The sequence below is a fragment of the Falco biarmicus genome, chromosome 6, assembly GCF_023638135.1.
Source record: "Falco biarmicus isolate bFalBia1 chromosome 6, bFalBia1.pri, whole genome shotgun sequence".
Taxonomy (NCBI): Eukaryota; Metazoa; Chordata; class Aves; order Falconiformes; family Falconidae; genus Falco; species Falco biarmicus.
This window is the reverse complement of record NC_079293.1, coordinates 27701682-27963459: the sequence shown is the minus strand read 5'-3', so window position 1 is coordinate 27963459 and position 261778 is coordinate 27701682. Positions and strand designations below refer to the sequence as shown.

Here is a 261778-nt window from a genome sequence, read left to right as displayed (position 1 = left end):
TCAACAAATAAGTGTGAATTCTGCAAATTTAAGAAGTTAGTTCAAAAAATTATATTTTTTCAGATCCTTTGGATTTGGAAGTGCCTGCTTGGGAACTTCTGTTTCAAGCATGTGTGATTGTATGCTTTTCCCACTCTTACTGTGTAGTTGTGTTCCCTTGCATTGATCTCAGGCTTTTGTGGAGAATTTACGAAGATCTGTTTTGCCTAGTATTAATAGTAACAACACCACTGCAACTAAAGTGGTGATATGTAGACAAAGGCAAGAAAGAAATCACAGAAAGGACTGTTGGCATGTTGTGCCGTTTCCCTCAAAACACCCAAAAGATACTATTTTAACCACTAGAGGAGAAGTATGCTATGTAAAGGGTCAAACTGGACACGAATGAGTCTACACCTTTCATTTTAAAGGGAATTTTGCATACTGAGGTTTGGCAGAACCACATTGTTTAATTTGAATTTGGTAATCGTATCTTATCGTCACAGTATTTGTAAGGTATGCCCTGGATGAATGTGTGTACTCGTGTGTGTTATATAAGAATGTTTCAGAGGTTTTTTGGAATCCAGTGTTCATTTCAGTGGGTCAGACTGGATATGTTTGCACTGCTTTTTCAGGATGCCCTCAAGTGCTGCCCCTCTCATGATGCCTCAGGCTGGATTGTGTTGTCTGGATCAAGCGGCAGGGCCCTGGGCCATCTCTAGAACATGCATCAGATGGGAAGCCCTCAGGGATACCAACTGCTGATGAGTTATCTTGCTACAGGCCCAGAAAGATTCTTCTAATATTCATGCTGTACAGATTGCATTTCCCCTGGATGGCCTGCTACTTCACCCTTTGTCATTATCCCCAGTTGCCACAACCTTTCCATCTTTGCACTTGGTCTGGTAAACAGGCCTGCTAACACAAGGAGAAGAGAGTAACACAAGGAGAGGGAAACTCCCTCTTTCTAGTACCTAGGCAATCGTAAACACCACTGTGATCACAATAAAAAGAACAAGCACATCATGGAGGGTCATTTCTCAAGCCTTATGTCACCCTTAACCACGTCCGGTCAGCAGCTCAGCTGTGCCCAAAGAAGACAACACAACAGAGGTAGACTATCTTTTTGTAGACATGCCTTTTTGATCTTACTCTGACCCTGCAGCTCCCAATCGCTAATGAAAATAGGTAAGATAGCAGTCTATGGGCCACTTGTGCACTCACCAGACCATATTCAGTATACTGTGCTGTGTTGCATCAGCTCCCTGATGTATAACTTGTGATAAGGTGATTTCTTTTCTGAGAATTTACAGAATTACAATTTGGTCCCAGGATCAGCAAAGTTTCAGGTGACAGGACTTACATGGAAGGCAACCAGACTATGTTTAGGAACGAAAAGACATTAGTTCCCGTGGGCATGAAGTGAAGAGACAAGAGGAATGTTCTCGGATTTAAGACTTTTTAGAAAGAGGGGGAAAAAAGCGCCTGTACTGCTGTCAAACACAAAACACCTTTATTTCTCTCAGAAATTTTCTGTCAAGGAGAGACTCTGGGAAGTCAGTTCAGAAAACGACAGTGCTCCTTTGCCACGCTAGAATTTGGAAACTAGAAAGTGGTCTCTTCAAAAAGACACCTTAGAATACTAGGAAACCCTAAGAAATTAAATGCAATTTCATCTGGCTAGGACCCGAGTCAAGTAGAGAAATAATGTCAAAAACAGGGAACTAAGAATGAATTTCACCTGGCTTTGACATGGAAAATAAACATAGGAATTCAAAGTTTCTCCATCGCAATGAAGCATGGCTCAAAACAGAGTAGAATTTAACAAAAGAGCATTACTGTATTTCATCTCCCAGAGTCAGACTTCCAGTCAAAAGTAAAGCATATGTTATCATGTACTTCATGAATGTCTGTTAAATAAAATGTGATGACCTTTCAGGTGGAGAATACATTGGGGGAAAAAATAATAAAAAAAAAGTCTTCTAGCATGAAGTCTTCTATCCTTGTATGGTGGAGTCCTGGCCTCACCTATTCAAGTTTATGCCAGGTAACCTACCTTGAATGGGAATATCTGGCAGTGGTGAACTAGCTGCCTTGGGTGCCTTTCGGAGGCCATCCTTTGCTGCGTTGGTTGCTTGCCTGCAGCTGATGATCTGGAATCCATGGAAAATGGTAGGAAATGTTAGTGTACCCTGTGGGACAACTGCTTGTTGATGGAGGACATGGCAGGCCCTAGGCAGTGCAGAGAGGAACTCCCTTCAGAGGTCGTGGTTCTGCTCTTGAGTTCAGCCTGAGCAAGTTTCTGCTCTATACGTGTTCCTGATGCTTGTACTTGGCTAGTTTGGCATTTCAGACCTGCAAAGGGTCTGCAAAGAATCTGTAGAACTTGGACCAACCCATGCCTCAGGAAGCTCTCAGGCAGGAAGGATTCTGTGGAGAAAGTCATTCCCTCAAGTTATACCAAGAAGATTTAGTTTGTGTAGCACAGCACCATGACTATACGAATAGAATATTTCAGTTGGAAGGGACTCACAAGGATTATCTAGTCCAGCTGCCTGACCACTTCAGGGCTGACCAAAAGTTAAAGCATGTTGTTAAGGACATTGTCCAAATGTCTTTTGAACACTAACAGGCTTGGAGTGTTGACCACCTCTCTAGGAAGCCTGTTCCAGCATTTGACCACCCACTCAGTAAAGAAATGGTTCCTAATGTCAAGTCCAAACTTCCTCTGATGCAGCTCTGAACCATTCCCGTGTGTCCTGTCACTGGATACCAGGGAGAAGAGTTGAGCACCTCCCCCTCCACTCACCTCCTCAGGGACCTGTAGAGAGCAATGAGGCCACCCTGCAGCCTCCTTTTCTCCAAACTAGACAACCCATAGTCCACAGCCACTCCTCATAGGACATTGCTTCCAGCCCTTTCATCAGCTTTGTTGCCCTCCTCTGAACATATTTGAGCATCCTTCTTATACTGTGGGGCCCAGAACTGCACACAGTACTCAGGGTGAGGCTGCACCAATGCTAAATACAGTGGGACAATCACCTCTGTTGACCAGCTGGTTATACTGTGTTTGATGCACCCTGCGATGTGGTTTTCCCTCTTGGCTGCCAGGGCATACTGCTGACCCATACTGAACCTACTGTCAGCAGGCTTAATGGATATGGATAATGACAGAGAGAAAAGTTTATAGCCAAAAATCCTACATTTTTCTTGGGGATTGCTAAAATATACCCAGAATATTAGGGAGTAAATCTTGCATAGTTTTCACAAATTTTTAAAAAATACTAGGACGGCTGTAAGTGAAAACTTTTGTAGGGTATGAGTCCAATACCTTGACTCATAGCAGAGCTCTTCCTTCTATAATCAGTGAGGAAATGCTGTCTTATCTAGGCAAGTTATCTTAGGAAAGCAACATAATGCAAATGTCTGTTGGTTACGCACAGTCGTATTGACTACTGACCTTTGTCAATAAAAAGCCTCAATTCTCACTTATGAATCTAAATGCCACAAACCTTTTTTTAGCTATTTTTGAGGTTACTCATACCTTTAATAAAATTCTGTCCATGTTTGTTTTTTCTTAATGTTATCTTCTAGTACTTGGCATACTGAAATGTGGAATAAGTTAGTATGAGGTGTCTTAATGTCCTACAAACTTCAGTCCAAGAGTGAACTGCTGGAGAAAGGGGAGCTCAGAGTGAAGACTGGGAGTGGACAAAAATTAGGATTAGATTGTCCTTATGGACTAGTGCTGTCTGCACTGTTGACAATATGGCCTACTCTCTGTGTTTCTAAGGTGTCCCAACAAGGAGATGCTTTACCCAGGTATCACAGCGTCAGAATGGTGATGACACCTGGTTTATTGTACAACAAAACCATGAGATTGTGGAGCATGAGACATCAGCTTGAAGCAAATAGCAAGCCTGCCTCCTCTGCCTTGGCCAATTTCCCAAGGGTTGTGTGGCAAGCCAAGCCTCAAGCTCCCACATGGAGTTCCAGCTTGACTGCTCAGCTTCTTCTTGGAAATGGAGTTGTGTGATCTGAAGGACCTCACAGAACTTGTAGCAGAGTTTGAGAGTTAATAGCCAGTAGCACTGAATGGTGTGATAACAAGGAAGTGGTCTTTCAGAAAGGTCAGGAGGAGAAAAAGAAGAGGAAGTCATGAGGATAGAAAGATAGTGAGGATGAAGGAGTAGTGTATCCTGTCTTGTCCATCCTACAGGATGAGTTGTGCTAATGCAGGACCACCTGATGAACTGTATTTGTGACACCTGCTTAAAACTTTGAGCTGAGCTGTCCATAGAGTTTGGCAGCTCTTGAGAGGACAAAGGAAATCCTCATCTCATCCCTACAGTATATTGCTAGTCCACCTCTGTGCTGCTGGAGGGTGGCAGACTAGAGAAGACTCAGAAGGCAGATCAGCTCTAGACCATGCAGCGCATTCCCCTTGCAGTACAGAGAACACGCAATGTCAAATTAATGTCATATTTTCACTTGTGTGCTCTCGTGTTCTTGCATACTGGCCACAGGCAGAAGTAGTGGTTATTGATTATTCAAGAGAGTGGTTGGTGCTCCTGCTTGGGGTAAGAGAGTTGAGCCAGCACATCACAACTGGCAGGTTTCTCTAAAGCAAATGTCCTTGTTTCAGCTGGGATAGAGTTAATTTTCTTCTTAGAAGTTAGTACAGTGCTGTGTTTTGGCTCTGATGTGAGAACAATGACGATAGCACGCTGATGGTTTTAGTTGTTGCTGGGTGATGTTTATACTAAATTGAGGACATTTCAGTTCCTTGGGCTCTGCCAGCCAGAGGGCTGGAGGGGCACAAGAAATCGGAAGGGGACAGAGCCAGGACAGGTGACCCAAACTAGCTAAAGAGCTATTCCGTACCATATGACGTCATGCTGAGTATATAAACTGGAGGAAAAATAAGGAAGGGGGGGACATCTGGCATTATGGCGTTTGTCTTCCTGAGTAACCGTTACGTGTGATGGAGCCCGGCTTTCCTGGGGATGGCCGAACACCTGCCTGCCCGTGGGGAGTGGTGAATGAATTCCTTGTTTTGCTTTGCTTGCATGCGCGGCTTTTGCTTTATCAATTAAATTGTTCTTATCTCAGCCCCTGAGTTTTACATTCCGATCCTCCTTCCCATCCCTCTGGGGGTGGGGGGGAGTGAGCAAGCGGCTACGTGGTGCTTGGTGGCTGGCCGGGGTTACACCACGACAGCAGGCAGTATAGAAGGCAGGTTTTGAGTGGCTAGCAACCTTGGGCTGAGATGAGTGTGGGTCTAAGTGTCTGACATTTGATGCAGGGGTATTTTCTCACTGGATTAATCAGTTTGTTGATTTGACCTTGACGCTGTCTCTGAGGATGATTTTACAGGGTGGTAATGGTGCAGCCATTCCATCTTCCACTTCAGACTGTGCTTTGTCTATCAGGATTTTTGTTATAAAACTTTGGTTCAGCTGTAGGTCAGATTTTATGGAGTTACCAAATAGGAAGCACTTTCAGACTGGTGGGAAGTGTATCTGGAATTGTGCATATGTCTGTCTTAAAAGTTTCCATTAATAGCTACTCAACATCTAGTGTTTAGAAATTTTTCTTCTACATCAGGGAGTTTGTCTTGAGATACGGAAGTCGGCAATTCAAATCTGTGGCTTAGGTGAGTTCCCTGCCATCTAGATTTGAGACTTTGTCCCTCTTTTTCAGAAAATGTGTAATTGATGCAACTGAATATAATTGGCAGGCAAGAATGAGAACACTCTCACTGAAAAACAGAGCATGGTGCATCTCCATTGACAGGGACAGATTTTCACATCTGTAGTGCTAAATTAAAAGTACAAAAATACAGCATGGATCCTGGAGTGCAATCAGCCATACTGCTAAATTGTTAGAACAGTCCCTGGCATAGATTTTGAATTCCTGAAGTCTTCCAGAAGATGCATAAGCACACTGTGGGAGATAGGACAGTGTACTGATGTATACTAATATATACTACAGTGTATCGTGTGTTTTAAAATCTCTTAAGACAGACAAGTTCGAGAATGACTGTAAGACTGTTGTAATCATTGGACTTTAAAAACAGCCTTGTCTTCTGTACCAGTTCCGAGTCTAACCTCCCTTTCTTGGACTTTAGCTTCTGAAAGTGAAACATTCTGATGCCTATTTAAAAACAAAATTAGTTTAGAAAGACACTTTGTTTCCTTGGAGAAAAATCAAACAAAAAGTATTTTGGTTAATACAATCCCTATTCTCATGTAGTTCAGTTTAACTGGTGATACTCTTACTCATCTCTTTACATCTGATACCCATAAAGGGACAAGACTGATACTCAGGGGTTAATTCTTCATCCTTTCCCTTTCAGTGTCATGTTTAGGAGCCTGTTTTTGAATGCAGATCACTCCCAAACTGTTGGGCTCATCCTAAATATGTTAACTAATGCTACAGCTGGCACCTTACTTTGCTAAATCTGACTGCTTCAGTCACAGTGGCCCTGCACTTTGTAAGTTTGAATTTAGCATTTTGTGGGTTCTAAATATACCATTGTATTTCCTATGCTGTCATCTAAATAATTACGCAGTCTGCTCTTATTGCACTTACCATAGCCCTATAGTCTTAATTTTGCTTGCATCTTACCTATTTATGCACAACCCTTATTACTAAGTCATTACCTTTCAACACTAGTAGCTATCCGTTGTAAAATGCAGTCCTAAATATGGAATTACTGCCAGGCACTTGTAGAATTCATGGGAGGATCTGGCAAAGTTCCTGCAGTTGCAGGACAATGGATGCAGGGACTATACTTGGATAATGCTGTTCAGTGTTAAGTTAGACTTGATACGATAATGGAGTTTCTTAGAGTGCAATTATAATGTTTTGGAGTACATAATAAAATTACGTGGGAAATGGTAAACCGTTGGAAAAGCAAAGCATAAGGATTTAAATAATCTCTGAGGCTGTTTCAAGAACAGCAGAGGCGCTTAGGCAGTGGAAAGATGCGCATGTCAGAAATGAATAGATTAGGTAGGACCTGAAGGCATGTAGACTTCAGAGCAAAACCAGAATGAACTAAAACTAAATCAATACAGCGAGATGTATATTAATTTTCCAGTCTCCCTTATTACTTATTAAACACAGTTTAAGGAAACAAAATAATTTCATTAAGCAGAGAGGATTGGGATAACTAACTTTAACTCTTTGAGGATAACTTTTATAGTGGTAATAATAAATCCACTACAGGCAAAACATTTTAACTTTGAACTTTATCAATGCAATCATTATTTTGCCACTAAAGAGAAGGCCAGAAAAATCAAATGTTTATTTATGAGGCATTTATTGTGGATAGAGAATTCAATCATAAGCATGAATTGTAAATAAAAACATCTGTGATTAATGGAAATAACAGGAAAAAAAACCCCAAAATACAGATTTTCTAAAGCACTGAATTATATACACTGTTAATGTTTGCTAAGTAACAGACAATCTGAGTGAGGCTTACAAGGTCTTCAATATGTACAAAAAACTAAGAGTGTTATAACAAAGACCCTCTTTCATTGGTGTTAGCAGCAGCTGATCCCTGCCAAGCTTTGTAGGATTAGTGGCAGACAGTGACGAACTTCAATAGAAATGTACAGACTTGTGGATGCCATAAAGTTCAGTCCTTTTACATCAGCTTTATTTGTGTTTGAGCAGAGTTGCACTAACTCTCTTAAGGCATCTGCCAGTCTTCCCTTTGGTGTCACCATCTAATGACAAAGAAGTAGGGAAAAGTGGTAATAGGTACACTGTTCTCAGTGGCTAAAAGAATTTATCATCAGTACCCAGAGGAAAAACAAAAAAACCGACCCATCATTGAAGTCTAGATAGGAAGAAAAAGGGACATAATCATGATGTGCCTTAAAATAGCAAAAAAAGAGACTGTTGCCTCAAAAAATTGTTTAAATAGTCCATCAAGAAAATACTGACACTTATAATCCAAGGAGATGTAATACCCTATGCTGTAAGTAATGAACTTTTCATGCCTTGGCACAAAAGACTATAAGCATATTGTCAATGAAGAGAAACAAATCGCATACCAGCATGTTGCTTGGTGTCAGTAGCTAGTAAGTTTATCTGATTAAAAATAATAGTTTAAAAAAATCCTTCATTTATATTAACATTTATAATATCATATGAAGGAAATAATAAAAAAAACCCCAGACAACTGACTTACCATTAAGAACTCAAATGCAGTAGTGCTTGTATGCAGCGCAGTTCCTTACTATGACATGCGTAAGGAGTATAAGGCAGCCCCTTAATTCCTCTGCATTAACATCCCAAGTAGCAGTACATGAAGAAAGTCAGGCTCTACAGAACTAAACTGTCCCTATTGATCAGAGTAAGCTGCGCATGAGAATTTGCCCCATAATTGCCATGTGCATGAATGGCATGTCACGGGAACTATCTTCACCAGATTCAGAGCTGATGCAATCCACTCCATCCTGTAGTTTCTGAACACCTCTGAAATGAGGCTACTCTGGTGCAAACTGCAAGCAACCTAATTTGACATTTATAGCTTTTTACAACCTATTTTTGTTGTGTAAGAGAATAATAGATTCTGCAAAAACTTCCAGTGAATTCCAGTATATGCTTCAAAGTATATATGCCATTTTGAAAGCAGCTCAGACTTTTACTGAAGTGTTTTTTAAGTGTTGGGAAACTTGTTGAGCAAATACTACGTTGTTTCATCTCTAACCAAGGGAAAAGAATTGGTGCAGTATTTTGAAAGTGATATATGAGAGTCAATCAAGAGATTTAATATAACATTCCAAGGAAGTCACATGATTTCCATTCACATATTTTCATTATCTTTATACTAACAGACAACACACCCCTTTATTTCCAAAGCTATTGTCTCATGATAACTCTCAGAAGAGAGCCATTACAGGGCACAGTTGTTTTTGGCCGAAGGTAGAGGTGACTCACTCTATAATACCTATCTTTTTTTTTGGGGAAAAAAAAATATTGGAGGAGATTCTTTAATGCAGGATGTCTGATTATTTTATCAGAGTGGTCTGCAGTCCCTGTGGCTTGAGTGGCTCTGTTTTTACATTTCCACATGTACAACTGCAAAATCAGAACAGGGTAGGTACACTCCACCAATGAAAATTCTTCATTTCCTGCATCAAAATTCAAGTATAATATATACACCAATATATAAATACTTCATCAAAAAAACAGTCTAGATATTGACACCTCCTTTTAAAAAAATGGAGGGATACCACTTCCCCCAAGTAGGAAAAGGATAAACATAGCTGCAAACAGTTTTTCAGCTTCTATAAATGTACTTAAAAAAATGGGAAATGAAAATAAAAATACTTAGCCCATATTTATAAACCAGTTATACAGGACCATTTATGGAAACCAGAAAGTGTAGTTAACTTTCACATACATATATAATGAAATTTAAAGTGCGTGTATGTTAAATATGTATCATACTGATGGATTCTTTATAAATGCATAAAAGAGAGATTTATTATTTATATTGCTCCAAGACTGTACTATGTTCTTTTCGGTAAAAAAGCAGGATGATGTGTTTCCTTCCTCAAATAATAGAAAACTCCACTTGAGAAAATAGACTAGATTCTGTACCTTTAAATTTGAAACAAGCTATTTTATGGGGATGAGATGGTGTGCAAAATGAAATGTAGCCATAATTGTTAAGGTTTGTGACACACTGGGTATGGCTCAAGCTGTTATATCTATTCCTATATGCATTCAATTAAAGAGCTCCTCTTCAGTGATGTATTCTAGCACACTCCTGGGAACCAATCCAATGTTTTTAGCTATCTGTTTTACATGAAACCAATTATTGTAATATCTCTAATGTCTAAGTGGTATTGTCGTGAGTGCCATTTTCAGTGTGGTCCAAAGTATTTATTTCTATGAGATTATCTATGTACTCTTCAAATTTATTATGCTTTCAAAAATATCCGTAGAGTCACATTAGCATTTTCGTATCCCACAGCCAAATGTTCAAGCAAAATTTAATATGAGATGAATAATCAGCTGACTAAATTCAGTGCTTTCCACTTCTATTTACGTAAAATGACCTCTTGCTGGTGCTTAACCTCTCTATATCCTCGTTCTAAGTTCCCTGTGACAGCCTCTGTTACAATCCTGTGTTTCTCCCTGGTGCTGTATGATGCTAGCTCAGCTCTGCTGTAGACTACAACCACTATCTGGAAAACTCTGGGAATGACAATGAAAGCAATGTTATAGGTGTTTGCAGAAGAAGGGTTCTGTCTCGTGTTACCACAAATTACTGTTATTTTACAGCAATAATAAAACATACCCACAAGCACTGAGGTCTCAGTTGTGCCACTGTTGGACCATGTGTCTGAGCTAGTGCAGTTCTCCTTTATACAATTCTGCATTTCCAGAAGTAGTCCAAAAGAGTGTTTAGACTTTGTGCATTAACATAATGCTTGTTTGTTGTAAAACAGTATGTCATTTTCATAAATTATTATCAGCAGGTTCTGACTTCTTATTTGCATGAAAAGTGCTGTTTTTGTGGAAAACTCCAACAACTGTGAGGTAGCTAAACATCATTATCATTTCTGTTGCCATTGTCAACGTTTGTTACTGATAGCTCACTTTTACTACTCGACATTGTATAACAGGTTCTGTATAAGCTCTTCAGTGACCTAGTATAGCAGTCCTTTATTGACATCATTTTGTAACAAAACTTGCATTTATGCCAAGAAGTTATACAGCCTATCACCAGAACAAGTGGAAAACTTTGATTTGGTAATGCCTTGAACTCACTTTATTAAAGGAAAATAACTAAAATGTAATAGAGTGGCAAAACACAGTACTTGGATCTGAAGCACAGGAATGGGAGGTATGCAGTGGTTCAGTGGCAAGGTACAATGGGGTGACCTGTTTTTTCATTTGAGTGAATTGACTGTATGTCTTACAAGGAACTTACCGACAAAGGTTTAAAGAAATGCTGTATGTTAGTTTAAAGAAATGCTGTATGTTAGGGTCTGTCTTGTTAACGAGGTCTCAGGATTATTTAAAGCTTTTCAGATTAGACATGTACATACAGCAAAGTGTGCTGTTTCAAAGGAAGAAAATGTACTTACTGGTATGGCTATGGGAAGGCAGTAGCAAGACTGCATCAATAAGTGGACACATGCATGAGTAGCATATTAAAGGCGGACTATAGCAAGACTGGCTGGAAGCTCATCTTCCAGGCTGCTCTTGTCACCTTCTAGTTGAGACATTGCATGCCACAGTCAATTTAGTGTAAAATCTCTCAATGCGCTTCTGTTTTCAATCTGAGAAAAGGAAAGAACAATTCTACCCAATGAATACTAAGAAATCTTCTGTCTTGTGAATGAGCAGGACACATATTTTTTTAAGATCTCAAAAATCCTGAGATCTTATCTGTTCTTTCTGAGTTTTCTGTTGGAAAAACATGCAGTTAACCTTTCTTCCACTAGGACTGGAAGTCTATTGAGTCCACAAACTGGAAATCAGGCTTGAGCAGAATCAGACTTACTGACTCGGTATCAATGAGAAATACACTTCTGTTGGCTCCTGTCGTATGCTTATCAAAAATGCTATTACATTAAGAGTGTTTTGATTCTATATGTAATGTGTAATATAAATAAATTCTTTGACTTTCACTTCATGCAGGGTTGTGTATGCTACATAGCTGAACTGTAGCTGTGTTTGCTTTCATTTTCCTAACTTCTGTTAGTTACATTCTTAATCGCTAGCCTCCACTAACAACTTCTTGAATTAAGCAGTCTGGTGGTGATGGTGATTTTCAGCTAAAACGGTAATAAACATGCATTGGAATAAACATCATACAGTGGTAGATTTTAACAGAAAGGAAATGACTATTTACTGAGTGTTGCTGAGGGGGCTAAAATAGTATAAATAAACAGAAGAGAAGACAAAGACCAAGGGAAGTACAGCCTACAAAGCTCATTTAAGCATATTTGAAACCTCTGCAAAATTCAGATGAAAAATGAAAGGATTACTTTATGACTTTCTTCTCTACTTCTCCTGAAGTCCTATACTGCAGTAAAAAATCAGGGTTTATCATCACATTCAGCAAGGGCAAGTATGTTGTTATGTATTGAGCATTATAAGAGCCCTAATTTAAGATTAACTCTTAAGAAGTTACTAAACATTCTAATGGAAAAAAAGCAGCTGAAACAACAGCAGGCTCCACCCAAAAGAAAGCATATATCAACAGAGGAATTTAAGGGCATTGCTTTGTTCTTTTTCACTTGTCTTTACAAAAGGAGGCAGAAACATTGCTCAGATAAATAAATATGGAATAGGGCACACCCACAAAAGACTGGTACTGTGATCTGAGAAAAAAGCTGAGAAAAAAAAAGAGATTTTTAATCGAGTTTTGGACGGGACAAATTTGAGGATAGGAGCTGTAGAATTATGTACCATTATTTTGATTTTTCTTATATTTAGAGAAAGCGAACCCATTTGTAAATAAAGCAATGAAATACAGTAATTGCCCTAACATCAGCTTCCCCTTCTCCCTAGAATGATCCACCTAGAACCCAGAAAACTGAATAACTTTTTGGATCAAAAGGCAGTAAGAGTGTGTGTTTGGAAGCAGGGGATGGGAAATATTAATAGCATCCAGAATAGAACTGCAGCATGCCAGGAAGTCTGTTCTCCCAGGATTCATTTTACCATCACAAAATCTGGAATCAGATGATCATAACTTGTATTCTACATTGTCATTCAGCCCTGGAGTGTAAGCAACAGCAAAGCACTAAACAACATTTTAGTCTGTTCATTTGGAAGCAACCCAGACTACATCCAGGCTTCCTCCTCCTTTTAGCAGTGTGAGCACACCCAGACAGCTGAAACGAAACAAGCAGTGAGATTCAGGTAGACAAGTGCACTAGTAAAAGGACCAGTTACCTGCTAAAGGATGAGCAAAAGGAGGAGAAGCTTAGCAAAATGAACATTTCCATAGAGGGATTTGAATGAGGAATCAGGGATTGTTGAAGCAGTTCCTATGCTGATCTTCTGCTTCATTGTTATCATTACCTTGCATAGCCAAATCAGATTGTGCAGGTAGTTCAGTAAAATGGGTTTGTTGACAGAATAACTACTGGAACCATTCTGATGCTGCCTTAAAAGACAGGAGGTGGTTCCAGAAGCATTTCTCCAGAGCGTACTTGTTAGTGCAACACCCTGAAGGACTTAAGAATAGCTGGATGAAGAACTCCATGTAGTTTAAGAGTATTAAACCCACAGAATAGTGCACAAATAGATGGCAACATATTCTATTTGTACAAATACAAGTTGTAAAATACTTCTGGGTTTGGTAAATATTAGTGATTTTTTATTTTAGTAACATACATTAAAACAAAGACAATTGAAAGAGCAATTGAAAAATAACTAGAAGACTGAAGGGGAACTGGCACCGGTAGTATGGCTTGCAGAGTTGTCTGGGCCTCTGACTTCTGAGCAAGAATCCCTTCAGTGTAATAAGAGGGGACTCTGATTACAGCAATATTCTTAACTAAATCCCTGTAATCCTCTTCCATATCTAATGAATCTCTTTACTGTTTTGTCTGCTCTAGGATGCAAATGCAATGATGTGTATTATTTATAAAATCATAAAAATTTAGGCAGAGGTGGCACAGCTCACCAATTCATCCCAAGAGTGTACCTCCACATTCCCCATGGGTCCTTGTCTGAGCAGCTCCTAAAGACTTTGAGTTTAATTACTGCAGACAGTTTATTCCAGTGCTCTGCTTCTCACCATCAGAAAGTTTTGAAGACTGTTATGAGGCTTTCCTTTGTCTTTCCTCCACAGAATAAATAGCCCTTATTCTCCTAATCTTTCTTTATGTTTCTAAACCTCCAGTTGCTCTTATTGCTTCCTTATAGATTCTATCCAGGTGATCATGTCTTATGTGGTTTTGTTGAAGTGAGAGCAGATAACGGAGAGTTGGTGCTAGTGGCGAAGAGACCGCTGCATTGTCTGCCACGTTCTGCATATATGCAGCTTCCTCCACCACGGCGGCCTCAGCGTTTGTGCTCTAAGTATGGCAGTTGATATCCTTTCCCAGAAGACCAAGATTCCTTCTAGTGCTGGAAAATACCTTTTACTGAGCAACAGCAGATTGTAAGGGTCACTAGATGGGATGGATGCAGCAAAACACATGATGCAACATGCTGAGTGTGGGGTTTAAACCATTGTAGTTGCCCGTACACGCTCTGTCTTTCAGAACTGCATTTCTCCTTGCGTAGGTCAGCCCTTTGCTACATTTTAACATATTCTGTTACATTTTAACAGATTTGGGTTGCATTTGCGCTTTTCTTTTGCCAAGCAGAAAAGTTGCTATAATAATTTTGGGGGCTATTAAGACAGTGTTGGGAATAATCAATGAAATAACAGCCTCTGGGATATAGGCTGTGCCAGCCCTGTGCCTGGGCTGGCATAGGTTGGGGGTCTAGAATGCAAAGCAGGGCAAGCACCATTAAAAAAAGACTGGGAGCAAGATTCGCAGAAAACAAATGTTTGTTGCTTTCACTCCAGCATATGTGTAATTTCACAGCACAGCAAGCAGCAGTCAGGGATTTTGCATAAAATAGCCGGTCAGGGCATTCTGCACCATTTGCCCCTCCCATTTATCCCGGGTGAGTGAACAAGCTGTGGCAGGCACAGGTGCTGACCGTGGCTCCATTTAGGCTTCTCGCTCTCTGCCTTGTGCCATCTGCTTCTCTTTGCTCCTGCAAATACCATGCAGGAGACAGCAGAGAAGCAGAATCCTGTTAAGGTTAGTCTGAGATCTAACTCTTCCTTTTAAGGGCTTTTCCTCTGGCCTTCAGGTGATCAAGCACATTTTTTACAGCCAATCGCCCCGTATCTGGAGGTCGTCTCACAGCTATGAGACATCTCTTTTCTCATAGGACAAGATGGTTTTGGAGTGGGAGTCCCTTTGTCTTCATGGCTAGAGTGAATTCTTCACAGAGAAGTCTTAGTTGAGTCCTCTCTCTTTTTACAGTGACATGGTGCCTGAAGCTGATCACATCTGGGCTGCTGTGGTCCTGCTGTCCCCCTCAACCCCAGATGTACGTTCTTATCCCTTGTGTTGCACAAGCTCGTGTAATTATGTGGTGAGCTGGCTCTGGGAGCTGCTCTGGCTGAGAAGTAATCACTTTCTTGGTGGAGCCAGCTGTCAGACCCCTGAACTGTGTCCCTGTGTGGTGGTGTTAGAAGCAGTGCTAGCAAAAACAAAGGGATGGGAATGTAGTTGGGAAGTCCTGCAGGTGGCAGGACTACAGCAGCCCAGATTTAGTGCCATTGACTGCCGTACGATTGCGCTGGCCCTTTCTGCATGTACTTACCTTGATGTATGTGATGTAATTTGTATGAGTCTGTGCCTCTTCACACAGCTCTCTGACTACTTCCAGGTAGCCTGCTGCTGCTGCTTCTGTTGCTGCTTGGGGTAGAGGTGAAAGTGGTGTGTTGCTCATGCAGTAGTAGGTTACAGACGGTGATGTTAAACATTATATCTGCTATTGAGCTAGGTGGTAATGGTAAGGTGATTAAGCAGTATTATGGAAACATAGCCTAAGTGTACAGCTTTGCATCACTTCCTCCGAATTCCTTCTCATATCTTCTTCTGAATATTTTTCCAATATGTCAAAGTTACTTTGAATTCTAATCCTGTCAGCCAGTATCCTTTCAGTCCCCTGCAGTTTCATGCTGTCTGCAGATTTAACAGAAGTGTTCTTTAGTCTGTCATTCAGGTTGCAAATGAAACTTTGAATGAAACTGGACCTGGGCCAGATTCCTATAGCCCCAAGCTTGATAGAAAAATGTCACTTGATCGATCCCTCTATTTTAACAGTGGTCCATTAATAATTACTCTTAGCATGTTGGTATCCAGTTAGGTTTGTACCTACCTTCCATTAATTTCAACTAAATGTCTTCTAAAATTCATCCGTCCCAACTGTGTCCCATCTTCACTATGTTAATGTGTTCTCATATACGAAGATGATGGGCATTTTCAGGACAGTTTAATTGACATTTGAAGGCAGCTTATTTCTACACTTAAGGCCACTTGAATGCATAGTATCTATTCCTCCCACAATGGTGGGAAATTAGTGTGGTGATTTCACAACAGAATGACAATAAATAAATCACTCGTTTCTGGACTGTGTGTTCTGTTAACATTTGCAGAGTCTGGAAGTCAGCATCTTCCCCTACCCTTTCTTTCATGCCTGTGAATGAAAAAAATCTGCTGACTTTTTTCACAGAAAAGCAAAAAAAGCAAAGCCTCATTAGTGGTGACTGTTCTCCATAGTTTTGCAACCAGCAAGGCAATTTGTGCTTTTCTTCGTGGAAGTGGGACATGTATGTGGTGTGCCCGTGGCAGTAAAGCTCATGCATTGTTTAAAACAATAGCTCTTTGCACACATCAATAAGCAGTTGGGGCTGCAAACTCAGCTGCTCCCAAAGTATGCCTTTATATCTACATGCTATAATATTGCATCTTCAGTGTTGTTGTTTAAAATACTATGTTTGTTCTTTTATTTCACTGTTTTACAGTTCCCTACTTGCTGCACGTGATTGTAGCTAAAGTGAAGGAGATGGCAGGTAATCCCTGCCTCATGAGTAGTCTCTGTTTAGCCATTCCTTTCAGTTGTAAACTGAAAGCCAAGGGAAAAGATGCATGGCGGTGGAACTCTAGAAGTAATGTCAATTAATAATAGCTAAAAAGAAAATAAAAAGACCACTCAGTCTTTCCTTCCACAATTTTCAGCAGAAAACTTAAGACCAATACAATTCAATTTCATACGTGAACTAGTTGCCACCTCCATTTTTGCGCAGAGGCCAGTGTTTGCAGTCTGGCAGCAATAGGTTGTGTCTAGAGGCAGCTTTGAGTTTGCTTATTGAAAAGGTATTACTTGAAGTGTGCACGTCTGCTGCCAACCTTGAAGACATGAAATCTTCTTTACACATAAGCAGACAATCATCTAACAGAGTATAAAATACTTAATTAGCTTGCCACAGTTGCTTTAAGGTGAGTGAGGAAATGTCTTCTGCCTCTGGATAGCATTTGTATGATGATACAAGTGCGCTGTGGAGGTGGTAGTCAGCTCAGAGATGTTGTTTTCTCTCTTATACAAGAGAGAAATTGTAGAAATCACCAGTTTCTTTTCCATTCTAACTGAATCATTTTGCTGGTTATGATAAAGAAGTCTCTGTAGTAACTTGGATAGAATTAGGTCACGGCAGTATGCAGTCAGTCTCTGAGTCTGCCAGATATTTCAGTTTTGACCTTTACTGTCCAGAGTACTGGAGTTAATTATGACTGGAGTACTTAGCATTTTTAGTCTTCACAGAAACCTCTTAGCCAAAGTGCTTACTAATGATAACATAGTGTCTACTGGTAGCTTCTTGTATATTTTTTTTAAGACTGTGTGGCATCTACCACTGTTGTAGCAGACCATGATAACGATCTTCAAAATTGCATTACATTTAGTTGTTATATCTGGAAATCACTTAGCACAATGATACGGTGTCTGTACGGTATAGCAGACATGAATTCTCTTTGCATTGCACCTTGCTAGGTAATACATATTGCTATATATTCAAGGTAAATATGATACCACTCTGATAGTCGCTATTTTACATTAACTTTCTGGAATATAAATTAATCCCTGATTTGGGGCAGTAACAAAAACATCTCCAGGCAGAAAGACATTGAGTCTGTATCTTCCTCTATGGCTGGCAGAAAATCTGTCGTGTGTGGTACTGCATGTCTAATTGTGACAGCACTTTTGGAAACTGCCAGAGAACCTCCAGAAAGATGTTGATCCTGTCCCACTACTTGGAAGCAGTAGGAAAAAAATACCAGGAAAGGCAGGAAAGCCCTGGTCGCCCACAGAAGGTTGCTATCTTGAAATAGAGAAACTTAATCTGACAGCACCAAATAGGAACAGATTTTTCAGAAAAAGGTTCAAAGTCTCTTTCAAGGAGGTTTCTGCTGGAGAAGCATCAGGTTAATGTCACCTTCAAGCAGGAAAAAATCACAGTAACAATAAGAGCTGTGTGGGAGGTCCTTTACAATATGCCTTGATTAAAGAAAGATGACTGTGTGTTTAATTCTAATTATACTGTCTGAAAGAAGAAATAAAATGTTTAAGAAAAATGTATGTCTAAACTCAGTGAAATCCACCATAGTCTAATAGCTTTAATGCCAAGATGTCTGCCCACAGTCTAATCAGAGAGATGTTTTGTGAAGCAAACAGCTTCTGACACTACTATGGCAGTGTCAGCCAACGCTTGCTTGAATAAAGCTACCAGTAAAAGCTACATAGCATGTAATCTAAGAATTTTCTAAGCTGCTGATTTCACAGCTATGGAGATATTTCTCCTTAAAGCAAAGGAAATAGGAATATTAGTAACAGCTATTGTAGGTTACCACCCTCCAGACTTTTTATGAATGAGATCTAACATTTCAAGCTTTAAGCACTCATTAATTTTATTTAGCTCCCAGGAACTACAGTACCCATGTTATTAAAAACCCTTTGAAGCATCTCAGCAAGTTTCCTTATGAAATACAGCTAGTTAATTCTGGTACAAATAACTAATACTCCTTTTTTACTTAAGGATTTACCCTTCTTTATCAGTTCAGATAAAAATCTGATTGACCCAAAGCATCACAATAAAGCAATGATGCATCCCAGATGAAAAGACAAAGTGTAGAGAAGGACTCCTATAAGGGGGGGTTAATTTTCACAGTTGTAGTTCCTGCCCCAAACCAATTCTTGTCCTGTTTGTTTAAACGTTGAAAGCATTCTTGGTTTTTAAAAATATTTTTTTCCCTTAATGTTCATGCCTTAAGACAATAAATCTACAAATTATGTCAAGGTAACAAACATACTTTAGCTACAAGTTTTCAAGAATATATTATAAAGAGCTATATGCACAAATGTTGTTTTAACACCTCTTCCTCATAGACATCCTGGATAGTCCTGTCATATTTATTGTCAACAAATATTTGCAACAACTTGCAAAAAAGATCTGGCATTTCTCCACAGCCTAAATTCAATGCAACTCAAGATATAAACACCACTGGCTTAAGACTTTGCAGTATATTAGAGACAGCAACTAGGTTTTCAGCATTTGTTTTTATATGGTTCCCTACAGAGACTGAAGAGACTAATTTCTTTCCCCAAGCACAGGAATAACAGATGGTGTCAGTCAGGTAGACCTGCCAGGGTGCATATGAACAGACAATCAGGAGATGAGAAGATTTGCTTTGGAAATACTATAGAGAACAACAGGCAAAACAACCCTTTTCATAACTGCTTGGGCAAGAAACTTTTCCTTCCTTCTCATCCTTCTTCCCTGGAGCCCAGGACAGCAGTAGGGGGATTGTCTCAGATGTATTCAGATGCAGCTTGCAATTTAAAAAGGGAGGTTGGAGCAGGGACCAGACTGAAGGCCCTGCAAGAGGGGCTTGAATTCTGAACTGTTAAGCAAAAGGGACTCTCACAAACTATGTCAACTTTGCTTTCCGGTTTAAAGGCTTGTGATGGATGGACAGTCAGAAGAGCAGACATAAAGCCCTTCTGTCTCTAAAAACTAAGAATATGTTCAAGTGCTGGCTTGAGAAAACACTTTTCTGTGTTGCAGCAAGCTTCTTGCGATTGTAGAGTTCATGGCAGTTTTGTGTCCAAGTGGGATTTGTGGTCCCCCAAAGATGTCCCTGTGCAAGCTCTGGGTCAGTGAGAAGCTGTTCATGAAGCCAGTCACCATTTTCCAGGACAGCTTGGCTATGGTACAAAGTAGTGGCTCAGGGTCTCATGCTGAGAAAGAACAGTTCTGGAAAACATGTAAAGAAGGTGGAATAATCAACTGGCACTGAGGCAGCATCCTACAGCACTTGAGGTTTTCTCACATTTACATTTAATTCTTCAGAGAATTCCTGACAGAAGAGGTTACATGAAACACCATGTATTTTTCAAGGCATCAGTTCATAGAACACCATAAAAAATTGGAATATGCAAATCATAGGTATAGCTTTTCTTATGATGAAAGGTTTGATTTATCTCCATTCATAGAGCATTTTGAGTGAAAGCATGAGGCTGCTTAACCTAGTTTGGCAAAGCCCTTTCAACTTCTGGTGATAGCTCTGCCCATTTCATACCTGCATGACCCATTCTTGATTGACAAAAAGGGTGTGATTTCTCATCATGGTGGCTCAAGCTGAGGCATATCTGTTTGTGCAGGTGTAGCCTACAGTGATACATAGTGCCTGATAAGAGCCCAGCGTGGTGACTGCAAGGTGATGGTGTTTGAAACAGATTGCTCTGTTTCGATACCCTCTCTCTAAAATGGAGTAGTCAGGTTAAAAAAAAAAGAAGTGGAAAATATATTGTAAAAAAGTATTCAAGTGAATGTTGATTTGTTCTTCCTCCTTAAAAGGTTAATATGTTAAGGAAGGACATATTTCACTTCTACGTTGCAATGACTTTGTATAACTTTTATATTTATGATAATAATTCAAATATTTTAGATTTTCTCACTTTAGAAAAAAATGGTACTTTCTGTCCTGATTTAGGACAAAATATTTAAAAAGTCTCGCTTTTTTTCTTTCTAACCAGCTCTAATTATTTATGACATTATCAGCATCTACATGTGGGCAAAGCTGCTTTATTTTCAAGCAATTTTGTCAGCTCTTTGAGGAAACTGCTGAATGAGCGAGGAGGGCATAAGAGATACATATTTATAGAGCTCAGTTTCAAGTCATCTTGTGCCTGTGACAGCCACGCACAAGACAGCCTGGACCTGAAATGCTTACACAGGACATCTGGTTTGTTTTGCATCTGGAGCACTGTATTCTGACACTTGAGATCATAGGATATTGAAAACATGGTTTGCTGAATATGGTTTCCCATGACCCACATGACAGTGGTCCTCTTCACACAGCTACTGGCCTTGAAATTCTTACCTCCTCCTAAAATTCTGTTCCCTCAAAAAAGAGCACGGGTACTTAGTCTCTGTTTGATAGCCTGAGTGACTGCCAGGACTCCTGGAAAACTGGGAGCTTGAGCAAGAGAGTCAGGTAATAAGTAGCCTTTGTGGTGGATCCATCACAGGAGTTTGTCAAATAGTGTTTGCTGCAGGAATTTCAGAGCTACTTAGAATCATAGAATCATTTAGGTTGGAAAAGACCTTTTTGACCATCAAGTCCAACTGTTAACTCAGCACTGCCAAGTCCATCACTAAACGGTGTCCCTAAGCACCGCATCTACACATTTCTTAAGCACTTCCAGGGGTGATGATTCCACCACCTCCCTGGGCAGCCTCACCCAATGCTTGACCACCCTCTCAGTGAAGAAATGCTTCCGAATACCCAAATCATTCTAAACTTAGATTGAGATTAACCAAGACCACGGACTATTTTGGCTTTACACTGGCTGGCTGCTGTTCTTGCTGGATGCTGCAGGAAGGATGTAGCTCTTTCCATACTGCTGCTCTAAAGCCCCTTGCAACTCTTCCCAGAGACCACAGTATCCTGTTTGTTATTACAGTAAATTATATTCTAGAGTAGACAGCCCTTTCTGAGCAGAAACATTTCTTCCATTCACAGCTGTTCCTCTCCTCCTTGGAGGTTTAGTCTGTTCCAGCTTACCCAGAAAATTTACTCAAACTACCGAGCCAGAAAAAAACCCATAAAAAACCCCAGACCAAAAAAACTGCAAAACTCCTCAGGGAAGCAAACTATGTTATTTGTCTCACTTCTGAAAATCACCCAATGTTTTGGTATCAAGTGGTGGTGTGCAGGAAGCAGGAGCTGAGGACCTTTCGGGAAGTTGCATGCATGCCTGGTCTCTGCTTCCATTGCTTCCTGAGGACTCCGGCACTCGTGGAGCCACAAAGAACCTTGAAAACCCCTGATACTTCAGGGTGTATACTAAAATTCTAGTTTCTTAGGAATACAAAGATAATTTTTTTAGACCTTACCTTTTAATGCCATGATGATTTATAGCTTGGCCTGTAGTATTAGTCACAGTATTTTGGAGTTTATTTCAGTAACTGTTAAGACTTCTGCTTTCAGATCTGAAGTGTGGCTGAAAACCACACTAATGTAAAGACTGGTTTTAGCAATGGGTAGGAAGAGCAGGGATTACCCAGGCTACTGGAAAAACTTACTCCATCCTGCAGTCAAATTCCTTATGCAGTCAAAGGGGAAAGCAGGGGCTTTTAGGGAGTATAAATTAGCCTGGCAACAATAACTTTAATTATGGTACAGCCACGAGAAAATTCTAACTTCACTTCATCCTTCCTCTCCAAAGGTCAATTCAGCTCTCTTCTGAGAGACACATACTAAAGATTTTAAAAAACAAATCTGTGTCCCATTTCCTGCGTGGGACTTCAATCTTGTCAAAAATATTCATTGCACTCAAAGGTTATTTCTGTCTTGTTTTGATGCTACAGATTTGAAGAATGAGATCATTTCTGTTGGATGCCCAGCTGTTTAAGAATGTGCATCTCTTTTTAAGAAGTGCAAGAGAAAAACACAGTGTCCTTGCCAGAAAAACAATTAGATAATAAGATTGCATTTTATTTAACTGGGAAAAAAGAATCAGACAAAATGTGATGTGTGGATGAATCAGCATGATCAAGAATGCCTGTGACCCAAAAAATGTTTAATCTTGAAATGACTGCCATACTGTCTGTGGAATTACCTCTTGCATTGTTTTCCATCTTCACTGTATAATACTCCAAACATGCTACATTTCCATGCTGTGCTAATTCTGCTGATTTTATCACAAGTCTCAGGACTGTTGTTTATCTTCTGAAGGCCCATTCTAGAACCTATAGAGGAGGAATCTTGGATATCATTTTAGTTAAACGTTAGTTTCTGATCACTTTGGCTACAGGAAAAGTTTATAAACATAGTGAAAATCAGCCTAGAGTTTCTATAGTGTTTCTCTGCTGCTCATCTCTTGATTAGGTTCAACAAGGAGAAGTGCCGGGTCCTGCCCTTGGGTCACAACAACCCCAGGCAGCGCTACAGGCTGGGGCAGAGCGGCTGGAAAGTGCCTGGTGGAAAGGGCCTGGGGGTGCTGGTTGATGGCCGGCTGAACGTGAGCCAGCGGTGTGCCCGGGTGGCCAGGAGGGCCAGCAGCACCCTGGCTTGTGTCAGACACAGTGTGGCCAGCAGGACCAGGGCAGTGACCGTCCCCCTGTACTGGGCACCGGTGAGGCCGCACCTGGAATCCTGTGTTCAGCTTTGGGCCCCTCACTGCAAGGGGGACTTGGAGGGGCTGGAGCGTGTCCAGAGACGGGCAGCGGGGCTGGGGAAGGGTCTGGAGCACAAGTCTGATGAGGAGTGGCTGAGGGGCTGGGGTGTTTAGCCTGGAGAGGAGGAGGCTCAGGGGGGGCCTTATCGCTCTCTACAGCTGCCTGAAAGGAGGCTGTGGGCAGGTGGGGGTCGGTCTCTTCTCCCAGGTAACAAGTGACAGGACAAGAGGGAATGGCCTCAGGTTGTGGCAGGGGAGGTTTAGATCAGATATGAGGAAAAATTTCTTCACCAAATGGGTGGTCAAGCATTGGATGAGGCTGCCCAGGGGGGTGGTGGAATCACCATCCCTGGAGGTGTTAAAAACCCACATAGATGTGATGCTTAGGGACATGGTTTAGTGGTGGGCTTGGCAGTGCTGGGTTAATGGTTGGACTTGATGATCTCAAAGGTCTTTTCCAACCTAAATGATTCTATGATTCTATGATTATTTTTTTTAAAGCTGGGGATTAGCAGAAGAGCTTATCTGTTTTAGATCCTTACACAGTGGAAAACACCATTGGAAGTTAAGTAGGAGTTGCAACATGCAGAAAGATTATTATTCCAAATTTTATACTGGGGGAAAGTGAAAGAGAAATTCTATGTGGTTTGCTCAGCGGTTAACATACAGTCACTATCTTGCTGTTGCTAGACATTTTGGATGGAATACAATATGGTCACTATGTTTCCAGAGAAATTATCTCTTCCTCCCTTTACCATTCCTTTTTAGATCATTTCTTATTTAACCATTTTTTTATGGGCTTTGAATTTAAGGGACCGTTATCAGAGTTTGAGATACAAGAATTATAGTAATTTGAACAAATTTCAGTGTGTTGATTGATTATTTATGACGTTTGCAGCACAGAGTGTTTAATTATGGCAGAAGGCACTTTTCTTTTACATGGAGTTGTTCAATTACAAATTCTGTGGTGTCTCTAGAAATGGAAAGAATGACTGAACTTAATAAAGCAAAAGACAGACACTGCTAATGCTATGCTGGGATGCAGTCAGAAGCAGAGTTCATGGGAAAGCAAAGTGCTCACACAAATACAATCATCATATCATCTATTAATTATTATTCAAAATGTTTTCCACCAAACTCTTAATGCTGATAAATGAAAACAAATTCTGAAGCCATCTATGCTGGTATGCCTTTACCCTTCTGAAGGGATATGCAGCTTTATTACAACTGCTGAAGACAGAGATAGAGACAAATCTTACATTTGATCTGCTTTGTTGATTCTTGATAATATGCTACAGTGCCAAACAGTTTTACAAGGATATAATGGAAATCAGACAATTTCCATCAAACATCTTTAATACTTTTATGACTAAAATGGTGTTGAAATTTTTAAAAAAGGTGAAGTTTCCCTGAATATCTTAATTATATTTCTACTCTATATGTTTACAATTATAAATATTCCTCTACTTGAGGAGGCTGAGCTATTTTCCTGTTCAGCTGTTCTCTGTATGTACTGAATATTGCATCTTGATTCTGCTACTGTCTCCTACTTACAAACCATCACAGTGGAGCTATCATTCTTAAGCCAACAAAAGACTTTTTTTTTGCACAACATTAAATAACATCAGAAACTTTCAGCCACCTGAGGCCAAAAGACCAGCAGGATTTTAAAAGAAAAACAAACCCCAGTTCTCACAGGGACAACTGGAGCTTTCACAGGCATGGGATGTGAATGCTAAGAGGATATAAACCACCCTGCATTTTACCTTTTTGTCCTGAACACCTACAGAGCATGTAACGTGCTGAAGCGCTTTTCAGCTCCTTGTTATCAGACACTGCTGTATTGTTACCATGTTAAAGTCATACCTTGTGTTTCTTGACCTCTGGTCATGATGCCCTTTGCCTCTTTCATAACTGTGCTCCTTTTGGGAAGCAGAAAGTTTGACGGAGGACAGTGAGCCTTTCGTGAGGACTTGGACATGGCCCTGCTGGATGAAGCCCCTCTCTGTGCAGCACCGTCTCCAGCAGTGGCACCGGGAGGTAGAGCGGGCGTCTTGGCAGCACATCTTCGTAATCTGCTTTACAGGACTGAAGAGCGTAACTTAGAAGTCCAAACAGTCCCTTGATCATCTGTGGGATGCTGATGTAGCAAAAGAAGCAGGAAGAAGATACATATAGAAATTCTCGAAGTCCTTTGATAGGAACTGATTTTTTTCTTAAAGTTAACTAGCAAAAATTGCATTGGAAACAACACTAATCTTCCAGCTGAAGACAGCTAAGCATAGTCAGATGTTATAACAGTTAATGTCTGAAGAGAACTTGAGTCATAGAGACAAAACTTACAAGACTCTTCATCCACAAGAGAAAGGCTATAGACACCCCTACTTGATCCTGTCCTACCCTGCAGCCACTTGTTCCCATGCCCTCCCTTCACTAGCACTTGTCTGACCAGCTAGTACATGAGCTCAGGGAGCTGAACTAGCAAAAATGTATTGACTTGTATTTTTATTTGGTAGTGTGTCTTCTGTTAGTTTAGATTTTTTTCACTGGCCTGTGATAGGATCAGGCAACCATCAGCGCAGGGCTAAGACCAAGGATGGGAAAGGGGAGTGGGACTGCATTCTAGCAGCAGCTTGCCATTGGAATGGCTTTGCTGTGTTTAAAACCGTACCCTTGAACTTGCTTTTTTAGAAAGTATTTCGTTTTATATTTCCAACATCACTGAGAAGAACATCCCTCTTCTGATTTAATTGTTAAATAATTGCAAGGAGTGGGAAGCAGTAAATATTATTGTGGTTGTACTGCTTTCTCCTGTGTTAAGTTTGCTTCATTTCTTCCAGAAGCAAATGATGTGAGCCTACAGCTACAAGAGCCTTTACAAATGCATTTTATCTCCCTTTTCTTTCTTACAGTTTGTGCTTTTTTCTGAATAATGGTGTTGAGGGTTGACCCTGGCTGGATATCAGCTGCCCACCAAAGCCACTCTATCACTTCCCTCCTCAGCTGGACAGGGGAGAGAAAATATAATGAAAAGCTCGTGGGTCAAGATAAGGACAGGGAGATCACTCGCCTGTTACCGTCATGGGCAAAACAGACTTGACTTGGGGAAATTAGTTTAATTTATTAGCAATCAAATCAGAGTAGGATAAGAAACAAAACCAGATCTTAAAACACCTTCCACCCACCCCTCCCTTCTTCTCAGGCTCAAATTTACTCCCAAATTCTCTACCTCCTCCCACTGAGTGGTGCAGGGGGACAGGGAAAGGGTGTTGTGGTCAGTTCATCATGTGCTGTTTTTGCTGCTCCTTCCTCTGCAGGAGGAAGACTCCTCATACTTTTCCCCTGCTTAAGTGTGGGTCCATGAACTCCAATGTGAGTCCTTCCCGTGGGCTGCAGTTCTTCACAAGCTGCTCCAGCGTGGGTCCCTCCCATTCGGTGCAGTCCTTCAGGCACAGACTGCTCCAGCGTGGGTCCCCCACGGGGTCACAAGCCCTGCCAGCAAACCTGCTCCAGCATGGACTCCTTTCCCCACGGGTCCAAAGGTTCTGCCAGGAGCCTGCATCCAAAGGTTCTGCCAGGAGCCTGCATCCAAAGGTTCTGCCAGGAGCCTGCTCCAGTGCGGGCTTCCCGTGGGATCACAGCCTCCTTTGGGCATCCACCTGCTCCAGTGTGGGGTCCTCCAGAGGCTGCAGGTGGGTATCTGCTCCACCATGGACGATTATGGACTAAGGGGCACAGCCTGCCTAACCATGGGTTTCACCACAGGCTTCAGGGAATCTGCTCCAGCCTCTGGAGCACCTCCTGCCCCTCCTTCTGCACTGACCCAAGTGTCTGCAGAGTTGTTCTTACATATTCTCACTCCTCTCTCTGGCTGAAGTTGCGGTTGCACAGTGACTTTTTGCCCTTCTTAACTGTGCTATCCCACCAACCATCGCTGATTAACTCGTCCTTGACTAGCAACCAAAGGACCCTCTTGGAGCTGGCTGGAGCTGGCTCTGTCAGACATGGGGGAAGCTTCTGGCAGCTTCTCAGAGAAGCCACCCCTGTAGCCCCCCGCTACCAAAACTTTGCTACGCAAACCCAATACAAATGGAACAAAAACAGTTTCAAAAGACACAGTTGTTAAGTTAGCTTTTAACAGGAGAACAGTATACAGAGCAATTGTGACAAACTGTTAACTGATTTAATTCTGATTGTGCTATTTTTACGTCATACACTTTTTTGAAAAGATGGATAGTTTCTTGTTTAATCAGTACTTACGGCCATAAATTCTTCTCTGCAGTTCTTCAGGGAGAGAATTACTGTGTTTCCCTTCCTCTTCTTAAAAACCATCTTGGAAGAGCCATAAGGACCACTTATCATTTTATAACCTAATATTTCTATCTCTGGGATTTCCAGAGCATCCACAGCAAGGATTGAAAGAGCAAACCTAAATTAAGTATACTAAGCCCAGCTTGTACTTTCTAGATGATGCATGACCAGCTGCACCCTGGAGCTGCAGCCAATGCTAGTCTTATACTGATAATGAGTTTTACGGGTGCATTCCTGCTCCTCACCTGCAAATCCTTCCTGAGATTCCTACCCTGTTCCATCCCAGTCCACATCCAGCTTGCTGTGAACACTGCTGAGAAACCTCTTTGCTAAATTAGAACAAACTGTACCATCTGGTAACAGACACCTTACCTGTATAAGCAATTTTAACAATATTTATGTGTTTTTCTGGCTTAGCTATGCCCCCTCCTGAAACTCCCATCTTGACAAATGGGCTAAAATATTGCTTAACATGCTCTATGTTCATAGTGTAATAGCACGGTGATCCTGTCCTTAGATCCTCCAATGAAAATGGGGTTGAGTCTATAGGTCTAAAATTCCTTTTAATGTAAATTTTCAGCTTGAGGACTTCTACAGCCTCAGACACGAAGAATTTGCTGTCTGTATCATCATAACTTTCAGAATGATTTCTGAGATTACAAGTGCAGCACAAAGCTTTCCATAACTGAATGACATTAAAGGACATTTCTGAAGGAAGCTACAGCAGCCACTCAAGTAAAATGTATTTTTTAAGCTGAAAGATATTTTTTTGAAAGAATAATATTAATTCAGACATGTATACAGATAATACATACACCTTCCAGCATAAGAAAATGGCATCAGTGTATTGCAGGTATTTACTCTTGGCTACACCTCACAGTGTGCAAAGTCTGTAAGCAAGAGTACCCATGGACCTTATGCAGCAGTGCCTCTTAGTGATAGAAGTAAATTCTGCATTTAGTTAGTATAGGAGCAGGAACATTTTTACTTGCCTTTCCTTTTATTTGATTCCAAAGTATCTAACGCAGCAGACAAACAATTTAACTTCCAATAACTTATATCTGAGAATTATTCTTACTATTCAAGCCATAGTTCTTACATTTATGGTTATGCATGGACTTGCTCTGTTGCACTTCAGATCATGGGTTGAATTTTTTTCAATCTTAGATATACTTCTAAAATCTGAGTAAAAACTATTATCTGTTATTTAAAAAAAATTCATCTTAAATGTACTGAAGATGCCTTTTGATTACAAAATGTCCAGTTTGCTAACCATTGTAATGGTTAAAAAAAAAGAGATTGCAGTCTGAATTCTTCTTTACTCAGGAATTTTATACCAGCCAAACTGGCTGAAATTCAATGGAAGCGTTTTATTTATACACAGGTATTGATATTACAGTATAACTTTTCAAACAACTTTTGCAACTCACTGGGTTTCATCTTTTAAAAGTGTAATGGAGGCCACCTTATTAGTGGGATACCTGATCAACAGGAGTTCAGAAGGCTCATGAAAGTAAAAAAAAAAGGAATACAAAAAGAATGGAAGGTACTAAGTGAAACTCATTTAATCCAACATGGTCTCTACAGCAAAGGTTGATTCTAAGTACTCAATGCAGTTTACTCCAGTTAACAGAAAAAAAATCAGGTTTATTATTTATAAACTCAGAACAGTAAACCTTTTATAACATCCAGAATATTTTGTTGGGGGAAAATGTTGCCTAGGTATCTTTCTTCCTATGCCCAGGAATACTTTGTTGTATGGCGAAGTATATTTGGGAAGAAAAAAAAAAAAAAAGAAAGAAAAAAAAAAGAGTGATTTAACAAGTCAGATGGGGACTATGGTAATGAAGTAAGTATATAATTGTGTAATACATGTGGCACTAATCCCTGAACATGTCCAAATACCTAAGCAGTTAATTCTGGCTTTCTTTTATGCTTTTCAAACATTTGCATTAGAGGCTTCATTATGGGTTGGTTTAGTTTCCTCTGGTTCCTTATCTTCTTTCAGTCTTTTGAAAGACTTTCAGTCAGACTTCTTTATTCCCATTCTGATATTGGTTCGACTTCTCAGACGAGCTGGGGTCGAGTCCTTCTGAGCAGAAGGGAGGGAGGAGCCCCCACTGGTGCTGGGCACTGTGTGCTGGGCAGCCCCTGGCCCCATGGCCAGTGCACAGGGACAGCCTCAGCTCTTCTCCCTGCTTCTCTGTTTGGGGTGGAGGGGGGAGACGTGCTTGCCCATGAGCTTTTGAAGCTGCTACTTCAAAAAAATTGCAGCCGCATTTGGCAGAAGGATTGGGGTTGTAAGGCAAATCAGAAAGCAAGGACATCCATTCCGGGCTGAGAGGTCTGATTTGCAGCAGCATTTTGGCTCTACCAAAGCTTTTCTCCCGCAGGTCTCTGTGAAACCAAGGGAGAGAAGCAGTTGCTGTTGAAGGCCTCCAGAGGGAGATCCTGCCCATCTAAACCTGAGCCCCTAAATGCAGCTCCTTAATTCCGCCCTGAATTCCGCAAAGTTTCATGAAGCTAGATGGCCAGGGTGTGGAGAGGGAAGCTATGTGTACCATGGCTGAAGGACCAGCTGCAGCGTGAGTTCACCTGTATCGGGTGGTGAGAGAGAATCTGAAGTGCAAAACCCACGCTAATCCCTGCAGCTGCAGGAAAAGCTATAACCAGAGTTCACTGACCTTGTAACCCCAGTCATCTGGAGAACCCTTCATTAGGACCAGTAATCGTTCAACACACGAGAAACCAATATTGAATTATCAGGTTGGATATGTAGACCTTACTGAGTGTTAGCAATTCTTTACATAGCTCAAAGCAGTGTACAGAGACACGGAGGGGCAGCTGTGGTCACTAAGAGTTGGTACAAACCAGAAGCTAATCCCTGCCAAGAATGGATGCATTTTGAATTCAGGGAGTTAAATTCACCAGAATGTGGTTATATCTATTTAAATGAAAATGTTATAACTGTGTTTCTGAGATGCCATTCCCCTGGGGTGAGTCCTGGTAAGCAACTACATCTTTTCCAGAATGTAACTTGTACGGAATTGGCGTAGCAATGGCATAAATTGCAGCAGTTTGACCACGAGTAGGAGGGCACATTGAGAAGGGTTGGCTGCCCACAGCAGATGTGATGAAGCCCATGACTAGGCAGAACCATAGTTCTGAATAACACCTCAGCAATTATGGCGAGCAGAAAACATCAGAAAAGACAGTCCTGACCAAACATCCTCAAGGGTGACTATAAACATGACCAACAACTGTTCCATATCAAAGAGCAGTACCAGAACCAAAGAGCCTCAGATTAATCACCTTGGACATGGGTAAAAGCTGATCAAATTGCACTTAACAGCAGCTGTAGTAGACAAAGAGTTAATTTAATCTATCTGGTAGTTGTTCACTATTGTCACCAGTAAAGTGTGTGTGTCACTGTATTCCACTTCTTTGGAGCTGCAATAGCTACCGGTCCCAACTGAGGGTCCCCTTGCCACCAGGATCAGATGGTGAATGAGCCAAGAACTATTGTCTGAATTGCCTGCCCCGACTGCTGTGTGGCAGCAGTCCTCAGCTGGGGCAGTTTTCATGCCCAGTTGTTAAAGCAGCACTCGTGGAAATTCACGAGCTAAAAACATTAAAGAAAATGAACATGAAGAAGAAAGTGCTAAGCCCTACTATGTGTGCTCCAAAGGGCTGTGCCCTGATGCTGTGCTCCTGTCCAGGGTGAGGGTGATCTTAACGTGTTGCGTTTTTGTTAGAGCTTTCTAAAGACACTTTACTCCTAAATGAAAACATCCAGGTCTTTAGCACGTTTATATGCATAGCTTCACACTCTTGGTTGCTCTGTCTTGTCTCTCTCAGTGTTTGTGAGGCTCCATCTGAAATACAGCTTCCAGGGTTTGGGGTTTTTTTGGGCCAGTTAGGATGGATGCTGAGAAGATTGTCAGGGGCCTACAGCATACAGCCTACAAGGAAGGGTTAAGGGAGCTGCGCTTGTTTCTCCTGGCAAGAGGAAGCTGAGGACAGACCAGTGGACAAGCCATAAAAGGGTGAATTCAGTGGGAAAGAGAGAGAATTAATATTACATGAAATCCCAGGCCTATCCACAGGGCATAGGTACATGGCTATAAAAGCACGTGTGAAATAAACCCACCTTGGTCACTGAGAGTGTGCAGCAGGTCCACAGCAATCCAGCACACATCAGCATAACATCAGGCACACAGCTGATGCGATGGCCAGCCCCAGCCGTAACTCGCTTGAACAGGAAGACCAGCACATCCCAGTGGTTACAGCATACACATGGACCAACTTTCAGCCAATTTCAGACCGACTTCTTGTTGTGGTTTAACCCTGGCCAGTGACTAAGCCCCACACAGCCACTCGCTTCCTCCCCCCACAGTGGGATGGGGGAGAGAATCAGAAAGGTAAAAGTGAGAAAACTCAGGGGTTGAGATAAAGACAGTTCAATAGGTAAAGCAAAAGCCGGGCACACATGCAAAGCAAAACAAGGAATTCATTCACCACTTCGTATCTGCAGCCAGGTATTCAGCCATCCCCAGGAAAGCTGGGTTCCATCGTGCGTAACGGGGACTTGGGAAGACAAATGCCACAACACCAAATGTCCCCGTCCCCCCCCCCCCCCCCTTCTTCTTCCCCCAGCTTATGTACTCAGCATGACATCCCATGGTATGGAATATCCCTTTGGCTAGTTTGGGTCAGCTGTCCTGGCCTGAGAAACTGGAAAGTCCCTTGACTTAGTGTAAACACCACCCAGCAACAACCAAAACCATCAGTGTGCTGTCAGCATTGATCTCACACCAAATCCAAAACACAGCACTGCACCAGCTGCTAGGAAGAAAATTAACTATTTCAGCTGAACCAGGACACTTCTATTTGAGATACTTGTAGAAAAATATGTCTAATATATATATAACTATGCAAGTACATCGATAACATAATACAGAGTCATAAGGAACTTGTGACTGCATAGGGCTACAGTGATTCAATGAAAAATATTTTTCATTATCTAATTCAACAACACATAAGGCAGCATCTGACACTTCAAAGAGAAATAGAATTTTCAATTATCAAGTCAAAATAACACAGAAAACCTGCTACATTCACAAAAAAAAAAAGTGCAATGCAAAGTTTGGTAAATAATTCTAAAATTGGATGGAAAATAAAAAAGTAAAAGTATTGATTAAAAATTTTTACATGTTTTAAGATCGTCCTGCTTTGTGAAAATATTTATTTTTCAATAGTTTTTACAGTGAAAAATATTTAATATGGGTATTACCCCACAAATCACAGCTATGCTTTTGTAGTAGAAACACCACACCTCAAAACAAGATTTTTCTGATCTCTGCAGAGGTTGAGTGCATCAGATATGTTCTTCATGAGTTATTCTGGTTTATTAGTTTATCTCTGATCATCTGGTTTAAGGCAAAGTCAGGTTATGTAAACTCCTTAACTAGTCCTTCATCTAACACTCTGCATCATCTTTATTTTTCCTTTTATTGGCAACCACCACGTCTATGTCAGCCAGGTACCTGTACCAGAGAATAATTACACTGCTTTGGCTTCTTGCTTTGATACTCCTTTTTTTGCTGAGCATTTGATCCCTTACTTGTGCTGACAGTCGAGGCCGGTTTGAGTCACTCTCTTGTGAGGATCTTTTTTGAAGATTTGAGTATTATTACAAAATCTGTCATAGTGTGAAACATAGCATATCATGTTCCTGTCTAGAAATTACTTCCCTGAAAGCTGTGACCCTGATCCTGCATACACAAACACATATGAGGACGTTGATTCTTGAATAACCCCCAAAACCACTGTAAATATCTCAAGCATAAAGCTATTTATATAAGCAGAAGTTTGTAAGTCGCGTGTTACTGCAGATACATGTACTAAGATGATTATAATACAATTGAATACACAATTCAATCTGGCTTTTGTTTAATGTGGTAAAAACAAATAGGTGAACAAGGTTCTTTTATTCACGGGCTCTTGAAAACTGTCTTCAGCATGTGTGAATGAGTTTAGAGTGGATTACCTGGCCTAAGTATTTTATAGCTTGGAAAGGGAAGTGAAGTACAGAAAAATAGGAATGAATTGCATCGGAGCACTGAAGCCAATAGGAACAGAGACAAGATTTTTCTCCCTTCCCCGAACACAAAAAAATAGCCTGAACTGAAGGGAAACAGATGCTTCTCACCATCTTAGTCCAAGTTAGGCAATCACAGAATACATTAAATTATCAAGAAAACAGTCATTGATCTATGAATCCTACTTCTGTTCTGTTGGTAGACAGATAGATAAAAATTACCTAAAGGAATAAAAGAAACTCCAAGAATTTAATAATTATTGAGGCTGCAATTTCTAGATCTGTTTATGGAGAATACGGTCAGAGGCTATATCTGACTGGTAAGGACTGTAAATTGCAATGCCTTGCTTGTGAGAGAGGTCTGTTTTACCAGGTGGTAATGAAACAAGCTGAAGGCTGACTGGTTTGGACAATTTTTCTCCCAGTAGTAAGTGGTATATACCAAGTGTCTGGGCTTAATATTTCTGAATAAATCACTACATTTAAGCCTACAGGAGCAATCAACTGTTGTAAAATGTTGTTTATTTTTTCAAACTTTAGTGGTCTGAATTTTTAAATTACCAAGGAAAATATAAAATATTAATTCAAATATTGAATTTCACTTTCTTGGACTAAACAAATGTAGCTTTCTGTGCGGTGATAAGAAATCAGAGATCTGAAACCCATTGTGGTTTGTGTCTATGAGTCTCCATCAACTTTTACCTTCTTCTGACCCAAGTACAGTCACTAAGCTCAAGGCACTTACCCTCGGTTACCTTGTGCCACAAATGTTACAAGCCAAGCATCACCACTGAGTGGAACAGAAAAAGAAGAAAGTGAGGAAAGGGGAATCTGTGCATAAGATCCTGAGATTGTAACAGCCTGAAAGCACAAGTTTCAGTTAGTCAAACCTCAGCCAATGACCTGGAGCTCATCCTGATGAACTTCATGCAGGGAAAAACATGACTCCTCTGCAGCTTAAAGCAGTGTTGCACTGCAGGGTGCTGATGTTTTGCTTGTAAGGAGCACTCTCCTGGGCTTTGATAAAGCAGGGCATCCTACTAGCACAAGTGCTGATGGAGCTGAGTTATGCTTGCTGCTTCCAGCTCCTTGCCAGCACCACCTCACAGCTCTGTGGCCAGCACCTCATTGCCACCAGGCCTCATCATATGTATATGGGCCCCCATAAACACAGCACTACTTGATTCCTAGTTCACGAGGCTTCTGAGTGAAGCTGCACAGAAATATATCATCTGTCACAAGAGTTTCACTTATGCAAGATGCATGAAGAGCAAATCCGAGTGACATTTCTGCTCTTGTGCGCTTGCCCATTCTTTTATCTCTTACCTGTGCAAGCACGCACCTTGAGCACCTCTTTCAGAAACTCGGTTTCGAGGCTGTCAAGCTATATCTTCATCAGTCCAGAAGTGCTACTCTGCACTGTTGACCTCCATCCCAGCAACATTATGATGAATATAGCAATTTGGTTTCTTGGCACAGTTTCTGTGCGATACAGTAGATAAATCAATCAAACAAGCAATCTACCCATTCCAAATGGATAATAAAATACTGTAAGAAATGATGTATTGAATCAGGCCAGAGGTCCATCTAGTTCATTAGTCTTTCCTTGAAAGTGGCTGGCAAAACATGCTTGGGAAGCAGTGGATGCTTCCCTGGTTCACCACCCATCCTTCAGTGATCCGCAGCTAACTGACTTGCTGAGAGATGACATCTCTCTGTTTCACAGCACTTGAAGTGTTTTTCTTCCATAAGTCTAGTTGTTTCCTGGACACGTATAAAATTTTGCTACCTATAACATCCACTGGAAGTGTCCCACAGCTTTTTGCTTTGGAAGCTTGCTTAATTTCCACTTTTTTTCTTAACCTTACTAGCCTTATTTTCTTAATTGTAAGCCTGATGTTTTTCGTTACTTTCAGACTAGTAAATTGATAAATTAAAAAGTTATGGTATGGAATTTAAGGAAGGTAAACAGGGTACTGAGGGATTTAACAAGTAAATAAGTATTAGGAAAGGTGTAAAAACCTGTGATGCTGAAAAATTTTGTGCAGTAATAAGACAAGACATGAAGGGCGGAGACTGAGGAGAACTCTGTTCCAGCTGTGAAGGAAAGTATTTTCCAACAGTGCAATGTATTCCCATCTGAAATATCTAGTAAGAGGTTGGTTGTGTCTAAAAATGGACTGAGCCGAGACCCTTAGGAAGGAGTGGGTAAGGATATGTCTGCATTGGCATTAAATAGCTGCTAGGTGCTTTCTGTCTGCAGTGAGCTCCTTTATGTTCTTCCACACATGGGAACCAAACTGTATCTCATGTTTGTGTCATTGCTCTTTGTGCTTGGCATCTGACCTGGTTTGGATTTTGCTCCATCAGTTTCAGATCAGGTTTATAAAGGCATCATACAATGGTTTTATCTAATCATCATTGTACATTAGAGGAGGTTATAAATCCATTTGTTTGCTTTTCCAGTTTTTCTAGTTTAGGAAATAGTAGGAGTACAATTCTCTGATGAACAGCTGCAGAGCATTAGCTCAATCTGCTCCAGGTGCCTCTCACCACATGTGGGCAATTGTCCTTCCTTGTGTTCCCTGGTCCTCCTAGCCCCTGGACACACACATGGCAGTAGTATGGAAGTAACTTTTGCAGAGCTTCCTGTGCTGTAGGATTTTGCTTCTCCTCCATGCTCTCTAAGAACACACAGATAAATGCAAGAGAAAATAGTCAGGCTTTGCATCTGTGTGGATTTACTGCTCATTAAACCACCAGCATTTCTGGAGCTCGGATGTCCAGACTAGAAATCTAAATAAGTTGGTAAAAATAAACGGGGCAGACAGAACTCAGTGCATTAGGTCTAATCCCGATGATAGCGTGGTGTGGCCTCATTTAACACTGGGAACTGGCAGAGGTAGCAGATAAGGAGAGAGTAGTGACAGATGCCAGTTGGCACCAGATGAGGAAGCTTGGCTATAAACCCCACACTGCGAGTTAATAATGGCTACAAAAGAGGACATACAGACCAAATTGTATGCACTGATGAAAAAGCTTCTTAAAAGCCAGTCTCGACAAATGAAAGCTGGGGTTTTGTATGCCCCAATGAACAGAATATGTGCGCCGCTGCAGAGGTAATTGCCAAAAAAGTTTTTAAAGGTTCCTTTAAAAAAAAAGTCACATAGAATAGAGCTGAAGAAAAAAAGGAAAGTGAACTTTCTGAACGACTGTGGCTTATGACTGCAACTTTTCAGTCCTTCATTACAACAAAGAGCAGTAACCGGACAGAAAACTGGGTTGGGACTCATCAGCCACAGACTGTCTTTTTAGAATTACTTAACATGTTTGCGCATCACTTTATATTTGCTCTGAGAAGTGGTGTGCTTACACTGACTTACGCTGACTGGGAGAAATTAAATGTCAACACATATATGTTTGGTTTCTTTTTCTCCTGGTTTATCAGAGTAAACGGAAAATTTCAAAGTTTTCATTACTTACCTTGCAGAGAATGAGGTGCCCTGTGGGGCAGATCGCTTCGCCGCTGTTACTGTGTGGCTGTGCCTCTCACCCTCTGCAGTGAGCTGTCTGGGGCGATGTGGGCAGGAGTCTAGTATAGAGTTTACTTGGAAATAAATGCTTGAAAGTGAGAAGTGGGGCACAGTTAGCGTGTGGGACTAACTGCGACAAGATATTACTAAAAGGAATACAATTGTAGGAATTTCATAGATATAAAAGCATATATATAAATGATTTGGGATGAGATGCTGAGCAAATTGTTTTATCTTCTTACGATGGTTCAAAATAAGGATAATTATACTTACCATATTGAATAACCTAATTAGAGATCTAAACATAGAAAACACATGTTCCTAATGTGATTATCCTCAGCTCAAGGAAGAAAGCATAGCAGAGAGATAACAAGAAAGGGAAACAAAGGGAACGTCAGCCCTTGCTCTGGTGCCAGAGTGGCAGAAATGCCTCTGTAGCGTTTAGATGAGGAGTGCACCAGGCACCTTCACAGCTCTCTTTCTCCTTCATGGGCATGGACTTCTATACCAGTGGTTGTTTGGGTGTCAGCACTAAATAGAAATGGCATCTCCTTCATTTTGACCACTTGTTAACTCCAGGATAGGTGGAGTAACTTCATCTTTTCATCTTTTGTTCTTCAATGGACAGCACATGCTGCTAGGAGGACACAGTTTATCACTGACGTCAGATGTGAGATAGGAGATTGATATTTGACATCCATGGTAAGTCCAAGGACTGTGGGGAGAAAGCTGAAGATAAAGTTCATGATTTGTTTTTTGAATAGCCTTCAAAATACAAGACAATATTGAGACCGTAAAGAGTTTGTGTTAAATAAGTATGTGGGTACCTAACTACTGCCTACACTTGATACTGATCAGGTTTCCAACAGGGACAGTCAGCACCCTTCACGTGCTGAAGACTGAATGTAGCCTAGTGAGACCTTGTAGCAGAGCTCAAACAGAAAAGCAGGGATCAAAAGAAAGCCAAACCCTTTTGCAAACACAGGCTTAAACACAATATCCTCCATGTTACTCTTTGTTTCTTTGCTCCAAATTGAAGCAGATTTAATCAAAGTCTTTATTATTTCTCTATGCAATCTGCAGCATGCTAATCTCAAAAAACTCTAAGAATGAGAGTGTTGCAACACTCTCCAAACTAGCCAGCTACAACAAGGTCTTTCACCATCTCATACCAGCATACACTTCATGCAGTCCCTCTGCTGCCTTCTGCTCTGCTCGTCTCACCTCACCCAGGACCCACTCCCTCTTCTCTTGCTTCTTCCTCTGCTGCCCTCCCTTCATCGGCTCTCAACCCCTTACCAGAACCAGCCACAGCTGCACCTTGTCTACATCAGCCAACCCACCGCCCCTGAAGCCAGCCCACGGTTGTACATTATCAATGCTAATTAGCCCAGCTTCATTCCTCTACAGGAGAATAGCTTCATATCCTCCTGGTTTGGCTCTGACCAGCCTAATCTTTCCATTCCTTTTCTGACATATTACATTTAGGCGAGGAAGACTGAAGGTAAGGTCTTGGAAGGCATTACAGTAAAAATGTGCTGGTAGCCCTTGTCAGTAGGGTGCTTGTGGTAAGTACTTGGCTCATGCACATAACATTTTTTTTATTAACTTGGCAGGGTAGCAGGTCTCCTCATAATTTCAGTGAAATAAGTGGTGTGAACATTTCTATATTCTGTAACTGGATCTAGACTCAAGTCTTTAGTCAATACAAATTTATCTGCTGTAATTAATTTTGTTATTTTGGTCTGGCAAAGTTCTGATAAAAATACAGGGCTTGGCTTGAGTAAACTGGGATCCGTCCCACCAGCTCCTAGTTGTTAATATTATTTATTTGCACTGCCTCTGAAGTTGTTCCCAGAAAAGGAGACAAACCTCCCTGAAAGCAGATTGTCTCCCTCCATCTCTGCTCACTCCTTAAAAGGGCACCTTGAAGTCTGTTCCCTGATGATCCATGCTCGTTGTCAGAACACGTGGAGAATGGTCCTAACATTAAAAGGTTGCTTGAATCATCTTTTGGTTCTAGGGTAAAAATTACCACGCAGTGTGTATGAGAAATAAATACAGTATTCTCAGCAAATTTTCCCATGTGGTGATAAATATCCTCAGACTGCTAAATGCAAGACTGACCTATTTTCTTTTCTGCTTTCTTAAAATTCCATTAGTTTCTTTTGTTTCAACAAGGTGGACAGAAAATTTGTTTTCAGAGGTTTCTTGGTAGCTGAAATGCCTTGCTTTTTACTTTATGTTTTATTAAAGGCATGCAATAATCCCTCTACAATGCACTGCCTGTCACGTTCAATTGTTTAATTAACTTACTGTGGTGAACTCATTAGGACTGTAACAGTTTAAACCTATTATCCATAGCCAACCCAACATTAGCAATAAAATGTTGGTCTTATTTTGGAGTCTAGATGCTACCTTTCTGCTAGAGGGCAGAAATAGTAAACTGACCATGTAACTGAAAATGTTGGCTCCTTTTTACAGCCCAGAGTCAGTCTCCTCTCACTGTCCAAGCATGTATGTCCTGTTTAACAGTAAACTGATTGAAATAAACTAAGAAATAGCAAACTGTTCAGCAATAAACTGCATAATGTGGTGAAAAACAAAACATCGGTGAATTACAAGTAGTGTACCCATATGATTGCCAAACAAGGCATGATTTGAAATGATACGGATAGCCGCACAAATCACGTTTGCTAAATATTGTTCTAAGTTTGCTTATGGCTGTACAGCTTTGTTTGAGATTGTAGCCGAGTTTGAAATGAGCAAAGAAAGAACAAAAAAAGATTCACATAAAAAAATCTTGGTACGCACATCGTTAATGGGCTCATTAGTACTAGGATGTGAATGGTGCAGGTCAAGTGCTTTTAAGAGCTCAAGGAGACAAAACCTGAGTGTTGAAACTAATAATTCAGTTCACCTGTGGGAGAACCGTACAAACCCACAATACCCCCACGATTTATGGTTTTCTGTGGTGGTCACATCAGAGTCTCTGCCCACTGCGGTCACAGCACAAGGTTCTCTTGTTGTAAATGACAAGTCCATGCAGTTTTTCAAGTATGGAATCAGTGACTTTGTTCTGCAGCGCACACCACTTCCTAGTCAACAGTCGTCCACTCTTGTGAAGCACTGCAGAGAAAAAGAAGCTGCGTTATTTGGAATGAGTCTTATTTCAAAAACTAAAGAAGAAATGCACTAGGTGGATGATCCAAATGTGATTGTAGAAGGACTTTAAAGGGTAGATTACATTTAGCAGAGTGGCTGGGGCAGGCTTTCTTTGTTTCAGTGGAGCTACGCAAGGGCTGACTGTGGCTCGTAGCTTCTAGGCAGGACTGGGTCTGCCTTAATAAACGGCCGTGCTAAACATAGGGGAGAAATACCCCTCTACCTTACATGCAGATGACACTGATGCTAGATATACTGTGGCTATAAACAATATTTTAACTCTGAGAGCATCTAAAGGTTGCAGTTCCTTGCTCATTTCTGTCAATTTTAACATCTAGACAGGATATTTGTGCTCTAGTTTAGACAACAGCTAATGCTGGGCAGCCCTGTGGCACTTTATGCAGGAGGTCGTACTACAATGACAAAATGGTTTCCTCCAGTCTTGTGAACAAAGATTATACATATATCTGTAAATGACAGATGCTAGAGGTTCATAGGAAGAATGGAGGCAGCTCTCTTTAGATATCTAGAACCGAGGAAGCTGCTTTCCCTGCCTTCTCCCTGCAAAATGGAAGCCCTGTCTGAAGGATCTTCAGGTTCAATGCATTAACAACCTATATACAACATTTCTCTCTAAACTTCAGTGCAAAGCTTTTACAGGCATAAAATACTGGCTGAATTTGAATAGAGGTGGGGTAGAGAAAGTACCCATCCTAATTACTCAGTTTGACAATTTAACTCCACTGCAGAATTTCAATTATTTAAGCAGCTATACGTTAAACTAAATTTTTAATCAGTCACCTTAAAGACTATATAAGATAGTTGCTCATAAGCTATAGAGAGAAGATAAAGATTATATCTGCATAGCGCAATGAAGTTTTGTAAGAAGCTTCCCAACCTCTCTCTGACTCGGCTAGTTCAGCTAACCCGTAGAGCAGCATTAGCGTGCCACTTCTGTGGTTATGGCTGGCAAATTGCAGACAAATTCCACTTCTCTGTCCAGTTCTACTCCCCACCAGTCATTGAACTGGCTGAGAAATGGTATGCTTTTGAGAGCTGGTGCGTGGCTGAAGGGAACTGGTAAAGCCTGGAGGCAGCTGGGAGCATGGCTTTGTTCAGCAACACGAGTCTGCAGGGAGCTCGTTTAGAGTTAGCTGTACTATCCCTGTGCAGCAAAGACTGATGGAGTGGAAATTCAGAATGCAAACCTAATTTTTATAGGAAAAGCTCTGTATCACTCGGTAGGCAGAGTGCAAAGAGACATCCCACGTTTTATTATTGACAAATGATTTAAGAGAATGAAAGGTCAAACATGTACAGAAGGGAACAGCAGCTTCGGAAATGCTAACCTTGAAAGTGTCTGCAAAGCAGCAGTTACAGTGAATAGCCGTTGAACATCCTCTTCTGTAGAGATGCTGTGACTCAAAGTTCAGACACCAAATATGTTCAGTAGTAGCTGCATGAACTACCATTACGTTTGCTAGGCCATGACTGGAATAATGGACTAAATACTTGACATCACACTCCAAGTGTCTCACGTTATGTGTTTAAGAAATGAAAAGCTCATATAACTATCCATGGACCTCAGGTTCTCCATCAGTAAATGACTAGTAAAACACCTGCCTGTATCAAGAATCGCTTTCTTCACATACTTGACATGAAAGAAATGTGGGAATACAAGTGCTGAATATTTGATTTGGTAAGGTGTGTTATGTTTTCCCCTTCAAATACACAGTAGGTTTCCTCTGTATTCTGTATTTTTATTTTGACATTGAACTTGTGTTCATTTTTACAAGATAGCATTGCTCTTCAAGTAAATTATCAGTGGATGATCTGCAAATGGCATTGGTTATGATCTCAACAAAGTCAACTAGTATCTGAAATGGTAGATACATGGCCATGTTAATCATTTACATTACATTGTTTTTATTAAGAATAATGGAATTGATTACTCGTTGCAGCATGTGACAATGAAGTGCTTACTAGACATAAAGGAGCTACTGTAAAATATTTGCTTTAGGCTCTGAGCAACAGAAGTGCAAAATGTCAATGGAGAATTGCAAGGATGTGATACAAAGGGGGAATTTTACATCATGTTAAAAAAACTATCAAAAGTCTTTTGATGCTGGATTTTATCTTGTGGACTGAATTTTTGGAAACAAGTCAATTGTTCCCAGAACATAATTCAATCAGTCAGTTAATGCATATTATAGCTTCCATAACGGATGATTGCTCTGTTCGTACAACATAAAGCATATGCCACGTAGGTGACTTGTCTGCACAGGGCAGGGATTTGTGCTTGTTACTCCCTTCCAGCCGTTGGATTCCACTGTCCACCCCGTTGCCGTTGCTGGCGCCATGAGCCATAACTCATACGAAATCTGCCTCCTCCTACGAGCTCTCTGCCAGCGATCCCTCTCTGGTGAGCATATTGCATCCACCTTTCGCTATCTGCAATGGCTGCCATTATATATCAGGAGGTGATTTCAAGGACTCGCGTTCAGCTGACTCTCTTTCCAAGGATCTAACTGCTTTTTCAAATCTCTGGCTATAGTGGCCTCAAGCTGACAGAGTCCAGCAATACAGCCCAAAGCTCATTTGAAAATTCCTGTCTGAAATGGCTAAGAAATGCCCATAGAGTTTGTAGCGCCAATGTAAATTCTGTGAAATTATAAAGAAATAACTTTGTTCTCATGGTATGTGCAACTGAAAAACTACACCAAAGTATTAACGTAACCTATATAACTCATCAGTGTTAGCGGACTTCACTGTATCGCTGGAAGATAAAGTTAAATCTTGAGAATTAACTGGAAAAAGCTAATGTGAACGGTTGAATGATCAGTATTAAATAGCATTTGCCTTCTGTATCTATTATTATATTGCCATGCCCTGGACATCTGTGATGATTCAAGCATACAACATCTAAACAAACAGATGTTTCATAATTGTACCAGAAATAAAGAGCTTGTGTTAATATATACTTCTAAAAGAGTTTTCACGCAAACAGGAGTTTTTCTTATTTAGGAGACTAAGGTAAAAGCTTTATTTACGTAGATGAATAGTTGCATTGAATATGGAAAGATTCTTTATCTGCGTTTAACTAAACCCTCATCCTGCAAACGCACAGTGCTTAAGTGTGAATTAAGACGCCTGCTGACCAAGTTGCAGTACAGCATTGCAGCACTGATAGCAAAGTTACAATATTAATTGCATTTATGTAACATCTGTTGCCTAAGTACCTCCGAGCACTTTACGAATGTTAACTAACGAGAAGCCTGCCCATGCTCTTTTTAAAGTCAATGGCAGCATTCCAGTTGTCCTCAAAGGGAGCAAGCACAGGCTCTGAGCCTCATAATAATGTAAAAGTAGGTTAAGGATCTCTGTGTTCACTGGAGAAGGGAGGGATAGCCGAGCTGAGGAACAGAACCCAAAAGGCTTTTCTCTAACTGCAAGGCTGCCTTTCCCTGGAAGAAAAAGGAATATAATTTACTGGTGAGACCACACCACGAACCATAAAGAGCAAGCTGCTCACAGAGGCTTAAACTATTGTTGCCTCAGAATGTGACCTTTTTCTTATTCCAAAAACAACAACCGGAGACAAAGCTGGGCTTCCCAGGATGTTCGTCTCCAGTGGCTGCAATGGCCCTACAAATAGCTGCTCCTTGGAAAGGCATTTTCTCATTCTTTCTCAGGCTTTCTCTACAGAAATGTAGAGAAAGCCTCAGACATTTCTAGAAGTCTAGTTACCTTCCCTCTTAAGTTTTCTGTTTCCATGACTGATGTGTTTTTAAATCAATGTTCTTGGCTTCTTGAGCTGTGGTAAGTAATCTTGTGAGGAACAGAAGTCAGTATGTATTTGCACTTGCCCTCTTAAGCACGTTCCTGGTAGCCATCCTCAGTACTGATTCCCAGTGCTCTGACATCTCATCTTCAAATTCTCACAGGCAGCCAGTGGTGCCTCCTTTCTATCGTATACCTCCACACAGAGGTCCGCACGGAGGCACGAGGGTCATGACTCTATCAGAAACTGTAGGCTTCACTGTCCCTTGTACAAAGATAAATAGCATTTAGTTTAAGAGAGCCATTTCAACAGTAACTGGAACACAGCTGTACAGAGGATATTACCAGAATCAGTAAATGAAAGCGGGGGCTTTCACAGCGTATTTCAATGTTGTTTCGAAACAAAGAAGCCCCAACAATGTATCCGAAAAGCAGGAACTAGAAAATGGCCTGTAGTAATTTTCCTCTAGTCTGCCTATACTTTAGAAGATTGAATTAATTTTTTTGTGAGCGATGCCACCTGGGAGCCTATGGCCTATTTCCAGGCAGCTGTCCATCAAGCACCCACGTGAAATAGGAAATGCACATGGAAACACTGGAAGTTCCTGTGATGCCGTGTGTCATGTTGTCCACGTGGTCCCGTGAGGAGAACTGCTGTAGCAGGTAGGACCAGTATCGATTAGGTTATCTGGACGTTACAAAAGACATCCTCACAGAAACTTGTTCTTGCTTAGCAGTGGTGTGGAGGGAAGCAGTGCTTGTTAAGTATTAAGCACCACATTATGATGGATCTGCACACGGGGATTTAAATGAGCATTTTTTGTGGGTACAGACAGGACCATCTTTCTGCCTTACCAGTCACATCATTCCTTTTCTTGTAATATATTCTAAACAGCATCAGCTTCAGAGATGTAAAAGTGTTACTTACCTCTGCCAGATGAACCCACACCCTCCTCCAGTTTCTGGCCACGTTTGCTGCCTGCCTCCCAGTTTGCATTCTGCTCACCATCCATCTTCATTGACTTTTCCCCCACACCAACATGAGATTAGAACACCACGGGAAATTAAACACAGTGCATATAAATCATGTTTATTGTTGCCTCGGATACAGAAAGATAACAAGAATCAATAAGAAAGGCACGATGACTCACAGTTTTATTAGTATACTCAGGTTTTCATGAGCTGAGTCTTTATAAAGAAAATGGTGTAATTGGACCACTGAGATCTTGAAGAATTCATATATTCCTGGCTATTTATCTTCTGAAACCTCAGTTTCTGATTTTCCATAGCGCTTACAGTCATGAGGGAGAGAACTTTACTTCTGTCAGAGAACCTGACAGATTTCTAAAAGCTGGAGAGGTTTGCGAAGGCAGAATTCATCGTAGCCGTGGTATTTGAAGCAGAAAGGTGGTGCCTCAGGTCTGTGAGCAGCCTTAACTAGGGAGGAGGTAGGCTGCCAAAACAACACACAGAACTGGTGGCTCAAATATCTGAAGCGGTGTCCTTCCATATTCTACCCTCAAAAAGCATAAAAATTCCACTTCTAACCCACCTCTGCCTAATTACAGGAACAATTAATCATGAGAACCTTATTTTGACCATTCCTCGTGGTTATCGGTCTTTTATTGCAATCTTCGATAACTTCATGGTTAGATTCATTGTCTTATTTAAATCTGTTGCTACTATTTTCCTGAAAAATGTTATTCAAATATAGTTTAGCCTAAGTATTTCAGAATATGGAGTTGATACAATTATCTCTAATAAAATCAGATACAAACATGTTTCCTTGCTTACAGCGTAGCCCTTAACCATGGTTTCTCTTGGCAGCAAATGGGAGGATTTGTTTTCTTGACTGCTTCATACACTTCCCTGCATCCTTCTGAGTTGTTCAGACTGTACCTGGCTTTTATCCCCCTCCCAGAAGTAATCCTTTGCTCTCCCCAGTGTTGTACAACCGCAGGTGTTTCTCTCTGGAGCGCATATTGATGCAAAGGCAAAGGCCAATCTCTAGCCTTGCCTTAAGAGACGTTATTTCTCTTTCAGCTTCTCGAAAGAACATCCCACAGACATTCAGCAGTCCCTTGGGTTATGGCTAAACTCTTTTCTCGTGGGCTAACGGGCATGAGCGATGGAAGCAACATCTTCCAAAATAAAAGAATATTCCACTAACATCCCCAATATCCTAAGGAGCAGATATTTCCTTCCTTGCTCTTTTGAGCAAATGGGCCCTTGTTTCCATGCAACCTGTTACCAGAGATCTTTAGGTATCAGTCCCACCTGAGTATTGGGTCTGTCTTCCAACACAGCCAGCCATGAGCTCCCTGCCCTGGGTTTCCCAGTTCGGTGACAGGCAAACTGTGCTGCAAACCTCTGCCGTACCGCCCTGGCAGGTGACTACCACCACCAAACCTAAGTGCTAACAGAAGCAGTCAGTGGTGATGGGTGTGAGCACTTGGGTCACGCAGTCCGTATGCTTCCCACAGGGTTTCCGTCACTGCATTTCTCTACTTATTTCTGGGAAAATGGCTTTTTATCATCCAAACTTCCCAGTTATCTCTACTGCCTTATCCATTGCCGTCACCCACTGACAACTGCAGGCTGGCTAGCGTTAAGGACTGATAACAAGATACATATGCTGTAGGTATACTCCTTCGTTACCTTCTTCTGTTCCTTGTAGAAGCTGTAGGGGGAAATATGTTTGTGTCTGGGTGACAAAATGAGGGCTCTTAATCCATAACCAATCACGTTAACAAAGGTTAATGACTTTAAAAGCTAAGTCAAATGAGTTTTAAAACGAATATGCACTTTTCCTTGTATGAAAATATTAGTAATTTCCTAGCATGCCATGCTAGGACATAAAATTTTACAACTATTATTTTTCACTGAAATGGGTGGTTTTCTGAATTTAGAAAACAGTAGTACATTTTGAAATCATAATGGAGGTTCACACTAGTTCTGCTGAAAAATTTAATTTTCATGACAACAAAGTTCACGAGCAACACAAAGGTAACATTCAAACATAGGATCACTCAGCAGTCATAGCTCTAATTCAAGGCTGGAGGCTTCCTTGTTCAGCCTATCGTTTATTTGTCTTTTTACCTGGCACAAAGGGGAACTTAGCATGTTGATCAAGAAAAATACCTGCAGATGCCTGCAGGTATTTTATTAAGGTGGGGAAAAGTGGTGCAGTGCTAATTTACCAGCCATGAAGAGCTCAGCTTTCTGGGTCAAACATCAGCACAACTGCTCGTGTTGGAGCACTTCTGGCAAATGTCAGAACAGTAGCAAAACTGGCCAAAAATACCTGTTTCTTTGGAAGGTCAGAATTTCTTCGGAACCTCAAAGTGAAGCCTCGGAGCTTCAATTGTCATGACGGTGCAAGGCTCTACCGGTCATGGGAGAAAACACGTTGCCAATGTGAGGTTTTGCAGCTGAGCCTGGCATGATGAGGCTTTCATCTGCCTGGCAGCGTTTCCCAAACTGGAGTTCAGCTCTCCCCACACAAGGTGATGGTGACAAGGCTGCTGACACATCACAGTCCAAGGCAGCACTGCACAGCAAGGATAAGCAATGTTTTGTAGGATGCTGGATGGACATTGGAAGTGGGATGGCTCATCGTACTTTCCGCACAATGCAAGTGCCCTCGGAAATACAGAAGAACACAAACCAGACATGAAAGCAGCGCACTGGCAGCTTCTGGAAAGCCTGCTGCCTGTGCTAAAACCAATCCAAGCTATCAGTGAGTATATGCCAACTGAAGCTGCAATAACGTCATTCAGTGTCTGTCTTGATAGGGCTTCTCAGTAGATTTTGATCGCAAAAGAGGATGATATCCCAGGAGTATGTAAGTTTAGAACATATTTATCTACAGAATCACTTTTGACTCAACATGAATGCTACAAGCTGCCAACTTAATATGCTCATTAAAGTTATTACATTGGACCTACTCCACAAACATAACCTTCATTTCTAATAAGGTCTAGGAAAAAAGTTGTACAGCTTCATCCTCAATATGTTCGAAGCTGAGCTGAGCTGGTCAGTTACAAGAGAATGTGCTGGAAAACAGCAGTCAGTGAAAGATAACAAACTTAAGAACTTGGATGCATTAGCTTTTACTCTACAGCCAAGAGTGTTGGAGATTTTGACCATTACTTCATGCAACATATTATTAAAGTGCCCTGTAGGGGTGGGCGGCCAGCCTGGTTGCTAGTGTCTTGCCATTCTGGAGAGAAATGCATGGGACACTTTTTTCCACTGCTGTAACAAACCTTTAAACAAACTACATTATTTGCTGTAACAAATTGTCTTTTGCTTGAATTGGTTCATCTTTACTTGCACTCAGGAAAAAAACCTTGATAAAATCCCAATTGACTTACAGTTCTTTATTTTCAATATTTTTCAAATATAAATTCTTGACTATTTTGACCAATTCTTTCTAGCAACTTTCCTTATTTTTCCACAACAAAGTTCAGTGACAGCAGCTAAAAGCAATTTGTTACTAGATTAATTACTGATTTGCAGTGCATTTTATTCAGAACAATTTGTCATACCAACAGCCTAAGAAGGGGCTGTCTAGCTGCATGTTAAAAACTGTCTACCACACAACATGTATTAAACAATATGCTTAATGAATACTAGAATAAAATCATTGTAGTTTTGCAGTTATATTGGAAGACGTTAATAGTGGAAGATACTAAAAAAAATCTGATTTGCATGAGGCATGCATTGGAGTCTGCCTAGCTTTGGACTTACCTGCTTAGTGGGATGGAGTCAGTCACTGGCTGGTGACAGGTTGTGATTTATGTTAGGTAGCGCTGGAAACTCTTGGCTTGTTTTTCAATCACGTTTTATATTTGAATTTTAGTTGTACTTAGCAAGCAAAATTAATAAGCTATTCCAAGTGCAAGTGCAACATTTTCTTCTTAAGAAAGCAGAGCTCAGCAGTAGTTTCCCCTGGCTATCTGACAGTGGTTTGAAAGTGGCTTAAAATGGATTGAATGGCTGAAATGACTCGGAATGTACAGTATTTATTTCATGCCAGCAAAGGAAGCGTACAGCTTTGTTAATGTGATCTCCATTCCTTCTGCTAAGAATCCATGAACATTGCCAAGGGAAGAGAAAAAAAATCCCATAATGCAGGGCAGGACAAGTGAACACTGAATTCCGGGCTGTCAATCCAATCCAGCACACTGAGTGGCGAATTCAAAATAATGCAGAAATGTATGAATGGAATAATTAAGGAAAACATCTTAAACATGCGTAGCAAAGTGATAGCAAATGCAATTCACTGTAGTAAAATTATTGCACTTAGAGAAAATTACTTTTACTGGTTACTTTAGAGCACTGGTAATGAGTGAAGAAAACAACACACAGATGACTTAAGATACTGGAAACAGCAGCAATGCCAGGTGCTCTAAGGGCAGCTGCCAGTGCAGGACCATCACTGGGAAAGGGACTTTAAAGTATATTTTGAGTTAAAGAAGCACACGAAAGGAAGCGTACTCTTCAAATTAAAGCACACAGTGGGTATCAAGGTACTCAAGTTGATTTTTACTGACATGAGAACAAACTAGTGAGTTTCTGAAAAAAATTTCCAATGGGAGTTAGAAGGATAAACAATGTAACAGCGCTTGTAAATCTTTTTGATTAATTTATAAAAGGAAATGTCTGAGGTGGTTGTTCAATAAAGCCAGAGACTGGCTTTGCTGAGGTGATACTTGCTGCTCCAGAGTTCCCTTTACGCTTTCTTCAAACCTCCTATCTCAAAGCAGATGCAGTTGTAATACGAACAGATGTAGAACCCAACCTGCTCAATGACACGTTCAATGAAACTTGTCCCTTTCTCGAATTTGACAACCAGAGAATAGAAACAAAGTGAGGAAACAATTATCAGTTCAAGCTGTCTGCCTTGTATTTACAGTGTCCCGCCCTCGCAAACCCTTCCAGGCTGTACAGTCCTTGCCCCTTGTCCTACACAGCCCCTCCCCAGTTCCATTAACCGGGTTTTGGTTACATAGTGAGTCAATGGACTTAGTAAATGAGCATAAACCATTACACACATGTATTACCAGATTTTTTTCATGCTGAGTGCCCAAATTTATGCCTACGTACATTTTCTTGGCACTACAAGACTGACTCCATCAATATTCATAAAGTGCTATGCACTCGCTGGGTAAGAAGAACTGTACACGTTGCAATTAGTAGTAATTACTATTGCTTATCTTTAAACAAAAATTAGCACTTAAGATCTGAGCTCCTGAGTAATCTTGTGTTCAGGTTAGAGGTTTACTTCAGAACACTGAAAAGAGAAAAAATAATCCTAAGGACAGTGGTTTTATGGTAGTGTCAAAAGTACATAATTAGATCATATGTTAAATTAAGAAGTCTCAAGCTTAAAATCTGTGGGAAACAAGGGTGTAGCCACACAATGAAAACATGTGCTGGATGAATCAAGGTGATGTAGGTACTTGGTTCCCCTCTGCAGTGCATTTGCTAGTTGCCCTCCCAGCTGTACCCTGGGGAGGTACCTGGGCTGCTCCACAATCAACCTGCGCAGGGTAGTCCCTGTCTTCTGGGGACACTGCAAGAGCTACACAAATAAAAAAAATACCTGTGTTCAATCTTGTTACGTTTAAAATCTTGCTTATGGGCAAAAAAGAAGCATTCTTTATATGTAGAAGTAAAGGCAAGAACTTATTGTTAGTATAATGCAAATCTTCACAGTTTAATTCAGGAAACATCATTAGTCTAGATGTAATTATTACAGAAAACCAAAGAATGAGAATGCAGGTAGGCTATTGATATATGGAAAAAGTTACAGTGATGGCGATCTTCTTTCTACTTAGGGTCATAGATGTATGTTTGCTAACACCTTTGTCTTTCTTAATGGCTCTGTATGTCCAGGTAGCATCCAAATTTACAATATATGGTCCCATTTACATATATTAAATATTACTTTTGTTTTCTTTGTTACTCCTAAAGCCAGCTTTGTCCAGCTCCAGGTCTGCAGGTTCTTTCAACTGAGCGTTACGGAGCTGTTTATGGCTGTGGGGTCTCACGTCCAGTGCCAGCGTATGCCCCATCTGCTACCACCCCCTGCACCTTGCGCACCTCCACGCGGCACCCTGTGTCTCCATTTCCCAACGCCTCCACCAGCGTACCAGCCCTGTATTGCTCTACAGGACATCGTGGTGTCACAGCTGTAAACATCTCTTCCTACCCAGAACAACTGCTTGTTACTGTTGTCTATATAATATTGCTCTACCACACAAAGATAAACTAAAGCAAAGCGCATTAGATACAGACACCTGGTTAATGACAGAAATGGCTGCCATGGTTAATCCAAGTAAAACAAAGCTGCAGGCAGGTCAAGAAAAGTTTGGGCTGAGGCCTTGCAGACTCAGGACAAAGATGATAGCCTGTTATTGGCCATGGTGATGCTGCATGGTCACAAATCTGCCTGAGAGTGCTCCAGCAGCTCTGCAAAGTGCTGCCGTAGATGGGCTTCCTTGAGCATGCACAGTAACTGCCCAGCTGGGCTTGGGTGTAAGCTCCTGCTCCTGCTCCTGCTCCTGCTCCTGCTCCTGCTCCTGCTCCTGCTCCTGCTCCTGCCCAGACCACCCAAGAAGCAGCCCTCTGCACGCCTATATTTGCTCTGTGGCGTAAGGGCAGCCTGACTCGGGGAGCTCAGATTTCACCCCTACACCTGCTTCAGCTGCTGCCCCCACTTCATCCTGCTCATTTGCACCGTGGCTGTAGCCGAACCACAAGCTGCTGAGATTTCAGCCGGTCCATCCTCCACTCGCCATCCCCAAATCTTGTGCTCTTCTGCCTTTTGGACAAAGTTTCCCATTCCACTGCTTTACTGAGGTGGTATTGTACGATTCTGTGCTTGGCTTTCAGCCTCTCATTGCTGTGGGCTGTGCCAGGCTGCCAGCCCAAGTCATACACGTTCCTGACATACAGCCGATGAGTGGGAAGAGTGCAGACAAATCCTGGTCACATCCCGGCAGGGACACAACAGGCCTCATGACTTCAGCTGATATATTAAGCACATTGCAGCAATGCCATTTTGAGGGAGGCTGCACATAGCGATCTGAGGAGAGCATCAGACATATGATGCTAACTTCCTGAAAGGCAACAGGCCTGAACCATGCCTGGACATGCCCTGGCTTCAAGTCTTTGCTACGTACAGCCCAGTAAAATGCTTATATTGCCTTTAGCACAGAAATTTCTGCAATCCTGTTTTTTTCACAAGTCGTTTTTTCAGAGGAGAAAAAAGGGAGGAGAGTAGAAGAGCATGCCATGAAGTGGTACCACAACACAAATGTGGCCAGGTGTCCAACACACAATCTGGAGCAACCTCCTTAACAAACGGTTCCCCCACATGCTAGAAGAACTATCAGGGAACCCAGTGCACTGGGAGAAATTCTTCAGTGCTCTGAATGAAGTCCCCAAAACGGCAAGCACTGAATTTGTTACTGTTTGAGGGAAATCTCTGTACAATGGGGAGGAGATTTCTGGATAGATGGCTGCAGGGAGCCATGCTGTTAGAAAGGAACCTGTCCTCCCCACAGATTGACCTGGGTTTGATCTATGGAAGAAACCCGGTAATGGGTTTATGCCTGCTGCTGGCATGGATGACTGCCAACAGGAGGTGTTTTTATAGACATAAACTGAGCAATTCTATCACTTTGAATTGCCACAGTGGCTTTTTTAAAAAAATAATTTATGTCATAAAGCACATCTCAGCAATTGCCACACAAAGCTTAAAATATTTAGAATACGCGATTATGTGCATATATATTCAAATAGAAAAAAAAGGTTGGTTTTGTCATGATTGCAGCACCTGCAGACAAGTACAGTCAACTCACGTGAAAAATAACTTTCAGAAGCAGGCGAGAGCTTGTGCTGCATTACTTGGTTTGACTGCTGCCTCCAGCCAGTGCGGTATAGTGATCTGCAAAGGAAACAATCTAACCCAGTATTTTTCCCCTAAAAGAAACTGCCTTGGATACTTGGCCAATTTATTCAGTGAGACATCTTTAATGGACCTGCTGTTTCAAAACCAGTAAGAATGGCAGGGCAGCTTCTCCAACATTGTCTCAGCAACCCTACCCAAAGTCATCTACCAGTACCAACGCTGCAGAACTATTAAGTCAACCATCTCAAACTTCTTTCTCCTGGGTAAATTTATACTAATGATGTCTGCTTTTATAGATGGTTATCCCTTAAGTGAAGACAGTCTCTGGTGTGTGGGAAATCCTGCAACCTGTACGTTGCTAATTTCAATCGTCAAATCATCTGCATAAGCATAGCGCTTGTGAATTAGTCTAAGGAAAAGTTTTAGCGAAGTTAAGCTGTGATTTAGCTTTTCAGTTGTCAGGCTGCTTTAGTGGGTGACATTTGTTAATGTTAAAAGTCACCGGAGGTCTGTCCTGCTGCCCTGTTTCAGGTGGAAGCTGTCGCAGGCAGTGCAGCAGCCGGTACTTCTTGGCGAGGGTTCCTTTGAGAATTCACAGTTGTAGAGGTGTGTCGTGGGGGACCCTGGTGATAAACTGCATACCACTCACTTCTCCCTCTGCCGTGGCAGATAAGTTGTCCTTATGGGAAGGCTGGTTGGCAGCTATCAAACAGTAGTTACTTCAGATCAGCGCTCTTCCAGATCCAGATATAAAGTAATATTTGACAATATATTTAAGGGAGGAAGCATTTCAGGTAACGGATTTGGCCAGTTAATAGCACAATTTGTTTTCAAGCTCTTGTAGTTCTGCTTATTTCTTATTTTACTTACACACTGCGTGTTCATAAGGCTATTAAAAAACTTTGCACAGCCTGAAGAGAATGCCCCGGCCATACTGGCCTGGGAGATTTCCTCTCTTCCCCATTTAGGGATCTCTAAGATATTTATATCACCAGTGGGCTGCCCAGGCTCTGGGAAAGTCAAACAGGCCCAAGGCTGAGGCACTAATTATCTGTTTAGCCACATTAGTGCTGAGAGGCAAATCACTTTTCACTGGAAGTTAGTAAGTTGTAAAAGTGATTTGAACAAAGCAACAAATAAAAAACACCTTCTCACACTATGGTCTGCTGTCACCTTGACACGTTTTACCAGAAACCTCTGAGGCATGCTGAGCTCAAAGGTGAGACGACACAAAATAAAATCAAGTCTGCAAACTGCAATCCTGTAATATAAAAGTAATTAATTCTCACACTGAAAATACATGTCTTGCTATCTGAGGAAGTATACGGAAGGGACTGTTTTTTCCCCATTGTAGGCACTGTAAAAACAGAGGAGCACGAGCACACGGCCATCATAGTATAAGGCCAGGAGAAAATGCACCTCTATACCCAAATTAAAGAGTCAAAAAATCCCAGCAGTTATTGCAGGCATGTGGGAATCACAAACCCTGGCAGGGTTCTTGAAAGAGAAATCCTTTGGTGGAGGTAGACCAGGAACACTTTGAGCATTGGTTCAGTGACGAAGGTCCATAAACACTCCTGCAGGAGCAAGAGTACGTGTAAGTCCCAGCACTGGCACTTTTGCCAGGGCTCTGAGAACCAGCTTCTACAGGCACAAGGACACATGATCCTCGTCTTGCAAGTTCCCCTCCAAGTTCAGAGGCAGGCGTCCCAAACTCCTCTGAATCTTTACTCTGTGGCTTCTCAGAGAGTGAAAAAGGCAAAGACGAGCATTTGAGATGCTTCTGTGATCTCACGCAGCCATCAGGCGATCCCTTTAGTCCATGCCAAAGAAGAGTTTGTAGGGGAAAAGAAAACCCTCAAATGCAGAAGAAATAACAACTCATGCCCCCGTCCTAACACCTCAGAAGCTGAGTTTGGGCTTGTTTGCATACATTCCCACAGTTAAACAGTACATTTACTCTTTCTTAGCAATCTGACAGGGCTCCTTAAGTATTTTCTTGTATGCTTTGTGAATTTAGTACGGTTCTCTGTTTAAACATGTCATATTGTTCCCCACAGTAATTAAATGCTTGCCTAATGAACTCCAAAAATCTGTGACAAAACACCCTGGGCAGAAGAACAGCCACAGCCACTAGAAGCTGAAGTAAATACAGACCACGCGGCCTGCAAGAAATGAGGACATGCTGCAAGGTATTTTGCAACTTGACACTGTACATGGTTGCAGGCAATTACTTATTAAAGTACCTGTAAAAAGCAGGGAAGTAAACATGTTCAACATCAATTTCACTAGCCTCTCTTGGCCTAGGTCAACATTGCTTACATGACTGCTTTATGACTGCGGAAATCTGCTACCTTTGAGCAACTAGGAACAAGATATTTCGCACGTCCCGTATTGTCTGAGGTTGCTTTCAGGCCACATCAGAAGATGACAGGCTTAGTTGCCCCTAAACCATGACAGAGATCTGTACAAGTGGCAGTAGGTTTTGGCTCTCTAAGGAGGCAACTGTTCACTTGCTTCCGAACAGGTTGAGGTGGAGCCTCCACCCAAATGGGTGTTTATGAATGTTCCCCAACAGTCTCCTAATCCTGCAGGATGAAGGAATACTATTATTTGCGGTTAACTTGGCTCTTTCAAATGGTGCAACCAAGTGCACGTTTGTATCCTATAACTAGAACATTCTAAAAACTAGCTAGCATTTCAGGAGTGTTCCTGATAACGTGGCTTATCTGTTGAGTCTAACAGTTGACTTGCCAACACCAGTCCAGGGTAGCAAATCTCTACCATTTCTTGCCTGAGGCACTAGAGATTTGAGGCAGGTTCCTCGGGCAGAGGTCTCGGGGTCATTGATACTCTTCTGCCTGCTGGGAGAGGTATAAACAATATAGACAGCGACAGTTACCCTGCTCTGAAAAGCCCATTGTGCAGCCAGGTATTAGACCCTCCACATCTGTACGGCTTCCTTCCTTCCTGCTTTATCTCCTCCTTAGTGCTGTAATGCCTCTGCACAATGTGCCTGTACATTATTCCCCCAAACGAAAACATGACGTAAAGATCCATGTTTGCTGGTTTTTTTTCTCCACAGCAGTAAGCATGAAAGTCTGAGTCTAGATCAGTAAAGTGCAGACTTTGGAGGATTAAAATAGCCTCCAGCTTTGGGGTAATAAAGAAACATGACTCACTTTCCCAAAGGGAAAATACTGGTTTAATGGGTCCTGTAGGAAACTGGCAATACTCCTCCCAGGATGATGCAGCCAGAAGTTCCAAGCAGCACAGCATGCACATGGATACTATGACCTCACATAAGTTTCAGAAAACAGTGTGGGATTGAAAAGAAAAAGAAAAAAAAGGAGCTTTGCACCTCCCAACTTGCAGGACAAACCCAAGTATATACACACGAGCAAGTGGGAGAATGATACAATTAAGCAGCACAGACTTTGCAGTCCCTCCAACACAAGCACATCTGTCAACAGGCTTTTTCACGTCAGGTATAAAACACATACATGCACTTCTATTCTATAGTGCTGCAAAATTTAATATATGAAATTCTGGCAGCTTTTTTAGGATCTACAGGTAGAATGGTATACATGAGATAAATAATGATGTAGTGCAAAGATTGAATTGATGAATATTTTCTATCTCATGTGATGCAGCTTTACCCCTGTTCAACTTAGATACCTGTGTCAAGCCTCAATGATTTAAATTCTTTCCATGGCACTTCTCTCTTTTTACTGTAAAATTTTAGAGTCAGAACCATGCCTTTTTATTTGTTTATGTAGAAACATCATGCTGGAGACCCTGCTAGTCCTCTTCCATAACACAGTTTAAAGAAAGAGGTCGTCAAGGAAGCAGATGGCTGAGAAATACAGGTCCAGCCTTTATCTTCTTTCCCAAACACGCAAGCACCCATCTGTTACTGAAGAGAAAAGGGAAAGCCTTTGCAGTTGTTCTGGACAGACTAATTGCACGCTGTGTACGTGAGCTACTAAACAAAGACTCAGCAAAAGGGTGAGACGCATCTTTAAGCAATTTCCCCTTTATTTAGTGACATTGTTGCATATATACATAAAAGCCAAAGCTTGTGATTTCTTAGACTTGGCAGTTTAATTGAGTTCTTCAAACACACATTACAAATACAAGTCTGTGCATGGTTGAATCACAGGGTTTCCCAGCAGGTTCCTTGAATGAACAGATTTCAAAAGAAATTGAGAAGGGTTTGAAATGACTTTTTCATTCAAAGGTCTCTCTACAATTGGAAGTTCCAATCTGGAGGACGTCTATTAGCAACTCAGTATACAGTGCCAAAAGGAACTGTTGAGGTCTGTTCTGCAAGCATCTGTCCATTCACATGTGTTCACCCCTCACATGCACAAATCCTGTCTTCTCAAATAGAAACTCCTGGCCAACAACGTACCTCGAGGCTTTACCTGGCTCCCTATGTTCTTATGCTCCATTTGTAACTGATGGAATGTATCTCAAACCTTTCTAGCTACCCTAATTTGATAGACTCACAGAACAGTAATAGTTGAGGCATGAAGGGACCTCATCAGATTGTCTAGTTTAGGCCCCACCCTGATCAAAGGTAGGTCAGCAACAGCAGGTTGCTCAGACCCTTATGCAGTTGGATTTCAAGGATCTCCAAGGCTGAAGACTCCACAACCCCTCTGGGAAACCTGTTTCAGTGTTTGACCACCCTCACTGTAAAGAAGCTATTTCTTATATTTAAGTGGAATTTCCCATCTTTCAGTTTGTGCCCACTGCAACTTGTCCTTTCCGGGCAGCAGTGTAAAAAGATACTGGTTCTGTTGTCTTTCACTACCCCCCTTTCAGCATTTACACACATTGACAAGTTCTGCTGAGCCTTCTTTCCTCCAGGCTAAACAAAGCCAGCGCTCTCAGCCTCTCCTTGTATGACACATGCTCCAGTCTCTTAATTATCTTTGCGACCCTTCACTGAACTTTCTCCACTACGTGCACTATCTCTTACGCTGGGGAACCCAGAACTGGACACAGCACTAAAGGTGTGGTCTTGCCAGTGCCTCACTGGAGAGGCAGAACCACTTCCCTTGACCCCCTGGCAATGCCTGGAATGTTGCTAGTCTTCCTTTCTTTAAGCACACATCGTGGCTCATGGTCAACTTCTTGTCCACCAGGAACCCTGGGTCCTCTTTTGCAAAGCTGCTTTCCAGGCTTCAGTGTGTACTAGTGCACGGGGTTCATCCTCACCCGCTGCAGGACCTGACATTTCCCTTTGTTGAACTTTATGAAGTTCATGAACAGGAGCTGGCCTATTTCTCCAGCCTGTCAAGGCCCCTCTGAATGGCAACACATCCATCGGGTCTATCAACCGCCCCTCTCAACTTCGTATTGTCTGCAAACCCGCTGAGGGTGCACTCTGTCCCCGTTATCCACATCCTTAACGAAGAGGTTAAACAGTACTGGCCCCAGCATCAACCCCTGTGGTACTGCACCAGCTGGACTTTGTGCCCAGTCCAACCCTCTGAGCCCAACAGTTCAGCCGGTTTCAGCCCACCTCACTGTCCATTTATCTAGTCTGTGCTTCATTAGTTTGCCTGTGTGGATATTCGGGGAGACAATATCGAAAGTCTTGCTAAAGTCAGGATAAACAACATGCAGTGCTCTCCCCTCGCCTGCAAAGCCATTGTTTCGTCACAGGCGGCTACCAGATTGGTCAGGCATGACCTCCCCAGCTTATACCACGCTGACAACTCCGAATCATCTTGTCCATGAGATATTTGAAAATAGAGCAAGTCCTCACGGTAGCTATTACCCTCCCAGGGACTGAGGGGAGGCTGACAGGCCTGTAGTTCCCTAGATTCTCCTTCTTGCCCTTCTGGAAGACAGGTGGGATATTTGTTTTTTCCAGCCCCCAGAAACTTTCTCCAATTGCTGTGACCTTCCAGATATAATTGAGAGCAGCCCTGCATGCATGGATGAATCCCACCAAATCCTACAGACTTGTGTATGCTCTATTTGTTTAAATGTTTCTTAACTCGATCCTCCTTTACTGACGTTAAGTCTTCAGAGCTCCAGACTTTTCCACTTATCTCCATGGCCTGGCATCCCTGAAATCAGATCTTACCAGTAAAAACCAAGGCAAATAGATAATACAGTTTTATTTAGCTGTAATATTTCTTGTATCTGTATTAAAAGCAGCAAATGAATACAGGCAGTGACAGAGGGCTGCCTCTTGAGCAACCTGCACCTGAACAGCATCTTTCTATAACTACTGTTCCTAGTGGTGAAACACATATAGATATTAAAGATTAAAAACTGTTAGAAGTAGGTGAGGGCATTTTCTTGCAGAATCACATTGTGGTATTGGCAACATAAATCTGCTCTAGGGAAAGAAAGAAGAATAACAAATCTCACAAACCCAGAACAGTATTTTAACAATCATTAAAAAAGCTAGACTTCCCCTTGTGAAAGAGAGTATGAGGAAAGCTTTTTTTTCCCCTCATACAGAACCCGTAACTTTTATACCTAAATACTAGAGATAATGCAGGAACAAAAGCAATCATCTTCATGTCTTTGAGAATTGAATGTTGATGTTTCTGATCAAATTCCTGTTATTGTATTGTTAAGGAAGTGGCCTTGTTTGCTGAACTGAAGCGATACTGGGAAAGCTTCCTGTTTAAAACAGCAGGGAGTGCAGCCCTGAGAACATCAATCACACGGTTCACGATATTAATTTGACTGTAGCACTGCAGGAACAGGGCTCCACTCCGCCTCAAGGGTCCCCTGCAATGCTATGTACTGAGGGATCCCGAAGTTCGTATTTCTTCACTGTGACACAGTAACTCTCTAATAGAAATGGGTATAGTTAGGAAGAGATGGAACAACTTTACAGCATGAGGGACTCAGATCAGTGGTCTAGCATCCTCTCTCTCTCGGGTCCTTCAAAACTCTGCAAAAATATCTGTGAAGTTAATTACATAATAACCTACACATAAGTTTCTCCCACAGAACAGGTAACAATTGCTTAGCTTACATAACTAAAAGCCCAAGCCTTAAAGATTTATAACCCTTGCAATTTTAAAGTGTGTCTACCATTGCTGGTATTTTTTCACATACCTTTAAAATGGCTTTTATTTTCTGCTAGTGATTCCCACAGAATAACGACATCCTTTAAAATTTGTTGTCTGTTCTACATTCTCTCATGGAATTTCACTACAATGTGGTACTTTTAGAAGAAAACCAGGAACAGTTCTTCATTGTTCTCTTAATTTTGTAATAATTGTACTTCACATTTTAAAAAGACAAGGAGATACAGCCAGTGCTCCTATGAAATCTTTAGTACTCACAATTCCTTATTAAAGGTAATCACAATTTGTCAATAAAGATGTCAAAACTAGGAGCAGGAGGTCAGACGATTTTGCTTTCTACAACAAAGACATGAGGACAAAACATTATGAAATGGAGTATTTTGACCTCCATAAAAGACTACAACAAGTTGATGTTATGAACATTTTTTGTTATACATATATATATATATATCTCTCTCCTAATCTTCACAGAAGTGATGAAAGTGCTACTGACAAAGCAGAAGATGGAATACTGCCTATTCATTCAGGCTGTTTAATCTTTCACGGTCCTAAATATCACCCCAATTAAGGTACAATTTAGAATCATGTTAAATTGACCCTCATCATAAATACAAATTTAAAAAATCATGGAGGACACAATAGCCAAACTCTGCTCTTACATACAGTTTAGGGGGTCAAAAGAATAAAGCACTATATCAAATACTTCAGGATAAATCTATTTAATGTGATAATCATTTAGCTGAACTGGCAAGGAAAAAATTTGAATTTATATTTATTATTATGTTCCATTTACTAAAATGCTTCTTCAGTTTCCTAGATAGATTTTCTGAAAAATAAATTTATTATGTACAGCATTTCAGGTTCACATAGTGCAATTTAAGAGAGACTGCTGCTTGACTGAATGGTTGAACAAACTCATAGCTTTACTTATGCAATAACACTACTTACATAAATGGAACATATATCTGAGCTTGCATGTGACTTGAAGTAACTCTCAGAAACATGAATACTAATACGCATCTTTGGCTGCTGTTCCTAAAACATTACTCATTGAAGCTTTGGGTGTGTTGTGGGGAGGACTATGTTACTGTGACTATTATCTCACCAATTTGTGTTTGGACAATGCTCACATGCTCGCAGAGGGAGACTAAGCAGACACGACATCAAGCTAAGATGCAACTGACAAAATTAAATCTCAATTAAGTATTATTATGCTCAGTAGCTGACCAGTGTGAGGCTCTATGTTCACTTCCTCTCAGGTCTCCAGATCTCCGAGCTGAGCCAAGCTTCCCCTATTCTGCTGCTCTGAAAAGCGAAGGCTTACCCACTAAAACAGACGGCAACAGGTTCTCGCTTGTCATACAAAGTAAGCAAAAGGCATTGGGGAAGCAGGTGGGTCCTGGAACAGCTGCAGGAACATTCGGGCTCTGACCCAGTGACAAGTTCAATTGCACCGGGCTGTTCCGGGCTGCGGCTGACAGGTCTAACATCCCAAGTACCTACTTTCTATTCATTACCTGACACTCACCCTGACTCTGACACACACCACCAGTTTCGGCCACAAAACAGTCTGGCACGACCTACTGGCTGGCGAAGAGGAGGTACTTCAAGCTGTGCTGACTGACACTGTTGGAGTCAGAAGTAGCAAGGGAGGAATTTTAAAAGCAGGAGCCTCAAACCTGTATGAGGATAGCGGGAATGACGGAAGGGGTAGGAATGAAGTGTCATACAACCAACCCTATCCTTTCTGGTGTTGATATGTGCAATTTTTACAAAGAATTTAAAATTAATTGCAGACAATAAAACTAATAAGATGCATGGGCACCAAAGACATCTTATCACAAATACTTACAAAATGTTCCAAAAACAGAAGGGTAATTTAAGCTCAAATGAACACACAAGGACCAAACCCAGAAACCCCTCACGGAAAGATTCCTACTTCTTACTTAATAGGAATACGATCAGGATTGAACACAATACTTCATATGAACAGGAGAACCATCCTAAGCTAAGTAGCAATGACTATATGGACTGAGAAAGCTATTTAGGGCAAGCCAGTCCTGGGAGACAGAAAAAGAAAATTCCATAGTCTTCCCTTTCTCTCCCTTAAGTTAATTGTGAACCTGAAGCAACTGAAAGGAAAACTTTATTTGGTAAACTTAATTTTGAATTGCATTTCTGTTACTTACTTTGCACCCCCTCCTACAGTTCAACCTTTGCTCTTAGAATAAACTCACTTTACTCTGCAAGCTTATCTTGGCATTAAAACCAACTCTTAAGCAACTCTGGGATGAATAAGGTGTATTCTTATTTCAGAAACAATTAATCCAAATAAAGAAGAGCCTTAGTCCTATCTTGTTGCAGTCACCTAAGGCAAGTAGGAGGCACCTTGGGAACTGAGCTCTCTAAGCGGCAAGGATCAGTTTGAGAACCTGTAACATCAGATATTGAGAAAAGTCAGGTCTCCCATTTCAGCCAAGGAGACATAATACAAAGACAGCCCAGAAACCTGAGAAACTTGTTAAAAGCAGTTATTTCCATGTCCTGCTGTTAAAGTATGACAGGAAATGAAGCTAAATGATGCACATCTATTCATATGTGTTTCATACAAATGTGCTTTTTTTATATAGTTAAATCAATTAAAAAGGTAGACTTGTCAGTTCTTTCCTACTGTTTTAGTTATCACCAGCCTCTCCCATCCACCGTATTTCTCACAGTCTGATAAGTACCTAATTAATCTCAAACCAACTGTTCCTAAACTCATAACTTAGCTTTGAAGTTCATTGCTTTTATTTCAGCTCTGAAAAAAGGGCTTCTATTCCTCAAACTTTTAAATCACCAGAGCACAATACCCCAACTGCATGTGGCACTAGTTATTACACTTTCAAACGCTGTACATTGTCATTTTGTACTGTTTCCCCATAAAGAATTTTAGAGTAGAATTTGCTTTGAAAAGGCAACTCATTTACCAGAGTAACTTCTTGTTAAGTCAGCTGGTTTGTCCTTGTCATGAAAGCAGGAAGTTCCTTTAGCAGGGAAATTATCATTTCTAAGATCTGTACCTGAGAGTTGATATTTACAGCTGAACAATAAATTGAGCTTTTGTGCATTCTTTAGCAGCTCTGCCTGTTAACAGACTTTGTGTTATAACTGAAAAACACAATGGTCTGAGCTGAACATGAATCTATGTTTTTGAGAGACGCCAACAACTTTCCCATCACAGAATTTACAAAATTTAAGCACTTAAAGAAAGTTGGTCCAAATCAGTTTTACGACAGAAACTGATTGTTGTCGTAGTAACAGAAAAGCTTGCTTGCTCTCAGAGCAGCTCTAAGACCAAAACAAAACAACTCAAAAATCTAAAGCCAAAGTGTTCTGTTAAAAGAGCCAAAGGGAGATTTTAGCTATCTTGTAGCTAAACTGTAGAGAGGTATTTATACTTTTCCTCATCAGTAGAGAGCCAAACAAATGTTACTTGAGCTGACAAGCAACAGTATCATCATGAAGAATTCCTCCTAATATTAACAGGAATCACACTGGGCACTAAATTACTAATATAGCAGAACTGGCTAATTAAAGATTAGAGTAGTTCAGAAACAGCAGATGCATGTAAACAGCAGATGCATGTGAGGCTTATTATGCTCACATGTATATATATCATATATATGTAATATATATATTATTATTATAACAGAATATTTGAATATAGCAGAAGACTGCTTTGGAGGAAGGGTGAGACTAAGATACACAGAAATGCCACAATTTCAATAGTAGATTTTTTATGAACAGTAATTCAGTTTGACTGGGATCAGCTGTTGCAGAAATATTCTTCTCTTCAGAATGAAGTCTCAAATATGTCAGGCTAAGCAAAGCCAGATACACGTAAGGCTAAAGTAAGACTTTACTGTAGAAAAGTGATCGCCTCTCTGTAGCTAATACAGAAACCCATTTTTTCATCTGTTTTGCTAAAGGGAGTTTCAGTAATCGTTTCCATTTTCTGACTGTGAATGTGTCCCCAGAATGACCTTATCAAACAAATAGAGAAATAAGAACTGTACACAATGGTGCATCTAGTAACTTTGTCCCACTGCCCCTTCCTGTCCCCTGCCACAGCTCTTCTCTTTCTGTTCTCTATTGTAGAATGTCATATGGGAAGACTGGTATTGTAAACACCTGAATATCTTAAATCATCAGTCAAATTAAGTTTACAGGAAACCTCTAGTGTTTGTTACATCATTCCGACAGGTTAAGTAATCTCTTTAAGGCTGAGAGATGCCTTTGTGATTATTTTTATACCCAAGAACTATGAGCACTTCTGGGACCATAAAAACTTAATTGCAGAACATCAGAAGTAGTTCATGGTATGCCAAGCCACTCTCCAGGGATTATTTAAATCAACACGTCCTCCTGCGTTTTGACCGACAGCCTTTGGTGGAAAGATTTTCCTTGCAGAAGTACCACTTCTTGTTCACTTACATGTAAATATTTTAAACAGTAAGAAAGTAAATAGTGATTACTGAAAACTGTCCCACTAAAGTGAAATGTTATAGATTCACTACTCTGGGTACATTAGCTTCTTTGTGTCACTCACCAGCCTCCTTTTTCACAGTATCATTTAACTTTCAGGACAAATTGCACTGTTACCGTGTCAATGTGACACAGAATGCTACCTGTTGCCAGCAATGCTTCATCTTCCCACACACAACACAGTATTCTCACACAGGCAGGAAGTTCTCTGAAAACATATATAATGAAAATCTTCTTTGGGGAAAAAAAAAAAAAAAAGGAAAAACAGAAGACCTAGTTTTACTGCAGTGCCCATGAAAGCCCTTACCATACATTTTACAGCAGACATCAAAGACAAGCTACTTTTTCCCTGGCAGAAATTGCTTATTTTCCCGTTGCTTTCTTCTTGACCAGCATCTGTATGCTTCACTTTTAATTGTGAATGTAGAGTTTACACTCTGGGGCACGGCCCCTTTTGTTCTTTCATGTAACCAATTTCCCCCATCACTACAAAGGGACTATTAATTAATTTTCAAGATCTATTTCTTTGACACTGTCTTCCCCAACACACACCTTCCTAAATAAGAGGACAAGAACAGCTTCCTAAAACACTGCATTTCTCCAGTGGAAACTTAAGATGTAATTATGTAACTTAATACCACAGGTGCAAACTATTTATAATGATATTGCAACTTACAGCATAGGTAAACGTATCTTTTAAGTGTGAACTCCTAAGATCCTAGAAGTCATGCAGAGAAGCATATTGTTGTATTTTCTGAGCACTGCAAGAACAACAACATTGACAAAAATAAAAATGACCAGAAAATTAAGGATGTGTTTTAAAGCAAAGAGACATTTAGGCCGTGCTATCATGAGCTTGTTGTCAGGCATTTTGTTAATTGAAAGTAAGAAGTTCATTCAGTAGGTCAATTATTTGCAGTGAATATTTCATGAAAGTCTCAGTAACACCACCTCCATGGATTCATATAGGTGCACCAGAATAATTTCTTGTGACTAGACTATGATTCAGAATTAGCTATCAGCCTTTTCTAAAGCAGCTCTTTTGTGGCTTCACTGGAGAGCGTTTAGGCTGAGATTTCCAAAGATTTGTGCATAGGTATATGTCTCCTTACTAAAAGAAAATCAGATAAAATGATCTTAGTCTTTATATACATACGTATAGTGTGATGCAGACTGTGTTGAGCCCAGCGGCATTGCGCTCCTAAGAAGTTACTCATATGTATATACAATTTGCTGGTTTAGATTTAAGCGATTGATTCAGAACTAATTGGGAAAAGTTTTTTTCTTCCTCCCCCCCATCTGAAAGCAGCTCTCTTTGCTTTACTACAAAACCATCATGCTATTGCTTCTGAAGCTGGTGATGCCACCACGATTGTAATTGCCTGTCACGCAGTGAAGAAATCTAATTAAAAACACTTATTTATACCTATTAACCAGTCTCTTTAAATGCAGACAAAAGACCTTACCACAAGCTAAGGCATAAGTACAGAGTGTGCTCTGTAATTCAGTAAGAGAAACAACGGCTGTTTTCAGATAATTACACTTACCTCCATTTTCCTGCTACTACCAATTAGCATTAACTGTGAACTTAAATGGCTATGTAAATCACTATACCTAACCACTACTCCAGACATGGTTCAGACTCTTAGTGTGATATTGGACGAGGCATTTCACCTTTCACATACTTAAAGTGGTGAAACATTTCTGTTGAGGGTAAATTACTTATCACAGCATGGTTTAGAAGTATAATATACAATAATTATTTAAAAATGTTTAATAAAGTGCAAGGAATAACCTACAGTTTTCTCTCAAGAGACCCAGGATTCTTGAGCAGTTTAATAGGTAAGAGCAGTATACTCCTTTGGAGCCTCCTTTACCACATCGTTTAGAACAATTATGGTTAGTTAGTTTGTAAGGAAAAAACTACAGAAAGCCGTAATGTCAAAGAGGCAGGTAGGGCACTAATCCAGAATGATGTGATAAGCAGCCTACTGCACAAGCTCATCTGGCAGTTTGCTGCGCGCCCTAATGCAAAGCCTTCACTCAAGACTTCACTGTTTCACACTGGATGGCATTGCCTGGACAGGTGGAAGAGTTGTGCTGCATACCAAGTTGTCATTATTGGCATGACCCTATCACTTCTTTTTTTCTTTCAGCACTGCCAGGCTGAACGTCCTGAAAAAGTACTTACGCATGTACCATTTCAGGTTTTTGTGTTTAGAAAACAAGCCTATTGTATTTGTTAATACAATTATTAAATTAATTGTATATTTGATATATGCATTAATAAACTACATTTATTTTAATTATTTAATTAATAAACTGAAAACTGTGGCTTATAGCCATGACAGACTTCCTAAAATCTACCAGTGGCAGTAGGAACAGGATTTTTTACCCATTTTTTGCAACTTCTTCACAGTGCGAGGCCACCCTCATGCCCTGCGCATATCCATCACTTATCCACCGTGGTGTGTGCAGCTACCGAGCTGCCTCTGCGTCCGTCCTGGCTGAGGGGAGATAGTTAGGAGCAGAACAGGGGGGCGATCTCTTCGTTACCTCAACATACACCCGTGCCCACATGATATTGCGCTACCCTCAGCGACAGATACCGCCACAGCCGCCACCTGGGCCACCCGCCACCTGGGCCACCCACCGCCCGGCATCGACCCCGCCAGCGCTGCCAGCACCCCGCTTCCCCGGGGGGCTCCCCTGCCCGGCTGTCCCTGCCTTCCCACCCGCGCGGGAAGGTGCCCCCGCTCCTCAGGTGCCCCATCCGCCCGGCGCCGAGGGGCTCCGCACGCCCCGGAGAGGCGCGCCCGGGCCCCGGCCCCCTCAGCCTCGCCTGGTGCAGGGCGAGGCCGCGCCGGGCCCTGCGCGGTACCTGTGCGCTGCGCGTAGCTTCTGCCCACCCTCAGCGCGGGGGGGTGGGTGGTGGTGACGGCCACGGCCGCCGCCGCCGCCGCCACCACCTCACTCCTTCCTTCCTTCCTTTCTTCCTTCCTTCCCGAACCGTCCCCCGCCCCACGATTTACCTCACCGACCCCCGCCCGCCCGGACACCATCTTCCCTCTCCCGCCCCCCGCGCCGGGCCGCGGCCGCTGGCTGCCGCCGGAGGGGAGCCGCCTCGTCCCGCCCACCCCGCCGAGGGGCGGGGGATTGGGCGAGCCCGCCTGTCACTCCGCGGCGGCGCCGCGCGCCGGTTGGCCGCTGGCCCCGTCAGTCAGCGGAGGGGCCGCGCCGGCCCCTTGTTGTCACGGCGCCGTGCGGGGCTGGGGCTTTTCGCGCCGTCGCCACCGTTGTTGCCGCCGCCGCGGGAGCCCGGGAGGGGAGCGGTTCCCTGGCCTCGTCGCCCGCTCTCCTGGCGCGGGGGGAGGCGCCCTCGCCATGGCCACCAGCACCACGGGCTCCACGCTGCTGCAGCCCCTCAGCAACGCTGTGCGGCTGCCCGTCGACCAGGTGAGGATGGGGAGGCGCCTGCCCCGCCGCTGCCTCCCGGGGGCTCGCCGGGGAGGGGCGGCGCCGCGCCGTGCGAGCGCCCCCGCTCCGCTCCGCGCTGTCCCGCCCCGCCCCATCCCCCCGCGGTCCCTCCATCCTCCCCGCCTCCGCCGGGCGGGGTGCCGGGGGAGGGTGGGTAGCGCCCGGCGGGGCGGCGGCGGCGGTTCCCCTCACGGACCCGCGGGTGAGGGGAGAGCGGGGCGCGGCCCGCCGGGGGGCGCCGGGGCGGGGAGCTACGGCCGCGCTCGCGCTCCGCGGGCAGGTGCGCTCGCGCCGCCGCCCGCCTCGCGCCAGCCGCCGCCCGCCCCGGCAGCGCGGCCGCATCCCGGGCACGGCCCGCCTCGCCCCGCCGGTGCGCGCCTTCGGGCGTGCCGGGCTCGGGCCGCGGGGGCTGCCGGCGCCGCCGGGCCGGCCAACTTGTTGGCATCCACCGTTCGGGCAGCTGTGGCTCCGCAGCTGGGAACGGGGCCGGTGTGGGCTCGGCGCTGCCAAGGTTGGGTAATAATTGCAGATGCAAAGCGGCGTGCTGCGCCTGGATGCGCCTGCCGGGGAGTTTTAAATGCGGCGTTAAATAACAGCGTGTGCCGCACACGGTGCGGTGGGGAATTGTATGTACTTTGTAGGCAGAGCGCTTCCCTGGTGTCTTTTGTCCGAGCGATGTAAAAATTCCTGAAGGTGGTTAATCGTGTCGTCTGCACGGAACATCAGAAGGTTACAAAATAAGATCGGGAAACTGAGGTTCGTAGAGTTTAATGACTGAAGTTGGACAAGATTGTTCGTGGGGGAAGTGGTCTAGACCTCCTAAACCCTAAATGCTTATGTGTTTATGAAGGCATAAGTAACCTGAAGTTACACCTCCTATAAATTTTGTAGCATCAGGAAATTTCGTGGGGGGAATTCTTATTTAAAAATACTTAAGAGGTCTCCATTAATGCACCAGTGAAACACAATAAGGAAAACGCTCTGTGCTTATGTAGAGGCAGATTTTGATGTTTTGGGTTTACAAAATACACCTAACAAGTGAGAAGAGTAACTGGAAGTGAAATACAGAAGAAGGAGCTTGTCTAGTGAAAGAGTTTCGGAAGTGGCTGTGAACTCTATGTTCTTTCTTTGTTTTTCTCCATTCACTCCCCTAGTCATTTGTTTGAATGGAACCTTTGGTTAAGGATACACGTAAAAAAGTATCTTCTAGAAAACTGACAAAAAGCAGGCAGGTTGAAAACCGAGCTTGCTGTGATGGAACAGATCCTATACGCACCTTGCAATGATACCTGCATCTGGGATCAATGGCACCACATGGCTCGGTGCCTCGTACATGCAGGCTGTGAGCTGCTCTTGGCAGGTGCCATGTATTTATTTCCATAAAGCGTGTAGCCTCTGCAGGGTACTATAAAACAAATAAGAGATAGCCATCTCTTTATGGTATAATGCTGGCATCGTATTCATAATATTCATAATAGTAGTCACAAGTTTAATTGCTTTGTGACGTCATGCAGCTTCTACCAAATTTGAGCGTTGATGATAATAAAGTTACTTTTTATCAAAGCCTGGAAAACTTCCCTGTATTGAATGTTTTTGCAACAGATGCTCCTGTAAAGCCAAGATGTTGTTATAAAATACCATTTGAGCTCTGTTGAAGCTTTTGTGGATGATCACAATGGAGGATGGCTAAACACATAGTTTACAAGTTTTGTTATATGCAGTTAAAAATCATACATGCTTTGTTTTTACATACCAGGGACTGTACATAATATAAGTCCAGCTGTGTATGAAGAGCACTGATTATGACTGGAGTATGAATTGAAGAATTACAAATTATGCTGCACTGAGGAGAATGAGTCTACTGCTGATTAAAAAAAAAAAAAGGCAAAGTTAAATTTTTTTGTAACCTCTCAGCTTAAGAGTCTATCTTGATACTAAGTTTGTAATACAGAAAGAATGTGAAATGTGTTCAGTGTAATCAAATCAAAGGTAGTAAAGAAGAGAATGAGGGCATAGAAGGAAAAGTGCTGATACCTTTCGCTGTGCTCAAAGATTGTGTGTAATATTCAGTGATACTGTATACATACTAGCTATGAAAATATAGCAGTGCTTTGAAAAAAGAATAACGGTTTTCTCATTGGGAGGCTGTTTATACTACTTGTTCCAAATCTGTACTGTGACTGCAATCATACCAGTACAGCAGGTACTTGGAAAGGGCACTCCACAATAATACCAGCACTCAGGACTGATGGACCTTTTTCTCCACTTCTGTGTTTCAGTTTTGACCACAAGTAGATACTGATCTTTCTATCTAAAATGTTGTCATTATGATTTATGTTTAAGCCACTGGTATCTAATTATTCTGCTATAAAGTTTTGGGTGAAGGCAAAGGCATGTAACTCGGAGGACAAATCTGCATAGCATGTGTCAATGTTACTCTACTGTCTGGGTGTTCAAACAAACGGATGGAAGAACCTTGCCTATTTGGCAACGAATGGAAGTAGAAATTTCAGTTAAAGGTGCAGCTGTTCTACCTCTAGGATTGAACTAACTAATCAGATCCATATCAGTGTGTGGACTGAGTGTGAGAAATTGATTACTTTTTTGACTTGGTAGAACTAGAGGCACAGATTTGTTTGAGAATGGCGTTGGTTATGGGCTAGGTGGAGATCAGTATAAAAAGTGGAGGATGATCACTCCCACTAGAGCCATTTGACATGCTTGTAAGCAAGAACAGTCTCCTCTGTGCCCAACTGTGTTACAAGAGAAAAGCTTTGTTGCTCTAACAGATTGCTGTTGCTAGACTTTTCTTCTTGGTACTAGAGTACTAGTTAGCTATAGGAATGGAGAAGAACTTGTTTTCTGCTTCTGTGTATATCCCCCAACAAGGTATTATGTCATAACTTGTTGCTATGTTAACCCTTCCTTTGACTCTTTTGTCTTGCGCCAAGTTAACTGAAATGGCTACTTGGAAAAGCTAGTGTTTTTTTTGGCAGGCTTCTTGTTCCAATTTTTCCATTGTTATTTTCAGTTGTTTGGTGCAAGGGAAGATGTTTGGTGTGAACAAGAACCTAGAATTATCTCTGTAGATCTGGGAATGCAAACTTATACACCTTTCTTTCGTGTTTTGCTATAAGAAAAAAAAAAAAAAAGACTTCTTGGGAGTGAAAAGCCTCACAAGAACAGTATCTTTGGGCTTTTTAGACCTACTAAGTTTCCTAAACCTAAGTTTTCTACTTGGCAAAGAAGGCATCCTGTTGACAGCTGTGTTGTCTTGGGTCCTTAATGAATCAGTGAATATTAATGTACTGCAGTATTCCTTCTGTTTTGTTAAGGGAGAGAGGGAATGAAAGTAGTTATGTCCTTCCCACCCCCTGACAAGCTGAAGAGAAGTATCAGAAAGGTTATCATAAAAACCTGGCTGCTAGAGAATCATGTGTTGCGTAATGCATTGAGGTTGTAACTTGAATTATTTTATTATAGTTGTGTCTCTCACTTAGCCTTCTGTTTTTCCTGCCTGTACTTATGTTGCTTTCTTCTTTTTCTGAGGTGAAGCCTGACAAATGGCATGTTGGACCTTGGTCTGTTTCTAGTTCTGGCACTATCTGGCTGGTTGTTGACAAATAACTTCTCCTGATGACATGTCAGCTTATCTTTCATTAAATTGGACATATTTTAAATCTGCTGTGACGTGAGAAAGATTCTAGGAGAGCAGAGCTTCTCAGCTTTAGGTGTCTGCAGGGTGAGGTCAGTTGAGAAAATAATTTTGCTTTTGCTGATTCCACCAGAGGGAGCAAAATTTTTATCTGAAAATGGGCAAAAATTATACGGGTTATTACTGCCCTTCATTTGCCATAGAAACAGACAAATATAGTAGAGGAGTAGCTGAGCAGGGGAGACAGGAGATTGACTATGACAATGTGTGAGCGTCAACTTTCTGCATGGCTTGTCTAAGAGATTGATCTTGAGATCCTGGCATGTGGTCTGAACAACTGGATCAACTAAGCTAACTTCAGTGATTATCTTCTAGATAATAAAAGAAAGAGTATGGCTTCAACTGCTAACTGTATATCTATGTGAAGATGTGTGGACTGAATAAAATGTCATGCTTATAATTATGCGCTTCACTTAAAATCGAGGATGTAAAGTTAAGCAGTGTTTTTTCAACAACAACAAAAAAAAGCCTTGCTATTTCCACGCTTTTCTTGGTTTTTTTTCCCCAGTCTAATTTTAGTTTTTACTTGAATAAATTTGTTCATTTGTGTAGAATAAATATAATTTTCTACACTACTGCTGTCAGCCTTCAAAGACTCTAAACCAACCTTTTTTAAAATAAGATTAGGCATAAAACCCCAAGTCCTCCTAACGGTGTACTGTATAAACCATGTGAGCTTCCTTAATTTAGGATCACAGGCCAGTTTGCTGCATCTACGTCTTTGCATAATTTTCTGCATATGCTTCCTTGCGCAGAGGGTTACCCGACGTGCTTTCAACATGCCCTTAACGCACTCAGTTCCACCTAAAAGCAGTTATCATTGATGTATATTAAAGCCTTTGTGTTTCACCTTGTTGCCTTCAAAGAGAGGGAGCAGGATGTTTTTTTCTGTGTATATACATATGAAATGTTTATTTTTTACACGTATGTGATTGGCAAGATATATCTGCAAATTTTTTTTACTTTATTTTGATGCTTTGAAGATGAGCCACAGCTGAAGTTCAGGTAAAAGGCTAGGCTTGGAGGTGGCGTGGGACATCATTCTACTGAGCAGCAGAATGTGCCCAATTTGCCTGCGGGGAACATCTGGATGTGTCTCCTAGTTAGATCTGTGTTATTTCACAAAGGCTTGGGCATTACTGATGTTTTTTGCCCTTACTTTATGCTCTTACTGATTGCCCTTGTTTTCTGCCAAGGCAACCTACCTAGCCTCCTGAGGACTGAAATGTTTTAGTCTGATAAAAACCTTTTTGTTTAAACATGGAGTGGAAATCAAAAAGTTTGTCCTGTATAGCTGTCCAGAATTTAGATGGCCTAATATTTGTCTTAAGCATTATGAAACTATAAAAAAAGTGAAGAGTGTCCTACGTTTTATTCTCTTTCACTGTTGATTCTTAGACTGTTGTATGCAGGTGTGAAACACAGAGCAGCACCTTACTTGATTTTTCTGATGTGACCACAGAAACTTACAAGTAATAGAAGTGAGTAAAAGTAGCATTGGTGGGCATCTAAAATCCAAACACTGAAGATAAGGGAGGAGTAGGGTAGGAAAATTGTGCCCCTACTTTGCTTTGTGCTTTCCTTATCTGCTGCTAGCAGCAGTCAGAAGAATGAAGGGTGGATGGCAAAGCCTGATCTCCCATGGCAATAGATGGAGACTGTAGTGGGTGAAAGAAGCTGGAAAAAAGTAGTCCCATTCTCCATTCTGTATGTGCTGTTCTCAATGATTGGATGTTTTGAATGGTTTGGATTCACTAGCAAAGTTTTTACTGGTTTCTTAACTTCCCTTTGAACTAGTGGAAGGTGGGTAATATGTCATCAGAAGGGTCCTAAGCTCTGCAGTGATGCCTTCCCAGATTTTAGTATTACTTTTTAGGTGTTGACTTAACTCTTTGCATATTGTTTGTTGAAATTACTGTGCAATGTGTTGAGAAGGCTGAAACTGTTAGGATAGGAGAAAAAAATTGGCAAGAAGTGACTGTCTTGAAGGAAGGAGTGGAAGCTGTAACAAACAGTTGGAAAAGAAAAGAAAGCAGACACTAGTTACAGTGTTGGAAAAGACAAGCCATTTATTAAGTGGTAGAAAGATTTAGTACAAGAAATAAATACCTCTGTAGTTCAGGTTCATGAATATTGTTGTGAGGATGTAAAGTATAGAGCTACTTCAATTTTTAGGGAGGCATCAGTGAATTTTCTTTCTGATATACTCTTGCCAATTTCATCCTGGGTATATTTTCTCCAGGTTTTCATGAAGCAGTGGAAAAACTCAAATGTAATTACAGCTCAAGGCTTCTACAGTAGACATCTAAAATAAAGTGTCTACCTGAACAGCCTATAGTCACCTGCTTTGTTTTGTCATACTATTTTTCCTGTCCTTAAGCAATTCGTTCAGGTAGGTTAAGTGTGAGCACTTCCTGACCTATGTTCACCACAGTACAAGCCAATTCTGAATTCAAAATGTGGTTCAGAAATTGCTACAAAATATTGCAGTCCTGGGTCGTTGTAAAGAAATACTGGAGTGCCCAAAGAACAGGCTAATAAACAGGAAGGCATAGAGAAGGTGACAGGAGTCGCTTATTTACTTAGTAGACAGTTACCACGGTGTTGCTTTTTGTTTGTTTTTGAAGTGTTACTGCTGTAAATCTGTTGTACCACAGCTATGTAGATCTTTTCCTCCTGGGCTTTTCCTTGGGTACAATGCTGACTTAAAACAGCAGTTCTGAAATCTGATAAAACTGAGATAGGTGAGTCATCTTTATCATTCATTAGCACTGATGTTTGTTGTCTTCGTTCATTAGTACTGATATTTGTTGACTTTAACTCCTGCTTACCTGGTTCCTGCGTTGACCTAATGAAACACTGTGATACATACTTTGCAGCCTTGATTGCAGTATGTCTTTACATTTATTATTTTGACTAACTTGCACTTTTCCTGAATAACAGTTGCCCAGGTTTTTTTCCTGTTTTCCAAGCCTTTGAATGAGGGAGTCTAAACTGGGGGTTTATTTTCTCCTGGAAGGTGAGAAAATTTACACGCACACACACAGGTGAAAACCTGTTTGCTTAATGTGGGCATCCTTACAGTATTTAGTTTACAAAGAATGTTGATGAAATTTTTCAGTATGAATATTTGATTTTTTTTCTTTGCTTTGGAAAGTACTTTAAATTCATCATTATTAGTCTTTTAGCACTTCTGCAAGTGAACATAGCTGTTTGGCAATTTCAGTTGGTCTGCAAATTTAGATAAATGCTAGTTATGCCTGCTTGTTTTAAGTGATGTTTTCAGCAGCTAAGCCATCTTCTGCAAAGGAAAACATGCACAGCTCTGCCTTTTATACTGGAATAATATAACCAAAGATGAAAAAGCTGTTTTGGTGTCACTTGCTGTAGTTGTGATTTTGGTGTTCCTTTTACTTCTAATCCAAGTGGCCTAAGCTGAAGGAGAAAGAGGTGCTCTTACTCTGAAACATGGCTTGTGAGCACACTGGTTGTTCAACTGTGGTGATATATTCTGTACTGTAATGCTACCTGTATAAATCATTCTTAATCTTTATGACCTGCCTTCTGGGTGAGTAATGCTCTTGATTCTACTGTTTCCTGTCAATCATTCACATATATATAATTAATTAATTGAAGACTAAGCATGTCACTCAAAGGGGGTTGACAGTTCAGACTATAATGAATGGGGTTTTATTCTTCACAGTGGAAAAGCTAGAAAGAAGTTGAGGCCGCCATGAATTTGCAGGAATCTATAAGAATCCCAATGATGACTGAGATGTGTAGAAGGGTATAGCCTTAGAATATGTTAACAAATGATTATCTGTAATGGGATTGAATGTAAAAAGCTAGATAAAATATTTTAATATGGAAGCATAATTCTAAAGGTTATTAAAATATTATAAAATAACATTGAATTAATTTGAAAAGCTGTAGTAGCTTGAAGTAGTACCCATTAGTACTGCGGGTTGCTGTGTATTGCAAATGTTTATGGAACTGCTGTTGTGTTCAGAGGCTTTGTAGGTGGCTGATTTCATGCAGATGATTCTGGAATTGGGAAGAGCAGGAGAATAGACGTGGAGAAGTAGAGACTGACTGGGTTCATTCAAGGGAGTGTGTGGTGAAGTCCTTTTCCTTTTTTTATCCTCCACTCCACCCCCAGCCCATCCCATGGAGAACACTGAGATGCTGACCATTTTAAAAATGGATATATTTGTTTTATTTGCTAATTAAAATGAGTGCTGCTGTTACTGGATTCCTGCAGGCTGTATGTATGAGAAAGTGTTACTTCCTGTGTTTTGTTGCTTATTTTAAGCTGGATTTCAGTTTCTCATGTATCAGCAGAGTATGAAGTACTGAGGTAGATCTTAATGGGAAAAGTGTCTGTTTCTGGTTGTGTTTGAGAAGGATACTTCCATAGATGTTAGTTATTTTGCTTTATTTTTAAACAGCTAGGAAAGTAACTTGTAAAGTTTTTACAAAATTTCAGGCACTGTAGTAGTTCTCTGAGCATTAAAATAAAAACTTGTTCAAAAACATCTGTGTCCTCTATGTTGCTGATATTCATGTGATGGAGAGTAGAGATTTTGAGGTTAATTGCTATGTGCATGTGCACCATCAGTGTGTGACAAAAAACCACACTTCTGGAAAACAGTAGCTGAGTTGGTCTTTGAAACTGTGTTTTGCCAACATAATGCCAGGCTGTTGTGTTTTGATGTTGTAAACCCTTCTTCTCTGGTAGTCTGAGTTCTGTGACTCGTAACTGGACAAACCAGTTTTTGCTTAACAGAAGCAAGTGTTTTAGGTCCTTATTGTTTTTTGAGGAAAGAAGAAAACAAAACAAAATACACAAGCAAAACCCCCAAGTCAGCATTCTTAGTCCAGTTTTCACCTTTGAACCAAACTTGCTTCCTAGACTTTGGCTATTCCTGTGAATAAATAGGTGTTACCTGTGACAGCTCTTTATCTGTAATGCTGAATCCTTAAGAGCCTATTGGAGAGAACACACTTCAGCTGATGCCTTCCTGTCCTTAATGAATTAGGTTTGGTTGTTTTCACTACAAAATTTGTATGTTAATGTTTCATTTTACATCTTTAGTTGTACAGTTTTTCTTAGTGTGATGATTTACTATGCCCTGTTTGAAAAAGCTTATTGGATTTGATGCTCATTTGTTGCACAAACCAGATTACTAGTGTCTGCATCATATTCTTCACTCTCTCCAGCATACTTAAGACTTAGAAATTAGAAATTTGAAGTTAATACTGGAAATAGAAGTACTGTTATTGACGTATGTCACGACAATTTTTGATGTTTTGGCCTGAAATCAGCTTGGAAAGAAAGTGTTCATAATCTGATGAATAAGTCTTTACAGGTGCCAGTAAATTAATGTGAAATTGAAGTATATTTGTGCAAAATTAAAAAGCTTTTGCCAGTTGTTAGAGTTGACTAACACAGATGTTTAGTGTATGCACTTCAAGGAAGTGACTGCTATTAGAGTGGCTGTGTTTGGAAGTCCCATATGAAAACGAGTGTCCCTTCACACTAGGTGCTGTAAAACATGCAAGTAATGCAGTCATTGCTATAAAGAACACACTACCTTAACATTAACATCTCCCATACTGATACTACCCCAAAATAACCACTGCTCCATATTCTCCATTTTGTCATATTTCACCCATGAAGTGAGGTTGAGACTTCAGAGCAGGCCTGTTAATTTACTGTTTTCATCAGGTAAGGTGCTGGTTATTATTTGAATCAAAAATGCATTTGAAAGCATTGCCACAACATTTATGATCTTTAAGTTGAACGAGGAATGCCTCTTTCTTCCTGTCAGAGAAGAAAGATTCTCTGAATTACTCTCAAGTATTCTTCAACTCTTATCAGATACTTGTGCCAGTGTTTCTGGACTCCTCTTTCTGATATTTCCCAATAAATCGAAGAAAATTACCAAACACTTTGATTTTGATTCTTGTCATAGAATTGCTTTTTTCAGCTTTACTGTGGAAATTGTTCTTTTTACTTTTAGTATCAGTGCAGCAATTTTCAGGAAATAGATGGAAAATTAATCATTGGTTTCAAATCATAGTTATTCTTACTCCTCAATTCTTAGTGGTTTGGCACTTAATTATTAGATAATTGTACAAGCTGTTTGATCTTTTTATACTGGATGAAGGTTAGAAATTGAACATAAGATCCATCTGTATTGCTGTCTCGTTGCTGTGGAGAAACATCAGCTCTCCTGTGTTATAAGTAGCTTTTTGTGACCATTTGTAGATGTTTTTAATTACGCAGCTGACTGTTTTGATGAAAAAGGAAAATTGTTTTGACCTAACTCACAGCAGGAACAAGAAAATACTGATGTTTGAGAAGGAAGGCACAACCAAGGCTTCATTAATTGTGATAAAGTTTGGCAATTTTTGACAAATATGTGTTAACAAATATGCTTGGAGGAATTCGTATTTAAAGTGTTACTGCTAAAATAGCCCTACAGATACAGAAAAAAATCAAAGCCTTAACTTGAAGATCAGTGCTTCTTATTAAACAAAATGTACATTCTTCTGTCTTGATCTCCTAGCTCTTGCAAGCGTTTTTTTCAGTGTTTGTGTAGATCATATGCTAAAACATCTGTTTAAAATGTCTCTTCTCTCTACTAATGATAGTTGTTGAAAAGAGGTCTAAGGGTGGGGGAATAGGTGTGCTGCTCAGTGCACCTTACTCACAAGCCCTGTGGAGATGGAGCAGGAAGCATGTGTGGTAATGTTGTTTCCCTGGTAGAGTGGGGACAAAAAATGACTATAGACAGGGAGACAAGTAATGCTGACATTATGCAGCTCAGAAAAACTGAATTCCATGGAAGAAACATACCATAGTCTGGCAAAATGGGGAGAAAACCCTAAATCTTTGGCTGCAAGATCGTTGCCTCCATAGGTCCTTGACTGTTACCTATGAAACATCTTGCATCTTAAAATGGTTGGTTTAGGCTCTGTATGTGATCACATAGGCTTCAGTGCTTCTGCTGATGTTTGGGTAATCTTTTCCCAAAGTGTATTTCATCAGCTATAAGAACTAAACTGCCTTGTTTTTAAAGAATAGCTTAAAAAAATGCCACAAAATGAAGGGGGAAAAAAAGAAAGAAAAAAAACCAACCAACCAAACAACCTAACCAACCAAAAAAAGCCACATCAGCTTTAATTCATCCAGGGTGTGTTATCCAGGCCACAGGCATTCATTGTAGTTTATAGGTTTGAATAGTTGTTTTTTTTTTTCTTCTCGTCAGAGAAGATTTGTTAAAAATGAGAAAATAAAGCGGCACAAAGGTAAGGTAACTTCTGAACGAGTTTGTGTGGGTCGTTGGCAGAAGAGAGGCAATGTGCAATATTCTTGAATCTTATTTGGTGCTCCAACCACTACATGACTGTTTCTCTTCTGAGGTACTTAATTCTTCCGACTGCCTCTCAGTGCCTTGCTAGAGCTAGTAAGCAAAACTATATACAACCAATATTGCTGCTGCTTACTGGATTGTAGGCTGTGCGGGCCTGTACGATTAATTTGTGCTATCCACTTGGGAGTTTTCTGTATCAGTAAAATTCCCTTGCTGCCTAGGCTGCTTTTCTGAATGAGGCCAGTGCCTTCTGTGCTGTGAAGTAGCAGGATTCTGGACAGCTTGGCTGCAATGATTGGTTTTTTATATTAAAATATAGCTGATGGGAAGAGGAATCTTAGCCTGAAGTCTGAATTAGTGGATAAAAATTGTATTAAAAATTAGTTTAATAGGAGAGATAATCTCTTCTATATTTCTTTTTAGTGTGGACTTAAAAAATTTCTTCAATGGTTTATTAAAGATGCTGCCTATTGTCAGAAGGTTGAAGAATTCTAGCTGTTCAAATCAAAAGTTTTGCCAAAATTTCCTCTTGATGAAAATCCCTGTGGCATACAGTGACTTTTTTTTTTATTTATGTAAAGAATTGGTAACCTCAAACACTGTTTTCCTAGGAAATAACTTTGTTTTTACAAACACATGGCATGAATTACATTTAGATTTTTAAAAGACTAGAATAAGTGTCTTTAAAAGTTTTATCAGAAACTGTTAGCTTTTGCACAAATAATGCAAATGGAAAACTTGTTATGTAGATAGCTTAATGCAGTTAATAGTATAATAATGATAGAGTTGGAGGCCTGTGGCTCGTGGTGTTCCCAGGGGTCAGTACTGGGTCCAGTCCTGTCCAACTGATTCATCAGTTCCCTGGGTGAAGGGACGGAGTGTCCCCTCAGCACGTTTGCTGGTGACACAGCACGGGGAGGAGTGGCTGAGACCCCAGCAGGCTGCGCTGCCATTCAGCGAGACCTGGGCAGGCTGGGGAGCTGGGCGCAGAGGGACCTCATGGAGTTCAGCAAAGGCAAGTGGAGGGTCCTGCCCCTGGGCAGGAATAACCCCCCACACCAGTACAGGCTGGGGCTGGCCTGCTGGGAGGCAGCTCTGCGGGGAAGGGCCTGGCAGTGCTGGTGGGCAGCAAGGTGCCCATGGGCCAGCAGTGTGCCCTGGTGGCCAAGGCCAATGGGACCCTGGGGTGCATTAGGAGGAGCACGGCCAGCAGGTCGAGGGAGGTCATTGTCCGCTCTGCTCTGCCCCGGTGAGGCTGCATCTGGGGTGCTGTGTCCAGTGCTGGGCTCCCCAGTTCAGGAGAGACGGGGAACTACTGGAGAGGGCCCGGCGGAGGGCAACGAGGATGCTGAGGGGAGTGGAGCATCTCCCTTGTGAGGGAAGGCTGAGAGAGCTGGGCCTGTTCAGCCTGGAGAAGGGAAGACTGAGAGGGGACCTTACCAACGCCTGCAGATGTCTGAAGGGCGAGTGCCAAGAGGATGGGGCCGGGCTCTTGTCAGTGGTGCCCAGCGACAGGACAAGGGGCAACGGGCACAAACTGCAACACAGGCAGTTCCACCTGAATATGAGGAAGAACTTCTGTACTGGGAGGGTGCCAGAGCCCTGGCACAGGCTGCCCAGAGAGGCTGTGGGGTCTCCTTCTCTGGAGGCATCCAAAACCCACCTGGACGTGATCCTGTGCAACCTGCTCTAGGGGAACCTGCTTTAGCGGGGGGTTGGACTAGTTCCTCTAGTTCCAACATGTGCACGTAACGTTGTTACACATTGCACTCTGTAGGGGACTTTGAGATGCTACTCTCCTAAGCTGAGCTATTGATATGACCTGTACCTCAGTAGGTAAAAAATTATGTTTATTTTCTTATACATGTGCTAAATTATAACTATTGAGGGTGAAACTTGCTATTCTATGTGTCTGCATTACAATTTTCTCTGATGCAGTGTCTCAGCTTTAAGTGGATCAGGGTTTTTTTATTTCTTCTACAAAACTGAAGCTGCTTATTAGAACAGGTTTTATAACTTGTAGGAGGCATGTTACAATTTGGCTTGAGGAATGAATCATGCAGCTTTTAGGAATGTGTTGTCTTTGTTCTTTGTGGATGTTCTGCTCACATCCGACCAAGTCATGAGGTGTTGCGAAGTTGTATTTTGCCCATACTCACAATATTTTAAGAACCTGACGTAAGTTTTCAAAAGGTATGCAAGTATACCATTCCTGGATGTTGAAGTTACTGTATATAACATTTGACAACAACATAACTGCTTGGTTAAGCACCTGTTTTTTGTGGAAGCTTTTGAGATGATGTCCAGCTTTGTCCTTGTTCCTGCTCACTTGTTATCTGACTAGCTGTTCCATTTATCTTCTAGGAAGTCAGATAGTTTTTGTGCTCTATTTATGGCAAGTTTTGTATCTTCAGTTCTTCACGTGTCTGTGTGTGGGTACAGTGGAAGTGTATGTCAGCTCCATACTGGTCAATGCAAGTAAAGATGGGAGGCGTAATAAGGTAACGGCTGAATGTTAATTTTTGGCTTTGTGTACTTCAGGAAGTAGTGCAGGAGAAATGTTTCTGTGGAATGAAGTGGTTGGCATTGAGGATCCAACATTGGTGCCATAGTAATTTTGGAAGTACTGCTTTTGCTTAGGTCAGTCCACAGGCTAAATGTCCACTTGCCTTTGGAGCAGATCTTTTAGTTCAGTTTAGCTTAAAAGAAATCAGGTTTATATATTCGAGCACCACTGTACAATGCACACCAGCATGTGCAGTGAGGACGACTGGGAGGCTTGCTTCAGAAGCTTTATCCTGATTTGAACCGAAATGCAGTGCAGATTGTCCATCTACATTGTACATCAACATGTACATCAACACGCATTGTCTTGCTGCTGGAGTTGGAAGTGCATGTGATAGAATTTAGGAGCCCTGTTGTGGTTTAAACCCGGCCAGCAACCAAGCACCACGCAGCCGCTTGCTCACTCCCCCTCATCCAGAAGGATGGGGAGGAGAATTGGACAGGAATGTAAAACTTGAGGGTTGAGATAAGAACAATTTGATAAGTAAAGCAAAAGCCGCGCATGCAAGCAAAGCGAAACAAGGAATTCATTCACCACTCCCCACGGGCAGGCAGGTGTTCGGCCATCCCCAGGACAGCAGAGCTGCGTTACGCGTAATGGTTACTTGGGAAGACAAACGCCATGATGTCGGATGTTCCCCCACTTCCTCCTTCTTCCCCCAGCTTGTGTACGCTCAGCATGACATTCTATGGTACGGAATATCCCTTTAGCTAGTTCAGGTCACCTGTCCTGGCTGTGTCCCCTCCCAATTTTGTGTGCCCCTCCAGCCCTCTGGCTGGCAGAGCCCAAGGAACTGAAAAGTCCTCGATTTAGTATAAACATCACCCAGCAACAACTAAAACCATCAGTGTGCTATTGGCATTGTTCTCAGATCAGAGCCAAAACAGCACTGTACTAACTACTAAGAAGAAAATTAACTCTATCCCAGCTGAAACCAGGACAGCCCACAGTCTGTTTCTCTTTCTACCCCTTATAGTATTGACAAGGGATTGATCTTATTTCCCTGTGAAACTGAGTACATATTTCTTATAGCTGAAGTGGTAGAAACATGTGCTCTGGACTAAAAGCCACAGGTGTTTTTAATGGATAAGCTTTGACTTTGTGGTAGAAATACTGTGTTTTCCATTTCTTGTAAAAAATGTAAGAATTCAGATATTCAAAATGTTTAGCAAGCGAATATGGCCTGTGATAGCAGATGGTCAGAAGTCAGAAGAAGCCTCAGATGAGGATTACCTATGTGACTAACACAGCCCAGTAGTGGTCACAAATTGTTCTGTATGAGCTCCTTCCCTTACTTGGAATACAAATCACCAGTAAACCAGAGATTTAGTGATCTGAAGAAACAATATTATGAAAATATGTGGCAGTGATGATTTTCAATTTTGCTTGCATTTTCAGATACTTTGGACTTGATTTATAGGCATGCTGGATATTCAGAATAGCAGCTGAAGTTGTATTTTCAAAGGACAGCTCCAGTTAAAGTTCTGTTGAAAGCACCGACTGGAAAACTAGGCACTGAGTGTTTGAAACTGGGCAACCAAAGTTTGTGGGCATTTATTTTGCCGTTGGGGTTCTCATCATTGTGTGCCAGTCACCCACCTTTAGAATAGGAATACTGAAGTGTAAAGTTATTGCAGAGTTCGCATTTGTTGTATGCAGTCTCCCCATGTGATGGACAGATCTGCATAGACATGTCTATGGGGAAATATAAGGGTTTTATGTTCAGAGTAGGATGCAGATGGTAAGCATTTAATGGGTTGGGGGCAAAAAATGGGCAATTGTCCATTTGCTGAATGAATTGGAAATCCTGCTGGAAAGAATGGAATAAAGCAGCAGAAAGAATATTATCAGAAGTAGGTATGTATAAAGGCTAAATTGAAGTTGCATTGCTTTCAAATCTTAACTGCTCCACAGTTTAGTTTTACAAGTATGTATTTAAAGCTTTGGGAGGATTCGATGTGATAACAGGTCTGCAAAACTGTTGGTGCTTTGTAATCTGCATTTTGGTGTGCTGTAAGGCAAGTGTAAGGATTGGATTGGCAAGAGTAGAGAAGGTATGCAGGGTAGTGTGTGAACATTGTGGAAAGACCTTTTATGTATCCGAATCTGCATATGTTTGTGCATTTTTTGGGAAGAGCAGTTTAAAAATACCCACTGATAGTTTTAGTCACTTGTGAGGAAGGCTTTTGGAACACGCTTGTTCCTGGAGTCATTTAGTTGTGTGTTTAAAACAGCAACGCTATGAATTGATGTCCCTGGAAGTTTTGCTTGTGGGCTTGGTCTAAAGTTATGAACTCCTGCATTTTATTTCTGTTCTCAAAATACTCTTATTAGGGAAGGCTTTCTGTTGTGCTTGTTGTGTTTTGTGGTTGTTTGGGTTGGTTTTTTTTTAATTTAATGGGAAATTGTTTTTCAGATATGGATTTGGTCATTTGAGTAAATAGCTAAAGCAAGAGCAAGTGCCCAGGAAAGGAGTCAGCAGGTAGGGAGTGAGGAGGGGGGCATCTTTCTTGGATTCTTTTTGCATGTTCTGAACAAGGTTTTTCTGGATTCCTAAACCTACCGGGTTTATCCTGAATTGTGAAATTCAAGGTTTCTTGTTTTGCTTGTGCCTGCTCCTATAGAGATGATGATGACACAGGTCATAGATGCCAAGCACTTCTACCCTTTGCCATGGTAATAGTAGGAGCCTGGTGATAACTTTCATCTTCCCTAGGTTTTGCTACTTTGCTTTGAGGGGTAATCTGGGGGAAAAAAAGGGCATCATGAGACACCAATTGGTAAATAATCTGTAATGCAGCCACAGCAGTGATGTGTGGACATTCAGTAAAACCAGCAATGCTAACTGTCCGCTTACAGACAGGTATTCATGCCAATTTCTTCCATCTGCCTTTCACCTCAGCTTCACTTTGTATCTGTCCCAATCTTCTGTGTTTTCCTCCCCCTTGTAGTCTGGCTAGGGGTGCAAGTTCCAAGGCAGAAACATACTCTGTGGTACACATAGCATAATTTCTGTAATAAATACCCCAAACAAATGTTGATACTGAATTCATAGTTAATTAGCTTTAATTTTTCTTGCTTGCTCTCTTTTAAAACATTATCGGTTCCCTTTCAGTGGTTCATTAAACTTCACTGTTTTGTATGAAACTTTTCCACTAAATCCATAGACTCATCCTGAGTTATAAACCTCGCTCTGTTTCATTTGCATCATTGCTTATAAAGGAGAGAAAATAGGTCAAGTTATGCCCTGAAAGAATATCTCATTTAGCATTTTTCAAATACTGTTAAAAGCATAATGGAAATGTGGGAGTAAGAGAATATATGGCAAAGTGTGCATGACTGTTTAGTTTAGGGAACTGCTTGTGGTAAAAAGAGGAGCCCTGCCCTCTGAGCCTCTTTCTCTGCTAGCACTTAACGCTTGTGTAACTTGGTATTACGGAAGGTTTTAGAGTGGTTCAGAAAAAGGGATTTGCAAATGGGGAATCTATGCCGTTGTACAAAGATCAGAGTTCTGTAGGTGGGTGGTGTTATTTAGATTCTACTTTAAATAGACCCATGTTTGCATACGCTTACCTGTTATCACCTGAAGGAATGACCTAGCTGAATAATAGTACTAGAGGTGTGCACTGTGTTGCTGCAGACATAAGTATCGGGCCTGCTGTCATGAACATAAAAATAGTATTGTCATTGTACCCTGTGGTATTAAGATTAAGTATGTATTTCAGCTAAGTGACATCAAACAGGCTAAAACACTGTTGTACTAAGGACTGGTCAAGCATGCAGTACGTGCAAGTTTCTTGTGTGGAAGTGCTTATGACCTGAAGCAGTGGTCCCCAAGCTGTTGCTTGTGATGATTTGGAATGCTACTGTTAGATACAGAAAATTTTTAGGCAGTTCTCTATGGAAGAAAAAAGAAATCCATGGAGTAGGAAATGTTCTTTTCTAAATACAGGAATTCATCTGGCTTTTTGTAGATTAAGCTGGTTTGGTAGCAGTTGCTGTGTTTGAGGAAATTATTTCTGCCCTTACTGTTAATTTTTTTTCAGGCCACAGTCAGAAGGATTCTTTTTACTCGCTGGTTTGGGTTTTTTAATTCCACTTGTGCTTTCAGTGCCCTAACATCTTTAAATATTTCATATACAAGAGACTTTCTATCTTCTAGAATAAATGGCCTGAAGGGAGGAGGCATTTCTGAAACTATCCTGCTTGAATGTACAAGAAAACCCAGTGTGCAACCAAGCTGTTTATCTGATTACATACCACCGAAAAAAACTTTGAGCCCTGCTTCTGCACAGGCCACTGAAGGGATCTGCCAGTGATTCGTGTAGCTGATAGGAATTTCCAAGTCACGCTCACTTAGAAAAAAGAACAAATAAAACCCTAACCCAGGTCTTCGCATTATGGGGAGAGTAGAAATGATTCCATGGGTGATAATGTGGTTTGGTATATAGAAATTTTACAGGATTTTTTTTTTTTTTTTTGATTCATTGCCTCTACAGTTTTCCTGTATCTTTTCTTAGTTGTTCAGGGAGCACTGGTTTGTACTTCAAAAAGGGTGGGGCTCTCTGGAGCAGCTCTTTGAGGCTGACATGCAGGAGTAAGAGCCATGGCAGAGCCGAAGATTCTGCAAATTGGTAATAATGTGCGGATATTTGTGTTAATTTTTAATACACAAGTGTGTGAGACTTTTTTTCTTTTCTTTTTTTATGCAGGTCAACTTTGTAGTGTGCCAACTGTTTGCCTTGCTTGCGGCTATTTGGTTTCGAACATACCTTCATTCAAGCAAAACTAGCCCGTTTATAAGACATGTTGTTGCAACCCTCTTGGGCCTTTATCTTGCACTTTTTTGTTTTGGATGGTAAGTTACACTTAAATTCACTTTTCAGGGATTTACAGACTTTCATTTCTTGTTTGGAGGGAAGCAGAGTTTTGTTATGAAGAACCTTATTACTTAATTTGGTGGGTTTTAGCTGTGGCAAATGTACAGAAATTAGCTTAAACTTTCTCATGTTGCACAAATTTTGAAAGATCTTCCATTTACAAACTAGCAACTGACAAACATGCTGTCTGCCTGTGGTTTTGGGAGGATGGAGCAGGTGCAGTTTAACTTGTACCAGTTTCTCTGTAAACTTGCTTGAGAAGTATTCTGGAAGCGCAGCACAGATCTGATGACTAAGGTAATTTCTCTTAAATATTCACTACATGAGATAACTTGCTGCGTCTTTTCTGAATATCGGCAATCATCTGAATTTTTGTGGGAAGAGTGGCCAGAACTATGGTACTTACAAAGCTCCTAGTAGTATAAAACACCTGGAAAGGAGCTGACCTTGATTTGAGAGTAGTTTGTGTGTGGGTTTTTTCTTTTATGTTTTGAAGGGGTGTGTGTGGGGTTTGTGGTTGTTGGTTGGTTGGTTTTTGGGTGGGTTTTTTTCTTTTTTTAAACACAAAATTTCTGTGACTGCTGTTTTTACATTTTGATCTTTTCATAGTGTAGCAGGTCAGAATGTTAGTAGGGCTAGTAAAGGGTATGCATTTAGTTTGGTGAAAAAACTTTCTTTTCCTTCAAAATTAGCTTGCAAAGTAGCACTCTTCTTCCCAAGGTGGCTTGAGATTAAGTGCTGTTTTTGTTCTGTTGCATGGTAAACAAAGTGCTTACTTAGCTTGAGGAGTATAGAAGACTTTTTATACTGATTGTTGTAGAGTATTGCTGAACTAGGGGGATTTAGTCAAGCTGTTGTTCAGGTGGGAAGATGCACACAGTGTGCACCCGTGTGTCTGTGCACACACAGAGTATGTATAGATAAATGTAGGAATTCCAAACCACAGATTTAGCCTCTATATTAGCATGTTGCAGAGGCTTTTCAACATTAGTTGATACATATTACTTTTAAATTTAGAAAAAGAAAAATCAGTAAGTTCTCTTCTTTGGATTTACAGGTACAGTTTACCTTTATATATAATTCCATAACTCCCACGTGTTTCTTAAACTTTTGGCCATAGTATTCTGCTCTGAGAGAAAGATCTGATGTCAAAGACTTCGAGTCTTAGCACTAAATGAAGAGGATGCTATGGGAGATGCTACTGTGTGTGTGTAAGCTTTAGAAGCATGTTCCATATTCATTGCTTTGAAAACAGAAATTATTAATTGTAGCATGTAATTAGAAAGTGTTAACAATATACTCATATCTGAAGTTTGGGAGACTATAGAAACAACCTCCACCCCCAGCAGACATAAATAAAGATCTGTGGAAGCCTCTCACTAGCAATATGCCCTGGAAAGGTAATTGGAGAGAAATGTTATGCCATAGTAGAAATCTGTATTCTACTATGCTTAGGATCATACTTAAAGCAATTATTTTAGCAATGATTTTTTTTTTATTGCAAGATTTTTTTCTTACAGTTGTAGAACTAAAAGCTTTTTAAAAATGCCAAAAAGTAAGAACATAATTTGAGATGTTAAAAGTACACATTCTTTAAAAAGCTAGTAATTCTGTTGCACTTGTGCCAACTCTTTTTTCCTATTGCCTAAGTGTTTGTTATACAAGCATGATTTTTGAGGGGTTTGTTTTGTTTGGTTCCCCTCCCTAAGGAATCAAGTATACATACAGGTTACAGTCCCACAGTACACCTTCAACAACTCTTCAATTGCATTGTAATATGTATATACAAGAGGAAAACTGTTAGTGTTCTCCCATACAGTGTATATAGTAAATGTAGATATGGAGGTGATCTCATGCAAACCTAAATGGGGGAAATAGTTTGGAATCTGCACCCTTTTAAGAGTATTTATTAGTTATGTTGTCCTTTTCAGTTTCAGGTGTACTGATTTTCGGTTACCTTTGGTGCTTGTGATGGTGTTGTGGGACAGGAAGAAAAGGGATAATTCCCTTGGGATAATAGCAAATAGTATTACAGGCCTAGAATAACCTTTGCATGTAGCTAAACTTTACTACTTCATGTTGTATTTAAATGCCTCCCTTTTAATTTTTGAATTGACGATCAATCATATTGCCCCTGTTAACTCTGAAAGAGAAATATTTTTCAGAGATTATAGTCTTGATATGGTACTCCATATCAACTCACATTTTGGGGGGCTTTGATATCTTATTATGCTGCTTTCTCTGTTTAAGAAGCAAACTTTTTAAACTTAAATTTTTGTCATTTCACTAATGCCTGTCTTTGCTATACAGTGTTGCTAATAGGTGGCTCATATGAAAAGAATCTGAATTATTTTTTTAATTGGCAATTGCTTATATTAAATGTGCATTTGAATTTTAGGTAGCCATATCTTGGGTGAGACTAGCTAGTAGAGAAGCATGGGAGTGTATGCAGATTGGATCTTCTATAAAAAGTCAAGATTTTCAAGGTCAATTAACATAAAAGTGAATTGTTTTCCTTCATCATGTGAAGACTTCACAGGATTTTAGGCTGCCTAGAACTGGGCTTGTTGTTGAAAGTGAAGACATTTCTTTGTGAATAGATGAGGAGTGGAATTAGGAAATTGCTGCTGGTAAGCTGAAAGAAAACAGTATCAAGACAAGAGAATAGTGACTGCTTTTTATGGGGAAAATTCCAAAACTAGATCAGTATGTCACTTGAGCATGTTTAAGTATGCTACTAAGGCACGTAAGGTATCAGAGTGAAAGAGAAATGGCTTACTGAAGATCAGATGCTTTTCCCCAATCACTGGCAATTGTTTGCCACCAGTGTTCTTCTAGATTGCTGAAGTATAACTTCAGTAACAAAACACCCCCCAAAATAACGGTGGTGGTGTAGCTGTGGTGGTAAGCTGTGGAAAACAAATAAGGAGAAGAGGCTAGAGCACCTTTGTGAAATAAATCTGTGGGTTGTTGGTGTGTAGGGGTTTTTTTATCTGTGTTTTTGAGACCATCATCATTACCATCCCTTTTATCAGTTATTGATGACCCGGGGCAAAGAGACTGACTGGACAGAGTTACCATTTCTGTTGACTGGGAAATCATCCCATATACTGATACTGTTGATACAAAATACTGTTGGCCTTATCTGAGATACCTATTGTTGCAAGCATGTAAAAAGATGAGTATGGAAATTGAACCACTAAACATTGATGTTATTTACACATGAAATAATGTCAAGTAGAAGTAATATGAAACACATTCTTTGTATTTTAAGGATTTTCAGCTTTTACTGTATGAGCTGGAAAATTCTAGGTATGTTTGTAGGTTTTGGTCATCGCTGCTGCCTGTGCTATGCTAAAGGGGGAAATTCAACAAAACGGAGGGCTGCAGAAAATCTAAATAGAACAAAAAGGTTTTTTTTGAAGCAGCGATGGAGTTAAAATTTGAACCGCTTTAATTTCACATTAAATAAATAAATGCATGCAGCTTATTTCATTAATGAAAATTCTGTGAGGGTTTACTATTATTTTTTTCCTAGGTATGCCTTACATTTTGTTATACAAAGTGGAATTTCCTACTATATCATGATCATTATAGGAGTGGAAAATATGCACAAGTAAGTTTCCATTCAAAAATTGTATTTTTTTTTGCTTTTACAAGAATGCTACTGTTCAGATTTTTTTTGTAACTGTGCGCATATGCCATACTTCTGGTTGTATCATAATATTTTAGTATTTGAATTCTGCTAACCATGGTTTTATTTCCAGGAGAGAAAATTGCTTATTTGGGTATTTTTGCCAGCTTTTTGGAACATCTGAGGCTTGTTACAATTGGTAGTATCCCACTGAGACTTCTTTTGTGTTCTCAGCATTCTGATTTTTTCATCATTACCTAATCACAAATAATTCTAGGTGTCTCACAAATGAGTTAACTAAACAAATGTAATTTGACAACAACCAGTGCTATTAGAAGGAAGATGTCTGAAGGGAACAAAATTTGTGTGAGATTTGTGGTGGTGTGTGCATGTGTGTGCTGTGTGAATGCTGTCTGAAGTTAAGAATGCTATCATAAAATTACATACATAGGACATTATTTTGGGTTTGCTTGGATGTATGATTACATTAGCAGTATCTGAATCCATATAGAATGGCACTTGTTTCTCTTTTTCAATCATTCTTAAAAACAGGAAAGACATTTATTTTATTACTGTATGTGTATGTTTTACTATTCCACTAGTCTAGAGAACGAAATTAGGTTCCCACTGTGTAGTTCCTGCATAAATATTTAGTAAAATAGCAAATCCTTGCTTGAATAGCTTCCTGAGGCATGTGAGGCTGTCAGGAAAGATGCTGGTAAAAGAGCCAAAAAGGAAAATTGCTTTACATAGAAAATGCAAAGGCAGGGTGGCCTTAGTTCATGATCCTGCCTGTTAGAACATTCTGCGTCTTTGTACTCTGTTACTGAATATAGTTTTATTGTCCTTTGAAATATCCCATATTAGGGTCTTATTTTCAGGATTTTCTACAACGCCTGATGTATTTAAACTACACAGATGTGAGAGAACTTCATTTGGTTGGATGGCTGGTTTATATTCTAATGGTTTATTTGATTAGAAGTTGTTTTAAAGCAACTTGTTCATACCAATTTCTCTTTTAGACATGTAACGATGTAAGTTATAACTTATGTAGCTTAATAGTTTAAAAGCAATCATTACTGCTGTGAAATGCTGCAAAGGGAGGTACCAGCCAGGAATACTTGGGTCTTGATTATAACAAATTACATAGGTTTCTCATAAGAGGGAAATCTAGCAGTGGTTTACTTCCCTAATAGTGAGAGGCAGGTAGGCATGTGTGTATTTAACATTCCAGCATTGAAACAAGGGAACTTACTGGTTCCTGATCCTCCCAATTGCATACCAGCTCATTTAACTGCATGGCCTGATCTGCTGAAATGTTTCCTGTGCTATACGCAACTGTGTACGTATTCTTACTGTTCCTCTTAGTTACTGCAGAGTTGGGAGGGTAAAATCTAGATTTGATTACTGGGCTTATGTTGCTCTATCACAGTATGAGTTAACATACCATTGGATAAAACTAGAAAGCTCTTTGAATGGAGGCAAAAAAACGTTACAAATGGAGTAATTTGTTTCTTCAAGTTGTGAACAATGTTCGGATGCTGTATGGGAAACTCCAGGAACCATTTCTAATAGGCGATACAGGCAAGATTATACAAGGTTTGTTCCCTCCATTGCCACGGTATCCTAGAAGGGATGCGATGCCTCTTGGTGTCCCTGTATGCCTGTACCTTTTACTGAAGGAATGTGCCATGTGCTCTTAATTTTCTGCTATGGAAATGCTATTTGCAGCTTTCTGTTTGGCAGTCTGAACAGAAACTAATGTAAATGACTCCCCTCCCCACCTAAAGGTTTGTCTTCGGGCTATAAACGTGTCTCATGGAGCTTGGGGGAGGTTCAAGGTTAAGTGCTATATAGTAAGGTGCTGCTGGTACCACCAGGCCTCAGGGTTGGAGTAGGGCCCTGTCAATGTTCTACTGGTGTGTTGTATATATACAGCTAGTCAGAGTATTTGCACAGCCAATTTTGTGATTTATTTTGTAGTAGAGGGACCCATTGGCTGGCAGTCCTTGCTAGAAATCACCTGAATTGTTCATAAACTTGGAGACTATAGAACATCAAATACCTATAAGTGATGCCAATATGCATTCAAGTGACTTTGGTATTGGAAAAGCACTTCTGTATTGTACCAAGTATTGTTGTCCATGATCTAAATGCGTTCACTGAAGTAAGTTTCTCTCTTCTCCCTACTCTGCTGTCTTGCAGATTTCATGAGTGTATGGATTGCGAAAACCATTATCCCTCTTCTTCTTGCTTCCCGTACCCCCTAATATAGTTCCACTGTCTCTGTATCCTCTCTAAAAATTGTTTAAACAAAAGACAAACAACTGAAGTTCTTAGGCTGCCTATCAATTTAGCTGCTATGCGTTGGGTATACTAGCTTTCCTTACCATCTGAACCAAGGAGAGATTTTTGATAAACTACATTTTCCAAGGCAGACTTTCAAGTCTGATACTCTTCTAAACCTCTTTTACTTTATTAATGTATTTCCACTGGATCTTGAAAGGCTCTACTTTACAAGGTTCCTACCTTTGTGATTTTCCTGCGGGAACTGAACCTTGTACAACTATTGCTTCCAGTTTGGTCTTGAAAATACCTGGTATGTTAAAGATGAAAGCTTTACCTGAACAACAGAAAAATGAGGGGAGAAAAAGGAAAAAGTAAAACCTGGGGTGGGGGGTGGGGGTGGTAGGGATGGACTGACCGTATTAAAAAGGAAGGATACTTTAGTTTTATATTTTAGCAACTTTTAGAATAAAGTTAGTTAGCAGAAAATGAGTTACCTGAGACTTGGATTTAACTAAAATTGATTATTTTTGTACTTCAGTCTTACTTAAATGATGGTACTGTAAGGGGAAGATGGCGTAATAACACTAGCTCTCCTGAATGGTTCAAAAGCTCTCATCTTTTATTTTAATAAGCTATCTTAATATTCATTTGGTGCTTTCATGGCTCAGTTGTTTAAACACATTTTTCAGTTTCATAATTAAGTTCTCAATTCCAATAAATTTGTATTTCATAACTGATGTGGTGCTAATATTTATTTTTTCCTTAGAAATTCTTATGTTTCTTCTATAGTTGCGAAATTGCTACTCTTCTTAAAAGACAAAACCCAAAACGCCACAAGATTTTTCCTTGAAGCATTTGGCCTCTGCTAGCTAAAAACTATGGAAGGAGTACTTGCACAGGCGATTTGATGACAAGGTTTTAAGGTTTCTAGGTAACTCCTCCTCTTTTGACTTGATTGTTCATTTCACTCTTGGTAAATCATGTCCCTCGGCCTGTTGGGAAAGGAATGTTAACTGTAAGACTCACAGGAAGCGAGGGCTCACTGAAGACAGTAGTTTCTCAGTGACTTCACTGACAATATAGAAGTCCCAGCTGTGTCAGTGTAGAAAATAAATCTGTTTATTTTAAGTCATTCCTGTTAAACTGTTTACTTAAATTTCTTAAATGTGCTAGTGTAATATGAAGAGATAGACATACTATTCCTGTCTGGTATCTTCTGTGTTATGCTTAAAGTTGCAGGATGATACTTCTGTGGTTCCAGAAGTCTAGAGCTGAACTGCTAAGGCTTAAGGAACTTATTTCGGGCTTTAGAACAGAAAAAAAATAACTTAAATGTTTTTGGCCTTATTTAAGTTGCAAAAAGTAAATTAATGGAGGACCCAGAGACCTGAGATAACTAATAGCAGTTAATACATGATGAGCTGATGTGTGTGTGCCACAAGCACCACAAAGAAGAGGAGGAGACTGGAGCATCTCTCCTATGAGGAAAGGCAGAGAGAGCTGGGGCTGTTCAGCCTGGAGGGGAGAAGGCTCAGGGGGGTCTCGTCAATGTATATAAATACCTGGAGGGAGGGAGCCAGGCTCTCAGTGGTGCCCAGTGACTGGACCAGGGGCAGTGGGCACAAACTGAACGCAGAAGGTGCTGCCTGAACAGCAGGAAACACTCTTTAACTTCAGAGTCACTGAACACTGGGACAGGTTGCCCAGAGAGGTTGTGGAGTTTGTCCTTGCAGATACTCAAAGGCCACCTGTACATGGACCTGGGCAAAATGCTCCAGGTGGCCCTGCTTGAGCAGGGGTTTTGGAACAGATTACCTCCAGAGGTCCCTTCCAACCTCAAGCATTTTGTGGTTCTGTTTTTGTTTTGATGCACGTACAATTCTTTGTACTGTACCTATGCTTATGTATGTGAGCTGTTTGAACGTAATGTAAAGAGATACTTGAGTAAACAAACTTCGGTTGTAAATGGTCTGGTCCCTGTGGAAGTGCTTCCTGGTGCATCCATTTCCTTAAGATTTGGGAATGTCAGTCCTCATTAAGTTCCCTTCACCCTCCTAGCCGGTGCATCGACAGAGCAATGCCTTGCCCCCGTTTTCTCCTTCATTCCTTGCTGTGGGTTTGACAAGCAGTAGATTTGGTAAATGAGGGGTGGAGGAGACTTGATGGCTTGATTTTAGAAATCTTGACTTAAGAGACAAGTAAGGTTTTGTTCATCGGAGTGAACTAATTCACTCAGGATGTCAACTGAGGCACCTAATTTGTCAGTCAGGGGGTTAATAATGATGAATGTCATGACTTGTTGATAGATAGGTTTGACTGCCAGTTAGCTTACAATTTAATTTTCACAGCAATCTAAGTTAGATATTTTTAAAAAGTTACCATTTCAGTGAAATACTAAATGGATTAAGCACACTATTCTTATTTATCCTGTGAGTTACTGGCAGGTTTTCATATGCATCTGTGTATCTTCAGAATTGAGAACATTCATAAGCAGAAATTATTTTTTGAAATGAGTTAGGCTGGTTTTTTTAAACTTGTCTTTTCCAAAGGCCCTTGATCAAGGTAAATGTAAGCTTGTTATTTTGGTTTGTGGCTTTTTTTTATTGCTGTCTGCTTTTAATATGATCACAGGTGTCTTAGTCTATGAAGAACATGCATGATCTGGATGAAGATATTTTTACCTGCAAAAGAGGATCTGATGCAGCTTCTAAAATGAGTCATTATTAAATCAACAGACCAAAGTAACAATATCTAACAATTGTTAAGGGTTTGACAGAAAAATGCTATCAATTCCTAGTAACATTTTTTTTTTAGTAAATCTAGGACTGGAAGCCAGCCAATATAATTATGGATCTTTGAAGGCATGAGGCCATCCAGGCAAGTGTAAGCTATCTGCTATAACCTCTCAGTTACAAATTTGTAATTTATTTATGTAACGTGAATAAAAATGTCTGGTACATAGGTAGCTGCCAAAGGACAGTGGGCATAGCACTGAGAATACTTGGATTCAGGTTTTCAAGTATTGGTAGCTGTAAACAGCATATGTTCTGCATATGCAAACACAATTTTTCTGTATTTCTGTTTCTACAGTTAGTGCAAATAAGATAAACTTATTTGAAATTAAGAAACCAATTGAGAGCTGAAAAATATGTTCTTACCAGTCAGCCAAGCGTAAATGCAAGATGGAGGAAAATGAGATCTGCTTATTCTGAAGCCTTAAATAACATATCTGAAAAAAAACCTGTGATGTCACTGCAAGCAGTTTTTGTTGTCTTACCAGATCTGTAATAAATGCAAAAAAAACCCCAACCCTGTTGATTTTATAATAAAAAAGTTTATTAAAAAGCAAGTAAAACACTTTTTAAATAGATTAGAATCAAATATGTATTAATAAACAGTATAATTTTTACAGCATGCCTAGAAATCTTATCCTTCCCTATTAGAAGTAAACATGAAAGCTAATGAATGGCTGTATTTAGGGGCATATTGCAATACTTATCAACTAAAAAGAATCAGTTTTCCATTTTGAAGTGATAAGTCTTTTTCCAAAGTAAAGGGATTGCGCTTCTTGAGTTCCTTCTAAGAAAGGACAAGCAGAGGTCTATGGGGCTGGATGGGATCCACCCAAGGGTACTGAGGGAGCTGGTGGCCAAGCCACTGTCCATCATCCATCAACAGTCCTGGCAAGCTGGAGAGGTCCCAGAAGACTGGAGGTTAGCTGTGTGATGCCCTTCTACAAGAAGGGCAGGAAGGTGGATCTGGGGAGCTTACAGGCCTGTCAGGCTGACCTCGGTGCCAGGGAAGGTTATGGAGCAGATCATCCCCAGTGCCATCACGTGGCATGTGCAGGATAACCGGGGGATCAGGCCCAGCCAGGGTGCGTTTATGAAAGCCCAGTCCTGCTTGACAATCCCAATCTCCTTGTACAACAAGATGACCCATTTATTGGATGAGGGAAAGACTGTGGATGTTGTCTCTCTGGACTTTGGCACCGTCTCCTGCAGAAACTGGCTGCTCACGGCTTGGACGGGTGTGCTCTGCACTGGGTTACAAGCTGGCTGGGTGGCTGGGCCCAAGGAGTGGTGGTGGATGGAGTTACATCCAGCTGGTGGCCGGTCACAAGTGCTGTTCCCCAGGGCTCAGTGTTGGGGCCAGTCCTGTTTAGTGTCTTTATTGATGATCTGGACAAGGGGATTGAGTGCACCCTCAGTAAGTTTGCAGACAACACCACGTTGGGTGGGAGTGTTGGACTGCTTGAGGGCAGGAAGGCTCTGCGGGGGGGGGGGGGGGGGGGGGGGGGGGTGTGGGTCTGGACAGCTGGGACCGATGGGCCAAGGCCAGTTGTATGAGGTTCAACAAGGCTCAGTGCCGGGTCCTGCCCTTGGGTCACAACAACCCCAGGCAGCGCTACAGGCTGGGGCAGAGCGGCTGGAAAGTGCCTGGTGGGAAAGGGCCTGGGGGTGCTGGTTGATGGCCGGCTGAACGTGAGCCAGCGGTGTGCCCGGGTGGCCAGGAGGGCCAGCAGCACCCTGGCTTGTGTCAGACACAGTGTGGCCAGCAGGACCAGGGCAGTGACCGTCCCCCTGTACTGGGCACCGGTGAGGCCGCACCTGGAATCCTGTGTTCAGCTTTGGGCCCCTCACTGCAAGGGGGACTTGGAGGGGCTGGAGCGTGTCCAGAGACGGGCAGCGGGGCTGGGGAAGGGTCTGGAGCACAAGTCTGATGAGGAGTGGCTGAGGGGCTGGGGTGTTTAGCCTGGAGAGGAGGAGGCTCAGGGGGGACCTTATCGCTCTCTACAGCTGCCTGAAAGGAGGCTGTGGGCAGGTGGGGGTCGGTCACTTCTCCCAAGTGACAAGGGACAGGACAAGGGGAAAAGGCCTCAAGTTGTGGCAGGGGAGGTTTAGATCGGATATGAGGAAAAATTTCTTCACCAAATGGGTGGTCAAGCTTTGGAATAGGCTTCCCATGGAGGTGGTGGAATCACCATCTGTGGAGGTGTTTAAAAAAAAAATGCATGTGTAGATGCGGTGCTTAGGGACATGGTTTAGTGGTGGGCTTGACAGTCCTGGGTTGATGGTTGGACTTGATGATCTCAACTGTCGTTTCAAACCTCAGTGATTCTATGAAGGGTCAGATGGTCATCATACGTATCTGTTTTAGCGTGAGTGTTGGTGTAGTTAAAATAGCTAATGCAAATCTTCACTATATAAAAAAGATCATCTGGGTTGTTTTCTTTATTATGTCCAAATGTATCAGTGAGATTGCAGAATGTTGTCTCATTCTGTTAGCCAGGGTTAAAGAATGATTTTAAAATAGTGAGTCTTATGTGAAGAGCCATGGCAGTGATTTGGGGAACTGAAGCTAAGTACTGTTAAGGTCCTTATTGGGGTCTTGTCAAGGAACTACAAGACAGTAAATTATTCATATTGGATATGAAAATGCAGAGAACTTCTATTTCAGCAGACAAAGCATTACAGAAAAGTCAGTTAATAGTGCTGAAAGCAAGATTGCTGTTTTCCTTTACATGGAAACTTTTTTGTTACCAGAAATACTGTTACGACTTTCTGCAGAAGAATGCTTCACCTCTCTTGTTGAAATGGTTAGTGGTTGTTTTTTTTTTTTTGTTCTACTTTTTAATAACAAAGTGTATGGTCTGGCTGCATATGTTATATGTTTGATTATTTTTTTTATGCTTACTTAAAGATCAGACTTTTCTTTTGTATTCTGAGAAGTGTGAATGGAAACAGGCTTGCACCAGGCAGTGATTCTCTGTATGCTGAAGATTTGACCATTACAAAAATAGCCATGGATGGTTAGCAATAACAAATGGATGGCTGTCTTCGATGACCTGAAAAGTGAGCACCTGTTGAAGTAAACAGCTGTGAAGGAATTTCCTAGTAATCCTTATGAATTTCTTTTGAAAGTATTTGTTTTAAATAGGTATTAAAAGTTCTTCTGCTTTGGTAGCTAACTGCTGTCTGTGCTTGGGTAGAACTCAATGCATTACTTAACACAATAGAAGTGTAAGTTGAAAAATAACTTGATACATTATCCTTCTTAAGATTGGAATGTTTGAATGGAAAGGCCTTTATTGATCATATCTTTTGTAATTACAGAAATGGAGTGAAAAGAACTAGAATTTTCTTACTTTTAGTGCCTGTCAGTTTTGCCTTATTTTTGAAGGTTTACATTTGTTTAATCTTTGAATCTTTGGTGTGTGTCCCATATATATATGTGTGTGTATATATATGTACGTATGTGTAGGGAGAAAGAGGGAAGGACAGAAATCATATAGTGACTGCAGCTTTGTGAAGGTTAATAAGATAATAAACAACAGTACAAAATAAGGCATTTTTGAAGTGTTGTAGCCATTTCAGTTGCTTTGGTACAAAGGGGGCATATGCTGACAATGCAACATTTTATTTCCGGGAGAAGAGTCTGAATCAGACTTTTTTTTTTAAATCCTATCTCTCTTCCCCCCCCGCCTTTTTTTTTTTTTTTAATTTTCAGTTTTATTTTTGGCTTGGTTGCTGATGTTATTGAAAGAACAGAGTTCTTATCAGTAATTTTAACAATATTGTTGGCATAGAAAACCTTTTATCATCACACTTGAGAAAACTGAGGTGAAAAAATTTCTGGACTTCTACTTAAAGGAGTAGCTATACATTATTGAGTATTGATGTTTACCTGAAAGAGGGTTCTCTTACTTCCCTAAACTTTAAATTTATAGGTAGTTTTTTTACACTGTGTACTGGTTTCTGTAGAGGAGAACATGTTCTTGAAAGGAGGCAGTGGTGTAAAATGGCTGGGTGTGTTAGAAATCTGTTGGGACTGAGTAGCTATTGCTTTTTGGCTTGCATAGGTCTCAATTTTTTTTAATATTTATGCTGAAAGTGAAGCTGAGCACAGTCAATCAAGCAAAAGAAAATTGATAGTGAGAGTAGTCATGTTTTCTGGGCTCTATTTGGTAATCTGAAGGTTGTAGCATCTATATAGGTGCTTCTTCAAGGCACATTACTCTGCCTGTCATGCTGCCAAGCAACTTGACTGCTAGCAAATGAGCTCTGAGTCATGGTATCATTGCTGCATGGTTTATTACCTCAGCAAACTATTGATGTCAAATAAATCAGGCTCCCTGCAAAATGAAGTGGCAGAATAAATTGTACCTAGAAGAGTTCAGTGAAAGCTGTGTTCTTCAGCTCCTGGTAAAGACTGCCACTAATAAGAGTTGATTAAAAATTCTGGTTGTGTGGCATTGACTGAATTGAACCAGTGGTGTTTGTGATGGAGAGGTTAGATGCAAGGATTTTGTGTATTATAGTCAACCTTCTTCTCTAAGTGCATGCTTCTGCATAGTTTTTTATTCTTTGGTAAAATATCTTGTATTAAAGACAAATTTCATTTGAGTAATTACAACAAGCTCAGCAAACAGTCATTTCATTGTCCTTAATGGAACTGTTGGCTGTAAATTACGCAAGTCGGTTTTGCCTGCAGAACTGCAAGTGGTGGTGTGCAGAGTGTCTGGGCTGGAGCTAAAAGATGTTTGCAGATGTAAAAGATGATGACCCTTGTTAGCAATGCACAACAAAACACAAAAAACCTGTATTTTGTTTCCTTTAGAGGAAGACAGATGCAAGTAAGAAGCTTTGATACTAAAAAAGTACAAACTTTTTCATGTTAAAATCCAGTGTCTCAATTAAACATGTAAATAAGTTTCATACAGCTTTTAAAGCTGATTGTTTTTGTAGATCAAATGCCTTTACTGGAAGTCAAAGATGAGATCACAGAATCATAGAATAGCTGAGGGAAGCATTTCCAAGTCCAGGCCCTGCTGTTCAAAGTAGGATCAACTCGAGTGGGTTGCTCTATGAAATCCAAGTCTTCCTTAATACGAACATGATCCTGGATAGTTCCAGCTGTTGTAAGCATGCTAGCCATTTCCTTTTGGTGTCTTGCTTCAATGTCTATTATAGCTTAAAATTTTTGAGGTGACTTCATACAGCTTAGTTTTCTGATCTGATCTGGACTTCCTACAAAAACGTTTTTCATTCTTTATTTTCCCCCCACCCAACAATTGCACAGTATTGTCAAATTTCAAGGAAATTGCACAGAAGTAGCATTGTTAACTTAAATCTATTAGGCTCACTTCAATTTCAAGTGAAATAAAACAACTGCAATTGAGACCAAGTAACAAGTAGTAGTAGTAGTCTGTCTTCCTATTGTTTTTTATAACATAGTATCAATAATAAAAGGAGGGTAACAAAACACACAAAGCAAAGACTGTGCCAAGAGAAAGTACATAACTCCTGTGTCTTTAAGTCAGTAGAAACAGGTGGAAGCCAGGCTGAGTAATAAAGAAATGTCAGAGGGTGTATTTGATACTTGGAGTTTGGTTTTACTTGCAATTAACTTTTCAATTGCGTTTCAAGACAAATGCGTTTCCAGTATTCAAACAAGAAATCCATTCTTCTCTTCTATGCCATGAGAAGGTATGTAAGGCATTTACCTATATACTCTCTTCAGTATGGAGGAATTGCCTGGAAGTTTTAAGAGGGCTACGTGCAAGAAGTCCTATTTTGTTGTGTATTGATTGGCATAGTGTTTAGCTAGGAAGCTTACTGTTCTATGACAGTGAAATTTCAAACTTTGTTGTTTAAAAATTACACCTAATTCTGTTGAAAGAGAAGTGGGTACATAAAAAAAGATTGTAAATGACTCCCTGATTCTGATCTTAAATCTGACCTAAGTCATAGTGGAGCTGTTGGTGTTCTGTTTTCTGATAAATTTTAGCTATATGGTACTGAAGCAGGTTTGCAGAATGTTTCAGTCTGGTAAGAAGATGCAAGTACCTTGGACAATGTAGCGTGGCATTCATCTTCAAGTGGATGAAATAAAACCCACTTAGTATAGCAGAGTGCTAAGCAGATTGCAGAGTCATTACTAATTACAGGCACAACAGGAACTGTGAAGTTGGTAGGCTTGCAAAAGGAGGCTCTGGGTATTTCAGCGTATGGTTACTTCAGGAGTAAATAATCTGTTTTATTAATAGATCATATCACGTGGGAATGCACAATACATACAAGTAATGCACAATTTTAGGCAATGGTCATGTAGCTGGCTTCCTTTTTCTTGGTATTCTGCCCTTTCTAGGAGTGTCTGTGATGTTTTAATCCCGTATCCTGGAAACTCCTTAGGAAGTCTTAGGCTTTTTAGCTCATTAGGTGTTCCTCTTCTGCTTCCCCCACCATGGTATGCGTTTGTGATACCATGTTTAATGTATTCTGTGGTGTCACCCTTGTGTCTTTTTTTTTTTTTTTTTTTTTTTTTTTGCTACAAGATGGATGTAGGTCTCATTTGATCAGCAGTATTCACTGTCTCAAATTGTAATGAAACAGTCCAGGCTCATCTGGCTCTTGCTCTGCATGACCATGGTGCTCTGGAAAGCTGACCAGTAAATGCTGTAGGCACATCCTTCTGCAGGCAGAGGCCATTCATGTAGGACTGTGGTCTTGAGGACATTGTTTTTCAGTTGTCTGACAGCACTAGTTTCACTGGAAGGTTTCCTTCAGAAATTTATGTAAGCAGTGTGATAGCAATTTCTTAAGAAATGTCCGTGCGGTAATTTCTTACCACTTTATATATTATTTTTATATATTTATTAGAATAGGTCTGTATGAACATGATGCAGTATGCTATATTACTGGGCCTGAGGGAGCTTTCCAGAACAATGGGAGGGCCTTGCTACCGAGCTGCTATTGGAGCTGCAGTCAGAAGCCAATGGCATCTTCGTCATTCCTAGGTGCTGGAGAGCAGAATAACAGATTTTGCTGTGTTTTATATAAATGTGTGAAGTAACATCTGGGTAGGATATCTCTAAACTGAAATAGCTATGGTTTTTGAAACCTTTCAAAAGGGTGTGAAAGCAAAACTTGGTTCATAGGTGACTTCTGAAAAGTGGGTTAAAGTAAAGCTTTATTCTGATGTTGGTTTGATATAAAGTATGTGGCTTTGGAAGCTGGTTAGTTTCTCTGGCATTTTTCCACAGTTAATGTTTGAGCAATTAGTGTGTGTGACACAATCTGTATAAACACTAGAAGCGTCTAAATAAAGGAGCCTAAGGCACCTAGAAGCAGGTAGTTGGTTGTGCCAGCTATGCTTTCCTATTCATACAACTCCTTGGTGTATTTTTCAAAGATTTCAAGCAAGTGTGTAGAAGTGCACATACCTCAAGACTATGACCTGATTTCTGCTCTTAATGCCATGCTGTTATGAAGGAGGTTTGAGATACAAAGTGCAACATAAATCATCTGAAACACACACAATAATCAGATGCAGTCTCTGTCCAATTCTTGTGGTGGAAGAGATCCTTTTGCTGGAAGTAGTAAACTCCATATATCTTAGCAGCTAAAAATAATGCATTGGGTTATGAAGCGAGTGATGCTTTCTAAAATTGGTAAAATGGGCAGTGGTAGAAATAATGCCAGTGTTGGCCGATACATCCATTCCTCGGAAACATCACCTTCTTGTGTTTGTGAGCAGAATCAATGAAGAAATAATTCTTAATCTTTTGAATCCTCTGCTATAGGTGTTAACTGATAAAGGAACATCTATTATTTAAGATATTTCTTGGAAACTTATTCTTCAGATCAGCACTGGGAGCCAGTTGTTTAAAGTGTCTTTTATCAGAATGGTCATGACCTGCTGTGTACTTGTGTTCATTGTGAAATGAAACCATTATCTGATTATCCATAGTGTATTTCTACAGTGTTTCATAAGCACATTGGATTTTCTTTCCTTACTTTCATTCTTACTATGAGAAAATAAGGGAGCAATCAGCAGATAGTTTCTGTGTCTTAATAGTTCTTTTTCTCCTTTACCATTTGCAAATGGACGGGAACATTGTGGCAGACCCACTGGTTTGTTCTGGATACACTGCCTCATTTCCATGTCACAAGACATTAACAGTGATGACATATGTTTGAAATGGCATTTGATCAAGTTACTGAGCAGATACCTCACAGACCTGTATAGGTCACTTTCCTTTGCTCTCTTTGACAGTGAGAATTCTTGCCATGTGTCCCTGTGTGCAGGTGTGCTTAAGAATTGTAGTAGGTAGTGATGAACAGGTTCTTGTGGTTCATTCAGCGGTTGAGTGCAGATGGGATGGGAAAGAGGAGACCAAACAACCCAAACGGAATAATTAGTACTTGAATTATGGACTTTGTGTATTTATTGCTGTTCTGACCTGTTGGTCTCTTATCTTTGAGTAATCAGGCATTGTCATTGGCTAACTTGAGCAGGCAATCCTTGAACTATCAGTGTGGTCAGTTAAGGATTCTCTGTTAAAGGGAATCTTTTGCAAATGTAAATGTTGGTTAGGTTTGCCAGAGGAGTTCAGAGTACCACATCTCTTAGAGAGCCTGATGGATTCCGGAGTGGGACTTGTGCCAGACGGATGCTGGTTGCTGGATGCTTTAGATGCCAAGAGATCTGAGGCGGCAGAGAGAAAATGGATGGTAGCCCCAACATAAACCAGACAGTTCTCATTAAAGGCTCAGCAGTGAGCCTTCCCCTGCAGCAACTGGTTGCTTTGCCTGCTTTGTCAGCATCTTATTTTCTAATGGCAAAGTTTTGGCCTTGGGGTTCTAGGTTTGATTTGTACAGGAGCAAGTTCTGGTTTCCTGATATTTACCTGAAATCTGATTTATTAATTGCAGTAGGCTGAAAAGTCTTTGCAGAAGCAGAGCATGGCTGAGGTTGGACGGAACTTCTGGAAGTCACCCTCCTGCTCAGGCAGGGCCACCTGGAGCCAGTTGTCCAGGACCATGTCCAGATGGCTTTCGAATATCTCTGAGGAGGGAGAGACTATAACATCCTTGGGGAATCTGTGCCAGTGCTTGGTCTTTCTTACAGTAAAAGTTTCTTGCTGTTTGGACAGCACCTCCTGTGGTTTAGTTTGTGCCCGTTGCCTCTGGACCTGTCACTGGGCACCACTGCAGAGAGCCTGGCTCCATCCTCTTTGCACCCTCCCTTCAGGCATTTTATCCATTTATGAGATGCCTCTGGGCCTTTGTATTCTCCGGGCTGAACTGTCCCAGCTTTCTCAGCCTTTCCCATGAGAAGGGTGCTCTAGTCCCTTATCTTAGTGGCCCTTTGTTGGTCTCTCTCCAGTATGCCCGTGTCTCTCTTGTCCAGTGCTGGGTCTTCCAGTACCCAGCAATCCAGGTGTGGCCTCACCAGTGCTGAGTAAAGGGGATGTGAGTCACCCTCCTCAACCTGCTGGCAATACTTTGCCTAATGCAGCCCAGGATACCATTAGTTATCTTTGTGGTAAGGACACTGCTGGAGAATGTCTGGAGTGGGCTGTTAACCAAGTAGAAAGATCTTTTTGTCTGGAAAACAAACACTGGAGTGTTTTCCCTTAAGAAAAACTGGTAAGATACTAGTCTACCAGCTTCAAAACAATCCCAACTTAATTTTGTTCAAATCTTTCTAGCCACAGTATTTGTTTACCTGTTTGCTGTATCAGAGGGCCCTAGTGGTTTCTTTTATTGTATGTTTGATTTTGCTTTTTAACTTTTTAATTCTAAAGTGATACCTTAAGACACTTGCAGATTTCCAAAGATCAAGTCCTTGTTTTAGTAATAATGGGATTAATTATTCCTCCACAGTTAAAGCCCATTCTGGTTCCCTTTTTTTTTTTTTCTTAAAAATGGAAGTGCGTAATGGTCTTTGTGTGGTTGGTTTGGTGGGATTTTTTTCTTCTTTTTTTTTTTTTTCCCCTTCAGTTTCTTAGCAAAAGGAAGCTAATGCTATGATTGTGCATTTGAAATGAGCCAACTAGTTCAATCAGCTTGGGCACAAATTTGACCTTCTTCGAGATAATTTCCTTTGCATGTGATGAAAACTGGATGCTGAGTGGAGAAGAGAGTACTGACTGTCCTAAGTTTGTGGTGCTTTCAAAACCTTCACCTATCTCTTGCAGACTTGCTTTGTCCTGCAGGCTGGATTTAACCATCCTCTTCTACACACATGTTCCCTTTCACTAGCTGGACCATCAATTTCCATTCTGAGAACCTGCTAATGGTTGCATTCCTGTGAACTGATGCAACTCCTTTTTTCTTTCCACCTACTGCCTGCCACTCCTGTCTTTCTGTAGAACCCTGTATGGTGCCTTGACCTTTTGTGTGTCAACTACCATGCCTTTCCACGGTCTCCAGTTTGAGTGGCATGTTAGATTTTCTTGAATTTGAACTCTTGATATTTATCTGACTGTTACATCCTTGTTGTCATGTTTTTCTGTATCTGTGTCTGTTACGAACATGTTCTGTAGGTCAACCTCTGACCTATGTTTGGGCAGAGGAAGGCCCTTTCAGCTTCAGGCAGGAATGCTGTTGCATGTCTTTTCCAAGCTTTTGTGGTAGTAAGTGTTGGACTGTATAAGTTAGAGAGCCAACTACTTCCAAATGATTTTAATGCTCTTGTTCTTCTTTTTGAAGGGATTAGCTGCTCTCCCGAATACATGATGCTATCACAGCATGTACCAGAATCTCATTTCCTTTAGGGTTCTTTTAAAAGATCATTTTGAGGTCCATCTTCCGTTCTAGGGTGTTTTAGTTATAAGGAAAAAAACCCACAAAACCTAAAAAAAACCTCCAGGCAAAAAACCAAAACCCACCCCTCCAAAAATCCAACCAAAAAAATCCCAAACTAAACAACAACAAAAAAAAACAAACCCCCACAAGTCCTTGGATGTTTACTGTTGCTTTATAGGCTGACATCGTTCCGCACAGCAAAAGCTAAGAAGAGGGAAGTACAACACAAAAAGTGAGTTGGGAGCAGGTTGTCTGGCTTAATTAGTTTATATATGAACTTTGGTAGCTGTTACTTTTTTTTTCTACAAATATAGTTTGTGGCTTTGTTGTTTTTTTTTTCTTAAAAAATATTTGCATCATGCTTTCCAGCTAAACCTTGGGGAGGGTGTGACTTAATTTCTAAAAGGAGCCTAACAGCTTTACCCTTTAAATGTCATAGGCTATTTTGGAGATTATTTGGCGGCAGTAATGAAAGGTATTATATCATTCATGAAGCTTCAGATGTCTCTGCTGCTTGAACTAGATAAATAAAATGAAATGTGATTTGCAAAGATTGCATAAATAGAGCACCAAATCAATAGGAAACATTTCTAGATAGTAAGAGAGCATTTTTGGACTTCCTTGGTGACCTAGAAATGATTTCAGACATCTGGCTGTCCTATTCCCAGGTATTCCACTGGGACACAAAGCTGTCTACAATGCAGGGTGCAGAATGTTTACTGACCAGCTAATCTGGAGGTTACCATTTAAACGAAGCAAGTATAAACCTTCCTTTTAGATGAGCTTAGACTTTTCGAAAAAGATTGATTTTTGATAACTTGTCACTATTCAGATGTCACTTGGAAATTGAAAGCCTTTTCTGAGCTGAAGAATATTACAAGTACTTTCAATTTAGTGTTGGCTGGTTGTTGTTGTTTTTTCTTAAAAACAAGGAAAGCTTTTGTATTTAAGTGTATTATTTTGGTTTTGGTTTTTATACCCTTTGGCAGACTAGGTAGGCTATGATGAGACCAGCAGGAGTAACCAGAAGTAGACCAGAACCAGCATTAGGTTTTTTCCTACGGTGTCTTCTCCCAGTTGCAGAAAAGGAGAAAAATGTAAGGCTTAGGTCAAAAGATAAACACTCCTGGAAGAAACTTTTTAAAGGAAGAAGCCTTCATGTTTCTCCATGCTTCTCTGCCTGCTTTCTGTTGTGCTGATCAGGGCATGTATTGTGAGAATCAATGTGTGGGTGCAGTTTTGTTGCAGAGTCCAAGATCACTGCTCAAGGAAGAGGAGCAAAGCTTTTGATGGAATATAACTTCCCGGTTTTTAATCCAGAACTTATTTACATCTGTTCCTGAGGAAATATGTGTATTTGGGGTTTTTTTAAATGAAAGTTTTAGGAATAACTCACATCATGGAGGATTGCTGTCTGTGTTGCTTTGACCACAAAGTTTATATACTCATTTGGGCTGGTGCTGTTTCAAATACCATAGGTCTGTTACTAGATCTGCGTCTTGCTTAGTATTTTCTCCCCTTTTTTTGGACATTAAAGAACCCTTTATTCTAAGCATAGAAATCCTATTTCTGAATTTCTTCAGAGATCGTGTCCTCTTTTTTGCAGTCCCTGCTTTCCCAAAGGTATTAATAAGAAATGTTACATCTGGCTTTTCCAGGAGAAAATTATGTAGAGTAAATGAGAGATACATGTAGAAGGAAGAGAAGTGTGTGTGTGAACTTCAGCACAATTGTATTTTCTATGTTGCCTCCATTTTACTTTTGCATTTAATGATGTGTTTTGTGGCTTATTGCAAAGAAATCTGATACACAAAGTATTTGAACAATCTGTAAATTAGAAGATAGAAAAAATTGTGGGTTAACTCCCCCTTGCCAAACAAATGTTTCTGAAATTACTGGTGCTAAAGCCACATTCTCAATGGAAAATATTTGTTTGCATTAATCAGGAGATAAGAGAGTTGAAGACTGCCTACCCTCACAGCGTAGCTGAACTCCTTGATTAAATAATGTTTAGCATGTGGAATATGTGTTCAAAAGCAGGTTAATGACTATATCATGCAAAATGTGAAATCTTTGCAGGAAATATAACCTTGGTTTGACAAGGCTGGAAACATTTAAAAGAAATCTGAGTAGTACTAAAATGTTACGACACAAAAAACCTCCTGTGGGTGTGCCTCTTTAATTCCTATCCTGGAGTTTGTCTTGCCAGGTCATCAGCAATCCTGGCTGGCTCCCATAGCTGTTTTTCTTTGCTATTGCATCTGAGGTCTTAACAGACTCTATATTATAAATACTTAAAATACAGATGTCTCTTCATCTACATACTGCACAATTTTTTAGGCAGATTCCTTTTCTCATTTCTAAAAAATATTTATTTCGGAAACATAACCCAGCAGTAGAATTCTGGAAAAGAAGGTTGAAAGGGATTTGAGATTTTATCTGGACCTCTAATCAAAGGCAGTCTGAGGTCTTTTAGAATAATAATAATAAAAAAATCTAAAATGCACAAAGTTTCCAGTCTTGTTAGGCAATCTGTATAGGTGCTTAACTATGCTTGTGGTTAGATTCTTGTAGAAATTAACCTACATTTAGCCTAAATCTTCGGTAGTTGAGCCCCTTCATTTATGTAGGGAAGTGTATCCCCTGGCCATTTGTAGCAGTCTTCTGTTTGTGTTGTCTTCTTTCAGTCCAGTAAACCTGAACAAGTCTATTAAAATCTCTCCTCAGATTATATTTTCAAGGCCTCTTTCCATTTTTGCATAACTGCTTTTGGACTTCTTCCAGTTGTTCTATGTCATTTGGAGATGGCCTTTTTGAAATGGGTTGAGGTATTTGTACCTTAGAGTAAGCAGAGTAAAAAGGTTATTTTGTCTGCTTTTCAATCCTGTGACTTTCCACAGATCCTTTTCTGTTTTAATGCTACCTAATAATTGGTTTCCATTACAGATTTGTATGGTTGATTATTTACAGCCAGAATTGTTTTGCACAATTTAATTCAACTCCATCTGATGCTTTTAAGCCTTTCTCCGTTATTATTTTTTTTCCCCAAGGTAACTTGGTTTTCTGGTAGACTAAGTGTTTGCAATTTTTATAATTTAATGTCCACCTGCAGATTTAATTAGTGCACTTGCTGCTACCAAAATACGTGTTTCCTGTTTTGATATGTTTGAGTCAGTAGAACTATATCTGATACATCCTTATAATTCGATGGTGTTTCATCAATAACTTTTTGTACAATGTGGATATTGGCAAGTGTTCTCCAGCAACTCAAATATTAGGATTAGGACAGAGTAGCATGCATACCTGTACCTCACACTGGCTGTGCTAATAGGGTAGTTTTGATCATAGCAGTAACTAGGCTTTGTGTGTGCATGGTGTGGTTCATAGGGCAGGCTACGTTGGTTAGTTGCATTCCTCTAACCATGCCACTAGAAACGGGCTATTTTGGTAGTACTTGTTCTGGACAAGCCTTTGACTCAGTTTTGTGTTGGACTGTTCACCTTCTAGGTGATTATAAATACATAGTGGGTCTAAACACCTCACCACCACCACCCCCAAGAAAAAAAAACACACCACCAAAAAAAACCCCAAACAAACAACAAAACCCTTTATAGTATTTGATACCAAGTTTACAGGCCTAAGATTTCCTAAATTCCCCTTTCTACTTTAAAGATAAGGTTCTAAGGCAACGTAGCGTTTTTCCAGTTTCAAGGAAATCTTAGCCATGATAATTTTTTCTCAGTGGATAATTATTAAATATGACTAGTTAAGCTGCATTTAACTTAATATCATATCAACCTTTCCACGTTGTCTCAGAATTTTATCTTTGAATTTGTTTTCTGGAAGTGGCAATAATGCCTTTATGAATTAGAGGCTGTTTGATTTGCATGTTTTTGAATGTATTTGACTGTTAGAAGGAAAGATAGATCAAAAGCAGCTTCTTGTGAATTGTCTTTAAGCATTAAGTGTTTGTGAGATGGAAGGGGCTGCTGTCTATTAAGTATCATCTGCTAATAGGAAGCTAATAGAAATAGACTTTTTCTGTGTAAATGTTTAGCAACTCTGCAACTGAGAATTGGTATTAATGATCTGGAAAAGACATTAAAAAAAATCAGAACCACAAAATGCTTGAGGTTGGAAGGGACCTCTGGAGGTAATCTGTTCCAAAACCCCTGCTCAAGCAGGGCCACCTGGAGCATTTTGCCCAGGTCCATGTACAGGTGGCCTTTGAGTATCTGCAAGGACAGAAACTCCACAACCTCTCTGGGCAACCTGTCCCAGTGTTCAGTGACTCTGAAGTTAAAGAGTGTTTCCTGCTGTTCAGGCAGCACCTTCTGCGTTCAGTTTGTGCCCACTGCCCCTGGTCCAGTCACTGGGCACCACTGAGAGCCTGGCTCCCTCCCTCCAGGTATTTATATACATTGACGAGACCCCCCTGAGCCTTCTCCCCTCCAGGCTGAACAGCCCCAGCTCTCTCTGCCTTTCCTCATAGGAGAGATACTCCAGCCTCTTCATGCTCCTTGTGGCCCTTTGTTGGACTCACTCCAGTATGTCCATGTCTACCTTGTGCTGAGGAGCCCAGAACTGGATGCACTCCAGGTGTGGACTTGCCAGTACAGAGGTAGAGGAGGTGAGTCGCCTCCCTCTGCCTGCTGTCAACACTGCCTAATTCAGCAAACAATTGCAGGTAATAGTGTTTTCTTTAGACAAAGGAAGACTTTGAGAAATTTCAGAAGTAATATAAGACCATAAATGGACAAAAAATGACAAGCTTAGTTTTACACTGAGAAAGGAAACAGTACGTACTTGAGTTGAGGTGGTTTAACTGTCCAATATAGTTGGCCTGAAATTAGGAATTGCATCTGTATATCATGGACAACCTCTAGGAGAATCTTCATAAAGCAAGGTATGTGAAGTGGAGAATAACAGGGAAGAAGTGCCCTTACATGGATAAGGGGATGTGGTGTCATACAGAGCCCAGTGTCAAGGACTTTATTTAGCATGGAGTACTGGACAGTTAATGAGGATTTGGAGAAGGCTAGTAAAAAAAACCTAAGAGACATGGAAAACTCAGATGAGAAATGGAGAACATTTGGGTTGGTTATCTTGAAAAGGAAGTTAACTAGAAGGGACGTAAGATCAGAACTTGCCTAAAGCTGTTGGGCTGCATAGGCAAGATGGCACTTCTGTTGTAGGACAGTAGGGAGAAAACTGGGAAGGGACCTGGAATGGAAATTTGGATTTGATGGTCCTATTGCTGCTCAGAAAATAAAAGAAGCAGGAGTTATGACTGTTCTGTCCAATAAGGATAGCCATTTCTAAAAATAAGCGTTTTTATTCCTGGCAATCTGTTGCCCTAAGCAAGTACCTACTTTTAATGATATATCTAGTTTGGGCTGTGACTAGAGATGTATATAAGCAGGATAGGAAAGTCAGCTTGTTGACTCGTGTCTCATGAAGAATGTAAAAGCAGATTGCGTTTAAAATTCCACTTCCAAAAGGCACAAGGGTTTGCTTCCATCTCAGTTCATAGTGGGAATGTGATTTTAAATGTATAGGATGTTCCTGGAGCCAAGATGGTAGGAAAATGCCAAGAAAGGCTTTAATATCCTTACTAGAGAGAAAGGATTCTGGAAGGTTTATAAATGCTAGACATGAATATCTAAAATGGTTTGTAGCTATAAGGAATTAAGATAAAACCTTCATGAGTCAAGCTTTTAAAGGGAGATTTAGAAAATCATCTTACCTAGCTTCTGGTATAGCACAGATGTAGTATTTTCCGTGGTTAAACCAATAACTTGTTTAATTAAATGTATTTCAAAATCGATTGGATATTTTTGCAGATTTCAAGACTCAGAAAAGGTTTTCCAGTAAAAGTTGATTCTCCTAATCACTTTTATTGATTCTGGTCTGAATGGTTTTGAGCTATATTCCTGGCATTATTTCTTATCCTGCCTGTTTTTTGCCTTTTTAATGTCTCCTGAGGGACCTCTTTCACTATGAAAGTAATGTTTGTCTTCTAACTATGTATTTTCTAGTCTGAGCTACTGTGCTATGTCTTTCTTGCAACTGCTGCTGATTTATCTGCTCCTGACAAGGATACTGAGTTAAGTGAGTCATTGATTTGATCCTTTATCTAAAAGAAAAATTGTCTAAGAAGTACCAAAATAAATTGCAGTGGACAAAATGCATCGTGACTCGTTTCTTTTAAGACAAGGGTAAGTGGATCTCTTGTATGGAGGGGGAAATTCCATCTTCCTGTGAGAACTTGCTTAGGGATTAAGGCACTGAGAAATTGCTGAAGTGTGTTGCAAAAGGGGAGTTGTGGAGGGAGCTGTGGATGCCTGTGACTCGTTATTGGCTGTGAGGCTTCGGTGAGGGGCCAGAAGCAGGCGGCCAGGCATTGGAGGGGACAGGAAGAGCTTCTGAAGGACTGGGGTAATTGAGCAGAATCTGCCACTGTGCAGAAAATAGTAGAACTGGCTGGAAGTATAGGCCTGTCTGCCAAGGACACAATGAACAGAGGGAGGGATGTGCTTTTTGTTCTGTCTGCCCTACTTGCTCTCAGATTCCTCTGTTTCAAATTTAAGCTTTAAGTTCTTCTTCTAGTAATGCATGTGTGTTGGGGGCATGCAGAAGCATAATTTTAAATCTGTGGCTAACTCTGGGTGATTTGCATAACTCCTGTCTGTCTTTCACAAAGTAGTTTGGGGCATGCACAGGTGGAGACTTTTTAAACGTTTTCTTCTCACAGCAAACTGTAGTGACTGGTAAACTATGTTCAAAAGAATCCTTGTTGTTGGTTTATCCCATGGTGCAGCATCTCAGTTGCGCTCCAGCATTGATCGCTGTACTCTAAGCCCTTTCAGTTAGGTCTGTTTCACCTGGCATCCTGTGGTACTCTTCTCGTGCAACTCTCCTCTCTCACAAGTGCTAGGAAGATTTTTGATTATTTGAGGATAACTAACTTGTTTTAGGACAAAAAGCTGTTAGACAGTACTATTTTATACTTGGAATGCAGCTATGTTACTGTTCAATGGCAAACTTCAGTAGAAAAAGTTGCTTATTTTCTTTACCCCATTTTATCTTAGAAGATTATGTTTAATTATTTAATGTTTAAATAAACCATTAAAATAACAGTTATGTAAATTGAATAAACTCATAGAATGAGAGGTTGCACGTGGAAGGGACCTCAAGAGGTCTCTGATCCAGCCTCCGACTCAAAGCTGGATGAGCAGTGGGGTCAGATGAGGTTACTCAGGACTTTATCCTGTTGGGCCTGAATAACCATCACCATTGTATGCTGTTCTCCTTCAAGCTGCTCATCAGTTAGGAGTAGATCTATAAAAGGTCAAAGTGGACCTTGAGAACAAAAACCTACCCTACGCATCATCGTCCGCATTGAATTAAAATTGACCACAGGTAATGTATTTTATTACCACTCCATAAAACATACCTTAGGCTAACAAAACAAAATGCCAAGCTGTGGGCTTCTTAACAGCAGTTCTGATAGTCTGAGGCTTCCCTCTTCCTTGCACAGCTGGTCTCATGGTTTTTGCAGCAGTCCAGTATGACGTGGGCAGTGATAAATAAATACTCCTTTGGATTAAAATCTTTGTCCCTGTATTCTTGCAGTCACAGATTTAATGAGACATACATTCTTACTTTTTTTTGCGTTGTTGCATTCAGAGGCTTTATTGCTTTGCTGTTGAAGTAACTTGAGAAATTAAGTCATTGGAGAGGTGTAGTACGTCTGTATCTAGTGGCAATAATGAGTTTAGTCTAAAGGTGTGCTAATATGTTTATGATCTCCTAAAAGCGCCTTCTCTGGCAAAGGTACAAATAACTTGAGGGAATGCTGTTTATTTTTTGGCTGTGTCACTCGTTTTAATTTACTAGTAGCTGAAGGCTAACCTATGTGCTGCTTTCAGTTATAATAGAAATATCTGATCCACGCGGTAGAGCCTTCGTATAGAGCCTTTAGGAAGGCATGGTGGAGCCTTCATATAGACTGAAAATACTTCAATAAACCAGCAACTGAAAATTTTAAGACTATTGTCTTTAGCTATTAAGTAATTAATTGACTACGAATTGTGACAAGACTGAAGCTCCCTCTTGTAGGTGTCATTTACAGTTGGTACTGCTTGATGACTTTTGTTGATTCTTTTCTCCCATCCCTTTTCACTCTAAACTTCTTGTTATCTTTGTATCTACAAAGATGAAGTATGACAAGGTTCTGGCATTCAGCTGAACTCACCAAAGCAAAATATAAGTCTTGCAGTCTGTTTGCTTGGTTTTAATTCTCTGCTCTTCTCACAAGACTGTTACTACTTTTCTTCCTCTTACCTTTCTCTACTTTAAATGTGTGTGCTGGTGTAAGACTATGTGAAACAGTGTTACAGCAAAAAATATTTGTCTCTAACACCTAGCGGAAGTTTGAAAAGTGTACCATCTTGATGTTTTCTTCAAATGAATCCCATTTAAACTTTCTATTCTCAGTTACAGAAAGGCCTGAACAGTATGTTTTCAGTCTAAGACTGTCTTTACAGAATTGCTTTCTCAACTATTCCAACAACTAAAGGTAGAAGGAGAGTGATCACTAGTAGAACAAGAACATTATAAACGGTTGCAGAGCTAGGACTCTGAGTATTGAATAGCAATTTCGATTTAGCCCTGGCTGGAGTGTTACCTGGTGGTCTTCAGATCAAGAAATGAGATCTGGTCACATTTTGGAAACGTAATTGATAATTAAATAACTAAGGCAAAAATTAGGCATATAAGCACAATATGTTTTGTTTCACACAAATGGAATACAGCAGATTCAAACCCCTCATGGTGGAGTTCCCATTACTCCGATCTGTGACTATATAGATACCTATGGATTTCAGTGGCCAAAACGGTGTAAAATTCTGCTTGCTAAAAAGATACAGTCCACTTATACTCACATTCTTGAGTTGCTAATAAGTGTCATGAACCCCAAACATGTTAAACTGTTTTGGTTTTTTTAAGGCATGTAGAACAGAACATGCACATTTAATCGAAATTTTTCTTCAAATTTGGTTTATAATGAAAACACAGAATAAAGCTTAACTGCAGTGACACTGCCAGGCATCACAGAATAATCAGTGTGTGTGCACTGATGCTTGTGTTACAGATTAGTTTGTCTTGACTGTTATAATACATGTGATTTTTCAAAGTCTTGACGTTCCTGGCAAGTGCAGTGTAGAGGCTTCTGGATGTATGCTGAACTGGCTGAGTGGCAGTCATGCTATTTTTAGGCTTGAAGGGTGTCATGGTTTAACCCCAGCCAGCAACGAAGCCCCACACAGCTGCTTGCTTTCTCACCCCACAGTGGGACGGGGGAGAGAATCGGAAGGGTAAAAGTGAGAAAACTCAAGGGTTGAGATAAAGAGTTTTCAAGAGGTCAAGCAAAAGCCGCACATGCAAGCAAAGCAAAACAAGGAATGAATTGATTCATCACTTCCCATCAGCAGGCAGGTGTTCAGCCATCACCAGGAAAGCCGGGCTCCATCATGTGTAGTGGTTATTTGGGGAAACAAATGCCATCACTTCGACTGTGCCCTATCCTGTCCCTCCCCACTACCTTTCTTCTTCCCCCAGCTTTATATGCTGAGCATGATATCATACGGTATGGAATATCCCGTTGGTCAGTGGGATCAGCTGTCCCAGCTGTGTCTCCTCCCAGCTCCTTGTGTGCCCCCAGCTTACTTGCTGGTGGGTGGTGTGAGGAGCAGCCAAGTCCTTGGCTCTGTGCAAGGGCTGCTCAGCAGTAATGAATACATCCCTGTGTTAACAACACTGTTTTCAGCACAAATCCAAAACATAGCCCTATACTAGCTACTATGATGAAAATTAACTATTCCAAACACAACCAGCGCAAAGCGTTACACTATAGAGTGTAACATGCTTAGAATTAAATTTAAAGTTCTCTTCTGTCTGAAAATTAGGGATTTTAATTAGCTTGAACACAATTTATGCATATGTTGGACGCTTTCTAAAAAAATTTGTTTTGGAGAGTAGAAAAGTTTAGTATTTAGGTGTTCCTATAACAGTGACCATAAAGCAGTTCAGTGAATCGTAATCTTTAAAGCACGCACTTATAGAATGCTCTTGTGAACTAGGTAACTGTCTGTGTTTTACAGGTGTGGCAGTCAGAGGGACTGAAATAGCTCTGTAAATTTAGCTCCTAAACATTAAGGTTCTGTGGCTTTATACAGTGGGAATTTGAAAGCCTAAAGAACAACTGTGTAAGTAGGAGCACTTGCATTTGTGGATCTTGGTTTAAGTCGCCTGTTTGTAACCATACGATGAGTCTGTGATGGGTCTTCCAGGTTGCTGGTGTTCCGTTCTCCTGATGGTTCTGCCTGTCAGTGCTGGCTGGTGAGCGGTGTTACGGTCAGCTGTCCAGTGTGCAGCGGGACCTTTGCCGCCGTAGTAATAGTGATCTGCTTCTATATGTTCATAGCAGGAAATAATGTTACAAATAGGTATAAACTATATTATGTAAATTACTTTTTTGACTGTTGCTTTAAGTTTAAGAGACTTATTTCAAAGTGGTAGTATTTGGCCTTTAGTGTCTTAATACAGAGTTTTTCACTGCATAATGTCTAGAATAATGATTAAAAATAATGTGAACATACTTCCTAATTCAGACTAGCACCAGTCATGAAAAATACAAATCAAGACAACCTCTTTTCTGAGTCTCTTTTTGTAGTTCAGGTTTAAAATTCATAAATGTCTTTTTAGATTTCTCTTGTGACTTTTGTGTTACCTGTAGATAAAGGAATTTAAGTAATGAAAATTTTCACAAAGGAAGCTTTGGTTTTGAGCTGGCAAAATGATTGCCGATACCTTCCTTGTATATAACTTGCAGCCTTCAGGCAGTCATGCTAGCAGCAAAAGATCTTGTTCATTGATAAGTCAGTGTTACAAAAGATTCGGGAGCAAGAAGTTTGTTTGCTTGGACACCCTGTTTGTGACAAGAAAAAAACTGGTCTCAGCTTGCATAAAGAATAGCTCATTGTATTTTGTCATATTCTGGTTTGTACAAAACAGAATTAACCAGTAGTATGAATTACTTCCTAGCTGAGAGATCATAAATACAGCTTTGAATAATTATTGCTTGCCTAGGGTTAAAGTATGACACTCCCGTGAGTGTTTGTGCCATGACTTGGACTGTCATTCAGTAGTTAATTTTCTTTTTTTTTTGTTTTCCTATTGTTAACTGGAAGAAGGAAGAATGTTCCAAAAATAAATGCAAGGCTGCTTTTGTAATGGATTACTTGTGTACTTGCATGCAGCAATCTACAGGTACTGATTCTTCCCACCACCAGTCTGAAGTATTTCCTTACGTGCAGTAGGACTACTGTATGTCACAAATAACTATAATGAGTAGAGTTTACTTTTGCTGAGAATTGGTTTCATGTCATGCCATTTCTATTGCATGTCACTGTTTTTGTGGATTATCTCAGATTCCCCCTGGAAATGGTCAGCAGTGTTTCTGTCACATGGGAGAAAAGAAATCTGCATGAAAATAGAAGTTGCCATGCTGTAATCAGGAGTAACCTATGTCAGGCTTCATGGAGAAAAGAAAATGGAGCTATCCACAGGTTCTCTTGGCTGGAAGGAGGAGACAGTTGACTTATACTCCTGCGGAATCACATGTAGAGATTCATGATGAATACTGTGACAGTGGTGAAGTTGATACATCGTGTGGATGTTACATTCACATGGGTGACACAGTTGTGGGTGTTTACTACAGGCCACCTGATCAGGAAGAGGAAGTCAGTGTGGCCATCTACAGACAGCTGGAGGGAGCCTCATGGTCACAGGCCCTGGTTCTCATGGGGGACTTCAACCACCCAGATATCTGCTGGAAAGGCAGCACAGCTAGGCATACACCACCCAGTAGGCTCCTGCAGAGCATTGATGATAACTTTCTGATGCAGGTGGTGGAGGAGCCAAGGAGGTGAATTGTGCTCCTGGACCTTGTACTCATAAACAAAGAAGGAATGGTTGGGGATGTGAAGGTTGGGGGCAGCCTTGACTGCAATGACTATGAGATTGGTGAAGTTCAGGATTCTGCATGGAAGCAGCAGCACAATAAGTAGAATTGCAACCCTGGACTTCAGGAGAGCTGACTTGGGGCCTCCTCAGGGACCTGCTGGGAGCAGTCTCATGAGTTAGGGCTCTGGAAGGGGGGGGGGGGTGTCATCCAAGAGAGCTGGCTAGTACTGAAACATCACTTCCTGCAAGCTCAGATAGGTGCATCCCTATGAGTAAGGAATCAAGCAAAGAGGGTTGGAGGCCTACATAGATGAATGATGTGGAAAAAGGGCCGGGGAATATAGGAACACTGTCAGAACATGCAGGAATGTGACAAGGCTATGGTCTGTTTGGAATTAAATCTGGTGAGGGATGTCAATGACAACAAGATGGGCTTCTTCAAGTACGTAAGTGGGAAAAGGATGGCTAGGGAAAATATGGGCCTGTTGCTCAATGATGTGGGTGCCCTGGTGTCTAAGGACACAGTGAAGGTGGAGTTACTGAATGTCCCCATTGCTTCAGTCTTTACTGAACACAGTTTCACCCCTCAGGAATCCCAGACTGTGGAGGCAAGAGAGGAAGTCTGGAGAAAGGAAGACTTGCCCTTGGTTGAGGAGGATCGGGTTAGAGGTTATTTAAGCAAATCTGACACCCAGAAATCCATGGGCTGCAATGAGATGCATCCCCAAGTGCTGAGGGAGCTGGCACATGATTGCTAAGCTGCTCTCCGTCATTTTTGAAAGGTCATGGTGGACAGGAGAGGTGCCTGAGGACTAGAGGAAAGCCAGTGGTCTCTCCAGTCTTCATGAAGGGCCAGGAGGATAGCACAGGAAATGACAGGCTGGTCACCCTAGCCTCCATCCCTGGAAAGGAGTTGGAACAGCTCATCCTCGATGTCCTCTCTTAAGCATGTGAACAAAGATTATCAGTAGTAGTCAGCATTGTTTCATCAATGGGAAATCATGCCTGATCAACCTAATAGCCTTCTCTGATGGAATGATGGGAGAGTGGGCGATGTTGTCTACCTTGTCCTCATCACGGTTTTTAATGCTGTCTCCCACAACACCCTCACAGGTAAGCTCAGGCAGTGTGGGTGAGATGGGTGGACAGCGGGGTGGGCTGAGAACCGGCTGAGTGGCAGAGCTCAGGGGGTTGTGATCAACAGTGCAGAGTCCTGCTGGAGGCCTGTGGCTCGTAGTGTTCCCAGGGGTCAGTACGGGGTCCAGACCTGTTCAACTGATTCATCAGTGCCCTGGGTGAAGGGACAGTGTCCCCTCAGCACGTTTGCTGGTGACACAGCACGGGGAGGAGTGGCTGAGACCCCAGCAGGCTGCGCTGCCATTCAGCGAGACCTGGGCAGGCTGGGGAGCTGGGCGCAGAGGGACCTCATGGAGTTCAGCAAAGGCAAGTGGAGGGTCCTGCCCCTGGGCAGGAATAAACCCCCGCACCAGTACAGGCTGGGGCTGGCCTGCTGGGAGGCAGCTCTGCGGGGAAGGGCCTGGCAGTGCTGGTGGGCAGCAAGGTGCCCATGGGCCAGCAGTGTGCCCTGGTGGCCAAGGCCAATGGGACCCTGGGGTGCATTAGGAGGAGCACGGCCAGCAGGTCGAGGGAGGTCATTGTCCCCTCTGCTCTGCCCCGGTGAGGCTGCATCTGGGGTGCTGTGTCCAGTGCTGGGCTCCCCAGTTCAGGAGAGACGGGGAACTACTGGAGAGGGCCCGGCGGAGGGCAACGAGGATGCTGAGGGGAGTGGAGCATCTCCCTTGTGAGGGAAGGCTGAGAGAGCTGGGCCTGTTCAGCCTGGAGAAGGGAAGACTGAGAGGGGACCTTACCAACGCCTGCAGATGTCTGAAGGGCGAGTGCCAAGAGGATGGGGCCGGGCTCTTGTCAGTGGTGCCCAGCGACAGGACAAGGGGCAACGGGCACAAACTGCAACACAGGCAGTTCCACCTGAATATGAGGAAGAACTTCTGTACTGGGAGGGTGCCAGAGCCCTGGCACAGGCTGCCCAGAGAGGCTGTGGGGTCTCCTTCTCTGGAGGCATCCAAAACCCACCTGGATGTGCCTCTGTGCAACCTGCTCTAGGGGAACCTGCTTTAGCGGTGGGTGGGACTAGATGGTCTCCACAGTCCTTTCCATCCCTGACTGTTCTGTGATGTTTAAGATATGAAATTGTTGTGTGATTGTGGTGCTTTAACTTATCTTGGGGGGGTGGGTGGGGTGGGTGTATAGAAAATTGGGGAGAAATTAAACAAGTCATCTGAAGGGATAGGTCTTTCTAGGTTAAAGCAACGTTAAGCATCAGAGCAAAGCAGACATTTCATTTAAGCTGTATTTTAAGTAAACTGGATTTTTCAGAAAAGCGTTTATTCCAGATATTGTGCTGCTTGAGATGTGTGTCTGATTGTGAGATGGTGTTGGGGTAGGTGAGCTTGGGAAGGAATAGAGCTGCATCTCTGGTGGTGCAGGTCAGGCCAGGTGTGGGGCTGGCAGTTGACATCAAAGAACTGTTTTGACTCTTTCCTGAAGGCAAATCAAGAAACAGGGTGGGAAATAGAGTACCATCACATTTTCTGATAAAGTACCTTTGTAAAAGAGGTGTTTGTTTGAGAGGTGGGTTAAAAGGAAATGCAGCTGTGTTAGGTTGTTAATACAGACTCCCGGCTTTCCTTTGATACTGGAATCATTCAAATATTCCATTCCTGTAATTAAATTTGATTCCTGTGGCCTTCCACTTTGTGTACTCCATCTTGCAGGGATTTGGGTTGTTTATTAATCTGCTAGCTGCTCTGTGTGCTGATTCTGGCTGCAGAACCACCTCAGCAAATCATATGCGGTATGTTTCCCAGCTGCTGCCATCCTTAACACATGCAGAAAATGTCTCCTGGCCGGCTGAACACAAATTCCAGCTGGCATCACCTCATGACTGAGCAAAACTTCCCCCTCTCCCCCGGTGGTGTTGCAGTTGTGCCCTTTGTCTCAGGTGTTGTGTCTCCAGGCAAGGATGTGGGATTGCAGCAGAGCTTGGGGGGCTGAGACAGCTGGGAATCCTTTCCGCTCTGCAGTGGGGAAGGAGCAACAGCTGCAGCACATGGGGATGGGCATGGGGTATGAGGGGGGCGTGGAGCTAGAAGCAGGGTGATGAGTGGGTGAATGAAAACAAAACAGTTCTTATCTTTATCCAAGATGATAATTTGCCAAGTACCGAGTTTACAGCAGTAGCAGGTTTAATGATTGACCTCACTGTGCTTTTGCCAGCAGAGAACTTGTTCTGTTTTACTGGCTGTGAGTTCTTGTATAAAGCTTTATGGTCCACTGAAATAAAATGATTTAGTCTTGCAGAATATTTTGTGTTACTTGGTTCTAGTTTACACTTGTTAAGCCATTATGACTAGTAGGGCTGTACTTCAAAATAGTACTTCCACTAGTCCTATTATTGTCAAAGTTACATAGTAACATCTTTATTTCCTTAAAAATACGAAGTGTTGCTGCCCAGTTCCTAAAAGGAGACCCATTTTCTGGCTATGTGCTCTATGGGCTTCTGGTTTATGAAAGTAAAGGTTCTGGACATGTTTCTGACATTTGAAAGAAGCTTACTTTATCAAGGGGGAAGGATAAAATCACTTCCATGCTGTGATGCTAAAACATTGTATAGCTGTGGAAATATTACATAGAAAATTGCATAGAAAAAATGGATGAACAGATGTAAATTCACAGCGCCAGCATAGAAGTGTTTGTGGAACGTAGCAGCCGTTGTATTTCTAGTTATGAGTACTCATCTTTGTCAGAAGATGTGTCAAGAATTTCCTTCCTTTATCTGGGCTTTGTAAGGCTGATTCCAGTATCAGGGAGTTCTCCCTTTACGTATTTTGTGTTGTGAAGCTGTTAGGCTTTCTTATTTGTGCATGTTTTTAAGTGCTATGAACTACTGTCAACTTTTGAAAAGATAAAGGTCAGGTCTGGTTCTCTTATCTGCGTTGTTTGCTGTTACACTTCCAAGAGATTGCAGAAATAGGGGTTGAAATGACACTATGGTTTTTAAAGTGAGGGAGAACTTAGGTGACCTCTCATGTCTCATCCCAGCTTAACGTTAAGATTTTGGACAGGGTCAGCTTCAGCTCTCAGCTTTGAGTTTGGTAAGGGATCAAATCAGTTTTTCTATTCTCACCTTTCCTGGTTCCATGTTCCTTTGGAGATTTATGGGAAGAATGAAGCACACAACATGTTTCTTCCATCCCAGGGAAGAAATGAAAGCACCAACACATCCTAACCCGCTTCATTGTCGATTGTTTTTCCCTTGTAGGAGAGCCTGAAACTGATCTCATCCTTGAGACATTACAGACTGGGAGGGAGCATGGTGAGAGGTTGGAAAGTCAGAGAATGTAAACTTAGGGAGTATGTGGAAATTACCAACCTTTTTAGTATGCATTTTTGACAAGAATACCTGTGTTGTATTTGTCATATATTAATGTTGCATTTGGAATATGGCCTGTAGTTACAAATGGAATAATAATTTAATTTGGCTTGGTTCAGGATTCACTTTAGGAGGCCATTATGTTGCCACTATGTAGCAAAACATCAAAATGCATTAGGCAAGTGATAATGCTTGCAGAGAATGTGTAATAAACAAAACTAGCAAAACCATTGCGGGTGGTTCTGGGTACAGTTGAGCTCATGAAGCCTTGTGTCCAGTGGCTTTGTGTGGCTTTCTAACTGCATAGACTTGAATTTCTTCCTGTGAACAATGAAAACTAACTATGCTCATTAGAATTTAAACAATTACTGTAGCTGCATTTTGATAAGAATTCAGTTTTGACAGCAGAGACTTTAATAATTTTTTTAGTTTGTTTTTTATGTTGACAGAAACAGTAGGGAAAACAAACAGGCAAGCCCAGACAGTAGCTTTCAGCACAGGGCATGGGAAAACACAGAGGCTATTCAAAGCAGTATAATGTTACACGGTGGACAGGTCTGCCTTTTGAAACTGAATGATTACACATTTTTAAAAAAATAAAATCCGAACATAATGGAAGGAGTGGATCTTGACTGGATAGGAAACCCTTATTTCAAGGCTACATCCACAGTATGTGCCAACTAGCTGGTGAAAAAGTGCCCCGGGTTTGATTGTTTTATTTAACTCTTTCCCAGCACAATAGCATACTGTGCTGTCGACCTCCGCTGCATGGGAAGAGCCTAAAATAACAGAAGCTGTTCTCACACCTCCCAAAGTGTTCTTTTGTCAAGGGCACAGTTCTATTTTTGCCACATTTTGTGCAGAGATAGGTGTGGTGGGTACTTGAGCAGATATTTTATAACTAAGATGTGGAGTCCCCCACAAGTGTAAAATGAACAAAAATGCAACTCCCACCTCTCGTTATGAAAATACAGTCAGCTGATGTTATGGTTAGCCTGGGCCCCTGTGCAGCCTGGCTTGCCTGTCAGCGGATACAAGGCTCTAGAATGAACTTACAGTTGTTCTTATAATCATAGAAAGGTTTAAATTAGAAGGGATCTTGAAGATCACCTAGTTCGAACCCCCTGCCATGGACAGGGACACCTTCCACCAGACCAGGCTGCTCAGAGCCCCATCCAGCCTGGCCTTGGACACTTCCAGGGATGGGGCAGCCACAGCTTCTCCGGGCAACCTGTGCCAACATCTCACCACCCTCACAGTGAAGAATTTCTTCCTCATGTCCAGCCTAAATGTACCCTCTTTCAGCTTAAAGCCATTACCCTATGTCCTATCACTACATATGCAGATAAAAAGCCCTAAAATCTGTTGTTTGCGGTTTTTTTTTTTTTTTTAATAAATTAAACAGAAGTTCTTTTGATGAGCACCCTTCTGTAGAGTACTGCTTGGAGAGGATGCTGACTTAGTATTTTCAATATATTTTAATTTATATATATTAATATACTAATAGATCAATATATTATATAAGATAATTTTATACCATTATTTGTAATTATCTTAATATAATTCATATAATTGCATTATTATAATATGCATTTATATAAATATAATCTATTTAATGTTTATATTCATACATTAGTATGACATATATGTGTATAGCATGTTATACATTATATTTTATGTATGAGATGTTAGACTATACCTTCAGGAAACTTTTGATTAGTTGATATACTTCTTTTTAAAGGAATGATAGAATTTTATGGATAGAACATATTAAATATTATTTTTACTGCTCTGGGAAGTTTAAAATAATAAGGAACTAAAGCATAATATGGCAGACTTGTATAAGAAAAGCCCTCCTGTATAATAGGTTATCCACTATTTGCTTAGAATCTCTTTAGTTTTTAAACTTTAAATCAGAAGTTAGCCTTATCAGACAATCTGTTCTGCTTTCTGCTACTTCAGTACTGCAGTGTCTCTGAGACACATCTGACTTTGGTGCATCTGTTGATAGATAAACATATTCTAAATGAATGTCTTTGTTTTTTTATTGTATATAATACAGTATTCATGGCAGGTCAGTTTATCTTAAATTTATTTGTAATAATAACAACTTTGTGACTTGTTTCTAGTTGTTCATGTCCCGTGTGAATGACTTCTGTCGTTCTGCTCACAACAACATTATTCAGAGTAGCAGGTATAGAGTAACATTGACCTTTAAGACCAGGGGTCCTCAAACTTTTTAACCAGGGGGCCGGCGCACGGATGAAGTGGCAGGCAGTCATCTGTGGCTGCTTGGTTTCCCCCCCCAACCCCCGGCGGGGGGGGGGGTCTGTAAATACCGGGGGCCGGATTGAGGACCCTGGGGGGCCGTATCCAGCCCGCGGGCCGTAGTTTGAGGACCCCTGTTTAAGACCAACTACTTTTCTACAGGAAGGGAAATTTAGCCTTGGGTAAAACTGTTGCATTCAGGCAAAGCCTATGATTAATTTCATTGTAGTTGGGTACAACTTCATGTGGTTGAGCTCTGCAAAACCTTACTCAATTTTTCTGATCTAAGGGGTGTTTTTGGTGAATGAGTCTTTGAAGAGGGTAGGAAATGTAGTAAGAGTACTTTAGAAAGTTTTCAAAGCATTTTCAGATGTGTTTTAAAATTTTTGAAGTAAAGCTGGATTTTTACAAATCTGCAAATGACACCACAAACCTGCAGGAGAAACAACAGGAATGATGCAAGCTGTCATAAACCTTTTAAATCTCCTTTAGGGAGAACATGTTGCTGTATTTTCCCCGGTTAAATGACATTTCTCAACAACAAGGGATGTCATGTGGCATGGCTAATGTGCAGAGATGCACTTGGAAGGTGAAAAGCATTGTTTGGGTTCCAAGTTCCTGTGTTTTCCTCATCAGTTAAAAAACCTGTTGTCTTCCAAGCTGTATGTGACTTGGAGCTGACATAGCTGAGAGAGTTAAAATTCATAGTTGTGTTTGGTGAACGCAGTGTAGCAGCAAGTTTCATTGCTCTGTGGGAAGACAGCTTTTGTTTTAGATTGTAAAATGGAATCTGGAATCTCAGCAAGACTGTTGAGCGTCTTCCCCCTGCCCCTTCCGTTTCTGCACCGTGACTTCAGCGTGGATAGTAACTGAATGTTGCAAGAAATCCTACCATGTCAGTTATGATGGCTAACATCTATTTCAGAGGGTATGTGGAAGTCCCAGGTGGCTGACAATTTGGTCAGCAGATACCAAACCCATATGCTCCATAAACACAAAGGCAAGAAAGGATTGTGCTCTTTCTGTTGCTGTTCTTTCTAACTGGACTTTTCACAGAACTTGGAAGGCACTTAAACCACAGGAACCTGCAAGTGATGTAACCTTTAAACTGCTCTACATGTTTCACTGTGGAATATTCAGGTAGCATTGCAGCCTCAGTCTGTGTTCCTAAGTGCAGGACACTACAAAGTGGTTTAAACTACTTGTATTAGCTATAAATACAATCTTTCACTTTTCATGGAACACCTGTGTTTGATATGCAGAAGTACAGAGCACTTGCATCTGTGTGTGACTGAAATGTACTAGAGCTGTCATCTTTAAAAAAATCTAAATTCACCCAGAAATTGACTGTGCATCTCCCCAGTTTGGTATTCAGACCCACGTAATCTTTTTCTCAGTTTCCTCATGTACGTAGAACTGGTGTAAGATTGACTATCACTGCAGTTAATCTTAAGAGGAATGTCATTTTTATGAATCACTTGAATGCGTGGAGAATAACTGAGGAAGTGCTCATGAGGAAATCCCAAACCTCTTGAGTGCAGCATGTGGAAGATATGCAAGAAGTAAAATCACTGGATATATCTTGAACTTGAATGCAAACCCTTTAAAAGGTATCAAGAATAATGACCTGTTTCTTGAAAGAAATGGGAATTTGTGGTTTCATGTTCATAGTAGGCTGCAGGACTGTATTCTAATGACTATGTAAATTCCTTAGGTTTCCTGAATTCTCAGTGCTTTTCTTCATTTGGGTTATTTGTTAGTTTTTCTTTAGCTGTACTTGCCAGCATAGCTTTTCTGCTTGCAGAAGGAGGTCTTTGTAAAGCCCTGTTTAAAAACAGTGTAAATGTTTCATGACTTAAACTGTATAAGGTAGAAACTGGTGTCTGTTTTCTTCCATCTGAGTGTGTACACTTAATCCACTAATGTATAAACTGTGTTTCTTGTCCTGACGAAGTATATATTGCTGCTATGGATAGCATTTTAAGGTATAAAAGCTGTAGTTAGCATTACTTCTGTAATTCTGTTTGTTCTAGACCTATTGCAATATATTGTGAATAGACTGTTGTTTATAAATACCTGATCTTGCCAGTGGGGATAAAATTAAGATTCTTTTAAACCTACAATATTTAATTTTTTCTTGGCTTTTTTTTTATGGTATCTGTGGGTGAGTACGTGTAGGTATCTCTACACATAACAAGTTACTTTTAATCTGATGCTGTTTAGTATATAAATCAAGAGGCTGGTAAAGCTGAAAAGCTTACAGAATTTTTAGTGAATGGAAGAACTGGGACTGATTTCAGTATGAGAAAGTATGAGTCAGTTTCACACTCACTTGTGTGAAACCTGGGTGATTTTTTGGTGTGGGTGGGTTAGTTTTTCTTAAAATACCTTAGGAAAATTTTAATTCCAAATTTAAAAAGAAAAGTTCTACATTATATCATAATTCTGATATCTGCAGTCTGCTACATACTACTTAATTGTGTTGAATTGTTTTACTTGCTGAAATAACTGGCTCATAATTAGATCAAATTATTCTGTAATTTTGTTGGATGCTTGTTATAAACACTTTTGTACCAGTTACCCACCCAATATAATACTGTTTCTGGATTTTTAAGATTTATCAAAATGGAAAGTAAACTATTGCTAAAACAGGCACCCTAAACCTTTCTTCAAAAAAGCAAGAAGTGTGGTTTAATGTAGCTACTATTATATAAAGTAATCTGTAATTTGGAAGCTAGGTGTTTTAAAATATTGAATTGTTTATCTTTAACACAATTTTAATTAAAGGTTAAACTGCATGTGTCCTGTGTGACAACTTCTAGGTTGAAGAATAATTTCTAAGACTTTAGAAATTATTATGTTAAAACTTTTTTGCAAAAATGTCTATTTGGAAAGGAAAGTAAAAGCATGTTCCAAAGTCTTCCTATAGAGTCCCTCACTATTTCACCTAAACCCAGTCCTAGTCATAATTTTCCGTTTGATGTATGAATATTTTCATTCTAACTGGACTTTGAATGTGCAATATGGCCTGCTGTAGGGGTTGCGTATTGGTCTTGTGAACGTGGAACAGGTACTTGATTTCATTACCATGAATGTTTCTGAAGTTATCATATGGAAATCTTCAAGACTGTGAAGTTTATACATGAATTCCTGAAAGATTAGTCCTAAAAGAAAGTTCCTGCTGGCATTCACAATCCTTTTTGACTGCAAAGAGTATCTGGCACATTTTGTGCAGTGTACTGGCAAATCAGTTCTTACTGTTCAATTGTTGTACATATTAAGAAGGCGGGAGGAGTAATCCCAACCCTGATCTGAAAAGATGATACATGAAATTAAATGTATAATACTTACGTAAGGTGGTTCTTATCAGTGTTTTTCTTACATTTGCTGAAGATCCGCTTTAACAGGAGGCATAAAGGCATCCTGTTCCTTTTACAGTCATGTTTTAATCTGTGTATTTACAAAGTAACTGCTTTTTCCAGTTACTTTGAAGACAACAGTAGTGGGATCTGTGGTGCTGAATTTTGAATGTATAGAAGCACATGCAGTGGAAACTGATGTATAATTTGCTAAACTTCTATACTCATATAGACAAAAATTAACTTAAACTAAAAAAAAAAGCTTAACAGATTAATTTACACTTTATAGGACTTCCAGTTTTTACAGTGGTGTTGAAATTATAAATCAAATGCTTTACTTATGTGAATAAATGTTTTGGCTAATGACAACAGAATTTGTAAGTTAGTACTGCACACTTTAAAAAAAAAATTAAAAAATTCTATGTGCTTGCATAGAATAAATACTGCCAAAAAAACCCCAGTCAGAATGGAGGTGAGTTGCACATTCCAGTTATCTAATAGTCACTAGAAAGAGTTGGAGACTAGACTCTACTTAAGGTAGTTTATTCAGTGGAGAAATGTTTATGGTTTTTAATTAAAAAGCTTTTTTTTTTCTCCCCATTTTCCTTCCAGGTATTGCTTTGTTTTTGCTTTGGGATACCTCACTGTGTGCCAAATTACTAGAGTCTATATCTTTGATTATGGACAGTATTCTGCTGATTTTTCTGGGTAAGGAGAAAATCAATCTTTCCATCTTATCTTCCTAAGGGACGCTGTCTATTATGGTTCTTTGTCCAGGTTAAGTGTGTCTATCTTCTGAACTTTGGGAGAAAGCTCTGTATGTGTGTATTGGCACACATAGAAATATATATGTACCTATGCTTTAATCGTGCAAACTGAGAATTTTGGAAACAGTTGTCTTGTTAGAACCACAAATGCATTGTCTGTTGCTTTCTGTGCCTGTCTGAAGGACATAAAGGATTTGGTGGCTGTGGAAATTTTTTTTACTTCTCTTTCTTCCTCTAAAATTTATGTTACCACACATGATAACATGATGAAAGTTGAGTTGTATCTGATGTATTTGCATGCCTGGCACAGTCTGATACCACTATGTGAGGAAAAACGGAATATTTTATGGTATTTAGCTTTTAGCTTCTTTCTGTTTTGCTTTTATGTTAGGTGTTCCAGAAGGAGAAAGGTAAGGAGAAAGGCACCTGTATGGTGTAGTCATCACGCAGCCCTTGGACACAAGACGTTTTGTCTGTATGTGCTCTCATTTTACATAATGAACTTAAACCTATATTTGACTTGAGCTGTACAGCAGTAAAACAGAATTAAATAGGTAAAGTAAAAATAAACTATATTAGTGACTGTTCTTTATACTGCAGACACAGAGAAGTGAAGTACAGCATTTTGTATAAAGAAGTTTGCTACTGTGATGTGCTGTAGATTTAAAGGAGAGTGTGTATTTTGGAAAAGAGAGATGGGGAGCATTTGCTAGTCTGATTTAAAAAAAAAAAAAATGCATTACATACTTTTCAGGAATACTATGAATGGCAGTGGGTCTTTGTAGTTTAGTGTTACCTGTGTTGTGTTGCAGGTTCATAAGTGTTAAGTTCATAATTTCTGTCATTTTTAGCTGGGTCTTACCTTCTGAAACATCTTTCTACATGTATGCCTACATCCAAGTGTCTGCCTTCAGCCAGATATCTAAGTTTCAAGTGTAGTCAGCAGAGATTTGATCGGTCTGGACAGTAGAGCATTTCAGCTGACCCACCACTAAGTATCTACCTTGATATGAACTGGGTCGCTTGCCGCATGCCCCTGACTCCATTGACTAGATCTCCACTGGCTGTAATGAGAGCTTGCAACACAGACATACGCATAAAGGCACTTTAAAATTAGGTTTACTGATGTTGAATTAGATTTCACCATTAAAAGTGGACCTGTAACCCAAATGCTGTCCCCTCCAGTTCACTGTAGGGCCAAAGCGTACAACCTTGGCAGTGATCGAAGCTCTGAGCTGACTCTGAAAGCAGTGTAATTGCACTTGTTGTTTGCTGCTCTCCAAACTGTTAGTAGAACTTGAGAACACCATTGCTCAAACGCAACTACTGCCTTCAGATAGCAGCTGTCTTTGTGACTGTCTTGGTTTGGTGTTAGCTCAGAAATTCCTGCTAGGTCTTAACGTGTCCAAAGACTTAGGAGACCTGTGCCCTGGATAGAACTGTATTGAAGCCTAGATCCAACTCGGTACATTTGAGCTGCCTGATTTAAACCATCCTTTCATGCACCAGTTTGATGTATGCATATCATATTAAATGTCTGGCATATACTCTGTCAGCTCCCTTGAGTCATGAGACAGAGGTTACTTCCAAAACAGGAGCAGAAAAAAGAATTGGGCTATCTTCTGTCAATTTTCTCAAGTTCTAGGGGAAGAGAGTAAGCTCAAGAAAATAACAAAAGCTGCCTAACTAGCTGTTGAATCTCAGTACCAGCAAGTTCTTCCAAAGATGTTGGCATGGATTCATATAGTGGTTAGCCACAAAAAAGCTTTGAATGTCTGTTTACCTAGATATTTCTCCTAGAATACCATGCCTATCTGAGGTGGCCAAGCCCAGAGAATCTGCAAAAACTTTGAAAAAAGGTATCAATGTACTGACAGTGGAGAAAGCTGAGGAGACCTCATGCTGGAGGTGCAAATGCTTGTAGAGAGCTGTGTGGTCCTGGCTTCAGTACTAACAGATCCCAGCTGCCAGTGAGCCTTCCAGCACCTCCTTTGCCTTTCTGCCAGCACCTACAAGGGATCGTTTAAAATCCTGGTTCACAGCCTCACTGTTCCAGGAAGGACTCTTCCTCTTTTAGTCTCTAGATTGTTGCTACTCAGCCAAATAGCCACTTGAGAAGGAAAGAAATAGCAGGGTCTGCTCTGATAGTAATGACAGATGTATCTGCTAGAATAAATGTCTGACTGAGCTCCTCCTGGGCTCCGTCCTTCCGCCAGGCAGGATCCATGCTGTCACATACCCACTTACACAAGAAAAACCCATTATGATGAGAATCAGTTGGGGATTTCTGTCAGCACCAGGCAGGTCTGCAGGTCAAATGCTAGAAAGAGACAGGAGAGATTTCCCAGACTGCCTGTTCTTGTTTAGGTTTCTTCCTTGCTGACCCTTGCCTGTCACTCTAGCTTCAATATCAGGATTTTGGCACACGGCTATACAGTAGAAAAACCTTTTTCCCTGGTTGCATTTTGAGGACTGGAAATACTGTGTGCTTTGAAGTAAACTTAACCTTAAAAAAAATTAATTTGACAGACCGAGCCATTTGGCAAAATACTGGCATAGCCCTGTCAGTGAAGGACTTGATGACTGTTGGGTTGGTTTTCTGTGCCAACTTAAATGTGTCATAAAAAGGCCCAGTGCAATCAAAAGACTTGAATAAAACTCTGTGCCCATCCTACAGTATGATTACTTTGTTGTAGTGTTTTTGTTGGTTGGGGGGGGGGGGGAGTTTATCTCCAGCTCAGATATTACTAGATGAATACTAGGTAAATACAATCCATGATACATTTATGAGATCTGATTTCCAAGTTAAATTTCTAAATTCTGGTAACCTACTTCATGCTCTTCTCTGTTTTCTCCTTCCCCCCAGTTAGCAGTGCTGGGATTTATGTCAGTCAAAAAACGCTTAGATGCTACAAAGATGGAATAATTTCTTTGTGTAAACCTGACTTTCTTAGCAGGGGAAAATATCTCTTGGACAGTTTAGGATCTGCTCAAGTGCACAAAATTCAAAACAAACTAAACTGTGTTGGAGCCAGCATAATTACGCTGGGTTTCTGTTTTGCCAGCTATATTTACTTGAAGCAAATAATAATTCTAGATGGAAAAATTAAGCATAGGACCAGGTGTTAGTAGAAACAGTGGAAGTGGTCTGCATGCATAGTACTGTTCAACTTTGGTATATTTTTTTATTTTTGCTTACTGTTGCCTTAATTTACAATGCATATAATTGCTGTTACTGCCCTTTTGTTCTTCACTCTTCCCACTGTAAAAAAAAATAAACTATGTTGTAGAAAATAAATGTGAAACACTTTGGCCATGTTTATGGAACCGAAGGCAGCAATAAAAGGCATGGGTTATCAAATACTTTGTCTAAGGATTAAATTCTTTTGCACTGAAAACTCTGTAATGGTTTGAGCTCCAAAAACTAATTGCTTTGTCCTTGCATTGAAAATCTTCCAGTTGCGAGTAACTAATTTGGACTATTAGTATAAACTTTGCCTGATGTTATTTGCATATGAAAGAAAATCCTGAACTTTTTTCTAAATTATTCTTTCTTCCTTTTTTGTAACAGTCCAATGATGATAATTACACAGAAGATCACTAGTTTGGCATTTGAGATTCATGATGGTAAGATTTCTTTAAACTGTGTTTAATTTTCCATACAAAAGAAACTTAAGGAAAGTTAGTCATGAGTCTACGAGTTACTTCAGTCCAGTTTGTGTTCTAGGGCAAAATGTGTTTTTGTCTCAACTGCTTCTTTTGATCCTTACTAATGGAAGTACCAAGAAATGTTGCTCAGACACTACAAAAGCTCTGAAGATGCTCACATTGTGCAGACGATACTACTTAATAGAAGATGAATGACACTTCTGAGGCCAGTGACTAAAGACCACTGACATTTTTGGGGGGCTGGAGTATTGATCCCAAGAGTTAGCTAAATAATTTCCAAATTCAGAGATCACAGTTGCTGAAAGATTGGTAGAAAAAGTACATGTAACTTCAGTTGTTGAGCACCTCTTTTTTTTAAAAAACGCTGTTAATCTCCTTCTAATTTGTGCCACATACCCTGATTTTTATAAAACCTTTGTACAGGTTTCATTTTGTTTATTGTCATAATGACATTGCTAACATACCAGTGTGAACAGGGAGATTATTTAATTATGATTCTGTCTTTTCTCTTGTCAGATTTATCCATCAGATAAGTGGGCCCTAGCTGTGACAAGAATTGATCCTAATGTTGCTTTTCATGGATCGTGTATCTAGATTTTTAGTTACCTTTAAATGCAAAGGAGTAGGTTTGATTTTAAGATTTAAAATATCGTCCAATAAACCTAGCCAGTTAGCTTGAATCACTTGGAGCTACAGCTGTCAGTTGAAGATTTGGGAGTGTAGCCCTGGACACCTGGATAAGACACCTGTTTTTCTGAAATTTCTTTAGTAACATTATGTATGGAGTTCAATATGGTTTTGTCTTATAAGCATCTTAGCTTTACTGCTGTTGGTGTTTTGGTTTTTTGCATTCTCATGAAGTTACACTGTCTAGAGAAGCCTGTAGTCAACAACATCCATGAATACAAAGAGTCAGGAAACCACCTTTCTGTAAGAACTGTTGTGTGAATGAAAATAAATAATGCTGGGTGTATCTAGTCAAAGAAGTTGGTATCTAACTCCCAGAGAAAATATATTCAGAAGTATTAGTCTTGTAAGCTGTTATCAATTAGAGTACGGAACACACAAGTCAGAGGAAACAGCGTGTTATAAGGAAGTAATAATTCTAGTATCAAAGATAAAAGCTTCCTCTTACTACTACTTTGCTAGGGGAAAGAGCTATTTTCTATTTGTTGACATCATACACAAATACTGGAGCTGTGGTATGGCACAAGCATGTGATTGTTCCTGGTAATCTTGAAACAACTGTTTCATTTAGTCAGCTCTGTTCTTAACTTTCATCACAAACTGAACTAGATTTTTCTCCTACTTAAATCAATTCAGATAATTTGTATTTTCCTTATAAGCCCAGCTTATTTTCTGTCTGAATTTCTTGTAGGTATCGCTGAATTCTGAGTATCAGTTCTGAAGTTTTGTTCCTTGTTGACCTCGTATCAGAGATCCTCTAGAGTCTGTCAGCCTGTCAGGATTAGCTGATAATATATTGGAAAACTTTCTTTCTGGCTGCATTTGTGATTTAGCAGAGTATTTTACTTGAGTTGGATGATCACTGTTGCTGGGAGCATACTGTGAAGATGACTTTAAAAAGCTGACATGACCAATGTGAATTCGAGAGCAACTGCTAGTCTGGTGTCAGGAAATGTTAAGAAAACATGTACAGGGGAAACTGAGATTGTACTAAAGCAATGATTTTTAACCTTTGACTACTTGAAAGGGATCCATCATGAGAAATTAGTGAAAACTAGCCCTCTGTCAGTGGGCTTTTTTTCACTGTACAAAGGTCCATCCTCCCCAGTGGGAGGGACAGACTGGGGAGGAGATAATATTGAAAACCATTATGCAAAGGCATTCAGAGTCTCCAGTCACATCAGCTTGGCTGTATTAAACACCAGTTACTTTATCCCCCCCCCCCCCTCGTTTTTACCAGTACATCCAAGGAGAGGTAATGAAAATAAACAGCTGAAAGAAGGGTGTTGGTGTATTGGAAGATTGTGGTAAGCTTCAAGACTCTAGTTGTAGTCACACTGGTTTTGCAGTAAAAGCAAGTCTTCTGGACTTGATCTTTTCCTGACAGCCTGTTTGTTGTGTTTAGCTGGTTTCTGTGTTGTATTTGAAGGTCCTGGAGAGAACTGGAAGTAATCACAAAGGCTGCTCACTCGTGCTGCATATTAAAGAGTCTGTCTAGCTGAGTGGGTACGTTTGGTTCCAAGTTGAACAGTAGTATGGAATACTATAAATAAAAAACAACTACTTCTATAACTAGAACTACTTCTATAACTTACTGTGGGCTTTTTTTTTCAAGCAGGAAAATTCAATGCAAGTTGCATAGGATTAATATGATTGTGGTATAATACTGACGTTTTAGAAGGCTGCATGGATCAAAAATTTACACCTGAGTGAATTTGGAGTATGCCTTTGGTGTGCTCTGATTTACTTTTTGAACTTAAGCCCTTGATAGTTGTTGCCTTCTTACAGTTTCTTGTTATTCAGTTGAGCACTGCCAAAAATGAGTAGGCAGAATGTTAAGATTTGCTTTGTATTTGTTGCGGATTATCTTTGGCATCACACATGTATATTCTAAAGGCAGAAATGTTTTTACATGATTTGGAGAATGCTTGTGTCCATATTAATTCTTCATGACAAGATATTTATGCAATTATGCATAATATGCAAAATATGCAAAAATCAGGCTAATTACAGAGTTAAGGGAGAAAATTTTTTTTTTTACTTTAGATGCTAATTCTGGAGTACCTTTTATCCATCAACTTTAAAACTAGCGTATTTTGGAGAAGGAAGGGAGCATTGGAGTTATTCTAGAAGGAAGGAGCTTTCTACAGGTGCAGTTTAGAAGGGCTATAAAATGGAGGATTGTACTTGGACAAGAAATTTCTAGTTAGAGGGTGGCAAGTAGAGAAGCCTTTGCAATTGTAGTTAGAAGGTGCTAAAAGTTAAGCCGTGGAGAGGAAGAGAGATACTGTCACTGATTAACTCTGTATCTTTGCAATGAGTTCATGTGGTGGTCTCCCTTTTTTGCTTATGACCCACTCAGCTGTAGAGAGCCTTACTTGTTTTACTGCAGTTCTGTAGGAGATGAGGGATCTCTACAAGAAAGACCTGTATTCAAATCTAACTTTGCTAATCTGTATGCGCTTTGTCAGTTTGTTTTTAATTATAGTACTTAATGAGTCTTAAAGAGCCTCTTCAATTGTTTATATTCATAACCCATTAAAGTTCTGGAGCTCTCAATGTATTTATTTTTAAATCTCCAAGAGATGCAGCCAGCAAAGCTAGGGAACATTAGACTTGATATTTGATATTTAAAAGGGAAAAAAAAAATTCTCACAGCTTCTTCCAATCTTATTTGTCTGCTGTGATTTAAATTAAATAATACATAAAACTTTGAAGGAAAAAAAGTCATATTCTAAATGTAATACCAATCTACTAAACATGAAATCTAATTCTTCCAAATTATTTTTGTTATATTACTATGTTGCACTTGCCCATAAAAATGTGTGAATACAGGTAAGAAACAAGAACCATAACACTCTTCTTGTTCCGTTAGCTCCTTCTTGGTTCCCAGGGGCTTATTTCACAGCCTTTCTGACTACAAAAAAATAACTCTTTGTTCCTGTGTGTACCCTTCTCCCATCCCCTATGCCTTGGGTTTTAGCTCTGTCTTGCTAATTTTTAAAAGTGCTTTTCGTGGAATGCTGCTGGCTTCCCCACTCCGCCCCGCCGCCCCCCCCCCCCCCCCCCCCCCCCCCTTATTATTTCCTCCTGTGTGTCTTGGTACTCTCCCTTAAAAGCAATAGAGTAGACATTGATGCTGATCTGGTGAGGCACTACATTTACTGTGAGGACTCAAAGGAGGTAGAGTACAGTGAATATGGAACTTGAATGATTGATATTTTTATTTTTGTTACCTCCACCTTTTAGTTTGAATGATATATTGGTGAAATACAGTTAAAGGCTAGTCTTACATCAGTGTTTTCAGTCTCTTTTAGTTTGATCCAACAGCAGGCTATTAGGACAAGGGCTGGATTATTTTACGCAATTTTCCTCATACTGCTGTTGTACTATTATAAAGCTGTAAGATTTCAGAATAGACTATTAGAGCCTATTTTCCTCTGCAGAAATAATGAAAGTATAGCCCCTGTCCAATATGGCCCTTGAGAGGAGAGCTATTTCGATGGATAGATGAAGCACATGAAAAATGGGAAGGAGATGAGGAAAAAGAAGCAGAAGTGATGTTGGAGAAACTTACGTGCAAACACTGTATTAGTTGCTGTGGTCTTAATTATCAATTGCTGCCTGGCTCATGATATTGTGGTACTATGCCATACGGTTGGGAGGTTTTTCGGACAACACTTGCTTGCCTTATTTTTCCTTATAAAGTAAATTTCTTGTTGGTTTGGAGCTAATGAACAGCCCCATCCAAACTGTAGTACCTGCTATTATGTTAGTAGTAATGGTTTTGTTAGCTGTGCTTGAACAGTGTAATAGTATCAGAAGTATTGAATAATATTTCTTGATTTAGTTGATATAAACATTTCTTCTTCATTTTCAATTAACTAGATTCTTTGCCTTTTCCTTTTCTCAAAGGAAAATAATTCCCATATTCAGCAGAAGGACACTACATCTTTCCAAAAGGCTTGCAGATAACTTCAGTGTTGGTCTGCTCTGGCTTAAAGGGTGGAAATGTGGGAGTACATTGAACTGTGCATGTATTTCTGTACCGTAGATGAGATATTTCAAATTTTTTTTAAATAGATAACTGTAAAACCAGACCAGGATTACCAGGCTGAACTGTTGATTGTCACAATGTGTCGCCACGGTAAAAAGGAGCATACCGTGGTTTTGGACCATTTACTGTTGTGATTAAGTGGAGTTTTTTATTGTAGTGAGAGGCGGTCAGTAAAGAATGTTATGTTTTTGAAAATAAAGGTCTTGTAAACTATCAAAGTGCTTTTCTGACTTCAGATAGGTCTTTTATTATTCCTATCATTATGTCTTCTAAAAAGTGTATTTGGATGTTGCTGTTGTGAAAGTATAAGCAAGAAAAAACTGAACAACTCTCGAGACAGAAATGTGTGCTTATGTATGTAGAACTAAATACTTTTAAGGATTTTTGGTAGGTTATCGTGATCCAGTTCCACTTTATAAATGCAGGTATTACAGCAAAAAATTCTAGCTGTTTAACCAAGTATGTTGTTTTCTAATTTGTCTGTTTAATTATATCAGGGAAACTGCCATGGTATGGTAGTGTGTGGGTGTGTATTTTTTTTTGGTAACTTGATGCTTTCTTCTTAAGTCTAGGAGTTTCTTTTAATGCTGTCTTTCCAGTTGTCGCTCGATCTGTGTTTTTATTTATTTATGTATTTTAAAAGTGCTCCCTCTTGTGTTAGTGACCGCATGGTCGTTATTGTTTCAGTATCAGTTACAAATTCACTTTGGTTACAGTACATGTCATGAGTGTTTAAAGGGATTATGTTGTATGTCACCCCTCCTAAGTCTTCAGGTGGTGTTCTGGGCCTATGTTTGCTTTCACAGCTCTCTGGATATCAAGACTTCTGATTTTTCTTGCTTGTTGTAGTTTCTTTGCGGTTTTACTCAGCTGGCCTTTGTGTCTGTTTGCTTTTGCTGCTGCCAATGTGCTAGTAACAACAAAAACCATTATTGTCTGTTGATCTTCTTCAAGTCTTAAAATATTTTAATAACAGCATGCATTTGGGCTCAGCTGGTGATCCATTTCAGAACTTGAAATTAAAATTTACTGTAATTACAACAGAGCCTGTGATATGATCTTTATGTTTAAGTATTATCAATGTAATATAATCTTGCATCTAAGCATTATTAATGAGTTACTGAGTAGCCAGATTTCATGCAAATACAAAGATGGGTATGTTCAAGCAGATTAACCGCAAAGCTGGGGTGGTGCTATGATCCAATTGTAAACATTGGATTACTGTAGTGAGAGCGTGGTAGTAGTCATAATATACTTTAATAAAGCCTATGTGGCAAGGTATTTGTACGTACCTGAGGATGTTGATTTTGTTGCCATTAGGATGTGTTCTCTTGAGGAGGAATGAAAAGATGAACTTCCTCATGATCTAGACCACGAGGGTTAAATATTTTTGCTGATGATTTACAAAGGTCTTTTACCAAGGACGGAACATAGGAGCATTTCCTACTTCACAGATGAGAAAACTTGGTTACAGTTGCCAAGTGACCAAATGATTTCACCTCTTTAATGGAGGTTTGATAAAACCCATTTTCTCTGATCACCACTGTGTGATTTAGTAGCAACTAAAAGCTGCAGCCCTTGCAGTATTCTCCTGCTTTAGGACAGGAGAAGACAATTCTCCTAATCCCTAGAGAAAGGTTGCGAAACTTTGTGAGTTCCCTAGTGGTGGCGTGCTGTTGAAATGAGGTGTCTTCATCTCCAATGTGTAGCAGGTGTAGGGAACAGCTATGATTTATGAGGCCTCTGTTCCCATGGGCAGATACACTGTTTGAGAAATACTGAATGTATATATATTAATTCATCTCTCTTATTAGATAAGCATCAATGTAAGAGCACCTTTTCCATATGTATTTTTTATGAATTTTAAAATGTTAACAGTAGTTTCCTGAAACCTTTCAGGAGTATGACAGGCAGAGATCAGTGGTTTCCTTGTTCTTTCATTCTATGCAAAGATGATAAATGGGCCTTCAAGGCACCTAGAAGACATTAAAAAAGAAAAAAAACCAAACAGGGAAAGCCACTGAACTGACCTCAGAGAAGCTGCTGGCTGGAGGGAAATCTTAGTGAGATAGGGGGATGAAAAATTATGGAGGCTTACGTGTATGTGGTATTTTTGAGACGGCAAGTATACTCCTCATCAGGTTATTTAGGCCTGAAGTGACTTCTCATGTATGTATGTATGCAACTTGAACTCATTTGAAATATGTCAGTTCTTTCTTCCTTACCTGTTTTGCTGATAGACTGGATACGAAGCAAAAATGAATTCCAAATCAAATACAAGAATAAATGCCATTTATTATATTACACTATAATAAAGGAAAAAATAGCATGCAATATGATAAAAGGAAACAGTACTAGTTGTTATGCACAATGATAAAAGAGCAATAGGAGCGAAGCATGGAATCGTCACTGTGAAGCGTTAGGGAGACTAAGAAAAGGATACATCGCCAGTTACCACATTAACATCATCCAGGCCCACGCTTCAGCTGGGAAGCCCCATTGCAGCCGGTGCCAGAAGTCTCTTGGTAACTGGGAAAATTCCTGCGCAGTGCAGTAGGTGAGGCTTCTGACCTAGTCCTGGAGCTTGCCTATCATTATACTCGGTGAAAAACAAAAATAGTTTACACATCTAGTGTATGTAAACTTTTATGTTTAGGCTAAGTGCAGGCATGCACTATCTTATGGTTCATAAGGTTCACACACACCAGGCGTGTTGGCCAGATACCTGAGTGTGGTGGAGTTACCATCATGACATAGCTGCACATAATATTTATTGTCTGGATGTTCCTGCTCATATCTTGCTTGTTTGGGGGACTAGAGACAAACACCACCTGCTCATTAAAGTTGTCCTTGAGCTCCCTGAGCTCACTTGTCTAAGTTAAACAATCCCTAATTAAAGACAAAGACTTTTTCATAAGCAGTAATCAATTTAATAAATTTCCACCACACCCTTCCAAAAGTATAGGTCGTATTTCAGTGATTAGATTCTTCTATTTCAGGTTTGAGGTTTTTTTCCTCCTTTTTCATATCACACAAATGATGTGAAATCTTTCATTTGACTAATTACTTGTATTTAGTGGTTTAGTCAGGCTTTATGCAAGTTCATTTGGACACACTTGGTGACTGCTTCCTCTTTCTCACTTAAGGGCAAAATACTGATACAGAATGTAAACAGTGAAGGAGGCTCCTGTTCCAGTCAGTTTGCATTGTGTACGCTGTGAGAGACTGAAGGGTCTGTATGGGCTATTTCCCTACACTAGTCATGTTGTATGATCTGCTTCTACCTGTAGGAGTCTTTGTGTTAAACTTCTGTTTAAGTTTGTGTTAAATTCAAAGATTTATTACCTGACAACTGTAATCTTACGGCCTTAAAGGTTAAAGGACCTTTCAAAATGCTTCTCCCACATACTTTATTGTACAGTTACCAGTGTAGAAACCTTTGCTGTAGCACTAAGGAGAAGGTGTGAAAACTTAATGATGGGTAAGAGAAAGTGCCTGCGTGAAGTTAGGTAGGGGTGATGCTTTGCCCTTCTGTTTCTTGCCTTGAGTGGGTACAAAAAGGGTTGACTTTCCACTGTGAAGGATCAGGACCGAGGAAGGTATTTTTCCAGGTCGTGTTGGAAGAGAGGTAATGGCAAGTTGCTAACCCCTCTGTTGAAAACTCAAAGTACAGTTTGAGTCGTACATGTATAGGTCGCAGTTCCTGGAGTCACACGAAGACAACAGAGTTACCTTTTCTTTAGATAACAAGTATTTCCATAAGTCATAGAATTAAATGAAGTTTTACTTCCCCTTCCACCCCTCAATCTTTTTTGTCCTAAGCCTGACTGATTTTGATATCTAAAAAACTTGGCTCCAGTTAAATCTTTCCTTATGCTTGGATCAAATATAAGAGATCCCCCCTCTGTGGATTTACTGGCGTCAAGGGCTGGGGTTGAAGGCAGCTTTGCCGTGAGTGGGGGAGGATCTTCTATAGAATCACCTGTTTTCATAAAGCACATTGGGATTTTAAATCTGTATTACTGCTACTCTTCCATGATATTCGTTCATCAAACTTGGTTAGAAATTGGCTGTTAGGTTTAGGCACTCCTAGGGTGGAACATAATTGAAGTGGGATTCCATAAACTTCATAATGTTCAGGAAGCTGTGCTCATAAAAATAATTTGTTTAGTGCTTGCAATGGCAAAGAAAACTTGCAGGGTGAGTAGCCGGGAATGGATGCATGTGCTAACGTCTGAACTAGTAGACAGGCTGCAGAAGGAGCTGAAGCAGTCATTTTGGCAAGCAGTGCTGGCTGGTATAAAGGAAGGAGCTTTGCTTCTTCTGTGCCCCTGAATTAATGTATTTTATAATAATTTCAAGTGCTGAAGGTCACATTTTTTACTTTTTTTTTTCGGTGTGGATTTTTTTGTTGGGTTTTTTGTTTGTTTTTTTTAATAGGAGTTCAAATTTTGAAGCCTATTTTTCAGGTGTGGGCCACCAGCATTTTGGAAAGTGAGGTGAATGGCAAGGAGGTAAATTCAGTCTTGCTGCTGAACTTAGACTTGGCCTGCCTCCTTCTGCTAGCAGGGCTTAGGGCTTCTTGTTAGTGCTCGTTAGAAAGACTTGAGCACCCTTTACTGTTGTGCCTGCTTCACTGGACCTTGTTTACAATGTTTACTTGGTGCATGAAGGTGCTCTTGAGGTCTGCCTTAAGTCTTTAATTGCTTAAATCTATCTTGGACTGTGTTTATACTGTACATCAAAAGTGCAATGGCTAGTGTAATGACCCTGGTTACTGCAATGTCAAAAGGGGCTTGGGGCTTGTCCAGTTTCCAGGACTGGGAATAAAGGGTTTTAAAACCTGCAGACTTTGAAATCTTATTGTTCTTGAAATCCATGTGATCTCAGGTTTAGGCACTGTTGGATATAACTGAGAATATGAGAGTTTTTAATTTTGTCAACAGTAGGAACTGTTTGTTCTAACTCCAGCAAAACTTTGTGTGACATAATACCTCTGGAATTACTTGAGGGCTTAAGAAGTTACGTTGCAGCATAAGGCTTGCTCTACTGAGTAAAGAAACTGCTGAATAATGTATATGGTTTTGCTTTTCTTTATTTTTCTTTTTTCCTGCCCTCTTCCCTAGGAATGTTTCGGAAAAATGAAGATTTGACTCCATCACAGAGGTGCTTGGCTGTAAGGTAGGCTTTCAGATATCTCTGAGTCTAGTTTTGGGAGTGGGGTTCAGAAGCTGATGGGTTGTGTGATTTGTTAACGCTCTGTGGAATTGCTACAGGTCACATTCAAGATGGAGAGTTTACAAACTCATGTAAAACAGATCCATACTTTTTGTATTTGTAGCTTAATTAATACATCTATTCTCCTGGAAAATATCACTAGAAGCAGGTTTTATACTTATTTAAGAAAAAAATTCTAAGTTCTGTGCGGTCTGTGCAAATTCTATGCCATATCAGATAGGAGACTAGTTAATGTCAAGTACACATCTAAAGGAGCTGGTGAAGGAACACTTTTTGTTAATTCTGTTTTTCAGTATTTAACTTACCCTTTCTCCTTTCTTTATTCAAGAGACTTGAAAACAGTATGTTGTCCTGGGCAAAACAGTCTTGACTTGAGGCATTTTCCTTAACTGAAATTATTGCCAGTTAACACAAACTTCTGTTCACTGATTCAGTTATTGAGGGGAGGGAAAAAGAAAATGCAATCAGTTGAACAAATGCTTAGGGAAACACCCTTCCTTCTCCTTCCCCAAGCTCAGTCTCAAGTCAGACACCTCTACTGGGCAAGGAGAGAGTCACCAGAGTTAGGGAGATCTGTCTGAAAATGCTCATTATGAACTGGAAAGAAATTCTATGTGTAGAATGTTTCAAACAGGTTACTGAAGACACACAAACTGCATTTCTACGTGTGGGTTTTTACTGTGGCTAGAGTAAGCAATAACATGGAGTATGACTTTTCCTGTTGTGGAACTTCTGTAGAACTACACATTCCATCTCACAAGTTGCTTGTCTTTGAATTACAGACGCATGCCAAGTCTACTGGAGTATTTAAGTTACAACTGTAATTTCATGGGTATCCTGGCAGGCCCGTTATGCTCTTACAAAGACTATATTACTTTCATTGAAGGCAGATCATACCAACTGCAACAGTCTGAAGCAAATGGGAAGGAAGATACAAAATATGAACAAACGGATCCTTCTCCAAATGTAAGATGTATGACTCTTGCAGTGCTGATGCTTACGTATCATTGCATGAAAAGCTTGGTTTGCACTGTTCATTTACAGGCATAACTTCTGAGCTGTATCTGGAGTTCATTCATCAACAGTATAGTTCCCTGTTCAAAAAGTTAAACGCTTATTTTTTTTAAGGCAGGTTTTCTCCATGGTTTCCAGTCTGGATCTTGTGGATAAAAGCAGATTAAATTGGAGCTTCCTACCAAGCTTATATGGTAAAAAGCCATCTTTAAATTAAAACAGTTCATGCATGTTTCCTTCGAAGCAACTACTATGCTTAAACACATCCTGATAAGGACAAAGTATGTGCTTTGTTGTTAAAAGACTGATGAGACTTAAAAGTTCCAGCAAGGTTTCATGAACATTCTCAAATTCTACTGTTGTTTTTGTATGTTTTCTTGCAGCAAGTAGAAAACATTCATGTGTAACAAGTTGAAAAACACTTATAGTTTCATTTTTCTTGCTTTCATTCATGTAGAGAGGTATTAAAGATGGAATTCGATCTGAAGGTGTAGTAAAAGGTGTACTAGCTGTAACGCTATGGCTTGTAACCCATAAAACATTTTTTTTCTTTTATTGGAAGAGACCAAATACATACAGAAGAAAATCCAGTTGATCATACCTTAACAAGAGAGATTGCTTGGCCTGAACTAAAATCAAAAGTTCCCAAAGCTTGTTACTTTTAAAATTTAATCCAATTATTTTAATGGTCAGGGTACTGAATATTATCTTTTCACCCTTTTCATATCCTTTTAAATAGGAGTATATCAGACTTACAAAATTGTGTGTGTCTAATGTAATTATTACCACACATAAAAAGCGGAGTTGCCATGGAGTTGGTTGGAACACTTCAGACAGATGGCTTTCACTAATTCCAGTGCCCATTACCTGTTCTCTGCTTATCCTGTGGACCACCAACTGTTGCTGGAGCAGTTGAAAGCATTCTCGCATGTAGATGCTTGTCTTCTCCTACCATCTAGATGTTACCATCCCCACAGGTGGACTAACAGGGAGCACTTCCCAACTGGTGGTGTCATCTGCAACCACTTCATCTGCAACCTTCGAATGGGATTGAGGACTCATTGCACATTCCATTCTACCTGTCTTGTGTGGTTGTAGTAACGTGCACCACAGGAATGTAAACTAGTGGCTAGAGGGTAACACTTTAAACTGCTCCACATGTTGACAGAGCACCTAAGCTCATAGAAGTGTGCTGTGGAGCAGGTCACTAGGAAGTGCAGAAGGCACAGGAGAACTCCTTGCATAGGTTGGTGCCTCATAGTCTGTAGTTTGCATTGATGTGTTGTATTGGCAAACTTGCAGACACTTCTTTGTTTTGGCTCAGTAAAGGCATCACATCCTATGTACCAAAATCCTGTTTCTGTAGAAAAACATGTAGTAAAATTATTGCAAATAAATGGAACTAACCAAATCTGTTAGTACCAGTACTTCTGGACGTGCATCTACTGATTGCCTGGTAGGACTTCCTAGCTTTTTACCACATAACCTTGCTAGTAATCTGAACAAAGTCAGTAGAAATAAATGTAAACCTATGATGGATTCTTCTTTCAGGTAAGCAGTTTTCCTTAAAATTAATTGCTCTTAAGATGCTTGAAACTTTTTGCAATTTATGCTGCATTAGCTTTTGACGTAAAAATAAAGAGAAGCTGTCTATGCTGTTGATACTTCATTTCCCAGCTGGTGTTAGAGAAATCTGGCTGCATTTTGTAACACCAGCGAGTATTGTGTGCTTTTGGAGAAATATGGATGATATAATTTTACTGCATTTGCTGCATCAATTAAAATAGTCATTGTCTTGTTCTAAAAGAATTTTTAAATACCATTAACTTCATATTAATACTTTAAATTTGTTCCTTGATTCTCATGTTATTATTTCAAGAAGAACAAATTGTTAGGTAACTTTAAAAAAAAATGTAATGGGGATCAGCAAATGTTAATGTAGTAAATGAAAAAAAAAATCTTTCAGCTGAGTTACAGCAAGTTTCATTCAGCTGAGTTACAGCAAGTTTCATTTCTTGTTAAATATAATTACATAACCGAAGTAGTTCACGCCAGCCTCCTCCTCTATACCGCGTGTTGACTGCATGATGTTAACATGGTTTAGTATTTTTGCTGTGTTCATTGCATGTTAAGTGAATCAAGTCAACATATTAAAACTTACTTCTTATATCCTTCCTATTGTGCCTTTTTGCAAGCTATCAATTGTTGGTGCTCAAAGTGGTGTCAACTCTCAGAAATTAATATCTGTCTTTGTAAGTTTCTTTTTATTATGGCTACCCTTAAAATAAAAGATTCCTGTCAGCAGATAATCTGCTTTCTTGCTTAGTATGCAGACTCTTCCTACAGGTTATAAAGTTCTTGCTTCATTACCTACAATTTTTACTTGAGGTGCTAACCTCCCCCGAATAATATGCTTTAATATAGTTCAATATTGTATTGAGCTCCTTATTGGTCCTTTATCAACCAAGAACAAGTTCATTCAAATAAGTTTTAAAAATACTTTTCTACTTTTTTTATATGTTTTTATATTATACATGTTTATACACTAATACATTTGTGAAATTCCTGAGCTCAGTGAGTGTTTTACCTTTGTTGCTTCAATTAGAAAGCTGCTCCTGAACTCCTTTCTCTAATTAGGTATCTAGCTTTCAACCTAATTATATTCCCATGTAATTTATGCATGTTTGGTTTTGTCCTGGCGCTATCTTTTAGCTTAAGTACGCTTTCGCTTCCCAGAGTTGACCGTATTTGATATTTTTATACAGGTATGCCCAGTTTTTGTTTATCAAAAATGAGCCAGGCCTTTCTACCTTTTTGATGTGAAATAAATTGTATATTCTGTTTCATATGAGGTCAAAGTTATCCTGCAGCTTATGGTCTTTTAATTCCTTAACAGAAAGTTATTTTGATAAGGTGAAAACTTTAAAGAGTGAGAGAAATTAAACTTCGAACTTTTAAATTAGTTACTTCATCCTTGTAAAAACGGATCTACCCTCCTGTGAATGTGTAATCTAGATTACCTGTTTACGCCTTGGCAAAGAAACTTATATCAACAACCTAGTTAATTAAGCAATTGGAAATGAATTAATGTTTTACCAAATGCATTTCTATAGGTAATTGAACTACAGATTATTTTAGTGTCAGGTGAGGACTTTTATTTCTGTGTAGATGTGTACAAAACTTGAGTGCTATAAACAAGCCTCAGGCTGTAGTTTAATAATCTATTTAGGCCACCAAAGTATAAACTCTTGCTGAATATGGAAGGTCCTGGCTGTGGGTTCTGGGTCCTCTGCTTATCCTGGCAGTGCTAACCTGCATTGCACTGCATTGTGTTCTGATTCAGATCATTTGATGCAGCCTAAACAGAAGTTGTCATTAAAAAGAACAAATACACAAAAAATCCACAAGAACACCCCACCACTGCCACCCACTCCTCCACCCCACCCCCCCCCACCCCCAAAAAAAAAAGTCTAGTTTTTCACTGATTTTTTTTTTTTCTTAATCTGACTCACTAGAAGGAAAAAGAGTAAAAATTTGCAGCCAAGGTGAGGAGACAGGGCAGGACTGCTGCTTTGTATTGCAGCCTGTGTGGGTTGTCCTTCAGAAACTCTGTTTAGACCAGTCCTCAAACTGCAGCTCCCAGCCTTTGTACAGGGAGGAGATTATCTCCATCGCTGTTTGCGAAGGACACAAACATCTCTGATACTGATTCCTGTAAGTGGTACCAGCATGCTTGATTGAAGTTCTGGGATTAATAATTATTGAGGGGAGTAGTATAATTAAAAAAAAGAAAGAAAGAAAGAAAAAAAGTCATGCTGTTTCTGGATGTAGTTATGCTTGTCCCTACACTTAAATGTTGCTGCTAAAGAAGAATTTTAGAAATACGTCATTTAAATGCTTAATAAATAAATTAAAACACCTTCTTCCAACAGCATTTTTTTTCTACAACTACAAATTGAAAACTGCAGAGTAGTTGTTTTTTAAAGCACAATCTGTGGTAGAGCTCTGTATAAGTTTGCTGTTTTTTAAGATAAGTTTCGTGAAATTCTGATGCTTATCCTTAAGAGAAGGGCTTTCACCTTCACAATTTAGTAAAAAACCTTCAAGGAGGTACTAAGCATATTTTGGATTGAGTAGGCAGATTAATGATTTCTATTTACCAATAGAAAAACTGGTAGATAGAGTGGCAAAGAGCAGGACTTAAAACAGAGATAACATTACTTATAAGCTGCCAAAATATATTTTGAGATTTTATACATGTCTTCAGATAGAAAACATACATTTTATATGTTTATGCTTATATTTTAAGCCGTGTGTTGATGTTACCAGCATGTAAATACTGTTTCTCATGCTATATTGAACGTCACTTTTAATTATGGCTTAGACTTTGGATTAAATCCTTGGCAACTGTCTTCAGAACTTTGGGGTGATGCCTTTTGGTATTTACAAATATCTAACTTCTGCTTATATCAGGTATTGCATATGAAAATCAAAGATTCATCAGTTTTAATAACAACTGATTGTATGAACATTCATTTCTGTTTAAATTCCTGAAGAAGTTAAGCCAACTGAACTTTCCCACTGCTCTGGCAAGGAGAAAGATGGATTAATAATTGCTAGAAAAACAAAGGAACACTTTTAGAAAATTAATGCCCTTTACTTTGAACTCTTGTAATAGAGTAAAATACTAAAATGTTTATTAGAAAGGAGTAGAAACAATTAAACACTAGCTCTAGCTGTTAATAGGTAGTTGCTTCATGAATTATCCAGCTGGTTTGTTTAATTAGCTGCAGTTTCTGATCCTCTCTGAAAGGTCTTCTCAGAAGAGCCACATGAAATATGCAATATCCAAAGTTATCCTCACCATTTTGCAGCTTTTCCAAGTCTAATTTTTTTATCACGTTGTACCACCTCTTACATCTGTGTGACTGGATGAATCTTCGGTGCTGTGTGCTTGCAGAAATCTGTGTTTTCAGTAGGACACTTAATGTTCCATTCTGTATCATGGAACAGAGTTACTCTTTATTTGGGAACTGAATATTTGAAGCTGCACTCTAATTGAAGCAGGACATTATACCTGCCCAAACTTTTAAAGATACTGGCAGCAGGATGGACAGAAAAAGGCTTCTGGTTATCTTTTTGTTCTGGTGCTTCAAACTAAAATTCCTAGATCTGGGGTTTTTTTACCAAGTTTAGTGTCTGTAGAATTGTAATGCAAATTTAAACTGTAATGTTTAAATTTAAATATTGAGATTATTTACAATCAAAACTTGTCAATTACATTTAAATGAACTAGCTCTCAAACTTCTCTTTTGTCGGTGCTTGGTTAGTATGTTACTTCAGAAATGTGGTGTCTGCCCTTGGGATATGGATTTTTAAGACTAGCGACTAGTCAATGTTATGCATTATTGCTCTGTGTGTTTTGTAGTAGAACCCTAGAAGTGTTTTCCTAAAAATACATACTTTTTATTGTGGTGGTTATAGCAAAACTGAATTTTGAGAAAATCTTGAGTCCAGGTCCTACCTGAACAATTGTATTTTTACTTGTCTGTGAGCGTGTTATTTGACCCCTTATAGCTTGATCACTCTAGTAGGGAAAACAGGTCTGTATAGAACTGAGTATTTTGGCTGAAAAGTCATATATTATTTCAGTATTTTAGTTGGTTTAGATTATTACAATATCTGAATTCTAACAGAGATGATTGATGCACTGAGTTGGGCAGCAACTGAAGACCTGTATTATGCCAATGATTACTGAAAATGAACTGAAGCTTTGCCACTGTTTTTGGGATCTCTGCAATAATTGTGCTCATCTTGTCCTAGATAATATGCTTTGAGTTATGATATCTTAACAACTTGCTTGCTTCAGTAATTTGACAATGAAATAAGGAAAAAAAACCCACCTGATGTTGTAAAAGTGCTCCCATTATTGAAAGGGTTTTTAGAGGCTCACTGTAGTCAGATTGAATTTGCTGTGTTGCCAGAAGTGGTGCTCACAACTTAACCAGCGTAACAATATTCCTTGAGCCTCTATAAAATATTAGCAGCTATTTGAAAGTTGGTAGTATATATTACTGAAAACCTGGCGCATATATGTACATATATACACACACACGCACAGAGAGCTGTTTAGGGAAGGGAAGATTGTAACTTGCCTTTGTTTCCAGAAGAGTAACACAAAATGAAGCTTACTAAGTCTCCCATCTTAAACTTTTCAGATAGCTGTGGCACAGAAACTCTTAATCTGTGGACTGTCCTTACTCTTCCATATGACTATTACAAAAACTTTGCCTGTGGAATACAACATTGATGATAACTTCAGAGCTACAGCATCATGGCCTGTAAGGTTTTTCTACCTATATGTATCTCTTATGGCTGCCAGACCCAAGTATTATTTTGCATGGACTTTAGGTAAGTAGATCTATTAATAGATACACTTTCTTTTAATTTTTTGAGTTTCATTTGAGATGCTGCATGCTAAGCATGTATTAAAAAGTGACAGTGCCCTCTTGAGGCCCTAGGAAAACGTGATTACTTCTAAGTATTATGAGATATTGTCAAAGTATATTGAATAGCATCTCTCTTTTTGAGAAACAAAGCTCGGTAAATCTAAGCACAGTGTTGTGACAGTTTTGCGAATGAGATCATGGTCTCCCGAACAAATCTGAGTGAAACACAAGGTTTTTTTGAGAACGATACTATTTTAATGAGCAATGACTTTCTTGGTTTTTGAGAAGTTGAAGTAAATCTAGTCTGATGTACAGTCCTGAATTGGTTATTTATTTTGATACCTTGATTTTGGCATATCTGAGAAGTTATTCTAAGCCTTTTTCTGTGGTTAGTTATCAGTAATTTGCTTGATGTTATTGAAGCATGAAGGAAAAATGAGTATATTGAAATTCAAGTATATCATAAATTTTGTTAATAGTAGATGGCATTCACAGTAGGATTGTCAGAATTTCATGGGTGACACTTCAGTTTTAGTCTTTGTTTACTAAAAGTTCTAATGACTGGGATACCACCTGTAGTCACTGATTTAAGACAGCTGATATAGTTTAAAGAACATTTTGCTTTTTACTTCCTGCTACTTGAAAAAAAACCAACACATAAAACAGCAAAATGCTGTATTTATGTAAGCTGACATCTTGGAAGTGGCTCACAAAATAGATTTCATCAGCTTCTTCCTTCTCTCCAGTTTAACATATTTGTTTCATAATTCTTTTGAGAGAGAATCTGTGGGAAACAATGCAATAAAAGAAAGCTTTAGTGTAGCAGAGCAGCATGACTCACTTACAGCTGCTGGTTTCATTCCTGGTCAATGAATGAAGTGCTTTCAGCTTGTCTGGATATAGTAATTCTGGGGCTTGTTGTGGAATGAAATAATTTTGAATATTGTGCTCTTATGTGCCAGTATAATGGCCTGTAAAGAGTAGGAGTCATCTGAAAAACTAATAATCTTTGTGGAGTTTTTTTCTCCCACTATGATACTTAAGATGGATTTCTCCTTATGCACTTGCTAGTAGTGTAGAGCTAGCCTCAGTAAAATGCTGACAAAAAACTTTTAGTTTGCTAAATAGCGCTTTCTTTTTTTTTAACCACCTTCCTTCCACTTTACCGAATGACTTCTAATGGTATGCATAGAACGTGAAGGGGCCTTCACAGTTTTACCAGATGTTATGCTTTTGAGTTGTACATTACTATTCTTCACACTTCAGAAAAAAAAATCTGTTAAAAAAATGAATTACTTATAAGGAATACTTACCAAATGCTAGTTAATAAAATGAGTACTTACTGTAGCTATAGTCTTTGTACTCTAGCTAGCAAGAGATTACAGCGTTCACCTCCAGCTGTTTCTAATTGAGCATAAAACCATTGTCTTAATGTTTGAAGTTGATATCAGTGATATCAGATGTATGGCAGCAAATTTTTTTGCTTTCAAAGATGCTTTTAAAAATGTTTTTTATGAGGAAATAAAAATAATATGTATTAGTCTGTATCTGTAATACTGCAAACTCTTCTTCCAGACTGGTAGGTAACTGGGGAAGCTGAACTTCAGGAAAGGAACTGTTTGTGTGTCTGAGTCAATTGTTTCTTTTACTTTCCAAATACACTGGATTAATACCTTGAAAAACTTGTTGAGAAGAAAGGAAAACGTAAAAGATTAATTTCTCTTACATGTCACTATATATAAAGTAAATTCTTGTTAATATGGCAATACAAACTGAGCCATTTCTCTTGCCTTGCTAGTTGTGATTTAAAAAGTGACGGTCTAATTACAGTGCTTTAGATGAAATCTGAACTAACTCATGAGAGGGCTCACGCCCTGTAACTAGAAGAGTGGATCTGTATTGCTTCTGCAGAGCTTTTTGCCTACCTCCCTTCCAATTCCCCAGGACCCCTCTGAACTGGGAGAGGAGCTGGCATTCTTTTTCCCATGGTCACTTACTTACCCGTGTAAGTGGACACGTGATTGGGTTCATGCCTCACGGGTATGGGTCCATGACTAGGCACATGGAACCAAGCACCTGGCTCAACAGAGGCACAATACCTGGGAAAAAAACTCGTTTCCTTGTACGTGCCCATCCTAATTAAGAAGTACAGTGGAGGAGCTAACAAAGCTGAGGCAAAGGTGATGACTGAAGGTGGCAGTTGGTATGCAGACTGAGATCCCTTTTGATTTTCCTGTATAGTCCAGATGACAGTAGAAGCTTTTTCTCCTAGGGAAAAACACCATTTGCTTTGAACCATTCGACCTTTGACATGCTCTGTAAAAACTCAGCATTCAGAAGCGTTGTTAACAGCAACCTTGCGCCGTTAGCGGAAGTCTGACAAACCCTCCATCACTTAGTAAATTACTGTTTTCTTCTGTTAGGTTTGCACTGGTTGGTACGTGGTGCTGTGAACGTGCACCTGCTTGAAGTGAATCAGTGCAATATCATCTTTATGCTTTAAACATCACTGTTGCTGCGTAAAGACAACCCCAAAGACACGCATCTGAGTGTCGAGCTGATATCTCAGATCGTTACAACCAGCCACTGTTTTGTAGTCTTGATGCTTCTCATTGAGTTTGTTTTTCTGTCAAATTTCTCAAGCAAGTCTAAGTAGGTGGTATGAGACATCTGTACTGTGAAGTGGATAGTGCTACCTTTCCTTCTTTTCCTTTTGTATGAGTTTTTTAATTGAAAGCCAGTGTGTTGCTTAGATTATCTTCTGTTTGTTCATGTCTAATACGGTGATCCTCCATATTTTTAAAAAAATGTGTAGCCTTTACAATGTGATAAATATTTTGAATGAACAGCATGTTGTGCAATGCACAATTTGTAATATGGGCAGTTTATAATTAATTTGTTTCTTTTTGTTTCCTTGCAGCAGATGCAATTAATAATGCAGCAGGGTTTGGTTTTAGAGGCTATGATAAAAATGGAGTTACGCGTTGGGATCTAATATCAAATCTGAGAATCCAGCAGATAGAGGTTTGTTTCTGGCTCTTTCAAGTAAAATACATCTTTTGTAGGTAGTTGCTAGTAATTTCAGTAACTTTGCCTACGCATTTAGTTCCTCCAGATAGTGAATGTGTTCTGAGTCAGAAATTACATGTTCACACCCTTAGGAAAGGATGAAAAATAGTCTGTTTTGAATATGTTCTACTTGTCAGTTGACTGCCAAAATATTTTGTGGTTATATGTAGTTGAGTAAATACCTTATTCAACTCATCACAAAGTTGGGGTATTTTTATAATTTATGTCAGAATTTTGAAAAAATTTATAACACACTACAATTATAAAAACAATTGGTTTGTTTTTACTTTACAGTTTTCCACAAGTTTCAAGATGTTTCTTGATAATTGGAATATCCAAACAGCTCTTTGGCTTAAAAGGTATTTATTTCTTAAAGGAAAGCTTTTCTGCACTGAAGTTTCTTACATAAGTATTTCTTTGAAGGTAATCTAACATTTAAAGCTAAACCCCACAAAACATGAGTTGTTTAGCAGCTGCATGGGATGTTCTTCTTGTAATACTTGAATTAAAGCATCTGAATTTATAACTTCCTTCTTAGTGTAAACCTCAGGTTATGATAGAAACTGGTTTTCTTCACTGGTCATAGAGCTACTGATGTGTGGAGATGTGTCTTGTATTTATTTATTTGTTTTTATCCCTTCCCTTTCCCCCACCTTAGCATTCAAAGAAGTGCATGCTGCTGAGAGCAGCAGGCAAAATGTACATCTTGGCCTGGGGAAGTTTTGCATTATTTTTAGCCACACAATGATAAAGGAACTTCCACACATTCTGTGAGAGAACTTTCTGCTCTCTTTCCCTAATGAGTGCATGGCAAGTAGCAAACCCTACAATGTGCTATCAACAAAAATTGCAAATGAATATTCCTCTGATGCACTTTTTTTCTTGTCTGGGGAACAGGTATAGTGCCCAGTGAACTACATTATTCTGCATTTACTACTACTTTGTAGTAACTGCAAAGCAAAAGGAGCGTTCTTGACTTGTGCATGGGATGGTGTGTCCCTTCTCTTAGTCTCTGTTTATTTGATCTTTTATCAGTAGCTGCAAGTTTAACTGAGATTCCTATCGTGGCGTCACTCAGAGGACTTTATCTCTTACTCTGGATGGCTGGAAATAGGATGTTTCTTCCGTCAGATTTCTTTATAGTGTATTCGCTTCCATAATATTTTCCCTAAGTATTTTTCTGACCCAATTAAAAGCAGATACTGAGTTTTGTGTGTTTATTCTAAGTGGGTGAAAAGGCAATAAAATCTATTGCTAGGACAGTCAGCAAGGAAGAATTGCATGCTTACAGGTATTGAAATGTATCATTTAATAAGCAAATAAGCTATTTGGGTATTTTAAAATGCTTTTTCATTTAGAGAACAGAATTTTATCAGTATTAAAACTTCATAGGAAAAGGTGGTATTTCTAAAAACTTTCAAATCTGTTAAATGGAGTGATTCTAAATGAAAATTCCTTTTAGTGGAAAGTAACATTTCTCTTAAGAATTAAAAGAAAAAAATATAAATCAGTTTCTGAGGGTGACATTAAAGAATATGTGGGGAAAAAATTAGAAGCATCTCTGTTAACAAGTATTTTTAAGGACAGTTATAGAAGACTCTTTGAGGACAGAGTAAATCCATATTGACTCTGCCACAGTGAAAGGGAGAGAAGGGTGGATGCTTTCTTGCAAGTAAAAGATTGTTTTAATGGTTATGTATGTGGACCATAAACAGTGGTACAGAATATATATTTTATTACCAATCTTTTGGCTAGTTGGAATGCTACAGCGGTTCAGACAGAGGCTCATGTATTACTTTAAACATGCACTTTTAATACCTCACTTGTTTGCCATTTATAGAAGTATCTAAAATCTTAGCTGTTAATCTCACGTGGAATACCAGACGTCAGCATTTGTTCTGTTCTTTTCTGATACTCTCTAAAGAGAAACCAAACCATCGGATTACAAGACTTAAACCCTGACTGTGTGTAAAAACAAACTCCTTGTAAAAGTAGAATTAACAGAGCTACAAATCACAAAGAAGTTTAAGGAACATTTAACATATGTCACAAAATACAGCAGTTCAAAGGTATTATTGTTACAAGCTTGCAAGTTAAAATAGGGATTTACATAGTAGCATATATCAACAACATATATCATGATAATGTTTCCTGACTGGTGAAGCTGTTATGTTCCCCCTTGGCCTGTTCATTCTTTTTTCCCCAAAGAAAACGTCTAATTCCAATTGTCTTTGGTCAGGTTTGCAAAACCTCTGTGCTTCTTGTTGCTGCTCTCTTCTGGCATATTTACAAACTTCCTGTCTTCTTGCAGTGGATGTAGTACTTCTGCTAAGACCTCCGAGGTCTTTCCCTGGCTTGTTACAGGCAGAGTTGAAGATTTGAGTGGATTTATTACCTCCATTTTCTTCAGAGAACACTCTTTCTAATACATCACAGTATTACCTCTGTCTTTTTTGCAACAGCAATCTACTGTTGGTTCATGCTCAGTGTTTCATACTGTTGGTTCATGCTTGGCTACACTTTTTCAGTAATGTTACAGGAACGGGTACTGCTTTCTATTTTCCAGTTTCCTTATTAGATGTTCTATACTTTGGATGACTCCTTGTTGGTTTCAGAACGTCATTCAAGTCTGCCAGGATAGTTTTGGATTCTAGTGCTCTGTCTGCCAAGAAAACAATGCTGATCTTGTCCACCCCACCTCCCACCCCATAAAAGAAAGGGAAGGCAAGGTGGAATAATATACTTCTCAGTCTACCACCCAAGCTAGTACTGGGAATATAGAACCAGACCGAAGGCAGTACCCTGTTGAACAGTTGATGCATCTTCCTACTTCTAGAGAAAATGATGGATAAGATACCCTGCACCACCTGTATTTGAATAGATTTTGTCAGCCTGTGGTGATGACCATATTTCCTTGGCTTGCTTTTAGGAATGTCAAGTGAAGTATTTCAACAGTATTTATTCTTGAACTCCATGCAGGGGTTTAAGCTTGCTTTTTACTCTTTGAAATTAAAGCCTGATTATTTTTTTTCTAGCACGTACCTTATCTGACTTGCATTGATATAGCTAAAACTTGGTTGGTTAATGTATTTTTGCTAGCTCCTGAGTGCTTTGAAGGGGAGAATTTGCTTGAAGTTGTTTAGACCAAATAAAGATCTAAGCCGTTTATCAGTTTATTAATGAGACATAATCAACCACCAGTCAGCAAAATACACATTTAGAATAAATATCAGTACTAGAGCAGATAGTGTTGTGCACATTTAGTGTTCTGGTTTAAAAAACATTTCTAAACACTCTTCTGTAACTGATCCCAAGGAGTTTAAAAAGTGCACATGTATGCACACAGTTACATGCAAGCTGTGCCTCCGCTCCTAAGGACACGGGGAATACAAACCCACACCTCCTGGAAGCGTGGCCCCCTGCTTGTGTGCACTGCCTGTGGGGGCCCTGTCTCTGTGTCAGCCCCCTGACTCACGTGCCAGTTAGGAAAGCGTGCCATGATTCGGGTGCGTGCGGCAGATAGGCATGAGGTGCTGCTCCCCGTGCTGTGCTGGCAGTCCCCTCACTGGGTGCAGGCTACTCGGCGTCTCCAGGGAGGACGCTCTGGCTTGGTGGAGACGGAGGTCGTGATGCTGGTGGGGCAACTTCAGGCAGTGTCAAACCAACTTTTGATGACTAGTGTTTTGCTCCAGGATGTCTTCCTGATTTGTTACAAATTGTCTTAATGTTTTTGTACTTTCTGGGCTGACAGATTCTCTCTCTTAAAGGTCTCAAAAGCGTCTTTGAAATTCTGTGGTTACTGTTCAGTCTGGCCAGTGTTGCTTTTCTCTTCAAGGTGGTCTGGTTTTGGCAAATGTCCTCAGATAGGTTTGTGTATTATACGTGCATGCACCTGCACCCTACTTAGCCCCGTGTTCTCATCTTAAAGGCCATTGTTTGGGAAGGGGAGGGGGTTGTGCTGGTATCCTGTGCTGAAGACCTCATAAGATAAAAGGTGCCACATCTATTTGACTGGAGTAAACTTACTTAGCAAAATAGGCTTTTGATCTTTCCCTATTCAGATCCTGTGTTTTTGCTTTCTGCTCTTTAACATGTATCGTTTGGTCTCAGCAGTCTTTTCTACATATGGAAGTTGTAGTGAAGTAGTTACTTTACTAGTGGATGTTTCAGCCCTCTGTATCATTGGCTTGTCGGCTTTGAATAGTAGATGTGCATTCTTTGTCTGTTACTTGCTATGTGTTTATACAACCTTTTGCATATTGGTGTCTCTGACCTCTTTTAGTTAAAACTCATTTTTGTACGTTAGCCTTAGATTTGTGTTCATGCATGCTTGTGCTGTTTACTTTTGCTTCATGTTAGTGTCTATCTGTTCCCATATTTCCTATTGCTTTTTGGTTTTCAGATCATTAAAGAACTCTTGATGAAGTCGTATCAGGACCTTACCATGTTTCCATTCATTCTTCCACATCATGATGGTTTGTCATTGTGTCATTTAATGTTGTCTTCTAGCAACTACCTTTCTTGGATTCCTTTTTCCTTTCTTCCTTCTAGAATTCCTTATTGTAGGACCTTGCCTAATAATTCAGAGTCTCATTTTTTAAATGGCATCATAGTTCAGTGTTCTCCTTATTTAGTATTCTCACCTCCCTAGAGTCATTAATTATAATTTCATCATCATGCTCACCTAATTGCCCTACACAGACACATTTTCAACTGTAGTCTCTTCATTGCTCAAAATTGAAGGTAGTTGTTACTTCTCCCCTTCTATAAGCTGCTTTTATTTTATGAAACATACGTATCTGACTCATTGCTAGAGTTCACGGTGTGATCTGTGCCTTCCGGTGTAGCTTTTCAAACATGTTCTTGCATGGCTCAAGATCCTTTATTAACACCAACACCTGTCTGGGGATGCTTGTGTATTATTTATTATAAATAACTAGCATATGTGATGGCACTGAGCAGAGGTTACCGCTGAGGGGTTATCTCCGGAGTGTGAGTAGCTTGAAGTATTTCATGTAAGTCGTACTGGCAACATTACTAAATAATAATAAACTGTGATTGCATTGCAAATGATGTGTTGAAGATGAAACTGTTAAAAGTAAAAATGGTAACAGGGAAGATTGGAGATTCGTCTCATGTTATTTATCTTGAATTGTCTTTGACTTGCTAGAGTGTGCTATGAGCGAGCCACCTTCAGCCCAACGATCCAGACCTTCATCCTTTCTGCCATCTGGCATGGGGTTTACCCAGGATATTATTTAACGTTTTTAACAGGAGTACTAATGACACTAGCAGCACGAGCTGTAAGTACCAACCAACTATCTTCAAGTTTTGTAAAAGAAATTTGATCATGTTCTGTAGTCCAAAGGTGCACTTCAGAGTTGATACATGGTCTGTCTGGTAGTGGTGTTTACTTTTCAGTTATTAATCATTCCCATTGCTCTCATTACAAGGAGGGGTTGATCTGTGGAAAGCAAGACTGTACCCAGCCTATAACATCATTGCAGCACATCTTTTGTGGAAGCTCTTCCTCTGTATTAACTGATCATGTATTACTATGCCATGCTGAACAGGATGATGTTATCTAAGATCAGAAAGTTTCTTCAAAACGATGATGAAAAACCACTGATGATGAGTAGCTTAAAATTTGGGGATCAGTGCTATATGTTTAGAGTCTGTCCCCTCCCTCATTTCTGTCTGGTACTATTGTAAAGATGGCGACTGAAGAATGCTCCCCAGCAGCCAGCAGATAAAAATCTCTAGTGCAGTTGCTATTCAAAATTGGCCAGCCAGCAGTGCTGTCACATTAATAAGCTTTTGCAGCTGCTGTTCAGAACCATATGGAACCAGAAAATCTGCCAAGAAATCTCTCGCAGTTCTGTTTCAGAAAGCTGCGTAAGAACAGAGGCAGGTTTATCAGTTACTCAATGGGAAAGAGGAACGAGCAAATCACTTGTCGGCTCGGAGCAGCATAACAGACCAGTTCACTGCTGAAAGAAACAGAATGAGAAGTGAAGCAGACTGCTCTTTGTTGCTATAATAGCATGGGGAAGGTGGTACTTCAGATTTAGATTATTACTAATGGTGATAAAACAGATGCTCCTCCTCTTCCTTCACAAAGATGTGGGAATAGTCCTTGTTTGACAGAATTGGCTCCTTTCTTTACAATAGGTATAGATGCCTTCTCCTTCCCAGACTCTATCACAGTGAACTTTTTATGTTTTATCAGCCAGGGGCTGGTACAAAAGCCAAGGTTCAGGGACAGTTCACAGGTAAAAGTTGTTGTGTTCCCGTAGTAAGGTGAGTCCAGTGAATCGGAGTGCTCACTGCACTGCGTCCTGGCCTTCGCTAGTAAGCTGCGCTGTATTCACATTTTATATGTAGCATTCAATAGGCTATTAGATAAAAGTATTTTGAGTTTCTGTAGTAACACGTAGTTCATATTAACTGGTAAGATATGTTAGACATACTTCATATTTATTATTATACTTTACTAGCCTTTAACTGCAAAGTTTGGTACCTCTGATCCACACTTTCTTCTCCTGTCACGCCTAAACATGTATGCAACTCGTTTTACTCTCTTTAATCTTTACATATCTCATAATCATGTGTTTACTAGGAGCAAATACAGCTTTATCCTAAAAGTTGTCCTTCGAGTCCTAAAATACTAGATAACTCTACAAGAAATTCCGTGAAATTTCATCCAAGTTTTAAAGAACTTATGAACAAGTCATTGTTGGTGACTATAAGAGAAAACTAGGGGATGATGGCAGGATGAAGGGTGTGTGGCTAGAATTACTTGTTAGCTTAACTAAACAAAGGCTGAGTGGGAATGTGTTATCTACAGGGGAATTTGGGTAAGAAGGAGAAAGAACGGTAAAGAAGGCTTTTAATGTAAGGGATGAAATTAGCCTTGGATATGTTCTTTAGAACCAGGAGTTCTAAAGTTTCTAAAGAAACTAAATTTTGAGGAAGCTGAACTGTACCTTGGTGTGCAGCTTTTCAGAGAGGACTACCTCAGTGCAGATGTCTGGAAATTGACTTCGATAGCAAGCCACACAAAGGCTGAATTGAGCCATCTTGGCTTGTCAGCAAATAAGAGAGTGAGGAAGAATGACAGTTCAGTCAATGGAAGGGCAGAGATCCATGGGTGTCTTTTCCATTTTAGAATTAAATAAAACTGAACCCAAACCTGTGTGGGTTTCGGCTTTTTTTTTTAAATACCTTTGGTATTCCATTGCTTGAACAGAATTTCACAAACAAAAGAAAACAGCATAGAAAATTGAGTCATTTTATAGTATTCCCACTTGATACTGGTTGTTACTAAGACTCCTGAAATATATCATTAGAACTGATACTTTGTGTATTCTGATTTATATTCTACTTGTCCTAAAATATACCTTATTAGCAAGCATATGAATATAGCTTACCGTATAGTAGCTTTCGACAGAAGCATTCTGGCTTTCATTTACTCCAACACTATATTTAAAGAACGGCTTGATAGAATAAAATGTCTGCCTCACTCAGACTCGCAGTCCAAAGCTGCGTGGGATTTAGTGGGGGACTTATTTAGTTAAATTCTGCTTAAATTCGTAAATACTTAAAATTCCTGTGCTGGATGAAGCACATGATCCTAAAAGGCAGGGAGTTTTGACTGACTGCTGTTGAAGTTGATGGGCATTTTGAGTAGTTCAAAGATAACTTGACCAAACTGCAGCATGTAAATTCACCCTGTGAATTTTGTGGAACTACAGCAAGCTCACTGTACAGTAAGATAGCTCTCAAAGTTTATTCCTAAGATAACTTACTATTATCTACTTTTTCAGATAAGAAACAATATCAGACACTATTTTGTTGAATCTCCTGCTGTTAAACTATGTTATGATATTATAACATGGATGGCAACTCAAGTGGCAATAAGTTACACAGTCGTACCGTTTGTACTGCTCTCTGTAAAACCCTCTTTCACCTTTTACAGGTAAGCACATTCTGCCTGTTTCCTTTTTCTTATCTTTACCTCGGAATAGAAATATTCTGTGGCATAAGATTTCTGAAGCTATTTTACTGATAACTACAAGATTGATTTATTAGCTGAGCAAACTGTATTTCTCTTCTAGGGCTTGAACATAGTCTGTGTTGTGTAGGAGAAACCATAAAATGCTGTCATTTTCCTGTCATAATAGACTTTTATTCCCTGGGCAGGGAAAAAACCCAACCAACCAAAACCAAAAGCAAGAGGGTACCTTTGAGATTACTATATGCACTTGAACTCTTCTATAGCAAGACTAGATAATGACCTCCCAAAAGTACCTTGTGGAAAAAAATGTGAAAGCAGACTTCTATTCACTTTACATCTCTGTTACAAAATTTAAGTACTGTGAGGGAAGACTTCATTTCTGATTTCCCCCTTATTGCTTTTTTTTAAAGGAAATATTAATGTTATCTTGTCTTACCTGCGAAGTATGCAAGTACGTTTTGACAGTTTATTCTTTAAGCATCCTGTAAGAGTGGTCAGAGTCTTACTTACTTTTTTGTTTGTTGTTTTTTTAGCTCCTGCTATTTCTGTCTCCATATTGCTAGCATCCTGGTGTTGTTGGTATTTCCATTGAAAAGAACTCAAAAAGGAAGTAAAACACATGAAAGCGTCCAGCCTGTGTGGTCCAAAAAACTAGAAGAAGAAAATCTTTTGCAAAAGAACAATTATTCCACAACAAATAATAGTTTCAGTCAGAAGCAAGAAATAACCTGCAGATATCAAGCATTAAAACAGTGATTGAGGAAATACTATGATGAATATATTTTGTATGTTTTCAGAAACCCATTTTTAGCACCTTTTAAAGGGGTTTGTATTTGTTTGCAAAGATGTTTAGTAAGAAAAGAATGCATTTACCTAGGAAAATCACATACAATAGCAAGACTGGAAACAAAACAAAATAACCCCTCCCATGCCATGTCCCTGTGGGTCACGCCTTATATGAAGATATTACCATTATTTCAATGGGCACTCAGGACTTGCAGCGTATGTCCATAGGGTCATATGTGTGCCCTTTGCTGAATGTACGTTGTGTATCCCAAGGCACTGATGGGATGGAATAAAATTGTGTCAATCTAGGATTAACAAATGGAAGTTTTCCAAATGAATGACTTGCCTTAAACCCTCTATTTACTGAAATATTGTTTCTAAGTGGGTATTTTCAAGTTTGATTTTTATGTGGAAAGCATATTTCAAATATATAATACTATATGCTATAAAGAAGATAAAACCAGAAAATGCAAAGTGATTAGAAGGTTTTTGAATCTGTAAAAGGGAATTGCAATAAGCATCTCAGTATTTGGAGGGTTTTCTTAAAGTACTCAAACTATTACAGTACAGTACAGAACTGTAAACTTTACTGATGCCAAATTATAGTTAGGTTTCTTTTGATAAAGAGTATAATTACACATAGCCCTTCTGAATGCATTAAAAAAAAAACATGAAACACCTGAAGGTTCACCTTTTCCAGGGCTTGAAAGCTCTAATCTAGGTTTAAAGTAAAAGAAAGTACTTAAAACCAATAAAACACTGCCAAGTAGTCTTTGCAGCTAGAGAAGGAAAGGCAGCCAGAAGACACAGAGGACAATGTGCAAGCACCAGGATTTCCACAAAAGTGCATTTTCCGCTTAAATACCAGAAATACTTGTTTTAGAATAAAACTTTTACAAAAAAATATTTTTAGTAATTTAAAGGTATTTTGAATTTTCAGGCATACACTAGTTAGTTGATGATGCTTTCAGTATCAAATAGTAAAACTACCTTGAGCTGTAGTGCATAGGTAGTCAAACATGAAATTACTATCGTAACCGATTTCCATATGCTTGATAATTGATGGCCCTTTATCCAAAGAAGTATATGAATTTGAGGTAAACCTTTTTAATGAGAATTTTACGTGCAAAGTTCACATTGTATTTGTGGGCAACATAATGAAAGAAATCCTTCAGAGTATCTGACTTACTGAGTTACGGAAGTGTGTCAAGGGAATAATGCAGTGGTTTTATCTATTTCAGTTCATTTATTGTGATGATGGTTCCTGCTAGAGTACTGCTATTAAAGGGCTACATTTTAATTGCTTATATTCTGTATTTTCATATAATTTTTAAGTAAACACGAACTGTTTATCCACATGGGGTTTTTTTTAGCTTTAAAACTGACACAAAATACTACTGGAGAAAAATAATGCAGCCTGTTGATTAATAACCTACAAATTAATGAGAAAAATTTGGTCGTAATATTTTGAACCTTAGGTTTTTCATCAAATATCTGGCACTAGTGGGGTGAAAATTCTTGGTACTGGAAGTGCAGTGATGGGCCTCAGCTTTGAGAATACTACCATACAAAAATAATCACAGCACTTCTGGCTTACTTCCTAGAGAACCAGCTCCCAAGTCAGGTCAGGTTGTTTCCTTGCTGTGATGGTTCTGTGTCTGGCCTTTGGCTCCTTGCCAAAAGATAACTCCAGGAAGATAACATACCTTTTCCATGTATGTAGGTTAGCACTAATTAACCTGCACAGTTAGAGGGAACTAAATGTGAAATTAGTGGATGAGTCTGTTAGGTGAGCAGGATGTTTGTTGTTTCAGTGGCAGCTGTATTATCTTTAAGATAAAATAATCTGTGTTCCAAATATGTGCTTTGATTACCCAAGTAGACTTCCCCTTACCTGGGGTCATGGTTGTCATATGCTTCTTTGAAACGGCATTGTGTCTTTTCTCTGTTGTTTATAAGGGCACACTAATTTCTTTATGTTTAATTATCCTTATTAGATACAGAATCAGGAAAGATTTTTTTCAATTTCCTATTTTCAAAGGAATATTTACATGAAATAAATTAGAATTGCATATTTCTGGGTGGGTAAGTAGGACTAGGGTCGATTCTTTCAGAATTTGTTGCTGTTCAACTGAAATTCATCTTGATGGTGCAGTCTATCCAAACAAGCACTTTTGAATGCCAGAACAAGATCTAATGTGCCATTTTTCCCATTAGTGTTCTGGCACTCTTGTTTTGGCATGTGTGTCCATATGTGCGATAAGAGGCTTACTAATTCTTCATTATGAAGTATGAAAACAGTTACAAGCACTCCCAGAAAATAAGCAGGTTTAGGATAGTGAAGACTGGTACTTGAAGGTGGGTGAATTCACAGGTACAGTTTTGTTCAGAACTTTTGTATATGGGGCAGCTAGAACGGCTAAGAAAATATTGACATGCTTTAGTCGGGCACAAGTGGCAAGGTAAGGGTTTCAGGACTGGACATGACTGGTGTCTGTGTGCAATACAGTTACTTTTTTCTTCATGATTTGAACCCCTTAAATAATTGCAACAAGAAAATTATTACAATTTATTAGTTCTGCACAGAATTTATTTGTAAGTTTAGTCTTAGAATTTAACCCTTAAAATGTTATTTCTGTGTATGAAACTACTTTGAACCAAAATCTGCTCTTCATGCAAATGAATTCTCTGAGGGACTATGGAAAGAGGTGTTTTGTTTTAAAGGCAGCGCTCTGATTTTAGTCGAACTGGGATTTTGTTCTTGTTTTCCTTCTGTTTTACTAGTTTTCTGCCTTGCTATCACACTGGATCTTTTTTATCCATTCAGTCAGAAAGTCAAGAGCAGCCAGCCTCGATGCTTTAGATAATGTGTAGGTTTTGCACACATCATTTTATATTACTGAATTTGAAAGGATGGTGGTGATGTACTGTTGTTCTTGCGGAGAAAAGCAGTAGAAAGTAAATTCCTATAAATGTTTTGGGCATGAAGGAAACATGGTTTTAAGTATTCTTTCACTTACTAATTAATGTATATCCAAAAGGTAAAAGTGTTCTCTATGTTGCAGATCAGCACACTATGAAAAGTAAATACAACATATCGTTAATGATTTTATGGTGCTTTGCGGATATTTGCCTATTGTGAACAATTTGTTCAGGCACTTAAGGAGTTAATGTTAGTTCGTAAATGTAGTCACCCTGATAGTAACTATTTGCTTGCTTAACCTTTTTTAACCTTTATGATTCTGTATTAATGAAAGAGATCTATATTATGTATTTAAATAATACTTTCAGTGGTGCCTACTACTGTTGTAATCGGGAAGGCTTTGTTAGCTTTACAGTTACAGATATGCCCTTCTTATTTGGGGAAACTTACTCTCCTACGACCATTCCTTAAGTTGACATGTCGACAAGATTTCAGTAATAGGTGACATTTTAAAACACATTACCATGCAAAAATATTGGCATGCATTTCCATATGCTCTTGATAACAAATCATACTTCAGTGACAACACTTTACAAAGAGATCTTTGTTTATTTCCCTGCTCTACACTGACCCATGGTATAAGTTTTACCAGTATAGTATTTTATTTATTATAAAAATTTTACACTTAAATAGCTTGTTCTGTTTCTCCTGTGGGAATAAGTAATATTCATATAAATGCTATGTTTGTATGACAGGATGCACGCTCGGTGGTTGTGCCTCTTTTAATGGTGTTGATTTGGTTAGTGGTAAAATATCCTCTGATGCAGAGGAAATGTTATGAGATCCTCACCTCCTGTCAAATTCATATAAAAAGTAATTTTAACAGAGTCTGGATTTTTCTCTCAGAAGCTTTGCTAACAAATTGTTGACAATTTGCTTAAATACATGGTCAAATGTGTCCTCATGTTTGCCTGCAAATGTGTCACTATTGCTTATGTGTTAACTTTCACGTGCTCAACTTTGTAAGTTGGCCTTGAATGATAAAGAAATTTAAAAGCACAAGTTACAGTAATTTAGGCTTTCATTTCCTCTATCCTTAAGTCTTTTCACTTTGTAATTCTCATTGAATTCTGAAATCAGATTTGATAGTATTTTGTTTTCAATGAAAATTTGGAAGTATTGCCATTTATGCTGAAAAGCGATCAGTGTTAGGAAAAACAGATATGGAAATAAAGATTTTAATATGATGTAGACTCTACATATAAAAATACATATACGTTGGTTCTGTACTGTTTCATCATAGCATTTCACTACATGATTAGCCTTTATGTATTTATTTAGGTCTAGTAATACTCTGCACAGCACGTGGGAGTATTTTCAGATTTCCAAATCAGTTGGCTCTAAGTATTTAAGTATTTAAATGCTATGCTGAATAAGTATCTAAGCAGAAACTGTAGTGAATTGGGCTTATATCCAGACAGATCTGGTAATCTAATGAGAGTAAGCTAGATTGCACTGTCAGTCTTGATCTTCTTCATAGTCAGGACGGAAAAGCTGGCTGTGAAGAAGCCATGGTAAGAAGGTGTTCTGTCAGTGGCCGGGAGGTTTTGCCACAGAGTTCCTGGGGGAGCTTAACCCTCCATGCAGAGCTTGACAGAGGATCTACTTGCTTGTGACCCAGGCCACAGCTGTTCTGTGCTACATCTACCTGCATTTTTGATGTGTTTGCTCTCTTAACCTAGACATTTTACAAACACCATGAAATCCAGGCATCCGCGAAGTCACCCTGCAAGGTTAGAACTGTGAATATTGCAACAGTTGCTTATTATGGTGAAAACTAAATGGAAAAGAAAAAGATTAATTCCTTAAAAACTTGTTTTGAGCTGAGCTTTTTGTATGTTTTTTACAAAACCTAACCACAAACTGTATCTATTTTCATCCAATTACATGTTTAAAGCATAATTTTGCTCACTTTACGTATACAAATGTGCAAAAGCAAATTGTGCCACTTCATCATCTGTGCATTAGCTGTGTGTCCAGTGACTGACTTAGGCCTGGGTTTGGTTTTAGATGTTTTAGGTTTTCTAAAAGCCATGTGCATATCCATATAAACATTGTGGAAGCGTTATGAATTGACAAACTGTAGTTAAATATAGTGTGCATAAATATACTTCAAATAGGCCATATCAATGTTGGCGTGAGGCTGGTGTTGAGCCCTCCAGTTGTATACTACGTCTGCTGAAGACTGCTGGGGCTCCATTCTCAGGATGCTAAGCTTCCTGCTGCCTCAAGTGAAAACAGAATCTGTTGGTTATACTTTTAAGTGGAAAGTGAAGGGCTTCTTTTACTCTGTTGCAAAACCAACCCTTGCAGGATATTCTGCTGCAGGCTACAAATACAAAATTTTACTTCAGATACATGATTGAAATCTAGTTAGGGTCACTTTTGGAGGAAACTTTGTATTGATAGTGACTCAGTCTAGCACCTTATTCCAAACAAACCTCTTGGCAAAAGAGAGATCTCTGCACAATCTCTTCCCTTCCTTTTGTTCTCTGAGGGAGAAATACCCCAAGCTGGATTTTCGTTTAGGTTTCACTACAATATGTCATATGAACAGATAGGTGTGGTCCATGCTCTAGTCAGATGAGGCTTCCAGGCTGTGAGGATGTTATCTGAAACAAAAAATAGAGAAACAGGGTGCCTAGAGACCGGTAATCAGCATAGTGCAACACTACGTGTTAAAGGTGCAACAATCTTTTGTCACGATAAGTTAAGGAGTATTTGCCTATGCATACTTTGCCTTTCTATGTGTTTATCAGTTCTCTTTACATCTTTTCTTTGTACCTTCTTTTGTCCAGTGGTGTTGACTATTTCTATGAAGAATCTTCTGATGTGTCTTACTGTGACAAAGGTGTCAAAATGATACGTTAGTAATTAGGTAGTTACTCTTAAATCCCAGACCTCAGATGTGTTCTAGATCAGATAGAAGAGAACATTCAAAATTTATTGAATGAATAATAGTTTAAGATGGGTGATATAGCATTATTCAAAGATGTTGTAATAAGTTACTCAATTTAAGAATTTAAAATATGGAACTTTGTTCTTTCCTGCCTTGGTTACACATTCAAGGGAGTAGTTTTACCTCAATGCAGTAGTTACACCTCCAACTACCCATATGTTAAGGCGAGAAAGCACCCCTAAAAGTGGATAGCTACAGTATTCCTAAATTTGCCTTTCCAGGTTCAGATTATAATGCATTGTCAGTGAATTTCATTTTTATTATTCCAAAATATATATTTTTTAAAAAGTGTTATTTTTCAACAGATCCATAAACTAAGTGTTGGTGTATGGTAAAATTAAAATACCACTGTTAGTTACACTGTGTTTGTGATATTTTAATAATTACTTATTTCTAATTTGTCTCAGCAGTGCTGCAGAAGCAGCATGCTGTTATGTTTTAAAGGTGTTTTTAACTTGCCTATAAATGTTTTTTTTCTAATTTGTGTCTTTAAATCTGATTAAACTGTAGTTTAAAAAAAGTGAACTTGTTTTTCTAAAGTCTTTATGGTGTCTATCTTTAATGAGTGCTGAAGAACAATATTTTAATGCAGTTTCTCCTTTGAGAAAACTAAATATTACAATGTGTGCATTTACACTGTTTTTTGGAGTGTTCTGCTTCAGAATTGCTTTTATATCTTTTGTTTTATAGAGCTTATATACAAATATATGTATATAATTGTTTTCCAATAGAGCTGGTAAACAGAACTTCATGTCTAGCCTTTTGTTACCTGGGAAGGGTACTTACACAACTTTAAACCCTCCATCTCAAAGCATATTGCTGCCTCACTTGCACTCCTGAAGGGAATTTTAGCTTAAGAAATGGAAACCTCCTAACTAACAAACAAAAATCAATGTTTTGAACAAGTTGCTGCTGTAACTGATGCTTCCAAAGAAGCAGGACTAAATGTGTACCATACACATGCAGGTTGGTTTTTTGTTTGTTGTTTTGTTTTTTGCTTTTTGAAACTTGACTACTGAGACTCCACTATGACAGTTCCTGTTGGCTGGTGACTGTACGTTAAGAGTCCTTACCTACAGTCTCTTTACCATGTGTGTTTAGCTTGTTAAAGAGAAGGGATATGACATGTCACTACTAAACAAGGGCTGTTTACATCACTTCCTGTGTTACACTGAATAATTTTTTCTTCTTTTGATCTGGTATTAATTCTGCTTCAGTACAAACCTTGTGAAAACATCTTCATTTCTGCAAGTAGTCCCACCTTAGTGGACTGGAATGTGTATGTTGGTCTCTTGAAAGGCCTTGCTGTAGTAATGATTTGTAAGCCTTGTGCATTTAGAATTCTTTTTTAGAAAGCTGTATTGTGAGATAAAAATACATGCCATTTCAACACAAAGGACTACAGATATAATTTTGGAAGTTCTTGTGATACTTGTCATTTCAATCAGAAGTTAGAAACTGCCATGGAAATTGCCTTCTCCAATACACATTCACAATGGAGTTGGTCAGGAGCACAAGAAGTATCTTCATGAACTAAGCTTTTATTACTGCATTTGGTGAAAAACTCATTTGAACAGATTAAGGTAAACCACAGATTTCTGCTGCTACTTCAGGATGCTAAGACTTGGTGGAGAATCTGATTATTCTTATGATGGAAATTTTTAACTCTGCTCTTTTAAGGTACTGAACAGAAAGAATCCTGATTAAGAACATCCCAGAACCAGCGGATATTTTCCTGTGCCTATAATTAACTTAATTCCATCTGAGTAACCTCCTGATAACATGCAGGATGTTTCAGCACAGAATACAGAAGTAGTTCTAGGGAAATGTCTTCAGCCTACTTACTGGATTAGAGTTGGAGACTTGTATGTTCAGCCAGATTTGCCAGTACATCTTACAGATCTTCTAGGATGGTTATATATAGTAGCAAAAGAGTTATTTCTCTGCAGGTTACTCATTATCTTTCCAAACTAAATAAATTATGACAGTAAGAGGACTCTTTACACTTTTATTCTAGTTATTCTGCTGTCATAAGAAAAACATTTACATACAAATCAAACATGAGCTATAAAACAAAACACTGCTGTATTAGTGTGTTTTGTTTTATATTAAGTGTGTAAAGCAATGTCTTTCCCAGTGATTTCCTGATGGGGTACCTAAATTACCTGATTGAAAAATAACAACTTATTTAATGGGGGAAGAATTCCATGCCAGCTTTCCTTTTTGAAATACGGTGGTCTTTGTGTCAAATCCTCCTGGTTTGCCCTCCATTGCCTACTTTACCATCTGGGTTGTTACACAATGATTAACATGGCTGTCCATGTATTAGACTCCATAACAGCCTCTTCTTATATTAATGCTTTTGTCAGACAGCAAAAATATGCTTGTTACATGGTCATGATTTTGATCAATTTAAGTTGAAGAAATGGGAGGAAGGAAAGAAAACAGTTTTAAGTATTATAGTAATTAGAATAATAAGCTTATTAATAAATGAAAGCACAGCAATATTTTTTATTTATATTGGGTAGATATTGAAATCTGAAATAGTGGGGCTGTTTTGTGCCTGAGGCAAGTTTATTTAATCTGTCTGTTAAAATTTTCAGTTTAAAAATCAGAAGATGAAAAATTGTATATGTATTATGAGGGAGGCTAAACAAAAAGATTAAGAATTACTTGGAAAATGCATTTAATGTTTTTTTGGGTTAGGTGTTTTGTTGTGGTGTTTTTATTTTGGGTTTTTGGTTTGGTGGGGGTTTTTTTGTGAGTGTTGCTAAGCTTTATCCATGATTTTTGGAGTACTGAATATCAGCTAATCCTGGAAACAGGTTCCAGGCACTTGAAGAACAAGAAGGTGATTGGAAAGAGTCAGCATGGATTCACCATGAGGAAGTTATACTTGACCAACTCAGTACATTTCTGTGATGAAACAACTGTCTTGGTAGACAAGGGGGGAGAGCAGTGAGTATTGTGTACCTGGACTTCATTAAGGCTTTTGACACTGCCACCTGTAAGATCCTCATTGAGAACCTGTTGATGTATGGGCTGGATGAGCGGACAGCAAAGTGGATTGGAAACCGGCTGAATGGCCAGGCCCAGAGGGTGGTGATCAGTGGCACAAATGAGTTGGAGGCCAGTAACTAGCAGTGTATTCTGTGTTGTTACTGGATCCAGTCCTCTTCAGCATCTTCACTAATGGTCTGGATGATGAGGCTGGGCAAACACTCAGCGAGTTTGCTGGTGACACCAAACTGGGAGGTGTGGTTAATACACCAGAAGGTCATGAGGCTACCCAGAGGGCTGGAGAAATGGGCTGACACGAACCTCATGAAGTTCAACAAGGGGAAATGAAAAGTCCTGCAACTGGAGAGGGGTAATCTCATGCACCAGCATGTGCTGGTAGCCACCCAGCTGGAAAGCAGCTTTGCAAAGAAGGATGTTGGGGTCCTGGTGGTCACCATGCTGAACATAAGCCATCAGCATGCCCTTGCTGCAAAGAAGGGGCCTCCAAAGGCCTCTTCCAAACATAACCATTCTGTGAAATCCTATAGGAGATGTAATAGCTGGAAAGAGAAAATTGCTTGGAAGAAATTTTTTGTCAGATTATATGCTGTGCTGCAGCAGTTTACAAACATCAAAATCTATTACCTTTTAAAAAAGTATCATAAAAATCAAGTATTTCTATACACTGGAAGATTTCTACTCAGACCTCAGTGTCACTTAAACAATATTAATGATATGACAAAAGTTTTTGGGGACAACTGTTAATTATATGCCTTAACAACAAAAGGTATTTGATGAGAAATGGACTGCTTTGTGTGAAATCCTAACGCTATTAGATTCCAGTTTTGACTTTTCAGTGGGACCATATTTCATTGTCTATGTGAATTAATCACTGGAGGGAAAGCGTTCCTAGTGTAAGCGTGCGTAGGGTACAAATAGAAGAGTGCAAGAATATCAGGAGTTGGACTGATGTGTAGCAAAAGGGGAAGAAAGAGAAGAGCCATACAGAAAAGTCTGCCTTCTCTGCTTCTGTATGCCTAGTGTGTGTACAATTCCTTCATACGTAGGAGGGAAGGAGATACTGTGGTGTGAGAACACAGTTAACACCTGATGGGTGGAAATGCTGTAATACTGGAATAAGGATTTGGCTGATGAGATCATTAATTGAGGGATTAGTACGCATTTTCATGTAAACTTTAAAAAAGTAATATTTGAAAATCCATAAAATCTTAAGAGACTAAAATAAGTAGTTTTATCAGACTAACTTCTTTTATGCACATAAGATTACATGAATGCTTGAAACATTAGGACCACTCATCCTTGTGCATTGGCCTTTATGCATACATTCAGGTGGTACAGAGTGAGCACTTTTCAGCCTGAGGGTTCATTCGTCCTCCATCTGTTCACATTGGACTTCTATTATGTAAGTAAGAAGAATGTGCTTTATCTCCTTCATTTGTCCCAGTTTTTCAGCTGAATCTGTGTTTCAGTGCAAGATCTAAGTGGATTTAGCTTTTGGTTTTCATAGCTTGCTCTTTTGCTTTGTATTAATGACTTCTGTCTTTAGTCTATCTGGGTGTGAAGAATTTCTTAGGAGAAATCAGGCTTAAAGTGGGCAAAAGCATTTGCAGTGTGCTTTCTGCTTTTAAGTATTTGGGAATATACAGGAAGCACTGTCAGATGTTTCTTTCAGAGGCTCACAGTCATGGCCCTCTAGAGAGATGGAAGATCTCAGTTTTGTAAAGATTTTAAATTAACGCTTTGACCCTTGGGAATCGGTAATGGTCGAAATAAGCAGGCAGATGGGGGCTATGCTCCTTTCCCCTTGCTGGTTTCTTGCCATCCTGGGTTTAAGCTAGGTTCAGTGATCTCTTTTGGAGACTTTATTGCTGCAGTCATTAGAGAGCATTATCTGTCATCCCGTTATCCAAATGAATTCTATTGTCATGGGTTTGGACTGTGCTGAAGATGGAAGTGACCTTTAGCAGTCACTGGATGCATTTTTATCACAGAAAGTGCAGATTGAAGAACCGCAAAACATGTTGGAATGGGCACTGTGATGCCCTGGCCACATACAGCCCAGCCCAGGCCATGAGGTGAATATTGAAACTAGCCGGGAAGCTGCCCGGGCAGCTGGGCTGCGGGAGAGGTCTGGGAGAAGCTGGTGGATCTCAAAGTTTGGGGTGAGGTGAGATTTATTTCTTTTATTTGTATCTTTTTTTTTTCCCCTTCCCCACCTTCACCACAGCCATCCTCACCTTCGGTTTGAGAACCAGCTTTCGTTGGCCCATCTGTCAGGCGGCAGCCGTTAACAAAACCTTATTTCTCCCCCGTTTTCTTTCAGAAAGCAGCCTGCGGGTCACTGCCAGGTGCTCTGCGGAGCGATACCGCCGCTGCGGGGAGGGGTGCCCGGCTCCGCGCAGCCCCCTCAGGCACCGCCCGCTCCCGCCCTTCCCGCCGCGGCGCGGATGACTCGCTGCCGCCAGGGCTCCCGGGCAGGGTTTTTTGTTTGGGTCCCCGTTATTAGCGGCTTCTATGCGGTTACTAGCGCGCCGGCCCCGCGGGGCTGTCCAACGCGAGGCTCTCGGTGCCTGCGCGGCGCCCCCCGGCCGGCCGCCCCCGCGCTGGGCGCTGAGCGGGTCCGGGCGATGGCCGCCCTCCCTCACGGCGCTGGGCGGGGCCGCCCCCCAGCCCACGTGACCGGCGCGGAGCGGGCGGAGGGAGGTAAGATGGCCGCTGCTGCCGGGGGAACGTGAGGAGCGCTCGGGGCCGCCGCCACCTTGTCAGCCTCCGGCTGGGCCCGGGGAGCCGCCCGCAGGGGCCGAGTCCGTCCGACCGCGGGGTGAGTGGCCACAGGAAGGCGGAGAACGGGGCGGCGCGGGCCGGGCGCGGAAGGACGGGGGAAGGGCACGGGGGAGGGGGCGCTCCCGGCTGCCAAACAAAGGGCGGCCGCGGGTCCCCCGCCGCTGCCGCCCGTCCCCCACCGCTGCCGCCCCCTCACGGTGGCGGGGCCCGGGGGCTGGAGGGGGCAACGGTGGGCTTGTGGGCACGGCCCCCTCCCGCCCGAGGCCGGGCTGGGCCGGAGGGCCGAGGGGCGGGAGCGACGGTGCCCGGGCCGCTCCACCCTGGCCGGCCCCGGGGCGGCGGCAGCGCCGTGTGCGACCGGCGGACGGGGCGCTGGGGGGCGGGGGCGGCTTCCCGGCGGTGAAACGGCCCGTGGGGTGCCGCGGGCACGGCCCGGTGCCGCTGTCAGCGCCGCCTCGTGCGCCGTTTTTTTCTCCCTTTGTTAATTTGGAAAGACGGGTACGAGCCCGACCCGTTAGCGAAGTTTGGCACCTGTTTCCGAGGTGAAGAATCACGGAACGATTGAGGCTGCGAGGGACCCCCGCAGGTCACCTGTCCTACCCCCTGCTGTGGCAGGGCCACGTCCAGCCAGCTTCTGTGTGTCTCCAGGGAGAGAGCCGCCACAGCCTCCCTGTGGGCAACCTGTGCCGGTGCTGGGTCACCCTCACCCTGACAAAGTGTCCCCTGGTGCCCGGACAGCTCCTCCTGCCATTCAGGAGCCCCTTGCCTCTGCTGCTGTCACTGGGCACCGCTGAAGAACTTGAGTAGCAAAACGTCTTCAGAATAGGGCTTTGCTACTTCTCACGTATGCTTAAAAAATTGGTTGGGAAATGAGATTTCCTATCTGTAACTTCTGACAGGAGAAATAATACAATAATTCTGGAAAAGTGTTTGAATTATGGGATTACCTGACAACCCATCGCACCCCCCCATCAAATAGTAAAGAAGTGGAAAGCTAAAAAGGAGGGGGTTTTAATCAGGTTATAATGTGTAAGGGAATATGTGTGTTTGTCTGCTGGATAGGCATTTATTCTCTGTTCTGCAGTGGTGGTTATTCAGAGTAACTTGGTTAATAAGAAACTCACATCTACTTGAAATCCTATGCAACTGCATCTTATAAAATGTGACCTTAAAAATTTAAAAATCTTATTAACAAAGATCTCCATTACACAACTGACTTTTTTCTTAGGTGAAATACTCTAAAAGTTAGCTTTTCTTTCAAAGGGTTTGTATCTGTGACTAACAAACAAAATCTGTGATTTTATGATCACAGAAACACGTTGGCTTTACAGTATTGTGTAAGATGATGTTGTAGACTTTCTTGCAATGCTTGTGTGTGTTTTATACAGGTTTTAACAGAATTGGTTTATATTGGTATAATTTCTTGGAAAACTTAATATTGGCATCTGTTTCTATTTACTTTCTTTTATTTGAAGTATTTGAAAGCTGAAATAGTGTTTTGTCAAACTGAGCTTTTTGTATTCCTGTGTACAGGAATTGAATTTTGTCTTAGAATTCAGATATTCTTAGCAATACCGTATTGCTCATTGACCATATTTAAATTCCATTTTAAAGGTACATTAGTTTCTCTGATAAGGTTTAAATCCTGTGGTCAGATAATTCACAACCCCCTTCTTTTAATTCGTCTTTTTAACTAGGATAGAACATGGATGTATCTGATAGTTGCTGTCAGATGATAATGGTGACTCCTTGTTTAAATACATATTTGTATTTTTCCAGTCTTTCGGATGTAATCCCCAGTCTAGGTTGTTTTGTTTTAAAAAACATTTTTAAAAAGCCCTCTCACTACAATATTTTGAAACAATTGTTGCCTAAAGTGCCTAAGGTGGAAAAGAATTACTTATGTATCTCCAGTTTCCTGTATTTCTTACTGTGTACTGTGATAACAGTTACAACCATAGGGACCTCCTTTTGCGCAAACTTTTTTTAGTTCTGTTGGTTAAGGGTTTCAAAATAACAAAGTCTGCATGTGTATCTTCAGTTACCTTTTTGTGTCTTTTAATATTTTCTAATTATGCTGTTTGTTCTTTAATGTGAAGTAACAAACAAATAGGGTAATGTATTAAAATGTTTCTCATCTGGATAACAGGAGTGTCGCTAAGAGAAGAAGAATAAATGTTTCCAGATAAATAAGGAAAAGACGAAAACTGGCATAAGGTCATTAGTCATACTGGAGCTTCAGGGACTGGAGGAGAGCTGTGGGTATAGACTATTTATGGAAACTTAGATTTTATTTATATAACATAAATATAACATATAGATGTTATTTCTTTCTGCCAGTGAATACCAGAAATTAGTATTTTAGAGACTCACTTCAACTGTTTTGAAAATTTGTTCTTTAAACAGAATCCTGGTTGACTCAGTCCCTATAGAAAGAATAGTTAAAAAATATTTACTTCTTCACATAATGCCTGACTTGTGATCTCTTAATGCTTATGAAGTATGTCCATTAGCAAGTGTTTATGATACGGTGTCATCAAGGATAGGTAATGTTTGTATTAGCAACATTCTCTGCAGCGTGAGCAAAGGTGATGTTCCAACATGTTTTTGAGTTCTTTATGCCATCATGAAGTATAAAAATGTTTGAGAATATGAAATTTATTTCTGTTAGTCTTTTATAATAAATTTTATATCTACATTTCTTCTGTATTCCATACTTCTTTAAATTCTGTTTTGGAAATGTGGCATTTCCAGTTCTTAAGAGTGACATACTGCATGGTTCGGTATCTGATTTGTACATGCCCAGATTTCAGCGGCACTGTAATTACTTTCTTTTACAGTTAACTGAAAGATCTGCCACAGTACTGCATGTTGGGAAAGTAGCTTTTGTGTCTGGAAATAGAAGGAAACATGTTAAAAAGAAGGTGACAATTTCTGCATTGTATGATGAAAAGTATGAATTTTATGTAAGTCACTACAATCTTTATTAAAAACAAAACAAGAAAAGAAAGTCTTCTCAATAAGGCTAGTGTTTGTTGACTGGTTTTGATATTCATCAGTAAGCACAGCTCACACAGTAAAAAAATTATGGGTGAGAGCTATGAAAAAGATGGTGATATTTGGAAAATTTTAGCGTAATAATAATTTTCTCACGTAGTTAGAAGCTGATACAAGATTCTGAGAGTACATTAAGTATCTGCAGATTTGAGTTATTAGAACCTCTGTTGTCAGTATTGGAGTAGCTGAGAGAAACTAAATTCTTGTAAATCAGCAAATTTTTGCAGTCCTTCCAAAACAGTGATAACGATAATGTCTGCTTCAGCTGAGGATGTGAGTGCCTTACAAAAACAGGTTAATCCTTGTGCAAACATTACCTTCACCTGAGCATTTGTGCTCTTAGAATATCTTTTCATAATTCTTGGCGTGTTGTTAGTCTTATAAAATACCAGGATTTGGTGCCTGGGGGCATTGTGAGATTTTTTCAAGCTTGGAAGTTTGTATTGTGAATAAAGAGCTGGTTCATGGGCTGGGAATCAGCTCACTTTGGTGGGAGGAAAAAAACACCCCAGTATTAATCCTTACAGGAAAGGGGATCAGTTTCCAGATGGGCTCTTGATTTTCCACTAGACTTAATGAAATTTGGCAGGGATTAAGTTCTCGTCCTTTATTTTGGTAAAGGATATGCTACTGAGGTGTTTTTGTTCTAGGGTTCTTTGTTCTGAGAAGGGTATGAATATGTATTTCAGGAGCTTTTTCCATTGGAGGGGCCAGAACAGAGTTACTTACCTAGATAGAGACTGTGCCTCAGTCTCAGTTCAAAGCATTTATGATAATTTAAAAGAAGTCTTAAGTATTGGAAGAAATTTTAGTGTCCAGCACCCATATGGACTTTGGGTGCTTAATTTTCATAACATAAATCTTACTTACTAAAAAGGCGGACTCTGTCTGTGCTCTAATTTATATTGGCTTGGTGTCATGAATGAAAACATCATGAATGAACTTCAGCCTATTTTCGGGTATGTTTATTGTTCTTGGGGGAATGCTTCCAAAAATCATACCACCAACCTTGTTTACATATATTTTGTTGGTACGGTGGTGGGGTTTTTTTTGTCTTTTTTCTTTTTTTCTTTCTTTATTTTGCTGGGTTTATTAAAGGATGAGAACAATACTAACACATAGATTAACCTGGTGAATTCAGGTTGCATTTTAAATGGAAATTTCTGTTGCTGACTCTATAAACAGTGCTTTCCTAAAGCCCTCCAATGATACTAATCTTTTGGATGCTCCGAGAAGCTCGCCTGAACAATGGCAAATGGAAGCACAAGGATATGAAATTCATAATATCCGATTTTGTTCTTTTTTTAATAAAATAGATATAAAATATCAATTCTGAGAAGGGGATATGTGACAGTGAAGCATAGGGGACAAAGAATATTAATATGCTTGGAGGTGCTTCAGCCCTACAAAACTTCTATCATTTTTAAAAGTAATATTAACATGGAGTTAATGCAGCTCTGAATGTGTCATTGGCATCAGCTATTTCGCTGTTAGGCAAAGGTTTGAGTTGCCTCTATAAGGATTCAGATCTATATAAAGGTAGAAGCTGTGCTGTCGTGATAACTGGGAGTTCAAGTAATGATTTGTGAAGCAGGATACAGATCTGTAGTGCAGCGGGGCTGCGTCTGCCCTTTTGAAATATCACAGTAGGGAAAATCAAGGGAAAAATCTTTGAGGAGGAAGCAAGGCCAAATACTTTTTCTCACTAGCTCGGAATTAATTGGTGAAATTTTGATAGCAACTGCATAGCGTAAATCACTTGGTGAAACATTGTCATGTTTTGCTGGTGATATTAAATCTTTTCAGTTTAGTATTTGGTATGGAACATAGCATGGGGGTTTAAGGTACAGCTACAGGAGAGAAGGTGGGATGCTGCACAGGGAAATCAGAAAATGTGGTAGCAGTGGAGCTAGTGGCAAGTCATATTTCATGAATTTCTGTCAAAATATGTAAAAATGTATGGGAGGAATTCACATGCCTGCATGTGAATATCTAAACAATGTTCTAGGCGCTGGAGAATATCAGAGACATCTGCATAGGGCTGTAAGATACTGGTGCAGGCCATAAAGGAGGTGGACTGTTCTGGACTGGCAGCTGAATGCCAGGCAAGATGCTGACTTTTCTGGTGGTTTTGTATCTGAAATAGCAGTAGGAGCCTGTGTGTGGGCACTGAGTCACTACAGTCACTGTTCCTTTTCAACCTTTCATTTTTGGCATAGTTTAGGATTTTTAAAGTTTGCAACCTCTCAATTAGCTCTTCATTCTACTGAAAAAAAAAATAAAGACAGTTATGTGACACCACTGTTGTTCACCCCCCTTTGCATGACAGTACTTTTAACTATGCAGTAAACATTACAGACTTTTTGTATTCTTAGTTTATTTATAACTTCCTTGTGGTAGAGACTGGCTGTTTGTGCAGTGCCCAGTAAAACTTGCTGGCCTTTGTATGTCAAATCTAGATATTTTTTGAACTGATTCTAGGTTTGAGTTTTAAATAATGTCTGAATGATATGATTAGCTTTGTGCATTTTTGCATGGTATGTGGACATTCAGAGCATGGAGAGTCCAGGTGCCGAAATCCTATTTGGAATTTATCCTTTAAGCTGCAACCTGGATTTTAAGCCCAAATTTAACAGTGGGAATCACAGTCCAACCTTTTCCTCTCTTCTTCCTCTCATGCTCTTCTGTTTGCATGCCTAAAATGTATGGTTTATTTTGTTGTTAAGCATTCGTGTGTTCCTAAAGTTCTTCTACATGTACCCAGAGCTGCTGGCAACTGAACTGGGTGTGTTGGCTTCTTTGCCGGCATTTTTATGTGCAAGGCATTTCCATATGCGAGTCATCTGATGGCTGTGGTGCTGCAAGTGGGCTCAGGTTGTGTCTAACATCCTGACAGCAGCGTGTTTGTCTATGTTTACTTGCTAAAGGAGAAAGGTTGGCGCAATACTGTTATGGTCTATGTAAGCAGTCTAAAGCTGAAGTAGATTGTTCCATTCAAACAGCTAAATCTAAGCTAACTTCTCCACGCTAAACATTGTGAAGTTCCTGCTGGCTTCCTTTCATTTCTTTTTTCCTAAAGTTCCATTTCGGTTGGGAGTGCAGAAAAAGTCACTGGCTGCTTTTCTGTGAGAATAAAAGTTAGAACATTTGCATGGGAAAGCGATTGGTCTTTGGCTTCTGCCTGGTAGAGAATAGCCTAACCAGTAGGCTTTAGCTAGCACTAAACTGGAGTTTTTCCTCTGCTGTTACATTGCTATAACACACAAAAAAAAAGCCAGAGAGACCGTAACTCATGTCATCTACTGGTGAGGAGAAAGGTGGCAGTGGGAAGGGTGGAGTCTTAAATTTAGCCTAAGACTTCTCTGCATCCAGTGAAACTTAATTTAGGTGCAGTGAATAATTTAGCTTCTGGAGCTGTATGCATATAAATTTGGCACAGTAATACTGCTGGTTCTCTGAGCTTACTAGCCAACAGCTTTTTAGGAAGTCTTTAATGGTTCTTAATTGTCTGCATTCAGCAAGAAAAAGCTTTCCTGTCTTGGATACTGGAGGTTAAAAACATGTAATCAGTTGACAGAAGCTATGTTAAGTTTGACTAGCAAGTTAACAATGTGCCACATGCAAGCATTTCTGGATAAAATTGGTGATAACTGATTTAATAAACGGTGTTTCTCAGACTTCCATATGGCTGCAATTTAGATATTATTGCTGTATTTCATAGTGCTGAATAGTGTCAATATTCTGCTTATGTACATAGAAGACAAGGGTTATATTGTAAATAACTAAGCACATGTAAAGTATGTAACATTTACAGTATTCCTATAATGTTATATATGTAGAAAAAATATGCAAATGAAGACTACTATGCATTCCATTCAAATTACATATGTAGACAATACCTAAGAATTAGAATAAATTCTGTAATTTTCCAAGAACTCAAAAGAGTAAGCAATTGAGTTTTCATTGAAATATAGTGTGTTTCACTGCAATTGTCTCTACAGCGTTTTGATGAGGAGAATGATGGGTATTTCTAGCCAACCAATAACTTATTGGCATGTACAATTCATGGTTTCTAATGTCAAAGGTAACTCTCTTAGCCTTTACTTAAATTTTTTTTTTTTTCCTTTCCTGAAATAGAGGTAAGCTTTGTTACAGAAGCATTTTAAATACTGTGCGAAGATGGCAAGTCTAATGAGTCAGAGTCTGTTGACCTACGTAGAAGAAGGAAATGTTCCTGCTCTGAAAGCACTTCTTGAGAAATGCAGGGATGTAGATGAGAGGAATGAGGTAAGATGATTTTTTGAAAGTTCAGTTTCATATTGCAGCTTATTAGTTATTAGTTGCAGAATGAGTAATTAGTGAGATCACACTGGTTATTTAATGTACAAAATTTCAGTTTTATTTTCAAATGATTGCTTACCTTTGCACAGAGTGTTCAGTCTCTTTCAACATCTCAACATCTTTCATTGCATTTGTTTTCTGAGTGTTCTTCTGAGCTGGAAAATGCAGCTCCATCCTTACGTTGTGAATGAAGATTATACCTGTATTTCCACAACTAGGAATTGTTCCTTAGTTCGCAGATCCAGCTGCATGTGCGTTCTTGCCCCGTCCACTTTGGGGTGAAACCCGGGATAGTAACAACTCTTCCACCACATCCTGGTTTCCAGGCAAGAGAAACTTTGTTATATGATCCAAATAGAAGCATCTTTGTAATTTACTTTGAGCAGATGCTCACCTGGATGAAAAGACCTGTATCCAAAAAGTTAAGTCTAGATGTAACCAGGAGGATTAAATGACTTTACTGGGATTATGCGGGAAGTCTTGATACACAGTAGAGAGTTTAAATATGGATTATTCAGAATCCTGTGATAGTGCAATAATTGTTAGTGTCTGATTTGAGCATATTGCCACCACCAATTTAAGCAAATGTGCTGCGGTGCTGTGGTTTCAGTATGCTGCGCTAAAGATTCCTGAGAGTTTCTTGGGAGGTTTGATTCATGCAAATGTCTGTTGCTAGTGACTGTTTACATTGTTTTGCACAATGTTTAAAATTCAGGTTATCTTTATGTACTATTAAGTCTTCTGTGTATTTTACAAATAAGTTTAGATGATTTGATTAATTTGTTTCATCTTCTGTGTAGTTTTTCTGATTTGTAAGCATTTGGACTTTTCTTTCATCTGGATGTGCAACTTGTATCATAAAATTTTATTTTTGTTCTGATTTTCTAAATAGTGTTGTAGATCTGGAACCTTGTCAACTTAACATAGGATATTCAGAGAATCAGATTTGCAGAAAGATTCAGGATAGGAGGGACCTCTGGAGGTCATTGTATTCAGTCTCCTCCAAATTGCAGGACTAACTTCATTGTTATATCAGGTTGCTCAGGGACTTAACAGGCAAAATTTGAAAGTCCCTAAAAGCTTGGAGAACCTGCAGCCTCTCTGGGCAATTCTCCAGTGCTTAACCAGTCTTTGTTTAAAAAGATTTTCCTTTCCTTACGTTGTATTGGAATATCCTTTGCTGCATCTTGTGGCTGTTGCTTCTTGTCTTCTTGTGTGTCCCTTGAGAAGAATCTGCCTTTGTCTCCGAAGATTCCCCTTCTAAGTCGGGTAAGACTGATGTTAATGCCCCCTTACTCTTCCCTTTTCCAGACTGAACAAATCCAGCTCTTAGTTTCTGCTTGCATGTCTTGTGTTCCAGTCTCATAACCATCTGAGTGACCCCATTGCTGGACTCTGCAGTTTGTCAATCTCTCTGTTGTTGGGAGCCCAAAATGGGGCATTGTGTTCTGGATTCAGCCTCACCAGTGTTGAGTAGAGGGCTAGCAGTGGTCTTGTTAATGCACCCCAGTATTTGAGTTGCCTTTGTTGCTGCAGGGGCACACTGCTGACTTGTGGCCCTCTTGTCCATTGGGACCCCATGCCTGGTTCTGCAGTGTGGCTCCCCAGGCAGGCGTCCCTAGCCAGTACTGTTGCCTGTGGTCAGTCTGATCCAGTCTCTCTGCATTTGCCTTTGTTGAACTGCAGAGGGGTTGTCAGGCCTTTTCTCTGAACTGCAGGCATATCAGCTGCTCTCCATAGCTTGGGGCAGTCTGTAAACTTGATTAGAGCGCTTTCTGTTTCATGGTTTATGTTGATGAAGATGCTACAGTGTTAGCCCCAAATCAAACCCTCCCAGACGAGCATCCGTTACTGTGAACAGTTGGCAATTACCCACTGAGTCTAACAGTCTAGGCAGTTTTTATACATACCTTACAGTGCATGGAAGAGCGGCTTTCTGATTTTTTTTATTTTTTTTTAAGTCTTCGAAAATGCATGTTTTGTTCTGCTGCGTTGTTTTTTTAAATTTGCATAAGATGGCAGGAATATTTTTGGAAAGAAGTCGAATGGCATATACCACTCAAAACCAAAAAGCATCATGCAATTGTGAAACCAATGTACAGAATTTAGCCTTACTGTAGTTATCAGTTCTGGCTTCAATTAAGACAGTTTTCTCTCATTGTCGACACATTTATTTCATGCTGTGCATGTGCATATGCTGAGGTAATTGAGATGGGAGAATTTTTGTTTCAGAGTGTTTACTGCATGCCAGGTGGTGAGGTTCATGTGTATCTGAGGAGTAGCTTGTTCCCTCTGCTGGTAATTCCTCTCAACAGCATGGCCAAAATTAGATGGATAGTCTGTGTTGACTTTATCTCAGCAGTGTCACTGCCTTCACCACCTTTTCTAAATTTTACTTCTCTTTTTGATGGGACTAAGTGCACTCCTGGGTTTCAGTAACTGCCTTTTTTGCAGAGATCATTTCCCTGATACCGAATTTTTTCAGTCTTCTGATATATTGCATTGGAGAAGGCAATTTCTGGAGACATGTATGGTTTGCATCAGTGTTAAACCCAGGGACAACAACTGTTTGTATGTATCAATGATAAGAGTTTTTTTTAAGTGGTAGCTCTTCACTGGAGTTCAGTGGCATTGAGTGCAAATTCTGTTTCCAGTTCTGGACCTGCCAAGATGTCTTTTCTTCTTGGGTAAAAACAAAATACCAAAATGAGAATGTCAGTGGAGTAGATCTAAAAAGACTTCTGACAAGCCAAGGTTTGCTAGTGGCAGGACCTCCCAGGCTGTAGTGACTTGTCCAATGGTAGGATCACCCACATTGTTACCAACCCTTTATATCTTGGCTGTGATCAGTTGCTGGAAACATTGGGATGTTCCAGTCAGTTTGCATATGGATGGTTTTTTTGGATTTACACCAGCAGTTGCAGTTAAGTGGAACAAGTCTCAGTCTCTCTGCCTTCTCCCTGCACATCCTTTTCCCTGTGTGCATTCTTCTCTGACACCAGATACATAGATTACTTAACAGCTAATGATAGATGCTTGCCTTGTCTGATACACTTTGATCCTAACAGCCTTCAGTTTCCTTTGATGTGTCTTTCTTTCTGCTTCTCTGCTTTTGATACTGAAGTACTTTATGCATCTTCAATTCTGAATCTTCCATTCTCTCATGGACTGCGAGAGAGCTAATCTGTAAGGTAACACTGCTGAATGGTTTCCCTAAAAAGATACAGGTGTGCCTCTTTATAATTTGGATATGCTGAGGTAATTGAGATGGGAGAATTTTTGTTTCAGAGTGTTTACTGCATGCCAGGTGGTGAGGTTCATGTGTATCTGAGGAGTAGCTTGTTCCCTCTGCTGGTAATTCCTCTCAACAGCATGGCCATCACTTGGCTGTGATGTACAGATATACTTGTGAGAAATATAAGCATGTAGTTGTTGTGGAGTGTCTAGACTCCTGGGCAACTTTTGATACTTAATCTAGGTGTCACAGGGATTGTTTCTGTGTTGGTGCAAATCTCCATTATTTGCTAAAACATTGAAACTGTATTGGAGAATCTCCTAGCAAAAAGGGAAGGATGTTTTTAGTACCCCTATAGAAAAGTTTTACATCCGGCTAAGAATACCAGAGCCTAGTCTACAACTGTATGACACGTCTTACAGGAGGGGATCCTTTCCTTACCCACAACATCCTCTTGACCAGAGATACTTTTGTTCAGTTTCTGTTACCCACCTGTGGAAGACAACAATCACAATGATAACAATAGTAACTGTTCAGAAGGAGATAAGAAGAATGCTCATGCTAAAATAGGGATTTTATTGTGTATTGCTGAGCACTGTTTGGAAGGGACCTCTGGAGGTTACCTAGTCCTGTGTCCTGAGCGGAATTTGCTGCGTCCAGCACAGGGCAGGCCCAGCGTCTTTTCACAGAGGCTCTGTGCAGCTCCCCCAGCTCCAAAGCCTGGACACTTACATTCAGTACAGTGAGGCTCCTGTCTGCCCGTTTCTCCAGCCTGTCAAGGTCCCTCTGGATGGCAGCACAAGCACCTGGTGCATCAGGCACTCCTCCCAGTCTTGTACTGGCTGCAAATGTGCTGAGGGTGCACTCTGTCCCATTGCCCGGGTCATTAATGAAGGGCCACAGTATTGACCCCTGTGGTACTGCACTAGTGACTGGCCTCCAGCTGGATGTTGTGCTGCTGATCACAACCCTCTGAGCCCAACAGCTGAACCAGTTTCAGTCCACCTCACTGTCCATTTATCTAGTCCGTTCTTCAGTAGTTTGTCTGTGTGGATGTTCTGGGAGACAGTGCCTAAATCCTTGTTAGAGGTGGGCTCAGCAGTATCTCAGCTCTTCATCCACCGAGCCAATGATACTATCACAGAAGGCAGTCAGATTGGTTGGGCGTGATTTCCCAAATCACTTGGCATTTGTATTCCCAAAATATTCATTTGCAAATAAAGAACTCTTCTTAAGGAGCAAAAGTTATGACTGTTCTCTCCTCTGGAGAGCTATTATCTTCTAGAAAATAGTATTTTCCTTCCTCTTGATTTTTTGAGCATTTTAGGGGGTTTTTTTGTGTCCAGACCTAAATACAGCTGCTTGTTGATACAAAATATACCTTAGGAACTATGCAGGGATACCATTTTGAATGTATACAGTGTATGGTTATAACAATATAAACTTATACGAGAGCATAATTTCTTCCTGTAAAAAAATTACACTGTTAGATATTAAGTTATATCGTGTCACAAGTAATACTGTTTGTCATCCATAATGTCGTGGGGAAGATTCTGTGAAGTCTGGTTAGGGAGTAGCTCATAGGCTGGAAAGCTTTTTTGAAAGAATCAGTGCATTTCTGTGACTTAATTTTTTTTTAATTATTTTGTTCAAAATATATATATATAAAGAGCAGAAAGAACTCCTCAAATATCTTTATTAATCTTAACTGTTAACTGTTTTACTAACAAAGATTAGTGATGTTACTGTGTTTTGATTCTGCATTGATTTTTATTTTTTTCAGGGAAGTTGCTGGTATATAACTCCTAAGATGTAACTTTTGAATTATTTAGAGACTAGATAATTTGAGGTTTCTATATGGTACAGAGAAAAGACAGAAGAGAGGGCAGGACAAATTCTTTTTGTTTATTAAGCTTGTTGAAACTCACAAATCTACTGTCAAATTTACTAAGTTTTACTTTTCATCATTGTGGTGGGTTGACCCTGGCTGAATGCCAGGTGCCCACCAAAGCTGCTCTATCACTCCCCTCCTCAGCCAGACAGGGGAGAGAAAATGTAACAAAAGGCTCGTGGAATAAGATAAGGACAGGGAGAGATCACTCAGCAGTTACTGTCACAGGCAAAACAGACTCGACTTGGGGAAAATTAGTTTAATTTATTACCGTTCAGATCAGAAAAAATACCTTCTCTGCACCCCTCCCTTCTTCTTGGATTCAACTTTACTCCTGATTTCTTTACGTCCTTCCCCTGAGTGGGGCAGGGGAACAGGGAATGGAGGTTATGGTCAGTTCATCACATGTTGTTTCTGGCACTCCTTCCTCTTCACACTCTTCTCCTGCCCCAGCGTGGGGTCCCTCTCACAGGAGATGGTTCTCCATGAACTTCTCCAGTGTGAGTCCTTCCCATGGGCTGCGGTTCTTCACCAACTGCTCTGCTCCAACATGGGTCCCCCCCATGGGGTGCAAGTCTTTCAGGCACAGACTGCTCCAGCCTGGGCTCCTCTCTGGCATGGGTCTGCAAGTCCTGCCAGCAAACCTGCTTCCACATAGGCTTCCCCTGAGGTTACAGCCTCCTTTTGGGCATCCACTTGCTTCAGCGTGGATATCTGCTCCACTGCTAACCTCCACAGCCTGTCTCACCATGGTCTTCACCATGGGCTGCAAGAGTATCTCTACTCAGGTGCCTGGAGCACCTCCTGCCCCTCCTTCTGCACTGACCTGGGGGGCTGCAGAGTTGTTGCTCTCACATACTTTCACTCTTCTCATTGCTGGCACAGATTTATTTCCCCCTCCCCCCTTTTTAATATGCTATCACAGAGGTGCTATCACTATCGCTGGTTAACTTGGCCTTGGCCAGTGGTGGGTCCATCTTGGAGCCGGCTGGCGCTGGCTCTGGCTCTGGTGGACGTGAGGGAAGCTTCTGGCAGCTTCTCACAGAAGTCACCTCTGTAGCCCACCCCCTCCCAAAGCCTTGCCATGCAAACCCACTGTGGTCGTGCAGAGCAGTTGTATCTCAGAAGTTTGCTGACACAGAAATAGGCTAATGGAAGGGTGACAGATTGTAGCTGACTTTGAAAATGTCCTTGAAGGCAAATAAAACAGCTTTTCTATCTTTTCCCTGAGGTGAGGCTGTCTGTTAAAAACCTGTGTTGCACAGGGCAGGAATAATTTGGTCTGTGTTTGATGTAATGTCAGATGAAAGTATGGTATATAGGTTGACTTTTTTGCAAGGCTTCAGCAAGAGATCTTACTGTTACTCTGAATCAGTGTACATGTTTTAATGGCCATTGTTGTTCATACATTGGATTTATGTACTTCTGAACAAGTGACTGAGTTACTTCAAGATGTAAAGATGTACGGGGTGTATTAGAGATGTCTTCAGTGGGCAAATCATTCAGAAAGAAAGATATTTAGCAATGTAACTTTTTTCTGGTAGCCATTTTTAATGGCTGAAATGTTGGGGTTTTTTTGGTTTTGGTTCTTTTAATCTCTTATGGTACAGGGTTTAATGCCACATTCTCCATTTTAATTGCAAGTTTACTGCATTGTTTGAAAACCAGTCCTTTTCAGTTCTTCTCACTGGCAGTTAAAATGTAGAAACAACTTAACATTCCTGTATAGTATATGGCCTTTGATTGTTGGTGTGTGTGTCATTTGCATTGTTTCCCAATGCATCACTTTTCCTATCATTTTGATTTCAGAATGGCCAGACTCCGCTCATGTTGGCTGCTGAGCAAGGCAATTTAGAAATTGTCCAGGAGCTTCTCAAGAAGGGAGCTAATTGCAACTTGGAAGATGCAGTAAGTATTAGTGCTTTATGTGATGGTACCTAACAGCAGAGGAAAAAGAAATTTCAAGAGGCAGGCAAAGAAAAGGAATTTAGGTTAGAGCTGAGGGGAGGGAGAAAAAAAGGTGGAAAACAGTGACATATAAGAGACATTTTATCCAAAGTTGCTTTGCTCTGTATTTCTCTGATTTGATTCCTCATGAAGAATAGGGATATTTAAGATGTTTTAAATGTCTGAGGGTCTCTGCTGAATGCTGCTGCTGATTTCTTAGGATTGGCAGTCATTGACATAAAAAGGCAGGTGGAATAGAGAAATTCAGCATCAAAAATGAGGTCCGGGTGATTTTGCTCATCTTGGTGATGTTGTGGTATGTCAGGATATTTTATTTATTTATTTTATTTGTTTTTGTGTGGCCTTGGTGTTTTCCAATAAGTACTGAGGGAGGATTTCAGTTAAAGGGTTATTTCAGGTGAAAACCAGAACAGTGACAGAGAAGGGTTTCAAATTTATGAACTGTCTTCCTGCCTTTACAGAAGAGGTTGACTCTAGGTGAAAGATGCCCAGAAAGGATGAATAGGACAGAGGTGGTGTTAAAAAGTTTTGAAAGGTCTGTATATTCCAATGAAGAGTGACAAACAGGGAAAGGATGTTGCTTGGGTGGTTGTATTTTATTCTTCTGTACCTGGTTTAATTTTAGCAGTGTAGACATCCAGAAAAGGTCTGGTATGAAACCTGTCACTTCTAAAAAACCAACCAAACAAAAAAAGTCTCTGTCTTTTTTGAGACATTTTATTATATTTGCTGTAAATGCTACAGTTCTTATAGGGAGAACAGTTACCACGTGAACTGTTGCTGTATTTACGTGTGAATAGCACATAAAACAGTAGTCTGCACCTGGACGTGGTTTGAGCAGTGGATGGAAGGGAAGTGTAATGCAAGAGGAAACGTATCTCCTGAAGTGATCCTAAATCTAAGAGCTGTGGTCCAAATTCCCCTGCATATTAGCCCCTTGGGTGCTGCCTATTAGCTCCACTTGGGTGGTGACAGAACACCACCTTTTTATGTAGTCTTGGTTGCCGTCTTATCCCCACCCAGCAGTTCTCAATGTCTTGACCTCATTCTCTAATCTTTTGTAGGTGTTGCTTCCTCCATAAATTTTTTAAGAAGTTAACCAGCAGTGAAGTGACGAGTGGAGGGTGATGGATATTGGGTGGGAAAGGAGATAATTGGAGGGGAGATTTTGCAGTAGTTGTTGGTCTGTATTTTCATGTGTATAGCTGGCAGGTAATGTATGAGTACTTTTCTGTGTGTTTTGGTTGGTGTTGTTTTTTGTTGTTTTTTTTAAACAGCAGCTTTTTTAAAGAGTTGTAGATTTCCTATTGGGCGTTAAACACTTGAAAAACAAGGTAATTGTACTGAAATACTGAATATCGCTTTTTAAATGTTTGTTTTTTTTCTTTTCGTAGGATAACTGGACAGCTCTTATTTCAGCAGCGAAAGAAGGACATGCAGCTATTGTAGCAGAGCTACTCAACTACAATGTCAGTTTGGAGCATCGGGATTTGGTATGTGCTGCCCTAGTGTAAAAATAAAGTAGTTCTTAGTAAGAACAACAGTTTTGGCAGTTGGAGATTTCAGTTCTGTAAAACAAATCAAAGATCTTTTATTCTTAAATTATGTACTCTGCTGTTAAAATGGAAAAGAATATATATTTAAATGTTGGTTTTACAGCTGTAAAATAGTTGTTTTAGTGTTAATGGCAGCTTGTTTTCTTCTAGGGCTGTTTTTTTCTTCTTAATTTGCTTTGGAAAAAGGTTAAACTGAAGAACAGTTGGATTTTTGGCTGTGTTTTGTGGGGGAGAGTTTTTTGAGGAGGGAGGGTTAGTTTGTTTTGTGGTTGTTTTTTTTGTGATGATGGCTTTTTTTACAGTATTCTGGTAAAATAAATTTTACCTTTTCACAGAGGGTACCTGTCCGCAATTACTTTTCCTCTGGACAATTGTGATTACTCACATAGTAGTCCTTGTTCTCGATATCCTGGAATTTTTTTTCATTCGTCTTCCCAAATTTTTCATATGGGAAAGTGGGTGCTCTAGTCCACTCCACATAAAGCCTTACAGAAGTTACTTACATGATTAGAAGATTAGATGCCTCTGAAGAGGTATAGTCTTGTCTCCATTGACTGAAGAAGGAATTAGGTACTTGGAAGGACCAATTTAATTCTGCTTAAGTTAGAGTATGGAAAACCACTAGGGGAGCACTGAGGTGCTTCCTTCAATTAAAGTTCTATTCTGTCTGAAGGCTGAGGCATCTTACATCTTACCATGTCCTGCTAACCTAACTTTTTCATAAGCCTAATGTTAAGCACACCCACGAGGCCAGTGGTTGATTTCTAGGGCAGTGTCAGTCTGAGAAGGATTTTTTACCTCCTCAAAAGTGTTTTATAATAAAAATTGTGTTTACAATTATCAGAGACATACTGTTATTTTAGACTAAGTTTTGGTTACCTAATCTGTCAAATGCCTTAGGTAGTGAAACTTCTTGTCTCCTAGTTTACAAACTTCAATGAACACGCTAATGCAGTTTGAAGTTCATTGCTTTTATTACTCCCTTAAGAGGACACAATTCACTTCTTTTTCATGAGGAAGCAAATCATTACATAATTACTGTACAAAGGCCAGCTGTCTGTTACACAGATCAAAAGTAAACACTCCATATTAATTGATTTGGGTTCTAGACTTTTGTTTGAAGATAGTGCTTTCTTTTTTGGTTTGTTTATCCAGTGACTAGATTTGTATGCGCTTGAAGTCTGAACTGTGTTTACAGCAAATTCAGGAACGTTTAGGACATGGTATACTCCCAAGTTTTCTACACAGCAGGAAATTGGTACTTTCATATGTGTTCTGTTATTTACCCTACATAAGTAGGATTACAAGGTTGTGTAATTAATCTTTACAGTGTTTTGGATTTAGGACAAATACAATATGAAAGAAAAGGTAGTAATTAGGATTCTAAAGAGTATTTTTCATTTTTTGCATTTCTTTGAATTGTACTCGCCAGGGAGGGTGGACTGCCCTGATGTGGGCATCATATAAAGGCCGTACTGAAGTAGCTAAACTGCTGCTTGAGAAAGGAGCAAATCCAAACATCACAGGAATGGTAAGTTTTAGTCTTAAATGCCCCCTTCTCCCAGATGTTTAAAATCTGGAATTGTACATTCATCTTATTATCTTGATTAAACATTTTGCATGTTTTTGCAGTATAACCTTAATAACTATATAAAGGGATTGCTTTAATAATCTGTATGACAGCCACTGGTTTTTTGATTAATTTTTTTTAATTAAAGCAAGTGAGTGTATAGTCCTAATAAGATTCAAATTAGCAGGAGAGGAAATAATAGAAAAGATCAGTAGTGTATCTAATGCTACTTGTATAACAATTGTAATTTTTCTGCATCTGTGTAAGTTAATGTAGTAACTAATACGTGTAATTTGGAAACAACAATTCATTTTAGTTGTTTCACAACAGTTACCAAATGGGCTAATTACATAAATATGTACGATACATGTGAAAGAGAATTAAAAACCTTAAGATTTTGAGATTTAGTTCATTTGCTTAGATTTTTTTTTTTCATTTTACCTTGCTGATTGCTGATTCCACCTGGTTTGCATGTGCAGCTTCTGCATGCGTGGCGTGACTGGTCTGCGGTCCTGATTACTTAAGGATATTGCATAGCTGTCTGTTGCTTCTCCCTTACATTATGTTTATATTAAGATAAGGATGTGAATTTTTAAACCTTAAGACATTACAAACCAAAATTACCTCAAAACAGTAGACATCTTCCTAGGTGTCACCTAGACAATGTACTAGGCAACGGTTACCGATGTGTAGTTAGATTTATTTCTGTATATTCCTTCTTTTGTGGGTTTATTGTCTCTGGGAGCATTGTGATCCATACTGTTCATGAAAAATAATTAAGACTGTAATTTTATTTCATGTATTTGGTTTTCTGTTTTTTTTTTCCTTCCCCAATTCTAAGCAATACAGTGTTTATCCAATTATTTGGGCAGCAGGACGGGGCCACTCAGACGTAGTACATCTCTTACTGCAACATGGAGCTAAAGTGAACTGCTCTGACAAAGTAAGTTATATGTATATAATATTCAAATTCTTTTATGCTTGATATCTTTCTTGTAAAAGTAAGTTTTATTAAAAAAATCTATGAGTTTTTGATGGGAAAAACACCTGCGGTTTTATTTTACCCTTAAGATTAGGATCTGTGTGGTATGCTGGAGATGGTTGTGAACATTTACTTCAGTGGAGCATACTTCTGTTCTCTAAGCTATTGGAAACCTTGCTATCCTAGGTTGCATAGAAAAATAATGTACAGCTATTGTCTACAAAGAGGAAGTTAAAATGGCTTTTCAAATGCTTGAAAATTCACCAGACCGAATTATGTCTTTGTAAAAACTAAAGCAATAAAGCAGGGGTCCTCAAACTTTTTAACCAGGGGGCCGGCACACAGATGAAGTGGCAGGCAGTCATCTGCGGCTGCTTGGTTTCCCCCCCCCAGCCCCCACCGGGGGGGGTCTGTAAATACCGGGGGCCGGATTGAGGACCCTGGGGGGCCGTATCCAGCCCGCGGGCCGTAGTTTGAGGACCCCTGCAATAAAGCATAGTATGAATACTAGATTGTAGGGGGGATACAGAGAGCAATATGATAAAATGTTCTAAATGTTTTTTCAGTATGGAACCACTCCACTGGTTTGGGCAGCAAGGAAAGGTCATTTAGAGTGTGTGAAATACTTGCTGCAGATGGGAGCTGATGTTGATCAAGAAGGAGCTGTAAGTAACTGTTTTCTGGTGATAGGGTGTGGGTACATACATGTGTGTTCTGTTTTATTTTATAATATAAATACCAAGAAATCCATGAAACAAGATGAAAAGTTGATGATGGAATAATTACCTTGTAAGGGTTATTTAAACTGCTTTGTGCCTTTTAATAAAAATATGCAACTAGGGAGTCATATAGACAGTTGACACACTGTTATGTGAAGTGTAGATTTTAATGAACATGAATGAATTTCAGTTATTGTTCTCTGAAGGTTAACACTATCAAAATTCATTCTGTACCCAAGCCCGATATGTCAAACAATTTATTCTTCAGTGCCATTTGAAAAGTAAATCAAATGCAAAGCATCTTTTGAAAATAATAAAGACTGTTGTACCTTTTCAGAAGGTGGAAATTTTTTAGACATTTTCAGCTGTGTTTTGTTTTCAAATAAAACAGATTTTATTTTTTTAAATGCTTGTCAAAATAAAGAATCGGTAAAAGTGGATAACTTTTGGTATTCACATGATTATTTCTGAAGTTCTTAAACACATTTGTGAGTGGGATAGGCAGACCTGCTTGCTCTAATTATACTGTGTTGTCATATAACAAGATAATAACTTTACCATGCGTGTAACATTCAAGAGTTAAACTGATCTGATGCTTTACTGTTTGCGTTTGAAGTGTTCTCTGCTATAGTACTTAGTTTATTTCTTTTTTTTAAAAAAAAAAGCATTGGAAGGGTACTTTAAAACATAAAACTGAAGTAACATTTGGATGGCTAAGAAAGTAATATCAGTGAGTATTCTTTCGTTACTGAAACTGCTGAGGTAATGATGGTTTCTATATCCACTGTACAGTAAAATCTGTTGTTTTGTTTTAAGAATTCTATGACAGCACTTATTGTCGCAGTGAAGGGTGGCTATACTGACTCAGTAAAAGAAATACTGAAAAGAAACCCAAATGTAAACTTGACAGATAAAGATGGAAATACAGCTTTGATGATTGCATCGAAGGAGGGACATACTGAAATTGTGCAGGATCTTCTTGATGCTGGAACTTATGTGAACATTCCTGATAGAGTGAGTAAATTTTCATCATAATTGTCATTTTATATATATGAAATAATGATATATATTTAAATATCAGCGTACACAAATTTGTGGGTACATGGTTTTTCTGGCTTTCTAATTTTTCTGCCACCTAGGGGTATTTTTATGTGTTGCTATGTTACAAGTTGATGTAAGTGAAGGTAAAGGATAAACTACAGAAGCTACTCTTTCTTTCTTTGAGATTCTTGAATTCTGAGTTTCCATAGGGCATGGACATGATTTATTTTTGTATATTTTTGTGTACATAACGTAAAACTAATACTGAATTAACTTGCAGGTTTGGGGTGGCGTTTTTGTGTGTTAATACATGTGGCAGTGCTGTTGAAATTATAGAACAATGGATATTATAAAAAAGAATATATTTTGTTCAGTGTCTACCCTTACATCTTTTACAATGAAACTTTTTACTACGAAACTTGCGTATATAAAAGGAAGACTTCAGGTCTGGGTTAAAATGTAGATGTAACTGTTGAAAGGTGTGCTGTGTACCTGAGCTGTGATTTCATTGTTCAGTAGAGACATGCAGTGCCCAGAGTGTGAATCTGCTTGCTAGTGACTCAGGAATTAATGTGGTTACTTATATAGGTGCCTTGGAATGTCTGCAATGTCCTCTTGATAGTAAGGTTTTTTTCTAAAGTGTCACAAGTGGTCCAAGCACTGCACCATGGGGCTGTGGGTGGTTAGAACTTAGGTGTCTCTGTCAAGATCAGTGTTTTAGTTTAGAGCAGCAATATGGTTTTGAGGCTGAATTCCCAATCTCTAAATGGAACTGCTTAGGGTTTCAGAGAAGAGAAGAAAACCTAATATTTGCCACATTAAAAGGATTTTTGGATGCGTTTTCCTTTATTTCATATGTCAGCTTAGTGTGTTTCTTAGATGGTTACATACTGAGCTGCAGTGTTTCATGTGACAACAGATTTAATCTCAGGCACATATCAAAGCAAAACTTTTAAATATTTAAAAAAATACATTGCAGTCTCCATTCCCGCCTCTTCTGGCATGAAATTCTACAACTGCATTCCTGTGCTTTTAGGAAGGATAAATTAAATTACAGCTTTAAGTACAGCTGACTGTATCTCAAAAATAAAGCAAGCAATGAGTAGTCTTAGTTTTGGATGCGAGAGTAGGTTTTGATAAGGAAAATCTCTTGGTTTGCAGCCAAGTATGTAATGACTGATTAATAGGGGATCTACTGCTACTGAGGTTTCTAACTGAATTCCATACCTGTGATTTAGCTATACTTCTATTTATTTTTCCTGCTTCATCATAAAAGAAGTATTAGGTAAATTCAGGATTTCATTTTCTGAAATTCTGACATATCCTTAAGTGTATTAAAATCAGAAGCCTTAAACAGAATTGTAACTTTATTTTACATATATACAACTCCATTTACCACAGCCAAGTATCTTTTTCTTTTGATCAATTTCACATAAAATCAGCCTTTTCCTTCTTTTCTTTATAACAGCACAGTCTATGTAAACAGGATAGCAGTCAAATCTGCACACACACAAAAAAAAGATAAAATTCTTTAAAATACTTGGAGATATTTTGTTAGCTGTGAAACAGCTAAAGGAGACATCCAACATTCCTGTCTGATTGTAAAGTGGTTATTACTGTGAGTGGTTGGTCTTCCTATGAGTATAGAGAACAGCTGGATTTTTTCATATTCATTATTAATTTGTACTGTTGTTTTTTAGGATGGTGGTTTAAGCTGGGCCTATTTTTGGTGCTCCCATAATATGTTTTTCCATAAACATATTTCATCTCTTTGAAAAATTGTACTAAAAAAATGGATAATTTTTTCTTCTGTGTACCCATTTTTTGCAGAGATAACTGTTTTTTTTGTGGTTCTCTTGAAAATGAGTGCAGATTTCTTTATATAAGTAGGCATAATGTGTATTTTTAAGCAATATTTTATTCTGTGTTGCATTTCTTTTGTTAAATAGTATTAATTAATCTTCAGTATTCTTTCATAATTTTTCTAGAGTGGAGATACAGTGCTGATTGGGGCTGTTAGAGGAGGTCATGTTGAAATTGTAAGGGCCCTGCTCCATAAATATGCTGATATAGATATCAGAGGTCAGGTAAGTACAACAATGTAAATGTTAAAGTAGTTCTTAAATAGGATGTGAATTTGAGTACCATGTTTCTAAAAACAGGGCTTTAAAAACTTGCTCTTTTTACTTTGTGGGAAACTCGGATTCCCATCAAACATTAAAAATACATCATACTGCCATGCAGTTTTTAAGATATAAGAGATATGTAATTGCAATGACTTGTTAAGCAGCATTTTTTTCAGTTAATTTGTATAATGGTTGAAAAGCAAAAGATGTAAATTGAACTTATTTCCTCTGCCCTACTGAAGAGATGAAATACTTTTAAAAAAAACCCTTAATATTATTCTTACTTTAACACTTAATATTTTTAATGTAATTTCAATATATTAAGTACAATACACCTTAGATCATATCTGTTGTCAGGGCAGTTGTGTCACTGTGCTTGGTTGGTTCTTGTCTCCACTAACTTCCTTTCTTGCATTAAGTGGTGTTGTCAGTGATTTCTGTGTTTTCTACCCACCCTTTCTTCTTTTGTCCCATGATTAAGATACTGATTTTAGTCTTCTACCAAAAGCTCTCTTACTCAGCACAGTACTTGTTTTTATTGTTACATTCAACTTACTTTCTTTTGCTTGAAGCTATTCAAATCACTCTGCTTGCGGGCACATATGCTCTACTGAGTTCGAACACAAAACTGAGTCACGGGGAGCTGCAAAGATTCAGTATGCGCTATTGATGCAGAGCCTCTTTGAGAAGCCAAGAAGCTTTTAGTTTGGAGAGAAAGTAGTGTTTGGATCTCTTCCTTTAACCTGCCATTGGAAACCTGGAATTGTGTGTCTCAGCTTTTTGCTGACATGGGTCTGAAAATCTGGAGCTTTTCAGACATCTTGATATGATGAAGGCAGTGCAGAAACAGCAGGAGAACCCAGCCTCATGGTGGGCAGGGAGGGTTGTGGCTGGTAGTGTGAGGGTGTCTGTATAGCCATTTGCAGTGGTTAGTCTAGAGAATACGTTTGTGGCCTTGTTGACACAGCATCAACAAGTCCACATTGTTGTTTTCAGTACCATCAGAGGAAGATTGTGGCTCTGCACTTGCTTCAGGACCCGCAGTATCAAAATCAGTGATGAGCACTAGTGTTCAGCAACTCCCCTACTGTTTGGCATTGCCAACACCTGTCTGTCAGCCAGACCTGTTCTGAGGAGATTTGCTGCCTGCCCAAATCTGTGACATTCCAGTTCTTGTCCAGCCTTCCAGCAACTGTGTTCCTTGCTGCTCATTCATCTTATATGGACACTAGTCAAGGGAGACCTTGAGCAGACAAAACATGACTATAGGGCTCTAGGAGCAAGTGTTGGGGCAGTGGAGGGTTTAGGTGGTGGTCTTACCAGTGCTTCTGGTAAGGGGAAAGAATCCAGCTGGGAGCATCTGGCAGACCTGTGCCTGTCTGTGCAGCTGATGTTGCTAGTGAGGAGACAGCTTCCTCAGGCTGGTATCTTTCTGGAAGCAACTTGACTGCAGAACAGTTGGCATGAAACCTAGGTGACCAGAGAGGAAAGAAATCTTAATGATCAGGCTTGTTAAACTGGCAAGAAAGGCTTTAAACTCAGTTTGCTGTGAAGTGCTTGAGCAGGAGAGGAAGAACTGGAAATGAAAGAAGCAAGCAAGGGAGAAGGCTGCAAGGGAAACTGTGACAATCCTGCTTAGAAGCAGGTATGTGTTCAGAGGCTTTTCTTAAATGTCTCTGCACATGTGTGCCTCAAACAGAAAGAGTTGTGGTGCAGTCACTAAGCTGCACAAAGATTGCAGGCATGGAGTCTTGCTGGGACAGCACACACGGCTGGGAAAAAAAAAAAAAATCACACAAGTTGATTTGCAGCTATCAACCATTTCCCCTGGTTCTGTGATACAATGTATGGCTAATCTGGGTTCTGGTACTTGGGGTTGGCTGTTCATGTCCATCTACTTTTACAGCTTTCCAGCTTGCATGGCCTGGTTTTAGGCCAGCCAACCAATTCAAGAGTTTTATTAGACTACACTGTAAAATTGAGAACAAAAATGGGAAAAATTTTGTAAAGGCCTGGAAGTGGTTAGCACAGGAATATATATATATATATATATATATATATATAAATAAAATATTTTTTTAACTGCAGAGAAACATGACTTCACATAATAGGGGTAAACCAGAACAACATTATGGAAAAAGTTGTTTTATTTCATTAGAAAACTTGTATATTTGAGTTACAACTGAATATATATAATTTTAAAAGTTGTTTCAAGATAGGTTGAATCTGCTTGGATTGTTAAAGCTCTTAATATATTTGGCATAGGTTTTTAAAATAGACTTGTGTACTCTAGCCACATTGTCATTCCCCCTCAGGATTCAGCTGGTGTGTCAATTGGATTTGGTGGTGTTGCCCTTTGCCCTGAATTGTGTTAAATTTGCTATATTATGTGCTGTTCTCAATACTTTGTATACAGTTTTTGAAATTAATCCAACTGTAAACATTGAATACTCCTTTTTTTTTTTTTCCGCAGGATAATAAAACTGCATTGTATTGGGCAGTTGAGAAAGGAAATGCTACAATGGTGAGGGATATCTTGCAATGCAACCCTGATACTGAGACTTGTACCAAGGTAATGATGAGAATTTGAAATGAATTGCTTTGTTTAACGTATGTTCTCAACTCCTGTGTGATGTTAAGGTCATAACACCAAATTCAGTTTGTCAAGTGTTGGTACCTTGCACATTGTAAAAAACCAAACCCCAAACCCTTCTGAAATAGAGAATTTATTCTCAGCAGTGGTAATGTCCCCTTTGTTGATAAACGTCACCTGCTACTAAAACTCCATAGCAGGGAAGGTGTGGGTACTTTCAATAACATACGTGCTGAAGTGTTGTTACTTGCACAGTAAGATTTAATTTAAAAATTATCTTTTTGTGTTTGGGATTTAATTTGTTATGCTGTCGCTAGTTTTTGCTTGGTTTTGAGTATATGGAGATCTTTTTATTATGCCTACTTTTCCCTTTTAGGACGGAGAAACACCGCTTATAAAGGCAACCAAGATGAGAAATATTGAAATAGTAGAGCTTCTTCTGGATAAAGGAGCTAAGGTCTCTGCTGTAGACAAGGTAAAGCATATCTATTTGTTTACTTTAGGATGTGTAATCATTTTAGTTTCGCAGTAAGAATATTGTAGTGAGCTGTCAAGGCTAATACAGAAAGAGAGCTTTCCATATGCTTAATAATTAAATAGACTATAATATTTAAATATGTATTAATTCTCACCATTACTATATTGATCTTTTGCTTGTATTAGGATGCTTTTAGTAATATGAAAAGAAAAAATTCCGGGTTATCAATAAAAATTTCACAGATAAGAATACTATTTCTTAGTACATTTGAAAAAGAGCGTAGTGTTTGTGATTTGTCACAGATGTTTGTTTTTGATTAATAGGCATTAAACTAAACAATACCAAGGAGAAATAGAATGGTTTGTTGCTGTCCTCTTATGCATTACCTACTTTGACTGTAATCCTTTTAAATACAGAAACATTTGGTAATTTTAAACCTCTTAGTATTATATTTAGGGCATATAAGTAATAGTGTTGATTTGGTGGGATAAGGAAACTTTTACCGGAAAGCTTTTTTGAGAAGTTTGAACAGACATTGAAATCATTCTTAACAAGCAGTATCTTTTGTTCCAACCAGGTTTCTGAATTTGCTCGTAGACACTTGTTTCTAAGTAAAGATTACAGTTTCCATGAACTTTAAGATGCTATTATAAACATTTGAGAAAGAAGAGGCTGCCTTAGCTTTAGCATTACAAGAACTCCCTTTTCACATGTCTTTTCTGAAACTTTTGCAATGCTCTTTTGAGGGGAAAAAATGCTTGCTGTAAGGTGTTGTGATGTTTGGAATACCTTAAGATGTATTTCAAGTAAATAACACATCTGAAATGATGTGGAACATACAGTCTGTTCATAAGCTTAGGAATTCATGTTAGATATTACTCATTTTTCACTTAATTGCAGAAAGGAGATACTCCACTTCATATTGCCATTCGTGGAAGAAGCCGTAAACTTGCTGAATTACTCTTAAGAAACCCAAAAGATGGTAGATTGCTTTATAGACCAAACAAAACAGGAGAAACACCTTACAATATTGACTGTAGCCACCAGAAGAGTATTTTAACACAGATATTTGGAGCCAGTACGTATAAGTATTTAATTTTCTATTTTTTTTTTACTTGCTTGTATATTGAGAATCCAGTTTATTCAATTCTGTATTGAAAAGTGGTAACTGTTTAGGTTTTTTAATCGTGCAGCTAATGGGAGAGCTTTAAAAAAAATCAGTTCGCAAAAAAATTCATCATTCTAAAAGCCTAACAAAGGTCAAATGTACCTTTTGTTTTTTACTTTGACATTTGATACTGTGCAACTTCTGTTGGTCGTTTTGTTTTTACATAGATTTTGCTTGTGTAGGAATAATTTTCTTTTGACTTACTGTGATTCGGGTTTTTGTTTGTATCTTTTGTGTTAAGCTCTAATGGTTTTAATACAAATACAGGCGAACCTGTCATGATTCTATGTATGAAAATTGTCATATTGAAGAGATTTCTAAAAGCAAAGTTCTGTAACATAGTATTTGTATTACAGGACACTTGTCTCCCACGGAATCTGATGGTGACATGCTGGGCTATGATCTGTACAGCAGTGCTTTGGCTGATATTCTGAGTGAACCAACCATGCAGCCACCTATCTGTGTAGGCTTATATGCACAGTGGGGAAGTGGAAAATCTTTCCTGCTCAAGAAGCTGGAAGGTAAGAGTTGATTTAGCCTTTTCTGTAGGTTCAAATCTATGAAAAGCATCGCGTGGGGGTTACTAGTTTTTGTGACAGCCATTGGTTGATGTAATGTTATATGCAGGATTTAAATTTTGGTGTGGTCAGGTCATCCACAGGTTGCTTTGTTCATTTATACATTGTCGATTCCATCTTTAAGTGTTTATGTCTATTGTCCTGTGGGTTTCCTGCAGCAGTGAATCTACCCTTAGGTACTGCTGAAAGTATGGCTGCTGAAATGTGCCTTTCTAAGGGTGTTCATGTGTCAAATCAGGTTCAGACCTCTTTTGCTGCAGTATTTATTTATTGTGCCTCCTAGGTGTTGTCTTTTTTTTTCTTTTATGTTTAAGAACAAATTCCAGGCTATTAATATTTTTTCTTTCTAGTATATTTTCTGTGTCTAGTTTTCTTCCCTTTTTCCCTTATTTACTTTGTTTTTTTGAACTTTCTGAAATGATAGAGGATGGCAAATGCAATATATGAAGAGCGTCAATGCTTTTTGCAGTGGAAATAGACATCTTTTTTACAGTTTTAGCTTTTTCTAACAAAGGATGTTTTTCTGAGATGTGCAGTATAATTCAAAGTACTTTCACCAGTCTCAATGTTTGTTACTTTTTGTGATTTCCGTGTTTTTAAAAGCTTCTATATTAGTCAAAATAGGTCTCTCTGTTTATTTTGTTCACCTCATGCCCCATGTCATAAACAAAAAGCAGTGTGCATTTTTGATTGTGGTGTTTATTGCTGATGAACTCTTACATTTTTAAAACACTTTTTCAGTATTCCTGTACCTCATTCATCTTTTTATTCTGGATTGTGTATTTAATATTTCTTATCCAATAGATCCTAACTAAGTTTCTTCAGGAATTCCTGTTTTAGTAAATAGGAATCAAACAAACAAGTAAATACTGAAGCCTTTACATTGTACTGTTATATACGACTATTTGGGGAATATGGTTCACGTTTCGATGAATGAAGTTTTGGGGGTGTTTGGGGTTTTTTTGACAGATATGATGTATTTATTTTTCTTGGTTTCATAAAACATGTTTTAAACTTTTGAAGGAGAATAGGAAGTGACATAGGTTTTAATATGCCTTTAAAAGTAGAAATTGACAGCAAACAGTGCAAGTATTATGTATGTAAATCATTTCATTGCATGGATGAGAACTTAGGGTTTGCGCTTAAGTTTGAAGAAGAATTCAAGCATCGTTGTCTTTTTTGGATCAGTAATAGGGAAAATGTATGGAGTCTAGTGAAAGGTGTTTCTTTTTCAAAGATGATCATTATTATACCTTTTTTGCTTTCTGTTCTAGAATGTTAACATGTGAAAACTGCTCTTTGTCTTTTTGTTTCAGATGAAATGAAGACTTTTGCAGGACAGCAGATCGAACCTCTTTTTCAGTTCTCCTGGCTTATTGTATTCCTCACAGTTTTGCTGTGTGGAGGTTTGGGTTTATTGCTTGCTTTCACAGTGGATGCAAAGCTTGGAATAGCCGTGTCGCTCAGCTTATTAGCAGTTCTCTACATTTTCTTTAGTAAGTCTTAATTTATATGAAGTTTTGGAAGGTTTTTATCTGTTTTGGGGATTCAGTATTGTTTTGTAGACATGCATTGTGATTCAGAAAAAATATTAAATATTTTTTGTAGAAAATAGGATCCCTTTGGACCCTTTCCTTGTGTTTTGCATGTAATTTGTGAGAGGGTATTCTTAAAAACAAGAATTTAGTATATTGACTTCACTGTGTTGCTGTTGCCATTCTCATTTTTAGCCATAACTGTTAAATATTCATTAGACTCCTTTTATCTGTTCAGACTTCATGGTTCTTTCAGTTGTGAACATTGACTAAAATAGAGCCATAACATCTTTTTAAATTTTCAATATTTTAGCTGTAATTTACTTTGGTGGCCGAAGAGAAGGTGAGAGCTGGAACTGGGCCTGGGTGTTAAGTGCAAGGTTGGCAAGACATATTGGATATTTAGAGTTGCTTCTCAAACTCATGTTTGTAAACCCACCAGAATTACCAGAGCAAACCACTAAAGCTTTACCTGTCAGGTTAGTTATTTCATTTATTTACTCTGAATGGATAATTCAGGTTCACTCTATCAGTTTTCAAACTCTGTATTAATATGCATGTTTATCTTCTTATGAAAAGCTGATGAGATTCCTGTTTGAAAAACAGTAGCCCTGGAAGATCACGTAGTTAATTTTTTTCAGTGGGAGGAAGATAGCATTGTTTTCAAAACTCTGTGCCAGTCAGTGAAAGGTACTGCTTTTTAGTATTAGGAGTTTTGACTCTCTTATTAATAGAAATTTGCAACAGATAAAATAAGAATTTAATTTATAGGTTACTGTGTTATGTGTAATGCTTGTTTCACCGATTACTTCTGTTAAGGTCTTTTTTTAATTATTTTTTTTTTTTTAATTTCCCGTAGGTAGAGCATCAGACTGCTCAAGGCTTCTAGTTTACCTGAAAGCGAGGAAAATTTATGCCATGTGTTTTATCATTTTGTTTACTCCTCTTGTTTAGAGACTTGTATTTTAGCCTCATGGTGCTTTTATGTGATCTTGTTCTTCTGGTTTTTTTTTTTTTAATTCTCCATAAATATTTGAAAATAGCTCAGAATGCAGTTTTTAAAATGCTTGTCAGTATTGTATTTTGGCCTTATAAAGATATTTTTATTTTTTTACTGCCATCTGAGGTGCTGTTAGTGACATGATCATTTTTATCATCTTAAGAAATCAAGTTTTAGGATAGGAAGTGGGGCAAAGAAGAGGTCGGTAACAGGAGAAGTAATAAAGAAAAAATATTTAAATTCCATGCAGAATTTAAAAAAATTTAAATATTCAAGTATTTTACATTTTGTGCCACTTGAAAAAACTTGCAGTTGCAAGGATGCAGAAAGATTTTTGTTTTGGTTGCCAGAAAATATTTAAAGCTTTCTAAAGCATACAAAATACATGGTTTTTTCTCTTTCAGATTTTTATTTACAGACTACAATAGACTGTCCAGTGTAGGTGGAGAAACTTCATTGGCTGAGATGATTGCTACCCTCTCTGATGCATGTGAAAGGGAATTTGGTTTCTTAGCAACAAGGCTATTTCGAGTTTTCAAGACAGAAGATACACAAGGTTTTTGTTACCTGAATTACATTTCCGACTATTTCATTTCAATGCACTGTTATCAGGGGTTCTGTTTTTCACATTATAAGCTCTTTTTAGAAACTGTTGTAGTCGTGTAGAAATCTATACAGAAGGGAAAACTCTTTGTATTGTTCTGGAGAGAAAAAAGCCCTGATTTCTTTGCTCATCTTGATTTTATTAATTACGTAAAGGAATATCTTCTGTGAAGTATAGGTTTCAGAAGTGTCAATGGAAATGTATATTTATATGTCATCCTTTTAGATGCAGCATGGTATTTCTCCATAGCACTTCAGTCATTGTTTCTAAGTCAGATTGTGACGGGATGGTAACGCTGCAGTAACCTTTTGTGCAAGTTAGTTTTTAATGAGAAGTATGCAAGTTAATAGATTTTGTATGCACCTGTTACTACATTTTACATTAATTTTAACAGCAAATACTTGTTTCCTAGGTAAAAAGAAATGGAAGAAAACTTGCTGTCTCCCATCCTTTGTGATTTTCCTGTTTATACTGTCTTGCGTTGTTTCTGCAATTGCCCTCCTGGCGATTTTTAATGTAGAACCGGCCAACATGACAGTGAATGTTATTCTTATATCAGTTACCTGTGTTGTTGGTTTGGCCTTTATCTTGAATTGTCGCACGTGGTGGCAAGTGATGGATTCAGTTTTGAATTCTCAAAGAAAACGTCTTCACAATGCAGCCTCCAAACTTCACAAGTTGAAAAGTGAGGGGTTCATGAAGGTAATCATTTGTATGAATTGACCATTAAAAAACCTGAAACAAATCCCCAGACCTGTAGCCTTCTCTCCTGGTTTTGACTGAGATAGTTAATTTTCTTCCCAGTAGCTGTTACAGTGTTGTGGTTTGGATTTAGTATAAAAATAATGTTGATGACACAGCGATGTTTCTGGTTGTTGCCAAGTAGTGTTTATACTAAGTTAGGGAATTTTCAGCTTCTCATACTGCCATACTAGTGAGAAGGCTGAAGGGGCACAAGAAGTTGGAGGGGGCAGAGCCAGGACAGCTGATCTAAACTGGCCAAAGGGATATTCCATACCATAGAGCATCACGCCCAGTATATAAACTGGGGGGAGTTGGGTGCCGGAGGGGATCGCTGCCTGGGGACTGGCTGGGCATCGGTCACGGGTGGTGAGCAATTGTACTGTGCATCACTTGTTTGGTTTGGGTTATGGTTTTTCCCCTCGCTTTGCTACTTTTCTTTCTCTTTTTATCATCTCCTTTTTCATTACTATTATTATTACTTTTTACTTAATTTCAGTGATGAAACTGTTCTTATTTCAACCCATGGATTTTATGGGGTTTACCTTTTTTTCTGATTCTCCTTCTAATCCCACTGGGGGCAGTGAGCAAGTGGCTGTGTGGTACTTATTTGCCAGCTGGGACTGAACCACAAAAGTCCGTGTTGGTGCCTAATGTGGGGCACAGAGTGTTGAGATAACAACAGATCTGACCAGAGTGTTAAAACAGACTTGTTATAAATATTCCTTTTGTTGATTTAATAGTTGCTGGTCACAGTGTTGATTTATTTGCTCTCAGAGCTGTTGCACATGTTCAGAGTTGTGTTATGATGTAATACCTTACTTTCAGTATGTGTTCCCTGGGTTTGTATTTATCGCCTCTGGGGCCTGGGCTAAGGTTCTTGTTTTGTTGTACTTTGTAATGCTGGCTTGTGATACAATAGAAGTGCTGGTCATGAAACTAATCCGGTACGTGTATTCAGCATTGCCATCACCTCTGTACTTTGGGAGTCATGTAATGGGAACTATTAATAAAACCTTGCCTGCCAGGTTGATTACAGTAGTGTTTGAGAATTTTGAAGATTGTGGATATCCTTGGGATCTTGAAACCAGCGTGGTCCTAGTGCAGAGAACCAGCATGTTGCTGAATGTGCTCCGGAACTTGTTTAAAGTAACTATTTAAGAATACCACACAGAGATCTGTCCCAAGGCTGGACAGTTAAGAGTAGCAGGGTGTGTGGGATAGTATGGGTAAGTGCCTAGGACAGTGGGCACCTCCAGTGTTTTGGAACTTCACCCCTGAACAAGTGCAGAATCCAGGAAAACCAGTGAAATACTAGGAGAAACCATGCTGTCACCCTGGCAATTGTGGAGAGACAGAAATCACTGCAGTGTGCTGGGGCTTGACCCATGCCTGCTGGGTGCTGTTCAATGCTATTCAGTACCCTTAATGGGAAGAGAAGGTTTCTGGATCTGATGGCAAAGTGACAGACACTGCGGCTACTCCAACCTTGGTGATAAGACACTGCGGCTGAACCAGAGAACCAATCCATGACAGTATCAGTCACCCCTATACACAAGAAGAAGTGGACATGAAAGTCAGCTTGTTTAGTAAAGGAGAACGAAGCAGGACATCTCAGGAGCAAGAGGAAGAGGCAGAACAAGAAGTAATCACTTGATTCCTGTCCCTAAGTGAGCTATGGGATATGTGAAAAGATTTTTAGCTGTTTGCCAGGTGAGCACATTATCACCTGACTGCTCTGATGTGAGGTGACAGGGCTAATGGTTCAGAATTAGAGGACAGGGAAGCTGAGCAGCTGGGATCGCTTTCTAGGGAAGGGAGTATTGACAAGGTGATTGGAAAAGGGACACAAGTCCTCAGCTGCTGGAGGTGACTCCTGTGAAGCGTGAAGGAAAGGTGTCCCTTCAAGGAAGATGTTACATGTCGCCCAGGCAAGTGGACTGCAATAGAGAGAGGTATCCGGTACCTGAGGGAATTAGTCATGTTAGAGATGATTGGTTGTGACTCAAACAACATGCAGTTACCCACAGATGCAGATCCAATGCACACAACCCATGTGGTGGAAATTTATATGGAGCACACCAGCATTGTATGCCAGGTCATTGGCAGCAATGAGCTGTAGAGACGAAAGGGCACTGGTGGTGGATGAAGTGGCTTGCTGACTTCAGGTATACGAATATAATCTCTCTTCCTCCCTTCTCTCAGCTGTGGAGAAGTTGGTCCAGCCAACTTCTATCAACAAGGATAGGTCCTACTCCTCACCTGTACAGACCTGCGGCTCTGCTATTAACAGTAAACATCCTTTTGCTCGAGAGGGAGGAGGCAGAAGCTACACACCATGGGGTACACTGTGATTTTACCTGTGGGACCATGGAGAGGACATGAGGAGGTGGGATGGAAAACCCACCTCAACCCTAGAAGCACGGGTACTTGAATTTCAAGGAAAATCAATCACAAATAGAGGTACTTCCAGGAAGGTTGCTGCTGCAGTCTCCAGTGGGCAGTTTCCCAGATGGAGTGAAAGGGCTGACTTACTCCTGATCCTATGGAAAGAAATTCTAACCCATTTTTACAAGAAGTGGAGAACCCTATGACCAGGATTAGAAGGGCCCTGCCCCCAGCTGCGTGGAGGAGAGGGACAAGCAGGTTTTCTGCACTGTGTGGATCTGATGGCCTGGCACGTCAGACGCAAGGAGTATAAGGCTCTAGTAGATACTGGTGCACAGTGTGCCCTAATGCCATCAGGGTATACAGGGGGTTGAACCCGTTTGTATTTCTGGAGTGACAGGGGGATCCCAGCAGCTAACTGTGAGGCTGAAAGAAGCCTGACTGGGAATGAGTGGCACAAGCACCCCGTTGTGACTGGCCCAGAGGCTGTGTGCGTCCTTGGCATAGACTGTCTCAGGAGAGGGTATTTCAGGGACTCAACAGGGTACCACCGGTGGGCTTTTGGTGTAGCTGCCTTGGAGATGAAGGAAATGAAGCAGTTGTCTACCTTGCCCAGTCTCTGTTGTGAGGTTGCTGAAGGTCAAAGAAAAATGGGTGCCGATGGCTACCACAGTGGTGTGCCGGTGGCAATACTGCACCAACAGAGACTCCCCGATTCTCATCCATAAGTTGATTCATCAACTGGAGAGCCAAGGAGCGATCAACAAGACTTGCTCACCCTTAACAGCCCCATATGGCCAGTGCAAAAGTCTAATGGAGATTAACAGTGGACTATCGTGGCCTGAATGAAGTCATGCACTAAGTGATGCCATACCAGACATGCTAGAACTTCAGTATGAACTGGAGTCAAAAGCAGCCAAATGGTATGTCATAGCTGATACCCCTAATGCATTTTTCTGAATCCCTTTGGCAACAGAGTGCAGGCCACAGTTTGCTTTCATTTGGAGAGGCATCCAATACAGCTGGAATTGACTGGCCCAGGGGTAGGAACACAACCCTACCATCAGCCATGGGCTGATCCAGGCTGTGCTGGAACAGGGTGAAGCTCTGGAACACCTGCAATATATTGGTGATATTAGCGTGTGGGGCAATACAGCAGAAGTTGTTTCTGAGAATGGGAAGAAAACAGTCCAAACCCTTCTGAAAGATGGTTTTGCCATAAAACAAAGTAAGGTCAAGGGACTTGCACAGGAAATCCAGGTTTTTAGGAATAAAACGGCAAGATGGATTTTGTGAGGATGGATGTGAGCAGCAAAATAACAGCTAGGTCTCCACCAACTAGTAGAAAGAAATAGGCTTCCTTAGGTGTTGATGGTTTTCGGAGAATGCATATTCCAGAGTACAGTCTCATTGTAAGCCCTCTCTATGAAGTGACCTGGAAGAATGATTTCAAATGGGGCCCTGAGCAATGACAGGGCTTTGAACAAATTAAACAGGACAGTATTTTTTCTCTTTCTGTTTTTGTTATCTCCCTTTTCAGTAGTATTACTATTAGTAGTATATTTTATTTTTTTTTCAGTTATTAAACTGTTCTTATCTCAACCAATGGGTTTTACCTTTTTTCTGATTCTCCTTCCCATCCCTCTAGGGGTGGGGGGGGTGAGCAAGGGGCTGTATGGTACTTAGTTGCCAGCTGGGATTAAACCACAAAAATCTTAAAATAGAGATTTATTTAGTTTAGTCATTTATTTAGTCATTTATTTAGTCAGGCCAAGTCTTACAACGTTAGAATGAGACTTGGTAAGTTTTTGAAGGGAACACTTCTGCTGGTGTACAAGATTACTACTTCTATTGCTGCTGGTGTACTTAGTGTGCAAGATCTGTCTGCTCAACTGGGAATGTTAAATTTGGGTTATGTTTTCAGTTTCTAATTGTGTTTTTGCTGAGAGGAAGGTACTAGGAAAACAGTTGTTCTAAATGATCAGTGTTTAGTAAAAGCTTACTTTAGATCATAAGATTAGAAAGAATAACTTAAAGTAATCTAAAGGTGAAAAACTAAGCGTAACTTTGGCTGTCTGCAAGACCTCTTTACCAAGAAAGGAGTGATAGCACTGAAAGAACATCCCAAAACAGTCCGCATCTCATGAAAAATGATAGAAAATACTATTGTTTTGCTGGGTTGTGTCTAAACTGATAAAAAATGTACCCATAAGGCTGTCATCAAATATCCTCTATGGTCTTATTTGAAAATAAATTTTAGCGTCATGATGGTTACCTCTGTAGGTTACAGCTCATACATTGTGTAACAATATGTTGTGGTGATACTTTTTGTAGCACAGAAGACATCTGTGTCTTGCTACTGTGTTTCTTGACAGTTGTTTTTTGAGGGGTATTTATCCGGCATAATTTCAGCCATTTAAGAGTTAGGTTCACCCTTTGCAATCCAGGGAGAGAAATAGGTTTTTTTATTTCGTATGAGTGATGTGATCTTAATGTGCACATTCAAGTTTAATCTAGTGGTGACTAGATCAGTTTTCAGTGTCTACCTGTTAGCTGCTGAAATTAGGGCAGGTGAATTCCACCTTTGTGTCTGTATTAAGGGTAGCTGTTAACTGTGTAACTTGATGCTGAAAAAACTTTAAAAATCTTCAGATTTCATGTCCTGAATAGGAGTGACTGAGCATTAGAACATAATTTGCTTAGCTGAAAGGCAGATAGAAAATTTTAGTGTACGTTTTATTTAAAACCTTTTTTGAGGATTAGATGAAGCTACAAATATTCTTGTTTATTCTTGAAATACTGATTTACTGTGCGTAAACATTACTTTCTTTTAAAATAACTTTGCCATGGAATTTAAATGAGGATAGTTTGTGATGTTAAAGTGGAATATGCGGTTCTGCTGTACATTTTTGTGCAAATTGGAAATCAAAATTTTGTAAGTGGCACTTTAGGACTTTCACTTTGGGTATTTATAAGTTTACTTTTGTAACCTTACTGAAGTATTTTGGGGACAAGTAGCAATCTGCAAAATGAATTATATGCATTTCTGTGAGTTTTAGATATTATAGTGATATCTTTTTCTTTCTACTTTTCATTTTTATAGGTTTTGAAATGTGAAGTGGAATTAATGGCCAAAATGGCAAAAACCATTGACAGCTTCACTCAGAACCAGACAAGACTTGTTGTAATTATTGATGGATTGGATGCTTGTGAACAGGACAAAGTTTTACAGATGCTGGATACTGTGAGTTGGATCATTTTATAAAGCTGATCTCTGGATCATCTGGATTATCTCATTCATAGATGAGCTCAGATACATACAGTAATTGTGTCTGCAGAGTCCGTGTGTTGTAGTCTTTTAATGTTTGTGTGCATTGGCATAACTGTAATATAAGAGCAATGGGTTTTAACAGTTGAAAATTAAATCCCAGTAGTACTACACGTTAATACTTTTGTAAAGTTTTGAAATAATCATATGTAAATTACTGAAAATTAATACTCTGTTGAAATAAACTTAAATGTTTGGAGAGGTTTTCATACTTACTTTTTAAGTACTTTAGATGAAAAATACTAAAATGGTAAATATGGGGGGGGTGGGCTAGAACATTACTGCATAATACCTTCTTGGTGATTACTTCCACTGTAACTACTACTGCTAACTTGTCAGGTATGGTTATTTCTAATTATGAAGTTCCTAATATTAGATATATCACACTGAAGGATGTGACATCTGTATACATCTCTTGTCCCATCAGATTTATAATTCAAACAGAATGAACATAAAATGTTGAGTTAGATGTTCAAACGATCCACAACTATTAATTATTAATTACTGTTAACGAAGTGTTCCATCTACTTTTTTACAGGTGCGAGTCTTGTTTTCAAAGGGGCCATTTATTGCTATTTTTGCGAGTGACCCACACATTATTATAAAGGCTATTAACCAGAATCTCAACAGCGTTCTACGTGATTCAAACATAAATGGACATGATTACATGCGAAACATAGTCCATTTGCCTGTTTTTCTGAATAGCCGAGGGCTTAGTAATGCAAAAAAACTGATGGTAGCTTCAACAACCAATGGAGATATTCCGTATACAGATAATGCAGGTAAGGTTATGCAGCAGGATAACACAAAAGTTACAAAACCAGTGTTCTGAAAATCTGTTTTTTGGAACAAACTACTTAAATAATTGGCAGATTTTTACTGTTATTTTAAGATCAGTCAAATGTATATGATTGGAGAAAATGCTTAGCTTTTGTTTTCTTTTCTGTAGGATTGCATGAAGAGGTTGACAGAAGAGTTTCTCAGAACAGTCTTGGGGACATGACCAAGCTTGGTAGCAAAACAGCTCTCAATAGGCGGGTGAGAAAGATTTGTAGAGTAAATGGAGATACTGATAATACCTTTTTTCTTCTCTTTTCTTTTCTTCTTTGGCATTTTTAATGATGTCCACTTGGAAGACTTATTAAACCATTCTTATGAAATTAATATAAATGATCCATGTAGGAAGAGTACAGTTATAAATCAGCAGAGTGATGCACTGTCAAAGCGGAAAAAGTTTACTTTTCCACAAATACTTAAATTCAGCTTTCTGTGAATGCCGAGATGATACAGCATGCTGGTAGTAGCTATGATCTATGTATGTATGTATATTTTGGATTTTTGTTTGTAAGCCTGCTATCACTTGATCACAGGATGTTTCAACAAGGGGCAGTAATTGAACAAATCAAGGAATTTAGAATATTATAGTACTAGAATTCTACTGCAGCATGTCCAACACACTTTCTTTCCTGCTTTCTGTTCTGTTACCCTATCTTTATGTAAGATCAGGAAGTGGTTGAATAAAAGGTATCTAGGAAGTAGTGAAAAGCAACACAGTCTGAGGATTCTGAGGTTTTTCAGCTACCGTAGAGACTTGGGGAGTTCTGTAGCAGAGGAACCTGATGTTCACTTCAATTTTAAAATGTAATTAGTAAGTGGATGGCATTTAATTTTTTTAAGAGAAAGTAGGAGATTATGATGGCTATTCTAAAATTAGTAAGCCTTTTACAGTGTATCTCGCTGTGTCACTCTATTTTGCCCTCTCAGAATTGGCATGGAACCAAAATGTGTAACTCTCACTAGTTCTTGGCTTGTATGGAAATCATGTTCAACTGTGACCAGAATTTAATTCTGATTTAGCTGTGTAAATATTTTTATGGTATTTCATGTCAACTTCACAAACACATATTCACAAAGGTTCTAACTTTATAATCAAGTAAAACTGAAGTACTTAAAATACATTAAAAGTTTTTGATACTAATCAGTATTCATTGCTTTTTTGTATCTTTATCAGGATACTTACCGAAGACGCCAGATGCAACGTACCATTACCCGCCAAATGTCTTTTGATTTGACCAAGCTGTTGGTTACAGAGGATTGGTTCAGTGATATCAGTCCTCAGACCATGAGAAGATTGCTAAATATTGTTTCAGTAACAGGTAGGTGTGGCATGTTTGTGTACAGTAAAGTGTGTTGTATTTTGATTGCTTGTAGTTACTTCTTAGTGTGTAAACTAAACAAGTCAGTCCATGTGTTGATTTTAAAAATCCTTCTGATAGACTATTTTGTGTAGAATAAAAAAAAATTAAATATTTGTTGTTTCATTGACTTCAGTTGGGAGGCAAATGATTCTAGTCTACATTTTTAGGAAATTTTATATTTGTAAATTTTTAAGTGGGATAATAAAATACATTTTTCAATTTCATAATACTCCAATATGAGCAAAGTTTGTAGTACTGCTGGTATCTTAAATGGTAAACTGCGAGGCAAAACCAGGTATGTGTCCTTTATGTTTCTGCTATGGGTATTTGGAGTCTTTTTTCTGTAAATGGTTGTCTGGGGCTGACGAAAACATTTTATGAACTATTTTCCTTCAACAAAACATAATCAAGACATTGTATCTTTGAGGTTTAAAAACTGGAAACAACTAGAAAAGGAGTTATGAAAGTCTCATAAAATCACGCTTCCTATAGCCAGTGAATGGGGAATGATTATTTAGTGTCTTTTTCTGTTACAGGCACTAAAAGGCACTGAATAACCTTACAGCTAACTGGTTCACAAATAGCAAGTTGAGTTACTTTTCACACTGTATATAGCTAAGTGCATAACTCTACAAAAGTATCATATGGATGCTGGAAGCTTACATGGATTCAGAAGCAATTAAATATCTGAAAAGTAAAATTCATCGTCTGGTTTTTGCAAACTATAGTACAGATGTGCAAGTATAACAAAATCATAAGCTGTTGCAAAAACAAAAAAAATCCTGCAATAACACTTCTAGTGTACTATTATCTGTGAGTATATATATATGATGATTTCATGAAGAGCTTCATGAGCAGAGCCTTCAGCCTGTAAGTTATACATCATCACCAATATTAATAATGTAATTCTAGAAAATTGGCTAAAACTTGAAATATATGAACTGTAGCATTAACTTTTTCTTGGTTTTAAAATTAACTTCATTTGTGATCCATACCTTGTCTTACTAACTTAAAACAGTCTTTTCTTTATAGCTTTGAAGTTTACTTCATTGGTTCTTGAAGATGGCAGTTGTATGCTTAACTTGTTTTGACCATATTTCATATGTTAATACATAGATCTTTCACAGTATTAGCGTGATTCTTATGTTTAGATTGAGAAATTAATGCTGTATGAAATTCTCTATTGTTTTTTGTTAGAGTAACTTAAGGTTCACCTGCAACAGGATGATAGTAATCAGTGTTTAACCTGAAGCTGAAGTTGACCGTTTTAGAGAGTCTCAGGTTCTGATCATGTATTTTCAAGAAATTTTATTAGGTTGTCAAACGATATTTTTAGATGTGACTTGAAGTGATTTTGAACTTACTGAGCTAAAAATACAGTAACAGGAAATTCACAGATCAGGTTAAAGGACTTGCATAGCTGTTACTTTGAGGAGGGAAAAAAACCCCACAGCCTTTCAAAAGAGAAAAATCCCCTGTGTTTCTTCCCACTTTCCCTGTTATATTAGGTCGTTTGTTGAGAGCTAATCAGATCACATTCAACTGGGATAGACTGGCTAGTTGGATCAATCTCACAGAGCAGTGGCCATACAGAACATCATGGCTCATACTGCATCTTGAAGAGACAGAAGGTGTTCCTGATCAGCTGACTTTAAAAACCATCTATGAAAGGTAGGTGCTCTTCTGTTAATGGTATACACCTTCATGATTAAAATATTAATCATTGTTAATAATTGTTAGAGTAATACAACTTTCAAACACCTACCAAGTTGTAATCTAAAATTCCCACCATCTTGCTCACCTCTGTCAACTTTTGGAAACTTCTAAATTACTTTAATTGCCATTTGGTGTATCATGGACGAATGTGTGCTTTGTATTAAAACCACAATTACACTAGAATTCTTTCACAGATAGCTATCTGTACTTCTGTTTTTTCTTGATACAATTTTCATCTTTACCTTGGCCAAGCTAGGAGTTAGGTTTTCTTCCCTAGTTAGAAATCTGAACTAAGCGCTACAAAAACTGTCCATACTGGTAAAGGTCTTTGAAGGTTTGGTGCTTAGCAAGCGTGCTTGAAACTATGGCAGTGCCTTATGCTGTGGTTAAGGAATACAAAAGTGAAGCATGACTTTTTCCATTGCTGATACAAGTTGCTGTCCAACTGAGCTGTGTAACTGAGAACAAATTGTCCCTGTGTTGTCAGCAAACATGCCTCTCCAGAACCTGGCTGCTTGTAAGAAAGGGCTTGTGGATTGTGGCAAGTGACCTAGTGACAGTAGGAGGAATGGAAGAGGAAGAATGTGACTGGGAGTTGGGCCTATAGCAAAAATGCAGAATCTGAGAATGAAAGCCAGTGAGAGGAAAGAAGGGTTTGACTTTGGTAAGAAGTAATTGAGATCAAACGAAAAGGACAGCTGAGGTAAAGAGTGAAGACAGGGATTAATTGAACGAGTTACCAGAAAATCTAGAGACTTTTCAGGGTCCAGGGAAAGAATAGAGAGGAGAACGAACTTGGACAGAAAATTTTGGGAAGGTGCCCTGCACTGGGAATCAAGGAATGGCAGATGATGAACTGGATGGGATGGACTGGAAATAGTTGAAGTGCTGAGAATGGCATATGATTGATTGGGAATGACAACTGGAGTGAGTTGTATTGGGAAAGTCAATGTAAGGTTAAGATTTGAAAACCCAGAAGGTAAAGGGGCAAGGGTCAACTGGGCATGATGAGGCTGAGGATTTAAATATACAAAGAGGGCAAGTAGTAGACTGGAGTGGCTTCAAGCTGGGGGGTTGTTCCTGAAATACCAAACTTCAAAGGTAAATGAGTGATTAGAAAACACTTTCCTCTAGAGAATGGGTCTAGTTTCTGGGTTTTGCATTTCCTATGTGAGTGTAAGATACCTGTGAAATCATAAAGTAATGGGAGCCCACCTCTCCATTGTTGGTTCACAGGGCTAGTGTCACAAATCTTTATGTGATCAGGTAGAGTAATTCAGAATCATCACGGATTCCCTCTCCTGCCATGCTTTTCAGTACCTTTGCTGTAGGTGTTTCTGACTTCCCGTTATTTAGATCTGCCATATGTCATGTTTCACAATTTTATATTTTCAGTATTTACCCAACAAACTTATTACAGCTTTTTGATTATTATCATCAACAGTAATAAATCACTTTGGAGTGATTGAAGTCCAAAGCTGTCTTCAAGACATAACAACCTTTATGTTTTCTGATAAACCTAAGGAGGTATTAGAGACCTGATTTGTTCTTGTAAATAGGTACTAGTAATTACAGTATAAACTAACATTAAATCTGTAGTAAACCAATGTGAGGAGAAGGAAAGGACAGTCACAATTAAATGTGAATGGCTTATTTGGGTTCTGGATTATTTGTTGTTAGTACAGACACTTGAGCTGTTGATATTCAGTGCCAAGTGGAGTGTGTCAGGGTTTATTAGTTCAGGTGTGGAGGAGATTAATGACTTCTGCTATGCTGTTGTACCTCTTGCTGTGCAGGTTGTTTGGGAGTAATATAGCCACTTGAGTGGAGTGCCAGTTCATAACTGACAGTTATAAACATATAAATAAATTTATAGTGTATAAAACTAGGATCTGTAATGTGAAGAAACAATGAAGAACCCTGTACTAGATATTGAAAAAGGGAAGGTGATGATCTTCTTTTAAGTAAAGCTGTCTGTATTCTACCTGCAATACCAGGAAAACAAGGACAAGAAAAAGGACCAACATTCAGGATTCTCTCTTTAGCAAAAAATCCCAACAGGATTATTTGATATGAAAATTATAAAGCTACAAGACTGAGTTTAATTAATTAGCCATAAAAAAGGGGGGTTCATAATAACATCGGTGCATGATCAGGAAGAGAGTTGATGTCTCTTAGCCACTTCTGTTGAACCTGTTTAAGGAATTAAATATGTAACTCTGCTGATGTCATGACAAAGCTGAGATGTCATCTTTCTGGTGATTTGTGTGATCGTCTTTACCATATGCTGAATATGAAAAGGTCTGTAAACTCTTCTCTGGGGTTATCTAATGCTCAAAAAATTCTGTTTTATCCAAAATAATCCTTTCTGTGTCACTGTAATTCTGTTTATCTACAACTGTTTGAAGTCACTTGGCTTAAATATCTGTTTCTGTGTCAATTCAAAGTAGACTATTTACTTTAGTTCCTCTTTTAAAACTTCAGTTTCTGTTATCTAAGGTTTTCTGGTTTATAGAGCAGCTTTCCCATTTGGAGTCTCATGAATAGATACCAGATTTTGATACTTTTATAGCTTCTGTTCCTGTACTGAGTTTGTGTTATTCCTTCCCTGCCTTTTATTCTGCAAGCATTTTTAAAAAAATATTTTGTTACTTTAGAACAGGAGTCAGAATATAATATTCCTAGTCTTGAATAGTTTGTGTCAAACTACTTTTTCTTGTGACAGTGCAAATTCTTCTTTGGTTTTGCTGCATTTCTGAATTCTGTGTTGTGGGAGTGGGGTCTGCTTGGACATCTCTCTTGGATGAAAGGAATATTGTAGGTTCTGTGTTAAGCGTGGGAGTTTCACACTGAATCACATTATATAAGGAGAACGCTTTGATATTTTAGTTTTCCAACTTTTAAAATATCACGTGTTAAAAAGCTTGTGAATCGCCAGGGTTCCCTTGCAGTGAGAACTCTCCCTTGCCTTCCTCTTAGCTGCTGACTCTGCGGGGCAGAGGGTTAGCATGCTGGATTGATCTCTTACAGGTACCCTCAACTGAAGAGTTACAGTAGATAATTTGTGTGTGAACTTGAGGGTATGACAGGTGGTAACAAAACCTATGTTGTGTTACTGCTGTATCTGTGGAGGCAGGTTATACCCAGCTCTTTGCTGTCGATACTGCTAATGCTATAGGGAGAGTGATTCCGTGCAGGAGTTACACGTGGTACCTGTGTGTACGGGGCAGCTGTGCCGGCAGGTGGCACCAGCAGAATGACTGTCTGTCCAGCTCTGGCAGCTTCTGTTTGCTTGTTTGTCTCAGCACATTCTGTATTTGTATTTAATGTTAGTGATCTTTTTCACTAGGTGCTTTGATTTTTCAGTATTTCAAAGAATAAGCAGTACTTCAACATAAAAGAAGCATAGTAAAATGGAAAGAATCAAGTAGTCGAGCATTAAGAAAGGAAAGAATAAAACCAGTCTGCAGTTATTTCCCCTCTGTGTATGCATTATGATATATGATTTGTATGATCATATGCTATCTTGCCTCCATAATATTACTGTCTTATAATGTCCAAATTTAATTTTGCAAACTGTATAGACAGGCCATGTAGTAGAGGGGAGGGCCATCTTCTGTCACATCTCAGTGCTATCTGTTGAAAAGAATGCAATAGGAAAACAAAGACAACTGAAAGCTACTGTAGAATTATTTGTCAGTGTGCGTGATGCTGGACTAATTACCTCTATCATACCTTTCACTTGGACAGTATTTGTGCTTCTGTTGGGAGGCGGTATACAGTTCTGTAGGCTGATATTAGTAAATGCTCAAGTGTTCAGAGCAGTATCTGAAGCTAGTGGGAACTCTGTTTTCAGTTGGAATACTCTGGGGGGAAAAAACAGGTATCTCAATTTGGTTACTAAATAAAAATACCTATATCTCTGTGCTTTATTTTTTTATTTAAAAAAAAAAAAAAGCTAAGTAATGTATTCTGATTGTGAAGGATTGTTGGGGAAAGTAAATTTGCAAGTGCTTTTCTGTAGATACTATGATGAATATGGAAGACTATATTGATGAGTATGAAACCAGTTCTGTCAGGAGTAGTGTTTCTTTATTGTATCATACTTCACAGAGATGGGAAAACCTACTGAATGTTAAATTTACCACAAAAAATAAGAACAAAAACCAAAACCAAAATTAGGCTTCAATTTGTGACAGAGGCACTCCTCTGTTGAACAGTCTTTATGAATTGGAACCACTTAGACTTTTCTCTTAGTAACGGGTGGACACACTATATTGTTGTTCTTTTGCAGAGGAGAACAAGCCCATGCTTTGTAATTGTGTCAAATTTTGGAAATAAAAAAATGGTTGAGTCTACATTTTTTGCTTTTGATCCAGATTCTGGAGAAGAATATCTTCACTCTTTTTACTTCCTTAAATTACTTGCTGTAACATCTCACTTCTGTCTTCTTACTTCCAGCCTTTCTCTTTGCAGGTCTAGATCTCTCTTGGGTTGGCTTTCCAGCTGGTATTCTTATTAGTATCAGTATTTACTCCTTTGGGTTTATGTGTTACCTCTTCAAGTCACCTTATCATGTGAAATGCCAGGATGGTTTGCAGAAGTTGCAAAAAGCAAATTTTTAAAGCCCTGAAATGGAATAAAATACATGCGCTTTCTGTAAATGAATTTGTAAAAGAATTAAGTTGTCAGATTAAAGCAAGTTTCTGTTGAATGTTTGCAACTGATTCTTCTCAGACTTGTAAATTAGCCAGCTATGGGAATGTGCTCTCTTGTGAAGGCTAAATGAAACATCCATAACAGCAGAATAAATGTCAGTGCCAAATCTAAATAAATGATATACTGGGAAAAGTCATTGTGGCTCTTGTAGAGAGAAAATATATTTCAAGAAAGTGAGTTCTCAAACAGTCGATGAACGTGTGAAGGCAGCAATGTAATATTTTGAAATTAAAGACATTTTAAGCAAGACTTGATCTAAGAACATTTAAATGTATTAAAATGTAAGGTAATAACAGGCAAGATTGCCTTGGGAAGAACAAAAGAAGGAAGCAAATGACAGGAGTAAGTGTCTCATGAGAAACTTGCAGGTGAGGTTTCCAAAGATAATCCTGGTGTTCTTTGACATACCTGTAAATGGTCTGGCAGAGGCAGAAGATGCAATCGGGGAATATAACCAGGACAGCTGTTTCACAGAGGGTTGTGGAAGCAGCTATGAGTAAATTACTGGTCAAAGTCATTGTGTATATAGGTATCGTAACGTACTAGGGAAAATAATCTCATCTATAATTCTGCTACTGTAGTAATGGGCTGTAAATCTGCATTGAGGAAATTCATTCACAAATCATTGGTGATTTCTCTGAAAAAATACATTCAGTGCTCAACAACAGTCAAAAATGAAACTGTCTTTAGAAGTTACTAGCAAAGCACTGGAAAGAAGGAAGGTATTGTATCATCCAAATCTGTTATGTATCTAAATTCTAAACATTGTGAGATTCTCATCACCACATTTCAAACAGATTGTACCAAAGTAGAACAGATATTAAAGAGGATGAGGAAGGGCCCTAGTCTCGCATAAATTTTGCTGTGCATATCATCACTGTCTGATTTCCCATGCAGTGAGGAGTCCTAGTTTTGCTTGAATACTTGCTCCTCTCTTTTTTTGGATTCTGAAGTCTTCCGTGGTCTAAGATGTTTGATTAACTTACTTAGTTTCCCCCAAGGCCTTAGTTTTTAATTTCAGTTTGAGGCTCTGAGTTTTTAGTTGTCATACTTTGTTTCTTGATATTTTCTACTGCTTAAGGCTGTAGATGGCAGTGATTTGATATTGCCACCTTGTTGATTAAAAATCATGCTATTAAAGCTGATTGTATGGGAGAGAATGTCTTCTCAGTCCCTTTCCTCATTAAATTTACTCACTAAAATGAGATAATCTGCTGAACACATTTTATCTGTTTATATCCTCCTTATCTCGGCAGAAACCAAAGTCTGCAGTGCTTTGTCTATTGAAAGATGTTCCTAAAAGTCACTAAATCAATTTTGTAACCCTCTTGCCTGTAGGCCTTTGTCCTTCTGCAGCCTGAAGGTGTTAGGAAGAATTTCTGCCTCTGTGAGTTAACCAGTTGTCTTCTAGATGTGGCAGATATACCAGTTGGTCACTTCTTAAAGGTGTTAGTAGCTGGACTGTTTTCTCCAATTAAAGTCTGTTCCATGTGTTAAGGTTTATACAGTTGAAAGTGAAATTCAGGCATGTATATGCCCCTTGAGTTCAAGAATGCAATTCAGAAAATGACCAACTAAATTTTTAAACACTTGAAAAACTATGGATGGTCTGAATTGTTACCCTTGAAGTTCCTGCAACATCTACAGTTCTGCTAGTGTGAATGCCTGGAATTGCTAAACGCGAGGCCTGAGTCGAATCTCCTGGTGCTTACCTTGTGGCTAGAGCCTGTCAGGGTCCTTGAGAGTCTGTAATAGCTGAAGCCCTTAAAAAGCCTAGACAAATAAATGTAGATTGAGCATGTTTGCAGCAGGAGGAAAAGATTAGGTTCAGCACAAAACACAGCAGCAAAGGCTGCTTTAATTTTAAGATAGGTATGTTTGAATTAGTTATACCAAGTGCTGGGGCAGGCTGCATGACAAGTTGAAGGAACCTCTGGTCCTAGTGAGCATGATGAATTCTCTAGGCAGGGACAGGCACTATAGTAAAGTTCCAGTTGGCCTTTGAAAAGAAGATGACAGGGAACACGCTGCACGCTACTAGAACAATGTGATGATCTACCTGCTGTGGAGGGCCCCTTGGGGGAAAAAAGTCAATACAAAGTTTATAATAATCCATGAGAATTTCCTCATGATCATGTGTGGATTGTTTAGCATTGAGGTAGAACATTCACCCATGAATTAGGTAGATCCATGGTAAGTGTTGTCCTCTCCTTCATGCAGTTAGGAGCTAGATTGCTTATCTTTTTGAATATAATTCTAGCCATTACCTGGTGAAACTGTGAGAAATGTAAGGCTGGTGTATCTAGGGAGATAGTTTGAAGAGAGACTGTGACTCACTGTCTCTTTGCTTAAAGATATTCACTGGGGACAGGAGAGTGAGTGTCTATCCCCAGAACTGAATTTACCGTTTGTTTGATGATACAAAATTCAGGTATTCACACAACCTTCTATTCAAGCGCTTCCAGCTGGCTGGTTCTGATGTTACACTGTTTGTCATCCTTGATGTCGTGAGGGACAGTCCTGTCTGTTGTTCTTTGCCCAGACTTTGCTCAAACTGGGGTATTAAGACAAGGCTTGTCAGTTCTTTGTGAGGATATCAGCAGATAGTTGCTGGTCCCTGAATTTATGTAACGTGACTATTCTTATGTATTCATTCAAAATACTAGAACATGAGAGCTTGGCTCAGGATAGAAAAAACTCTCATGAGCCATCTGTTCAGATTTAATGGCCTTGAAAACATGCTTTTTGGGAAGCTGAAGGGAACTCTGGAAATCAAGAATCTTACATCTTTGATTTTGGAAAAAGTTATGTCTTCCAGAATGAGAAACTGGTTGTGCTTTCCTCAGAGTTGTAAGTATCCATTATTTAAAACTTAGAAACGTTTAATTTATCCATCACTTGGGCTTAATTTAACCTCTGCAATAAAGTATTTGTGCACGTATGTATGCATGGCTACCTATGATGGATGTCAAATTGGATGGCAAACTGATGTACCGAGGCAGAACACATGACGTTTAGAAGAATAACATAGTAGCTTTCTGTTATTCAGGATTCTGTTTTGTGTGTGGGACTAAAGGATCTAAGCCAGCCATAGCTCATTTTATTACTTTTTTTTTTTTTTTATGTTTTTGCAACTCTTAGACCATTCTAAGGAGTAATTTGTGGAAGGTGTCTGCCCTGTCTGATTTATCAATAATGGAAGATACTAGTGTTTCTTCATTTCTTCATTTCTAGATGTTACCTTTCCTGTTTCAGCACTAGTATATGATTTTGCTTGGTTTTTTTCTCATTCTTTTTATTGAAGTTACCCCTTATTGGAAGCAACCACAGAAATATCTCTAGTAATGGTAACCAGAGAAATACTTCATTTCAAGTTACTAGACAACTCATCCTGTTTCTCTTTTTATTTTTTTTTTCCTCCTTTTTTTCTTCAGATGAAACTGGTAAAAACTCATGCAGTTACAAGTGGAACAGCAGGTTGATTACTGTAGATTTGGAGTTCTGTAACAGTTTCATTGGTGCTATGTTTTACTGATAAGTTGAGATCTTTTGTGTGATACATCTGTATGAATCAAATTAGGAAATGACCTAGGCACTTTAAAACATTTTTGTTTCGCATATAGTAGAATATTCTTACTTCATTGTTTACTGCTTCAGTTTAAGAAGGTGTATTTACAGCATACTAAAAATACCACCAAGGTATAAGTGGTATGAAATAATTTTATTAAAGAAATTGATTTCATAAAAAATCAGAAAATAGTATTGTGTAGCACTAGTAGTAAAATTTATTTTTCCCCATATAAAGGCTCATTTATTTTTATAGCAATTTGATGACACATCTGCTTGCTTTATTCAGCTGAAAAGAAAATGTTGGTTCTTGGTGTTTTGTAAAATTGCTTTGTTAAATTATTTTCGAAATCGTTCAACTTTTAACAAATGACATTTGATGCTAACATTGGAAAGCAATTTCAGCTAATTAAGTAGATCCTTCTATAAACCATTGGAACATTAAGATGACAAACTGTTCATTCAGGATTATTTTAATTGGTACAATTATTGTAATTTTGTTGCAATTATGTGTTGAGCTAAAAGCTTTTGTTTAAATCATTTGAGGGTTTTTGTTAATATACATAAGTAAGAAGAAAAGAAGTAAAATAAAAACTGAAGATAAGCATTATCTGTCTACTTTTCCATTACAGTGCTTTACACAAGTATCTATTAAATTATTCTTTTTAAAAAGTATGTTACATGTTTTCAGCAAATCTCTAGCAATGTTAAAATTGAGCAAGATCATTTGAAATTTAACTTTTCTGGAAGGTTATGATGTTAATTCCAGTTTTGACACTGTTTAAATACCTTTTAATAATACCTTTAAAAAGGGTGAAATTAACTTTTGAGGGATTTGCGAGTTGTATAAAATCTATTGATGTATTAATTTAAGAAGTGTAGCTCTTTAGTGATTATAGAAATTAAAAATGAAAAAGCTACGGAAGGTGCCACATTAATCACTCTGATTATAATGTTCTCTGCAATCATCTTTTGCCCAGGCCAGGTTTAAATAAATCACTTCCTTTAAGTAGACAATTTCATATTCCTTTAGACCTCACAGTGAGGCATTACATCTAAATATTTAACCTGCTTTTTGTTTTTCAGTTTCCTATTACTATGTCCTACTTAAAACGCAGGGTACATAAATTCACTGTGTTTCTTACTGTGCTAATAGTCTGGTGTCAGTGTTACAAGGCAGCGCACCAGGCCGCAGCTGGGTGGTTGGTTCCCAAACTGTCTGCTACATAGACCTACCTGAAGCAGGGCATAAAAGAAGACAGAGGACAGGACAAGAAAGAAGTTCAGATGAAAAGGTAATAGGGAGAGAAGGATTGAAGCAAAAGTTGAGCAGAACAAGACAGAGGAGTATTTTTAGCTTTTTTTTTTTTACCTTTGTAATATAGGATAATGTCCTATTTCTAAAATACTTTCCAGATAAGTTTAAATGCTTACAGTATGGTTAAAGTGCATTAATGAGATCTCTCAAAACTGCTCCTGTGTGTATTTTCAAATCCCTCTGAGCACAGCCGATTGATACTAGTTTAGAATAGAACACAGAAACCTTAATTTTAACACTATAAACAATTTCAGGAAAAAAAACAACTTTTATTTTTAACCTGAAAAAGTCAATTCAAGAGACTTCTGTGCTTTTTTGGGGAATTGATAAAGTAGGGAAATAAGATCGGAGATGATGTCTTTTTGTGTCTGCTGAACATCTTTGTCCGAAGTAGAATATTCATTCAAAACCTGAGAACATGGGAGGTTGCAAGGTAGGTAATATGATAAGCTGGAAATGCATCTCAGCTACATACTGCTGGTGGCCCATATCCTGGCTCTTACCTCATGATAAATGTGACATAATCTGTCTCGAAAAAAGAGGAGATAGAACACTTGTTTCATGTTCAGAAGAGGCTTGTGTCTCATATTGATGTAAAAGCCTACCACTGAGCAGTAGCATAGAATATGAAATTCTTTGGAAGCTGATGCTCTAGCATTCCTTGCAGTGACTTGCTCTTATGTCCATGCAATAAATTTGCCACATTAGGTCAACTCTGTCATAAAAAGCTGCTTCAGAAGGGCAAGATATGGAACAGATCAGGTAATCCAAGAAGTGTATAAATGAAGTTCTGTTCTTTGTTTCTGGTTGACTTGAATTTTGGTTCATGTATATGGTTCATAAGTTAATGTAGTATAGCAATTTTGCCTTTTTGCCTTCCTTTTCTGGATAGCATATGCAACAGGTTGATAGATTAGTCTGTGACTTACTCTGAGAAGTGAAACTCATGCTTCTATGAGTGAAGTGTTTGCTGTGGACTTTTGGAGGAAGAGAGTCCTTTTGCCTGGTCCTAAGGTTTAACTGCATGCCATAACGTAGCCCTAGGAAAGAACCTTGTGCTGGAGACTAAGATGAACAATGGCCACTTCTAATGCTAGAGGACCTGCGTATATTTGCTGTATTGATAAAGTCCTACAGGTGGAGGTATTGAATAAAAGAGTCACTGCATAAAGCCATAAAGTGGCTTTGTAACTGACGTTCAGTGATGAAAATACCAAAACCAGATTAATACACTATTTTTGTATTTCACTTGTGTGAGTGATCTTGTTGGACTTGTCAGTTAGTGAGACATAATTACTTTTTTGTTTACAGAGCAGCTTTGAGCAGTCTTAGATTCTTCTGTGCTACTCTGTAGCTTTCCATCTGTGTAATAAATATAGTGATTTTTTTAAAAAAAATTCTTCTGCCTTCTGTAATGCAAACAGCACTGCAAAGCTGTGAATGAATCCAGGCATTTGTAACTGTATTAACACTTTTTTTAATTATAAAGAATGCCAGTGTAGGGTATATTCTGGAAAGCTGTATTAAAACCAGACCTTTTTAATACTGCTCAGTGACAGTACATGATAACTGGGTGTGGGAGATTAGTTTAATAAAAATCAATCTTTTAAGGATCAAAATGTTTTTGCTTTCTGAAATTATCAAAAGCAGGAAGTCAGAAGAGGTGCTTTATCTACTGTTGAGTTGTGAATTGGATAGAGTCAGTTTTGCAAAGCAAGCTTTCCTGAATATCTACAGTAATAGTTTTTTAAATAGCTATTGCATCTGTTCAGTGAAGTCTTCACTGCTTAATATGCACTGAAGGGTTTATGGTTTTCTTCTAGATAGGTATATCAAATTATAGCTTTCTATTTTTTTATCTTTATTAAGATAAAACATTGATTACCTTATGTTTTACTATTAAGTGCATGATGACTTTTTATTTCTGCCTTTATACAAGTGGGTATATGAGCAAATGCTCTTTTTCAATGTTCAAATGACCTGTTGCAAATTTCAGTTTGTAAGAATGTTTGCAGCACTGTTCTTAATATGTTGACAGTACTGCAAATTTTCTGTTTTGTGTGAGAGCTTTAAATAAAAATAAAAAAAATCACCCTTAGACTTGAAGATATACTGACCAGACATGAGAAGAACAGGATAAATAGTTTCAGAGCAAAGCATTATATTATTAGTATTGTTAGGTATTAAGAGATCAGATGTCTAATTAGCAGACTGTTAAGCATGGAAATTTCATATTGCGTTCCAGAGTGGCCCAGATTTTCTGGTTTTCTGTCTCTCGGTATCAAACCTTTAGAAAGAAATTTTTTTTTGTGTAATTTTTAATGAAAAGTTATTTCATTTTTGTAAGCAACATTTTTAGCTTAAACTGTGTTGAGAGAAAAATTTAAAAGGCATGTGATAAATAAAACATGACGTGGCTTCATGCTCATGCCTTCTGTTGCTCTAGTTATTATTTAATAACAATTACTTAGGTCTGTTGCCTTTTATGGAGTGCAGAAGTTAAATGACTCTTGTCCACATAGTTACTTGCTCCTGTAAAACGCTGGGCAGGGCGTGGGATTTAGGTGTGCAAAGAGTAACTTGTAAGATTTCTTTGTTTTCACGTTGAGGAAGGAGGTTTGGAAAGAGTAGGGAGGATGGCCCTTCAGGGTATGAGGACTTGCAGAGAAGTCAACCTTCCTCCTGTCCCAGAGCAGCAGGGCAGGCTGCTCCACGAGAGAAGGCAAACTGGGAGCAGGAGGGCAGGGGGTTGTCCTCATGAGCAAGAGGTGCAATCGCATAGCAGCCAAACAGAAAAATCAGAGCAGGTTCAGTGACAGAAAGCAGGGACAGCAAACAGCCCAGTGGTCTGTAGCCATGAGGTATATTTTAGGTCAAGCCAGGAAGTCAAGTCAGTGAATGAAGATCAAGGTCAGTAAGGTATATAGATGTAGCTCGGGCAAAGGCCTGAGCCTGAAGGCAGTTCTTGAATCAGGCAAGAGAGGCCTCCAGTGAGGTTTCTTGCAGCTCTCGGAACAGCAGTCCGATCCCAGGTTTCTCAGCTGCACTGTATCAGAGCTGGTCTTGAGCACAGGCAGCGAAACCCCCAGGCAGGGACGGGGGAAAGAGGTGGTAGAGCCTAACATAACCGACTGAACAGGGAACGTGGGCACAGCACAGCCTTCAGTGTGGATGAAGGTAGTGGATGCTGCTGCCACTTTACTACCACCTGGTTGGGTGGTGAAGGACCACGACCGGTGGTGGTGACCATCTCCTGCAGTAGGTGATGAATAAGGTAGGCTATGTCCTGTGTAACCCAACAGCCTGGCATTTTCTCTAAGCAATGCTGGCAACATTCAGTGCTGGACCCGCTGTGGGACCATGATGGTTATTTTCCAAGTCAGTCATGGAAGTGCAAGGTGAACATAAACTAGAAAAAATTTGGAGCAAATTTACCTTCTCTTAAATGGAAGATAAGTTGATGTACCTCTGTGTACTTGTAGTAAATTATTTGAGGGAAAAGTCACAAATAATCCATCGTTGTTGGAATATGTCTTAATCCACACTGAAAGCAGTTTTTAATTACAGCAGCTCATGGAAAGGACACGTGTGGAATAATGGAAGGAATTTTTAAGGTCCTCTTCTGTCAATGTAATGTTCTGTTTTGAGCTCATCCCTTTTAAATCCAAGTAGTTTCTCATGGAAACAGACACTCTGTAACACTGACGGTGTTTGATGTTCTTGATGTAAAGAATAATTCTTCTGCCTCAGGAAAATCTAGCCCCAAAATGAGAATGGGGTGTTCACAGTGCTTTATTTTTAGATCTGCATGCTTTTATTTCAGAAAAAGTAACTCCTAAAGTACTTTACATGCTAACCTTTTATTTTTTATCTGAGAAGTACAGGCACATACGTTTTTTGTGGCTCTTTGCCAGAAGATTATCATTTACATAAATATTTCTTTCAAAGGCGTAGTTTAAGACATTGAGCTCAGGAGGTTAGAATAGAGACTTCAATCTGCACACCAGCAGTTGGGCTATTGGCTTCTGAACAGTAGCTTTGTTCATCGTATTCAGAACACTGTTCTCATTCAGACTTAAGTAGAGCTGGCATTAAAATTCAGCTAATTTGTTTCATGTGATTCATCAGCTGTGTGTTTTATTTAAATCTATGTCACATTCTTTTTGGCTTTTTAGTTTGTAGATTTAAGTGTTGAAGTAGGCCACTCTTTTAACTCTTCAGTCCCCGACTTAAAAAGTGACTTAATTTTCATTTTGTCAGTGTTGAACTCAAGCGTGGAAGAATCAACTGTTTCTGTTCTTCAAAACTAACCTACTTCTGGGTGTCAGGCTTCTCTTCTTACAGAAGACGCCACCTTTTATTCTTTTCAGGCTGGAGCCTGTGAAGCTTTACATGCATTGAGCTTCCCTAAAGTGGATAATCCTACTGCCATCCTGGTGACATCTCATAATAATTTACAAAGGATTTACCTTTGTTGGAATAGGCTACTCTTACTTTTATGCTTTATATTTGTTATGTTTTCCTATGCTGTAGAAGTAACATCTCATTGTGAGTAAATTTACTTGTAGATACTACTTGTGACAATGTGGCAGTTTCCTCCATCTATTAGGTTTGTGGTCCGTTCAGATATTTTCTGGTAAAATCTGGTATAAGAATTTGTTGATTCAACTTTTAGTATAGGGCAAGACTGTCCTAAAAGATTAGATTGAAAGATTAACACACAGTTAAAATACATTTTTAATGTAAAAAGTTGCACTTACTTCAAGCATCTAGCATTGGTGCTCAGTTCTTTTATTTCTTGTAATGTTAAATGCTAAATATTCTGTGTAAAACTGCCACTGTTGTCTCTGGAATAATCCCATGGTACATAAATTTCTACTTTTTATGAAGGATCTAAAAATAAAGATAGAAGTTTGTTGCTTTTAAAAAGCTAACAAATTGTGAAATAAGGTAAGATAGTTCAGCTAATGATAGACTTGGTTCATAAGCTGTATTCTGATACAACCAGATTTATGTTTAAGTGTTCTTTTCATAGATACATGTGTGTATTTATTTAATGTAAGAGATTCTTCATTGCGTTTTGACAAGTTACTGGGTATACATGAGGGCTCCTTCCTCCCTTTCCACCCATGCATCAATGCACTCCTTTCCCCTGTGACAGCACTGACAGTTGCCTTAGCTGCTTTAATTGCCCAGTAATCAGAGAAAACTCTTACACTTCTTGTGCTATGCTAAGTTCTTTTTAACAAGTTACAGCAGCTCGCACAACAGTCGATTATGCTGTCTCCCCTTTTCATGGAGCTGCAATCAAATTATGTGTTTGGGAAAAGCCATTAACTAGTGAGGTGCAAAATTCATTTTGTGTTTATAATAAGTTTGTTTGGGGTTTTTTTCCTTATAACTTTTTTCTATTTTTACTTTAGATACAGTGTGGTTACTTCACTGGTATCCATACAGAGCGCTGTAACTGTCACTTTATAGTCATTACTAAGCCATGCCAACCATTCTCGCTGCATTCTTTCACAGTTTCCATTTTTATTATAATGGCTGTGAGAAACATGTTTTCATTTTAGTAATCTTTAATTTAGATTATAATTTCTCATTTGGTATCAGATAAGATACCAGTCATGATACTATGAGATGGGATGTCGAATAAGATAGGTCCATCTGACCCATCATGTCAGCCTCCATCACTTGCTTGCACGTGGTAGCTTTTCATAAACTTCCGCAAGGCTAACGTTTAAGCCTTCTCCTTGTTCCTTCCTGAAACTCTCCTTTATACTAGTGCTTACAACCCCACCACCCCCACCATTGCTTAACAAGTCATAATGCATCAATAGTCCCTTGTATTGATCGTGTCTCGTTGTTTTGTTGTTCTTTATTTGTGGCTTCTTGTCTTAGAAGGTGAATTACTTGAACGCAGGCAGTTGTTTTTCCACTTTTTACCATGAAATCATACACAGTTGAGTTTTGATCAGTCTTTAAGATACCCGAGTGTTCCTGTTACAAGAAATGTTAGTTTAAAAATGAGATTTTTAACCAATCGAATTTTTGATTGGGGTATCAGAATGTGGATGGATTTTTGAAGTTAATGTTGACAAATGTTAATTTCCCCTTACGCTGGATTTGATGTTACTGATCTGTAAGTTCCTGATCTGATTTTAGCCTTCTGTATGACTTCTTTGAGATTTCTCTGAAGCATGCAATTAGGTCAGATTACATAGCTGTTCATGATTTTTTGCGTATTAGAAAATGTTAAATTGTTCTTTCTGCGGACAGTGCAGCTCCTTACAGGTTCTATTCATTTTCTGGAGAACAGGGAGAATGGATGAAAGTGTACTAGTATTTCACCCTAGAGTATCCCTGTGCAGATGGAAGTCATACTTCAATAAATATAGTTTATCATTTATCTAATTTTTTTCCCACCCCAGAATTTCAAAGAATATTCCTACAACTAAAGATGTTGAACCTCTACTTGAAATTGATGGAGATATACGGAATTTTGAAGTATTTTTATCTTCACGAACACCTGTTCTTGTTGCACGTGATGTAAGAACCTTTTTGCCATGCACTGTGAACTTAGATCCCAAGCTACGAGAAATCATTGCAGGTGAGTGTGCTTTCAATTAAATGGCAAATGGCAATTGTATTATTTAGTTTCATTTTAGGTGAGGCTACTTTGCATGTTTGCAAATGTTTGATGTTGTTCATGAAATGAGACCTTCAGATTGTCTGATTTGACTTCAGTAACAGGCCATTCAGTTTCACTGAGTAGCTTTACTGTAAAGGCCAGATCATACTAGACTAAAGATTCTCTTCTGGAGGGGGCACTCCACTGTTCTTGATTAGAAGATTGCTTTAGCAAATGGAGGAAACCAATACACGTAATGATGTTTTAGTAGTAGAGATGCAAGTTGATTTCCAGATCTTTGTTAACAATTTTGAGTAGTGTCAGTAAGATCCTGTAGGACTGAAGCCAGTGAAACAAAGTGGAACATCTCCTTTTAATGTACACCCCATTAGATACCTGTGCAGTTGGTACCCGTGAGTTACTTTTTAGTATGCTATGACACTTAAATTCATCCTAGGGCAAACGTTGTTTATTGTGTGGTGGTTTTTATGCAGTTATCTTTACTTGCTTGTAGTCTCAGGTTCAGGTACGTTCTGTTCTGCAAACTCCACTCAAACGTTCTGACTGCTTACTGCAGCTGTGGATGCATGTGATGCATGGTATGGCGCTTCTTGTCCAGTCTTAGGCTATTGGCACTGGAGTAAGGCTAAGGCATGTTAACATTTCCGCCTGTTAAGAGACACTAAAGCTATGAAGAAAACCTGAACTTTAAATTTAAAATAGGATCCTTATGAGTCTTTGGTGTGACAGTCAGTATTCTAAGTAGAAACTGAATTCAGGCATTAATAGTTCTCTTTGCTTGTCTTTTCTGTCGTGACACTTCAGTCCTCAACTAGAATCCTATTTGTTCTTTCTTTTTTCCAACTTCCTTCTCTGTACTTGAAAGCTGCAGTGGGATGGCCTAACTTTGTTCACAAGCTCCATTCCATTAATCTCTTCAGAAACAATACAGGTCTGACTTACCACATCAGACAAGCTTACCGTCGGAGACATGCTTGGCATGACGTATTCTTGCATTTCTTCCCATTTGGGTTGGGATTTGTAACTTTTCCTCTCTCAGGAAAATATTTGGAGTACATTTAATATGCCTGTGTAAATCTATGCAATAAGTTGTCCTAACTCTCCTAAAGACTCCTGTGTAGATGGGATCCTCAAGAAAAATCAACTGAATGCAGAAGAAAGTGAATTGGACATTCTACTTGATGAGTTCTGATTGGAATTAAGTACACAAAGATTTACTTTAATAGGCAAAAAAATCAAAACTTTTTCAAATACTTCAAGCAAAATTTTGTTCTTATATTTTTCAGATGTTCGTGCTGCAAGAGATCAAATGAATATTGGAGGACTTCCTTATCCCACGTTGCCTTTACATGAGGCACCTGCTAGAGCAACATCTCTGTTCAGTCAGCCTTCATCGGCTTGCTCTTCTACAACCTCTTTCAATGGACCTTTCAATAGTGGAGTTTTATCACCACAACCTCATAGCAGTTACTATAGTGGTATGACAGGACCTCAACATCCGTTTTACAATCGGGTAAATAATCGAGAACCAATTAACATTCTTCTGATGTAATCTCGTAATACCGCAGATGTGATCTATAAAATATTGAAAGATCCATTCAAGTCTTAATTAGGGATGAAGAAAAGTCCAAAAGTTGGTAAATTTCACGCTACTGTTCAGTCACTGTAGTCTGGGTAAATTACATCAGAAAAACAAATTACACAGTGAGGGGAAAAGGTCAAATGATTTTGAGACACTGCTCAATAGTAGGATGTTGCAGGGTTGGGTTTTTTTATTTTTGTGTAGTAAACTGTACTCAGTCATTCATGTACTTGCTTATGGACATTGGAAGGGATCCTGGCTTTTTCTTGGTGACTTTGGTTAACACATACAGAAATTCATGTGGGGAGCTACATCACAAGAATATTGTCTGTCTTCCTTTTTGTCTCTTTTTAAAGTTGTTCTGGGATCTTTTCCCTAAACCAGTGTTGCACTAGTTTTATGCAGTTTACGTTAATTCCTTTGAACATACATTTTTGACCTATTTGTGGGCCTCAGAAAACACAGTCCTGGGCATGGCTCACTTGAAAATTGAATGAAGCACTTTACTGTGTAGTTGGATCAAGTTTAAACTTTCTGTTTATGTGGTATGTATTCAGTATTTTTAAACGTTATTTTTTACTTTTTTTTTTTTCTGTGCTACTATAAGGGGGGGGAAAAAGTAGGAAGTTGATAGAAGTCACAGCTTACTTCTATATACAGGAAACGGCCTCAACTTTAAGTAGACTTGACTGTAGGGAAATGTTTAAGCTAATAAGGTGGAAAGAAAATTGAGATATTCCTAAACTGAAGTTTGTTAACCAAGGCAGAAAAGAGTGCATGTAGCACAGAACTTCTTCAGTTATCTGTTCTGAAATTATTCTTATATACCCTCAATATGGGGACAATGTACTGGTTTGTTGAAAGTAACTTGAAGTGACACATACTTTGAAGTAGTCCAACAATGATAATTGCTTGTCACATGAATCTTTGTGCTGATAACTAGCTCAGCTTTGTTAAGGTAGGTGTTTAATTGGAAGCCCTGTTTTTGTGTCTGTGTTACTGTACATGACAAGGCTTAAAGTATGGGTGAAACATAGTTGAAACTTGTATGGTTTTTTGGCTCTAATAAGCATTACAGAAGCAATTATTGGTGAGTCATAACCTGTTCTTACAATTGGTTTATTTGTCCATTTATATTGAATGCATACATAGGCTTACAGGCATGCTTACTTTTTTGCCTGCTGAAGACTAAAATACTTTTTGGTTTGGCCTTTCTCTCTGGAATTTTATGCTGCCTTTCTAAGGTATAATTAGGTTTAGTGCTTCACACTTTCGAATATTGGCAGAGTTATCTATGTTCATTACTTTGGAGTCATAAAGGTACTCTTGAACACCACATACTAAGATAAGTAAGGAGAACAGTATGATAGTAGAAAATATATACTGAAAGGCTGTTTCCTTCAGCATTTTTAATTGTATTTCACTTTTCAAGTTTTTGTAAAACTGATGTTTAAAAAGCAGAACAGCAACTGAAGAATAGGCTCTCCCCAGTAGGAGTTTCTGGGAGAGGTTTGGATACCTGTGTGACACAACACAAGGGGTTCAAATGCTTCTGTGGAAATGCCTGAATTTTATGCAAAAAGCCTTAAGTTCTTGAGATAGATGCCTTATTCAGACCAGTAAATGGATCCTGTCCTGTTGTCTTTCAGCATTCATTTGTGCTTTAAAAAAAAGCCTTTGAGCTGGTGGGGGGAAAACTCTTTACTTTTAGGAAATACAATTTTTTTTATTATGCTTTTTTCTTTAATGCTCCTGTGTTATGGACTTTGAACTTCCAGTGGCATAATCTATTCGGTTTTTGTTTAGAACCCCATTGTCCCTCTGTATAGCTGTAAAAAGAAGATTATAGTCCCATTTAGCAGCTCTTAAACTTGGTGCTTTGGCTCTCAGTATTGGGCTGTACTAGATGTGTACATTTTACCACTGTCTAATGGCCTGGTTACAAGTTGGATTCAAATTCAGGTTCTCAAAATCGCTGCTGTCCTGGATGGTTGTGGAGATCATGTTTCTTATGGGGAAGGTCAGAGCAGTAGGCAAGTCTAAATGGGATTTCCTGAGTGGGAACTAGAAATTATGGTACACAAAGACTTTTTTTTTTTTTACAAAGGGGAGCAAATTCTTTGATATCTTGGAAAAATAATGAACATCATGCTTATGCTTCAGAGGCTGTCTGCAGACTTGGAGAACAGCTCCACAATAGTTTATGCCCAACATGTATTTATATTGACCTCATGTTGTCATGGTGTCTCTATTACTATACTTCAAATGAAGATTGAGTCTGTAGAATTCAAGCCTATATCAGAGAATTAATCCCATGTTTGGGAAGCAGTGGAGTAGCTGAAGTGGGCTCAAGGCGTAATTAGAAATTATGAAAGAATTGTGGGATAGTTGCCTTATTGGACAAATTTTTTTCATTGCTTTGTAGTTTGATGACTTGCAACCAACAAACAGGTGCTCGCTATGTGTTTCAGAGGGCAGTCTTTGTAGTGAGAGCTAGGCATTTGGATGCAGTGTGATCATTAAGCATTTCGTGCTTGGGGGTTTTCCACGTGGTTTAAGTTGTTAGTGGAAAACTGAGGCATTAAATTACTCTAAAAATAACATTAACTTTTTTTTTTTAAAGAGAGTTTAATTTCTAGAAAACACAGTGGAATCTGTGCCTTATGACAGGGAAATAATTTTAAATCGGCGAATTTTCTGAATCATCCTATAGTAATCAATAAATGGTAACACAAAGGCTAGGTATTGGTTCTCCTGCCTACTTAAAACCAACCAAACTTTTCCCATTTAGACTATGGTTACACTGCATATTATGTAATGCTATATGTTGGAAGAACATATGAAATTTTTGTGGTAACTGTGTGAAAGGCTGTGCAGAAGATTACCTCTGGCAGCTAAGACTATGGAACTATTTGTATTTTTCGTAAATCACTCAAAGTTTTAGTATATGCCATGTAAGTAAGTGATGCGTGCAGGAATTAAACTTGCATTTCTCAGTTAATTTACAGCTGCTTCTGAATGCAGAGGTTTTTTAGACCTTATTGACAAATCCAAAGTGGAATATTTCAGCAGATTTTACTCCTCCCTCATAGACTGGCCCTTGAGTCATAAAATTATTAACTATATACTGAATTTGGTGCAGTAGACTTACCAGAATCTTGTCATGTGCAGAAACACAAACCAAATACATTCCATTTTGTTAAATAGCTGAATAATACAATTTTGAAAATACTATATATAGAAACATCAGAAAGCTGTAATACAGCCATTGTTTTGAGATTTGTAGGTTGTCTTTTTGTAAGAACTGGGTAATGAGTTGAAAGCAATGAGCGCTATAATTCTGCTCTTCCTAAAGTCTAAAGACTGTTGTTTTCCAGTACATTGCCTTAAAAGAGAAGTGATAACAAAATGAAAAGCTTCATTTCAAAACCTAACTCAAATTCACACATAGGTCAAAACAAAATTTCATTGTATTTGAAAAGAATTTTACTTTTTAACTGCATTACCACTTGTGGGGTTCATGACTCAGACGCATGCTCATACACACACGCACGCGCACACACGTTTCATTGCATGCCAGTGGGTAGTGTGTGAATTTCAGGAAAAGTGTTTATATACTTGATTTTAGCACTTGAAAGGTGGGAGCATATGGAGTCATCTGTTAAAATGGAAGTGTATTTGTAATTTTGAGATCTCTATAGCTTCTAGAAGTGACTTGTTAAAAGTCAGGGTTCTTATTTGGACCCTTTACACTGATGTGCTGATAAGACTTTTGGAAACGTGGATAGTGTTTGTTTTCTTGAAATCTGTTAGTAAAAAGGGATAAAAATGAACCTGGTGATAAAAGTAGTGATTAGTGTTAACTGATATTTCTGGGGAAAAAGAACTATTTCTGTTTTAAAAAAATGGTTTTTATATTTGTTTTATAATAATTAACATTGTCCTTCCTTTAAAATTGTATTTGTATTGAACAACATGCATCAATGTATTTCCTGCAAAACAAAGCTCAAATACTGTCTGCTATAAAAATCTATTTATAGATTCATAAAATCTAGTATTTGTGGAAGCCTTCAGATTGGTTACCACAAATATGGGAAGTTCTAGTGATGCTATTATGTATCACACTTTTTTTTTTTTTACAATTGTCTTGGGGGTATTATGAATCATTCTAAGTTTTATTGAGCATCTGATTTTGAGTTTAGCAGGTCAGAGTGGAATTATCTGAATTACCCTGAAATTCTCATTTTCCCATATTCAAAACAGATGTTGGAGTGTAGCTACCAAAACCACTCCAACTCTGTTCCTCCAGAAAACCATGCCAGAGCACCTATTTGCTCTGGGGAGGGTAGAAGGGGGTCAGTTGCTGAGGGATTTTGAAGACCTCACTCCAGAGCTTTTGATTGAATTCTGTTCAATGCAAAAAATAAAGCTATTAGTAATTGTTATTTTCACTTTATTAAACTGAACTAGAGGATGTGTTTTGTTGAAATAATTTTTATTTTATTACTACATTTTGATTTGTGTAATTGTTTGTCCCTTTTTTGTTACATTTTTTTTTTCCATAGCCATTCTTTGCCCCATATCTTTACATGCCAAGGTATTACCCTGGCAGTTCTCATCTCATCTCACGTCCACCACTAAAAACGAGTTTGTCCAGAGATCAGAACAATGGCCTAGTAAGTATTTTGAAGGATAATTCAAATACTAACCTAGACAATAAATATAGTGAGTAATGAAAAATTAAGATTATTAATGATGTTTTACTATTAGACAAGTACAAGCTCTTTATTATAAATATTTTAAGCAAAGGTGGTGTTAACATGTAATGTAAAATGTATTTTGTTTTATCTTTAGAAGTTCCTTACAGAGGAAAACCAATTCTAACATCCAAATATTGAGGTTAGAGGAGTATGACCTGTAATACTGGCAGGAAAATAATTTAATGAAAATGCCAACTGTACTATAGTAAATAAAGTGATGTAGTGTAATATTTTAAGAGAAAGACAGCTACTTGTATATTTGTGTTAATATTTTTTTAATAACACAAATTCTGTGACATGTCTGGAGAATATAAAATGACATCCTTTAATATTAGAAATTGGAAGGCCTTAATAAAAAGTTAAAAGGAATGTTTTAAATATTTAAGTAAAACAAAATACATTTTATCTTAAGTATGCATCAGTTGTAGCTTGGTTTTGCAAGTACATATAATTCAACATTACCCATTGAAAAGGAAATATGAGCAGACTTTTCTAGCTTCCTGTAGAATAATAAAATTCCTATTTAACAGTATTTATTTTACTGACAGATGGCTGCTCAAATGAAATTAAGAACTAAGGAAAGCTAAAAATGTAAAAGCCTCACTTGTCAGTCACTTTAATTCTAGGATATTGATACAATGAACAGAGCTATTAAAAGGTGGTAAAATCTTTAATCACTTAAAGAAAACAAATATGTTTCTGTTGAATTATGTATTATTGCGAGATCGTTCTCATTCACTGTTTACTTCATATTTTCTGTTGAGCCCTTGATCATTTTACCCAAACCATAATATTTTGTTGTTGTTAGGATGTTATCAAGGAAGATGCTGATGAGGGGCTTCCTTCACCCACAGACCCCTCAATGGTAAATGAGTAGTCATGTGGTGTGGAAATTTTAGCATCTCATTGCTTTTTCAGCAGTAATGAGTCTGCATTAATCATAACTGCAGTTCACTAACACTGCATCAGTGGCTTTGGTGGGCAAATAGAGTAGTTGAAAACTAATGTAGTTTGTGAATGAATTTAAGAGCTAATGTTTCACTTAAAAGATGTATTATATTTTTCCCTGTAGTTTTCCCCTTACTTTTCTCAGTAGCTATGGTGAGCTTTCAGTAAAGAGAGTGTTGTGGTAGTTAAACAGTGACGAATGACAGCTGGTCATTCACCACTTAGATTTTAGAATGAAATAACTGTGGTTTTTCTGCTTTAGTCAGCTCTCCCACCTGATCCCTGCTTGTTTAGTTGGTGACATAAAGCTATTGCAGTTAATACAGTATAATGCAACTACAGATAGCAATCTTAAAAAGTAATAATTGTTGATCATAAGCTTATTCATGAGTCAGAATGCTAACATCTACCTTTTTCATTACTTCATTTTATTCTAAGTGGTATCTGTTTTAACTCTTAATTGTGAGTATTGATGGAAAATCATTATGTATTACCAAAACAAAGAGGTTAATATGATTGTCATCATTCTCTTAATACTTTCTGCCAATAGTTGTTGGCAACAGTTATAGTTTGATCCCAGTTATTTTTTCTTCTAGTAAATAATTGGAAAAAATGTCTTTCCATTGTTGTGCAATGGAGAAGAACCCACACATATTCCAGAACTGTATTTAACTGCACATAACTTTCACTGAGCACCCATGTACAGGCAATGCAATGCAAAGTGTACCCTAAAGTGCTCAGTCCCAGGTCGTTAGCTACGTTGTGTGAAGGGACAACTTTAGAGTAAGTTTTCCTTGTAGTATATTTTCGGTGATGTTGAAGTCTTCCCTGTGTTTGATTCGTTATCTTGGTACCCCATTCTCTTCCTACTCCTTTGCAGCTTGTCAGTGCAAGGAGAAAAAGCAAGGACTTTTGAGGAAGTAGTAGAGTGATGTCTAAAGTATGTGTGCATCTGTGAGCGTGAGAAGGGATACAGGGCTGGAAAAGTGGGATTTAGTCTCAGAACAAAGTAGTGAATGAGCTCCAGCAGCAGACCTGGACCTGGTTGCTCCTCCTGCTTGCTGATGTGAGTGTGTATTTTAAGCACATATAGGCTGCAGTTTCAGGCAGCAATTCAAGAGACTCGTGCAAGTTGTGTAGTCTGTTGGCTGTAGGTAAGAAAATACAGGGGTTAAACTTTAAAAATAAACTTTCTTTGAAATAATGATAATGAAGGATTTTATTAAATCTGGTTTTGAGTTTAATTTATACTACTGTCAGTCTATGGAGTACAGCACATCAGATCATACAGTTTTCAAAGACATAACAGTATTTAACCTACAGTGTAAATATAAAATTTTGAATTTTTGAAAATCTCTTGGGTAGTTGACAAGAATGTTGTGTGGGTATGTTATTTTGTGTGCCTGACAGGGTGCCTCATCAGGGTTTCATCTATTCTGAAAACACTTCTTTTGTAGACTTGATTGAAATTTCTGTGAAAGGAACAGTATTATACTTGGTTTATGTACTGCAATTATCCATAGGTGATGGGTACAATAATTTCATCCAGCTGTTTAGGTAGTTCTTAATTGATGGGTCATTGCTAGTTGATAAAAGATACAGCTTTTACTTATTAAATGGATTGGTGCATGCAAAGTAATGAAGTAAACTAAAAAACTGTACGAAGTAGTTAATGAACACCAAGATGTGTGATTGGTTCAGTGATTGAAAACAAGAGGAGTGTGTAGAATCAAAATTGTCATTCATGCAAAACTGGCAAGGAGCCAGAAATGTTGTGATTTTACTTCCGTGTAAAATAGAGAATAATCATTGTTTTGAATGTTCAGGTCTTACTGGGCAAAAAAAAAAAAAGTTTCATGAGGAGTGTCTTTTTTTTTTTCCCATATGTATGGATCATCATTGCTATTCATTGCATGAGTTGACAGAGCTGCGTTGAGGATGTTACATGATCTAGTTAAGGCCTTGCCATCATTGTCAGTGAGATATTTGAGTTGACTGAGTTCTGAAATTTCAGATCCTAATCATTAGTCTTGTAAAGTCGGTGTAAGTCTAGATTAACTTAGTGGAAATCAGAAATATTTTGAGAGCAGTTATCGCTTCTGCCACCTTCTGTATTTGGAGTCTGTTGCTGATGATAAAACTTGTCTATCTCAGACTGTAGTTTACTGTTCTTTACTGAATGGATCAAAACGTAGATGGCAAACCAGTAAGTTTACCAATACCATCTATGTTGTTGTATCGACACGAAGGTTGTTGCAAATTTTTGGGGTATCAGCTTAAATCACTAATGAAAATAGACTTAAGATGTCAACCTTTGCACATCTGTGATGGAGGCAAACACGCATTTCTGCTGACTTTACAAATGGTTATGTCTGACAGGAACTGCAAAAACTTATGTAGGGCTCTTCTGAAGAGTTTGTTGTTGGATTGCAGTGTTACCTGTGTCCGTTCATAGTATCCGTTGTTGTCTTAGATATCAAACGAGCATTAGCAGTGCTTAACTGTCATGAACTTAATTGTGTGCTTTAGTTTGCATTGTTAATTATGACTTGTTAGGATGCAGCTTGTTGCATTATTATTACCTTTTTTAATACATTTTTCTTATTGCATTGAATGTATAATACCTTAAGATGTAGTATGTGTGCTTTGAACAAGAACTAACACAGCCCAGAGCACGTAGTGTAGATAAATGTACAATACTTGAAACTGTAAGTGCTTTTCAAAAGTTTGAGGATGAATGAAAATGCGTGGCATGGGAGTTTTCATATGGATTATCCAGACGCTTTTAACGTAGCACTTTTGTGCTTTGAATATTTGTTCTTAAAAGTACCACCTTCATCAGTTGTGGGGGTGGGGGTGGTTTACTTTTGTTTGGGAGGGTGTGGTTAGATAGAAGTGTTCAAAGTTATTTGAGATACATTGGTGCTGTAATGTGATCTTGAAATGGCAGGAGGATGTCTAGTTAAAAGCAGAATTTTCCATCAGAAACATAATGTAAAACCGTTACGCAAACAAAATACAGTAAGTGTTGCTTTTTTACAAGTGCGGAGTGGAGTAGTCTGCTTATAGAAAAATAGCATTTGTATAACATATATTAAATATATATTCTGAAGGTCTATCTTAAAAGTTTCATCACGTTATGAGAATATCCTGTTTCTCTCCTAACACTGATTTCCTCTGTTTACTTTAAATCATGTCATCTGTATGTTCAACCTTTCTGATGTTGCTTTAAGCTGTTGTTTCTTTTCATTCTGTTTTGTCCTTTTCTCAAAGCTGTGTAAGTCTGGGTTAAACAAAAACAGACAGGTACAGCCACTTTCTGTGAATTATTGTTCACTTGTTTCAGAGTCATTGCAGAAGCTATCATACTGGCGCTTCATGCTGGGCTGTCTGTAAACTAGTGCTCATTACTAGCCTTGAGGTTTGTTTTGACAAGCTGCTTTTAGCTTTTGCATGGCAAATACTTTGCAAATACTGTTCTCTAAGCATCTCGAACAAAACCACTAAGGCTAAAAAATGTGTCAGTTTAAGTACGGTTTTAATTCACTTACATGATGACAATATCCCTAAAGCTATTACTTTACTTATTCTTCAGAGAGTGCTTTTTGTAGAAAATGATTTGGATTAATGTGCATCTATTTCAAACAGTTCACACTTCTAACAGAAATAGTCTAAATATTTTAGTGCTTTTCCATATTACTTTATACACAGTAAGCAGAGTTTCTAAACTAACTCTTAATGCATGCAGAAAGAATGACTTGTTCTTGATTGTTAAAAAAATATTTTGATCTGAAGGAGAATTGTTAAATTGGAAGCATATTTGTAGATACATGATAGATAATGTATTTAATAGACCCAGAGAATAAAGGCAATTGCTTACACACACTGCTTAGGGATCATTTATTTTAGTAGTGCCCAGTGCTGCAATGTAATTTTTGGCTATAACATTTTCTTTTATTCTACTTGATAACCTTTCTTGCAAAAAATAATTAAGATTTGAATTATCTTAATACTTTTTCTTTATTGATGTATTATCTAACACATACCAATAGTAAATAGTGTGTTTATGGAGAAGAAAAACTCAAGGCAATTTTTTTAAAGAGGAAAAAGAGATGTACATAAAAAGAGGTATATGATAAATAGTTTATGGGTAAAGATTCTTCCTGTCATTTTCATCAGTTTGATGGTTGGATTATATCCTTACCACGATAAAAATTTTAGCTGTGCTAAAAGTCAGACTAGATTAAGACCTAAACTCCCTCCTTTATATGCCTAGTATGATAATTAATGAGGTATTGTAGACACCTAATTAGGGAGACATTGCAGAATCTGAAAAGTAACTGTCTTGTCCTCAGAAGGAATACCAAGCCCCTAAATTAGCTGTATTCCCTAGACTGTAGTGGAATTATAATGCTTAATTTTTAAACTTTAATTTAGGTAGACTAGCTACCCAGAAAATAGGGTATAACTTTTGTTTGTGTAGTGTCTGGTTGATGTCACATAAAAATATAAGTGGTCAAAGGAACAAAGGTTGGTGCCCCAGCTCTGTTTTCAGGCAAGCGTGCGAACTACTAGCTTAGGTTTTTGCATGACTTCCTGGAGTGTTCTTGAGTGAAGTTGATAGTTTGACAGTTTTAAGTTCATTTCAAGCATATCTGGCAGAGAACTTTGGGGAAATAACATGTAATAACATCTAAATCTGAAATTCAGAGTAGCTTAGGTGGGGAGCGTGCCTACCCCTCCAGATCAGGCTATCTCTGATAACAGTAAGTTAGAAATTACTCTGAAGTTAGGTAATGGGTAGTAGGTAATGGGTTTTGGATTGCTGCCTTGGAATTAATAGTTGAATAAATTCTCCTTAAATATCCTGCTTTAGATAATTCAGATATGGTTAATGCCATCCTGCATGATAATCCTTGGTTTTCACAAGCAATATATTTGGATCTATTAATTTATATTAATTCTGCAGGATTAAATAATTTGAAGTAAATAAATAAAACCGGAAGCAAGTATTGTGACTAAAAACAGTCTTCATTGCTGATTTGAGGGTCAAACTTGATTAACTGAACTCTGGATAGTCAAAATACACTTTTACATCCCAGGTGTTACACATGTGCTGATGAGCTCTGAAGCTTTAGAAGCTCTTCTGCACCTCCCAAAATGAGCTTCATTTGGTGCATGGTCTACAGTGCTGGAACCAAAATTCAATGTTTGGAAAAAGGGGGAGTGTGCAACGTCCTTCCCAGGAGGAGGTTGTACAAGATATTTCCTAGCTGATAAACTGCTTCTGATTTTGCTTTTGGGAATTTGGAATCACTAGTGTAACTGTTTAGAGCTTTGCACTTCGCTCCTACTCAATGCACAGGTCCCCATCCAGGGAGAACGTGGGCTTTTTTGAGAGCATACGGTCTTAGTATACTGACTACCTGCAGATGCATTTGTTTTCTTGTTCCACACTTTGGAATTCCCAGAAGCTGGCAACGTTAGCAGGACAACTTCTGTGTTACAGATCTGAGTTGTGAATAATTTCTACCTAAATCTGGCCAAAGTTGAAGATACGTGAAGCATTGTCATAGTATCTTGGAGAGCAGTGGTCGCTGCTCTGTGTTTCTGTACGGTGGCATACAACCCCTTGTTTGATCTTGGATAAACAGGGCTGAAGGAACCTCTGGATGTTGCTAAATTTTTCCTGTGTTGCTAAACAGATGTTGCTAAAATTGTCCAATAAATCCAAGCAATTGAGGAGTTTCATTTTAGGTCATCTTCGTATGGTACTAAACCAGGAGTTTTTAAACAGGACAGGAAAATCTAAGTTCTGCCTGCATTATTTTAAAAAAATGGGAAAAAAAACCCCAACCAAACCCTAAACCAAACTAACTACTAAAATTAGGGGGTAACTCTTTAGTAAAGGTGCATTTGAAATTGATTAACCCTTACTTAATATTCCTGATTTTTATGTTGCTTTCCTTAAATAACATTATTTAAGAGACTTATTGTCCCACATAGGTAGGACTCAAGATACTGTGTTTTTTCTCATATAAATACCTATAGTAAATGTTTCCCGATATGGAGATCTTCTGATAGTAATAAAAAAGTGCCTGTGCATTCTTATTCTCATCTCTTAGTTTTAAAAGGTAGTTGAACACAGCTTGATTTGTGTTAGTGTATATTGTAAAATTCTGGGTTTACTGAGTATCTGAACAAATCTTATGAGCCCATTTTCTCACTTCTTACAGGGAGCAGGAACAGGCACAGGATCGACTGCAGGAGTATCACATGTGTCTCTGAGCACAATGAGTGTGGAAGCTGTGTGTGAGAAGCTGAAGCAGATAGATGGTCTGGACCAGAGCATGCTACCTCAGTACTCTGCAACTATAAGAAAGGTATCAGCTGAATTTCGTTAATGTATTTAGTACCTAAACATGGAGATAAACAAGGAAAAGGAAATATTTAGTTGCCTGTTGTCTTGAAAATGTTTATTGAAACACACCGAATACCAAAACAACCTGTTAACTTCTATGCCTGCTAAGTTTGGAAAACATTTTAATATGAGCATGTATTTTTCAGAGAAAATACTCTCTCTCAAAAAGGAAAAACAGACTCAGAAATATGAATGCTGATGAGACTGGTTATTTTGAGAAAAATGTTTTCAAAATTGCCACGTGTAGATGAATAGGGTTGCAAATTATATATCCAGGTAGCAACATCCCTTTTTTCCCCTCCCTGTGAGAAATTGGCACATCTCTTCTGTTGTAAATGAGTGGTGAATATGGTTCCATGTCTCTCTTGTCACAGTATTTTCTTCAGAAAAAGGCCATTGTGCATTTTTCTGTTACTGTTCTTTTCTCTCAGACATTAGCACAGAATCATTTTTGTCTTTATTACTTTTTTCATTATTCTGTGTGCTCCTTTTTGTGGTGGGTTGACCTTGGCTGGACACCAGGTGCCCACCAAACTGCTTTATCACTCCCCTCCTCAGCAGAACAGGGGAGGGAGAAAAGGAAAAACCCAAACTTGTGGGTCGAGATAAAGGTAGTTTAATAAAGCAATAGCAAAGGTCATGTGCGTGGAAGCAAAGGAAAACAAAAGAAGTTATTCTCTATTTCCCATCAGTAGGTGATGCTCGGCTGCTTCCTGGGAAGTAGGGCTTCAGTATACATACTGGTTGGCCTGGAACATAGAAGTCATGAATAAGATTTTTAATAGTAATGTAAAAATAATATAACACCCCCTCTTCCTCCTCCTTTCTTATAGCTTTTATATTTGAGCAGTTGTCATATGCTATGGAATATCTCTTTGGTCAGTTTGGGTCAGCTGCCCTGGCTATGTCCCTTCCCAAGATCTTGCCCACACCCAGCCTACTGGTGAGGGGGAGAATGCTGGAGATGCAGCCTTGGTGCTGTGCCAGCACTGCTCAGCAGCAGCCAAAACACTGGTGTGTGATCAACACCTTTCTAGCTATTAATACAAAGCACGGCACTGTGAGGGCTGCTGTGAGGCTCAGCCAGACCCAATACATTTTTACAAAGAAAGAAGGGAAAACTGAAGGTTGTCATTAGTGAATGTTTTTGCTGAGCTCGCTTTGTCCTGGTACCTGTCATACCTTAAAAAATACAGGGAGGATGTTAATTCAAGTATTAAGAGTCAGGTTTATCATAGGAAGCTTCAGCGGTGTTGCTTAAAGCAAGAAGTAGGATGTCAGATTGCAGCTCATTAAGTGTAGCTGCAAAAAATTCCAGTTGCATCAGTGGCTCTAGAGTGCTAAAAGAATGTACTTATCAGTTACCTCTAATCAGATCCCTCTTATTTATATTCTTGCATTTCTTACTGCAAGTGATAGCATGTAAAAAAGGAGGAATGAAAATAGCTTAGCCTGATCTTTTTCCTGGTTTGATTAAGAACATCTGCTTACTGGTATATGGGAACAAAACTGTTGAGAACCCTCAGACTGAGCAGAGCTGTCAACTTGGGTCTTCCATTTGTGGCTATGTTTCTAAGACATGATGGTTCTTTTACGTTCTGTCTATCCACTGATAAACGGCATAAAAAGAAATTACTTCTCATTGTTATGTAATAAAAATGGTTTGGTATTGACTTTGGTGCTGCTGGAAGTTAAACACTATATAAACACGCCTAACACAAGGAATCGCCTTCCTGGAACATAGGTGGTGTTCAGGCACATCTGTCTTAATCTCCAAATGACGATGAAAATTTCAAGTCTAGTCTTTTATTCCTGATGATGGGAGGAATGTAAGCTTGTATTTATGCAGGGAAGGAACTTGATGGAGTTAGTACTGATGGTAGGTGCCTCAAGCCGTGGGTCAGATGATGCCTGGGAATTAATGTCTGATTATCTTCAGATACTTGGGTATCTGCAGTCTGTGTTCAGAGTCTGAGGAATCTAGGCAGATGAATGTGTGTGTGTGAAATTCTCTACCACTGATGTGGTGTTTCCTTATGTCTGTTCATAGAACACAGTCATGTTGTCTTTCATACACACATTTTTGATGGGTTTAATATTATAATTTTTTTCATGACACCTAAGTTCTTGCCCATCAGCAATCATCAATACATATTATTATATAAAAACCTGTGTTTATTTTATAGGATTGTACCTAAGAGCGGTGTTGGGGAATTTCACTAGCAGTCCCCATCAATATATCCAATTTCAATTACTTTTTTAGTCTGATACTGCCGTGCCGTAAGTCTCATATCGATAATTTACATTATTTAATTTTATTGCTTAGGCAAATATAAATGGCCGTGTCTTGGCTCAGTGCAACATCGATGAATTGAAAAAAGAAATGAATATGAATTTTGGTGACTGGCACCTGTTCAGGAGCATGGTAAGATTTTCTGTTCAGTATTCAGGTCTTCATAAATAAGTCTTTTTCATTATGAACCTTATCTTTTTCTCTTTCCTGTTGCCTTTCTTGTTATCATAATCTCTCAGATGATAAGTATTGTCTTAAAACATGCATGCATTTATTGTTTTGTTACTTTGTCTTTTTGTCTTGAGCACTTCAATGGAGGAATGGTTGCCTATGGATTTGCATCTTAATTGTGAACTGTGAAGTTTTGCCTCCTCTTTTTGTAGGATCTGTTTTGCCTGCGTGGGTTCCCTTTTCCCTTTTTAAATTTGCCTATTTTAATGTAATTGTCAGAACTTAATTCTCTTTGAAGCCTCTGTCCTTCTGTTAGAAGTTACTCAGTGAGTTTAAAGTCTGTTAGTGTCAGGAGGTGGACAATCAGGCTGTTAAGAGGTGCCTGGTGGCACATAATTGCATAAGCATAATTTTTAAAGAACCTTAAGCTAAAAATCAAGCCAGTGAGGTTGATCAATACAATATTTGATCGATGCATGCTTGTATAATGCGAGAATGCTGTATTACATACTATTACTGAAGCATACATACAGATATCTAGTTTCCCCCATTTCCCTCCACCTGGTTTGAAAGTTTTACGGTGAGGGTTATGCATCACAAAGAACTGTGTTTTCTCTTAAATATTTTTAGTATATTGCCAGATTTCTCTCTGAAAATAACAGTAAAACCTGCCAAAACACTGGGAATTACCAGATGAGATTTATTGTTAGATTTAGGTTGATTAAGCTATAAAATGGAAGTGTGTGGTTTTGCTTTTAAATTTGTAATTTATCACTTATCTAGTTTTACAAGAATTTAGGTGGTTTGTGGCATATGAGTTTTTTAAGGGTCTAAGCAGTAATAAAATTATTTTTTAAATAACAAAAAAAACTTAAAATGTGATTTGCAGTAAAGACAATGAATGCACTAGATCTCTGTACAGATTTTTCTTCACAGTTTTCCATGATCACGACCACATATGCAAGTACACTTTTACAGTTGTGAATTCCTTGTTCCTATTTTTAATAGAATTATTCTTTAACAATTTTGAGGACTTCTATTTATGTAATTACATTTATACTGTCTCTTTTTGTGTGTTAAGATACTTGAAATGAGAAATTCAGAAAATCAGGCTGTTCAGGAAGATCCTCGTGGAACAACTGAGCATGTTACCACTGCGATTCCTCATAGTGAACTTACGCGTCGTCCTGGGCACAACACCGAGTTGCCTCACACTGAGCTTACAGGTCTTTCTGGTCAAGCTCCCTACACACTTAACTTCAGCTTTGAAGAACTCAACACAATTGGTCTTGATGAAGCTCCTCCACGCCATAGTAACTTAAGTTGGCAGGTATTTGATAGACGTGTATTATTCTTCTTGCTTACCTGTGTGGCAAAGGGTTTTTTCCATTCCTGGATACAGACAGGTCAGGAAATAAGTCCACTGTAATAGTTCAGGTACTTCCAGCTCTGTGTCTTGCCAAAGGCCAGTTTTGCAGAGATGTAAACTCTAACCACGCTCTGTGAGTCAAAGTCTTTAGTCTTTGACATCTGAAAACTATTCATCTGTTCCAGTAATCACTCTTCCGTAGGGAAATATCAAAATCCAAGCTGTCATGCTTTTCTCATCTAGCTGAGGGCAGTGTCCTACAAGATTTCTGGTTATCATAGTATTCAGACTTTGTGTATGAAATATGTGTATGAAATATTTTAGCTATGTGCTAGCCAGATGTTATGCTATTAAGGGGATTACAGATACATTTATTGTGACTTTTTAAATAGACAACTGTAGTGCTCCGTGACATCAGAGCCTTGTCCTGATGATGCATAATCTATTCATAGACTCCAGAGCTGACATCCAGGTTATGATCAATTTTCTTCTGTGTCTTATGAAATCACCCAAAGCGTGTGATGTCTTTTGTCCTTTCTAAGAAATAACACAAATCAGTTGATATCTAAATAGTGATTAGAATTAAGAAGGAAAACAAAACAAAAAACCCCAACGCAAACGTTTATCAGTTTTTTCATCTCTGAAAGTTTCAATTAGAAAGTCTTGAAGGTGCATCAAAATATGAAGACACCCCAAATTACTAGCTATAGGTGATATTTTTAATATCCAAAGCTATCACTGAAAAAAGTTTTGAGAAATACACATCCCAGATACCTTTGTGTGTGTGTGTGATACATAGGCAGTAAGGGTAGTCAGGATCACAATATATGTTTTTCCAAACCTAAGTGGCATGAAGTGGCATGACTCAAATTTGTTACACCATGTTTGTATCAAAAGCACAGAAAGTAGTACAAGAAAATCTTTTCTAAAGCACTCTTTAAAATGCAGCTTTACATAAATAACGCTTCTGATGCTTACATAGTTTTTGAAGTTGAATCAAAAGAAGGAAAAAGATAGTTTGTCCTTCAGAAAATGTTACAATTTTCCTGTGGAATTTTTTTCATTGATAGTGATTAAGAAAGAATACTGCCACTGGTGGTGGTGGGTTGACCCTGGCTGGACACAGGGTGCCCACCAAAGCTGCTCTATCACTCCCCGCCTCAGCTGGGCAGGGAAGACAAAATACAATGAAAGGCTCGTGGGTTGAGATAAGGACAGGGAGGGATCACTCGCCTGTTACTGTCATGGGCAAAACAGACTTGACTTGGAGAAATTTTTTATTAGCAATCAAATCAGAGTAGGCTAATGAGAAATAAAACCAAATCTTAAAAACACCTTCCCACCTATCCTGTATCTTCCTGGGCTTAACTTTACTCCTGAATCATTCATCACACGTTGTCTCTGCCGCTCCTTCCTCCTCGGGGCGGGGAGGGCTCCTCACATTCTCCCCCTGCTCCAGCGTGGTTCCCCTGGGGGGGTCACGAGCCCGGCCAGCAAACCTGCTCCAGCCCGCGCTCCTCTCCCCGTGGGGCCACAGGTCCTGCCAGGGGCCGGCTCCAGCGCAGGCTGCCCATGGGTCACAGCCTCCTTTGGGTTTCCACCTGCTCCGGCGTGGGGTCCTCCCCACACTGCAGGTGGGGATCTGCTCCCCTGTGGACCTCCATGGGCTGCAGGGGCACAGCCCGCCTCACCATGGGCTTCATGGGCGGCAGGGGAGTCTTGGCTCAGGTGCCTGGAGCACCTCGTTCCTCTCCTTATGCACTGACCTGGGTGTCTGCAGGGCTGTCTCTCTCACGTATTCTCACTCTCCAGCTGAAGTTGCCATTGCACAGGTTTTTCCTCATCTTAACTGTGCTACCCCTGAGGCACTACCACCGTCACTGACGGGCTGGGCCTTGGCCAGCGGCGGGTCCCTCTTGGAGCCGGCTGGCACTGGCTCTGTCGGACATGGGGGAAACTTCTGGCAGCTTCTTACAGAAGCCACTCCTGCACTCCCCTGCTACCAAAATCTTGCCGTGCAAACCCAATACATTTGTAGAAAGGTGTACTACTGGAAATGCACAGCAAAATCAAATATTTCTCTCTTTGTTGAGGAACCATAGCTGCTGTGAGTATGAATAAATAGTAGTGAATGTGCATAAATGATCGAGTGTTAATATTTCTGTGATTCTTACATTTTGCTTTTCGGATTAAATTGCTTAGGAGTCACAGCAGATAGAAGTCATTTAAACACCTTTTTCCTTTAGTTAATCATGTTCAGCTGTTCCCCAGTATTCTATACAACATTATTGATTTTTATAAAAAGCTGTCAGTAATGTTTGCTTAGTAGTATAGAGGGAATAATGGAATGGTAACCTGTAGATCTCCTATATGTTGCTTGCTGGGGGGGTTATGAGCATCTTCTGAGAAGGAAACAAACGTGTTGGTTTGCATTGCATTTCAGTGCAGAACAAGAAAAAGGAAAAGATGAACAGAAAAAAGAAAGATAAGAAAGATGCACATAAGATTAGGAAAAAGGTGGGGGGAAGCAGAAAAGAAAAACAGGGTGAGAAAGGAGAAGGATGGACCAAGAGGATATATCTATATGATTAAGCAGTTCTGTTCCAAATCTTAAATTCATTCACAGTGTTTGAATCCACACATTAATTTTCCTGCTTACATTTAGCTTGTTAAAATTACCTGAACCCTTTCAGGTTTTTTTAATAGCGTGTTCTAGTAGAAGGTAGGTTCATTTTCAGTGTTGCCCCAAATAAGACATAGTACCTCAACAGTCTTTCAGTATCTTGTGCACTGCAAGGTTGAGTACATTCCCTGAATTACTTGTGCTTAAGTCAGTGCCTCAGCTCTAGTGCACTGGCCACTGTACATCTTTTACTGGTGGTAATGAGCAGCCTGTTAAATGCATGACATGAAGCCCTGCGTTCAGCCACAATCCACTGCTTTACTTGTCCAGCGCTGTGCTAGACCTTGGCTGTAGCATTTAATAGATGGCCTAGCAGCCTGTGCCTGTGGAGTTCTCTGTGTGCACACTAAAAGAGAGCAGAGGTGGAGGCAAAGAGGAATATGTTTGTTCAAGAACTGATTTTTCTGAAATCAGCTGTACACAATGGAATTTTGCCAGGATATACTGGGGTATGTAGGATGAGGGTCTTTGAAAAAATTGTTGAGAGATGTTCAGCATTTAGATGAACTCTTGCTGTCTTTCCAATATAAAATGCTCGTTTTGTAAATGTACAAAAATTTATTAGGAAAGCCCATCTTGACATACAAATTCAATTGTTACAATTACATACTCAAAAGAGTTGGCTTCAAATGGATAAGATGCTTTTTTGTGGAAATCTTCCGTTATGGGGACCAACAATAAGAATACTTTGTAAGTTTAGTGGATGTGTGTGTGATTGCATATAAGTGATTATAGTGAGTGTATTTTAATTATAGCACTGATGATTTCACTTGCATAATCTTTTCACAGCAACAAAAAATCATTTAAGCACATACTTGATGCTTTGAGTTATTTAATTATAAAAGATCAGTAAAAGTAAAAATAAATAGTTCGTTTAACTGTTATCTCTCTTTTCTTCTTTCTTTTTCTTTTCCAGTCACAAACTCGGCGAACTCCAAGTCTTTCAAGTCTTAACTCTCAAGATTCTAGTATTGAAATATCAAAGCTTACTGACAAGGTACAGGCAGAATACAGAGATGCATATAGAGAGTATATTGCTCAAATGTCACAGTTAGAAGGAGGTGCCAATTCTACTACAGTAAGTGGTAGATCCTCCCCTCATAGCTCAAGTGCTTTCTATATGGGGCATAGTACGTCAGGGGGTTCCTTGCATTCCAGTTCAGAACAGGAAAAAGGAAAAGATGGTGAACAGAAACAAGATGATGGAAGAAAGTCCTTCTTGCTGAAGAGAAATGATGTTGTTGATTACAGTACTTCAGGTGTTTCTACTAATGATGCATCTCCTTTGGATCCTATTACTGAAGAAGATGAAAAATCTGATCAATCTGGTTCCAAGCTTCTCCCAGGGAAGAAGTCTTTGGAAAGAACAAGTATTTTCCAGGCTGCAGATTTAAAGCTTAAAGGAGTTACTCTCCGGTATCAGAAACTTCCAAGCGATGAAGACGAGTCAGGAACTGAGGAATCAGATAATACCCCACTTCTTAAGGAAGGTAAAGATAAGAAAACAGATGGCAAAACAGAGAAGCAACCGAAATCTCCGGAACATGGATCTGAACCTATTAGAACCTTCATTAAAGCAAAGGAGTATTTGACAGATGCCCTTTTGGATAAAAAAGATTCGTCTGACTCTGGTGTAAGATCCAATGAAAGTTCTCCAAATCATTCCCTCCATAATGAAGGAGCAGATGATTCACAGCTTGAAAAGGCAAATCTCATTGAGCTTGAAGATGATAGTCACAGTGCAAAAAGAGGAATTCCACACAGCCTTAGTGGCCTTCAAGATCCAGCTGTGGTTCGCATGTCTATTTGCTCAGAAGATAAGAAAAGCCCTTCTGAAAGCAGCTTGATAGCAAGCAGCCCAGAAGAGAACTGGCCAGCTTGCCAGAAAGTCTATAATTTAAATAGAACCCCTAGTACAGTAACCTTAAATAATAACAGTGCTCCAAACAATCGAGCTAATCAAAACTTTGAAGAAATACAAGGTATCAGAGATTCACCTCAAATTATCCTGCATCCTGGCTCAGGTTCTAGTTCAACTGGGGTTCAGAATGAGAACCTGAAGAGTGTTGCTCACAAGCGGAGCCAGCGTTCAAGTTATACCAGGCTTTCTAAAGATTCGTCAGAGCTCCACACTGTTGCAGCCTCAGAAGGGGCTGGTTTTGGAGAAGAAAGGGAGAGCATCCTGTAGAAAGGAGCCAGGTTAAAACAGAGTAGGCCCCCATGAATTGTAGCTTGCTTGGAATTCTTTGTCAGTGTGTGGTTACATTAAGCTCTGTAGTTTAAGCTTTCAGTATTGTAATAGAAGGTCTAGATTATTTTCAGTCATTTTCTTGGAGAGAAGTCATTTTTTTACAAGAAGCAAATTCAGACTTGCCCCATATATAAAAGCAGTACTTGTCAGCATGAAAAATCAGTTCTTTGTTAAGACACTGTGCAAAGGTTTGGTCAGGGGCAGATGTTATGAAAGTGAGTATGATTTAATTGTTGAGATTATGGTGTGATTTTGCTTTTCTTTTGGGATATGTATTACTTATCCCTTCTGAACATTCCAGTTAAGTCTGCATATCTGCAGGTGAAGTTAAGATTGTGCATCTTTGCCATTTGATGTAAGAGATGCCAGAAGATTGAATATCACCTGTGACACCCTTATCAAACTTTCTGTTAATTAGTGGATTAATGTGTGCAACATATATTACGTATGTTGAAATTTGAGTGTTAAGATACCTGTTTGGCTATACGTATGCTTTTACTCTGTGTACGTTCAGTAATTGCTGTTGACTTTGTGAACTTTGGGTAGAGTGGTGGTAATGTTTGTAAGCAACATTGTCTCGACATGTCATTGGATTTGGCAGTTATTTATAAGATAATGCCTTATCATTGATTTAGTGGATCCGTTATTTATTACAGGTATGTAATTTTACAGTTACTGGTCTTAAATAGATGCAACCACCTGAGCTACGTTAAAATACTGTAAGGATGAAGTATGAATGTGATGTCTGAACTTAACGGAGTATCTGTTGCTGTGCATGATCTTCCCTTGGTACAGTGTTTGGTTATGGAAAGAAAAATAATCAAGTTTGCCATTTTAAAAATAATGCATGCTTTTTGGAATCTCATCAGAGCTGTATGCCAGCTTCTTTATTTCTGAAGTACAGTGTTTGAAGATTTTTGTGTCATCTAAATAATGTACCTGAATGTTACTGTAGCAAATACTTGTACTGTCCAGTGAAATTTGCATGTTGAGGAAAAATTGTTCAAACTAGACTCTGGTAGTACAAAGATAATAAAAAACAAAGTGCCATGTTGGGTTTGTGTCCAAATTGTATTTATTGCAGTATTTTATTTCTTCACTTGATAAAAATGTCATATCCATGTTGTTTTGGTTAAACTACTTCATGAATTTAATTAAACAGAATGCATTAAACCTATATTGTTATCAATACAATACTAAATAAGCATCGAGTATAAAAATACATTTGATAAATGGAGTTGCCAGAGCAGACGTCTCTAAAGGAAGTGCTGTGAGCTGCAGAGATGGGGCCACCTCCTGCTGGTCCAAAGCAGTAATCCCACTGTTTGTGGCAATTAACATGTGCTGGTGGTTTGGAGCAGCTTTGTTTCTGTCCTACTGCATCTACAACCAGATGCCTCCAGCAGGACCATGTGGTCGTGGCCTCCGTTGTCTAAATCAAGAGGGTGCTTTTCTGTGCCAGAGTCAACAGAGAAAAACTGGCTTTACCTAGGCTTTTTATTTTTTCATTGCATGAATGTCTCATACTTACAGGACTGGAGTTGTGATCAGTAAGTTTTTGGATTCTGTTAAATTGGTATTTGATTGAATTAAAATTTACTTACCAGAGTGTTACAGAAGTGTTGGAAACTTTGTGTGCATGTATTTTAATCTATAAGAAAGATGATTAGTTTAAACAAAAAGCCTCCCAAAACAAAATCAGAAGCCCCTGAAGCCTGTGTAGCTTGCTTGGGAACAGTTTTTTGGTTTAGGTGGTTCTTCCTATTGAAAAAAATAAAAAAAAAAGAAAAAGAAAAGAGTATATCGCTACTTTCTGAAATTTTTTGGATGTAGAAGCTTTTTTACATAAAGATACTTAGAAGCATTGTTTCATAAGAGAGGACAAGAAGTGTAGCTTTCGTTTAGACATATTGACAGTATTGATGAAAGACATCAGTTATTTCAAATCTGTTCTTCAAATAATCCAAATAGGTGAATTTTAAGTTTCCATATAACTCTGAGATCTTTGTGTTCCTGAAAGTTTTATTCCTCAAGGCTTCATAAAATACCAAAATTGGGTTGAAATGGGTCATTGAGTAGTAAACTTTTCAGTGCTTCTATCTTGTATTCACTAATACCAGCATAATTGCTTATCATCGCTAAGAAACAATAATTGCAAGCAAAGTGTCTGTGTGAGATTTTACAGGTCTTAATGTATTTCTCTTTTTGGGTATGTAGACCTGTGCCCTGTCTGTGATGTGGGTACCTAAAATCATTTCAGTTCCAAACAGTGGTTCAGTCCTGCTTCCTTTAACTGCTTTAACTGCATTATATAGTAATGCATGCTGCAGTTTATATAATCAGATGTGTTCATGGGCTTGTTATTTAACACCTTCCTAGCGAAGTTCCTAGAACCAGCAAAATAAGAGTGCTTCATAGCCAGTTCCAGGACAGTATGCTACAAAAGGTGTTTATTAATGGTCTGGGAAATAAAATTGACTCGTGGAATCTGCTTGCGTAAAAATAACTAGACAGAGTGCATTTTTCTTCTCTACTGAAGCATCTTTTTAATTTTTTTACACAGGTGTTCATAAGCAAACAGAAGAAAGTGTAGTACTCTGATAAAGGGAGAGAGGAAAAGAGAGATGAGAGAAATGGAGTACTTAATACAGCACAGCAGCAAGAACCCTTTTAGTACGTAATAGATATGTATGTTAGTTACTGTAATGTTTAATGAATTTTTCACATACAGAATATGAAAGAATAGCATTTGCAAGAATTAAAAATACGCTGCAGTTTGATAGCTGAAACTTGTATTCTCTGTACCGCAGTTACTATGGTTACTAGCTTGCTTAGTTTGTTGCACAATTCTTGGAGTTAAGAAACCATAAACAAATTCCAGTGTTGAAATCTTAAATGTTAGCTATGTGATTTGTGGGAGTCATGGAACCAAAGAGTACCATGGAGAATGGTAATGAATGAAGATTATAAAACAATAAGACAACTGCAAACTTATTTCTGGTACTCTCCACTTTCCAGAACTCTTGTAACAATAGTTTATGTATCTACTCTAATTTTGGATGGCTGAACACTACAGGAACTTGAAACCATGACTTCTTTGCCTAACTGAATCTGAAGAGCACAGCTTGGCTTGTTCTCTTGTTCTGATGCCTGGATATGTTTGCATGGTAGGGTTAAATTGGTTTTGAAAGGAAAAACTGGATGCAAGTAACATTCCAGGATTTATGTGAGACTGTTATGGCTATTTGGCAGCTTTTTCCAGGGTTGCAGTTTATGAGGAAGGGGGGAGAGGGAAATTCTTACATCTCACTTGTAAAACTTGCAACAAAATAATGATCTAGTAAAATTCTTGGAGATTCAGGAAGAAGGTTTCCATTTTGTGCCTGTCCTATTCAGTCTGGGATATCTGGTCACCCTGTATGCCTTTGCTCATGCAGCAGAATACATATGTGGTTTTAGTATGTTTTCAGTCCTTGGCTTTCTTAAGGGTTGTTGAGGGTTGGGATTTTTTTTAAATACTGTTGATTTTTTTTGTTTCTTCTCGTTATTATTTTTTATATATAATCTTTGGGAAACTTTCCTGGGACACACTTAACATGGGTTTATACGGTATGCTGAAAATAGGTGGTTTCTCTTTTTATCTGGGGTTCAGCTGTTCAGTTCTGTCCACAGAATCCTCAAAGTCCATTTTTTATCTTTGATCATTTGTGGGAAGCTTTCTGGACCTCACAGTGAGAATATGGGAAGTTCTTTGTACAGGCACAAGACACAAAGGCAGAGGATCCCAGTAGCATCTGTTATCCATAGTCCAGCATGTTGCACCCTGTGGCCTCGATCATCTTGACCAGCTTTGTCATCTGTGATGGGTTTATTTAAGTTTCTAAATACATTACCAAGAAATTGCAAAAGAAAATAATAACCTGGATATTTGAGGTCTCTTAACTAAAAGCCACAGTTGTGGTAAAGTAGATGTGTTAATACCTAGTAGTGAATTTTCAGACACATGAGAAATACACAACGTGCTAGTTAGTGTGAGATAAAGCTTGCTGTTAGGATTTTGGTCTTTTCTGTGCCAAATAATAGCTGTAATGGGGAGAACCTGGAGCAAAATTCAAGTTCCAGTTAAGCAGAGAGGACTGAAAAGACTCTGCTAACTGTTTTCTGTTAGCCTTGTGCATTATATTTTCTAGATTTAGTCAGGCCCATTTCATCAGTTTAAGGGCAGGGTGGGGATAATTTTACCTAGAATCTTTCTCCATGGGAATACAGAACAGTTTCATGAGTTTGACATGTTCTCACAGGTTTCTGAATTTCAGCAAAAAGGAGAAAATGTAGGGGAAGTAGGTGCTCAAGAATTGTAATAATATAAATAATATTAAACTGTGTTTCCAACAGAACTAGGAATTTTCTAAACACTAATTGGCATGTGGAGACCTAACAAACAGTGTTAAAAAGATTATATTAGCTATTTAACATCCTGATAACTTTTTCATTAAAGATGTCTATCATGCAAGCTGAGTATGCAGTATGTTCTGCCCTTTGGTTAACAAATAGAAGCAGATTATAGAAGTCAAAATGCAATTTAAGGCTCATAAGAAGCTTTTTTTTTTTTTTTGCTGTAGTGTGTTTCATGTTTTATTTCACTGATCTTATGCTTAGGTTGCTTATGATTGCTTTGTTAAAGTCTGCATAGAACTGTAAGATGTGTGTATTCATTGCAGCTTAGCACAGCTTCTGTAATTCTGTAATTGCAGGCACTGCAATGATTCGGTTCTTTGGTGGTAAAACATAAGAGTAATGATATAGGAGGGTTTTCTTCTTTTATTGAACTCTGAGGCTAACATTTGTATTTTCATTTGCAAGGCTGACTCCTGTGATGCACCTAGTATTTTAGTCAAGCTTTGTTCTGGAAATGTATGCCCCATTTTCTAGAAGGACTCAAAGTTACAGGGGTTTTAGCAATTTTTTCTCCGTTATAAGTGATTGTAGTTCCTTAATAAAGCTGATACTCACAGCACCAAATGTTTGTTTGTCTTAAAAAGCATTAAAAGGTGTTTTTTTTCTTTCCCAAAGCATGTTTTGTTATGGTAGTGACATTGGTTGAACTTCTAAAAGAAATACTGTTGGCCAGTTTCTTTCTCTTAGTTTATCATATCTTGGGGTCACCTTCTGAAGTGGAAGGGGAAAAAAGAAAGAAACCTTGGAATATTTTAAAGAACGTGGTCTTTTGGAGGGAAAAAAAAATAGGTGAGAGGTTATGTTGAGGTTTAATGCAAAAAAAGGTTGTATTTGAGAGTTGGTGTATATTTCTTTCAAAGATGAGATTCTAGCAACAGAGCATACTTTTTATTATGTGAGTTCTTAGTTGCCACTACATAGCACGGTGTACAGGGTTCTTTCATGTTTCGAGTCGCCTTTCTGAGAACTGGTACCATGCCACCTCATTGCTTCTTACAGAAGTAACCTGGGTTGCAGAGTTGTCTTTGTAAGTAAACCAGTGTGTCTGTCTGCCATTACTTGAGTACAACATATTTATTGTTTATGAAAGAGAAGGGAAGGGGAGGAATAACAGTGGTTCATTTTAAGATTTTATTTGTGTCCAGGATTTCTCATGATAGAAAACAAAAGAACAAAGTTTGAATGGTTTCTATGGGTCCCTGGAACCTAGAAATAAAAACACAAGCATAAAATACTGACTGTGGGGAACAGTAAAACTAAAATGGAAGTTCTGTGATGCCTTACTGCCTTTCCTCACTAATTAAACTACAGGGAAGCAATCAGCAGAGATTTAACTTCTTTGGTTTTTAATATTTCTCTCTTCTGAAATGGTGCAATGGTTTGTGCTTGGCTAAAGGCAATACATATTCTTGAATCTGTTTACATATCATGGCACCTTCAAATCTTTCTGAATTTACATAGTACTTTTCAGAGGCAGCAAAATTTTACTAGCCTCATTTTGGACACCAGAAAAATCCTTTCCCACCTCAGCAATAGTAGAATATGGAATTATACCTATATTCCAGGACAGTCAAGAGTTGAGTGCTGAGCTTTCATCTGCCAGTCAAATTGGACTTTTATTGATATCAGAGGCTTCCTTTATTTTATGTTCTTATAAACCATGAGAAGTCCTGCAAACCAAACAGAAGATTACTGTTAAGTTAGCTTTCTGTCATCACTCAGCATTTTTGTTCATCCTCCTCCTTATGTTTCCTGTTTGACTGTAAACCTTGCAGCCTGTTTGTGGTCCTGTGCTTTTGGCAAAAAGTTATGATTCTAACTCTTGAATGTCTTTGGCGTGCCAGTCATTTGGGACTTAAGTATGTCTGCTTTTCCTTGTTCTTACTGGACACACTTATGTCCTGTCTTGCCCCTCCTCACCCTGTGCAGTGCATGAGTACATCGTGTAGAATACTTGGAGCTCTTTCAGTTCTGCCTCACCACCTGACTGGTAGCTGGGGTTTGGTCCCTGACAGTGTAATTTAACCTTCTCTTCAACTTCTTTTATCAAAACCTTAGAACCGCTGTACACTGCCATTTTTCCCACTTCAGCAACGATAGAAAATACTGTCCTGCTGTGGTGGTGGTGTTTTTTTCTTGGATGGGGATTTTTGTTTGGTGGGGTTTTCTACCCTAGGAAGGTTTTACAACCTACGTAGGGTCTACATTCTACAATAAATATTTTGCTCACTTCTCTCCGTCCTCTTCCTCATGTCCTGGAAAATTCACAGGATATACATATCCACAGTCCGCAAAATAGGACTTAAAATACACTTTATCTGATAACTTTGTTGTGGACAGTAATGGACACATCTAAAAAAAGTGCAGTAGTTTATATCTGCCAATGGAAAGAACCTTCAAACGCTTTAGTGGAGGGAAAATCTGCTTCTTGATTTCCTTACAAGTATTCTTGACAAATAATCAGACAGTGCTTGCTCAATAAGATAAGCCCGTTGTCACCTCATCTGCTTTGTAAGTAGTCTGTTAAGAGTCTAGAAAAACTTTAGGGCTGCACGCAGGAAGGGTTACTTTTCCTCATGGACATCTGTAAGTTACGCTTGATGCTGCAGGTCTGAATGGCACTGCAAATAATGTAATGTACAGGATATTTTAGCTCTTGCTTTGAAGTAATGTAAAGAAAGATAAACTTTGAGGACTTATGTTGATGAGTGTTGATCTAGTATGCCAAAATTTATGAGGTTCTACATTTGTTTAAAGACTCAAGAGCCAACCTTCGGTGTTCAGGTATTTTTACTCTGAAAGATAAAAAGAAATCTTGATTTTTTTCATTTTCCATGAAAGACAAATCCTCAAACCATAAGCCTATTTAACCTCAGGACATATTTACACCTTCAGAATATAAGGGAGGGTTGCAAGGTTTTGTTCTTCCTGGATGCCTTCTGGTCTTAATTTTCAACAACATCTTTTCAGTAGCTACTTTTCAAGGTGTGATGAGGAACCATGAATAATTTCCTCTGTTTTCACCATCTGTGCTACCTTCTGCCTCTCTTCCATCTGATGACAGACTAGCTCAGCTTCATCAGATCTTTTTATATGCTAATATGAACTGGAGTCTTTAATTTCGTAGTCCATGGCTACAGTGTTCAATAATTATCTTTTGTTTTGTTTTACTGCACAGTCTTCACATCAACTTTCAGGCCTCTCTGTACAGTAATTTCTTTAAGCACCTGGTAGGTTCTTTGCAATACTGGGACCCATAGTACTCATTTTTCTGCATTTACAGTACACACACTTCATATCCAAGCAGAAAGTACAATAGTGATTCATCTTAGATTTGCAAAAGAAGGCAGTTTTGCTTGAAATTCAAATTCAGGAAAGTAGTCCCATTTCTGTTATTTTCCAATATAGGAAGGGGACTGTTGTTTTATTCTTATCCTTGAAAATATTTGAACTTTCAGAAAAAAACGCAAATTACTCATTTGAGCAAAGACTCAACAGTGATGATAGTTCATCTGAGTTGGACCAGGACTCCTTTGCCTGAATGACTGGCTTCTAAAAACATACGATAATACCAGTTTGCTCAGGTTCTAGAAACTATTTTATGCTTCTTCAATATTTTTTTTAATTCAAAAGCCAGTAGATTTTTTCAAAAAAATAACCTATATTTAAATAGCCCCTTGAGTTCAAGGGAGGGTGGGGAAAGAAGAAATCCATCAGGGTTTTTTTTTCCTCAGGTTTCATTTCAGGCTGTGAAAAGTTGGATAAAGTAGTTGGACACTCATCCTCCTACTACAATAAGTTCCTTTCTAGTTTTTCTGTAGTACCTGGGAAAACAACCTTATGGCATTTTTGTTTGGTTTTTATTTTGTTTTTGTTTTTTTTTTTTTTTTATCTGTCGACATCTGTTTTGAGGCCTAGCAGTGAACTGTATAATCCCATGGCATACTT

General features: G+C 39.2%; 2 protein-coding genes across 4 annotated transcripts; both read left to right on the top strand.

Moving 5' to 3' along the window:
• Nucleotides 1-67923: 67923 nt before the first annotated feature.
• On the top strand, nt 67924-168545 carry MBOAT2 (membrane bound O-acyltransferase domain containing 2). The gene is made up of 13 exons (XM_056343756.1): nt 67924-68142; nt 86536-86681; nt 90242-90319; nt 128938-129033; nt 132664-132719; nt 142632-142686; nt 143526-143709; nt 149976-150168; nt 153127-153230; nt 153570-153634; nt 158446-158578; nt 161102-161253; nt 161826-168545. Exons 1-13 carry the CDS (start codon nt 68071-68073, stop codon nt 162046-162048), a joined length of 1557 nt encoding a protein of 518 aa, XP_056199731.1. The 5' UTR covers nt 67924-68070; the 3' UTR covers nt 162049-168545.
• A 5161-nt stretch (nt 168546-173706) lies between these two features.
• On the top strand, nt 173707-254427 carry KIDINS220 (kinase D interacting substrate 220). 3 transcript variants are annotated; one of them, XM_056343241.1, is made up of 30 exons: nt 173707-173862; nt 181020-181169; nt 188159-188257; nt 189712-189810; nt 191306-191404; nt 192285-192386; nt 192992-193090; nt 193961-194158; nt 196174-196272; nt 198785-198883; nt 199281-199379; nt 200283-200460; nt 200907-201071; nt 202445-202624; nt 202977-203142; nt 204068-204219; nt 204680-204969; nt 210500-210640; nt 211263-211506; nt 211674-211762; nt 212736-212880; nt 214431-214593; nt 230674-230852; nt 232181-232407; nt 237042-237152; nt 238045-238101; nt 244421-244567; nt 246932-247030; nt 248151-248399; nt 252038-254427. In XM_056343241.1, exons 2-30 carry the CDS (start codon nt 181062-181064, stop codon nt 253307-253309), a joined length of 5355 nt encoding a protein of 1784 aa, XP_056199216.1. In that variant the 5' UTR covers nt 173707-173862; nt 181020-181061; the 3' UTR covers nt 253310-254427. The 3 variants fall into 3 exon arrangements, with proteins under 3 accessions (XP_056199216.1, XP_056199217.1, XP_056199218.1); XM_056343242.1 differs by lacking the exon at nt 238045-238101; XM_056343243.1 differs by lacking the exons at nt 237042-237152; nt 238045-238101.
• The last annotated feature ends 7351 nt before the right edge of the window (nt 254428-261778 follow it).

Coding starts and splice junctions, on each gene's coding strand:
- KIDINS220 (XM_056343241.1), top strand. CDS start 181,062: ATGGCAAGTCTAATGAGTCAGAGTCTGTTGACCTACGTAGAAGAAGGA. Junction 202,625..202,976: donor AGTTCTCTACATTTTCTTTA/GTAAGTCTTAAT, acceptor TCAATATTTTAG/CTGTAATTTACTTTGGTGGC. Junction 210,641..211,262: donor TTTTACAGATGCTGGATACT/GTGAGTTGGATC, acceptor ACTTTTTTACAG/GTGCGAGTCTTGTTTTCAAA.
- MBOAT2 (XM_056343756.1), top strand. CDS start 68,071: ATGGCCACCAGCACCACGGGCTCCACGCTGCTGCAGCCCCTCAGCAAC. Junction 86,682..90,241: donor GCACTTTTTTGTTTTGGATG/GTAAGTTACACT, acceptor TTTTTTTCCTAG/GTATGCCTTACATTTTGTTA. Junction 129,034..132,663: donor TATTCTGCTGATTTTTCTGG/GTAAGGAGAAAA, acceptor TTTTTGTAACAG/TCCAATGATGATAATTACAC.